The 288358-nt window shown below is 40.2% G+C and overlaps 14 protein-coding genes across 22 annotated transcripts; 9 read left to right on the forward strand and 5 right to left on the reverse strand.

Moving 5' to 3' along the window:
* Positions 1-599: 599 nt before the first annotated feature.
* Positions 600-7218, reverse strand: aaas (achalasia, adrenocortical insufficiency, alacrimia). Of its 2 annotated transcripts, none has more exons than XM_058641884.1 (17): positions 7094-7218; positions 6746-6888; positions 5724-5851; positions 5394-5449; positions 5211-5302; positions 5014-5060; positions 3994-4092; positions 3717-3860; positions 3480-3600; positions 3264-3388; positions 2445-2505; positions 2274-2364; positions 2074-2167; positions 1854-1921; positions 1656-1737; positions 1463-1547; positions 600-834 (listed from the first exon to the last, which is right to left on the reverse strand). In XM_058641884.1, exons 2-17 carry the CDS (start codon positions 6854-6856, stop codon positions 679-681), a joined length of 1560 nt encoding a protein of 519 aa, XP_058497867.1. In that variant the 5' UTR covers positions 6857-6888; positions 7094-7218; the 3' UTR covers positions 600-678. The 2 variants fall into 2 exon arrangements, with proteins under 2 accessions (XP_058497867.1, XP_058497865.1); XM_058641882.1 differs by having other exon boundaries at positions 2074-2170.
* Positions 7219-8086: 868 nt separating this feature from the next.
* map3k12 (mitogen-activated protein kinase kinase kinase 12) lies at positions 8087-22892 on the forward strand. Its single transcript, XM_058642503.1, has 14 exons — positions 8087-8318; positions 11859-12382; positions 14183-14366; positions 14474-14665; positions 14757-14915; positions 15650-15808; positions 15924-16032; positions 17031-17140; positions 17337-17453; positions 17556-17690; positions 18166-18886; positions 19743-19810; positions 19951-20248; positions 20622-22892. Exons 2-14 carry the CDS (start codon positions 11920-11922, stop codon positions 20775-20777), a joined length of 2871 nt encoding a protein of 956 aa, XP_058498486.1. The 5' UTR covers positions 8087-8318; positions 11859-11919; the 3' UTR covers positions 20778-22892.
* A 1656-nt stretch (positions 22893-24548) lies between these two features.
* On the reverse strand, positions 24549-32176 carry LOC131468369 (poly(rC)-binding protein 2-like). Of its 3 annotated transcripts, XM_058642505.1 has the most exons (14): positions 32015-32176; positions 31122-31255; positions 30297-30320; positions 30173-30205; positions 29927-30043; positions 29359-29490; positions 29149-29277; positions 28942-29016; positions 28583-28642; positions 28196-28268; positions 27648-27703; positions 27379-27548; positions 25757-25823; positions 24549-25245 (listed from the first exon to the last, which is right to left on the reverse strand). In XM_058642505.1, exons 2-13 carry the CDS (start codon positions 31188-31190, stop codon positions 25787-25789), a joined length of 975 nt encoding a protein of 324 aa, XP_058498488.1. In that variant the 5' UTR covers positions 31191-31255; positions 32015-32176; the 3' UTR covers positions 24549-25245; positions 25757-25786. The 3 variants fall into 3 exon arrangements, with proteins under 3 accessions (XP_058498488.1, XP_058498489.1, XP_058498487.1); XM_058642506.1 differs by having other exon boundaries at positions 24549-25823; positions 28601-28642; positions 32015-32175; XM_058642504.1 differs by having other exon boundaries at positions 24549-25823; positions 32015-32175.
* An 8772-nt stretch (positions 32177-40948) lies between these two features.
* dlgap4a (discs, large (Drosophila) homolog-associated protein 4a) lies at positions 40949-130207 on the forward strand. Of its 3 annotated transcripts, none has more exons than XM_058643033.1 (12): positions 40949-41370; positions 106444-107726; positions 108547-108782; positions 109832-109909; positions 111104-111260; positions 113059-113299; positions 122209-122630; positions 122726-122823; positions 123813-124249; positions 126295-126386; positions 126874-127023; positions 127720-130207. In XM_058643033.1, the coding sequence occupies exons 2-12, from the start codon at positions 106509-106511 to the stop codon at positions 127942-127944; spliced, it is 3354 nt and encodes a 1117-aa protein (XP_058499016.1). In that variant the 5' UTR covers positions 40949-41370; positions 106444-106508; the 3' UTR covers positions 127945-130207. The 3 variants fall into 3 exon arrangements, with proteins under 3 accessions (XP_058499016.1, XP_058499017.1, XP_058499018.1); XM_058643034.1 differs by having other exon boundaries at positions 106444-107714; XM_058643035.1 differs by lacking the exon at positions 109832-109909 and having other exon boundaries at positions 40950-41370.
* Positions 130208-132201: 1994 nt separating this feature from the next.
* rnf41 (ring finger protein 41) lies at positions 132202-137675 on the forward strand. The gene is made up of 7 exons (XM_058644236.1): positions 132202-132336; positions 133153-133251; positions 134583-134698; positions 134785-135056; positions 135212-135347; positions 135916-136019; positions 136125-137675. Exons 3-7 carry the CDS (start codon positions 134609-134611, stop codon positions 136477-136479), a joined length of 957 nt encoding a protein of 318 aa, XP_058500219.1. The 5' UTR covers positions 132202-132336; positions 133153-133251; positions 134583-134608; the 3' UTR covers positions 136480-137675.
* A 4205-nt stretch (positions 137676-141880) lies between these two features.
* dgkaa (diacylglycerol kinase, alpha a) lies at positions 141881-165981 on the forward strand. 3 transcript variants are annotated; one of them, XM_058643899.1, is made up of 24 exons: positions 141881-142200; positions 151111-151214; positions 151693-151769; positions 153236-153365; positions 153559-153633; positions 153742-153791; positions 153891-153965; positions 154883-154999; positions 156688-156805; positions 156920-157008; positions 157136-157255; positions 158338-158436; positions 158711-158797; positions 159607-159680; positions 159768-159842; positions 160079-160164; positions 160261-160350; positions 160445-160605; positions 160719-160783; positions 161237-161327; positions 161432-161618; positions 163649-163766; positions 163936-163996; positions 164860-165981. In XM_058643899.1, the coding sequence occupies exons 2-24, from the start codon at positions 151139-151141 to the stop codon at positions 164938-164940; spliced, it is 2202 nt and encodes a 733-aa protein (XP_058499882.1). In that variant the 5' UTR covers positions 141881-142200; positions 151111-151138; the 3' UTR covers positions 164941-165981. The 3 variants fall into 3 exon arrangements, with proteins under 3 accessions (XP_058499882.1, XP_058499884.1, XP_058499883.1); XM_058643901.1 differs by having other exon boundaries at positions 151115-151214; XM_058643900.1 differs by having other exon boundaries at positions 141881-142030.
* A 1427-nt stretch (positions 165982-167408) lies between these two features.
* Positions 167409-184920, forward strand: tamalin (trafficking regulator and scaffold protein tamalin). Its single transcript, XM_058643671.1, has 8 exons — positions 167409-167781; positions 170504-170556; positions 171113-171167; positions 173864-173966; positions 181774-181867; positions 182718-182784; positions 183621-183687; positions 184108-184920. The coding sequence occupies exons 1-8, from the start codon at positions 167581-167583 to the stop codon at positions 184611-184613; spliced, it is 1146 nt and encodes a 381-aa protein (XP_058499654.1). The 5' UTR covers positions 167409-167580; the 3' UTR covers positions 184614-184920.
* Positions 184921-208900: 23980 nt separating this feature from the next.
* Positions 208901-214406, forward strand: nr4a1 (nuclear receptor subfamily 4, group A, member 1). The gene is made up of 7 exons (XM_058644294.1): positions 208901-209003; positions 210177-210945; positions 211592-211721; positions 211811-211974; positions 212054-212256; positions 212354-212532; positions 213352-214406. Exons 2-7 carry the CDS (start codon positions 210187-210189, stop codon positions 213606-213608), a joined length of 1692 nt encoding a protein of 563 aa, XP_058500277.1. The 5' UTR covers positions 208901-209003; positions 210177-210186; the 3' UTR covers positions 213609-214406.
* Positions 214407-220524: 6118 nt separating this feature from the next.
* On the reverse strand, positions 220525-223345 carry zgc:56699 (uncharacterized protein LOC405758 homolog). The gene is made up of 7 exons (XM_058644295.1): positions 223107-223345; positions 222713-222845; positions 222512-222618; positions 221938-222064; positions 221771-221854; positions 221223-221280; positions 220525-221106 (listed from the first exon to the last, which is right to left on the reverse strand). The coding sequence occupies exons 2-7, from the start codon at positions 222795-222797 to the stop codon at positions 221037-221039; spliced, it is 531 nt and encodes a 176-aa protein (XP_058500278.1). The 5' UTR covers positions 222798-222845; positions 223107-223345; the 3' UTR covers positions 220525-221036.
* A 654-nt stretch (positions 223346-223999) lies between these two features.
* On the forward strand, positions 224000-230051 carry letmd1 (LETM1 domain containing 1). The gene is made up of 9 exons (XM_058642919.1): positions 224000-224169; positions 225568-225722; positions 226168-226283; positions 226613-226695; positions 226865-227051; positions 228109-228210; positions 228341-228493; positions 228605-228701; positions 228908-230051. Exons 1-9 carry the CDS (start codon positions 224048-224050, stop codon positions 228988-228990), a joined length of 1098 nt encoding a protein of 365 aa, XP_058498902.1. The 5' UTR covers positions 224000-224047; the 3' UTR covers positions 228991-230051.
* On the reverse strand, positions 230035-241326 carry cd63 (CD63 molecule). Its single transcript, XM_058642920.1, has 8 exons — positions 241168-241326; positions 239928-240013; positions 234243-234431; positions 234008-234082; positions 233814-233912; positions 233472-233615; positions 232080-232163; positions 230035-230555 (listed from the first exon to the last, which is right to left on the reverse strand). The coding sequence occupies exons 2-8, from the start codon at positions 239991-239993 to the stop codon at positions 230490-230492; spliced, it is 723 nt and encodes a 240-aa protein (XP_058498903.1). The 5' UTR covers positions 239994-240013; positions 241168-241326; the 3' UTR covers positions 230035-230489.
* Positions 241327-246375: 5049 nt separating this feature from the next.
* On the forward strand, positions 246376-252969 carry nemp1 (nuclear envelope integral membrane protein 1). Its single transcript, XM_058643957.1, has 9 exons — positions 246376-246527; positions 247690-247811; positions 248002-248218; positions 248304-248376; positions 248449-248542; positions 248631-248745; positions 250312-250537; positions 250848-251024; positions 252136-252969. The coding sequence occupies exons 1-9, from the start codon at positions 246419-246421 to the stop codon at positions 252296-252298; spliced, it is 1296 nt and encodes a 431-aa protein (XP_058499940.1). The 5' UTR covers positions 246376-246418; the 3' UTR covers positions 252299-252969.
* A 1625-nt stretch (positions 252970-254594) lies between these two features.
* ormdl2 (ORMDL sphingolipid biosynthesis regulator 2) lies at positions 254595-257713 on the reverse strand. The gene is made up of 4 exons (XM_058643958.1): positions 257600-257713; positions 256610-256783; positions 255278-255429; positions 254595-255045 (listed from the first exon to the last, which is right to left on the reverse strand). The coding sequence occupies exons 2-4, from the start codon at positions 256781-256783 to the stop codon at positions 254910-254912; spliced, it is 462 nt and encodes a 153-aa protein (XP_058499941.1). The 5' UTR covers positions 257600-257713; the 3' UTR covers positions 254595-254909.
* A 7036-nt stretch (positions 257714-264749) lies between these two features.
* pan2 (poly(A) specific ribonuclease subunit PAN2) lies at positions 264750-277186 on the forward strand. Of its 2 annotated transcripts, none has more exons than XM_058643562.1 (26): positions 264750-264856; positions 265867-266172; positions 266280-266449; positions 266571-266691; positions 266776-266853; positions 266928-267198; positions 267340-267685; positions 269166-269262; positions 269612-269731; positions 269851-269970; positions 270079-270207; positions 270340-270539; positions 270629-270777; positions 270861-270967; positions 271071-271169; positions 272834-272922; positions 273114-273252; positions 273376-273513; positions 273903-273962; positions 274052-274142; positions 274224-274381; positions 274683-274826; positions 275002-275181; positions 275273-275366; positions 276530-276733; positions 276856-277186. In XM_058643562.1, exons 2-26 carry the CDS (start codon positions 265885-265887, stop codon positions 276888-276890), a joined length of 3627 nt encoding a protein of 1208 aa, XP_058499545.1. In that variant the 5' UTR covers positions 264750-264856; positions 265867-265884; the 3' UTR covers positions 276891-277186. The 2 variants fall into 2 exon arrangements, with proteins under 2 accessions (XP_058499545.1, XP_058499546.1); XM_058643563.1 differs by having other exon boundaries at positions 276530-276721.
* The last annotated feature ends 11172 nt before the right edge of the window (positions 277187-288358 follow it).

Here is a 288358-nt window from a genome sequence, read left to right on the forward strand (position 1 = left end):
TCTTCTTGCTACGAAGGCAAGAGTATCATACAAATGTCTAACAAAAACAAAATGTCAAAATAGTTTGAGGCTTCAAAAATCTATTGCACTTATGGTTAAAAAAAAAAAACATTAGATCCCATTTGAATGGGGAAATCTGTATGAAGATGTGTCAGAAAAACAATTTGTGGACAGTGATAGAACAGAAAGACACCTTCAATAATTCTTCATTCTATAATATGCACTGAAAAAAAAAATATTAAAAAGACATTTCAACATCTACTATGAAAGGAGAAGGCCTGCAAACCTGTACCTGCAGCATTGATGTCACTCACAGCCTGTAGATTGATCCACTGCTGGATTACAGAAGAGACCTCCCAGGGTCAGGGTGGTAAGGGCTCAGGGAAACACTGAAAGAAACACAGAGACTACAAAAAGATGCTAACATGACCACAAAGACCATGTTTCATATTTTGAAATAAATCTACTCACTTACTGCAAATATGAGTGCAAATATTTAAGGCTCTGAACATAAACACATTGCATCATTATCTGACAATCACATCTTTTTGCTTAAAATGTTTGTTGTTGTTCTTTAAGTACCACACCAACAGAATAGCAAGAATTTGTAGACATTTATTGACAATCCATGATTACAAAAGAAACTCAAGTGAGTGTGTGATGGAGAGTGACGGTTGGTCAAGAGAGTAACTCCGAAAAGAGCGATTGACCAGCCAAGACAGAAGGCCCATCCTGTGGGCGTGGCAGCAATGGACTGCCACTCAGTCCAAAATGAGGGACTCCAGCACTCAGGAAGTAAAAAGGCACATGGGTAATTCTTCCAGTGGACCAGCACTGAGAACAGAGAGAGAAATATTACTGTGGATGAGGCAGGAAACAGAGGTTCAATCCCCGACATTTTAAGACCTTTGTTGTTTCACTGTCATACAGGCCGAAATACAAAGTTATGATTGACAAACTATGGCTTCAAAGTATTCACTAAAATTTCACATTATTACAGTATTGCAACAGTTAATGCTAAAGCTAATGGTGTTATCAATGCAAGCAAGACAAACAGCATAATTAAGACAGAAATCTGTTATTAGACTGCTTCATTCTCAACAAACAGATAGATTTATAAGTAGTTTCACTTTGTAAGTACTTAGGCTATAATTACAATACATGTTTTAGTTTGTTTTCACAAATTTCTGTAGTTTGCTATTTTGCTTTCAAACACAAATAAACAACCAGAGACGACCTGGAACTGGACAAAGAACCTATTTTCAAGCAGTGTTGGTTCAGTCCTTAAATCCCCACCAGGTTGACCAGCTAAATCAGGTAAATGCACCAGGGTTCAATTTAACCGAGCCACATGGATTGGGTATGAAAAGTTGACACTTTCTTGTTAAAGGTTAAAACCACACAATTTATTAAAAACAATTATAAGAGAAAACTAATCAGGGAAATTTAAGAAAACACTAACCACAGTGAGCAAAGCTCCATGCTGAAAATTGGGGTGGAACTGCATCAGTCTCGGCTCAGCATCAGGCTCCCCTTGAACAAAACCACTACACACAGAAAAGAGATATATTTAGTACATGCAATCGAATAATGTGCAGTTTTAATGAAGCTACAAAAATAAGAAATGTACAATAACCCCTCACAAATGTACACACCATGGCAAAAGTTCAAAAATGGGGCTGGTTCTTGTCTTGAACACTGCTATGATTGCAGGCCGGTCTGTTGACTGTGAATCGCCTGATAAAAACAGACAAAATAAGGACTGAGATGAGTTTTAAAACCAACACTGCTCATAACTCCAGGCTAACACTGATTGGGATCATTTAGGTGATCATAACAAATGCTAGTAAAACCTTTAAGAAGCACAGCAAGCCTCTCTCCTCTCGGATCCCAGACCAAAGACTGGATCTCTCCACCGACACTGACAGAAAAATCGGACATACATGAATGACACGTAACTTACCGAAACAAATAAAAAACAGATATTTATATCAACATATATTGCAATCATTTCCTTTGTAATAACGAGCAACCCACAGTGTAAAATTACTTGATTTAAGTTTAAGATCTTACATGATGTCACCATCTGCTGTGGTAAAGGTTGTCTCTGATAGGTCAGCCACCACAGATGCTGCCTGTGGCCCTTTAGATGTGCTTGAAGGAATGCCTGCTGAATAATAATGATAACACAATTGAAGCTGTATAATCAGTTACCAAAAAAAGAGGTGCGTGTTCTTGAGGATGCCTGCTAATTTAATACAAAGAATGAGAACCTGGTGTGTCAGTGAACGTCAGAGCGTATATGACCGTCTCCCCCTGCACGGTGAAGAGAAGTCGACTCCCATCTGGACTCCAACAGCCAGACTACCCATAACAAATACATAAGCTAAATGATCACAAAATATATTAAGACACAGAATTATTTGCTGGTGACAAGTTATCACCTGGCAGCGACCTTTCACACATGGCCATCGCTCGCAGGTCCACATCCTGGTCTCCCAAACCCTGGAGAAAGAAACTTTACTCATGTATTTGTAAAAACTCCATCTACAGTCTTCTGAGATGTCTTTTTCCTGAAAATGTGTCTCATGGGACTTGTTGCAAAACCACAAAATAGTAAGTGAGTAAATAAAGTGCGGAAGCTGAATGAAAAGAAAACCAGACTTTGTGTACAGTATGTAGTAAAACTGTGACCAAGTGGGTGCAAACGTCACTTCTCTAAACTGACCTTGTCAGGACCAGTAGTCCTCATGGAGACCAAAACCTGGTCCTAATAAGACAGAACCTCATTTAAGCAGATTAAGTTTAGGGCTAAGATTTAAATTGTGGTTAGGTTAAGGCTAGGGTTAGGCATTAACTGCTTATGGTTAAGATAACGCTATGTTTAGGCTGTCCAAATGAATAAAATGTACAAATGAATAAAACATAAGACAAAAAGCTGCACTGTGTGCATGTGTGTGTGTTCAGTGGGGTGACAAAGTCAGAAGAGATATTATATATAGATGCTTTACACGCACTTGAAACTCCAAACAACCTTTAAAGACCAAACTACTAATCCCTCACATGTTTATAAATATGCATGAAAGCTGAGTTGGTCTCTATTATGAAACAAAAAGTGGCCGCTATCCATACAGACTATCAAGGACAAAATACTGAGCATATATTCTCTGTCAATCTTAACTTGAAATGTGCTAATGCAGCTTCACAAGGAAAGAGGGAATAAAATACAGTAGCTATAGAAAAAGAAAGCTTCAGTTTCTTACCTGAACAGGGCAGACGGAGTAGAAGCCAGAACATGGCTGCCGTCAGGGGACCAGGACAGGAAGGTGACCCCGCCTCCTCCAACTCGCTGAAGTGGCACACCGCTTTCTGCCGCCACGTCCCAAATCTGAAACATAAAAGGATATTACAATACAACACACAGTCTAAGGCATTTTTGATTCTGAACTTAATTGAAAGATGAAATGGTAGCGTTGTACCATTACTGCAGTGTCCACGGGTGAGGCTGACACAAGAAGAGACCCACTTGGAGACCAGGCAATGGAAGTGACTGGGGAGTGACCGGGATGAGATAAAACTTGAGCACAACCAGATGAAGGTCTGAATGGGCAAAAAGGAAGTAGAACCATGAGTCAGCACAGAAAATGGCAGCTGTGTACAACTGTGTTTTTTTAATAACACACTGTATACAGCACAATTCTCCACAATTTACGTACCTGGTTGACAGTGAGCAAGGGTCCACATGCCAGACTAGTAAACAGTTTTGACAAGCGACAGCCAAAGCAGATGCACACAGCGGCTTCCACTCCACTGCTGCCACACTTCTCTGAAGACGGTGCTTAAGTGTGGGAGTTGTGGCACTGACAGAGAACAATAGAGGAAAAGTTAATGCCTGCAGTGCTATAATCAACATGTTTTTATGCAATAGAGTGTCAAAGTTCAAGGATAACTAAAAAATACAGCCTTCACAGCTCTTCAGAAAATAGTTGTCACCTTTTGGGGTTGTAGATCTTAATGGAGTCGTCCAGCAGGGCTAAAGCAAATTTATCTGCATGAGGATGCCAGGCAAAGACTCTCACAACACAGTCAGACCTGGGCATAGAGACAAAGCACAGAAAGGTTGTTGACTAATAACTCTGTATTGTTTGCATTTTGTCAGTTACTTCAGTTTCACAAATAACCACGTAAATAACCAGTAACCAGATAAACATTGTTCATGAAAGAAAAAAGTATTGCCATTAAATGTCTTGTTTTATCCCTAAAGATATTCAACTTAAAACACACAATATGTCATTTCTGCAGTGAAACATTTCTTTCTCAATCAAAACATAAAAAAGACAGCAGCTTGGGATCATGAGCTAAGGCCTACTTCCTGATTAAAAGACACTGACCAATCAACTGCTGCTACCTCATTCTTTCTCAACTCGCTGGTAAAGAACATAACTAGACACCTCATTACAGCTGGTGGACAGCATCACAAAAACAACACGACCAGGAACTTGTTTCAAAGCTAAATTACTATAGAATTTCTGTTCTGTTTTCATTCAACAAGGCTTTCATTGTGAAATATATATATATATATATATATATATATATATATATATATATATATATATATATATATATATAGATATGTTAGGGCTGTCAATCGATTAAAAAAATTAACAAATTAATCGCACAATTTTCTGTAATTTATTGCGATTTAGTCATTACTTAAATTAAACGCCAAAATGAACTCATTAACTCTGACAGCACTAATATATATACATATACATGTATACATATATATATATATACACACATATATACATACTGGAACATTAGTCTCATAATCTTCAGATATTTCAATGCAGAAATGTTACATATTATTGTCAACTGAGATCAAGCAAATTGTCACATCTCAGAATCTGAAACTGCCAAACATTTGATACGCTTTCATAAAACGTATTTACTTGATTAAATGTGGAAAGGTATGCAATATGTTTTCTGTGCATCAGCAGCGTCTTCACTTACCAGTCCAGCACTTGCGAAAACTCGGCTATCATATCCTCACTGCTCAACTAAGGAAAAAATGACAAACACAATTCAATGCAACAAACACAACAAACAAACAATTATCAAGTGTGTTGCTCTCGTCGTTGTATCTAAAGACCAGATATTGTTGTTAAAAATACAGATAGTACTTACTGTGGCCAACAGATAGCACTTACTGTGAGATGAGGAAACAAGGACCCGTGAAGAGAGGAGACTGATCGCAGTAACGCCAGGGTGCAACCAGAACTCATCGACAGCCATTTAGGCACTGCAAGAAAGAAATATGCAGGAAGGTTATTGTATTAGCAGCATAGTGGATGATGTATATGAAAAAGTAAAGATATCAGTGTCTCACATACCCTCTGTATATGAATTGGTAATTTCAGTCAGTAAACCTGTCAAACCACCATCCCTCCTGGTACAGACAGAGAGAAGCTGCATGAATTACATTTGTCTCTAACAGATTTGGGATTCATAATTTATATAACAGCACAGTGTGGCATGATGTCTTGCAATAATATCATCTTCTGTGTCTTCTTTATTAATACACAGAAACAGATGAAGGATCAAACACCCTGCAGGTTATGGTCAAGGTTAGGGATTACACTTTGTTCATGCTGTCCAAATGAGTGGAACTCAAAGCTTTGTCCTAAGAGGTATATCTGCCTGGGTGTATGTGTTTGTCCTACCATGCTGCTGCACTCCTCATCCACAGTGTCTCAGAGTGATCCAGAAATGCTGCCTTGCTGCTGCTTTCCGTGCGACTGTGGAGCTTCAGAGACTCCCGGGGGAAATACAGACTCAGAGGACTGGACTCCTGCAAGAAAACACAACAACGTGGGGATGACCTTATCTCCCGCTAAACAGAATGGATAAGCACATATACTCACTCTCTCACTCAAGTTATACAACAATAATACAGTTCAAATAAATGCACAGTTTGGTCTTTACAGTGTGTGAAAAAAGGCACAAAATAACCAGCACTGTAATGTCCTATTCCCACATTCTCACAAGATGGTTGTGGTGCATGTCTCCTATAAAGCCTGTGCTCAATGAACCATTTAACAATTTAAGTGACATTTAAGGTGTTTGAATTGAATGTTCTTTTCAGATACCTGATCACCAATACCAGTATTCTATCGGCTCATTCCTTAGTGAGTGACAGTTCTTCAAGCAAAAATGCCTTGTTGATGCCAGAGGTCAGAGGGGAATGGCCAAACTGGTTAGAAATAGGGCTGAATGATTTTTAATAAATGTCTATTTTGACAAAAATTGCAATATGAGAGGGAATGGCAATTCTTACATACACATTCTCATGTTCATTTGAATCACATACTTAAAATGATAACTGCGTGCAGATCTGTGAGAAACAAAGATGTTTTCTTCAGTCTGTAGAATATGATATGTATAGTTCAGGACAATCTAAAATGGTCATCTGACTGACACACATTTTGGCTTAAACAAATTGCACCTCCTGCTATTTGAAAATTGCAGTAGGCCATATTAATATAATATAGATGACTTGTTCAGCCCTGCAACAGTAATAACAACACATTAAAACCAAGGTTTGCAGATGACCACATCTGACACTTTATTATGCGTCCCGTATACCTAATAAATCGGCCAGTAAGAGTACGTTGAGCCGCTAACCCCTAGATTCTAATACACAGCCACGTTTATGGACACTCAGCACAGCAGTTGTGTAGCAGACCTGTTTTTCTACGTCTTCGACGCTGGTTCCGGACAGCAGCTCGTTGTTGGACTCGCACAGCGTGATCTGTCCGTAGGGCAGCGGCGGAGGGAAGAGCGCCAGGGAGCACATCTTAAACACGGAGAAAACTCCAACACTGGAGCCTGGAAACACATCATGGACCAGTCTGCTAAACACTCGTGTCATATTTACACACAACCAGCTGCATGTACTGTAGTGTTACACTCTGTTTACAACTGCTTAGCGAGCTAGCTAGCCACACTTATCCAGGTTATTAATGATCGCTACCTCTAGTTAACCACTGTAATGTCACTCATTTTCGTCGTTGTTAAAGCATTCACCACTTACGTTGCCTTGTAATGTGTCCTGTGAGCTGAGAAATAGTTGGTTTTCCCAAACCAGTCAAAGACAACGCCACACTGTTGTGGCACTTTCAGCTACTAGCATCAAGCCCGTCCCGCCGTGTGAGCTACGGCAAGCCGGAGGGACTAATCGTTCGCGAATTTTAATGTGTGTGTATTAAACTTTATTGATAGTATGTAACTTACAAAATCACTGTTTTGATAATGTTGTCCAAAGTAGTAGTGTAGTGTTTACTAGTGTTTTATTTTGATGCGAATGATATTGTGAACTAAAAATGTAATTCATTTTTGAAAAATCTATAACTTTTATGTATTTAAAATTTTAAATGTATTTATATTATTATTGGAACTCAGGATTGTGCATCATGTAGATGCCTTTACTACCATCCTCTTCATATGCACCCCACGTTTAATTGCAAGTGATCTAGGGTAATTTTAAGTCAGTATTATTACTAAAAAAATTTAAGATGAAAGGTTTGAAGCTAAAGCTAATACCACTCAGATCAGGTATCTTAAAAAATGTTTGCTCATCCCCGGTGAATTAGAGACAATGATTACATGTACATATATATATATATATATACGGAGATCTTGTTTTAATCATGAAAAAAGTTTTGAACCAATTAATCGATTATCAAAATAGTTGTCGATTGATTTAGTAATCGATTAATTGTTTCAGCTATTCAGCTATAATATGTGTGTGTGTGTATATATATATATATATATATATACATACTGCACATAGGCCTATATAAACATGTATATACGTGTGTGTATGTTGTTGTTTTATAAGCACGTGCTTACTAAAGAAGGAGATAATTAATGAGCTGATGGAAAAGTGATAACCTATTTGTCTTTGTGTGTCCCTGTCTTTGGAGAGGTTGGTGGCAGCGCCCCCACGCGGCGCTACTCGCATTTCCGTGACGTCAATTCAGCACTGGGAAAGAGACAGCTCCCCCCCCCCCACCCCCCAAAAAAACCCCAGCGCGCCTCACGTTGCATGGGTGCCCGGTTATTGATAAGACGAATTCGGCCGCTGGGATCCATCCCAGTAACGTGGAACTCGTGGATGAGAAGAACTCGACACACAGGAAGGCAACACGGAGGGAAGACGGAACAACGAATGTGTCATTATCACGGACAAACAGAGAGCAGAGTAGCCCACCCCTCACTTGACAACGCGGCATCATTATCACCATCCAGGCAGAAAGGTATGGGAATGTCACCGTGGCCACTCGCGTGGCGATTGAATGAGAAATGCGTGATCGCACAGGCAGGGACTATCAGGTGTGAAAAAGCCCTGTGATGCCGTTGCTTGGTGCGGTTGCATCCACGCCGCTCCACGCACTGCACCAATGGAGCGGTGCTGCCAAGAAACGAGTCACCGTCGACGGACGCTCGAGAAATCATACTTGTGCAGCGACAAAAAAAAAAAAAGCGCACGTTATGAAAAATATGTGCCGCTATTATTGAGTACATGTGAATGCGCTGCGGCAGTTTTCACTTGGCGTGGACCATGTAGTGGGGCTCGAAATTCATGCACGTCGCCTGTGATGCTGCTGAGTGTCATCATCACCATCATATCCTCGGTTATTTAAAGATTGATCTTCCTGAGTGTGTGCATGTGTGTGCATGTGTGTGCGTGTGTGTGTGTGTGCATGTGTGTGCGCGCGCTGCCTCCACGCACAGGCCCGGTGGTTGTTTATTGCCCGTTTTTTCACGCTCTACTTTCGCTGTTCTCGTGCAACGGTGCGGCAGATATAACACAACTGAGCTGGTGTCAGATATGTGTGTGAAGTGGGAACATGTGTGCTCTCGCTCGCTCTCTCTCTCTCTATACCACCATCATCTCTCCCTCTCTCCCCCCTCTCTCTCCCCCACCCACCCACTTTCTGCCTGTATACCTACACATCCATAACAATGTGGTTATGCAATTCATCACATTCTTCCAAACGCAGCCTCTGCTCTCCGCTTAATTCTGATTCTGTCAGTCACTGATGCTCAGCTGAAGAACAGGTGACAGTCTGGATTTTACAAACACCTGTGCTTCATTCATCCATCCATCCATTCATTCATTCATTCATAAAGACAATCTGAAAAACTCTATGTGATGGCTCTACCGGGCTGGCTGTTTTTTTCCATTCATAGACACTGAGCTATGCATGATTCAGACAACATTTTTTTCCTGTACTTGTGGAAATGGAGCAGCTGAGTGGTTAAAGTGGAGAACTGTCTGAAAGCCCAACTCACAGCAGGACTCCACTGTCGTGGTGTTCTTAGAAAGACCAAAAAGAGACACCACGGCGATGTTCACATCACTCGCTTGTCGATCAATCTTGATTCAATGCTGATTTCAGTCTAGGTCAGATTTCACAGTTTACATAAGCGCTGTCCTCCTTTGTTTGTTTGGTTGAACTCTATAGCTTCCCCCAAAATGTAATGTCGCATTATAAGTTTTTATGAGATAGGATTTGTTCTGAAAGTTACTTCACACTCCTTTGTTGTAAATCTGAAATTCCATAAGGTGAATAAACTAAGACTGGTCGGCAGAGGGACTTTCTATTAGTCAGATCTTGTATAAGTCTCTCTACCACCGTGTTACCGTGGGAGAGTTTTTCTTTAATCCACCGCAATAAAAGACAACGTCGAGCAGTTTTAGGAAGAGTCACTAAGAGGTCACTGAACCCAGAGTGGGAGTGGGGTCTGAGGAAGATATGATAAGGTGATCCTTTATCAGTCCCACAGTGAGGACATTTACAACAGAACTCAAACCACTTCCACTTGAAGACGGTCACTTGTGACTGAAAGGTGAAATGGCGCAGAGAGGAGTTCAGCTGCAGAGAGAAACCGTCTCTTGTTCCATCTGTTTGGAGCCACTGGAGGATCCAGTGACTCTGTGGACACCGCTTCTGTATGAACTGTATTAAAAACCACTGGGACACACAGGATGAGAAGAGGAGCTACAGCTGCCCTCAGTGTAGAGAGGCCTTCATGCCGAGGCCTAAACTGAAGAAAGAATTAGCAGAATTAGTGGAGGAGCTGAACATGTGCTCTGTGATGTCTGCACTGGCAGGAAACGGAAAGCTCTCAAGTTCTGTGTTCGGTATTTTACTGTGAGGAAAGCCTCCAGCTTCATTATCAATCACGTCCATTAAAGGAACACAAGCTGATGGAGCCCTCTAAGAACCTCCAGGAGAACATCTGCCCTTGTCACGATGACCACAACACAGTCTCAGCTGCAACAGAAAGGGGAAGAAGAAGCAGAAGCGCTGGATCTGAGTCGAAAAGAAATCCAGCTGAGAGTCCAGGACAGATACAAAGGCGTGAAGGTGCTTCAACAGGAGAGGAAGACTCTCACTCTCTCTGCAGATAAAGCAGTGGAGGACATTCACAAGATCTTCACTGAGATGATGCATCTCTGCAAAAAAGAAGCGCTGATGTGAAGCAGCAGATCAGATCCCAGCAGGAAACTGAAGTGAGTCGAGCAGAGACATTGAGAAGACGTTTCAGCAGGAGCTCACTGAGCTGAAGAGGAGAGAAGCTGAACTGAAGCAGCTCTCACTCACACCCCATCACAGCCAGTTTCTGTCAGCACTGAGTCCATCTAGACACTCGTCCTGCATCAAGGTCCATCCTCTGAGACACTTTGAGGACGTGACAGCGGCTGTGGCAAAGCTCAGAGCTCTACTGCAGGACATCCTGACCGAGACGAATATCTCACTGGCTGGTCTACTTCAAGACGTTATCCTGCCACAACCAGAACAAGAACCAAAGACCAGATCTGAATTCTTCAGATATTCACAGGAAATCACACTGGATCCAAACACAGTAAACACACAGCTGTTATTATCTGAGGGAAACAAAAAAGTAACATTAATGAAGGAAAATCAGTCTTATTCTTATCACACAGACAGATTGACTGTTTATCCTCAGGTCGTGAGTAAAGAGAGTCTGACTGGATGTTCTTACTGGGAGGTGGAGTGATGAAGAGTTGTTATTTTCATCACAACAGCATCTACACTAGATGTCTCAGATGTTAAAGTCTCCAGAGTAAGAGTTTACCTGGATCACAGAGCAGGTTTTCTGTCCTTCTACAGATTGATGTGAAACAAAGTGATTGTTTGCTCTTTTTTCTTCCTAAATGATAAAAAAAAACCACAACAAAGTTTCTTTCTTTCCCTGATTATCAGTAATGATGGCGATGGCTTTGTGGGGACAAAAAACAGCCACAGACAACAGAAATGGACTAAAGTGACCTGTTGAAAGGAAGGACAGTTGTCTGTTCTGCCAGTGTGAACAGGAAGAGCAACTACAGCAAATAAATGTGCAAACAGACAACTGAGAGTTATTCTAAGACTAAATTAAAATGTGATTTGTTGAGGAAAATAAAGGTATTGAAACTAGATTTTGTCACAAGGATCCTCCACGGTAATAACAATGTGGAACCTTCCACAGTTTTCACACAGTATTAGAATTAAATGATCAGAACCAGAGGACAAGAAGTAAACCTTGGGCTTTTGACACCACTCAGAAATTGTAGTCACATCAACATTAAAACGTTTTAAAACTGAGTCTAACTGTAAATGTATGGCATTCATTTCAGCACTGGATAGCTCCTTGAGTGAAATGGAGCTGTTCTGTGCTGAAATGAGTCGAGACTTGTTTATATTTTGAAAACAAAGCACACACTGTGATGAAGTGGGGTCATAATGACGATTGCTAATCATTCTAATGCACTTGTTCTCCTGCAGGTTTACTTATCATCTCTCCATCCTCCATCCACCCTAACCTGCCGTGTTGGGGAAACCCCTGATGAGTGGGACCTGTATCCATGAGCCCCGTGCCCCTTCCCCCTCCCTGTCAGGCTTCAGCACCCCCATCTCAGAGCCCCCCTATCGAAGACTGGATGGAGACACTCCCGCCTGCACCCCGGAAACGGACCTGACCCCCACACAGTGTGTCCTCCGTAACGTGCTGTCCATCGACACTGGCGGACCGGGGGCGCCTGGTGGAAGCAGCCCCACCCCCAGTGATGGACCCTCAGCCCACTTTGACAACAGCGTGCTAAAACTGCATGAACATGAGGTCTGCCAGTGTGGTGGTGGGGCCGAGGCAGGGCACAGTCCAGAGGCCGGTGCCGTCCGCAGCCAGTCGGAGAACATCCGGCTGCAGTCGGGAAGTGGAGGGTTTTTGGAAGGACTCTTTGGCTGCCTAAAACCAGTCTGGACCATGATTGGAAAAGCCTACTCCACTGAACACAAGCATAGCCAAGAAGGTATGTGAACAGAAAATGTACAGTCCTTTTACATATTTCAGAACAAAGCAAGGTCAGACTAGTCTTTGACTTAACCAAGACATCCTTCATAACCATGGCAATGCATCATAAAAAGAGAGAGAATAACTCAAGTCGCATGTCAGTCAGTCTGACATTTGTCGACATGTACAACAGCATTTTTTCACCATAACATACATTTAGCTGCCACTGCTAATAATAAAATATATAAAATCAGGCCAGAAAGAACATTAAGTTTTTTTTTTTGTTTTGTTTTTTTTTAGCTTTCCACTGAGCTAGTGTTCTAAGAAAATAAAAATGAATTGCTGACCCAGAATGAATAGAGCCTCTCAAAACAGGACACGGCACAAATGTGAGCCTTCAAAACAACATGTTTCAAAAGAAACTGAAAAATGTCTTTTCAAAACCCTGAATTGCAGAAATCATGATAAATAATAGGGTACATTGGTAACAATTTCAGGGCCATCCTCCCTCCAGAGAAAACTTTGAGAGTTCATGAGAAAGTTTTCTCTGGAGGGAGCAGTCATGGTTCTCAAACTGTCGCACAGTATGTGTACCACCAGTGGTACCTGAGCTTCCTCTGGTGGTACTCGGAGGAAAATCAGAAATACTGGTCTGCTGTATATACCAGGGTATGTGATGGGAGTGGAGCTGAGGAATTTTGACCAGAGTGTGTAGAAAATGAAACAAATAACAAGATGACAACATGATCTTATCTCATTCTCAGTGTGTGAAGTATATGTGAGGAAGAAGAGGATGATGACAAAAGACCTTGCTCGGTCTATTTACACCACTGTATTTTAACATTGGAGATAATGGTGTTATACTATGAGAGCTCAATATTTTCTCAGGTGGTACTTGGTATAAAAACACATTTCAGAAGTAACAAGGGTCCACAGCAGCACAAAACAATGAAAACTATGAGACCTGTGGTTTGTGAACTTGGGCTATACACATAAAGTTGTTGGCAACGCCTTGGTTGATGACACACAACTTATAAAACATGGTATTTTTTAGGTAGGCCATGCATTTTCATTTTTAAATTACATGCAAAAATTTACTACAGAAAATTGCAGTGAAAAGTAAAAAAGAAAAATCACCTTGAAATAGAAAGTAGCAGGAATGGAACCATCCATGTCCAAATATCTCAAATTGCACTTATGTACAACATTTGAGTAAACATGACAAGTAGAACCACCATGTCCTCTGAGATCACGGCTCCATCAGTTCAGGGACAGTTAGTTTTTTGTTGTTTTTTTTACAGCTGCTCATGAGGAAGCATCATGTCAATTTGCCTCCACTGCAGCTCTCCAGAGATTTGAACACTTCAGTGGACCACATGAAGAATTGATTTGCCTGCCTCTTTTATTCTGTCCTGCTCGTCTCTCTCTTTGGCGACGATGCTCTTGCAGTCACTCAGGCAGTGTCACTCTGACATGTGACGAGCAGAAAAAAGTGAACGTTGTTGTTGTTTTTCCTTCACTTCTGTTCTCGTATCCCTGGATAAAAATATATAATGACGCACGCAATAAGATGTCAATATGCAATTTGTTTGAACACGGCAGGAGCTTTGTGTTGTGCTGCTGTGCTCTGTCAGCCTCTTCAAATGTGTCGTGTGGACGTAACATTTGCTCAGCAGGGACACTGACTGCTCCCTGTCCAAACTGGCAAGAGTACATATTGACATTTGGAGACTTTAGAGTGTGTGATGGATATAAATGAAGGAATTACTCCAAAAAAGGAGCTGCTACTAACATTGGCATCGTGTGTGTTGGTCCTTAGAGTCCTGGGAGGTTCCTTTTGAGGAAATCTCCGACCTGCAGTGGGTGGGCAGCGGGGCGCAGGGGGCCGTCTTCCTCGGAAAGTTCCACGGAGAAGATGTGGCTGTAAAGAAGGTTCGGGACATCAAAGAGACAGAGATCAAACACCTCCGCAAACTCAAGCACCCCAACATCATAACTTTCAAGTAAGGAAACTTGATCCAACAGGTTCATGCATCAACATCCCAAATTTATTATATGCATAAACGTTATTTGCTGCTCACCTGTGCCAAATGATCTGTCTTGCCTCTAGGGGCGTGTGCACCCAGGCTCCTTGTTATTGTATCTTGATGGAATATTGTGCCCAAGGCCAACTGTATGAGGTGCTGAGGGCAGGTCGTAAAATCACCCCTTCCCTCCTGGTCGACTGGTCCATGGGCATCGCAGGTGGCATGAACTACCTTCATCTCCATAAAATCATCCACAGAGACCTCAAGTCCCCAAAGTAAGTATTCCCCAAAAAAAGATACAACCTGATAATACACATTATCAGGTTAGATTCCACATCAAAATTCACTGTAATCTCATGTTTGCAGCATGCTAATTACACACGATGACCTCGTAAAGATCTCTGACTTTGGCACCTCAAAGGAGCTCAGTGACAAGAGCACAAAGATGTCCTTTGCCGGCACCGTAGCCTGGATGGCTCCTGAAGTGATTCGGAATGAGCCAGTGTCAGAGAAAGTGGACATCTGGTAAGTATGTTTACTCTTACGCTAAGACACCAACACTGGCCACTTTATTAGGTACACCAGTTCAACTTCTTGTTAATGCAACTATCTAAGCATAGGCTAATAGACTTTGTCAAGACGACCTGCTGAAGTTCTAACTGAGCCTCAGAATGGAGAAAAAAAGGTGATTTAAACGACTTATGATCGTTAGTGCCAGACCTGTTGGTCTGAAAATTTTAACTGCTAATCTACTGGGATTTTCAAGCACAACCACTTCTTGAGTTTACAGAGGACGGTGTAAAAAAGAAAAAATATTCAGTGAGCAACGTTGTTGATGCCAGAGGATAGAGGAGAATGGCCAGAGTGGTTGGAAAAGGCAGAGACATTGGCAATACAACAGTAACTAAAGAAAACCCCCCAAACAATAAACCACTAGGATTCCAAAATGAACTTTTCTTTTCCTAGTCTTTTTAAACACTTCAGAGAAATATGGAAAAACAGCACAAGAGAAAAGTAAATCGATAAAAAGCAGAAGACCACACTGAACACTTTCAGAGGTATATATACTGTAATACCTAAAGAAGTGTCCACTGAGTGTATTTCAAGCTTACAAACTCATTTGAATTTGACTGAGTGTTGTGTTTTAGCAATCGTTGACAGTTTGATGATTGTTTGCGATCCCCGGTGTTAATGAATTTAACTGCCTTTTTTTGCTAAAGAGATCTTGAACTCGATCTTGCGTTCCTTAATAAATGAAGGTCCTTTGGAGTGGTGCTGTGGGAGATGCTCACTGGAGAGATCCCTTACAAAGATGTGGACTCATCTGCCATCATCTGGGGTGTGGGAAATAACAGTCTTCAACTGCCCATACCCGAGAGCTGCCCCGATGGCTTCAAGATCCTCCTCAGACAGTGCTGGTGAGCAAACGTCTGGAATGAAATAGACAGTTGGACTGAAAAAAAAAAAGGGAAAATAATGAGCACAGCTTATCTGTGGTTATTGATTTTGGATCATGGTTTTTTTTTTTCGCAGGAACTGTAAGCCAAGGAATCGGCCATCTTTCCGACAGATCCTTCTCCATCTGGATATAGCGTCAGCTGATGTCCTGTCCACTCCACAGGAGACGTACTTCAAGTCTCAGGTATGCTTAGTTCCATCCATACAAACATACCCAAATTCACACACACACACCCATGCATGATTGTACAATAAACAGACATTGTTAACCCTTAGAAAACAGAGCATTTTGGCTGCTTTTTCCCATTACTATGTGAAAACAATCAGTATATACAGAGGTTGTGCAATATAGAGTGTCTTATATCCTTTTTTCAGCACAGCCTAGGCTATCTGATTAAAATTAATTTTATATTTCACCAACCATATAAATGTTTAAAATGGGAGTGGCTTTGTGAAATTTGGAAATACGTCACAGTTCAAATTTCACTTTTGTTACTTCTGCACAATTATTATAGTTTAAATCACTACTAAAAATGCAATATAAAACAATAGAATCATAACTCAATAACGCAATGCTCAAGACAAAAGAAAAAGACTCAATAATAAGACAAAAAAACCCACATTTTTTTAAAGCCTGAATATGTGACCTATAAACACACACCCCCAGGATGTCCATATAAGAAGTTGTGTATTATTCCCACTGCAAATGACCATGTGTGCACCTGTGGCGCAGATCCCTACTGCTTGGGCACGAAGGGTTAATAGAAGAGTCAGTTTGAAGGTCAGCTCTATCTGGACAGACTGCACTGTAAAATATTTTGCTGACTTTTCCAGCAAATTATTATGTGTATACATTACAGTAAAGTCTTAGGCCACTATTAGATTAGTTGTTTCAGCAATGCTACAATGACAATGTCAGTATAAATATGTCTCAATCACTTCATTGGAACACATGCAGACATGACATTAGCGTCACTTTAGTGTTATGTTTCCTATATAAATATTATATTTTACTGTATAAATCCCACCGGAGGGGGTTTCCTGTAGTAGACACACCTGTATATGTACATTCCACAATAAAACAGGAAAAATATGCCATGGTGTTGTAAATGATCACAGTTAAAGCCTGTGAAGTCCTGGAAAACATTCACTGTGGTTCACATATAAATATGCTGTCATCAGGCTGAATGGAGAGAGGAGGTGAAGCAGCACTTTGAGAAGATCAAATCTGAGGGAACTTGTATCCACCGACTCGATGAGGAACTGATCAACCGACGCAGGGAGGAGCTCAGGTGTGTACTTTTTATCCATAGAACCCCCGTTTCATGTTCGTTCTGGGTACAGATTGAGGCCTTTCCCTCTATCATGTTTCTCAATGTCACTTTTTTTGTCCGTTGTCATGGATTTATCAAGTGTACCGTGTGCACGTCTACTGTGGAGGATTTTTGATTATCCCACAGTGACATTAGAGGCCTCTTTTCGTCGCAGGCACGCACTGGACATCCGTGAGCACTATGAGAGGAAACTGGAGAGGGCCAACAACCTTTACATGGAGCTGAGCGCTGTCATGCTGCAGCTGGAGCTCAAAGAGAAAGAGCTGCAGAGGTACAAATAAATCCATGAACGCAGGGTGTATTTTTGGGTAAAATGTTGACACTCTTACACAAAAAATGAATAAGTCCCGCTTGTATTCACACTTGTGTTTAGGAGGGAGCAGTCTTTGGATAAGAAGTATCCGGGCTTGTTCAAGCACCACAGTTCCAGACAGAGCAGCTCCTCCAACTCCATGGACAAACTCATCAAGAAGAGAAACGTCCCACAGAAACTGCCTTCAGGAAAGAGGTGTGACAGCTTATTCCACTGTTTGTTTGTTTGTTTTTGTTTGTTTCTAAAATGGATAAATGAATATACATATATAGGCTCTTTGGTAACGACGTTACAGTACGAACAATATGGTAGAACTTGAGGGAAGTAACATTATGCTAATACTATTTTATTTTATTCACAATTGCAGGATGATAACTTGTTAATGACACGGACAAAGGGGTTGGGACCTAATGGATGATAAAAATGAATGTTATCCACAAACATTTTCACTTGATAGTCATTCTTATTCCATTCTATCACCCAGATTTTATTTTGGAAATAGCGTGGTATCACTCTAACATTATCTCCTTATTGCCAAGCAGGAAATTGCATTAGATATGAAAGCCTTACCATAAAATGTTTACCGTGCTGTTACCATGGTGTCACTGCACTGTGATGTGAACTGGCTTGTGGATTATAGATGTGGACTAACCCCCTCCTGCTCTTTCAGGCCAGACATCCTCAAGTCTGAGGTAATCATTCCAAAAATGGACTCCTCTGTAATGCAAGTCACCATCCCAGCCTGCCCCAACAGAAGCTCCACTTCTCCCAACCGGTCTCGGAGGGTTAAGACCCGTCACCGCAAGCCTGGGAAGGGCAGCAGTGGGGATCTGGCCGGACTTAAGGCGAATCAGTCCTCCCCTAACAGGGACTCAACTACCCAGGCTAACTACTCCACCACTAACACCTCTAAGCAGCTGCTGGAGCCGTCTGCTGCTCTGCGGAGCCTCAGCCACGAGCAGCAGCAGAGGCAGCTCTCCTCCTCCAGCCCTGACCTCATCTGTACCACACTGGAGGCAGAGGCCCAGGGGAAAGGAGAGTCCACGGTCGGTGGGCTGGAGAGAGGGGGGAGCCTGAGTGCTTCTGCGGGGTTAGGCGGGTCAGAGGCCGGTGCGGCCGGCATCGATGACTTCACAGAAACTCCTCCACGCAGCGACACTCCCAGCGAGGACGCTGCGTCGTTCCCCTTCTCAAGCAGCCCAGACTCGCCATGTGGGAGGGGGGCGGCGGCAGGACGCGGATCTCTGGGATCTCCACGCCTCGGTGATGGAGAGGACAAAGATGAAGGAGCTGGTGCTGTGAGGTTGCCCCGGGGGGCATCAGGGGGAGTTGGGACTCAGCACCTTACACCTTCAGCCATTCTGTACAGGGCAGCTATCACACGCAAACAGGTACAGTGCTGTATTTCTCTTAGGGTGATCTAAATAGAGGTGGAAGGCCTGACCTATTAATCATGCAGATTTTTTGCATTTTAAGTTAAGTTAATTTAAGACACAATTTGCCGTTGAAACTTGATAAATGTTGCTATGTCAGTATAACTTTATTTCTTTTATACAAAAGTTTAATGGACAAAGTTTAAGAATATGCAGACTGGAGAAATGTGTGTGTATTATTTGTTATTATTCAACTGTTGGAGATGGAGAGAGGGAAAAAGAAAAAAGAATACTCAGAGATCAGCATTGGTCAAAAATACTGGTCAGTCTCCAATCTTCAAAATATAGGACGTAACATTTAAATATAAACAAATGTCTGTTACATTCAAACCACTGAACCAATGAGTTCACACAACGCTGATACAGCCTTTCAGAACCCTCTCTGTTTGTTTGTACAGCAGTGTTTAGATCGTGTGTTGCCCGGCAACACTGCACACAGGAAGTGGCGTGTTTTAAGTCAAGAAAGACTGAAGCAACAGCGACACCGTGCTAGTAAAGCAAGACGCCTGCAAACAGGTTGGAGTTTGACTGAAAGCACGAAAAAGTTTCCCAAGTGAATTCTACTGTTTAAAAAACCCCGGCCGTTCAGCAGTTTAACGGGATAATGCCTCTTGTCCCCACCCGCCCCTGCACTGCTGCTGTATACACACAAATGCTCCCTCAGTCAGGTCTGATAGTTTTGCTTGACAGCGCCCATTTTCAGATGAAGGATGTAGCAAACAAATGACCTCATGTCTGCGCATGGAGACCAAACAGACGTAGAATAATCGCATCAGTTATGCACCACAGCTTCCTTGTTTTTCTCTGATTACAGAGGCGTGGAGTATCGTCAGAAGAAGAGGAGGGTGAAGTTGACAGTGAGGTTGAGTTACCAAGGAGACGGTGAGTAACCTCACGTCCGTCACCAAAGGAAAACTTACTCACAGATCTAAAATTATTTCCAACTTGCATCGCTCGCCCATGTCACCAGTTCTGGGCATTTAAAGGAAAACGTGCGATCATTCGATTTTTAATCTCTCCAGGCGTCCGACCAGCATCACCAAGTGCCAGTCTGTGTCTACGTTCAGCTCAGAGAACCTGTCAGTGTCAGACGGCGAGGAGGGCCACACGACAGACCACTCTCACAGTGGCACTCCTGACGTGGTCAGCACCAACACCGACGACAGGCTGGACGATCGCAGCGACGACCTCCTCTCTCAGGGGTCGGAGATCCCGGCGGACAACACGGATCCCACGCAGGCCTCTGACGGCCTGTCGGAGAGAGATGGAGCCATGGGCCAGACCAAAGCTCAGCAGGGCGAAGGACAGAATCCTAATGAGGTAAATCAGTCAGTCATCTTCCTACACTGGTGTCTGACAACACTGTACCAGGGTATGTGATGGGAGTGGAGCTGAGGAATTTTGACTGGAGTGCATAGAAAAATAAACTGATAACAAAGGAATAATAATAATTAGAGTCACCTTATCGCTGACTCCATTGTCATCTCATTTCACTATTCCAGTGTGTGAAGTATATGTGAGGAAGAGGAGGATGATGAGAGAGCAAATGATCTTATTGGGAATAAATCTGCGACTGTGAAAAGTCACCCTTTTAGGCCTCTTAGTCCATCATTGGTCATCTCATCTGATCATCAAAAATCTCCCTAACACCAAACGTGACAAAAGACTTTCTCCTCCCACTCTCTGTGTTTAGAGCCGGGCCCTGTGCGACGACTCTGACTGCGACAGCGCTGAGCTTGACCAGTCAGGTAGTGGAGAGCCCAGTCGTCCCCCCAGTGCTGGAGCCTGGGCGCCGCCATCACAGTCCTATCAGGGGTCTCCACAGGTGCCACATACAGGACCACCGTAGCTCGATCGATCACTGGCCACGAGCAAAGACCTCAAGCTAAACCCTACAGCGAACAATCACCACAGACGTAACACAGAGCTGTCAGTGCAGTACATTACTGTTGTTATGAGGGAATCACACCCACTACACCACTCAGACTATGACAAGTGGACTTATGGTGTCTCATAAGGCTGACAAACCTGCACCAGACGACATAGGACATTTGTCATAACCTGGCATTCAATATTTTTGGCAGCTTTAACATCAGATAAATACCATTTAAGTTCAATAGGCAGAAATAGTTACCCAGGTGTAACCTTAGCCACTGCTCCAGTTCAGCAAAAACTCTTTCACAGACGCACGCACAAGAAGATACCAACACTCGTTGTCCTTTAAACACTCTAACCCTCACTCTCGGAGCGTCCTGCACGACACTCCACTCCACTAATGCATCAAATACTAATGAATAATAATGTAAATATTCATTACATACCACATGAGAAATATCTAACTTTATTTTATTTGTAAGATAAAAACAAAACAAATGTAAGACTAAACGATATGCAGCCCTGTGAACAAATGCATGACTACATGTTTATAATTTATGGTTTGAATGTGTCGGTTTTATATTTTGTGAAAGTTTACACTTTTTTAAAATCCTGAAAGTATTACTTGAGTTATTTTTGAGTTATTGTTAATAATAAATGTCAGCACTTAAGTAAGAAAAAAAAAGATGAAAAAATAGAAAGAAATAAAGAAAAAGAAAAAAAAAGTCAAAATGGAATGAAAACCTCACCAGGACATGAATCATGATGCGTAATTAGGGTTCTTGATAGGTGATATGATATTTTTTTTACCCTCCGACAACTGAGTTCCACATATACATGAGACACGATGAGGTTTTTATTAAGCCTATCTATTTTAAGAACACGACGGGAGACCTAAAATGTACCGCTACCATTTTATACACACTCAAGTGCCAGTTTTGTTAACCACAGGAGTCTGATACAACAGTAGTGCAATAAAGTATTCATTCACAATGGTTATAATGTTTTAATTTTTACTAAAATTGACAGGTACTGGTTCAACTGCATGGTCATTTTAGAAAACCTATGCTGTTAAGCTGTGTTGCACTGCAAAATAAAAGTGGTGTTATTCACTCTACTGTTGAAAATAGATGCAAACATGGACGATTCTGCATCGATTGTAGCCACGTAACAATGTCTGCAGGTGCTACATGCCTGGGATGGAACATTTTAATTTAATTTATAAAGACATGTGTAATTCTTTGTTAAGTGGAAGTGAATCAAGAGCTGTCAGAATAATGCAACACAACAGAACCACAAACAGCAGCCTCTAAAATGGCCACGTGATCACAAACATGCCTCCAGAATAAGTTTAAAACCGGATACTACACCGTCTTTTCACATACGATTTATCGCAGCACTGTTGTAATGGACCGTTAGCTTTAGATGGGTGTACCTAATAAACTGGCAACTGTGTGAAATAGTCGGATTCTTGTTCGTCTTGTATTTGGAAGACAGTGAATGTGTTTATAGAGAAGGCCTTTGGCATTCCACATATACGCCGTCTTGTTTCAAACCTGGCACCTGCATCAGTCACAGAGTTCTCCCCAAAAATCAACGGTGATGGGTCAAATAGGCGGGACTTCTACTTGAGTGATGAACCAAAAATGAGTTGTGTGGCTCACGACGCTGACAGGCTTCATAAAAACCTCACCTGCACCTTTTACCCTTTAATGTAACTGCAGAAGTAGCCGGGTAAAGAATAGAGCACTTCTCCGTGGTGGTTACTAGTACAACAGTAAGTATCCTTTGGGTTTGAATAGAGATGTTTTGTTTTTATACAGCATTGCACATTGTACCTGTAACATAGGAGTTATATCGAAAAGCAAAAATAATATGAGCAACAATAAATAATGTATTGGTTTAAAAAAAAAAACGACAACAAAATGTGTGTTTGTTTCAGGAGACTTGTGGCCATGTTATACTGTAGCTACAGTTTGTGCTGTTTGCTGCCGTCACACACACACACACACACACACACTCGCACACACACACACACACACGACAGCTGAATGAGAAATAAATGACTATTTTCAATGACTTTAAGCATGTCCAAACTCATCTGGTGTCATTTCTTGACTTATTATTAATGTGTCCTTTCGTGCCAGAAATTATTGACAAAACTATTTCCCAATTAGTAAATAAATATGTTAGCAAATAGTTCAGTAGTTCTTTAGTCCAGGTTGCCAGCTTGTTTAAACTTTGGGAATTACTTAACCTCTTCCATGTGAGGCCTATTTATTGCGAGTATATCTTCAGAATTACAGAATTACAGAATTATTATTATTTTTTATCTCTGGAGCAGCGGTATATGTGAATGTATGCAAGATGGTGTGCGTGCGTACAATTTGCATACAATTCACACAGACAAGTTTAACCAAGAGCACGGTTAGAACAATAAAAGCATGAATGAATGAAAGCATAGGTAGTAGTACTACTCGATTTATTGATTACTAAATTAATCGTCAACTATTTTGATCATCGATGAATCCATTTGAAGCCTTTTTTTCATGATTAAATCCAGATTTCTGATTGGTTCAGCTTCTTAAATGTGAATATTTTCTTAATTTCTTTGCTCCATAAAACAAAGAAATCATTGAAAGTGAACCATTTTGGTTTGTGGACAAAAGACATTTGAGAACATCATCATTTTCCAGGTTTGACAACAACTGATCAACATGTTTTAACGTTTTCTGACATTTTATGGACCAAACGATTACAAATAATCGTCAAATGCATCGACTATAAAAATAATCATTAGTTGCAGCTCTAATTTGTAGAGAATTCACAATCTCTTAACTCACATCCATAACAGAAATTCTCTTTATCTTATCATTTTAAACCCACAATAACCTTTTGAATAAGTGAGATGTTTATTTCCTAGCTTCAGACACTGCTTCACCAAATCATGTGACTGGTGGAGGCGAGGGGGGTAAAATTGATAAAGTGAAATATTGCGATATTTTGTGTAGTAAAATTATATTGTTTTGAGACACCAAGTAATGATTTTTTTTTTAAGTGATGTTTAAAATGAACATTTAACTCTTTTGGTGGATTAGCATTAAAAAAAATCTATAGATGTTTCTGTCCACTAGATGGTAAGTGCTCATTCCCATTAGAGCTGTTGTGCGAGTATATTTATGGAATTAGATAAATGTTGACCTAATCTAATTCCATATATACATCACAATATATGATTTTTTTTAAATACTCCATACTTTGCAAAATCGTTATATTATACCGTGACTTAAATATCGTGATATTGTTTTGTTCACACCACGAACCGCAGTCAGAGGTCAGCAGGATAAAGTTATTGTGGTCCCACAATTAATTAGGCTTTAAGTTTGACTAGTGTTCTTATTGTTTTATTCTTTTTTAGTTATTCTTGTTGTATTCTTTTTCACGTCAGTATTTTACTTTGTGACTCCATATCTGTGAAAGGTGCTATATAAATAAAATGTAATTATTTAATATTGCATATTTTAAAAATGCTTTGTGCACACACACAGCTATTTTTGCCAGACTTTTCCAAGGTCTGGAAAACCTTGAAAAAGGCTGTTTCAAATGTCCACACTTAAAGACTTTCAAGACCTGTGACCAAGACCAAGCACCCTATCATTCAGGTAGTTCATCCTTTAAATAAGATACCAACACGTGAATAAAGCCGCATTTCCTTTCGCTGCCATAATAACAACCAACAATCCGGTAAGCATTTCACAACTTTTTTTTTTTTATTTCTGCATTTCATTTCAACAATTTAATTGCACCCCGATCTACAATTGTTTGAAAACGTGCACAAAAAACGTGAGTTTCTTCATCCTGCAAAGAATAATAAAAAATAAAATCTGACCCAGGCAAAAAGGATAGCAGGAAACTAGTGTTAATTCTATAATTTTTTTTCCTTCTAGTTAGTCATAATTTAATACCTCAGCATAATATACTTATAAAGACCAATATGTCTTGTAGTTTTTTGTTTTATTTTTACCCCTTGCAGCATTCCCCAGCCCTGCAGTTAAAAAAAATATTTTCTCTATTTAAAACAAACATTTCAATGTTATTATCATCTTCATCATCATCACTATGGTCTTCGTAATTTCAGGGAAATGAAAATATTTTCCTCTCACTCACAGGCCCGCTTCTAGTCACCGAGGCCCACCCGCAATTATCAGAATCCAATATACAATAATGCTCAAAAAAGTCCTGATCAGGAAAATAAAAACCGATGGAAACACAGGAATGACACAAAAAAACAATTCATCTACAAAAAAATTAGAGGTGAGACATAGTGTAGCTTAAAATTCTCCTTTGCACCCACACATGACGAGGGATTGCGTTTTCCTTCCGACACAAAAGGCGGTTTCCGTCCACATCATCAACCCGGGATCATTTACACCCACTGAAACCTGTTTAATTATCACACAGAGCTTACAGTTTCAAACTGAAGGTGGCAAATATCAACAAATTCTACTCTTACAAGGAGCCGTGTGTATTAAATAAAAATAAATAGATATTTAAAAAGGAAGGGGAAAGAACAGTCCATCTATAATGTTATTGTCTTTTTTTTTTCTTCATTTTTACATTTTCTAAGAAAAATCTGACATAAGAAAAAACATTTATGCCTTTTCAGATTTTTCTAAAACCTTTTTTTTACCTATATCAAGAAAAATCATACAGATATACAACAAAATAAAGGAGGAAGAGAAAAAATACAACGGAAGGAAGTCCTTTAAAAAACTATATGCAAAGGGAATTTTAAAAACAATAAATAAATAAAATACCAATACCATGATGATGGTGTAATACAACTCATTAGGTGTCTAACCAAAGCAGAGGAGAAAACTGAGTTTATAGTACTTGGTTTTTGCATTAAGTTCAATAAGGGACCTCTTGGTAAAAAGTAGGGGAAGGGGTTACGTTAGGTGCTGATGATGATGATCCTCCGTGTCAGTTGGCTGCGAGTCCAGTAGCTTCAGAAGAAAGCCTGACGAGCACAAACAGAAAGAGAGACTTATACTTCAATATTTTTGTTTTAAAAAAATACTGCAAATGTAAAGCTTGGACAGTGCCAGGATGGTTTAAGTTACAGTTAAAATGGTACGGCATGGTAAAATGTTTACCTGAGAGCGCGTGAAGAACTGGGTTTTCTATTTAATTGAACAAGTTTGCGTTTAGATTATTTCCTCGATGAATCAAGTACTCGTTTGGTCCATAAAACGTCAGGAAACATTGATCAGAGTTTACCAAACCTCGACATGATGATGTTCTCAAATGTGTTGTTTTGTCCACAGACCAGAACTTATCAGTTTTAATGATTTCTTTGTTATATGGAGCAAAGAAACCAGAAATAATCACATTTAAGAAGTGATAAACCCAGAAAGTTGTTTCAATTATTAACAAAAAAAAAAGAAGAAGACTCTTGGTCCTTTTCCACTGAGGTCCCAGCTCGCCTCGCCTCGACTCAGCACAGGTTGGTTTTCCACTACAAAAATAGTATCTACACGGCTGCATGAAACTGCAGTGTAACTGAATCATTAGAATCAGTGAATTAAAACTATTTGTTCAGTACTTGACCGGAGCACAGACTCCGTGTGACACATTCACTGGACTGAAATACAGCAGCCGGGTTTGTGATGCCGCTCACGTTCAGCAGTGCTGTCAATAAAACACCAGACTCCTCTGTTAAATATTATGATCTTAGACATTCCCCTGGTAAATGTTGGAGATTAACCCACGTTTGTAGGATTGTCAAGTCTTTTAACTGATCTACAGTTCGGCATTGTTCACTTTGATTCTTGTGTCGGGACTCGGGCGTCTCTTCCTGTGACGGGCAGATACTAAAAAAGAAGCAGGTACTATGCTAGTGGAAACGCAACTTTGCCGTGCCGAGTCAAGCCAGTGGAAACGCGCCATTAGTAATCCAGCCCTGAACTACATCACCTCTATATAAATGTAATTTTGGAAAATACTTTTCAGGCCAGCAAATAAAATTCAATGAACCTTTGTAATGAAAAAAATAAAATGTAACAATTAAAAAAAAAAGACATGAACTTAAAAGCAGCAGTAAAGTAAACTGCACATTCTAAAAAAAAAAAAATGTAATGAAGTAAAGCTTTGGTCGGCCATATCAATTTGAGGAACTTCCTGTTTTTTTTCTCTTCTTTTACCAAACCATTAAAGACACTACTTGGCTTATAAATTCCAACATTTTAGTATGTACAGGTGTCGGGTTGCGTTAAATAATCTCCTTTTCTGTTTCTGTTTCATGCCAATAAGGTTTTAAGAGGATCTTATATTGTTTTAATAATGTCATAACTTGATCATTGGTTATGAGAAACGGACATGACTTTGACATCAGTGATATTTGCTTTAAATACTCATAAGAATGTGGACAGACAGAACTTTTTCTATCATCACACTGAGGCTAAAGAAATTCCATCCTAGACAAAGTGAAGAAAATCTGAAACACAGCTGGACTGTCTTATTCCCATCAGCCTGCGTTGGGATGATGTGTCTCAGTAGTCGACAGACTTTCTTACCGAGCATTGATCAGGTACTCAGCCAGGCTGATACTGGCATGGGAGCCAGTGATGGTAACCTGTCTGTCAGTTGAGCCCTCAACAGGGTTGGCGATCTTGATCTGAGCGCCTGACATCTGACGGATCTCATTGATCTTCGCGCCCTGGCGGCCGATAATGCAACCGATGAGCTGAAACGAGGAGAAAGCACGAGAACGCATCAGCACCGTCAATCCCAAAAGGGGGGCCAAAGCATGCAGACACATTTGGCCTGCGTCTATGAGACTTACATCGTTTGGAATGGTCAGTTCATGAGAGTCCGTTTGTGCAGAGGCATCCATCCCAGCTGCAGATATGCAAAGAAACCACATTATAGTTGACAAATCTGAATAATGCCAGAGGTTGACCAATGGTGGATTTTTAAAGGCCAATAGAATAACATGCTTTGATATTTTTAAAACAGTTTTTCTTCCTCATAAAGACCACAGAAGTTATTTTGAAGACTGATGCTCAATCTCCAAGAGCCATGCTGCGACATATCTAATTTAAAAGTCAAGTTCCATGTATATTGCAGTGTAAGGGTCTTCCCACAGTTGTTTATTAATCGAAAGATCACATGTAGAGATATTTTCAACAAATGCAGCCTTTAAATGTGGCGATCAAGTCTCCATGCAGAGCAATGAGCTGCGTCTCCACATGATGGGCAGAGGAACCGGGGCCCGCAGATGCCGATATGTTTTATATAATGTATCAAAGCAGATTCATTGGCTAAAACTACAACATTTGAATGATACAAATCTACAGCAATCAAAATCCATCTTTCAACCTGTCCACCTACCCTGGAAGCCCTGGTTGCTATGTGCAATGGGGAAGGGGCTCTGCTGCATGGCCAGCTGGTGAAGTTTGGTGAGCTGTGGAAACAATGAAAGAGAGGAAGAAAAAAAATGACAGAAACACAGGTGAGGAAAGTCAAAGCACATCAAAGCAGAAAATTGTAATATATTTCTTTTGTAAGTAGTTATCATGATGATGAGAGGAAAATGTGAAATGAAACATGGGGGCCATGATTTAGCCTATAGTGTATTTGGGGGGGAAACATTTTATTTATAAAATGAATGCTTCTATCAAGCAGAGGTGGTTGAAAAAGAAAAAAGGAATCGGAGAGATGACAAGAGGGTGGCATGGCTTCCCAGGACCGAAGTTACAAATATATTGAATCACTTACAGAGGGCCCTTCACTTACATCAGGCTGTGGAATGGCGTGCTGTCCTTGGACAGCGTATGCCTGCAAGGAGAGAACAGCACTTAAGAGGGTGTGGCACTGTCACACACACTGAACTCTAATATCCATCAGTTCACAGTGGGCTACAAAAACACAACAAGACATGCTAGAGACAGAACAGCAGCTACCAGAACAATGCACATTTATAATTGAATTCCTTTGACCAGAACAGCTTCAGGACAAAGTGGAAATATCATATCATTGCCAAAAAAGAGAAAAAAAGAACCCAACAGTGAACACTGTGTGGCCAGACATTACCAGTGACACTTCTTGACAAAGAAACAATAGATTTTATCATTTACCTGACCACCTGCAAAGATGACAGGAGAGCCTGAGGGTTTGGGTCTGTACGGGATGGTTACTCCCTTTGGTGGGGACTAAAAAAAAGAGAGAAAAAGACATTCACCACTGACTATCAAGGCAATATCAACCCTAAAACAATAAATCAATCAAGACTATCCATGAGTGTCATCATAAATTAATAACGGCACAATATAGGGTGACTGTACCTCGAGCATGACAACACAGATCTGCTTGACACACTCGATAATGGACTGGGGGGTCCCTGCAACGGTAATGGCACGCTCTGTTGAGTTGGGCAACATGTCCCCTGCTACTTGTACCTGAGCTCCCGCTGACTGTAGAAACAAAACCCAACAAGAGTTATGACACATCAAGGGTGAGTGTGTCAAACTTTACAAAAACTTGTGACAACAAACCTCTCGGATTTCCTTGATCTTGCAGCCACCCTTGCCAATGAGTGAGCCACACTGGCTGGCAGGCACGACGAGGCGCATGGTAACTGGCGGTTTGCTGGTGGCTGTACTGTTAGTCATTGAGTTGCTGATGTCCTACAAGAAAAATGAACATGAGAACATTTCAAGTCTAACTGATGTCACTGAACACATGTCACTGTACTGCAGCAAGTCATTTCTCCCACGAGGGATCTCACAATGAAAACAATGACAGAAGAACTATACACCATAAAATTAAGTAAAAATTAATGAAAACAAAAATCTCCTTCCTTACGGTTTCTCTCTGGAAGTTTTAGCAGTCATATACAGAAGCACACCAGTGTGGTTGCACATTTGCTGTTAGCTTTTTTACAAAAAACAGAGGCAATCAGAATTCATGCAGCTTGTGATGTTTAATACACAGGATAGTATGTAGGAAAGTGCAGTGTGTGAATGCTGTACATGCAAGCTGCCTGTTCTGACACTCATTAAATGTATTTGAAGTTCTGTAAAGCCACCATAATCTTTTTCTAAGGATTTAAGCAGGTCTCACCTCTTCCAGTTTCTCAATGATCATTGAGAAGGCTTTGAAAATGGAGGTGGTGGGTCCTGCAAGGGTTATAATCCTTTCCGGACAGTTCCCCTCTGAGATGTTGATGCGAGCACCACTCTGCACAGACAATAAAACCATAGATGAAGCAACAAATCACTCAGTGTCATCATGTGACCCCTGAGTCAGTCCAACTAAATTTATGCACATCTCTTTTCTAGCATGGTCACATGTCAAAAACAATCTTACCTCTTCTCTCATCTTCTTCACCGATTCTCCTTTCTGTAAGTTAAGCACATGCACACAATATTTACAAAATATGCCAAGGGACAAGAAGTGGATAGCATCATTCTACTAATAAACAAAAACTAACCTTTCCAATGATGCTTCCAACCTCCTACGGGGCGAACAAACACACATGTTAAAGCAATAAATGGAGTGATAAAGTCAGTGTTTTTATTTAGGCTACATCCACACAGCACTATTTACATTTAAAGGCGCACAGTGCTCCACACACCCGCCGTCTGTCCTACCACAACATTTTTAAGCCCAGAAAACAAAGAAGTTTGAAACTTTCACACACAAAAGGGAGACCCTTGGAAACAATGCACCGTGTTCTGGTGCCAAAAGGGAAGAGCTAGACACAATGTAGCCCATTGACTGGTCAACAGAGAATATACACCTCTGGATTATTTTTAAATATACTGTGCACTGTGAGACAGGGTTAGGGTTATAACAAATATGTTGGTGCATGGAAGTGTTTATTGTCATGTATTCTTCATTGCTGCATGTATTGTTGGACTACATTGTGTCATGCTGGTATGACGATATACTAGTTTCATAGCTGGCAAAGCTACTACGGCCTAGCCTACACAACCAAAGTGGAAATGCAAGCCTGATCAAAACCATAAACCTCATAAGAGAATTTCTTGGTCTTCCTTTTCATGCCTGTTTTTAATTGACTGTGCTTTCTAAAAACAGCTATAAAAGGAGAGACTCTGCTTCCTGCATATAGCAGCAAATGTATGCCCATGTATGTGCATTGCAACATGCAATTACATGTATACAAGTGTAGACACAGATATGAATTTATTCTAAAACTCATTCTAACGAACCAAGTAGTATGAATGTAGCCAAATCTGAAGATGACAGTGATTATGAATGTTTATAGGAGAACATTGTGTGCAGTCACACTCACCTTCCCATGCATCAGTAGCCTGATGGTGAGGGTGACATTAAGTCCTCCTTCAACAAGAGTTGTGTCCATTGCTGCAGCTATATCCAGACACTAAACTGGCCAACGAAGTGAATCTTTAGTCACTTGCTGAAAGTCTGAAACAGTGGAAGACGTGAGCATTAGAGACAAATGTAGAAACTGGAACCTACTACTTGGTACAGAGCTACAGCTAACGCAGATCAGTTAAATAATCAAGGCAGTAAACATCATGTAGACTTGAAGTGTAGTTATTAAATAATAATAAAAGCGAACCACTTTGAAAGAATAAGACACTTCAGCCCAGTAATTCACATTAGACTGGCTCGTGTCCACTAATTCACGTTAGCACAATGACCCACTGTCTCCATGTTACCATGCCTATTTCCTGGCACTAAATAGCTGTGGCGACACAACTATTTAGGGTTTTAATTTAAGATACAGAGGGTGCAAGTATCCAGCAGTAACTTTGTGTCGAGTGTGAGTCGACAGAGGCAACTGAAGACTGTGAACCACGTTAACATCACAAACACTGTTCTGTTTTGGAAAGAGCAACACAGTCAGTCACGCAAGTTAGCGATAAAGGCTAAGCTCGCTAGCACTGTAACATTCCCAAATAACTTATCGGCTGTACTATGTCGTAAACGCGTTAATAAAACACACATGAAACACAGCGGAGAGCCGCTAACCCTCGGTTGACCATGAAGCTAAATACAGTTGAGTAATTTTCTATGCAGCCCGCTAGCATTAGCATCGTGTACTCCAGTGAATAGCCGGGCCCCGCGGCCTACGAAGCGCGCTGAGGTACACAGAGTTACCGCTGTCCTTCATCCTGGGAGAGAGGGGGAAAAGACAAAGGTGTATCTGTGGAGTCTTACCCGAACCGTCCCTTGAAGAGTGTTCAGGGGGTGGGTAGGGTGGCAAGGGTGGAAGGGGAGAGGTTCGGGAGGGAGTTTTAAAAGGATCCGGGGAAGAGGGAAGCGACGCCGCGGTTCGATCGGACTCCACTCTTCTGCTTAGCACAAAAGACAAAATGCATTCAACTTTGACCTCCTCAAGACCCCGCCCCTCTACATAGATATTCCCGCCCATATATAGCCCCGCCTCCCCCCAAATAGTCAACACATCAGAAATATTCAGTCAAATACAGAAATATTCAATCGAATCATCAATTGTTAAAGTTTTTAGTGTTTTTTTATTTTATTTTATTTTAAACAAGCTCTCGTTTTATCCAGCTTTTCCCCGTTTGACAGCAAACTGAATATCTTTGGTTTGTGGACATAACAAGACATTACATTATTATTGAGGATTTAAAGACCCACCTCTTCTCCTTCGCCTTCACTTCAGGATAAGGATAAAACAAATATAATTATTATCTTAATATTTTACTGTTTTACTTTGTGTTTTCACTGATTTTATGTTTTATCCCTTTAATGCTGCTGTGCCTTTAACTCTGCACTTTGGTCAACCTTGGTTGTTTTTAAACGCACTCTAGAAATAAAGTTGACTTGATTTGATTAGATTAGATTAAATTACCATTTATAATGTATATACCGAATGAAAAAGTGGTTCAATGATAGTACAGTAGTGCAAGTAGTATGTGATGAAAATAATTGTTAGTTGTAGGTCTAAACTAAAGCATCATATTGAAATTTTTAATGAAAAGGACACAGCTTTTTGTTTAACCTGTGTTTACAGCTATTTATATTAAACATACTTATGTACTGTATTAAAGGTTACACCGATTGTGCAGGTGCTCTACATATGTATTTTATCAAAAATGACAATTGTTCAGCCAACTTATTTAAACACTGAAAACTTCATAGAAACATAGCAATGGTTCCATTGCAGGAGTGAAGTAGGGCAGTGACAGACACAGAGATATTTCAGAGATAGATAGATCGATGGATGAACTTTATTGATCCAAGACCGGGAAATGGTTATGTTACAGCAGGAATAGACATAAGGCAGAGAACATAAGACTATACTGTACTAAACGGAAGAAAAGAATAAAAGATAAGACATTTCTAAATGTGCTTTACAACATGTATTAGTTCATAGTGAACGTTCAATCAGGACACTATTTTTAGAGCACATATTGGTAAGATAAGATACATCTTTATTCGTCCCTCAACAAGGAAATTTACAGGACTGCTTAATGACCTACAGTATAAATAAATATCTTGAACATTCCTCTATAAATCAGTTGCTTTGTTGGTTGTTGGCTGATTAATTTGTGATAGGCAAAACCAGCTCTTAATTTGTTTTGGGTTTTTTTTTTTTAGCATGAAAAGGTGCTAAAAAGGTCAATTGGACAATTGAAATATAGAAGAAAACAATTCCAGCAATATTTTTTTGTTGAATGTCAGAAGGTGAAGACACCCCGCTGCAGTTCCCTCTAAATCCAACAGATGGCACAAAAGCACTGTGAGTAAAGCCAATGCTCAGCTTTTTGCAGTCACCTTTAAAATACATCTTTTAAACCTTCCTCAAAAATAAAAATCAGGCTGAATGTGTTGACTGGGGATTTCACCTAGTTTTAGGTATAAAATTAAAAGGTGTCAGTCAAGGTGAAAATGTATATGTATATATAAATATATATATACATATAAATCCTCATAGAGCAACTGTGGGTTCTTGGTTTCAGTTACTAAGCAGTGGGTTTAAATATGAGCGAATAAGTCTATTTATTGTATTACAGTGTTAAAACTGTGAGCACTGACTCACACAAAGGCAGAAGTGTGATCCAATTCCAGTGACTAAGAAGAGGCAATTGGTCACTAACTAAACCATATCAATATGGCTGTAATGGCTATAAAATTGGCCCTTGTTTGTCAGTTGGTTTTACTAACATATTTAATAATCTAGAGAAGTATCAGTTTGGCGTTTGTGCCTGCAGGATTTGTTTCATGATGATATTTGAAAAGCTGACAAAATGATTTGTGCTGATACAGTATCCACATTCCCACAGGGAAGACTTCACAAATTGACCCCTTGCCCTGAAAATAATGAACTTCACCCTCATTATTTTTTAAATACAATACCTAAAGTATGATTCATGACTCTCCCCATTGTGATGAATTGCCTTGTTTTCTTGAGAGGCTGTTATTTTGTCACATGATTGATGGAATGAACGTGGATCTAAATTGCCTGCTACTGCTTATTCTGAATTAGGGAGGACGCAGTCAAAGCGGTGGGTTATACGGTTACATTTCTCAGACTTCTAACATTATTATATTACAATACTAAAATGGATTAACCTTCAGGAATAAGAGGAGATGGACAAACAGAACAGTACAGCCCTTTAACCATGTGTCCATGGTCTGGATGATGGAGTTTTCTGCTTGAACTCACTCAGCACATGTTCATTAATCTGCTGCACATCGGAGCAGACAATGCAATTAGTCAATGGGTACTATTGCTTGCTATTTGTTACCAGTCACCGAGTCCCTTGCATTGTTAATCTTTTATAAAAGCAATTCTCCCGCAGCACTGGTGTCCTACACGCCACGATTTACTCGTTTACATACACAATTCATGAATCACGTCTGGCTCAGTTTCATGGACTCAAAATCAGTGTTTTTGATTGATCGCCTCTGAACTGCTGGAAATGGAACTCAGCTATTCCGAAAGCAGTTTGTCTCAGGGCTTCCCCTATTTTTTCTGTCCTAATATGAATCCAGGCAGTAGATGCCGGAGCTTGCTTTCACAAAACCATCTGCAGTCCTGCCTGAATGGTGCCAGGCTTGGGAGGCTAATGGTGTTTTTTTGTTTGTTTGTTTTTTATTTAACCCTTTATTATTTAAACGCTTTTTTTCCATTACTATGTTGAAACGTACAGTATATACAGAGGCTATAAGAAGTGCAATATAGCGTGTCTTATATCCTTTTTTTCAGCACAACCTAGACAATCTTTTCTTTATATTCACTAACAATATAAACACATCTGAGCAAAAAGTACTCAAAATCGGATTGACTTTGTGAAATATGTGAATATGTGACGTATAAACACACCCCCCCAGGATGTCCATATAACAAGTTGTGTATTATTCCCACGGCAAATGACCATGGATGCACCTGCGGCACAGACCTGTGCCGCATGAGCACTGAGGGTTAAATAGAACCACAGTTGACCAGATTTGCCCCCAACAAGACACCGTCACGCTCTGGTAACAGGTAAAACATTTACCCAAAGTGCTCCCCCATGTGATGACAATGTCAAATGAAAAACACATAAAGCTGAAGATGAAGTGCTTTAGTTATCACAAAAGATGATTCATTAGGTTAAAAATGCCTGTTGTTTTAATCGGAAGAGATTATACAGAAAAGACGACGTGCTTTTCCAAACTACACTGGCCTTTTGTGTGTCTCCTCCATCAAGCAGTAGCTTACATAACCGCGTGCTTACTTAAATCTCACTATATTCTCACAACATTTGCACTCTTGTGCACATCCTCTATCCCCCCCCCCCCCACCCCTCGTCTCCACCACCACCATCACATTCACTGTATCCTCTCCTTGCTGTTTTTCTCCTCCACTGCTTTTATCTGACATGCCCACTGGCATTCTCTGTCTCTCTCTGTCTGTCTGTCTGCCTGTCTGTCTCTCTCCTGTCCCTCTTCCCTCCATTGATTACTGTACATGGATTGCATGATGAAATGCCACTCGCCCACATGACATCCTCTTGTCAGTTCTGCAGGATGTCTTTTTTTTTTTGACGCCTGTTTAACGATAGCAGTGTGATATTCCAACGCTGTGATCTGGATTCACCGTTTCGGTCTTCAGCTGTTTTTAGCTGTTATACTGTATGTTTGAAGACAAGGCGACTATAAAATCAAATGTATTCTTTTGTGCTGTAAATTGTACACCTTAAAGGTACAATATGTGAGAAATGTAATGTAATAGGTGATACAATGACCATGATGACAATGGTGCAACCAATATACACTATTGTGGCCAGCAAACTCTGTTTATGTTTTGATTTGGTGTTTTTCTCTGTTGCGCCACCTACTGCCAGAAAAACCTTATTGTCATTCTTCTCCTGTCATGTGATAAGTTTTTGTTGCAGCTGCCCAGAGAAGATGCACTCTCCCTTTCAATTTCCACCTATTGCTGGTACAAGAGAATTAACCAAATTCATGCATTTATAAAAATAAAAGGAATGAACATAAGGGACAGTTATGTATAATCTATGTAATCTTTTCTCTGGCAACCAACACTTCAATGTTATTAAATGGGTTGGCAGAGTCTGTTTTAAAAAGCTAATAAAATGCTGTTATATATATATTATATTATGTAAAAAAACACATTTTCTTCCTCCAAGGTCACTGACATATGAATTTTACTCTATAAGCTTGACTCCAATACTGTGCAGTTTCTTTGGCACATGTTCATTAACTGCTGGACATCAGAGCACAGACAATACAATTAGCCAATAGATACAATCGCCGGAATTCATTAGTCTCTGAGTCCCTTGCTTTGCTCTTTTATAAAACCAATGTTTTAACAGTTAATTACTGGGTATTTTATGCATCCCGAGTTTTGGAATCTTTCTCTGGCAAATCAACACTTTCCAGTGTTTTTAATTGGTTTGGCGAAACCTGGTTTAAAAGGCTACTAAAACGCTGTTGTAAATATTTTACATACAGTGAATATATATTATGTAAAACCCATGTGTTTCATGTAAAAAAAACACATTTCCATCCTCCAAGGTCACCGTTGGTGACATATGAAACTTACTCTATAAGCTTGATTCCAATATGCAGTTTCCTAAACACACAGAGTCCAGAGAGCATGCCTAGTGGCTTGCATAACTGGTTCTTCCTGTGGAGGACAGGCATTAAAATGCAGACTGTTCCTCATGCTTGTGCCCCCAAGACATCACACCAATTATTTGTCACTGTTGGGAGCAACCTATTTGTGGAAGATCCTCTTAAAATAAGAGTCGGGAGTCACAAACACTCTGCACCATTCCTGGTTCCTGACTGGACAGTTTGTGAGGGCATGTGTGACCTCTCGCTGTGACCCTGTAGGTATGTCTAACTATAGCCACAGATATCGTGATGTTGCACTCACCACAACGCACAGGAGTTTGGCTCTGTTCTCACGTCTGCTGGGGGAAATTTGGTCCCACTCTACATATCTCAGCATCTCCACTTTAATGAGCGAGATACATAGATACTGTATTGTCATTGTAAGAATATACAATGGAATTAAGGTGCAAATCAGAAAAACCAGGGGGGGCCACATGGTTGGTGTAGTGGTTCGCACTCTTGCCTCTGCAACAAGAAGACCCGGGTTTGCTGTATTGAGTCATGTTGGGAGATTTTTGAGCTAACAGAGCTGTTAAACGTGTCCAAAGCATGTCAAGTCAAACCCTGATTCCACGTCCTTAGTTACACATAGATTTGGATGACACACAAAACACAAAAAAAATAATACTACTGTGCTTTTGTTTTCAGCCTCAGTTCGACTGTGTCCATGCCCAGCTTCACACAGACTATGTGTCTGTGTCCAAAACATGCACCTCAAGCCATGGACGGAGACCATGAACACATACTTGTCAAGGGCAGAAAAGCAGCAGAAATACATGAAGTCATTGATGAAGGGGGGGGGGGGGTTGGGGGCTGAATCCTGGGGGCAGAACAGACCACTCTGATTAAGCTAACAACAGAGCTTGGCAGCTGATGGTAGAACAGCTTTCTCCCTCCTCCAAAACACTCTCTATATCATTCACAACTCACGGAGAGGCCAGAGACAAAGCCGAAATGATCCCACTATTTTTACTCTGCCTGCCCAAAATGGGACGATTTTGCATGACTTGTTTTTCTTACTTGTATAATTTCACAGTAAAAGTGTGCGCTTTATTTTGATTTAAAATGTCTGTGTGTGGACTAAATGGACCACTCAAATTAAAAGGACCGTGAAAGAAAACAACACATATTTTTTGCTCCGACTGGATAAACATAAAATACCACTAAAGAAGAAGAAAATAAGACGTTGTATGGTCATAATTAGCCATAATATATCATCAACTATTATATTTAGAAAAAAATTAAAATGACAGGAATTGGTTTGTTTTTGTATTTACCCACCAACATCCATCTTGACTTTTAGAGGCTGTTGGTGCTAAACTAATTAGACATGGTCTGCTTGTGTTGTAAGCATCTCAGGGAAAGCTTTATTGAAGAAGAAAATTATGTTCCACATTAAAGCTGCCAAGACATATTCAACTAATCTGCTTCTTTTTGGTATTTCTGAATGCAAAAAAGAAACTCTGGTTTGTTATAATGCTCTCCTCCCCCTGTTGTCTTTCGGTTCTCTCCCATATGTTCTTCGCTGGATTCAGGAAGTTCTTAAATTCATAAATTATACTGTTTTTCTTTTATTTCTGATGTGCCTTGCAAAAGAAAAGGCAGCGTGAACACACACTGTTGTTGATAACCATTAAAAAGTGGGCTAGTGAAAGGATTACAGTTGACCAAACCTGTGGATGTTCAGTGATAGAGCAGGTTGACTTTCAAACAGAGGGTTTGGGTCTGGTTTCCACGGTTGAAGTCAATCAGGAAAGGAAAATATATTGACTAGCCACCAGGGGGCAACTCCACTAGTTGAAAAAACACTGGGTTTGAATCTCACTTGATTAATAACATCAGTAAACATTTTCCTGAAGAGTCACTGGTCTCAGTCGATATACTGTGTCATCATAAATAAGCACATTATTGTGTGAATTATTGAATACTTGGGAATCAAAAATGTCAACCCTATTACAATCTGAAATTCCTTTTGATACATTTTTAAATTAAGTTTATTTTCATGTAGAAAATCAAAGTTCATGAAGGTCCCATATATGGTTTCTTGCCCGTCTGTGGTAAAAAAAAGGGTGAAAAAAAGCCATAAAGAGCATATATAAGAATATACAAGAAAGACACAAATAAAATGAAAGGAACATTATAGAACATTTTAAAACAGTGTTTTTTACAATCCTGGTCAATCATGTTTTCAACGTTTTCCTGCTCCAACGCACCTGATTGAGCTTTTGAGATATTACCGTAGATGCAGGAGCAGACCGAGCCTCGTGACCATACTTTTTACCTTCTGGAACACTGCACTGAAGTTTTGAGCGTTGCAGGCCTCTGCCGATTGGTCAAATTTCACAAAAACACTTTCTGTGACCTAGCTGGGTCTCTGATAATTGGCTGGGTGAAATCCATGTATTTCCAAGATCTTGCAGTAACGCATGGTTATGTGGTTTCACGTGTTTGTGGAAGTTACCAAATAAAGTTATTTGTCTGACAAGGTAAAGCACTGTACATATAAGTGGACACCAGTGTGATTGACAGCTGGTATTATTCAATAGAGTCCTAGGTTCTGAACTTGCAAAATGTCAGCATGGGACTGGTTGACTTTCATGTGATGGACAAAGCACTGTAGTGCTGTGCTGTAGGTACAGTCCACTGTAGCTGAAACTAGAGGCTGAACCGTCTGTCGACAATGAGTGAGATCAGCTCCCAGATAGCTTAGCTCAGCCCTGTGGAAAGGTACAAGTGGAACAAAAAAAATAAAAAATTTGGCTCATACGACACAACCTTTGGCTGCTCCTGTGGCTCGTTTGATATCCACACTTGGATCAAGTGCATCATTAGTCATGTTCTTATCCAATCAGCAACCATTAATGTTGTAGCTACCAGGCATTCTGTTGGAGAGGACAGATTGTCTTTCATTGTCAGTTTGATTTCAAACTGGATATTAGTCTCTGGGCGCACGGACCTCCCAGTATGTGTGTGTGTGCCTGTAATATCTGCATTTGTGTGCCCAAACACCTGTGTTGTCATTATTTACCCTGACCCTAGAGTTGTAGATATATTATATGATTTTACTGTACGTTATCATATATATATGTACATTATATGTTGAATGAATGAATATTTTTAACTACATTAATTATTTAAACAACATTTAAAGATGCTTCACAAAATGTGAGAGATTCACTTTTACATTCACACCTATGGTTAATTTACTCACTCATTCACTCACTGAAGAACTATTCACTCACACACTCATGTCTATGGTTCATTTAGAGCGTCCAATTTGCCTAAACCCAAAGTCTTTATGTTGTTAGACTGTGGGAGGATTAAAAAAAGCTGTTTTGATCCAAAACTTTTGCAGATTCTCCTAAACTCGTTGGTACACTTGTGTGTATGGGCGCTCAGTCAGGTCTAATGGTATTGCTAGCCAGAGCCCATTTTTGGATGAAGGATGGTGGAAAGTGGAAAGCTTTGGTTTGGTGTGGTATGTACTGTATATTTTTGTGTTTCCATTAGGAATAGTGCCAAAATAACCAGCCCCAACCACGCCATTTTTCTGGTACTCTTCCCTTGGGTTCCACACTGTACCGTACTGCACCATGATGGAAACACAGCTAATATTACATTACTTCTGTTTCTGGCAGAAAAACATCATATCATACAAAAGTTACACACCGCAGCTTTAACTAATTCCATTGTCCATGTATTAAAAAAAACACATTTTTTAAGAAATATTTTTGTGTTAACAGCCCTGACACATTGTGACTCATGATGAAATTTAATTAAAGATCCATTGTTTGAGAAGAATTCCTCTCTTCTCTCATCATTATCATCATCATCATAAAACTCATGGATGTGAATCACAGACACTGCTGCTGCTGCTCATCTTCGCCCGTCTTCGCTTCGTGAGTTCATTTTGGCTGCTGCCTGTTTTGTCGTGGGCCATCGGATGCCCCCACCCGCACCCACAGCAGCCCCCCCCCCCCCCCACCTCTCTCATCCCGCGTCTCCACGGACCAAACGCCGCCGCCGCCGCTGATGCTGCATCACCACCGGCAGCAGCAGCAGCAGCAGCAGGAGCCTCCACACTGCGTTTTCCTGCCGTCATGGAGCCTCCTGTAAACCGGTGAGCTGCTGTCAGTGGACCGCTGTTCTATGAGGGGGGGATAAGAAGCGAGCGATGACCGCGTCTGGAGGCTGCCATCAAGAGTAAAGGATCATAAATATATATATTTCTTAAGCAATCTTTTTTTAAAGGAGCGTCTTGTTTACCTCCCAGACACATAAAGAGCCGGTGACAGTGATTTTATTATTACTCGGCCGACATGTAAGAGCTGGATAACTATTCCTGTGTCACCGACACCCGTCATCATCATCATCATCATCATCTGCTCCTCCTGCTGCTCACAAGATCAGGAGAAAATAAGGTAAGATTGTTTTCCCACACGTTCACATGGATTTATATCAGGCGTTGCGGGTTAAAAAAAAACAACAAAAAAACAAAAAACCCTGACGTCTCGACTGATCGAGGCTCATCATCAGTCTGCATTGTTGCATCGTCAGTGTCAGTGTTGCACTTGGATTCTCTCCTTTCTTCACCTTCACCTTCCTATGATGTGAAAGTGCAAAGATCCCATAATATGTGACTCAGTGACTGTCACGTCCTTGTCAACAGCAGCCAGAATGACTGTGATGAGCATGATTTTCTTTCTTTCTTTTTTTTTTTTTGTGACAGTGCAGGATTCCTCTGCACTACAGCTGGCTCCAGACTGGCAGGTCACATTCTACTGAGGCAGATACATAAACTTCATTTAGAAGGGAAAAAAAGACAAGATGCACTGATAACTCTCAGAGAGATCAGCCCACGAATCGAGAAAAAGAAAGAAATACATACACATGTACATCTACAGGTCCATATCTGTATGTATACTGTGAGACTTGGTTAGTGCAAACAGTGCAAAGTAAATGTATTCACAGTATAAACACAATTTTCTTCAATAATGTTTCACCTTATATGTGTGAAATGTCTCTATGTTTAACAAGTTTATATTTTTTTCTGTCCACAATTTTGTGGTTTCTTCAACTTTCACTCTGTCAAAAACCCAAATCTCTATTTGTTGTGATAATCTTTGATATTCAGTGACCTGGAAAATGTTAAGTAATGTATCATAACTTTTTGCCATAATTTTCCCAGCCCAAGTTCACTCAGTGAGTCACTTGGCATTGCACATCTGATAATAATAATAACAACAACTGTATCAATAATAATAATAATAATTGCATTTACAGTCATATGCATGTGCAGACCATGGCTGTCCTGTGCAGACCAGTCTTGGGGAAAAGACCTTTGCTAGATTTGGAGTCCTGGAAGCAAAACCATGTATTCTGAGAGCAATTAGGTGAATCTGTGTTAGGTTTTAACTCGGCACAGAATCAGATTCTGAATTAATCAGCACCAAATTACCATTTATTTGCTGGTTGAATGGCTTTTTCTTTCTTCCACTGTGAATGAACATCCACAGACTACAGCAAAACTACGGCTGCACACTGCTATGTCTTCACTTATGTCTCTTTTTTTGGTGTTAAAAAACCCAACAACAACTAATGGCTCCACTGCAGCTTGCTGGCTCCCTGTAAGGATTCACACTCTGATGCCGGGGGCTGATCGATACTCAGCTTGTATCGAGGCCCATGATTCAGTTATTGTTGTCAAACAGGAGTCTGTACAATTAAAAGCCCATTTTGTTAGTGGCGGGCTCATTATTAATTCATGCTCAGCTCAGTGGGACCACAAATCTGTGGATGGCACACTGAGGGATGTTAGCATAGCAGCCTGTGTGTGTGTGTGTGTGTGAGCCTCTGCTCTGCCTCTGACACACTGAGGGAGCTCGGACAGCTTGACAGGTACAATGTGGGCTGAATGGCACGGAATGATTGCTCTTATTATAACCAGCTCTAGAATAAAATGATATAAAGTGAGTGGTAAGCAGTCGGGGTTGGATTAGATCATTAGCACCATATTTTTGCCTGACTCTTGAGATATTATATTATTTATTATTATTATTATTATTTGCACTATTATTATTATTATTTGCACTATTATTATTATTATTATTATTATAATAATAATAATAATTATTATTATTATTATTAATAACAATTATACTAATATTATGATTATGATTATTATTATTATGATTATTATTATTATTATTATTATAATATTATTACTGTAACTCTGTGTGTACATTTTGTTACACGCCTTTAGACCCTCTCAACCTAAAACTAGGCATGGAACAATATAAAACTGTCTGCACTTGAAACGGTGAAATATCACAGAGAGGACACGTATTGTGAGGTACCCTGTGAGTCCCACCCGGAGAGTATACCCAGGATTTTTGAACCTGTTAAAAAGAAGGCAATCAACACCATTCCCACTGCCAGTGGTTGTTTTGCCCTTGTGGTGGTTTTTTTTCATCCATGCATGAAGTGTGACATCACAAATGTGCCCGAAACAAAACATGTCGGAGGAAGAAGAAAACAACAACAACACCATGGAGCTCATTGACAATGTTATGGTGGCTATGTTCGCTCATTTATTTTGGTTCCTACTCTGATTTTGGTGATCTTTCAAGTGAAAATTCTTATAGCTTATAAATGTGCATCATAGCGTTGTGCCGGAAATTAGTTTTGTATTGCATGCTGCAAAACATGAAGACAAAGAAGTAATGATGGCGAGTCAAAGCTGATATAAAGGGAGTGAATGCTGATTTAACCCATTCCCACTGATTAAAAACCTGTCTGACGTGGGTTTAAATTGTTTTTTTGACCAGTGGGAATGGGTTATTGCTGAAGAAGGAACAATGGGATACTGGCGGACAGCGGTGATAAGAATGTGACTCTGCTCTTTACCTTTTTGAGGACATTTTGTACCCTTCAGTGTGACAGGTGTGTTATGGTAGTGCAATTATGGAAGGATCACTGTATTATGATATCATTGCTTTTTTTCATGGGCCATGCGTGGTGCATTGTAGAGCGATAGAAACAGTGCAGGAGCAGTTAGGTATCGGTTGGTGATGGACTGACTGCAGGATCCCACTTAGGTGTCAGTGTCATATCAGCTGCCAGGGAGCCAACAACCACGATTCTACTCCAACAAGTAGTCTGAAAGAAACCCGGCTGGCTCTGATCCAGGATGGTGGGTGTCTTTAAAACTGGCTTAGTCAGACTGCTGCAGAGATACTGTACAGTAGCACACACTCACACACATCATCATCATCATCATCGCTATGACGTGGAAGGACACAGAGCATTGGAAGTCTTTTCACACCAGGAGCCTGTGGGATTCAGCTGCAGCTGAACCGCTGTTGCACAAACAGTCACACTGAATACATTAAGGTGAAAATTAAGATTGATGTCATGCATATTATTGTCTCCATTAGCATTTTTGTCCTTGTCCATAAAGGCTGCAGCAGTTCTCCTTGTAGTTTTACCAGAAAAGAATTAACCCTAAGTACAACTTTAAGCCACTGTATGCTTTATTCATTTTATGGAATTATGTAATAGGCTACATTTGTTTTTGTTTTTTTAATTTTCTGCACACCATGGGAAGCATTAGTACATTTGTATATTCTGTACAGATTATTTGGGCAAATTGTTTCGTGTTTTTGTCATAATGGAGGCGTCGTGTTGTGACGTTATGAGAACGCTCCAATGGGTTTTTATGGAGATGATGGTGCAACATTTTGAGGGGAAAATTCCCGGGGCCCAATGGTCCCTTTTAAAATTGATCTTTTTTTGAATAGTTAAAGTTACATACAAATGCACTGTTTTATAACAATTGTATTTTCATTGTCACAACTGTAGTTTTTAAATGGCAATGTAACCAAACCTAAGCCACGCAGGAGTGAACAAATGAAAAAATGCTGCCTTTCTTTTACATCAGATGAGGCGTCAGATAACATCATAACTGTATCTGTTATGGCTGGGTTGCCAATTCAGGTCTCTGTTTTCTCCGGGGATGACAGGGGACTGGGGTTGAATTTCTGTCCCACTTTGTCCCTATAACCATAAATAAGACATTATAAAACTGCGAAGCTGCGGGCCATACAAAATCTGCCCGAGGGCCAGACTTTGGACCTGCCTGCCCTAACCCAACCACACTTATCTCACTGTGCTTGAACCTAACCACATCCATAACCAGAAAAATGCCTCCTCAAAATACACACATGTGCACAATCTCAACATGTAATCCTGGTAACTGGGTTCGAAACAAGTGAGCATTATTCAAGCAAAAACTGCGTCCCAATAGTTAAGAGAATCAATGTTGGTAGTGTCACTTTTTGATAATCTTCTTTTTAAATTGTAAAGATCCACTGTGTAAGAATTAGTGACATCATAAAGGTGAGATTACGCTCAGCCCTCCCTTTCCCCAAGAGCACCAGGGAACTATGGTGGCCCTCACACACCAAAAAAAGACACTATTTCACAACAACTGTCCACTCTCCCACTCACTCTGCTGTGTCCTCCTCCTTCTTTATGCACTAGGGTTTGTGTGGGTGTAGCAGGCTTCCACTTGAACACGTTCAAGATGGTTTGTCCATTCAGGCTTCTGTAGAAACATGGTGGCACAAGAGAAAGCAAGGCCCGTGCCTAAAGAAGATATAAAAGGTTTCATTTAAGGCAGTAAAAGTCAGACAACACAATTCTGGATAAGAAATGTTACACACTGGACCTTTAAACCTTTAAACAATGACCAATCATCATTTATTTTTAAACGGACAACTGTGTATTTACACATCCAGCAGCAACAGAGCAACATCACTGTTCATTTGCAGTCGTGTCTTAAGGGCTCTCGCAGACGTTTTATTTTTGAATTTTGACGGCTGAAAATGTCATTTGAGACCAATGAGAGTGAATCACAACAGTAAAGCTTCCAGGCGTCGTGATGAGCTGCAGGTCACTGCAACGCTACACAAAACCCACAGGAGCAGCACATTCAGGATCTCAGAGGCTAATTGCGAATGCAAGACTGCGTAATTGTGAGTGCATTTTTACACTGCTGTACCACTAATTTCACTCAATTAAACAATAAACCCTGAATGCTTCTATTACCTCTGAAAACATTAAATATACTAGGAGGGTGTTTCAGAAATGAGAGCGGGAAGAGTACAAGTGGGCTCTGTTTCAGGCTTCCTGAAGTAGCACTGCACATACTGGGCTGCATCATGGGATGGGGAAGTACACAAATGTCACATAGTATTGGCCTAATTGGCTTTTTCAGTGAGCATGGACGACACTAAACCCCAGAGTCTGGGCTTTTCTCTCTCCGTCCGTCTGTTTCATTAACTTGCTGCAGTGTCTCTACTCGACTGTATCAGTCCAACATAGTGGGTGTTAAGGTCAGTTGACAAACACACACAAGGTAATTACAATATCCGTAGCCGACTCACCAGCCTCTCGTGTCAATCATCACGCTGTGTTGTATTGAAGGATTTGTAGTGCTGTAACGGAGCCTGTATGGTGTTATGTCTGCTGTGGTATAAAGCTATGCTCCTGCTAATCCGTCATTAATGTAGATACACACTGTGATTTACAGTTTGAAAGAAAATAGATGATAAGTTTATGAAAGAGTCCCAAACACCCAAGACCATTCTCACATGGCACGTACATACTGTATATGAATATTCTCTGCCGCAGGTGCACACATGGTAAATTACTGGGGGGAAAAATGCACAACTCCTTATATGGACATCCTGGGCGTGTGTGTTGCAAAGTGGAGTCAAAGTTATGATTAATTTTATGTCACATTTTTAGAAGTGATATAACAGATTTGATAATTGTGCAGAAGTCACGAAATAGAGCGTTTTTCTTTTCTTTTTGCTCAAAAAACCGAGTTAAGTGAACTCGTATTTCCAAATTTCCCAGATTCAATCAGATTTTAAACATTTAGAGTACTTTTTACTCAGGTGTGTTTATATCCAGATTGCCTAGGTTGTGCTAAAAAAAACTATAGACACTCTATATTGCACATTCTTATAGTCTCTGTATATACTCACCAAAAGCAGCCAAAATGCTCTGTGTTCTAAGGCTTAATTATGATGGCAAAAGTCATTATTTTATCTTCAATTTCGGCAAAATTAAGTGCATTCTGTCTCAGTAAATAAATACAGTGAAGAATATGATGTCAGGTTTTTGTTTCTCTAAAGATTCTCTGCCATAGCAACGTGCTGTCAGTACAACTTGAGTTCAGAGAGAAAAAAGCGTGGTGCCCTGAAAGTGTGTACACGTCTTCCTTAGCCTCGGCGAAGTGTCTTAGTGCTCCATCTGCTCAGCTATTGTTTCGCCCGTCCTCCGCTCACATTTTGAGTAGACGAGCACTGAGAGGCAGAGCCACAATGGTGGAGAGCGTCTCATCTCGTGCTACAGTATATGTCTTCAGCAGTGAGAGAGAGAGAGCGAGAGGCTTTTATGACCTTGGTGACGCAGCTCTCTCTGTCTGTCTCACGCATGAGCTGATGAAGTGGTTGGAGGTGATTAAACTCTGCCTTCACAGATGCTGCTCTGTGCTGCTGAGTCAGTGACCTTTCCTGCCACCCTGCCCACTACCCCATCTCCTCTCCTTCCCATTACATTCAGTGTGCTCTCCTCACTTCTTCTCCCCTTTCATCTCCTCTTCCCCACAAATATGTCCATCCACTTCGTCTCCTTACTTCTTGTATAAGTTTCAGATTCTTCTCTTTTCAAATGGTCTGCTCTCCTTTCATTTCCTCACTTGTCTCTCTTTGTCCACTCGCCTCTTTTTGCCTCCTTCGCCTCCTTCCCCTCCTCTCCTCTCTTTTCATCCGAGCGCCCTTGACAATCACTCTTGTCACCCAGTTTTGGTCATGCTTCTGCCCATTCACTGTGGCAGCGTATTAATGCCACTAAATAGATCAGTATCACATTATAAAACGATTCATTTCATGTTTTAACGTGATAGCTTTATGACACTAAAAATGTGTTGTACAAGTGTGATATGTTTGTCATTATAACGTGAAAAGGTTATTTTGTAAAGGTGATATAAGTAAAATCCTCACAGTTTCATCCACTGAAGAATCTCATCATGTGTTAACTGAACCCTTCTGTTACCATCCAGGCTTTGGCATGTGTACTTCTCATTACCGTAACTCCCACACCGTTTGTCGTCCTCAGGACTTCCGCGGAGCGACCGTCCAATCACAGACAAGATTCACCGGCGCGTCGCTCGTTTGTGACGTCAGCGTCTCAGTACCGCAATTCCTAAATGGTTGAATAACTGCCAGATATCTAAAGTGATCTCGGAGAAAGCATAAAGTAGACAAATCAGATCGTGAAAATGAGTCGTGATACTGATACTGACCTATTTTTATTTTTGTTGGAGTGGTAGTGATGTGCTGCCATAATCTTCCTTTTGTCCCCCCCGTCTTTTTCTTTCTGTGTCCTCTCCTTTCCCCCGATGTCCTCTCCTGTCCAGTCCTCCTCCCTCGCTCCCCTCATCGCGATTATCTTTCTATTCATCTCTTCTCCTTCGCACTAATTTGCCTTGTCTTGTGTCGTTTCTTTACTTGTCCCTATTCTCCTCTCCTCCTTTCGTTTGTATTATTAGCTTTCACCTCCTTTATCCCCTTTCGTTAACCTCCTCTTCTCCTGCCTCTCCTCTCCTAACAGTTTGTCAGCGGAAAAAAAAGGACAAATCAAAAAATACATCTCTTACCTCCTTACGTTTCAGTCCTCGCAGCATCCTACATTTTGCACGTCCGGTACAGGAGCTCAAAATAGAAAGAACTGTTTTACAGTATAGGCGCCTGACAAGCGTCTTGTTATCTCCCTGCATGTGTCATTTTACAATAAGTCCCTGCCTGGGCTCTGTCGCTAAATGGATCCCGTGACACACATTTGCATGTTAAGTTGAACATTTCTCACCAGAGACCATTTATCAGCACACAGCAATTAAAGACTCGGTGTCCCCTGGTGATTAATTATGTCTCATGTGTCCAGAGCTCGGGAAGATCCCAGCAACAGCTGTTTGTTCATGTCAGTGCTTTTATTTTTCCATATTTTTCCAGCCAGCATGCGAGGAATTACAGTAGTCATCGCGATGTTACGCATTAAATTTGGCTTTACATGGATAAATAAACAATTGATGAAGACTTTTCTCTGCATGTAGTTTACAATCAAGCACACATTTATATTGTATCACTCTATACGGAGAAGCTGCTTAGCGTTAGTGACGAAGCAGTGCTGAGGATGCTGCAGAAATAATGCAGGATGATCTTCAAAGCTCAAGGATATTTTGTTTCGCAAATAAATTTCTATAACCTTCCCCTGGGTTTCTGGGGCAGTTTGCAGTGACTGTGCCTGTCGGTGCTTGTGTGCACAGGGACATACTGTAGCAAAGTTGTTTTTTTGTAAAAGTTGTTACCCTTGAGCCATAAGTTGGCTTTAATTACTTCTGTGTGAATATAAGAAAGATGGTGAGTTTGGCCCTTTGGTAATGTGCTTCTGGTCGGTCCAAAACAAAGGCCTGTATTTCCCACACATATTCCTGAAAAGAGCAATAACTATGTTCTTATACTGACTGTAAGGTACATTGTGGTCAACAATAAAGACAAGAGAAATGAATACTTTGTTGGGAATTATCAGGTCCTTGTTGCTTGGGGTAGAGATCAGTATTTACCTTTGACTGTCTGCAGCAAGATTCTCTCTCATTCTGTTTCCCTGCACAGTTAAGGCTATAGTTGTAGATCAACTACTTCATTTAATTTGACTATTGGCCTTGCGTCAGTATGCAGGCAATAGCCTAGGAAATCCATCCATCCATCTTCTACTGCTTTATCCTCCACATGAGGGTCACGGGAGGCTAACGTAGGGCGAAAAGCGGGGTACACCTTGGACAGTCCACCTAATCGCCAGATTGCATGTTTTTTGACTGTGAAACTGGAGAACTCGGAGAAATCCCACACACACACAAACTCCATGCAGAACGTGAACCCGGGCCTTCTTGCTGCAAAGGCAATTGAAGTGTGAAGTGTGTCTGCCTCCATTGCTCTAGGTGAAAATATGCCCCCTTTCTGTGTTGCCTGGTCCTCAATTCAGGTCCTGTGCACCCACTGCCCTGCATAGTTTAGATGTTTCCCCGCTCCAACACACCTGGTCAGCTCGTCATCAAGTTCTGCAGAAGCCTGATAACGATCCATTTATTTGAATCAGGTGTGTTGGAGCGGGACACGTCTAAAACATGCAGAACCAGGGTTGAGAATCACTGACCTACAGTCACTTTTTAAGTTATAAATTAAAGTTTGACAGTTTGACTTTTAAAGATGACGGCATAAATTCTGTCTCCTCGTCAGCCCAAAAAAAATGCACCGCTCTGGATTTCTCACTCTTGCCGATATTCTGTTCACTGGTGATTGGTTTATTCCCAGCTCCCTGTAAGCGTGCACAGACAGGCAGTTTGATTAGGAGTCAGAGAGCAGATCTGAGCTCATGGAAGATTAACGCCATCCCTCTGACCTCTGACACCAATTACATTCACCCAAACCAAGACCTGACTGCAGGTGTGCCTGTGTCACTGCCCAGGCTCTGGGCATCATGTGGGCACAACATCCACTGCTCCACCGCTCACCCATCATCAGGAGTTGGCTGTCAGCTTTTAACAAACATGATAACGCATCTGACCAACCCTATAAAACATTTGGCTGCACATTCGCAGTAAATTACTGGCTACTAGGTGCATTCATTTCACAGCAAATTAACAATACATTACTGTTTACTACTACTACTGTCTTGTAGTAAATTATTGCTAATTGACAACACCTCTCTTATGCCATGTATTACTGTGATTCAGCAATGTGAGTTATATTGTTATAACAAATACTGTTTATTACTGGAACTTCACAGTAGTAATGCCATTCAGTATATTACTGCATTTAGCAGTATTTTTCTGTAAAAGTAACTCTAAATTTAAATTTAGAGAATGTTTTTCAACACAATAAAATATAATCATACAGTATTATAATATGCATTATCACAGCCTGTGAAATGATGATGATATAATATATTGTGTCATTTAAAGTTTAAGTTTGTGAAATCCTGGAAAAATGTGCAGTGAAGGCCTGTAGTTACATATTTTCTAAAGTTATTAGCTCAAACAGACACTTCACTGGCCTTATATTACCAGTCAGTAGTCTTTCTGCTGTGGGGATATGGAAGTCAACACAACAAAACAAAGCTAGAGAACTTTAATGAAGGTGGTGATCAATAATAAGTGGAACCTGATTTCATGAAGCAACAGGATAATGTTCTTGCTGTGGAATCAGTGGTGAGCCTGTGGATTTTTAAGTAACAGCTCACGATATTGGATGTTCCCTTATTTCTTTGCAAATGACAAATAGCTGTCGCCCTTGTTAAATGATTGTAGTCAGTCTGGTTTTTTTTTTCCAAATGAGTTCCTTTAATTTAAAGTAGAGGCTGTGTTCGCGCCATTGTCTGACACAGTATATGGTTTAAAAGGGAGTGAATGCATCCAAGTAGAAAACAAAATGTTTTAGAATATAAGAATCTGTTGTGCTTAAGGGGGAAATCTGATTCCAATGGGGTGATATGGGACTCTCTGATACAAAAACTGCAAAATGAAAATTCATTTTGGCACTTAAGCTGCATGATTAGGGTTTGCTGACTGGGCTAAGTTTAGTGGATTTAACAATCCACACAGTGTGTTAATGTCTAACATAAGCACATTATAAGAAGTAAATGCAGAGATTAGGGTGCAGTTTATGTTGAATTTTGATGATGTTAAATTTGAGTATGACCCTTTCTTCCCTACAATGGAAACACAGCAATACAATATCATTAATGTGAGAGCTCCTTATGCCTTTGTGATGATCTGTTTCAAATTAACAATGAGGGAATCTAGATCTTAGCCCAGCTCCACTCTCATTATGAGGCCTTTAATTTTAAACAATCCCCTATTTCTTAAATAGGACACTCACATCAGTATGTTTGACCGCAAGAACAGTAACATGACAGTCTGCATTGAAGTTTATTTCAATTATTTATCAAAAACATCCGCACACAGCAATGTATGTGGAATTCACAGACACACAGTGTTACTGTCATGCCATGAGTACACCAGCATCCCTAAGCTCAACAACAAAAACTACTTTTTCTATGTTCCTATTCACTGATAGAATTTGCAGTGAGCTGATGTACTCTTTCACTGACATGTCCACACACACATATGTATACAAATTCTTTCAGTCAGAGGATTTCACAACAGATATTGTATCCTTTTGAGAAGTGCAGATTAAGCTAAGCTTGAGCTGGAGACTGGGAAATCACACCATGGCTATGCTTTGACATAATCTCACCAATGCGCAGTGTCACAATCTTGCATAATAATGCAAAGTCACTGTCGTAGTTGAAGATAACAAAAAAGTTTGAAAACTCCAGGGATAACTTGCAAAAGTTTTGTGCTTTATGTGCAAAAACATCAGTTCCTAACTCAGTCTCAATGAAGCCAACTACCAATTCCAAATCACCTTGAACGTAATATTATATTTGTCTGGGTGTTATAATGTTTTTTTTTTTTTAAATAAAACAATTGTATATTTTTATAATATGCAACAGGTGGGAATCCAACGTCAAAGACATGATACCAGAAATTGTTAGCATACGTAATTTAAGTAGTTTTAGTAATATTTGATGGGGGATTATAGTTAATAATTATACACTACAGTAAATACTATACGTTTTATGATAATAAGCTAACATTTCAAAAAGCATCATTAGCTTTTTCTAATATCTACATTTTCTTCTGCTAGCCAACGTTAGCGTAGCTGCTCACTTATCAAGCCCAAATGCTACAGGTTCCTCATGAAACTTAATTACTTAAGTTCTTTTTAGTGTCGTAAACCTGTATAAATAAATAAACAACAACAACATTTGTGGTAAAAATGTACCTCGCTTAACGGCTAACTGCTAACATGTCCTCCTGTGCTATCACACTGAGCGACAAACAGCCTTAAAAACAGCATGTTGATTGACTGACACACATAAAGACAAATGTCCACCAGTGATAATGGAACTTTTACTTTGATTGTACTGAAAACTGGGACATTTTAGTTGTTAAAGTTGAAAACTAGGACATGTTAGTGTTTCATTGTTTGACCTGGGAACACTTGAAATTGGGACAGTCCCCAGAAACTGGAACGTCTGTTCACTACAGTCAAGAAACCATTTTTGTCAGCAGAGAAAACTCTCGTTTAGCATTTTTTTTTTACCGGGGTTCATCTGAAACATGATGGAATGAGAGCAATGGAAGGAAACCAAAAGAGTAATGTTTGCTCTGAAAACTGAGTTAGAGGATGGTTAAGATTCGTGTGGGGTAATAATTTGAAGATTTGTTACCAGGGTTTCCTCGTGCTTATAAGAATCAAAAGCCAGTGCTCTTTACTAAATGTGTTTTTTAATTGCAGTTGTCTTCATGTTTAGCCATTTGGTCATGAGAGACACTCGGACACAAATGTCCTTCACAGTCAGAGAGTCAAGAGTCAAGAGCAACATTCAACCCTGTGACAGAACGTACACCAGCATCCCTTCATCCCACACATACACAGACACACACAAACTTGGACTGTAGCTGGAAGGAGTGATAGTGCTCTGTGTCACCCTCAGCTGCGAGGCAATTTGAAGCCTGTCTCCCACTTCACAGATAGATGCAACATGTCCCCCAGGACTGCTGAACACAAACATTCTCATGATCATTCACCCTCACTATAACCTTGAAGCTGGTTAAATATGAAATATAAATATAAAAATATGTACGTAGTTTTCCAGGTTCCTGGAATTTTCATCGCGTTTACAACAACTTGAAATCAAAATATGCAAAAAATATTAATCAATTTAAGTGAACAATTCCATTTTGCTCAGAAAATAATGCTCAACAATATTTTGGGAACATTTTGGAGCTTCAATTTGTTCTGCAGGATTATTTGATATGTGACATATTAATATAGACTAAATGGAAGCTCTTCATTGGCTGCTTAGAATTGTCTGCACATACTGTGTAAACAATTAAATCTATCACAAATCTTTAGGGGTTTGGACCTAAGTGCACCTGGCCTGTCAGTATCTACAATCAACATGCATTACATTGTAGTTTTTATTGATAACTGACTTGAGAATCTTCCCAAAACAAGGTTAATGCATAATCTAGTGCTCTCTGTTTTATTTTAGAGATTAGCATTAAAAAATAATTTGCATGACAATGTGCTCACATCTCCACACTTAAAGAATAAATGGTGGCATTAACGCAAACAGTACACCGGCTGCCTTCATTTCTACGCTGCAGTTTGCCACCTATATATTATTCATTATGCATTCATGTGCATTCCCACTCACTGCACAAAGTGGAGCTTGTTGTGTTTAAGGAGCACTCAGAGTAACATGAATAATTGCTAATAGACAGTTCCACGAGATCCCGTCACATTAAAACTACATATTCATTATGTCACGACCGTGTCTTCATATAGTCACTTTTATCAAAACAAATTGGCTATAACAGATAAAACCAGAGAAGGATTCAGTAACTGACTGCAGCAATAAATTACGCTGTGCCCTGTTATGTGGACTAATGGGCATCAGAGCTGTGTGTTTTTTGTATTGGATTTAATCTGCAGCAGCTTTTGTAACACTACTACCCCATTCCCCCTTGTCAAAAACCCATTTAATCCTGTGTTTAAATGGGGTTTTCACCACTAGGAATGGGTTTAAGCATTTACACTCAGGTCAAATCAATGCAATCCACAGAGTTTTTATTAGCTATGGCTCCAATTGGCATATTTTGAATGTTACACATTAATTTCTTTGTTGTCTGCTGTATTGTATATGGCGCAGCGCTATGACATGCATTCATCTTCCATCCATTGGCAGGGTCATTAGCATTAATGTTTGAGACAGCATTCAATATCATTTTTTAAATGATTATAAATTAAGGTTTTTTTCTTTTGGCTTCTCCCTCATAGGGGTCGCCACAGCATATTTGATTTGAGATTTTTACCCCAACCCTCCCACTTATCCAGGCTAGGGATCGGCACTAGGGTTGCACTGGATGTGACAACCCAGTGGCTAATGTCCACTTAAGTGTCCAATTAACCTAATTAAGGGAGGATTGGGTTTCTTATTCAGGTACCCCAAACCTTGACCTGTCACGATTCAAACCGGCAACCCAGGGCAATAGTAATGGTGTTATTCACATTTTTTAGTGACTTCACCCAGTTTTACCTGCTAATTTTATTATGAAAGAGCTTTAACTTCTGCAAACGCTGTCAAGCAAAAACCTTTTTGACCCAACTTGACCTCCAGTCTGATTGTTATGAGTCTGTCCCTTATTTGCCGACTGTAAAACAGCAGGAACAGTCTGTCAGGCAGCTACAATCCCCGCCGTCCTGAGGTTGCACATTCTTGTTTGTATTTCCACAGGCAGTGCAGCTTTACTGTAAACACCACTGTTGCATAATTCACAGCAGGGGGGGAGTGAGGCAGCTGTTCCTGAAGAGTGTCAGGTAATGGGCATCGAGATGCTTCTGAGTCTCAGATTTTCCACCTGCTTGGTGAGCATCTGTCTGTCATCAGAAAGCAATCTCACTCTTTATTAATCTGTTGGGTTTGCTAATGAATTTCATCTGGAGAATTTCATAGGGCTCCCAAAGGTCAATGCTTCCTGCTTGTTTCTTTTTCATCTAATCCTTCCCTCTTCTATTTTAATTTGTGTGCTACACAGAGGTGTACAGTACTTGCAGTATATACCATCAATGCTAATGTTGTCTTATCACGTATGGGACTGGGCAGTTATTAAGTGCTGCAATGCAATTTTCTGTATTTCTTCATTTTCTTTGCGTCCATATAATAGATGGCTACCCTTTGTTGAAATCAACATATACACACAGTTATCTGAGAAGAATAACAATGATGTCAATCAGTAAGAAAAAAATTAAACAAAATATAGCAACAGAAACACATTGCAAGATTTTGTGTATGTGTGATGAAAACTATCTTTGGGAGCCTCATGTCATTTTGCAAGTTTATTTGACATTCGGCTTGCTTGGGACCTCACCAGAGCAGGGACTAAAAAGTACCAGTTACCATGTACTACAACTAATGGGAAAAACCCCAAAACAAAAACAAGTAGAGTGGAGCCATGCCCAGCCAAGCCTTGCTGTAAATGTGTAGTGGAAAAGCGGCATTAGAGGCGGCTCCTATTGGATGATACTGGCAGTCACTCACACTGGTGTCCATTCATGTGCCATATTTTATTGTTGAATTTCCTCTAAATGGCAACATAAGTGATGAATTTGGCATCATGTGCTATTGAAGAAGACCTCAAACGAGTGATTGAGACCATTACCTCATCAGGAAAATGTTTAATGTCTAATAAACCAAGTGAGAAGTAGGCTCATTTTTTCATAGACTTTCATTCCAAGTTGCCCCCTGATGGCAATACAATATACTCTCCCTTCCTGGTTGACTTCACTGGGAAAACCATAAAAATCCATCTATTGTTTCATCAACTGTATGTCTATGGTAGCAGCTACTGAATGAAATCTGCGGGGGATTCTGTGGTGTCTACACATGCACTATACATGTTTATTATAAAAATGAACACTTATCGTCATGCCATTGTATCAAAGTAGCATCTTGAGTATAAATAATAATCATGATTAATTATTTCCAGCAATAACATCACTGCAAACGTGTCAGTGTGCAGCACATTCTTCAGCTAATTGTTGTTGTTCTCATGTGGTGACAAGATTGATGTGTGGTCTTTGTTGCTCTTGTGTTGTTGCTGTGAATGCTTAGGCTGCAGCACATTTGTCAAAATGTTGCAAAGGTTGAGATGGTAAGAGAGGAGAGCAAATAACTTTCTGCCGAGGTTTTTTTTCTGAATGGTGGAGGGAGGGAGGGTGTAGCTGTGTGATCACTCCTGCCTGATCCTCCTGCATACGCCTGGTCACTGCGCTGCGTATACAGTCTCATTAGTATGGGTGTCGGTGCCTCTCCTTCAGCCGGACCTGCCATGCCTCTACAGTCGTATAGAGCTGCTTGCCTGCCTGTCTGCCGCATTGTCCCTGGTTGGCCAGTGTGAGGCTGCCAGCTTCATCTCACCCACGGGATAACAAAAATGTGCAAGTATCAAACCCATAATGTCATGATTGAAGCAAAAGACACATACATATTTGAATTTACAACACAGAAAAACATGGTATATGTATAGGAAAATGCAGGCCATCCCTGCATTTATAAAACCCATATTACAATAAATTGTGACAATAAACTATACTATAATCTTGAATATTTAGGGAACGTATTACACGATCAGAGTGATTGTGAGTTAAAGTGGACTCTCGTGTGTATTTTTAATATTTTGCAGCTTTTTTTTGGAGCAGATTTTCTTTTTCTGAATCCAATATTGGATGCATGCACTTGACAGCCAAGCACATTTTGTTTGTTTATTCTGACAGTTCTGGCAGTAGCTGTGCCGTCTCCTTCAGAGGCCTCACAGGTGGTGATGTATATGGTACAGTCCAAGGTCAAAACTGGCACAGAGAGCGAAAAAAAGAAAAAGAAAAAAACATGCTGGCCCTTGTAGGAATCAACACCTAACATGAAAAAACAAAACAGATGTTTAGACAAGCTAAGCTTGTGAGACAGGGAAAGGAACACATGGCAAGGAGTGTGAGATATCTTGTACACAGATGACATGGATTTTAATACTAGAGTACATAGACAATTACATTTAATGACACTGGCTTGTGGATCACATGTGATGCCTCTGATGAAAATGAGTGGTGGAGCCAGAGCTGTCCACACTTCACGTAACTTACTTTAACTTAAAGAAACAGTGACATTTTGTGAAATACTCATCACTTTCAGGCATAAGCGAGTTGTAAGGATAAAGGCAGAGAGTGTTGCTAACATCGTACAAAAAAGAACTTTTCTTTTAACCATCAGGAATTGTAATATTGTACTGTATAAATAAACCTGAGACTAAGCATTCTGGCCGCTTAAGCCTGTCAAGCAAAGAAATAGCTGAAAAGCAAATGATTTTTGTTTCATTCCAGCAAACCATTTACTGAGCAACTGTGTTGTGATTTACTGTCAAAAACAGTAAATCACAACACGGTCGTTCTGTCGAGCCGAGCAGGCTTCAATCAACCACCTCGTTGCAACCTCAGCCTCCGCCTAACAGGCTATTCAGGGTGACGACAATGTCCAAAGCGTTAAAGCAAAGTGAGCTGTGCAATGACAAAGAATGAGAAGGAAGGGAGGATTGTGCGAGTATGAAAAAGAGATAAGAGGGGAGACATTTAAGTATTGTCCTTTGTTCCTCCTGGGTGCTAATGGACTTAACCCTCCTCTCACTCTCTGGTGCCAATTCCAGCTGACATAGGGCGAAAGGTAGGGTACACCATGGACAGGTCACCAGTCCATCACAGGGCCACATAGAGACAAACAAACACCCACTCTCACACCTACAGTCAGTTTAGTGTTCCCAATTTGCCTAATCCACAGACTACACCAACTGTGTGGCCCTTTCTACCATCCAGTAACTTAAAAATATTCATCAGCTGACAAAGTACAAAATATGTCTCCTCATCACTCCAACAAATGCAGCGGCCATATTTTGTTGCGTATGGCTTCTATTATTTCAGGGTATTAGTGAGGTTTGGGAATTTTGATGCATGTGCAAAGCACCAAGGCCAGCTAGAGTCCAGATTCTGGATTCTGGTCTATACATGCAGTAGTTATTTGACTTTCAAGTGCATTATCTGTCCAACCTTGAAAAATTCAATTTAGTACAATTTCAGATGGATTCACAGGTTTATAAGTCCACTATTAATCAAACTAGCACAATAATTAGGTTTTTTTTGGTCATGAAAACATACTCAGTGAGACCATGAGATGAAACTGTTCTGCCTTTGCAAAGTCACCTGATTATGCAATATTCTGTTTTTAGCCTCCTCGGCATCAGCTCAATCAATACAATCTAAAAAGAAGCACCCCAGCTCTCACAGATACAGATAGGAGTTAAAATTAGAGCTGTTATTTTTCGTTTCCTTGATGTCATATTACGTAAACGGGTTGACAATGCCTTGTTTGTGCTGTGATTACACCTGGGGCCTCGCTGCGAGGTTTGCCATTTCCCCGCTAACTTTGAGGCATCACATTTCAGTCGTCATGGTTCCGTAGACTCCGCTCCCACCTGCCCCATCTGATGTGCACTGCAGGAGTGAGAGTTTTTACAGGCATGACTCGGAGACAGTGACACCTACCAGTTTTGTTCCTCGCGTGCTCACAGCGAGACATATTGACATGTTTTCCCCGTGTTTTTGATAATGCGCCGCTAGATAAGAGGCCCATACATCAACATGTGACAGGTCTGTCAAGCAGCAGCCTTCTACTCCATCACTTACATTCTCTCATTCATCCCGTATGGTCGTTTTTCGTCTGTGCTGCGACTGCGGCTACTGACATTTTTTTTGACCTAAATGTTTGTTCTCTCAACTTTCTTTTCCTCTCAAGTATTTCTCCTTGTCTCTGCCCTTGTTACTGCCTGTTCCTTCTTTTTAATGTTCTTGGCATCCTGACACCAAGTCTGTCGCACTGAGAGTCTCAAATTTCACTTTGACTCACACTGTCTCTTCCCCGTCCCTTTCATTGGTAGAGGCTTTATAAATTGTCAGTTTTGATTAAAAACAACTAATTGGAAGTGGGCCTGGCATCACGGCAGTGACGTGCGTTTTTTGAGTATAAAAAGGATCAAAAATGAAAATGAATTTATTGAACAGACAAGTGGATGACAGACGAGGCTCTGATTCACCTGCCTCCTCTGACCGCACTTCCCTGCACGAGGTGGCTCCTGTAATGGAAATTACATTACTATTGTTCTGCTGTCTTTGCATTTCTCCTAGATATCAAGACATGTGACGTTGCTATGTGACGTATACTTAGATGCTTATAGAACCTTTACTTTCGTTTCACTTTCGTTTCGATGCCCCCGACATGACCCCAGAAAACCCAGAAGTTGACTGCACATGCTTTTTTCCCTAGAATAAGCTGTGTCACATACACAGACGGGATAAAAAAAAAAAAACATGAGTACTTTCTGCCTGTCTTCATGGCCACAGCCTGCAGACGGTTTGACACACTGGCTTGTTTGTCAGTGAAGACATTTCAAGTTTTTATTTCATCTCTCACCAACTCAACAAATTATCATTGAAATCTTTTTTTTCCCATAACTGCCCCCTCTGTCTTAGCGTTATGCAATTATAGGAAACTAATTAAGAACCACAAAATATGGGTCGCCCATACTCCAATTACTGTGAATTTAACTTTGCAACAGAAGTCCAGTGTAATTTAACTCTTCTGAAACTTTTATATAGTTAAATCAATAAATGGTATCGGATGAAAACAGTCTTGCTGGCATCAGTTGTGTGTGAGAGAGAGAGAGAGATGGGAAAAGTAAAAACCTACAAGAGAAAATGGTTTTAAAAATGAGAGAGGCCTTGGTTTGAAATTAGTGGTGTTAGCAGCTCCTGGGGGTAAAGCAGGGCAGGACAGGCTCATTTGTCACCAGCTGAAACCTTTAAGGCTGAGTGGGCGGCCGAACAGGTGAGCGTGGCTTACCACGGAGCTGAATTAATGGTGCTTGTGCTCTGGTGAGGAGACTGTGTCACGTGTTTGTGATTAATTTCTGTTTATATCACTGATTTGAAGGATGCGGCTGATGTTACATGCTAATGAAACTGGACACAGTGTTGAAAGGCACCTATCAATCTCTCCCCCTCTCTCTCTCTCGCTCTCTCTATGTGTAATAAACCCAAACAGTGATTGTCAAACAGTAGCTTAGCAACATGTCAGGTTTATTGACGAGTACATCAGCTGTGTAGTATTCTCTCGACGTACGCAGTCAGGCTAAACATCTGAGCAGGGTTGTGTCTGAATGTAATGGTAGTTGTGAACGTGACATTGGTTTGTGAACTGCAATTTGAGGACTATAGCACTTTCCTAGTCTTGAAAAATGTTCTATCACTATCCATCTATCCATCTATCCATCTATCCATCTATATGCTGCCGGCACAGTCATCAGGAGCAACGGGAGTGCCTAGTGTCTTGCCTAGTGGAGCCGGGAATCAAACCCACAACCTCCTCGAAGGTTGAGCTACTGTCGCCCCAATGGTGGTGAGCACCATCTTGGTTAAAAGCACAAATTATGTGCAAATGTAAACATTATAAACCAAATGAAGTGAACATATTAACAGTAACAAAAGTTTAAAATCAATTTCAAAAGAAAAATACTAATAATAATCATGACAAATATAAAATAAATCATACACAAATAAAATGATAAATAACAAGGTGCACATTCTTGGCAAATGTATCACTAAACAATATTAAATCACATTTCCTTGAACCTACATAGATAAAGAAGTAAGTGGCCATCCCCTTCCATTCATTTCCTTTATTATTAATCTGATAAATAAATTGTTCTAAACAAGCTATCTTGGTTAGTTCATCACTCCATTCCTTAAAACTTTTCTTCTCGACTTCCAGTGTCTCAAGACTGCCCTGTTTCCTGTTGTGAGAAGTATATTTGTGTGGATAGGCTGGACTTCCTTGGCAAAATACCCAGAATAGATAAAGCTGGTCCCTCCATAAACTCTACCTTCATTGCTTTATTGATACATTGGATAACAGCCACCCAAAGGTCTCACATTCATAAAAAATATTATGTACCATCTCCAACACTTGTTATTCTCCCAGAGTCCCAACCTAGACATTTTTGCTGGAGTCCAGTAGTCCAGTAATTCTGTGTACCAGAACCTAACTGTAACTTGGCACCGTCTTGGTCTTATCAGAAAAAAAACACAGGGATGAGAGGGTGGAGCTGGGAAAGAAGTGGGGAAATTAGCATTCCCAGGAGTTTAAAAAAGGTAATAAACGACTGTCCCTGTTTTCTCAAATCAGTAAAAATCTGATGTCACAATCACAATTAATACCAGTTTTTACTGTTTTACTTTGGTCCCTCGTTCAAACTCACCAGTGAGTGAACAATTTATGCTCAAGTAAGATTGCTGTCCCGAGTTGTAAAAAGTATGTTTTGCTGAAAACATTCATGACTAACATCGATGCTAATGGCCTGAATATGAACGCACGTCTTTGTGCTGCACCGTAAATTACATTAGAATTTGCATCGCTGCTAAAATAAAGCAGACAAAGTCGTAATTATCGTCTCGCGTTCTCCCTGATGCTGATCGCAGCCAAAGCAGATAAAAACCTACATGCACTGCAGAGTCATCTTCTCCAGGTGTGAATGCCACTTAAACACATTCCCACTGGTCAAAAAAAACCTGTTTAATCCCAGGATTAAATGGGCTTTTAAGCATAGAAAGAGGGTATTACAGCGTAAGGACAGGCAGGTCACCATGCATGACAGCTGCAGTCCATCACACCATCGCCACACCCTAAATCATGTCTTATTGTTTAGTTTACTCTGAATACGACCATAATTTGCTAATAGAAGACCTGATATTAGTGAACGAGGTCATAAACTCCTCGGGAAAATGTTTACTGATGTAACGCAAAACAATACAGGTGTCAGACACGTTGGCTTCACTCTCTAAACCTATAGATTATGTTCATTGTTAAGCAGTTAATAGGCACATTCTGGTTTACTGAATGACTGGGACTTGATGTCTTGATTTTATGCTTTTGAAAAAAAAAAATCAATTCCCTTTAAGTCATTAGCATTGGTTCTGGCCAGGTTTGATTCATGGGACCCCTTGTCTATTGATTGAGGCCATGTTGTTCTGGGATCACGGCCTTCTCCTCCTCCTCCTCCTCTTCCTCCTCCTCCTCTGACTCAACATGTGGTCAGGATTTCCATTCAGCATTTCTTTATCAAAGACACACTGGCATCCACAAATGCTGACACCTGGTTCTGAGTGAAGTATCCTTGATAGAAAGTAACTATTGCATTATTTATGTGCTTGTTGTTTGGTACTGTAATTGTGAACATTATATGTTTTTCTCCCCACACTCATGTGTGTGATAAGATCCCAGCTTTTCTTTTGATCCCCGTTAGTGATCTCAAATCTAACATGTAACCTTGTAAAGATAATATCATCTAAATAGTGCAGGATATTTGGTGATGTTTTTTTTCCGTTCTTTGCTTAATTACTTTGTCATCAAAACAGCTTAACTTTATAATTCCTTTAGCTTATCAACGCAACAGATAAAATCCATTTTTACAATCCACTTATCGCTGAATGTATCATCCTGTCGTCTCGGTGAATCTGCTCATCAGCACCGCTGCAGGATAGACAGCACACGCGTTTTTGAGTTTGCTTCAGAAGTATATCTGAATCATCGCCCTCTAACTATGCATGCAGCGAGCTGACTCACAGCGTGGTGGTGTTTTTTTTTTTTTTTTTTTAAAGCAATCAACTGGTGTAGTGCTGATGTCAGGGATTATTCCTTCCAGCCAGACTCTGCAGTCACGGAATCACAAAATACTTTTTGCTTTCCCCCACTGTCTAAAGCTTAAAATGTTCCAAAGTGTGAGTTAGAGGTCAAATTAAACACACCAAACATAGGCTGAACACATGATAAATACTTTACAGACATATATTACAGAGTTACATAAGCACAAGGAACAAAGCCAAGGGTGCACATTCTACATATTAAATAGTTAAACTTAATATTCTGTATATACAGCCCCATTTATTAATTATACTGTACTATAAACACATAGCTTAACCCAAGTATGGATGTCCTGCTATTTCAGGCTTCTGGTGTGAACCATTTTTATATTTCAGCTACTCAACTATAGATTTTGATGGTACGATTATTGCCTGAGGAAAAACCACGGTTTCACAGTTTTATGCTATTTTTCCAATACGACACAAGCGCATGAAGAAAATCACATGAACATCTTTAATTATAGGTTTTAGAGACCCTTTCGAGAGCTACGTCATAGAAATGTGCGTGCACAGTTTGGGGTCAGAAAACACACCCGTACCATTAACTTGTACAACAGTCCAACACATAAGATGCCTTCTTGCCGCGTAGTTAGCTGTGAAGAACCAGCACGTTTGTGTTTGTAGTGCTCACTTCATTTCATGTAAGTTATCATTTATCAGCTCTTTCTGTTAGATTACAATGAAAAGCCTGGATTTCACAGAAATGTGTGTCAATGCACATATGTATATGAAACCTTTGCTGTCTTAAGTTATGCTGTGGTCTTGGACGCAGCTAGCTTGTAGTTAGCTGCTGGCCGGCTAGCGGCTAGCGCTAGCGCAGACAAGTAAACATGGTGTGCTAATAAAGTTTATCTATAAGGTAAGAGTGAATAGTATATCTATATAATAGTAATATCATCTACCCAATCTTTTATGGAAGCTGGGTCAGGCAGACTATTGCTGTCGGCTAGTACTAACTTATTTAGCTATTGTTCGCGGTCTTTAATAACCTGGATTTGAATGCGATCACTAATCGTACTCAAATCATCGCCCAGCCTTAGGAGGGATAGAAGTCATAAGTGTTGTTATTAAACAGTTGTTATGATTAAACATCTGCCAAAAACCAAACTACATATCAGCCATTGGCCCTAGAAAATCCCATATGTGTCGACCTGTAGATCTTTCCGTTACAACATTTGTAATAATGGTCGGAATGCACAGATGATGACTTGTATTCATTATGGCATTAGTCACCGTTCAGTCAGTGTTTACTATTCCCACTCTTCAGCAAGTGTGTGTGTGTGTGTGTCATTTCAGTGATTAAGATTTCTCTCATGACGCATGTGAGAGCTTCACTGATGCAACTCATCGCAGTCCTGACAGTGGCTCACTGCATGAACGACTTAGTGATAAGCTGTTTTACCAAATGCCACGTGTGTGTGTGTGTGTGTCTCTGTGTGTGTGTGTTTGTGTGTGTGTGTTTGCTACAGCTGGCTCGACAGCAGCATAGTGGTTGTGTGTGATGGAGTGCTCACAGCAGGCTGACCAGAGTAATGAAAAGTGCCTGGTTGCAGCTGATACACAGCTCACCTGAAATGGATATCCAGTCATGCACACACACACACACACAGTCACGATCTCACCCTGCTACAATAAGCTTAAAACATTTTAGAGGACACTGCCATCACTTCATTTATCAAGCACATTCTTCTGACCACCTTGCCACCTTGAGTAAGATTTATGTGTGACGCGATCTAACTCTAAACGGCAAAAGACATCCTCCACCGTGTCAGTGATATTGACTGAGGTTTCATAGATGTTGTTGTGGAAAATTGACCAGTTTAAGTGGGCTCCACCCCAAGGAAACAAATCCCCCCTCTTTTGTCATGTCCATTGCCGTGAGGACACTTGCGTGTCGTCCCTGTGGACATAGACACGGTGGTTTTCTCGCTTGATCTCACTGTCGGATCGATAAGATGTTTGGAGCCGTCTCATGGGTGTCATCCCCCAGAATCCCCTTTGGCAGATGCTTATTCTGAGGGGCTTTGTCTTTAGCACAAGGACAGACAGTGGCAGGGGTCACTCGCTGTGGCAGACTGGTCAAGTGGAGCCAGTTACCTGGAGACTGCCTTCTCCCTGAGGCAAATGACAGCATTGCTTTGTTTGTACAAATCCCCCAGAAGCAACACATTTAAAGTCAAGTGACAGAGCGGTGTAAAATTCAGGAGGAAGATTACGCTTTATCACTGGAACAAAGGGGAAAAAAAGCATATAGAGATTTGCAGGGACACAGATGTTTGGGTCAGAGAAGTTGCACGTCAAAGCCAACCTGTGGTTATTACTGTAATTGCACTCACTCTGTTGCAGGAAGCCGGAGAATCAGTATCTTTGTTGCCAGAGAGGAGAAATTTGGAAAAAAACATGTACATAGTTTCAATTTTTTTGGCCCGTTTTTGGACATTGAGACAAAGACTGACACAAATATTATTTTAAATGTGTTTTGTACTGTTCAAATTTCAAATTTATCACATTAAATCTGGTGTTCGTGTACAACTACAGTGTTTTTTTCTAAATAATTTTTTTTAATTTTAAATTGTTAATACACAATTTTAGCATGCAGTAAATTGTAAATAACTGCCAGATATTCAAAGTTATTATGGAAAATGGGCAAAAGCACTTAGTTACAGGACATTTTCTGACCCTTTTATGGTTAAAATAAGCACAAAAAAAGTCTAGACGGACATTTTGAGGCTTAGGTGTTAAAGGTTAAGATACAATGATTTCCCTGCTTCCCATTCATTGTCTGTGGAAAAAGCTGGTAGTGCATTTTGAGATACAGGTTATCATGTTGGCCACTGCTCGTTTGCACCGTTTTGCAGATTTTAGCTTTTTTAAAACTTGATTTATAGAAAAGTGACTCATCCATTTCATTTCCTCACTCCACTATGCAGCACATTCAGCCTGTCACTTAGTCAGCTGCCCTCGACAAATCCCATCTCACCTGCAGACAGCCAAGATAGATTCATAGTCCAAACACTGACGTTAAACATAATGTGAACCGTTCAATGTGCAAAGATATTTTAATCCTGACGGACCAAACTTTCTGACATACAGTATGTCATACACAAGCAAAACATGATACATAACAAAGACCAGATGCAGATTATAGCTGCCTGATGGAGTCAAAGTTTCAATTAGTGTTTTATCTCCACAGGTTTGATATTACTATTATATTATATTAGTATGTTGTTCTTGATCAGATCATAATGACACATACTATAAGATGGGGTAACATGTTACAGTGATATATTACTTTTTGTGGTAACAATGTAATATAACTCCTTTCAAATCATCATTAGATTAGATTAAATAGAACTTTATTAATCCCTGTATTGTGATATCTGTTTAAAAAGGTCTATATGTGTCATATTAATAAATAAAGGCGTGAAGTAAATGTCTGTCCTTGCTCTAAAAAGTCAGTCTTCCCTGTCTACACATATTTACCCTGGTGGAAGTTTTCCAAAATTACATTTTTAGAAACCTAACCCTAGAATTTGTGTGTGTGTTTCAAACATACCTGCTTATATGTGAACAGGGCCTAAAAAGGCTTAAGAGCTTGGCTTGGTATAGACAATCTGGCAAGTGTAAGGTGAATGTGGATCAATACTACTGTGAGCTCTGGTGAGAAGCTGAGCTGGCAAACACCAGGTGAAGAAAATGATCTTAATTGCATAGAGGGCAGGATGTGAAAACCAAAAAGGTTTAGTGTGAATGTGTTGATGTACACTTCTGCTCCTCTACTGTGGCCACTGGGAGGCTTTGTCACATCAGTGGTAGCATGTTATTTTAGGGTCACTGAAGCGACTGATGCCGTTAGGCAGTGCCTCTAAATAACGTGTTTATGTGAAAGTGACAAAGCCTTCGAGTGGCCACAGTTTCATTTGAACATCAGTGAAATGTCAGCGTGACAGTGCTGCCATTCTTCCAAATAGGACGCCGTCGCTAAAGGGAGATTATTCCCTGTGATTCATTCCTTACACACAAAACACACACTCAATGAAAACGACTCGTATACTGTACGTACAGTGTCCGAGGTTTATTCAAACACTGTTAGGCTGATGCTTCCCGTTTCCGTGACAACATCAGAGGCAATCGACTGTGCTCGCGTTTCCGAAAGTGTGAGGATCGTACTCGGTTCAGTCATCAATGCACCTGCTCTACAGTAGTTAAGAGTGACCGACAGCAGCACCAACAGCAGGCCTGCAGGAAATCATTAGCGCTTGTTTTGTGGTCTGTAAATGCATCACACACACACACACACACACACACACACACTGTTGGTGAGCCTGGCAAACTTGCTGCATCATTTTGAGAGTGCTGCCATTTTAGCATCACTGCGTCCTCCTCTTCTCTTACTCTGAGGAGTTCATGCTGTTACACTATTTATGTTGTATTGCTTTATATTTGTTGTTTTTTCAAACAAACCTAATCATAGAACATGTTGAATTGTGTTCTTCCATTTTCCATGCCTGTGACCTCCCACAGCGTCTGGCTCATTGGCTCATGCTTCCTGCTTTTTGTCCTTGTTGAAACACAGAAGCTGGTGCCATATATTTCTGTTTGTGATGTAACCACTCAGCGTGACGCCTGTGCGGTGCCTTGATGCTGCTAAGCTGTTTGCAGTCCTTTAATTTGCTGTCATTTCCTCCGGCGTCATGTGCCTTGTCATTGCCGTCTCGGGCCTAAGATGGTGGCTCATGAGTCTGCCGTCACTGGCATCACGCAGCTCTGCTTAGAGCAGGAGAATGTAAGAAAGCACAGTCTGGAGCTCAGCAGAGCAGTGTCTGTCACGACCAACTTCACCGAAAGGCCCAGTCCCATTTCTCTTCCCCGACCTCTGCCCTGAGTAACAAGGGGTTAGCAGTTAAAATCCACACCAACGAAATGGGACATCCCTTCGAGGGATGGGAATCGGTATCGGTCAGTATCCGATACTGGTCCTAGTCACTGAAATTGGACATTGGATGGATAAAAATGTACATACAGTATATCGCATGCTTCACTATGCACTGACTGTAAAAAATGTAACTCAAAACCAGCAAAAGCATTTTAGCTGAGTCATGTTTGGGCTGTCTATTTGTTATTTTTGGGAGAACAATATTTGTGACACAGTCAGAGAATTATGTCTTTGAAATGACTCGGCACAAATGTGTTCAGAGTTCATAAATGGTCTAAAATGACTGTCGGACTAATATTGGTATTGGTAGATACTCGACTTTGTGATATCGCTATAGGACACACAGATTCCTAATCCCTTGAAGAACGTGATACATCATCACATAAGCAGTGGCGTCAAAAGAAACATCATTTCTTTTTTAAATTTTTGAAGCTGCTGTTAGTGGTTGAGATACTCCGATTATGTATTATGGGCATTATTAAGCATTTGTCTGCAGCAAAGCCTGGACATGTCGGATAGTAATACTGATCACTACTTGGTAATACCAGTATATTGTATGTCCAAGAGACGGCAAACAAGTGTTGTTGTGGTTGGGTAAGCAACTCGTTAACCAACATTACCGTTACAGTTTCCTTGGAGTCGGTTAATCTGGAAAAATCTCATCCAAGCGAGCCCTGACTCCTCACCTGACCTCACTGTGTTAGGGGACGTCCTACGCCTTCATGTGAATGTGCACCATGGAGGGGTAGGGCTAAATGATAAGGACTAATTAACCCTTATCTAGGTGTGAAATGGGATTGAGCAGCATTAAGTAAGGTTGATGCGATGTCCACCATGTCCGCCAATTTTAGGTGAACTCTTTTCAATGCAACAAAAACACCAGCTATGAAGAGAAAGGTCCCAATTCAGCTCAATTCAGGCTTTGTGGAGTTTGAGCTGAACGCATAAAAGTGATTTGATTGGCAGACGCTCACAAGTTAAACTTCTGCACAACGTGAGCAAAGCAAAACAATGGCTCACCAGTGCACTTTGGCAACACTTGACACCACCCACCAATTACAGGTGCATGTGAAGCATTTCCTTCACTGGCTCATGAAAGAAGAGTTTTCCTCTTTCCAACGCCCAAGGAACCCCCAGCAACACATTGAACAAACAATTTTAAAAGTTTATTAAAAACAAGCACAACATGTCTGCTGACTGTGAGGGGTTCAAGGGTCGTCCACTGCAGCTGGGACGATCAGGCCTCTTATACTGGATCCTCCTGTGCAGGACCAATCAGCTCCCAGGATCCACCTGGACACTCACACACACGTCATTCAATCAAACATGCACACCTGCAACACATCACACACTCACATGCAGACACACACACACAAGGAAAAAGCAGCCATGACCCTGGTGTGGTACCAGGACACAGAATGTGTAGTAGTGTCTTATACTTATACTGTATTTCTACCCATGTCCCTTTTTTTTATATCCATAACCTTTACGTTCCAATAATTTGGTACAAAAAGTTTCACAGTATTCTCCGAGTATTCCTCAGAGGGTTTTCAAACTTGGTCGTGCACAGCTCATGGAAGCAATTAAGGTGACCTGGTTTTAAAACCCTCAGCAACCAGATTGCTGCAGTTCATGCCAAAAATGATTGTCCATCAAAAATAAATAAAGGTCTGGAAACTGGCGGAGAATTTTGGAAAAGGATGCTAACTTGCTGTGAGAGTTTTTCTCTCACAGCAAACCAAGTAATTGATAGCTCACAGTAAATTCATCAACACATTATCATCGACACTGAAAGATAATTTGACATGTACTGTATTTAAGTTCACAGCTATGCCTTGCTTAGTAATGTGTGATAGATGTTGACAGCACACCTGGAAATCCCAGCTCTCAATCGTGAGACGACTGCTTTACAGTAGTTACCTTGTCATTGTAGTTTTTACTTTTCCCCTCTCAACATCGGAGGAAATGAAAACTTTCATTTAGCCTGACAGTGTGGAGAAGTTTGTATTCTCTACTAAAAACAGAAGATAATGATCTTAGGTACATTTGTTTTCTCACTTAGACTTATTTATTTTATTTTACTAATGCTGACCTTTAGATCTTGCATATATCGCACAGGCAGTTTTTTTTCTGTTGTTCTTGAAGCACATTTCTTTTTTTTTCTCTGCACAACAAGTAAAAGGTGTTAGAAATTATGCCTAGGGTGTTTTATTATTATTATTTTTATTATTATTTAAGACTTTAGCTTTAACAGAGCTGAGATGAGTGGATTTTCCGAAGTTATCAGAGTTAGAAAAAAGCAGTAAATGCAGCGACAGAGACGCATGAGCTCACATCTGCAAAAAACAAACTCTGTGGACTATTTTACATTCAGTACCTATTTTTTCCACACAGACCGAGTCTCTGGAGGACAGTGCCTATTAGTGCATGATTGACATTGGTGGAATTTCTTATGTAATCCATGGAGGGACAAGGACATTGTTATTGTTCGCTTTCTCTTGTCATCTGAGTTTAGCAGCAGCTGCGAGGTTGTTGTTTTTTTTTTCTCTTCCCCCCCTTCTGGTTTAGCTCCCAGGGCCAAATGATTCAGAAACGCTGTCACATGACACAAGATAATGAGCAGACAGCACTACTGCAGCATGACAGCAAAGAGGCCTGCTCCAATACGATGCAGCGACGTGTGCCTGAGTGTTCAAGGACAATGCTTTGTCACTTAAAAGGGCTGTATGCATTGTGTGACGCTGTGTGCGTGTGTGTATGTTTAGAATAATATTATACAGGGTGTGTATAATAAAGCATATGCTGGCCTTGGTGTACATATATATATAGTGCACTTTAATGTATTGCCAAGACGAGCTGTCAGTTTGGTTCCAGCCTTGAGAGTAAGTGTCCTAAATCCATATGAAATCCACACTGGATGCAAGTTTCTAGATTGTTTGATCCACACGACGTAGACATTGCTGCTGGTAGAGAATGTAATTGCATTAAAGGGCAATTATCTGCCTAACTGAGTCCAGACTGAGACCACAGCTGCCAGATGTACAACACACACACACACACACATGCTCTTTAAAACGTCTCATTTTTGTCTTAAAACTGTAGTGTGTAACCATTTAAATATAAACAAAGGACTCAAACCATTGTCAAATGAGTTCAGACGTGGTAAATTAAGTCTATCAGCTCCGCACGACTGTCTCAGTGTTTCTCAGTGTGGCTGTGTTTGTTCTTCCCCCCCCCCCCCGCTGCTGCACGCATGAAGGGATTCGTTTGATGTCAAGACAATGAAGGCACCGGCATCATTGTGCGAGTAAAGCGAGCCGGGCGCTCATAGGTTGGAGTTTGACTGAAAAGTTGGTTACGCACATTTCTCTAATCTCTCTGACTCACTTCCTGTTTTTAACACATGTTTTCTCTTTGACCTTGATCTCAGTTTGAGATACTGTTTTATTTGTCATGTCTGTGTACAGCACTTTGGCTGTATAGATGACGTTTAGCTGTTTACACACAGTAACAGTTCACAATACTTCGTTTTTTTCTGATCATTTTTATGCCTCACCTTTCAGATCCTGCCCTCCTCTGCAATCAGCTCATTCCCCTCACCTGTTGTTCCACTCTCACACCTGCAGCTCATTAGTTCCCCTGTATATATACCAGCTCACTATCACCTTACCTCTGCCAGGTTGTCTTATGTTTGTCCTAAGAGCTGACCTGTTTTGTGTTCTGACCTCTGACCTCTGGATTCATCCCTGATGTTAATTGGATTTGTTTGTTTGCACTGAACACTCCTTTGAATTGACTTGACACTGACACACAGACACTGCCTCAGTCAGTTCTGATAATATTTCTTGACAGAGCTCCTTTTCAGATGAAGGATCATTTTACATCATTTTGTTTCTTTCCTGACACTAACAACGGAGACGTAACCTAATCAGGTGTTTAGGTTAAGACTATCGTCGTCTTGATTTTGCAGAAAGTTTCATCCAAGAGTTTGGCTGTTTCTCTTCTTGTAAAATACTGAGGCTTTTGATGGATTTAATAATTTACGCCCAACAGCAGGCATTTGCCTCTTATTAGGTTTTTTGAGGGGGTTGTGGGTTATTTTTTGTACAAAAAGTGCAGTGTCAGCAGAACCAAATATATATTTATTTTATTTTATTTATTTTACTACCTTGTTTAATCATGAGCTCACACTACAATCAATGCAACTCAAGCTGAAATATATATATATATATATATATATATATATATATATATACACATATGGTTTATGACAAATTATCTTTTTCTTTTGTTATTTAAGAGATATAATTGTTGAATATTACTTTGTATTTATCTTTCATTATAAATCCAGAGGGCATTATTTTTTTTTCTAAATACAGTATATAATGTTTTTGTGGTTATACAATGCTTTTCAATTAAAAATGGCTAAATTAAGGAATATATCTTTTAAATCTCCTAAATTGTGATTATCTCAATGAAAGAAATTGTCAATATTTAAAATGCCAGACATTTTTCTGATGCCATATGAAGAGGCAAACAAACAAAAACAACACAGATGAGCAGTGGCTCAACAGTAATTACTTGTTTCGGCGGGTTTTTTCTCCTGTTTTTCAGGCAGACAACTGTCCCATGTTCTCATAAGTGTACTAAACACACATACAGAGTACACACACACACACACACACATTACATAAGTCCCCATCATGAATATTGATAGTAACGAGCTTTTCCACTGTATCAGGGTTCAAGCTTATGAGAAGGGATTGTCCCTCATGGCGGCGGTGGCACTGTCATCAAATGCAGATGTGCAGTTCATCTAATATTGAATATCACCCGGGGTGGGATCCATAATTCATCATCTAAGTGAAGACGTGACTCTCATGAAGTGGATGAAATTTACAGGCTCAGTGGAAGGGGTTGATAGAACAATGACCCACACCAGGTGCCCTCATTCAGACACGACTGAGATCACTCCGCCTCCCTGTGCCGTATCCCTTTTGAGAGGTGAAGTTCAAGGCTTGTCATTCATGGAGGTTATCTCTGTCTTCCACAGAACCTGCCATTCGGTGCTCATGCTAATAAGCACGGGGAAGCACTTAAAAGCTTTTAATTTGCTCTGTTTGACACCATGCCACAGGTGATTTGTCTAATACATGGAGCAGCAGAGTAATAAGCAAGAGAAACACGCCGAGTCATAGTCCTGCTCTTATTTGCATTCATGGAAAGAAGTGAATGAAAGAAAATGTGGCTTTTCAATGGTTTTCATGATTGTTAGGAATTACGGTGACACCTTTCAGACCTGGTATTAACATCAGTCGCGAGTGATCCGATCGCGGGCCCATCATACAGATCTGAACACTCCCAATCTGTCCTGAATGTGTCCTCAGATCTGATTCAGAGGTGGTTTGAGGACACATGTGTCCACATTCCTGACAATACGTCCACAGGTTAGATCAGAGCCTGCTTCTTTAGCTCATGTTATCTGATCCACAGCAGTTTCAGGATTATTTTTACACCAATCAGTGGTGTTTTAACCCTTTGTTTACCATCCTGTCGTCGCTGACGGGATTTTGGCACGCATACTTTTTATTACCGTAACTCCTAGACCTTTTGCCCTGCGTCAGATGAGATTGATGAGATGAGACTCTCATGTGGAGGATATAGCAGTAGAAGATGGATGGATGGATACCAAAAAGCAAAGAAATAGAGCTCTGCACCCATATACTTATCATTACGGTAGAACCTCAGGACTTCCGCGGAACGATCGTCCAGTCACAGACGAGATTGTGTCATATGTTTGTGACGACAGCTTTTCAGTATCACAATTCCTAAACGGTTGAATAACTGCCAGATATTGAAAGTGAAAGTTATTTTGGAAAAAGGGGCAGAAGAACTCACTCACTGAACATTTTTAGACAATTCTACTGCAATAAAATCTAAATAAATCCAGACGGCCTGAATGTCATGATGGTCATAAGAGGGTTAAGCTAAATGCTAACGTCAGCATGAGTAATTTTCATCCGCACCAACGTGGTTTTACATCCACTCTCACACTCACACTTACAGTACAGTCAATTCAGATTGCCCAATTTGCCTAATCCCCAAATCTGCATGTTTTTCAACCCTCATGTGGAGGTTAAAGCGGTAGAAGATGGATGGATGGTTTTACATGCATGTTAGTCTGCTGATGTTTTGGGCTTAACATTTAACACAGTGTAAATAATGGAAGTATCAGTAGCTTTGCAGGAATTGATCATGAACAAACATACTGGACACATTAAAAAAGGTTTTGATTCATTCTGATTTTCAAAAAGTCACAAATAAATTCACGATGGCCTAAACAGACATAGGGAGGGTTCATAAAGACCACACTCTTTTGGTAATTACTCAGAAGTCCATAGGGGGCGATAGAGGTTCTGCACTAGAGCTTTAACACATGAGTGGGGGACCTTTTTCTATTAAGGGACATTTAGATTTTTGTAACATCTGCCACAGTCAATGTTATTGAACACATTCATTTAACTTCTCTACCCTGATGAATGGGACTGCTTCTCACCTGGTGCATCAGAACTCCACAAACTAGATCCACACATGTATCACAATACTGTCTGGTTATGTGAATGGCTGGTTTTCAATTAGATGTTGGCGTGCCTCTGCACAAGTCACTGTTATTTACTCTACACACCCCATCGCTGTGCGTGTGCAGATTTGCATGCATGCATCTAAAGGCGTGTACTGGACTATAACTGATAATGTAACCTGTTGCTAAGCTAAATGGTGCAATCCATCATCGGAACGGAACTGCACCTCAGATTTCCTTTGGCGCTGTAGTTGCTGTATCCAGTTTACCAGGATGAATAATTCAAATGATGCACAAGGCCACTTTTAATTTAGACGTTCTGAGCAAGCATCCATGTTTACTGCACTATTCCTTTGACTGTCAGCACTTTTTGTCTTTCCTTTCCTTTTTCGTGTTGTGCTCTCAGTGAGAGTATGGGGTGAGATGAAGACAATGAGATGAAAGGAAGGGGGAGAACACGAGGAAGCATTTATGCAGCAGCAGCAAAGATGAAGAGTGTGTGTCTGTGCGTGCGAGACCACGCACACTTGCTGCCGCTCTCAGGTTGGTTGGTCGTTGTGAGATGTGTCGCATGGCGGTGCAGCGGCGACAGACTCTGATGGGGATGCCATCGCGATCAAATGAAACAAGCAGGGAAACAGTCTCAGCGTTCACTCTGCTCGTGCTACAGCGGCGTTATCAGAACGGTTTCACTGTCGGACTCCATAATTGACAGTCCTGCCTCCATTGACTATATTAATTACACCTGCTGTTTTGTTGTCGCTATTGAACTCCAGGAGGGTTACAGGTTGTGTTTTGTCTGTATTTGACTTTTTTTACATACTCTGAACAATGGCATAAACACACGTTATTTTTGGTCTACAGTATGAAATATTATCTATAATTATGTGACAGTGTTTTGTCATTCACAAAGTGAGCGAGTAAGAGAGAGCTGTCTACTGTTCTGGATTATAACAGGCAAAGATGGATACAAGTGGACCTCTGTCTCTGTGAGCTGGATCATCTCCCCTGTCACTGCAGGACATGTCAGCCTGCACTTACAGCTTTAATTATCCAGAAAGATGGTTTTGCTGCCCAGCTGACAGACACGCAGTTTAGACGCATGCAGGTGATCTGGAATAGACACAGACTCCAACCCACCAATCATCTCTCATCATGGAGTCAGTGTCAAAAAAAAAAAAAGATCAGCCAATAAAGAACGCTGTGGCACTTCCCTTCCTCTCTGCAGTGCTGAAGGCCGATCGCATGTACAAATGTTTGTTTGTGTCCACATTGCACCAAGATGAACCTTTTTGGAATACAGCAAGCACTTTAAGCACGTCTTTTTATTCTAATAAGCTTTTAAATGTCCATCATCCAGATGAGACTCCTGCACAAAGACACAGGAAGTTTTTTTCAAACAGCAAAGCTGGGTGAAGTGAAAATGGCACTGATAATTCATTGTTTCAGTTGTGTCACGACAGAAGCACAACCCCCCACACAAGCATCTTGGTTAAAAACACTCGATTTTTCAGGCATTTTTTGAATGTCCAATGCAATCCAGACTTTAAAACAACCACAGTGAACCAAAGTGCTGTACAGAAGAATAAATAAAAGACAGAATAAATAACAGGAATAGAGGCTCACAAGAGGCGATGAGATACATCTAAAACAACTAAAATAAAAGAATGTGGCATGTGAACTTTTTCTTTTGAACTCAAACTTGCAATTTTAAACAACTGAACTAAAGCTTGACTTACAAAAACCTTACTCCAAATCAAATCACAATGTCTGTGAAAAAAATTGCATTTGGATATTTTCCCTAACTGTTCAGTTGTAGTTCAAACTGTCCTCTTTCAAAGTCAAGATGACTCATGTGGCAACTGTTAGCACTTGTGAAAAGTGAAAACAGGATGGTTTGAAGCCATGCACCGTGCCGTGATGGTCTCTCCCTATTTGGATGCAGCCCTTTTACCGAGGAATATTGTGAACTGTCATTATTTTGGGGAACAGAAAGAAAAAGCCTGTGCTGTGAATGATTGATTAATAACCAGAGATGGCGCCTGGTCTGGAGTTTGCTCAAAAGATGATGTGCAACAAAGTAAACCTGCAAAAAAGTCAACAGATGAGTCTAATACACACGTCATTACAATTCTTTAATTCTTTCATTTAGAAAAGATGATGGGGGTTGTTAAAGGGGGGCATTGTTGCAAAATGGTGACAAAGACTTGGCATTATGTTTTCAAGTCCCACTATCGGTTTTATTTTTACAAACATTGAACCTGTTCAGTTAATTTGAAAGTGAAATATACAGCAGTAAAGAATTATCTCATGATGAGAGGAGACGACAATGCGACAATAATGAGCTGTGAAAACAGACCTTTATATTTCTTCCCCTCTGTTCCAGACGTTTTTAAAAGGTGTAGTGAGACTTTTTAGGTTTGGTAATGTTCAGCATTTCTGTCTCATAGCTGCAGTTGGCTGTGTTTGAGTAACTCTGCATGCATTGCTGGTGTGGATGGGTGGCGGTGGGTGGAGCAACAGACCAAAACACCAAGAATAAACATATTGTGACTATACATTGCTACCAGTGAAGCCAGTATTTTAACTTGTTTCCTTCACTCTCACATTCAGTCAATTTAGAGTGTTCAGTTTGCCTTATTCCAAAAATCTGCATGTTTTTGGACTGTTGGAGGAAACCAGAGAACCCGGAGAAAACCCACACAAATACGGGGAGAACATGCAAACTTCATGCAGAAAGGCCCATAGAGGCGAACCTGCTAACCACTACAACAACCGTGTGGCCGATCATGGATTTCCAAATGAAACAAAACAAATAGTGTTGGCAAAACTTTATGACCTCACAATCAACACCAGTGCAATGAGACGCTTTCTCTCAGACCTGTGTCCATGCTGACCTCACACATCAGGGACAGTGTGTCCGAGCTGATATTCATTCACAACCCATTGCCAGACAAGACATTGACCACACATACTACAAACTATATATTGGCATTATGACCTTTCCAGAGAGACAGAGACACACACACACACACACACACACACACACACACCTGTAAACTGATCCACACGGAAAACCACCTGGTTGTTGTTCAATCTTCCACAGCCTGCAGCTCTGCGCTGCCTTTTGTAGCGTGGAGCCTCTTTAGTATGGAGGTGACGGCGGACAAAAGGAGACTCGGGAACCGAGGGCTCCGAGAGATTTGTCACATTTTGACAGTCGCTTTGCTCCAGTAACCCATGTCACTCTGGGTCAACGTAATCCACCTCGTTTCTGCACAGAGAAATTTCCCAGAGCAGACAGGATGATGAAGGGCCGATGTGCTGCCGACGTCTTCATGCATGAACCAAAGCAGAGCAGGTAGCGAGATTTGGCTTTTATTGTATTTGAAGGCGCACCTTGTGAGACAAGGATACTTAAATATGCTATGAAAAGGGCAACATGAGTGGCTCTGATTTATGCATCAGTGGCTGGATACCTCTTATCTTGTGTTTGATACGTAACCACACGATACATTTGTTTTAAAGCTGTTTTTCAGCCTTTGTGCTGATGCATTTGCCACATAACCATAACCTGCCATTTCAAAAACATTCTAATGAATATTCTGAGGAAATAAAAAGCCCACAACATGTCTGCATCTGTGCTTGGTTAAGGGATTTTGGATTTTCTTTCTCCAGTGATTTTGACCCATATTAGACTAAAACTTATGTTGTTATCAGCTCATCCCAAGTAATGCTATGGTTACATCCAACAAGTAACAAGAGAATGCTGACTGGTTACCTGATGAGAAGAAGTAAAGTATATCGACATACAAGGCTGGGGAGAGCGGGTCAGGGGTTCAATCCCTGGCTCCTCTGGCGCCATCTAAAAAAAATATATATATATATATATGTGTATATAAAAATCTGCCCATGGGTGCCTTGCAATGAACATACATTAAAAGATAATAATAGTTAATACAGAAAAAGAAAAAGAGAGAGTGAGTGGAACGTCAAATGTAATGATCTGTAACGTAACCATTTTTCTGTATTTATTACTTTTTATTTATTTTTTACCATTTACTATTATTTATTACTATGCAGAGTAAGCAAATGTTGCTTGCAGTGTTGACTAACGTACTATATAGTGTTTTATGACTTGTTTTTTAATGTATTAAAGCAGGACTGTCTGGCATTCTTACTATAATTTAAAGCAAAAAACAAAATAAGCAAAATAAATAAATAATGCTGTATTGATGGTATATAAATGTATGTAATTGTACTTGTTGTTACTGGTATAGTTTTCATTTAATTTTATCTTCGGTCTATCGGTCTATGATATGAAGACAGAAGCTGTTCCACCTGTCTTTCTTCCTTAAATATATAGCTATCCCATGTGCACTGCTGTTATTACCTTGTTGATTACTCAGGTGAGTCACTTGACTGGTTAGTTATTCTCACAACAGTTCATCACTTTCATCATGATCCATTACTGCCAGTAAACCAACCACACGTCTTGAATTTGAATCTTAAAATAAGGAGCGACTTTACCCTTCAGCCATCTTGAGCACACACACACACACAATGAGCTGCAGAGACAAAAAAAGAAAAGTTACTTTGAGGAGTCGTCTCAACCGCATCCACTGTGGCATTATCACCTCCCCTTGGGATGCTCTGATTAAGGATTCCTAACCACAGAGATTTATGTGCTGCTTCTTTTACATAAGTCCTTATCTCTGCCGCCATGAATAATTCATGTGAAACTGGAGAAGTGAGAAGACGTTGTGTCAGAGAGGGCCGGGAGACGAGCGAGGACATCTCACCTTGTCTTTGTCGTGAGTTTGTGACCCGCAGTAAATACCGGTTTTATAATTCAACCTCCTTTTCAGTGGGAAAGATAACAAGTTAAGTGTGGATCAGACCTAACGTGGAATCGTGACGACGCGTTAAAGGGCCAGCGTGTCAGAGTGAGTGACATCGAATGGTTGGACAAACAGATGACTCGATGAACTACAGTGGAAAAATGGCTGCACATGAAGGTGACCTCGTGCCCTTGCCAAAACACATATACAAGCCTTATGGTGAGACTACTCGCCTCGACTCTACTCGGTTTGGTATCGGTCACGTTGTTTTCCATGACTGTATGACACGCCTCAATGTGGGCGGGGTTGTCATGTCATGCAAACTGCAGAAAAGACCTTATTCAAAACGGAGCTCAAACAAGGGGCTTCTTGATGCAAAGGCTAGAGTGTGAACCACTACACACAAACTAATAGTTCACCACAGGGAATTAGCTGCGTTTAAAGCATCTTCATGTCCTTGTTCTGAGCTTGAGAGGAAAAAAAGCTCATAATGTGGCATGAAAAGGTCCAGATTGGTGAAGTGGCTGCAGTCATAGTTGCCCTCGCTCTGATCTCAACACACGATGCCTGGAGCTCATCCAGGACAATCATCAGTCAGTTTTAGTTGGGCCACTTCCTGGTTGTTCCAGATTTATTCCATCTAAGAATCATGGAGGCCACTGTGCTCGTGGACAGTCATTTTTTTTACAACCTTTCCCAAATCTCTGCCTGCAGAGTCAGGTTTATGCTGTGAGACTGTATGACAGCTGGGCACCTGTCCAAATCATGTCCACTTACTTAAACTGAACTCAAGATGAAGAGAAGAGAAATTGAGACTAATTTAAAGTGTCTGAATGTATTTTCCTTTATTGTGTAATGGAATAGTTAGTGGCAGTAAATGGGTAAACTCAATTAAACTACAAGTGCCTCACATTAAGTCATCAACCTAATGCTTCCCACTGCTGTTCTCTAACAGAATTTGAAGACCAAAAGAAGTTTATTTTCCATTTTGTTATGATACAGTTATCACAGTCATCACTGTTTACATCGACCAACATTTAGGTTTATTGGCAGAAATCGAATAAACTGTGCAATCATATGCAAACATGTTTCTACGGCAGCCCGAACAGACAAACCAGACTACTTTACGAGTTTTACCAGCATGTGCAGAGTGGTTTTCACATGAAGACGTATGGATGTAGTCAAAGTCGGGTAACAGAGCGTCTTTTGTCTTTTGGTTTAGCTTTTAACATCGACTTGCTTCACACTCACAGGCACGCTCCTAAACCAGACAATATTCTGACTTATTTTCTGTAATATATTCAAAGTAGTTTTGGTAAAAGTTTTTTTTTTCTTCCTTCCATTGAAACCAATTCAAAGTCCAGACTGTCAGGAAAAAATAGCCAAACAATTGGGGTTCAAAGCTAAGCCTTCTTTTGCCTTTATGCATTTTCAATGTCAACCTTTTAAATCTTCCACACAAATGCCTTTTCTCTGTGTCAGTCTCTCTCTCTCTCTCTCTTCCTTCACTGCTCAGCTTTATTTCTCTGTTTCCATTCCCCTCCTGCTCTGAAAGTCATTGATTCAGCCATTTACCAGGAAAATGCCGTGGCACGAAAAAAAAAAAAAGACACGAGGGGTTGGTGGAGACCTTGTGGGCTTATTCACATAACACACAATGACAGGAGGTTTGCTAAGGTCTCCTGAGTTTAATGTGTTTGTATTTAATCCCGTCAATTGACACAGACATGAAAAGCGTTCAAAGTAACCTGTTTCTTGTGTTGATTAAAGATGTAAAAATGCTTCCCTTACGCTTCTGAAAAAACAGGACTTTTCTTGACGCTCATCACTTTGGAACGAGGTCAGATTGATGTCAAAGCCGACAGATTCAAAAAGGATTTCAAAGCTGTGTCGTTTGGTATTTTAGAATTCACAGAGAGCAGCAACTCTTTAACAACAGAGATCTAATGTCAGGGGAGGTTTGTTCTTTGTAGCATGATCCTGCACAAGGAGTGAAATATCTCCTCATGTTTGATTATCAACCTTGAATGTACATTTCAGAATTCAGAGCCTCTCCCACGTGTATCTGTTGTACATGGAGCTCTTTGACGGCTCAAAAGAGCTTAACTCAATTGGTTATCTTTTCATTTCTATTAATATTATTTCTCATTATTTATGATGGATTTAGGGGCAAAAACTTCTGCTCGTTTACGGCCTTTTCTTTAGATTCACATCCTGTACACAATTCAAATTAAGTAAAAATAATCAACTATAGGGTCTCAATATGAAGCTAAATTTCTGTCTCTCATTATAGTGATATTTTTTTTACTTTTAATAACCCTACCTCAATGGTTTGTTTAAATTATTATTAGGGCCCGAGCATGAATGTGCCAGTGGCTCCTATTGTTATCCTTCAGATCATTATTATATCCGTGGTTTTCCAGTCATTTTTGAGTGTTGTAGCGCCCCCCAGAAATCTTGTCATGCTCAGACAAAAGTGGTCAGATCAGGACAAAATTTGGTGAGTTTGTGTCACTTACTCCAAAGTTTCTTTGTCTAAGTTGCACATAGTTGTTGAGATTTTAACCAAACTTCCATTTCCATTTCCATTTCCAATGGACTTCCATTAGCTTCGCCCACCCAGAAATCTATACGTTAAAAGGCGTGGCCTCAGCGCTCCGACAAAGTTGACGTTAAAATGGCGAGTTGCGTGGGGTGAGGGCCCTATCATGACTGCGTGCAGTCCTCATTATTTTGTATCAGGGTCTCCAGACACAAAAGTGCTGCTGCTGCTGGTTCCTTCTTATTCAGGAAACAGAGTGATGTTAACATTTTCATCTATCTCTCTTTAAAAGAGCAAAAACATCAAACCTCTCCTGATTATTCCCTCAGTGTTTATAACTGAACAAGCTAATGTGAAGTACCATTGTCTTTTATTCTGTGCTTATTTAAAGACTTTTTTTAATTAAATGAGGAAAATAATTGGACTTGTTTAATGAGCGAATGACAAAAAAAAAACTGCACTCAGCGGTTTTTTTTTCACGCTCATTAAAAAAACAAACTTTTTTCTCTCAGGATTAAAATTAAAACCTCTTTAACTCAGAGAGAAAGTACAGTAGATGATAGGCAGTTCTAGTCTCGAGGAAATAGTACAGTTTGTTCACAATCTCAACTTAAACAAAGAGAACAGATCACGTTATTCCACGCTGCTCAAGACGTTGCCGTTTCCTTTTTTGGAAATGATCTTGTGTTCTTTTACTTCAGCTCATTTTTAAGGCTTTTAAATGACCTCATTCCTCCCAATATCATATATCTTGTTTCATTTTATGTTCCCGCCACTAAAGTCCTCCCCAGCTTACCTTTTTAAATGTTCCATATGTGTCTCGTAAAAGTGTTGGGGAGGCTGCCGGCTGGTTTCATGTCCTTTTTAAAATGTGTAACGTGCAGCCTCTGGAAGTTAAAATGAGAAACTTTTCGGTCTGGGATCATTGCTGTATAGCCTTAATGTTTTAGTTTTAACCATTGATTCCTGGATGAATCCCTCTTGTTTATGTTTTTATTGCTATTTGAATAGATTCCGCACATTCATGAGATGAGGTTTTGTTGATGCAGAACATACTGTACACACATATGTAAGTCACAAGTAAATCTATTTGAATATTGCACTGTTTATTAACAAACTTGCTGGCTGGCTGCTGATTGTTTATTCTTTCAGTCGCAAGCCTTTTGACTTCAGTTGACACTGAGTAAGATTTTTTTTTTTTTTTTTAAAGTAATGATGTAAGTGCAGGCTGTAATTTAGATGAAATTCATCCCCCAGGAGATTAAATTGAAGAAGCGTCCCTGGGTCTATAGTATCATCCCAAGTGTGATGAAGAGACAAAGCCGGATGAACTTTGACCTATAGGCATCCCATAGGCACAAATGAGATACAGCGAGAGAAAGGATGTATATAAGCTGAGGGTTAGGCTCCACGGAGGGTGAGAGATCAGCACTTAATGATGAACTCCAAAGCTGCCGGCTGTCGCACTGACAGACGTTTTCTTTTTTCTTGAGCTGATTGGCAAAGAGTTGACAGAGCTGGAGCTGACGCTGTCCATGGTCCTGACCTGTGCTTCTGGTGATGAGGAGAGGGTTTCTTTGTAAGCGGAGCAGCACAGAGCACTCAGCTTTGTGAGTTCACACTGATTAAGACTCCACACGACTCTTTCTGTCTCTCGGTATGTTTCAAGATTTGAGATCCTTTATTTGTCATTTCACATGGTATTTGTAAAAAAAAAAACTCACGTTGAAAAATGTTTTTCAGCAGTGCATTGCAATTATTGGTTTGCCAGAGTGTGCGTTTTAATTTAACAGGTTAATGGCGCTTTAACGCAATAAAATTGTGCGTTGACGGGGTTTTAATGATCAACGTAGTTGATTACGTTGACTGATAATTGTCGCAGCTCTACATAAGAGCTACACTAGTAAAGTGAGATGGCAGCGAACTGTGGGTTAAGGAACGACCCTGGTTCTGTGAAACATAAGTGAAGTGAACTATGGATTGAAGTTTTTAAACACATGACTGTGTCCTAACTGCTGCAAGTTAAGGATGCTGATCATGTTTTTACGTGTACTTGCGGTGATTTATCAGTGGAATATTTAGCAGTAAGCTCTACTATATGTACAGTATTTGTTATTTTCAGTCCGGGGGACGTATAAAGGTGTAGCACAGAGCAGAGCCACAGAGTTACAGATCTTTTTTGCAAAATGGCCTCTGTGTTGCTGCCTCGTTGGTACATTGTTCCTATTAATCAGAAATCCATTTGTGATGCCGCATTAAACCCTCGGATGTCTAAAATGTGACAAACGATGATTACCTGTGGAGAAATCGATGATGATCACCACACTATTAATGGTCCCTCTGCAGGAATAGCATTCATCGATGTACAAATCTGGATCCGCCGGCAGAGAAGGGGGCTTTAAATTAGAACTGGTTTGGGTGTGCGGTGACTCACTTCATCACCACAAGGTTTGACAAAAAAAAAAAAAAGTGTTTGATGATCCTGCTACCTCACGTCTCATTTTTACATCAAACAGAGTAAACCAAAAAGAAACACAAACCCTGCATTGTCTTATCTCACCACTGTGGATACAATGGCTGTGTTCAGTGAGAGCAGCTGGTGAGTCACACTGTAAAGTACTGCAGATAGAAAGAGAGAGAACGGGGGAGGGGGGGGGGGGGGGTACAACACTTGCTTGTGCAGGGTTGTTGTATTATAGTGAGTTTCCTCAGGGTCGAAAATATACTCATTCATCACTTATTGCCCTTGGCCTCTCTCAGGTCAACAAGGGGCAATGAGCTCAGTGCAGTGGCTTTGTCTCACCGTCGCTTTTCTGTGGGGGAATAAAAATCCATATGTCACCTGCAATTTATGGTCTGCTTCTTGCATGTTCCCTCGTATGAATTAGTTATCGTATGTGTGTGTGATAACACGGGCTTTAATGTTTGTGTAACGTGTGTGTGTGTGTGTGTGTGTGTGAGATCACATGTGTAGCGGGCACTCCGGGGCCGTGGAGGGCGGCCTTTACTTAAACATGAGGCAGTTTTGACTGTGTGTGTGGCTGAAAGAGAAAAGTGTCGCCGGATTAAGAGAGACATCTTTGCTGTGAAGACGTCAGGATATAAACGCTATCGGAATGTGTTTCAACTTGCAGCTGCTGTGACTTTCGGTGATTTTTGTTGTTGACGATGTTGTTATTCTGCCTCTGTTTGGTCTCTGTGAAACTGAAACTGTACATGCATGGGCTCCCTGTGTTTTCATTCCAACTCCAACCTGTCTTGCTTTAGTAGCACAATGTTGTGGAGCTCATAGTCCCAATCAGCGTTTTTTGAATGCGATGGACATATGTTTATATTTAATAATAGTTACACATGTTTGTTTTTTAACCATTCATTTATTGAGTATTTTGTTTAGAGAACAAGGAACACTCAAAGAACAATGGAACTCTGGGGCACATACAAATAAAAAAAACAACACTCCATCAAGATGGTAAATAATCCAAATGTTCCAGAACTTATCATCATTATTTTTAGTTTTCAGTGCAAAATAACAAGTCTTGTTTTAGGTTAAAGGGCACCTCCTCACCAATTATTCGACTAGTTATATCTAACACTTTCTTCCAAAAGGACAGTTTGTGTGGACATTCCCACATGCAGTGACATAAAGACCCTTTTTGGCCCTAGTTCTGCATATTTGTTTTTTAGATCATTGAGTGGTTCATATTTTGTTTATTTGGTTTGATTCTCTTTGTTAATGTCAACTGCCCCAAACCTCATGGACCTCTTTTAGAGCCCCAAAAATAAATGAAGTAGATTCTGTACCCTTAAGAATCTGCTGTTGAGTGCATGATGTACGTGATTTAACAGAGCTTTTTTGTGACCTTAATGACACCAAAACTATGAGCTAAATATAAAACTATTGATTACTGATACTGCTTTGATTTAACCATGTGTGTCCAAATAGTTTTCAAGCTTTTCAGACATGAATTTTTCACTGCGTATTGAACTTTTCCTGCTTTGAGCTTGCTGGATAAAACTGGCATGTAGATGTCAACCACCACTGACACTGAACCAGAGGCAGGCTGCACCCTGGACAGGTCGCTGCGGATTTGTCACTATTTTGTCATTGGTGTCAGATCATTAAAGGGGTCATAAAACTTGATTTTTTGTTCAACCTCACCTTTTAGCCAAAGTGAAGCCCTTTCTTTCTTAACCGTCAAGATTTGGAAACAGCAATCCACACTTTTACAAGTTCACGGTTTTATTACTGTAACACACTTTACATTGGTCTCCCCGTCCGTGCCTCCAGCCGGTTCAAAATGCAGCTGCTCGCGTTTCAACAAGCACCCCAAGGCATGAACACATCACCCCCCTTTTATATGAACGTCACTGGCTGAAGAATTGATTTTAAGATTTTACTGTTTTTAAAGCGCTTCACATTATTTAGCCGAGATTTTAACAATACATGAAAATGACAGGGTTTTACGCTCATTAGGTCACAGAGGTCACAGTGGGGTGACTGTTCCATCACTGACCTTGGAGTTTTTAAAAGTAAACCCAAAACAGATTCATTTAGAAAGGCTTTGAAAAACGTAATAATCTTAATTTTCTAATTACATTGATTGCTATTTTATTGGTTTATTGGTTTCCCTCACTGTTTTGTTGTGTACTTTACTCCTGCCAACTTGTTGAGTGTTTTTTATATGTTATTTTAATGTGAAGCACTTTGAGTGCCTCGCAGATATTGTAAAGTGCTCTATAAATGACCATTGATTGATTAATTGATGAAGAGTGTTCTTGTGAATAAATGCCTTAGTTGCACAATGTGAATCCACGAGAGCCGACACTCCAGAATTGAGTCACCTGTTATTCTGATGTTGCTGATGAGAACTCATTTGTTGACGTTGTGAATTGTAGACCTCGCTGATGCGATAGCAGGCTCCTTCTCCTCCGTCCCATTTCTGGTGCCTTATCGTTGGTTTTTCTTGTGATATGAAGGATGTGAAAAGTGCCGCGTGAGTCACTCATGTCGTGACACAGGAGAGGGTCGCACTTGTAAAAAATAAATACTAATCAAAATCTTTGTTTGTTACGACACATAAGACCTTCAGGGTAATATTTTGGGTACAACAAAAACAAACTACTACCAGAGACACTGTGGCAGATTCAGATGAGACCAGCTTTTCTGGGTCAAAATGTTAAACTCGAGGTTAATATTTTTTTGCCGGCACCATCTTGTTTGTTTGTCGAAACCAGAAGTAACGGTATTATGCAAAAGAAGGGGCGGCGCCCGACTGAAACCCCATCCACTGCACGTGCAGCTACACCTGCAACCATGCACCTATAGCTGTCAATCACACAGTGTCCACGCCCTATTTCTTTAAATGGGACCATCATTTACAAAATAGAAATCATACTGTACTGGGTGGAAAAACAGCATAAGACAACAAACAACAAACTCCTCTGGAAAAGATGTGTTGATGTCATAAATCATGGGACAAAGTAGTCAAATTGTTTCTATAAACCTACATATAAACTGCATTTTGCAACCAGTTGAGTGGCTTTAATCTTTGGACTTGGGGTCTCAAAATCAAATGACCTGGGGGCCACTGAGTATGTATTCAAAAAACACTGACAACTGTTCAGCCAAGTGCAGTGAGTGATATGGGCTTAAAAATACAGTATATCAAGATATTCTATCATCACATCGTATGTCGTTTGTCTTGATATGGAATGATACATTGTTGAGGATAAGATCATATTTACAATGCAAAAATTAATCATTACATACATACATATCGCATTCTAACTCGATGAAACATGAAATCACCGCAAGTTTGACGCCTCTGATCTATGGACTTGGTAACAATGTAAACATTTTTAAACACAGAGGTAACAGGCACGGCGCCAAGGACCAAGAACAAAAGTCAGTATTTCAAAATAAAACAGGAAATGTGCATGATTTACTCTATTGTAACAGGGCATGTGTGTGTGTGCGTGTTCTCTGTGGGTTGCTCTGTTGATGAACAAAAGTGAACACCTGTGTCATGGTGGTGAAGGTGTTAAAGAGGTTAGCAGAGTCTCATTGTCCTTCTGAAAAGCAATCACAAGGCTGGAAGACTCTGTGTGTGTGTGTGTGTGTGGAGCGAGCACAGCAGAGAAAGTGGGCTATGTGAGTGAATTTACAGTATGTGTGTCTCTGTCTGTGTGTGTGTGAGACAAAGGGAAACAGGAGGAGGAGATAAAGAGAGAAGCAGCTATAAGAAGGAGGGAGGAGATGAGGGGACAGTGAGAGCGAGGGAAGGGAGGTGGCAGGCAATAAAGCACCCCATCAATCTGGTAAATGAGTGTCCTTCCAGCAGAGGGTACTCTGCGGCACGCGGCCTGCTCCGCGTTCATCAGTCACAGGTTCGACGCTCCTCCGCGTTATCTCGTCCTGCACTCTTAACACTTCCTTATTGAAGGAAAGTAGCAGTTGAACAAACGCCGGGTCTCCGGGTCACTTTGCCAATTAGACGCCATTTACTTTCCCTGGTGACGGTGTTTCTCACCTTGAAGGATTGCGCCAGTGCTACTGACACCGTCGGTACATTTGTACGTCTTAATCATAACCCGTGGGTGTCGGTACACTGTGGCATCGACCTCCTGTCGACCTGCAGGTTTCTTTTGATTCAATCCCGATGAATTGACTTGAAAGATAATTGGTGTAGTTTCTTTCAAGTTACATCCAGGTTTTTTATTTGAAAATGGCTCTTTTGTTTTTTTTTTTCAGATACAAAGAATCTGCGAGACGAGCGTAGTAATCTGCTTTGCGGCCACAGCTGATAGTAAAGTTGTGGCTGATGTGAAACAATAACTGCGTCGTCTATATTCAGTTTTCAAAGGTTTCCGTATTTTTCCAATTGATGCAGCAAGGATTAACCTCTGCACTAAGAGGAGTGAACGGCACTGTAGTTTTGATTGAATTTGTCAGGTGGTAAGAAGCAAGAGTCCAGATGAATGTTGGCTTCTGTCGTACTTAAATGAATTTAACAGTTTAAATAGTAGTGCATGTGTGTCGTTAATCGTATACAACGTATGGAGTGAGGACATTTTTGCTGGTCCTCACTTCTTTACAGGAATTTTGGGGGGTTAAGAGCTGGATTTGAGGTTAGGGTTAAGCACTTTGTTGTGATAGTTAGGGAATGCATTGTATTTAAGTGTGTGTGAGAGTGTGTGTGTGTGTGTCAACGTAAGTCAAGAACAGCCGGCACCTGAAATGAAGCCACAGATGGATAAACGTCATAAAGAACGAAATCTCTGAGGAGCTTTAGCTTCACATTTGGGGAGGGTTTTTTTTTTTTTTACTAAATAAACCATTCTGCATATTTGGAACATTCTGAGAGAGAGACTCTGGCCTTTGTTAGTAGAATTGTTTTGTTATGATATGATTCTTGGAGCACGGAGCAAGCCAAGCATTTGTCATTGTTGTCACGAGCATTGTGACTCGACCACACAATCCCACGGCTGTTTGCCGTGGTGACAATGTGAGAATCAGTAATGCACTTCTGAAATGACTGTTAAGACTCCATTCTGTGCTCAAACAATGACGGGGATGCTTGCTGTCGGTGTCAGTTACACAGTTATAAAGAAAGAATAGTATACACACAGATTCAAGTTAAATGAATACGTCTTTGTGTGTAACGTACAGTATAATATAGCTTAGGTGGAAAAGTTAATTGTATTCAGCCTTCAAGGTGTACATTTCGAAATATAATCACTGGCACTGGGTCAGGCTGTCACTAAAGATTGTTGTGTCCATGTCTTTAAACACATGCATTAAAATAAAGTTGTGGTTTGTTTATCAAACATATTTCTTGGAAATAATGGCTGTTTATTCTATGACACACAAATACGCTTTTGTCATGATTTATATTATAAATATATATCATCGTTATAAAGGGGCAACATATAAAATGTTTAGGAAAGACTGATTTAATGTGATTATCATTACACCATAACGAAATAAATGTTTAAAAAATGTTGGGGGGGGGGGGTTTGCACTATTATATAAAATATTACTTGAAGAATCTCAATTATTCTATTCATATTACTAGTACATAGGAATAGGTCAAATATCATTAAATGTCACGTCTGTACTCCTGTTTTGATGCCTGTGTTACAACCAGCCGTATGTTATCATATATTTTCTAAATGGGAACATAACTTACAAAAGAATGTATATCATTTGCTGTCAAACAAGACACAAAACTAGTGATTGAGACCATTAACATCTCAGGAAAATGTTTTACTGACACTATAAATCAGTTTCCCATAGACTTCCATCCAAAAGGGAGTTTCTTTTTGCTACTAGCAGTTGTCCCGTTGGGGCTCTTCAATATTTTTTCAATTTCTATTTGGCTTCAGGAGAAACCCAGAAGACTGTATGCATGTTGTATGTATGACCTATGCTTCTAATGCAAGATGGCATCTCGATCAGTTGTTTTATGTGTCGTCTTGTTGTTGAATTATGTCTCTTTTGGATTTTTTGGATTAGATTTCTTTGTCTCCAGTATAGCAGTTCTTTATTGTAAATAATGTAATGTCAAAATCCTAAACATCAAAATCATAAATCAGGAAACCAGAATACTAACTAAACCCTCTGTACTGGAGTGAGATCAGTTTGAACCGCGGATAAACATGAAACTGCAACAGATAAAAGCAGCTGGCTGACCTTCAGATGACCTATAAAGGTCACACTGGCAGACAGTTCAGACGAGGATCAAAGCAAGCGTCTTCAGTCACTCGGCGGTGTCAGCTCATCCCTGATGCCTCAACTGCCTCCAAATGTTCCACTGATAACAGTAATTTACCGGATGCTGTGATCGCCTTTTAATAATTGCTGTGATCCCGAGGCCTCACACAGCTCACACCTCTTCACAGCTCACTGCTGCTCTGTGTCTGTGGCCAGCAGCAGGCTCGCGGAGACAGGAATACCCGGGAGACGGGCCGAGCTCGACGCTCTGTCCTACAGTGTTAAACAGTCCCACAGGGACAGAGTCTCACTTTCATCTCAGCTTTTCTTTGAAGAGCTGCCACACTGGGCAGTCGAGCCGCTCTGCCTGTGGTCACCTCGGCTTCCTCAGAGTCCAAATGAACTTAAGAACCTGCCGTGTACTAGTACTGTATACTGTATGTCATCTTTGTTAAACAGGAACTGAAAGCAAGAAGTTTCCATACAGCCAATTCTGCACCTATGGCTCGCGTGTGACAAAATAACAAGTTGCCATCTTAAATATCCGCAATGCATCACAGCAGTTATCAATATTGAGGATATGTGCGCATCTCATTTAGTCAATACAGTCAATAATTACAGAAATACAATCGTCAATAGTCTGGAGAAGAATCTGTTGTGTTTGGAACATCACCAGAAATAGAAAACCTATGGATGGCAGCTCTCAGGTGTGCACATCCTTTTTTTTTGTTTTACTTTGAAGAAAAGGTTTGATTGAACCAGTATTTTTTCACTAACTATCTCTAACATCTCTAACATCCCTCTTTCTGCCTTTTAGGAGTGCAGACATCTTATATAATAATGCGGTTGATATGCTGATATAGAGAATTCTATGCGACAACAATTTAACGTGAAACCCAAAAAAAAGCCACATTAAGTAGGTCACAACAGTTGGGTTTGGTACAGTACGTATTAGGAATAGTGCTAAAATAACCAACAGTTGCATTTTTGACACCCTTACCTTGGGGTACCAGAGTAAAATGGTACAGTCTAGGTGGAGGTAGACCGGCTCCACCCAAGACATAACTCCCTTGCAACTGGTGTTTCTTGATGTCTTGTTGAGACAAACAGCGACAAAAAGAGCTGCTGGACGTCCTCCTTTGTGTTGTTGTCTGCTGTGTCGCACACCCCGCCTACTAAGCAAAGGCCTTACCCGGGGCTTTACTGTCCCAAACCAAAACATACCATAATGGAAAAAACAAGGCATATGATGCCTAAAGTATTCCATAGAAAAATCCATTAAAAAGTCCTGACCTAATTTCTGTCTGTCCCCTTTGTTTTCAGCAGCTGTATGCGTGACAGTAACTGTGCTGCAGTGGCCACTGTGCAGCTGCTCACGTTGCTGACCATATCTGACAGTTTATAAATGAATAGTGAACTCTTCTTTATTATTTTGTGCCTTTATTCCATTGGTAAAGGTTCACTGTGTAATGGTGAGATGGTCAGATTATAACAAAAAGAAGGCCTCCTCTGCTCACTCCTGCCTTACCCGAGCATGTCAGGGAACTTCTTCAAAGTGTTAATTATGAAAGACTTTCTCTTTCCAGCTGAAACAGAGATGTTAAATATGCAGATCTGTCTAATCCAAGCATGTTGGTTAAGAACACCATGAGCTGTGAATATAGATGGAGCTTAAAGTTTAGCATCTAAACCCACGAGCAGATGTTCTAGTTTCACTTTGCCTGCTACATACATAGGCTTAACCCCTCATCTTAGCTCCAAGATGGCAGCAGACGTCGAGGATAAATTAGTCTGACACTCAGCTGGCCTCACGCTGCCCATCGTGCCCACTTCTCAGCTGCCGCTGTTGATACACATTAACTCTGTTTCGTGTCCCTCACTGTCAAAGCTCGCACCAGAGAGCGAGCTGACTGATGGGCTTTGTCAGCAGAGAGATGGCAGCAGTGGAAGTGCTCCCAGCTCTGTGCCAAGATGGAGCTACAGCGGCCCAGTCCCAAATCACCCCCTCCCATCCCTGTTCACTCATTACTCTGACTTACTGACTTTAATCTCACTAATCATGAGCACTTAATGTCAAACAATGATGTCTATGAATCAGTCTTTTATAAAGTACCTTAAAGGGAAAGTATCTTACCAGATAATTACTTTGGTAGAAGTTGAAGTCACTTTTTTTTATCATATTACTTAAGTAAAAGTACAAAGTATATGACATTTACTGTACTTAAGTAATTTTCTGATATAAAATGTTCTTACGTTTTAGAAGTAAAAGTACTTAACAAAGTGAGGAGTTAGGATTGAGCAATGGTAGCTCAGTGGTCTTTCAACTGGAAGGTTGTGGGTTCACTTCCTGGCTCTGCTTGAGCAAGACACTTAACCCCATGTAGCAGTGTGTAAACTATAGTGTAAAGACTAGACAAGCTCTATATAAATACAGACCATAATACCAACTCTTCTTCTTCTGATTTTATTTGGTAGTAACGAGTAACAAAGATAGTTAGAGGAAATGTAGTGGTATGTGTCCTTTTCTACTTTAGTATATATTTAAAGTTTTAATTTGAGTGTTGGCCAAGCAAAGTGTCTGTTGATTGCCACGGTAACCCCTGCTTCTTTTTTCCGGTGGGGTGGCAAGGGCAAGAGTGTAACTTCATATGGAGTGACACTCGGTGGTGAAGTGGTCGTGGGGAGTGACCTGGGTGTGTTATCTCTGAGATGTGTAACTGCCCATACTGTCACAGCACAGTCTTCAGTGTCCACGTCCAGTCCATCATCACCTCCTTGTGTGGATCTTGGCTTCCATCGTCACTTTTTTATTGCAGACGACAGTTTGTGCCAGGACACTCCTCTGATTAGATGATGTTCTAGTTGCCCACTTTTCACGTGTGTGTGTGTGTGTGGATATGCTCTGGGAGTAGGACGCTCACCTCACCTCACTGCCGGCCGATAACAAGAGTCTGTAAAATACATGATGTTTTCTGACACTACGGCTAACAAGATGGAGCTCTCTAGTATCTCTGTCAGCCATGAAGCTCAACCGTTTGTCCCGTGCGTAGCACAAATAAATGAAATAGCCCAGGATGTTGCAGTTGCCATTACGCTGCGTTTCATCGCTGGCATCTTAAATAAAAGAGCTGAAGTGTCTGTTTGGCTCATGTTTTTACAGGAACTCAAAGCAGACAAGGACACAGACAGGTGAAAACACTGATATAAAAGATGCAGATGAATTAACAACTCCTGCGTGTTGTGATGAAAAAGTGCTGGAGACACAGGGACAACACAGCAGAGACAGACTTGATGTTACTTTGACAAGTGCAAGGCAAAGTGTCTGTGGCCAAAAGGACAGACAAGTGTTGAGCTTGAAGCCGTGGTCATCTCTCGAGACTCCAACCTGTCCTGTTATCTGCTGGTGTCCTGCCACCATTCTGCTGTCACTGCTGGTGAAAGAGACACATTCTCTCCTCCTACTGTGGTAATAATTCTGTTCAGATATTTGTGTCTGATGCTCAAAGCTCTTTTTTAGTTTTACAGTATCTTCTAATGAAGGAATATGTATCGCCCACAAGGCACCAACAGGCTCTGGGAGTAAAGGAATGCATGGAATGGTGTTGTGTAGTTAGGATAGAAAAAAGGTAACTGTATTCTGTTATTGTTACAGGGGAAAAAAGACTGACTCAGATTACAGTTATATTTAGTAAGAATTGGGATTATTAGTTGGATTACAATTAATACATAACAATAAGTATATATTTGTTCTGTTGTACACCAAAGTTAAAGTTATTTCATTGATATTTATTGTCTCTTGTCTAACTTGAGATAATTCAAAAGTAACGTTAAGTAATCAAGTTACATTACTTTAATACTGTGGTACATGGATTGGGTTACTAACTTCAGAAAGTCCTGGGATTAACGGTGTGTTACATTTATGTCGCAAGTCAGAAGTGGGAGTGACGTCGCCTCAGAATTGACCACATTTCACTTGAGAAGTTGGGAAAAGACAAGGGCCCAGATGTATCTCTACATGTTTTATTTTACCTGACTTAATGTGAAACAAATAAGACAGTGGTGCAAATAACAGTAGAAGTGACGCGAGTGGCAGAGGATGCTCCGACTTTCACCCAATCCCAGTCAGACCTGAGATGGCGTTCCAGTTGACTTCCAATTCGGAACTTGGAACGCACATAACCTATTGACAGGTCACATACTTACATGTTACTTATGCCGTATTTCCACCGGCTCTACTCGCCTCGCCTTGCCACAGCACAGTTTAAATAGTGTTTCCACTTGCATAGTACCACAGCAGAGGTTCCAGAAGCGTGCTGAGTAGGCACTATGCGATGATTGGTCAGACTGCCGTCACAGGAAGAGACGTCCGACACAAAAATCAAGCCAAACAGTGCAGAACTGTAGATCAGTTAAAACTACTTCCTAACAATCCTAAACACGTGGGTTAATCTCCAACAACTACCAGGAGTCTGTTGCACTGCTGTTCGCTAAATAGCAGTAGTGTATAACGAAGTCACCGCAGTTTCAAGCAGCCGTGCAGTGATGACTCCGATGAGTAGGTACTTTTTTTGTAGTGGAGATGCAACCTAGACTGTGCCGTGTTGTGCCAAGGCGAGGCAAGTAGAGCCCGTGGAAATACGGCATTATTTACTCATCTCTTAATGACAGACCCATGAAACCTGCACTAACACTAACACAACCTATACTGATGCCCAGATCATTTATTGTTATGTAGATTTAAAAATTTAAAGTGATGCGTTGGCTGGTTGTTGTGATACAGTCTCTCTCTCCTGCTGTGAGGAAGGATGTGGAGCAATCATGCCAAAGCCATATTTTTGTGCTGTAGTCAGAGTTATGGAAAGATTTTTAGTATTATTTCATGATTTGATGGAGCCTTTTTTATTTCATATTTGCTCTTGACTTTTAAGCTGACAGACTTTCAGCACTAACACTTTGAGTATGATCATGTGGCTTCTTCTGATCCTTGTTACTGCAGTTGCTGCAGCTTTGATGTTCACTCTAATTAGACAACTTTTCAGCTCTTTTTAGAAACTAAAATATCTCGGCATACTTAATATGACCTTGGTGTAATCCTCACAACAGCGTCTGCTCCTGTTTAAGTGGCTCTTGATGTACAGATGTGCTCCTCCTCCTCCTCCTCCTCCACCTCTGTATCCTCTCTGACCGCAGATGCTGCAGTTCAGCTGCTCTGCATGGTTGTGTGCAGCGGTACACGCTGAATCCTAAATCCTGACACTGTTGGATGCTCTAATCCCTTCACACTACAGAGAGCAAAACAGCATATTAATTTTATCTTGTTTCTAGTGTCGGGGCCAATTTGAGCAGCTAGAGAGGGAGCGTTGTTGCGTGCACCCAGCCTGATCTTGCAATCCATCGGATTTACGTTGGACTATCTCTGATAAATCCATTTAATTTGACACCCCAGGCTGGTATTTGATGTATCTGAAGCTGCCGTGGTATATGGTAACATAACTGTAAAGGCCCAGAGCAATATTCTATGTGTTTTATAGATACAGAGTGTAGGTCCAGGCATATTCTTTTTTAATTAATCTAATTTTTACAACTAATGTTGTCCAGATTCATATTGTATTGATCACAGTGCTTCCATCTTGCTTTCATTAAGTAAACAAAGGGGCCAGCTTGATACCACCATTTTTTTTACAGTTTCTGTTTTTCTTTTTCCAAAATCAGACAGATACTGGCACTGAGTATTGTCTGGGCTCATCTCGAGTGATCTCTGTAAACACAAGCAATTGGAATCATATACCTGTAGTCGAGATAAATAACTTAGTAAGTGAACCCGTAGCACTATAAAAAAACAAGTTTAGCTTTATTTATAAAGCACCTTTTTTGAAACTGCAGGTACAAAGTGTTGTGCATTAAAACAATTAACAAGAAACAGCTATTTACTTTGGACTGAAATTCAGTGATTGTCCATGACCATGACTTTGTTTAAGTGGGTTTTTTGAAGTTTTTCTTTAAGGTGTGGACTGATTCTGTGACAGAAAAGGGAGAGGATGTTCCATAATGAAGCTCTTATCACAAAAGTGGTCTGACCTTTAGGTTTAAGTTGGGTGTCGGGAATGGTGACGAGGTCTAAGGTTGAGGATCTAAGTGGTCTGGAGGTGGAGTTTGCTTGAAGGAGCTCTGACATGTACTTTGGAGAAAGACCATGGAGGGCTTTTTAGATTAAAGGTCACTCTGACTACATTCCCTTTCTTGGCTGTAGTGTAACCTTATTTACCTTTACTGTTTCACAACTGTAAATATTCCTCAGAAGTGTCACATGATGTTGCTCTGACCTCCGCTGTTATATCCAGGTTGAAGTGACGGTAAACAAACTTACACTGGCCATGAAAAGGAACGTATCATGATGCATACTGGAGGAAGTCCCCCTTTGGAGGTTAGATGGCTTTAAAAGAGATAAACTCTACACAGCTTACAATGAGAGACATATGTTTAATCCAGCCAGCAAAGAATGGATTAGAAATTCAAAGGACCATCTGATACACCGCTTAAAACTATAAAACAATGCAGAAACGCAAATGTGCAACTGTATTTCGTGTGATACAATAGCACTGTCTGTTGTGCCTTTACTGTTTGCAGAGTAGACTGAAGCGTTTCCTTTCTAAGCCCAAGCCCACGGGACTATTAAAGCTTTGACAGCATTTTAAACGAGCGCTGGTAGAGGATTCACCCTGCCAGCTACTAACCAATAGCATGCAATAATTCCCTGGGGCCTTGGGGCTGTGCTGAACGTATGAGCACTATGGTTGAACAGTGTCGACGCTGGGCCGTGCATGCTTAGCATGCATGGCTCACCGGCGCATGACTGCAGAGGTTGATGTGTGCAGCTTATTGGGTGCTTTATGTCTTGTTTCGCCTGAGACCAATATGATGTCAAAGTCATTTAGACGGGGAGGGGAGTTCACAGCTCTCAACACACATCCTGCAGCTTTTCAGCTGATAGATATATTCCAAATTAGTCTTATTTTTAGTAGAACGTACCTTTCTCTCAGGTCTATTATCGTATTAATCGTCTAATCTTTCTGGCAAATGATGGCTATGATTTACGCCTCTCCTGTATTCATACATCAGTGCACGGCTGTCCAATAGGCCAATATTAGGATTGCAGCTCCTTTTTTCTCCATTTTAGATTAAGCCCATAAATATTCACCCTCTACCCTGAGCCATGCCATGCGTTCAGTCTTGCAGAGTCACTCAACTGCGTCGTTGTGGTCAGGCGGCGCTGAAGTGCCGACACAAGATGTTACCAAACGAATACGCTCAGAGAGGGACCGGCGGCGATACAGTGAGGGTGGTAAATGGCCCAAGGGACGTGTGCAGCCTCTCTCTATAATTACACTCCAGTGCGTGCAGTGGTGAACGAGGACGAGCGGCGCATTGGGAACACTCTAATGGACAAAGCACTGATGAGAAACCTATAAACACTCGCAGCTTTTGGATCTGAATATTTCAGCAGGCTTCATATTTTGAGTCTGACATCCCCAACGTGCAACAATATGTAATGCAAAAGATGTGTTCAGAATTTGGGAGGCGTGCTTGCACGCCATCAAGTTAGATGACTGAATGAGAGAAGCATGTGTTATGGAGTATGCAGTAATCTTGGTAAAATATCCAGTGTATAAGATTAAGATACATGGTATAAGTATGTTTGTGTTGGTGTACAACCACTTTAAAATGAAAAATATCTTAGAATAAGCCTTTTGAGACGAGGGCCTTCCTTTATGGGGGGGCCCCCCATCCTGTGCCACCATGTTTCTACAGCAGCCCAAACAGACAAATGAGCTGGAGCATGCTATTCACATTACGATGTGAACGAAGTCTAGTTCTCTCCCTCAGATTGCTTGATTTGCATAATGCTGAAAGGCTATTATGGAATTATTGCTAAATAATACTTAAAGTATTTTTGCCTAGCTCAGCTTGTGGGTGTTAGTGTAATAGATTATTTTTTTGTTCCTCACCATTTACCAACCTCTGCTTCTTACTTTAATGTGGCTGACCAACATTTGGCAGTTAAATCCCCCTCTGCTGAGAGAAATGTCCACACAATATGGCTTTAATGTCAAAATCCTGTGTGAAATCAATGATTTAGGAAATATGTGCAGCCACACAGTCAGAATCACTCTGTTGTATTGTTATATCTTTAGCTTCCAGCTCAGTGGACTCTTAATGGTGCTGATAATCCTTTTTTTTTTATTTATTTTTTTTTTAAACACGAAAGTATGAGTATATTTGTATAACCCTGTTTTTGTAAAGCACTTTGCCTCAACTCCTTGTTTTGTTTTGTTCATTCACTCACCTTCTACCGCTTTATCTTCCACATGAGGGTCGCAGGGGGCGCTGTTTTTTTTTTTTCATTTTTGTATCGGAGGCCATTTTGTGTGTGTGTGTAAAGCCAAAAAGGCCAAAGTTCATAGAGAAGACAGCTCCCATAAGCTTCTAAACAGCTTTGTCAGCAGTTTAGGTGATGCTTTTACTATCATTGGGGCCACTGACCTGGCAACCAAGCAACCCTATTGAAATGTCCCTATTTCAGGTTTCTAAAAAAGCATGTGTGTATATGTACTAATAGTGTGTGTAATGGTGAGATTCCAGATTGTATCAGAAGGACGACTCCTCTATTTTTGCCTCAGTAACAAGAACTGGATTACAAATTAAATCTGACAATATGCAAACGGTAAAAAGCCGCATACATCAGCAGCTGCACACTTAACATTTCCAGTCAGTAATTTCACTGGACCGTAATGTAAATGTACTGGACGTGTGGCTGGAAGAGAATGGATGAAGGGGCAGTGAGAGAAAAAGGTGATTATTGAAGGTGACTGCGAAAGCCAATACCCAGCAGCTGTATATTCACACTGAGAACAAGGAGCGAGACCCAGATCAATACCTCGCTCCCTGTGCTCATCACAGGAGGCTGCAGGAGAAGTGCACAGCCAGAGGAGACATTTATTACGGGGCCTGCTCGGTAGCTCTGTGGGACACAGCCCAGCAACCCTTAGTTGTGCTTGTTAGCGGGCCTCGTGTAGCTCTAACAGGAGCTGTATGTCAGTGCTGGACGACGGTGTGACATAATCTCCCAATGGGCCAATGATGGGGCTTTTGACAAAGTAGCTGCAATTTCTCTGGCCCTTGGAGGATGATCGTTTTGTCAAAGTACATTTATGTTCAGAGTTTATTCCCATTTGCTAAACTGTAAATCATGTGCAAAAATGATATATATGTTTTTTTATGTGTTTCATTTTAACAAAAGAAACTGGAAAAACATTAGTAAAGAGAAGCTAAATAAGAATCCTCACATCCTCATCAATCTTTGAGTCATCCTCAAACAGAATCATTTTCGATGCAGTCAACTGGCAAAAAAACTGATAGCACTGTATATTTCAGTTGGAAAGTTTAACTTTAGTGGATTATTAGTTTAATGTTTAATATTTCATTTTAGATTCTACTGGAGAATGTATTTATTTGCTAAAACTATAAAACTTTACTCTGTGTCATTTGAAGATTTTACACACAGAGACTTTGAGATTAGGAAAATATCACTTTGCCCCACAAAAATAGCTCCTATTATTTTAATTGCTCTTGACGTTGTTTTAAACACACCATGCTTATACTGTACATCCCCTCGTGTTCTCACTGTATCTGCTTTCCCCAGGGCACTATCTTTCGTTAAAACATGGCATGTCGTTCTGTATATATATATATATATATGTATATATATAAATGTATATCCCCCCCCGAAGCAAAATGATGCATGTAGTGGCAAATAGCCAAGGTGAAATTGATGACCTTGAAAAATTCATTCGTGCCTTCATAATTCCTCGACTGGATTACTGTAACGCTCTTCATGTTGGAGTTTGCCAGGCTTCCATCGCTCGCCTTCAGCTTGTTCAGAGTGCTGATGTGCAACTTTTGACAATAACACACAGACATGAACATATCTCTCCCATTCTGGCTTCCCTCCACTGGCTCCCAGTACCCTACAGGATTAAATTGAAGTTATTATTGTTTGTGTCCGGGTTCTCTGGTTTCCTCCCACAGTCCAAAAACATGCAGATTTGGGGATTAGGCAAATTGGACACTCTAAATGACTCTGACTGTAGGTGTGAGTGTGAGAGTGGACGTTTGTTTGTCTCTATATATGGCCCTGTGATGGACTGGCAACCTGTCCAGGTGTTCCCCGCCTTTTGGCCTACGTCAGCTGGGATTGGCACCAGCGCCCCCTGCTACCCTCATGTGGAGGATAAAGCAGTAGAAGATGGCTGGATGGATGGATTTTGGTTTGTATACTATGTTCATACTGTAGAGATACTGCACTACTCATGTTCCAAGAGAAAGACCTTGAACACTCATAGTGTCTCAATGTTTGCCCCTTTGTGTAGAATATAATTAGCAAGGAGTCACTGTTGTCAAATCTAGTTTTCCATAATGTTTTACGGTAGTTGTGATTTCCTTGTCCACCTTCACACATACCGATCAGCCAAATGCTTGGATGAGTTTATACTCTCCAAATGGCCCTTAACTGGACTGGAATGCAATAACAGGTGTGAAGATCACTGTGTGCAGTCCATAAGTGGATGACAAATGCCACTTGCATACTGTATGCATTAAGTAACTTGAGGTTATGCTTGTGATGCATGTGCAACACATGCACACAGGTTTGGGAAGCGTCCATTTTAACGACACGGCACTGACCTCCATTCATCTGGACAGACCGACCAAAGCATTATCTCTCACTGGAATATAACCAGTTATAACCGGACAATAACCGTTACGCAACCACAGTTCAAATCTTAGCCCTGAATTTAAACCAGTTGCTCAAAAATGACAGGAAGCGGAAAAGTCTCCATGAGGACTACTGGTCCTGACAAGTTCAGTGTTCATGCCAGATTAGGAGGTAAAAACACAGACATGACACTTCTGCCACTTAGTGCTTATGCAAGAGTGTGCGAGAGAGCTGTTATTTGTGTGTGTGTGTGTGTGTGTGTGTGTGTGTGTGCGTGTGTGCGTGCGTGTATGACGCAGAGACACACACCTGCTAGCATCACACCAAGGATTTATTCACCTTGGATTTGTGCAGGAGCCCGCTGGCCACCATCTCAAACACACACACACACACACAAGTTTGCACAGCTATTCTTCACTGCATTGACAGCCCTCTATCATGAAGACCAGGTTTTGGTCTTCATAAGGACTACTGGTCCTGACAAAGTCAGTGATTATACCAGAAAATGTCTCCGGGGGGTAACGAATACAAGAACACACACACACACACACACACACACACCCACTGAGCCTGTGACAGAATTACATGAACTGTGAACATTATTTCTCTCTCATATCGCCCCGCGATGCTCACCACTTGACAGGGTTTCACTGGTGCTGTGTTTCGGTGGGTGGGCGTTTAGCACGTTCATGTGTGTCAGCGTGTGTTGGTGTGTCAGTGTGTGTAGGTGTGTGTCAGCTCATCAGCAGTGGCGCCCACAGGACATGAACACGTGGGGCTGCAGTCAGCCCGGGTGGATGAATTAGAGCAGGCTGCGCTGTTGTGAAATGCTGGTGTGTTTGCCAGCCTGCTGCCAATGCCCGTCCAGGAACACTGACTCAGTGAGCTACTCTCACACTGGAGCGAGTGTGACGGAGGTCAGAGAGAAGTAAGAAAATGGCAAACCAACGCAGTGGAATGAAAATGTGTGTGGTTAACATGCCTCATTCAGCTCCCAGGCAAGATTTCATGCTTGCTGTGAAAGAGGGCTCTTACCATTGACTGATCAGTGAGTCACTCCACTGTGATAGAGACAGCATCTGTTAGAATGAATCTAGTGCATCCTGGATTTCTGCTGTGTAAATGGTGACTTTTTTTTGCAAACGTTAAAGTGATATTATTGCCTGTTTGTACTGTGTCTGAAACACCTTTACATGTTATTTGCTGAAATCCTCCTCAAGTACAGACAATCATCACAAAATAAAGTAGTCCAGGAACAAAGGTGGTGATTCCAGCTCTCGCAATATTGTAATATACGCAAAAATGTTGCTGTATGGAATGATTGTAATCGGCATGTGCACGTCCTGCCTGTGCTCTTGCAGCATGGCACTGGAGAGTTAAGGCCCCTCCATACTCTGTGCATGCCCTGTCCACAGAGACTCATGACACTGTATATGAAAATGGACATAGTGCAGAACTAACTCCCATTTTGAAGCCTCGAGATTTGTGATGTTACTGGTGACAGTTTTTGTGACCTGAAGTCAACATATGTCCCCTGCAATCATGCACCTACTGGATAACACAAGCTGTCAATCCCACCGGTGTCCACTCATGCTGTGATTTTATGTTCCTTTAAATTGGAACATCATTTTACAAAATTGAAATCATGTGCTTTTGGTTAAGATCTGAATCTAGTGATTGAGAACACTGATTTCTCAATCAAGGAAAAAGATTCTTGACATTATAAATCAAGTGAGAAACACTCATTTTCTTATAAACGTCCATTCAAACAGAGTTCTGTTGGCAACTAGTGGAGTCACCCCCTGGTGGCTAACTGCTACTTTCTGGGTTTCATTTTTCATCAAGCGAACATCCACGTCTTCTTCTGTCTTCGACATTGTTTTTGTGGATGTGTACAGCATGGACGGTCACAAACCGCAGGGGTTCTCTCGTATGTCCACATATGGTCTACGCACCATGCTGTAGACACGGGCGGCTGAAGACGTCACATCGGGGCAAGGTTGACCTCTGCAGATGCAGAAAGTGTAAATCTGGCCCTAAGTGAGTAAGTGATGGAAAAATGGGCTGCCAATATTCCCAGTGTCCCAGTATTTTTGATGCCAGTGCTTTGATGAGAGCGATGACAGAAGCGAGTGACATATATCTGTTACACTTCCATCAAAGCGTAGCCAGCTACTGCTTCTCCACACTCACAAACCCGAGCTGTAATGGTGAGCAGGGATTAAGGGACAGAAGTCAGTTGCCCTAAAAACCATTTCTGTTTCCCTTATTCAATACACTGCTGAGTGGATGAGGCACTCAGCCAAGCCTCCACATTTGCCTCGATGGCCGATATACTGTACATGGCAGATAACAAACACAAATTAAGGGGTACATTAGAAGGCCATTTTACATTTACCCTCATCCCAGAGATGCTGAGGACAAATGACCATTGGCTCCTGTATTCATCAGCGCTGTCATCCACTGTCAGTTTCCCGGTGATCCCTTTTTCAATATGTTGTTTTGAACAAAGAACTCTTCCGACAAGACAAAATGAAACCATACACGCAGACAAAAAATAATAATATTACAGCTGACTAAAGGTTTATCAGATTGAATTGAACATTTATTTCTGCTTGAATCTAATTTAGACACAAGACGCCACTGAAATACAGCTATTAGATATTTGTCATTGTCTCTGAATTTCTAGAAGAGAAGAGCGATTGCCCACCGTGTTTAGAGAGAAAGGGAATCATAGTTTATCCCAGAGTAAGTGTAGTTTCAATAGGAAGTAAACATGATTTGTGGAAATGAGGGTTCATTTCCTGCTCTGGAGCGAAGAGCTCTCCTTAAATATAAAGCTCATTTTCCCGTATGAGTCACAGAAGTGAACAACGATGCATTGTCAGCAGAGAAGCTCCAGGCTGTACATCACAGTCACGTCTTTGATTGGGTCTGTAGATATCTGCTTTATTGCTGTGGTGGAACAGTTTATGCACTAAACTGAAAAGACTTTCCAATACTGTGAGACTAATAAGTGATTTAGTCTGGGTGGTATTTTTCCCTCTGTTTCGCCCTCTCTCTCTGCTTCATTGTCTTCAAGCTTTTAGTGAACGAGAGATTTTGAAATGAAAAAAACAATGTAATCATATTTATTGTTCATCTGTCTGTCTTAACATGCATTTTATATGATACAGTGGCTTTGCTTTAAGGTTGTTTTCACATGATTTATTCAACATTTGACAAATGTGAGTGGATTTTTCACCCAAACCCTGACTGTAACCTCTGTACACTTGCTGCTGCTGCTCCACCTAGTGGTTTGTGGTATCAAGCAAATCATGATGGACCTGACAATAAAGGACAAGGACAAGATTTGATGCTGCCTCTGTGAAATGCACGACACTGCGTAGAGACTGTAATATCTGCATTTAGCTCAGATACTGATTCAAGGAAGAGAAAAAAACACTTCTGAATGTGCACGTTCATTAACTTAAAGTACAGTGCTCCCTCTCTGAGGGCTTGGATTGTACACAGATGGGTTTTTTTTTTACTGTTATGCACAGTTAGTTTTGGTCTCTGTAGAGGGACAAACACTGGCATTTTTTAGTGAAACAAGTGCAGCTACTAAATTGGGAAAACATCTTCCTAATAGGGGAAAATAGCTAACAATGTGACAAGAAATTAAGAAATGTGTGGTTACACTTTTACAGGTTTTGTTCAGAATGCATGAACTATCAATGACATAAACATGTGTTTGAATGAAGAAAAGGCAAAAATGAATTCCTCTTCCATCAACTTCAAGCACTGCCTTGTTTTTCTTCGTCTTTTGGCTTCTCCCTGTAGGGGTCGCCACAGCGAATCATCTGCGTCCATCTGACCCAATCCCTGTGTCGTGTCCTCCTCTGTTACACTAACTGACCTCATGTCCTCCTTCACATATGAACTTTCTCTGTGGTCTTCCTCTTTTCCTCCTGCCTCATCCAGTTTAAAAATGTATGTTGGACCCATTGGTCCAGGATGAGAATTTTTCCAAATTCTGACTCAACCTATCCTCGATGTAAATCAGAATCGCTCTCTCTCTGGTCTTGCTTTGGGTTTCACAGATATTTTTAGTACTGATGTTTATCCCAGTTCCCCTGATAGCTCTTTGTGGTGTACTTGACACATTATCTTACTGAATTAGAATTTGGACTCTCCAACCTCTACTGTCAATGGATGTGGAATGGTTAACAATTTAGTTTTATCCTTGAATACTTGTTTATTTTTTCCTCTGTTTTTGTTGTGTGTATTTTGCTTTGTTTATTTTTTCTTGTTTAAATCAGTTTTATTTATTTTCTGATCTGTTATATGACTTGGCAAGTGATAATTACCATAAGAATCTCAATTCCAATTTTGAAGCCTGGAAGCAATTGTGGCATTATGTTCACAGACGTCACCTGCAACTAGTTACCTCTCAGACGTTACCAGCTGTGAGTGGTGTCCATTCATATGTGCCATGGAAAAAAAATGCATGAACTAAATTTCAGTATTGATCACAGCTTGTGTATTGCTAATTTCTGTGCATCTCTGCGTTACAGGATGAACCCTTCAGGTGTATAAACCCACACTGGAGACATGTTCTAAGAACGACACCTCAGCCACCATGAAAGGGTTAGGAGCCAACCGCAGTCGTCACCTGTCTGACACGTGTGAGCCAGGAGGATGCTCGCAGAAGCCTCTATGCCCTTTAACCTCAGACCCTCATGGCACCTTCATGTTGAGCCCCACCATAAACCACTATGGCACTTTAGACCCACATCTCTACCAGTGTTCTGCCACCAGCCCCACCTCCCTGACTCCTGACTGCCTGCTGCCTTTCAGCCAGATGTCCAACAGCAGCACCTTTCCTCGTCTGCACTTCACCTCGCAGACAGACCAGGTCGACTGCTCACAGGCCTGTCTGGCTGGTGGTGGAGTCGGGCAAGGCAGCAGGCCCGGTGCGCTCTCCACCTCGTTGTCCATGGGCATGGGCTTAGGTCTGGGGCTCACTGGTGCTCCAATGATCACCAGTGGATCAGCCACTATATCCTCAGCAGCAGCAGCCAAGATGAATCGGTTACCATCCAACCTTTTGGATCAGCTGGAGCGGCACCTGCCTCTGCAGCGCGATGGCTTCAGTACTCTGCAGTTTCACAGAGGACGCATGTCGAAGCAACGCAGTGAGAGTCCCGGACGCATACGCCACCTGATGCATTCTGTTCAGAAGCTTTTTGCAAAGTCCCAGTCTCTGGAAAACTCTGCAATGAAAGACAGCTTAAATGGGCGCTCCGCTGGAGGAATGACTTGCGGCACAGCGACTTGTGAGGATAGTGGTAGACCAACACGTAGAAGCAAAAGTAAAGACAGGGCTAAAACTGAGGGGCCAAAGCCGAGGCCTAGGCCCAATGCACTGGACCTCTGGAGCTCAGATGATGCTCTGGATTCTGACTCTACCAAAGCTGGCACTATTGCTGTAGGCTACCGCAACCCGCTGACCATGATGACTCTTGGCAGAGCGGTGTCAGACAGTCAGGCTCATCCCAGACACATCCCACAGGGCTACAATACCATCTCTGCACATTCTCTCAAGACCTCTAAAAGCAGCAGTGACCTCAAGTTCTTAGCGTGCCAGGCGACACAGGTAGGATCCAAGGTTGCAGACGGAAGAACGAGGGGAAGCAAGGACGATACACTGGTGAAGAGGGGCTCGTGGTCCACTCTCACCCTCAGCCAGGCCAGGCAAGTGTTGCAGAAGGGCTCTGCTACAGTCAACAAGACCCTGCTCAAATCAAAGTCATGTCACCAAGACCTGACACAACAGTTCCTTCAGGTAGGAGGGCCAGTGAGTATTCATCTTCATCTTCATCTTTTCTGTAAGTTTGCATGGATCTATCTCTAATTTCTTTGAGGTTTTGCTTGATTTCTTTTTGATTTCAGCCTGATTATTTGAGTAGATTGACCCATATTCTATTTATCATGCACACTTTTGGCTCGTGATCATACTCAGCCTTTGGTAGATTTGTCCCATGACATTCATAACAATCAAGTTTTCTTTTGCTGCACATGCTGAGAATTGTTTGCCTTTAATAAATAATCATTATTATTATTTTTTTATATCGTCAAAACCAACCATAAAGTACAAAATACACACTTCATACAAGGCAGTATTGAGGCAGTATTGCAGGTTTTACATGTTTCCCTGCTCCAACACACCTGATTCAAATAAATGGATCGTTATCAGGCTTCTGCAGTGAGATGAGATGAACATTTGAATCAGGAGTGATTAATGATTAATTAATAAAGTTTTGATGACATCTATATTTTTGTTTTTGTTAAGATACTACCAGGAAATAGCAAAAATTTGGAGAGGTTATTTCTGGACTTCTTCTGGTATCTCAAAGAAGAATCTCCTTAATCTACAAACAGCTTGACCTGGTGTATAGTCATTTTTTGCGGCTGCCTTTTTTTTGCCACATGAAATAGCAGAAATGATGTTGTATGTAACAATTGCATACAAACATCTGGTTGTATCGTAATAAAGACATTGAGAAATAATTATATAGGGTTATCATAACATTGCTAAAACAACAAAACTACTTATGGCCTTGCACAGTACAGTACATTACAAGGTCTCACTACTGAATATTTGTGTTTAAATCCAGGTCCCACTGGGTGAGTGGACAGGAACTCTTGGACGCGGTCGGCCCAGGGGAACAGAGATCCCCTGTCGGAGGATGCGCAGTGGCAGCTACGTGAAGGCCATGGGAGACTTAGAAGACAGCGAGGACTCAGAGGGAAGCCCCAAACCGTCCCCTAAATCCGCAGCTCGTCGGCAGAGCTACCTGAAGGCCACCCATAGCTCCCTGAGTGAGCAACAGCCTCCACCACCTCCACGCAAGTGAGTCCCACAGCACACACAGCCTAATCATACAGGAATTGTCACCTTGGTTGTGTCTTCTTTTTTTTTGCCTCAGTTGAGTTAATTTTATGTTCATCAAAAGAGAAACGGCCACAGAAGGAACAGATATATAGTATGTTGTTAAAATAGCGGCAAGACATTAGGGAATTCTCAACACGTCAGGGCTTTCTCCTGAAGGTGCTAGGCTGGCAGAATACAAAGTGTAAGAAGGACTTATTCCATGCCACAAAAACTTTATTCTTTATACTTTATTTTATTTTCAATCCAGTGTGGATCCTCCTCTGAGATGTTTTTGATCTATTGTCTAATGATTTTGTATCTAACTTTGATACACCTGCCAATTTGCTCTGTAATCAGGTAAGGGCCCTTTATGAAAGTTATTTTTTACTGATTCCTTTATTCCCTTTTCTAATTGTATATTTCATGTGGCCTATAGCATCAATTCCCAATTAAAAGTGTGCAATAATAGCCAAAATTTTCCCTGAGGGTTAATTTCTGTGACACCAAAAACAGAAAGATTCCCTGAGGGCAAAATACACCCTTTGATAGAGTTAACTTAAACTATAATAAATAATATCAGCTCAAATATTTCATTAACCATAATCATTTCTATGTGTGATTTAATTTTTTGTATTTGTATTAACAATATGTGTGGACATATCTGCCAAAATTACATAAAAAGTAATTTTGACCTAAATAATATCCACACCTCTTCAAAACGTTGTGTCCTCAATGAAGATGTTGTGGCGTAAATGTTTAGGATCCTCTTACGTGGGAGGAAACATGTTTCTCATGTGCCCAAACTTAGACAGCAGGTGGCAGCATCCTGTCATAAATGTCTGAAGATGCAGCAGCACTTACTGTGAAAATACTGTTTATAGTCATGGCACTGAAGATGATTAAGCTTAATGAAAAAAAGAACAGGATATGACACACACACACACACAGTGTCATCCTCATTTATTACAAAAGCAAAAGGAGGTGAATTCTTTGCCGTGTCTTTTACCCTCCCACATCCACATGGACAGGCCTCGTTACTACGCTCTCATTCGGGAGGATTATCTGTGGTCTCCTCTGCAAAGTGCATGCTCTATGCAGCATCTGAGGTCAGTGTCACCCGTAGGCAGACAGCGTGGCCCCCACCCCTCCAACCGCCCTCATCCCTGCCCCATCACCACCATGAGCCACCACCACCACTTTTCTTGTCTAACCCTCACAGTGCTTTTCCTCTCTGCCCTCACCTTACCCAACAGGTACTCCGAGTCATGTGTTACTCTAGCTCTTCCTCGAGCCCTAATCTCATAACATGCAAATTTTCCATGGAAATCACTCAAACACACCCTGCTGCTTAGTGTGCACACACATTTTCACTCACACCAGGTGAAGAACAGAGGAAACAGGACTAAAACTGTCTTGGATCAATCCAAAAGTGCATCAGTAGAATCATATTAAAGGTGCTATATGTATGACATGTATTATATTAAGATATAGAATGACCCTGATGTGTTATCAGAGATTAAAGAATGATGGTCTATTACACCAATCACCCAATAACACAGCTCGTAGCGTCATAAATATTCAATGTTACCAAACCTAAAAAGGCCTTGCGACCCTTCTCAAAAACATCTTGACCAGAGGAGACAAAAAAACGATGGTCTGCAGTGGAGATGCATCAAAATATAGCCTGAAAGTGAAGAAGTTGACAACACACATGCCTGTGTGGATACTTTTCTCCCATACGGGTAAGCAAAACAGGAAGCTGCAGGCCAGGTCCTCTCATGCACTTTGTTGGTGGATATTTAACCTCTATAATGTTTATACAACCTCCTATCATCATATGATAGTTCTCCACTGCTGCTCTCAAGCAAACACACTTTGATTTTTAATCTCCAAAGACAGTGTTTCCAAAAAATAAAGCAGATGCTGTGTATGTCTTTGCACATAATTATGCAGGGTATAAGTGCAGCTTGTTATTTTGTATTTTCAGGAAAAAAAAAGTCCCTGCACTGTTTTTAAATAGGGATTGCAGTCACCATTTTAAATACTAAAGGTCGCTGCTATTGTACATATTTTACATTCACCTTTAAGCAGATTTATCCAGAATCCACTGTTTCCTCTGTGCTGCTATTTTAAAACCTTTACACACAACACTACCCACACATCCTGGTTGTATTTAATTTTGATACACCCAGGGGGCACGTTTTTGGTGAAAATGAAATGCTACCTTTAATCACATCCCGCACTTATTCCAGTCTCTCTCTCTTCTTCTAAGAGACTGACTGTAACATTGACTTCCACAGCTCTCTGCCGTCCCTGCCGTCCCTGAAAGAGCTGTCGACTAATCGAAGCCTTGATAACTTGGACTGTCTGGTGAGTCCACTGGAGGCCCCTCCACGCCACAGGAACGATGACTTCAGCCAATGCTCTGGCACTTTGGGCAGAAGCTTGGGTACTCAGGTATGTCCATGATCTTATGTTCGTCACAGTGTTAGTATTTGACTGACAATATTGTAGATTAAAGTCATTATCAACCAGTGTTTCCATAACATTAAACATTTTATGGTTATTACACAAACACAAGAAACAGCTTTTTAGATTATTTTGGATTGACTCCCAGTGACGCCCACACTCATACCGCATACAAAAGAGGAGCGAGTAGGATTAATGGTAAAGTCTCGAGACATTTGAGACGCGGAGTATGACTCAGTCTTGAAAACTCACTGGGTTGGGGAACTTCTATGACTCACGTTAGTTTAGTAAGATGTGAAGTTTGGATGGAAAATACGTCGAAAACCAAGTCAAAGAAAAACTCCAAAGTCATTCTATTTTAAACTATTTAAATGTATGTACTGTATTTACACCCTTACGCCTACATCAGGGTGTTAATGAGTGAATATGAGTAAGTCTGTTGGGATTAAGCCAGTGGAATAGAAAATATGCCAGAGCATGTTTGCAGATTGTCAAACTGGGACATTTGCATCAAAGTAAACTTGCGGGAGCTTGTTGTATAACTTCATCGGCCCGGTGCAGAATCACACAGCAGACTAAAGAAACAACCTGTCATAGAAAACCAATGGAACCAGTCTTTATTTGTCCACTGTGTCCACATCAATCAAATAATGTCATATGGCCAGAGACATCATTTAATTGAAGTGTGAGGCAGTCAATTTTACTTACAGTTAAATCCAATGAAAACACTTTCATATTTGCAATTAAAATGTCAAACATAAACATGACCCCTATTTGTTGCTAATACTACTCCTTTTAATTTTATACATCAACCATCACACAATGACAACAAAAGCCTTGCAACAAAGAAATCCTGATACAAAGCTATTTAAAGTACAATTTTAACAAAACACCATTTTAAAACAGCCATAAACCTCTTTCCAAAACATTTGAACTAATACCTCAAATATTGTCTTTACAAGTACTGTCTTTGTCTTAACTGCTCAATATAGAGAGTACAGAGAAAGTACATTTAACGCCGTAAAGAAAAGGTACTTATATACACAAGATAGAAGGATAATGTATACATTATCTGCCCCGGCTGTCTTCAAGATGACAGTACTCTGTATCATATAGTTTGTAGCTGCCCAGATCTTGTACCATTGTCATATTTTTGCTATTCCATTACCTGTAGTAAGGGAATATGAGCAGCTAATCGAGGGCACTTAGAGCTACAACTGGGATATGTTTGCCTTTCTGGTGAGTGTCCCGTGGAAATTTGCCAAACCATTATGACTTTATAAATGGACGGAAGGTTTAACAGGATATGTATCAACCTCGGAAAACTTTCTTTTTTGTTTTTGTTGGGGCATTTTGCTTTGTGCAAAAAAAAAGCATACTACACATCACCATAGTTTAGAGCGACCCTGAAAATCTGTTCGAGGTAATTTCAGAGGATATTTTACATTAAAAACACATGTAATGTACATACAAGTTGCATTGTATTATTAAAGTTCCACCAAATGGTTTTCCCATCAAATTGGAGGCAGTTGCAAGAGTTCAAATTATTGACTATTTTTAATTAATCGTATAACTTTTTTGTCCTTTTATTACCACCTATATTCTTTCTTTAGTAGTCCAAATGTCATGTCATATTATAATCGTCCGTCAAATTGTTATTTTTATATTTAATACTTTACATGATGGAATTGTCACTTCATCTATTTACATGTACCCCTTCAAACCACTAGTTAGGATGGACTTACTGTAGTGACTGCATGTTTCTCAGTCTGCCCTCTGCCCTTAGCGTGTGAGTCTGCACACGATCTTTCAGGTATGTGGTCAAGGCTGCGGGCACGCCGTCTCGTACTGTGAGGGGGAATCGCAGGCGGTGGATGCTCTGGATCTGCCCGCGCCGACGTGCTTCCGGTCACGCAGCCACAGCTACCTGCGGGCCATCCAGGCGGGCTGTTCCCAGGACGAAGATACAGCCTCTGTGGACTCAGACTCACCACCGCCCACCACTGCAGGCTACACCTACAACACCAGTGAGTACCCGTGACAGGAAAGGTGGGACACGGCTCCTGGAGAGAGAGAGAGAGAGAGAGAGATTACAAAAATATTAGTTGAAAGGTAGGAAGTACTTGCCAAATATCTTTAATGTCATTTTGTAGAAATGTGACCACATCCACAAAACCAGAATGAAAAGTACATTTCTTTATAAAGCATGTGTAGAGAAGATAAAACATTTACATGAAAAAATATACTGATATATACAGTCAGTAATTAAAACTACATATTCACCCTGTTGTGTCTTCAATTAACAGCTTTGTTTCTGTGTGAATTAGTTTGTTGTATTGTGAGCCAACCCTGCTGAAAGATCTTTATAAAAAAAAGGAAGAAAATACTCTACACTACGTCGTTAGTGACAGAATAGCGACATTTCACTCTCAATTAAGAGTTTTTGGTTACACCATATTTTGGCTCGAATGAATGAATCGTTCTAAAGCTCCGCACCAGAAACATCCACCTCAGTGACTATGCTGAGAAATATTTAACCATTATTTTCAGAACGATTGTGTAAGTGTAACATCTGTCTGCTGCACCTCCATGAACATGTGGACACATCTCCATTGTAAAGGACAATTGTGTGGAAGGAAACAGTTATAATAAGGACGGGGCGTCCACTTCACCAACCAAAAACCTGTGTAATGTCTCCACTACCAAGCATGCTTTAGATTGCATATGCTGTGTAAGTATTTGTGTGAACAGAAAGGCCAATGCTGCAACTACATAAGTTCATCGTCATAAGCTCACAGTTCAGTTGCAATAAAATATGACAGAAAAAGACGTAAAAGTCAAGTCCGTGTTTGTTTCTTCCTCTGGCAGATTTTGCAGCTTCCACGGACTTTTCTTTCTGTTCTTGATTTAGGACTCTTTTATTTAGTGGGGGTATTTTTAGGCTGACTGACACACTGCATATTTATGAGCGACTGCACCCACACATTTTCAGTGATGTTCTAGCCAGGGCACTGTGGGAGCTTTTGTCAAAGCACCACCTTGTGACTGTTAAAGTAGTCCATGGTGGATATTGTGGTGCGATTTGGATCATGCTATTTTTATAAAAAAAAAAAAAACCTGCTGCTGCTTTTCATTTACACCTACTTATGTGACATTTTGAATCTGGACTTTAGTGTTTATTCCCTCCTGTCTTTTACTTTTTCTCTCTTAACACTAAGTTAACACTGTTGTGTACATTGTGTACATTAAAATTTCTCACATAGAAAGACTGTATTTATGTTGGACTTTAGTCTCATACACTGTTCATTTGCTGTTATCATAATGGTTTTTATGGCTTTTGCCATACACAATAAACTACTGATTCCTTGTTAGTCTTTTAATTAAAGATATTGAAAAGTTGACATACTGTACATCTCATGGACTCCATGTTAAACGCCATTAAACATCTCTTTATTTTCCTCACGCATTCCAGAAACCAACCAGCTAAAATTATACATTAGCTGCTCAGTTAAGTAAATCCAAGTTAATTGGAAGGCAATTCATTTGTAACAATTTTGATGAAGGAATTACTGTCAGTCACTAATAGTCACTGTATTTTATATTGGTTTGAAAAGGACTGCCCCAGTTAGGGTTTTAACAAGCTGGTTTGAGGAGGTTGGTCTCTATATAAAGTTAAGACTAATCTTTAATCTAGAGGCGAAAGAATAAACCATAATACATCTTGTTTGATGTTGTGAGCTACCATCGCTCAACTCCTCACTCTTTCAATAGTTTTAAAATCCCCATTGCTCCCCGGGTACAAAATACATATATATATATATATCAGAAACTTTCTTTTGATACTTAAGTACAGTAAATGTCATAAACTTTAAGACTTTTACTCAAGTAATATTGTAAAAGGTAACTTCAATTTCTACTAAAGAAATGTTCTGGTATGATACTTGTACTTATACTCAGTTATTACTTATAGGTACTTTATAAAAATATACTGTTAAAATCTCAATAAAATACAATATATTTTATTAGACATATGTTAATACCTTATCATCTGGAGTTTTACTGAATAATGATCTGTCTGAGGGTTCAGCAGTCGGCCGCGCACCAGACTTTGGGAAACACTGGTCTAGACTCGCGTCTGTTCCCGCGGCGTTCAGAGACAAAATGAAGCGCACCTACCATGGGCGAGTTCTCAGGCAGCGTTACCCTGAGACTCAACCAATCACCTTCTTCACCGATTAAACGGCGACACGAGTCGTCCAATCGTGTGCGTAGAGCGGTAAACTGGAGAAACGTGGACTCCAATCCTCGTCGTAAAGGGCGTGTACAACGAATCTTTTCTTCACAGCGTCGCTGTGTATTTTACGGCAGGACTCCTTAGTCCGTCTCAATCTCGTCTACGATTAACGACCGGGCTGAAAATACGGATTTCCGAGTCTTCCATGATACAGTAAGGTTTTATATCGCTTCCTATGTACTGAACTCTGGGGTTTGGACGTGTGTGTCGTTGTCGGCTCGCTATGAATAGGAAGCCAACACGAGCTAATAGTCTGCCAGGTTAGCTCAGTAAGCTAACGTGGATGAAGAAAGGGAATGGAACCTTCATGGCAGTTGGTAGCAGGCAGGCGGGCGGGCGGGCTAGGTTGTCACACAGTAATGCGGCTGCTGTTGTTAGACAGGTGGTAACCCGGTAGCGGTGTCTTTTTTTGTTGGCTCACCTCCACATCTGCCTCACAATGCCTCCGGCTACTGTTACTCACCGTAAAATGCCCATGTGTGGAAGCACACAGCAATGAGAGTTGACTGGCTACTAGCACGAGCTAACAGTAGCCGAAGCGTACACCGTGTGAACCGGCTAGTTCCAGAGTCTTTGACACAGTGAAAGAAAACATTTTTGGATGCAATGTCTAATATAAGATATTTTTGTATACCACCAAACTGTTTTTATAATATGTGTGTGAGAGAGATATACTGTGCTGCAGTAAAACACCATTTCCCAGTGTTGAGATCAGTTATAATAATACTAATATAATGTATTCCTCTGCCTATGTATTCATCAAAACTGCTATGACGGTTATTAAAAACCACAACGCCTCTGTGAAACCTATAACCTGGTCTGATGGCACATTTATTTAATTGGTCATGTCATGTGGTTAAATGACATCCTAGTAATTATTCTCTTTTATTTAAAGTTAATTAAAAACAATCCCAGTCCTAACATGTAACAATGGTGCAAGCTCAGTGGCATGGCGGAAGCTATGAATCACAAACCTGTCCATTTATAAACTTGTATTACTCCCATTGCTTTCTTTTAAGCAGGACAGAGTTTCCCTTTTAACATCAACGCTGTTGTCCTTTCTGATGGAGGTTAATATACAACTTACTTTTGTAATATTCCTGTTCACATGGGGCATGAGTAGTTGCAAATAACATATCATCTGAAAAGATTGCAGTGGCTACTTGATATAGTTGCATATGCTGTTTTTATTCAGTAGCCACCTAACACTTGTTAAGACCTGTCAATAATTAATCAGCTTCCTGCCCTATGTAGTGCTTTTTCAGTTCAACAGTTAGTACACTTCACTCAAGGACCACCAGATCCCCCTTTATATGCCCACAATGTGATCATTGATATTAATATTGACTTGTTTTAATTCATTTTAACAAATGCTTGTTCTGTGAGAGCATTATAATCACCCACCAGACTACTTAACAGGCTACTGGATGGGAATCTGTAAATGATTGCATTGGAGCCACAAGGTGTGCTCACTGTATCCAGCAACATGTTATAAGTCACTGTGTGTCTGTGTATTACCATAGATAGAGTGTGAGTCATCAGCCATAGCATTACACACTCTTCCTCTCGCTCTCATTGATGAGGTAATCTCTTGACTGAATGGCTGAAGCATCTGTAGTTTCACAGTAAGGTCAACAGCACACAGGTTTCCTCATGACGTGTGTGTGTGGAGCTTTTAGCTAACATGGTTACACAGGGCAGTAAAAGCCTCTCCATTTCCTGCACTAATGACACACTGAAAACCGCTTCTTGGTTTGCCAATTATTTTTGTCATTTAAAATGTATGTTTCATGAAAACATTCCTCCACAAATTTGTGGATTCTGACTTCAGCCTTATGCTGTAGCTTGCAACAGCGTAGTGAACCTGTTTGTTCAGTTTCTTAATGTTTTAATTTATTAATCTGTCACGGTGTGCCCGCAATGTGTGTGATGATACCCTTTGTACAGCAGTGTTGTATCTAAATTGCAGATCAGTTATGCAGTGTTGAGAAGTAACACAGTTTTGACCTCAGAAGCACTTGTCTCATCAGCTGATTTGGCCTTAACCCAGAGTGTTGATCCAGTCAAGCAGGTCAGAGTAGACTAAGCACCACAGGAGGTCTTAAGGATATCAGATCAGCATGTACAGCAGACAGGAATGCAGAAACAAACACTCCAGGTCTGAAATAGTGGACTGAAATGTTTGGATTTTGTTTCAGTTTGAATGGCTATTGTCAATGTAAGCTCTTTTGGAACTCATAACTATAACATGGATGTAGAAACATGGTGCTACCTTTTTTTTTATATTATATCAACTCCCAATTGCTCTATCGAGGTCAATTACCATTTCAGTCTAAATCAAATGTTGTATTATCAAAGTTCAGCTGTAGTAACACAATAATTACATTTTCCTCATGTCATGTAAAAGTACTACTGACTTTCTCAATGTTTGTCTTCTCTCTCATAGACAGCTTAATAACATCCTTGATCAGTATAAATCCTCAAACCAGTCACTAATCGAGCCAGTAATTTTAATTTATATGCAGACTCAATTATAAGTAAGCTTAAAGTAATTATAATTTCTTTTTTTTTTTTTCACAAATAATATAGTTGTATGTGTGTATACATACACACATATAGTTGTGTTTATGGCTTTAACATGGTCAGCGTTCTGCTCAAATGTAAACGTACAGTATATGAATAAACTTCCTTTTGTTTGGTAAATCTGTTTTGTTAAAAGTCATGTTCAGCCATGTGTCGTAGCCTAGTAATCTTACAGTCTGTCAATCCACTACACCACCTTACAATAAGAATGCTAATCTTAGACGAGGCTAATTGGCACTTCTTTTTATGATACTTGGCTCATGTCCAGAGTTTCACAAAGGATCTCATATACTGTAGTTAAACTTTCCTTTTGGGCTTCAGGGGAAACTAACCACAGAGTCTCTCCTTGCACAAAAAGTTTACCCTGTGGACTCTTTAATTTTACATCGAATTCACTTGGGAATGAGGTCAACAGTAGTAAAATCATTGGAAATCCCAACCCCCAAAACAGAACACCAAAAGCTGTCTCCAGAAATGAAGTTAGGTTTTATTGTTTGTTGTTTTCATGGCTAATGCATTTAAAATAGTCAATCGTGTTCACTCAAGTTTTATTTTGTTGTGGAGAGCCATTAGAGGTCATCTGATAGCTCACAGACAGACCTGCTGATGGACTTGGGAAATGTTCTTGGCCAGAGACTGCATAGCTTTCATAACTGAAGCAATTTGTAAACATGTGATCATCATAGTGGTGTTGACAGCATGGTAATTGATCTTAATTGTTTTCAGAGTTAAAAGGAAGCATTTGGGGCCCCTCAAATAAGTGCCTCATAGACAGCTGCTGTCAGTTTGTGTTAGTGTTACCTCATGCCTCATTAGGACGAGGAGGCCGTGTTGTGACCAGTGTCAGCTCAACTCTCAAAAAGGCAGCCCTTTCATTCATAGTGGGGTGTTAATATAGAGGACCAAAGGCTACAGGGACATGAATGGTGTATTTTCACTGTGTTATCCCCTGATTGCTGTGAAAGGTAAAATAATTACAGAAGTTGAATTTGGTTGTCTCTATTTTCAGAATTAGACTGTTGTTCATGTACAGGGATTTATAGTTATAAAGCACCTGACTATTGGAGATAGGATGTTTTGTATGGGTCTGACAAAATAAAATATGTACCTGGAGACTTTTACTGGCATTGCTGCAGAGATCCAAGGCCTGGGCAGCTTGTCCAATTCTTTACTGAAAATGTTTCCATACACAGTAAAGTCAAGCTTGACCACACACTACACTTTGGAAACGGGATTCCCGGGTAAAACACACCCAGGACCATTTTCCAATTTCCAGTTGATTTAATGATGGGAAACAGGAAAATATCCTATTTTATTTAATTTCATTGGTGAAATGAATGTAGGCTGACATAAAACATGCAGCCATGTGTGCTGTCTGCCAGTAAAATGAAAAGCATGCTCCAGTTGTAGATTATTATGGGCTGTTTTCTTTCATCTAAATGAATTACTTTTATGTTATTGAGCAAGAGAAATATGCCTGCCCTGGCTGAATAAAGAAATGTTATCAAGTGGTCATTGCACTTGCAGCCTGCAGGCTAACACAATCTCAACAGCAGCCATAGATTAGACTTAGTTTAACCGATTGGGTTAGAAATCATCAAATGACTTACTTTAGCAAATTTCGGAAGTTGGGTGTGATGGTCTTTAAAGTCAGGTGTGGTTGGACACATTGTTGGCACATTGCTATCTCGAGGCAACAAAATCCACCGTGCATTGACTTGACTACTGTCCATTTTCAGTCTTTTCAGGTTAAGCTATTACCAAAATAACTTCAGCTGGCTAGTTGGTACCATGCCGTACACCATTTTATGTCTTTGCACCATCTATTAACTTCAGAATATTTAATTATTTTTGCCTGAAATGGACTGCTTTGATTTTGCCATGTTTATCTCACGGTTTTCTTCTCCTTCTGTGTTCCAACTTCTACAATTATTTCTTGCTCAAAGCCTGGGGTTTGTGAACCTAGGCCAGTTGGGGTCCAGTTGATTCAGCTTCCATTTGTGTTTTCAGGGTGTGTTAGTCTGACTTCGAGAAATACAATTTACAATGTTTACATCTGTTTAGAAAATACAATTTCAGTTGGACTAACGCATCTAAGATGTTTTTTTCTAATATTATGTAAACGTTCTGTTTTGCGCAATCTCTACCTGTCGTGGATCTGAATCCAGTCGTCACGTTACATATTGCAGTGAGGCAGTGAAATTGATTAGGCTTTTTGCGTAAGGTGTGAATTGTCTGTAATTAGCACACTTTACTATTAACAGTTTGCTACATCAAAGGACAAAGGATAAATGCTTGTGCTTGGTCAACTGTTAATGTCTGTTTTATGGTCTATTTTAAGGTAAATGGACTTTATAGCTCTGTGTGAGTAAGAGATTCAATGCAGCTGCGTAGACACAACAAATAATAGGCGGGCACTCAGACTCGGCCTTTTATGAGACACACGTCATTGTTGGGTATGTCATGCATCTGTGCTATGAGCACCACAGGATGTTTCTCATTCTTTCAAAATAAACGTTCTGTTGTTGGGTGGATATGTTTTCCTGGGTGAGGTCAAGGCCATATGACTAAGTTATGAATGTGGATTCTACTGTCTTGTTTGTGTATGATGGTGGGAAGTGCAGCACCCTCACAGTTATAGGGTGTTAAGTTGCTCTTTTCATTAAAGTTTTATTAATCCCCTTAGGAAAAGTATTCCTCTGCATTTGATGCATCCTAGAATTCGGAGCAGTGGGCTGCCACACTGAGTAGTGCCCGGGGAGCATTGGGAGTTGGGTACCTTGCTCAGGGGTACCCCAGCCCTTTTTGACCGGGTGGGGATTTGAACCAGCGACCTTCCGGTTACAAGTGAAGTTCCCTTTCCACTTGGCCACGGGCTGCCTATTGAAACCACTACTTAAATAATTTTCTTTGGTCAGCTTTTCTAAAAGACAAATTTTACCCAGCATGTGTGAGGGACACTGTAATGAGTATTTGCTCTGTGTTGTGCAGTTCATTCAATCATCTGTCGCCAGTCTGCCAGCTGTTTAAATACCATTTACCCACCCACCCACGACCACCACACGTTCTAGAAGAAATCCTGTGGTTTTTCTTGCTTTCCTAAGTTGTTCTGTACCTAACCCTGTATCTTCCAACGCAACCATGCAGTCAGACTGATGACATGAAAAGAGGCACCAGTCCCATTCCTCGTCCCTGAGTCAGTACGTTCTTACTCACTAGTAATCCACTTTGAGGCCCCATTTTAGTTTCTGTTGAAAGAGATTGTGAATCCTGGGATCATATATCCTTGTCACAATATGAGACCTTTTGTGTGGTGTTTGGTTTACAGTCATAAGAGCTTTTTCAGCTTTTTGTCCTTGGAATAGCCACTGAAAATAATGCAATGAGAGCTGCCTGAGACATAAAGTCAGAAGAAAAGAAAGAGCTGGAATTCTTTAAGAGACCAGGGACAGTGTTTCCCCTAGAGTTTATTTCAGTAGTAGAGGATGTGCAGTTAGTGTCACTCGTATGTAATTTTTCTTTCTCCTTAAACCCAAATTGAATGATATATTTCTTGAGATTTTGCTCTCCTTCTGTCTCTGCATTTCTCCCATCTCATTCATTTGTTACATTTATTGAGGCATGTCGTGCCACATTGAATCTAAAAGATTATTCTGCTGCTTATCTTCACTGTGTTATTGCTTGGCTAATATTTGTGGTTCTTCAGATGTAGGACAAACACAAACAGAGAAGCACAACAAAGACATTTTAGGTCCTTGAACTGTTTGGTTAAAAATATCTTTGAGCAGAGCTTTCTTGTCATACATTCCCGAGAGCAAAATGACAGTGAAGGTGTGGCATGTTAAGGATGATCCCCAGAGACAGGCTGACGTCAATGGAACACCACAACCAGTTTGCAGGAGAGATAGTGGTAGCGTTAAGCATATCATAACAGAGTCAGCAATAAGGGCGAAGAGCATGTTTTCTTTTCTAATATCAATGGTTTTTATGTTTCAGCACTTCAGCAAAGAGCAGGGTTCTAAATTTTAAGTATTTTTTTTCTGCTTCTTTTGCCATCAGTCAGCCACGGGAAGGCTCCTCCTCCAGTTCCACCCCGCTCCACCTCCAAGCCACTCATCTCAGTGACACTGCAGAGCAGCACAGAGTCGGCCCAGGACACATACCTTGACCAGCACGGCAGTGAGGCCAACAGCCAGTCGGGACGCAGCAATTCCTCCGACAGTCTCTGCAGCATCCGCACAAGCAGTCTGGCTAAGGGGAATCAGCCTCCACCAGCTGCTGTCCCTGCTGCAACACCTGCACCTGCTGCAGGCTCTGTACCTCCTGTTCCGGCTCCTCGTGACCTCCCCCCCACTATCACTGTCACCACCGCCACTACTTCCACTTCTACCCAACCCCAAAATGACACCGTGAGCATTGGTATCACCCTAGACCCGCCACCTTCTGCACCCAAGAGGAAGCTGTCCTCAATCGGAATTCAGGTCAGATTTGTCTTTATATGTAGATGGATCCAGTGTGAATGTAAATGCCTCTGTCCAAGTTGTATTAAGCAGCTTTTCTGTTAATGATTATTCAGGTGGATTGTATTCTTCCAACTCCAAGGGAGGAACCACTATCCCTGGCTACACCCCTTAAGTTTCAGTCAATCGGAGTTCAAGTGGAGAACGGCAGGCCGTGAGTATACGCTCACATTTCACATTTACAGTGCCTGGGAAGCCATAATTGATCACATGGTTTTACAATGTTTACTCAAGTCTTCATAAAGTGATGAAAAGAAGGATGTACTTGATAAGAATCAGGAGATATTACAGTATGCATACTAGGATGTTGCCATTAATGGTACAATTGCACGAATCCTTAACAAACTATTTGACGTAAATATGTTCTCTGCACCACAGCTAGTATGTTGCCCCTGTGTACACATCTGGCCTGCTCAGGTTGTAAAATATGTAAAAGGCAGACAGACATAAGCTTGTCTGTCCTTCTGTCTTTGAAATGGACAAAAAAAGGCTTAAAATGCATTAAAAGAAAAGACATTTTAAAAAAAAAGTGTATTAAAAGGTGCAGTGTGTTTATGTCACTGTTTATTTCCAGGTTTTCAGGATGGTTGTTGTCGACTGTGATACAAAATCACAGTTGAAAATGATCTGGTGTGACTGTTGGTGTTAACAGACATTTTCTGGAAAAAGAGACCTGCCCGACAGTCGTACCTTCCTCGTTTTGAACACATCACAATACCCATACATTAACACTGACACCACAAGTATTAATACCACATATAGAGTTTCGCCCTGCTGCCGTGTGAATGTGGTTGTGTTTCCTTTGTGTTTCCCTCCATAACTGCACACACACAGTGTTGTGAATTTGCAGTCTCTGTAACAGCAAGTGGTTAAGGTCATTCAGCAGTAATCTGGCATCAGCCCAGCTCCCTGACTGATGTCCTCTTACTCTTCCTTTGACAGTAGTGAACTGAATGTAGTGAGAAACTGACTAGTTATTCTTTTCCAATGCACTGTAATTTTCCCTTATCACATTTCTTGAACAGCGGGCTTTACTTTTTCCTGCTCACCACCTCTTTAATGTCCTCTATTGTGACTTTTCTCTGCATCACTTTAGTTCATTAACTGTCTGTCAGGAGCTGATGTTTATTCATGTCTCTGCAGTCTTAGCCGGAACAGCAGCATGGCCTCCAGACAAAACACCGAGACTGAACCTCAGGAGCCGCGGGATGCAGCACCCACAGAAAACAACACAACCAACTGCACCAACAGTCAAACATTGAATTCCACTGCGCCCAACGGACAGGACAAAGCCATGGAACAGCAGCCCCTTAAACACACCTCAATCCCATCCAGGATATCCACCTCACCCCCGGTGTCTTTGGACCCAGCTTTAGATCCCTCCTCATTGCCACCACCAGACCCAAGCCTGGAGACTGGAAACTGCAGCACCCAAGGAGATGGCGTTCAAACTGGAACACCTGCTTGCCTCCGGGATGGTAACTGGTTTCTAAAGCTGCTGCAAGCAGAAACAGGCCGCATGGAAGGCTGGTGTCAACAGATGGAGCAGGAGACCAAAGACAACAAGCTCTCAGAGGAGGGTGAGTGACATAATTGCATAAATTGGCCGTCAAAATATTTTAAATATGAAGTTCAAATATGACCAGACCATTCCCTTTTGTAAGGAGCACAGACTAGGTGTCCCAACTTCAATAAAGGTTCAGCCAAGTTTAGAATATCCTGAGACCTGATAGTGTACGTACTTCATAATGAGACAGTTTTGGTAGTGGAAACTTTAGACAACGTGACATAACATCTCATCTTATTTAAATAAGAGGTGATGGTCGGTGAGGAATGGGTCTGTGATATGGATGCAAAAAGCTTTAAAGTGGAGACACAGGTCTGCACGTACACAGTAACGCCATAATCAAGAGTTGACATAATATTATATTGTCTTTTTAACAAGCAAAAGGAAAGCACAGTTTCTTTACAAAACTTCTTTTTTATAACGAGTATCTGCCCATACTGAGTCGCGACCCAATATTTGTAATAATAGCACCACAGTCACCGTCAATAAATAGAATAATACAATTGTCGGACGTTTAGAGGAAGAAGAGCAGCATCCTCTGTCATCTGTCTATTCTGGGTTCACACTGGATGTGACAGCAGATCAGCTGCAGTGCTATGTCTGGAACGGCACATGTTTGCTGCAGAGCTGCTCTGGTGTTATGTTTATGTCTGCTAGGTTTTACATAACGATTTGCCCTTGAAAATCATTAAATGTACATTTGTATTGTATACTTCAAATCTCTTGACTTAACTTAATATCAAGGTTCTTCAATTTGAAGTCTCTTATCTGTCGGTCCTTCAAATATTGCACAATAAAAGCTTTGTTGAATTTATGAACTCGGGGAACTGAAAGGCCAGTGTGCAGAAGCATATTGCATTCTCTTGAAAAAAACACAGCAAAAAGAAATCAGAAAAAAATCATCTCATTACTTCAGAGAAACAGAGGTGAAAGTGAATACAGTACGTTTACATACTGCAGAGCTTGAACTCTGAAACAGGAAGAGGACATGTTGCGTTTTTGACATGTGAGACGGATGGACGGTGAAACTGTTGTGAAAGATAATTTTCCCTGTCTAATTTGCTGACGAATGCATGTGGCTTGTGGTTAAATAAGTGATTTCCAAGAAGAGCCTCCAGTGTGGACCTGCAGCTGTAATGCTGCATGTACCATAGGCAGAAAAAACTCTGGAAATCTTGTTGTAAGCTCAGAAACATTCACCCACTATGTCCCCCCACAAGTGTGTGTGTGTGTGTGTGTGTGTGTGTGAAATGAAGCAGATCAAATCAAGGCATCATATTAAATTATGAACAATTCTTTTAAATTCAGGTAATATAATACTCTGATCGGCTAAAAAGAAAATGCCCAGATATTGCGTCTTTCCAAATCACAAAGATCTCTAAAATTCAGACAATGGACAATGAGGCCAAGCATGACAGACGTATTACTGCTATTGACTCATGGTAATGTTGCTCATTAGAGTGGGAGTACGCTTTTGTTTGAGCTGTAATGCAGCCACAGCAGAGTCATTTCACTTCCTTCTCTCCCAGAATCCCACTTAAGGCTGTTGTATCTCTGCAGCATCTTAAATATGAATGAGCACGGAGCCGACTGGCAGAAGAAGCGTCATCAGATTATCATTCAGTTTCTCTCTCTGTGAATTTGGAATTATACATTTCCCAATTACAAGCAAAAAGCCCAAATAAAGAGAGAGTTGTTGTTCTCCCTCAGATTGAGGTAATGCATTACATTATAATATATTATTATTACATTACATATTACATTAGGAAATAATTTACTGCCACAGAATGTAACATGGTAAATGTCTGCAGAAATATTTCAGTAGTAACAGGAATAAATTCTACATTGTCAGTCGCCCCCTCCACTGTTTTGAAGTAGCTCCGTAATCCTTCAGTAAGTGCATCACTCAAGTGCAAGAGGACTGTGTCTTTTCATTCAGCCTTTGGTGTCCTTGTTGTTGTGTCATGTCTATTTTCTGTTCAAGCTTAAAGTATGTCTTTTATTCTTCGGCTCATACTCGTCAACATGTTGATGATTCGTTGTACTCTGCTTTTGCAGTGTTGGGGATGATCCGCAGTGCGGTAGGCAGCGCTCAGCTCCTCATATCAAAGAAGTTTGAGCAGTTCAGAGGGCTCTGTAATGAGAACTTGGTGAGTGGCTCCATTATATCCAAATTCATTTAATCTTTGACGTGTTATCCTAAGACATGTTTTTGTTGGATTCTGAAATTCTCCTTGACCTCATTTGCTTCCGTCTTTGTACTGCCAACATCATTTCCCCCTCACGTAGCGTCACATAGACGTCGTCTTATTGCATTTACATTTACAGAGAAGTCGGGAACATGAAATCCTCTGATTTATTCAGTCCAATTTACCGCAAGAGATAATCACTCCCTGATTCAATTGTCTACTGTTCCATTTGTCCGATCTCTATCACAGGTCCAGTATTGCTAAAATTGAATATTCTCCAAAAGTTGATTAGTATCAAATGTGTTTTTTCTTCATCCATTTGCTTCAAGGCAAGTGTACGTGTGTGGATATATCTGTGTGTGTGGAGGGATGGGATTCATTGTCCTTGATTTAGTCAAAGTCATTTATCTGCCACTTCTTTGTACTGGACTCATTTTGCTGTCACCAGGACGTGCATGCCAACCCACAGCCAACAGCACAGGACCTCGCAGGATTCTGGGATCTGCTTCAACTCTCAATAGAAGACATCAGCATGAAGTTTGATGAGCTCTACCAACTGAAAGCCAACAACTGGCAAATTGTGGAGACAAAGAAGAAGGTGATGCTTGTTGCCAGATGTTTATTTTTGTTTATTTACTCAAAAAAAAAAAGAGATTAGAGTTTAGATCCTGTGCCCAAATAGGAACCACTGGAGTATGATGTAACACAAAACACCAGCAGCCAGCCATCAGCTACACTGGTGTACACTGTATGTGTGGGATGGAACAAGTGTAAATACCCTCATGATTTAATCAGTATCACTCACCAGAGTGTGAATCCACAAAATACTGAGATAATTGAAACCTTTTCAGCTTCTTACTTGCAAAAGTGCCAAGACATTTGCGTCAGCGTTGTATTAATATATACGAAACATCCCTGGGGCTATAGTTCCAATAAAACAAGTCATTTGAAGATGCTGGCTTGTTTACAGGGAAATTATGAGCAATTATCTCTATTTTCCAACATTTTCTAAACAAAATTGCGACTCGAGTGAAACTGTGGAGGAGGCATCACAGATGGGCAGCACAATGAGTAATCAACATTACTTTGACTAATAGTAATAAGTATTTTAGTCAAGTTTGTGCGGGTGGAATATCAAAATATCCTCTAAGGAATAGTGTGTCAATCGAATGTTTATTCAGACTTGATTTAGGGAGAAGGATCCGGCTTTAATAGCAACACCCTTGACGGTTGTGTTTTTGGCTCGTGCCACTCGTACCTTATTCCACTTCTTTTGTGATGTGATTTTCCCCAGGAGGAAAACAAGCAGCCTCCATCATCTGTGCCAAAGAAGCAGTCTAAGCCCAAACTGTCAACGGGGAAGGACAGGAGCATGGACTCGGCTGTGGACAAGCAGCGACAAGAAGCCCGGAAACGGCTGATGGCGGCAAAGCGAGCGGCGTCAGTACGACAGAACTCCGCCACAGAAAGCGCTGACAGCATCGAAATCTACGTCCCGGAGGCCCAGACCCGCCTCTGAGAGTGAAACAGCACCAGTAATCGAAAAAAAAAACCTGCCTCCTTTCAAACATTCACTGACAAAAACACAAAAACAAAACAGGCATACATGCGGATGCACAGGTGCCGATTCCTCAAAAGCAGTGCAGCTGAAGACAGGAGAAATATTGGGGTCACAGGGCATGGATACAATCCTTCCACAATAATGCAGATTATCACCCTGCTGCCATGGGACAGAATTACTATTGACAGATGTTTAATACTATTGTTATTATTGTTATTATGGACATTATAATGATAATTATTATCTCCTAAAGTATATCAAGACTGTCTTAAATGTGCGAGTATCTTGGATAAGGACACCTTGTACTTAATGAGCTGAAGAATCGTGGTGTCCCAGAAGTTTACTCTCCTTAAATTCCCGTCACTGCTGAGTCTACCGGCAAGTTTTGACTGCCCGGTATACGAGCAGAGCTACCATCCACACACACTCAGGACACACATGCAGGTGTACTCACTGTCCACAGAGTCTTCCTGTTCTCTGTTTGTATTAGGCTGCCACTCGTTGGGTGTGGTGTGTACGCTTTACTGTGTAAGAAAAGACAAGGCGGCGTTGATGCACTCAAGAGGTTTAAAACGCAGAGGAAGGCAGTAGCATATATATTATAAATATCACACTAATACAATGTTCATTTTGTAAATGTTGTATACCAGATTATTTGTTAGAAAGAGGTCAGTGTTCAGTACCAAGGTAGTTTTTTATAGATCGAGTACATGTACTGTCATGATATATTAGCACTTGATGCAATCATTCACTCCACCTCTCTCTCTCTCCCCCCTTCTCTTCTTCTCCTTTTCACAAACACACTCTCCACAGTTTGTGTATGTGGATACTCGCTCGTCAAAGTCTTAACTTGAGTCCTTTTTTTTGTGAAGCAAAAGTGAGGACCGACTGTCCAGCCAGTGAGTTACGGAGGAATGTATGAAATGTATGCATTTAACAGCTCGCGTCGACTTGATCACTGCACTTTTCCATTCACCTCCGATCAAGTTCGCACACCTTTTTATTTTTTTTTCTTCTTTTTTGTCTTTTGCCCGATCATTCTGACTTTCACTGCATCCTCACGTGATGTAGGGGACCAAGACTCACCACTTGATTTAGCATTCCCATTCAACCTGAGACAACATGTGATTATTGGGTGGGGTTTTACCTGCTACTGGAAAAGAAATGGAACAACATAGCAATAATATTTGAACAAGCAATGCTCTAGGTACCGGTTTTAAATTATTTAATTAAACATTTACAATAAGACTTTCTTATCATGAAGGATAATTGTGTGTCTTTTCCGAACTGACTGTCCTTGGCGGGGGGGGGGGGGAAACTCAGGTTGAACTCATCAGTGAAAACCACTATGGATTGAATATTTATTGTATTAACCTCAAATGAACTGGGCACATGCTTAATATTACAATTCCAGGCCTACTCAGTGTTCTGTAAAACGAAAAAGTGAGTTCAATTTAGGTTTTCTTCAGTGAAGTACAGGCTACGTTTGACTCGCCCTCTTCACTCCCCCTTTTCTAGCAGCTCAAAATCCCACCCGTGTTTTTGAGAATGAAGAACTGTGGTACATTTCTTATTTAAATTTTAATATTGTGACTTTCATTGGAAATAGGTGATCCTAAACCTTTCTTTTGACTTCTGTAATTATGAAAATTAACGGTGCTGCGAGGGATTTTCTATCGTGCCAAAGCGGCGATGATCATCAACATTTCAGTGTCATTTTGGGTTTGTTTTGTTTTTTTTAAATTTTATTTAAAAGTTATTATTTAATATGCTCATGAGTTTCGGCTGTCTGTGTGTGCATTCTCAGCGAAGTTTGTTTGCGTTTGCATCGGCTCACTCCGGATACATGCCATTGTGACACTTGGAATGCTGGACTGGAATACTTTTTCCAAGTTTCAGTTTTCTCGGGATTGAAACACAAGTGCCATGTGTACACAGTGGAGCAATGCTCATGCACAATTCTGGGTTCACTCGCATCCTTTTGTTTCTGAGTAAGAGCTGGCTCTCCCCCTACTGGTCAGTCCTTGCGCGACCACTCCAGACATCTCTATTCTGCTCCATTTTGAATTTTTAGTCAACATCAAACAAATGAAGTTGCGCTGGGAGTGCTGACACAGTACCAAGTTGTTGATTTTCTTTTTTTTCTCCTCTTTGTATTACATCAACAATGGACATGTGCATTTCATTGTCCAAAGAAATCATTAAACATCCCTTTGCTACATGTCCTGGTCATCATTATTGCTGTCTTTTTTAATTGCACTCATCCATAATGCGATCGTACTATTAACTTCCAAGTTAATTTGTGTAATATTCGCTTCTACGTGAATATTACACAAACTCCCCAGCATTAGCCAGTAGACCTTTTTTATTATTACTGTGTAATCTCTAAAAGCATGGCCTTCTTATGTATACAATACACTTGAGATCTTGCCAGTGAATTTTCAGTACTCCTTTAAATGGGTCTTGCAAATGATATAAAACTATTCAGTCTGTGTAAGACATTCAGGTTGTGTACTGTACATGAGAGTTTATAACTGACAAACGGTGGAAAGACCTCTCACTTTTTTTTCTTATCATTTTGAGAGCTGGATCCCTTTATTTGTCCACATACTGAAACTTTAAGAGAGCGTGACCTGATCAGGGAACTTCAGACAGTGTGTTTACCAGTACTTCCTGAGTTTCAAAGGGCTACGAAATGGAAAGAAAGTAGAGGCAGAGTATGTGGATGTGCTGTTCTCCCACCACATGGACATGGCAGTGTTCTCTGGTCAGGTAATTTTATTTTTTAGAATTAACAGAACTGTCTAAGAGAAACATCATTAAATATCCTTCAGCAGAAACACAGATAATCGTCTTCGGTGATGGACAGAAATGCACTAGGAATGACGAGCCCATTCTGATTTCAGTACCCACTCTATAATGGCCATTTCTCCCTGGCCACACATCCACTCTTGGCATCTGTACTCTCAGTGATCCAGCTTGGGAAATTAGCAAAAACTCCGTAGTTCCAGATTATCTTGTATTGACAGACATTATTTTACAAAATAAGCACATATCTTGCAAAGGATTTGTTTTATGTATGGTGTACTAGGTAGACACTGTGAGGCTAGTTTCTTTGAAGAGAATAAAGAATCGTGATTGCAATTAATTACGTGGCATATTTTTCTGTTTGAAATAAACTGTAGAATTAAAGGGGAATGCCACTTAGTTTTGGAATGCATGTTTCTTTCCTTGGATATATGTGTAAACAAATTACCTCAACCTCTATTAATTGTTATTTGGTCTGGAGCAGAAACTTAGTGTACAGCAAACATCTCTTTGTGATCCCAAAGCCATTTCTGTTTCTCCTTTCTTGTGCACAGTTGTTTTTATTGTTTTATAACTTAAAATAAAAAGGGTCAGCAAAACACTTTCCAACTGGTCCACTAAGTATGTAGTCTTGCAAGCAAAGCTCACCCAGTGGTGAGAGCAGTATAGTTCATTATGTATGTGCTCAGCTTGTTATAGGACCACACTTACTACACTTGCAGTGGTGCAATGTGTGTTAATACATTTATCAGCACTATATAAAACATTTTAAAAGTATACATTTAAAATAGAATAGAATCCACACTAAAATCCAAAACAGTTTAGCAGTGGCTTTGGACTGAAGCATAGTGTATTTAAAGGATAATGTGTCCTTCCACTGTTTTTCCCAGATTCAGGTGCTGCCATCTTGCACCAGAATTAGAATTTGATTGTGATAGTGAATTTGTTATCTACATTTAATTCATCCTTAACACACTAGTGAGCAGTGGGCGGCACTTTTCTGTGCTCGGGGAGCAATAGAGAATATTGGATGCCTTGCTCTGGGGCACCCCAGCCCTTGGCCCATCCCGGATTGAGCGAGCAACCTTCAGGTTACAAGCCAAAGCCTTTCCTCTCGGCCATGGGCTGCCCCCACCAGTGACTTTAATTGGAGCCAAAGTCTGCACAGTCGTTACAGGGAAATGCACTTATATACATAATGAGAAGTGCCCTGTTTAATACAAATAAAATGTGTACAATTTTTAAACTGGGAAACAAAATGACAAGGACCTGACAAAATAAAGCATGGCCGTCACTCTGAAGTAAACAAAACGTGTGATTTATGTTAGGACTGAACAAGAAACAATGTCATAGCCGTTCACGTTGCTGCAATTACAGCAGAAACTCCTTTTTTTTACGTTGTGACGTCAGAATATGACGACGTAGGGACGACGTAAAAGCGTAGGATGTAGCACAGTTCGTGGCTAGCGAGCTGCTAGTAACGGTGGGACGTCCGAAAATATACAGACGCCGCGATTAAGATTTGTTTCGCTACATGACCAAGTAAGTATGCGACTCATTGGTGATGTTTTTTTCTCACATGTCTAATTTCAAACTGACACGTCTGTGTTTAATTGACCCAGACTGCGCTATGTCTGGTTAGCTCGGTGGCTAACATCCAGAGGAAACCAACGGCACCTTGGACGCTAACAGGGCTACCTAGTTAGCAAGAGTTAGCCACAATTAATTAATAATGAGCAAGCTGTGTTGACTCAAGCGCTGGGTTATTTATTGTGAGTCAACAGGCGCCAGTTTATTACAAAGCCAACGCCACATCAGTGATGCGTCAATAGCAAAATAAGATCATAAGCATAGCAACAGCTATGTAGGGTTAGCTTGTGTGCAAGGCACGCTGAGTGTGATGTGGGGCATCTGTAAATCGCCCTCAGACCAGTATGTGCTGCTTCTTCTGGAATTGGGTCAGTCTCCAGTCAGCTGGAACAACAGACTCTTCTATTCGCATGTCGATATTGGCTGCTTTACCGTCTCGTGTCAAAAATAACGTGTTAAAACCTCCAAATGTATGGTGCCAAGGACATCGGTCTTGGGAAGTATGGATATCTGCCTAGATTTGTGAGCCGACATCATCGTGTCATGACATCGATTGTTAAAATATTAATGTAATAAAGACGACACACATGCACTTGTCTTTTGTACACCTTTTATTAAGTGTATAGTTTGATAATGAAGTTTAAAATCACAGAAAACCACAGTCCATTCAAACGTGTCTTGAGATAAACTGCATGCATCCATGTTGTGTTTATTCAAAATCACATAGTATGAGAATGGAATAATAATAATAATCAATGTGTTTTGCAGGGAGTGCCTCTTTACCAGACAGGTTGTTTTCACCAGATGTGATGCATCTGCAATACATCACCAGCTGAATGGAAGCATTCAAAGCCTTTCATGAGTGAGGTAGGTTTAAAAGAGTGTGGGTGTGTGTGCGCGCGCATGTGTACAACATGAATAATGAGTGAACCGGTATTACATTCAGTACAGGTCTGAAATGTGTCCTCAGAGCTGATCATAAAAACCATATTCTGAGGTTGAGGACACATTTGGTCACATTATTTTCCCTCTGGGAACGCAGTCCTCCTACAGGACACATTGGACACAGCCTCTACAACTGACATCCCATGACTTGCTCTAGGGTCCCAGTACTTTTTCACTTTCCCATATATTATGCCTATACATTCATTTTGGTTTTGTAGCTGCCATCAAAGAATGAACTCTGGTCATCCTATTGTTTTTTTTCTGGAATGGCTAAAATCTTATTTTCTTACAGTAGTCTAAGTAGAGTTTTGATCCCCCAAGCTCCTTTTCCTCTAGACAGACTGGTCAATTATATATTTTTTTTATTGTTGCAAGTAGAAATCACATCACGAATCACACATCCATGTCTGTTTTATACAGCCTGCGATTGTGAGATTTTAATGCCAGATGTCAACAGCCGTACTTAACACCGTCCACTTGTGATTAGATGGATGTTAGTAGCAGGCCTGTGTTAGACAATGGGTAAATTAAGCTTTTGTGAACCATTGAACCACTTGAGCCAATTGTTTCAAAAATGGGTTCATTACTCGAAGCTTCAGATGGAGTGACCTCTCCTGGCAAAGTGCAAGCCTGCAGTCACATTAGGCAGGCTTGTTGGTGAACAGGAGGCTTTTAATTACACACGCATACACATTTCAATGAGCAGTGTTGGAGAAGCTATTTTACTTTTGTTGAAAAGACTGTTTGTTCTGAAGCATTTGCTTTGATTTATCATGTATATCATATTATGTTCTATTTACAAATAAAGATTGATGTATGCGTGTATTGTTATTGAGGAAAGAGTGTTGGGGAAATATGGCATAGGTTGGGTGTGCTTGTGTAACTATGGCAGAGGGTGATTGGGTGGGACGGGGAACAGAGAAGATTTTTATGGAGGTGCATTATTTTTTTTCAACAGTTTTTTGATTGAGCTCGTTTCTTTTTTGCTCACAACTTCTCCACATTTTGAACACACTTGCACACAAGGAACGGTGTCAGTGAATCACCCGAATGGACTGCGAACCAGTCAGGTGATTCATTCACGCAATGAAGCAGTTGCTGCTTGTGATATCATATATCATGAGATTTTTTTTTCCACCAACGTAAGCTTTGAAGCAGTGGTTCTATGGAATTATAGTTAACAGTTTGAAGCACGTTCCTTCAAGCATCACACTTTTATGAAATCCCATTATGCTTGGCTGTATTTCTATCAGGAGGTTGTGCGTCCGAGTGATGTACTATGGGGTATGACGTTACGAGGTTTCAAGGGGAGGTGGATGAGGACTTGCTGTGCCCCATTTGTAGTGGAGTGTTGGAAGAGCCAGTTCAGGTAAGAAAGATGACTCATTCTTGAAGTATGGCAGATTTTCGGCTAGTTTGTTTGTTTTTCACTTTTGTGTTCTCTTTTTATTCCAGGCTCCACACTGCGAGCATGCCTTCTGCAATGCCTGTATAACACAGTGGTTTGCCCAGCAGCAGATTTGTCCTGTTGACCGCACAGTGGTGACGTTAGCGCACCTCCGGCCTGTGCCTCGCATCATGCGCAACATGCTGTCCAAACTCCAAATCAGCTGTGACAATGCAAGCTTTGGCTGTACGGCCACGCTGAGACTGGACCAGCTGCAGTCACACCTCAAAGACTGTGAGCACAACCCCAAAAGGCCTGTCAACTGTGAGGAGGGATGCGGGTGAGTGCCTTCCATTTGGCAGGACACGTAACTTCAGAGTCATCGATTATGTATTCCTCATCACCCATTTGAACATCAATAAAAAATTTAGCAAACACGGTGTGGCCTGTTCTCTGTTAAGTCCTCCGCTCCCTCTCACTTTACAACTCTTGCAGGCTTGAGATGCCCAAAGATGAACAACCCAACCATAACTGCATCAAACATCTGCGGAGCGTTGTTCAGCAGCAACAAACCAAGATTTCAGAGCTGGAGAAAACGGTGGCAGAGCATAAACACCAGTTGGGGGAACAGGTAAGAACAATTGCTTCCTCATTGATGTGGAACACTTTTTTTTAAGCACCATCTGTTGGCCAAATAGCCCACTACTCACTGTTGTTCAGCCAGCTACTTCATCATCATTTAGTGGTCTAAATAGCAGGGCAATTATTTTTCTCAGCTGCTGAAGCTAACTGGCCTTTTATTTTTAGCAACTATGTGTCGATCATTTCCTGCGTTTGGAATTCTCATAATTAAATGTGGAGCTGACTTTTGAACTGCACTCCCATCTGTTCATTCTCTGTCCTCGATGGGTGGGACACACACATTCTAGGACACTCATAGACACAATGCATTCCCTTCACTCTTCCTTCTCCTCAAAGATGTATGTACACACACAGAGTTTTTCCCCCCAAAAAATGGTGCTTATTCGTTACACAGCGTGCAAATCTGCACTCGCTAAAGGAAATGAAATGATTGTAGCATTTGTTTAAAATCCAATAAAACAATAACACCCGGATAAATACCTCTTTTCAAGGTTGGTGCTCAGGAATATATTCCTGTTTAACTTCAGTCGCTGAAGATGCTCCTTTTTCTTCCCCAGAAACGAGACATTCAGCTGCTGAAAGCTTACATGAGAGCCATCCGCAGTGCTAACCCTAACCTGCAGAACCTTGAGGAGAGCATCGAGTACAATGAGATTTTAGAGTAAGTGATACCTTGCTTGTTATTCCAAGATCAAATTTGTAGGGACAGCTGCAGCTCAGCCCCTAATTTTCACTTGGTTTTCACTTTTGTTAACGTTACCGTCAGGTGGGTGAACTCCATGCAGCCCGCCCGTGTGACGCGCTGGGGCGGCATGATCTCCACTCCTGATGCTGTGCTTCAGGCGGTCATCAAGCGCTCCCTCATTGACAGCGGCTGTCCTCTGTCCGTTGTGAACGACCTGATAGAGAACACCCACGAGCGCAACTGGCCACAGGGACTGGCGACCCTCGAGGTGCGGCAGATGAACAGGCGTTACTATGAGAACTACGTCGCCAAGCGTATTCCAGGCAAGCAGGCGGTGGTGGTGATGGCCTGCGAGAATCAGCATATGGGGGAGGACATGATCCTGGAGCCCGGTCTGGTCATGATCTTTGCTCACGGCGTGGAGGAGATTTTATAACTGTACGGCGAGCTGAGCTGATCCAGAGACACGTGGGATTGATTTTGCTTGGCGGGGCTCTGTTGTGACGAGTAAGTTTCTCCTCGTTACGGTGAAACTGGCTGAATAAATCTGGCTTATTTAAAAGAAAAAAGAGCTCCTAAGCTTCATACCTATGCCTTAAAGTAAGGACAAATATGTTATAAACCTGTCAAGATAGAAACTTAATCTGACTGATATCTAAGATAGAAGGTAAGATGTGATGTTTACAAGGTTTATATTTAGTGCATTATATGATCTGATTGTTCTGCTCCATGTCCTAATGTAATAAGTTGAGCCCCCAATGAAATCAGTTGTATAAATGCTTGTAAATACAAATACTATATTGAAATATAAATGTCATTCTCTTATTCCCTTTACTGTAATTAGGTTGTGATTTTTGTTAATCTCTGTTCTGTTTAGTCAGCCTCTGTTACCGTTTGCTTGGACGTCGACTCTGAAATTTTCTTGTTTCGCATTCTTTCTTTTTTTTTAAGTATTTAGGTTCCTGTGAATATTTTCTAAGACGTTGTGCTTCTCAGTTTAGATTGTCCGAAACCTTCTGTGCCATTCATTTTTATTTATTGTGTTGCCTTTTACACAGACGTGCTTGAAGGTGTTACCATTTGATGTACGGAAATTTGCCTTTTTTGGTGCATTTGAAGTTCACTGCAAGAAGAAGAATCGATTTTGTGTTTTCATTGTTGCCTCAGTTGTGTGTGTGTGTGTGTATATATATATATATACGTTCTCTGTATGTTGGGTCCAGTTGAATTGTTAAATTGAAGGTTGAACATTTAGGGTTTTATCTATGTATAATGACTTTTACCTGACAAATCGTAATCAGGTGATCCTGAATCGTAGACACTGATGTCATCACTCTTCACAGTTAGCATTCATACATTTATTCACTGAGAACCACAGCTTGGAGATTGTAAAAAAAAACAAAAAAAAAACCATCTGTGAAGTCACTCTGAAGGCTTTTGAGAGATTCACTATTAGTCACTTAGACAAGACTCCAGACATGCGGTAGAAAAGCTCATTAAAGTGCAGTACACAGATCCGTCGAATTGTGCTCTTCATTCTGATCCCTATTAATGTTTTCTTTTGTTTTGTGTCTGTTATGTACTGTGTTGTACAGACGAGAAATTAATAAAATGTCACATTTCATCCTGAAAGGTGCAGTTCCTTTCATTGCCACAGCATGTCCTCAGCGGTCTGTCTGGAGCTTCATTTCTCTAAAGTGACAGCAGCAGATGAGCTTATCATACAAAGACTAATAATTTAATAATTGGTACTTTTAAGAATGCGGGGTGGTGAGCAGGAGATGTGGGCTGTGAAATGCCGTTGTTGAATCATAGAAACTCTGACTGATCTGACCCGACTCTCCCTCTCGTTTTCACTGTCTAACCCCGACACCCACGTGATTTCCATGTCTGCTATCCTCTGTTGCCAGCTTCGTCCTCATTGTGGGGACTAATCCCTCACCATTGTGGTGAGTGGAATGTGAAATCATGTGCTCTACCAAATGCTGTGGCTCTGCTTTTGTTGACACGCAGTCATTATGTGATGTGGTTGGTTGGTATGAGGCGCAACAACAGTCTCCATGTTGGCCACACGTGTTTAGGAGCGTATTTGAACAAAGTAATGCAGGATATGTTGCATAGAGTGTTGAAAATGTGATTAATACAGAAAATGTATTTAAAATATGAAAGTAAAAACTACTTAATCTGAATTAATGGTCCCTGCAAGACTTATGTATGTGCAATATTTTTTTTTATTTCATACATTTACAGTTACTTTATATATGTATTCATGTTCTCATGTTGAAGCTCTTAGTGTTACGTTTATTGTATTTTCTATTTATTATGTATACATTAGTTTGTGTGCACGCATAGTGCTTTTCTTGTACAGCAATTGTGTTGTACTATTTGGTTCAATGACAATACAGTTTGCAAATTACATACATTTCAATTAGTAAAATAACAAGATGATTAAGCAAGGGAATTGGTTTAGAAAGGGAAACACCTGAGCCACACTGGCCACAGCACTGCGATGGCTCTGTCTCTGTTTTTGCTAAATTGATGGCGGCGATTGTGAGCAGATGCTTTTGTGGCACTTGTTGTTTAGAGCAAACAACACAATTTATTGGCATGGATGCCGAATGAAAGTGGGCAGCATGTTGGGGGCACTTATGCAGCTCTTCTTTATCCAGTGTGGCACCAATGTCTCTCTGAAGGTAAAGTATAAAGAGGTTTGGCAAAGCAGGCCATTGTTGTGAGGGGGGGGCCCCTTGACAACAGTTGATTGTGTTAGTATACAGGAATGGCACATTTGCAACAATCCCCTCAAATTTTGTAATCACTTTGCATGGGAACAATGCCATTGCTTGCTTTAGTTTGGTTTTGTGTAGCAGGACCTGGGCCCCTAAAATCCTCTGTAATCATTTATAACTTTAAATGAGCTTTTCCACTGCATACCACTGTATACAGTGGTTGTTTCAATGATAATCAAGTTTAATGCTTTGTTATCGATTTATCCACCCACCTGCAAATAGAGTATTTTAAAGAACCTCTACGACAGGAAAAGCTAATTACACACGAATAATGGTTTAATAATTTAAAAGGTTTGATCAATAATTCCACAACAGCCTTTCAGCAAAGAGAAAACTAATGTTTGCACCTCCTCTTTGCCTTTGTGTGGGGTGACCCTGCTTACTGCAGCTTTAATTACTCAGTTAATGATATTACTAAATCTTGTGTATGATACACATTTCTGCTTAAGTAACTCTTTTTATACAGGTGATTCACACGTCATGTTGTTATGGATGTCAAAAGTGAAAGATGTGGTTGCCTTCAGGCTTCCGAACAATTATTAATGACATTATATTTGTTTAAAGCACTGCTCTTGGCCCGAGGCCCTGCATTGTACTTTGTGTTTTCTCACTCTCTGAGACACAAGAGCGCGTCATGGTTCATATGTATGGAGAAGCACAGCGATAAAGCCTCTCAATGAATACATATTACATACACCTCATATTATGCAGTGAGGATGTCAGCTGAGGCGGTTGTCTCTATTCCGTCCAGAGGAAAGACGATGTTCACTCAGGACAACCCACCTCCAAAAGTCCTAAACTTCTGAACAGGATCTAAGAATGTATAATAATTTCTTGTGTGTCCTCTAACATCATTATTATGGCACTGCTTGCCTGTTTTACGCACAGTTATTGTGAGCAGTTGCAGTTTCCCGCTTACTAACGGTGTATGTTGTTGTCGGTCAAAGGCAGACCGGTCGTCGCCTGTGCTCAAACACGTTCATCGCTCACGCCCTCTGTTCTTCGTACACTATAATGTATGTATGTATGACACAGTTGTTGTTGCTGTGTCTCTCTTAACGGTGTGTCTCTACCCGCTCAGCCAAAGTATGAGTTCACGTCTCACTTGCATGTTCCATTGTGTGTCCAGTGTGTCCGCCTGACCACTGTATAAAGTGAGATTTTTTTGCGCTGAGGACTCTTTTATCGTTTGTGTCAGTGTTTAGTTAGGGTGTGTGTTTGGAGGTGCATGATAACGGCTGGTGTGGCGGCGGCGGCGCAGACTGTAAACACAAATTGACATAGTCTACTGATATGAAATGCAAAGCCCAGGAAGGACAACAGAGGTAGTGATCAGTCACTCTATTAGTTGCAACAATCTTCCTCTCAGTAAACATTATCTTGAGGAACGAATGGTCTCCGTCCCTGGTTCCAGGTCATCCTCGATAAAACACAATCCTTATTTTCTTAAATCATGTTCCAATATAGAGGAAAATAGACAATAACAAATACTGTGATTGACAGTGTGGTTGCTGGTTAACGTGGTTAACATTAGTTAATTTTCACTTCTTGAGGCCCCAAAATATACGGTGTGTATATGCGTGATAGTCTTGTTCATAGTTTAGCCATCACAGTGATGGAATCTAAAGGAAACAGCGAGCCGCATCAACAGTCCCTGCCGCTGTGTTTCACTTCAGGGACTGTGCCAGACGGAGTCTGTGCTCCAGTCATGCAGGAAGTACTCAACACATCTTTTTAATTAACTGATTCTAATGATTCAGTACACGGAAAATAACTGTTTTACAAGTCACTAGTCACTAGTTTCATGCAGCTGTGATGACCCCGCCCACGTTGAGGAGGTACTATATTGTAATGGAAAACCAACCAAACCTTGTACAGTCAAGCCGTGCAGTGCCATGCCGTGCCGTGCTGAGGCGAGATGAGGCTTGCCGGGACCATGTAGTGGAAAAGGGGCTAGAAATGACAGCAGAGAGTCTCAGTCCCATGTGGATTTTGTGAGCGTTTGTACATAATCGCTGTGAATAAAAACAGTATTGGAGCATTTCAGTTTGACATAATTATAGTGTTCCCTTGTTCTAGTTGTTCGTTTGCAGAGTTTACGTAAGAACGTCTGTGTAAATAACGGCCTGAAATGAGCTTTCCTCGGTTTCAAAGACACTGTCTTAAACAGGCTTTACGTGGATTAGAAAGAAAATGGTGTTCCACTCATCGAGAGGAATGTCACGTAGCCTGGAAAGATGGTTTTGTAACGCACACAAAAGCCCAACATAAAGCTACAGCTGCCCATTACTCTTCTTTAATAGAAGAAAACAAGACACGAGAGTCACTGCTCGTCCATTGAGATAATGTGTGTCCTGTCAAAAACTATAACCCGACACAACTGCGTCGGGGTCCTGTAGTATCCCACTTGACCATCAGGTGGCGGTACAAGTCTGGACGCAGGGAACAGGACGCATTTCTAACAAAGAAGAAGAGAACAACGTCTGGTTCGAGCGGCTAGGTTCGAGGGGGGTCGGGGTGTCAGCCGGGTCGTGGGTCACAAGGTCGAGGCTCGGATGACTATGCTTGGCGACGACCTCTTCTGTTGTTGAAATAGTTTTTCTTCTTGGTGAGCGGGGCTTATACTCCGCCTACTGGTGGGGAGGAAATGCAGTTGCACTGGGTGTTGTGCACGGAAGTGTACCAGGGCCTCTACTCTGTACACTGCCTTCAGGTAATGTATGATAATGATGTGATTTGGTGCTATACAAACAAAACTGAATTGAATCTAAAGGGTGAGGAATCTCTCCATAGGCCCCCCCCCCCCCCCCCCCCCCAAAAAAAAATAAACCATAGGCCCCCCCACACACACAAAGGTAGAAACGGCCCTGAACAGGTCACACAGTTGTGTGTACTTTCGATGAGAGCAAACCGTTCACAACTCTGCAGATGGATGCACGCTGGTGTGTGTGTGTGTGTGTGTGTGGTTTACAGAGAGAGAGAGAGAGAGAGAGAGGAGCCTCCTGTGAAGCACCGCCTCAGCTCTCTCTCTCCCTCTCTCCCTCTCTCTCTCTCGCTCTCTCTCTCTCTCTCTCCTCTGCGCGGACCTCCTGCCTCCATTTAAAGTTAACGGCCACTTCGCTTCGCGTGTGAACGCAGGATTTCTTCCTCTTCCCCGCGTTTTGTTGACGAGTCACGTGAAGAAGTGTCGACTCAAAGGTAAACATCAACAGTGAGCGGCGGGAGAAGCGGCACGAGACGGAGAATAATAGCGGCGAGGTTTGCCGCATTGATTGAAGTTTGCAGCTCTTGTTCAGCTGCAGAGTCGAGAGGTGGAATCATCATATCATCGCTGCTGCTGCTGCTGCTGTCAACAACTGCATTAACGTGTAAGCAGCTGCATGTGTGTTGGTGACAGAGTCAGTGTTAGTGGAGCTGCAGTCCACGGGGCAGAGGGTGTGCGTGCCTGCGTGTGGTGTGGTGTGGTGTTGAATCGTAATGCACGGAGCTCTCTGCCTTCTTCCTTTTTAATCCTCCTAATGTGTGATGGCTGTGAATGTCAGACTGCTGCTGATTCTGCTGCGTCTGCGTCTGCTGCTGCTGCTGCTGATTGTGCTGCTGATTGTGCTGCTGCTGCTTCACTTCACAGCTTCTTCTCTCTGTGTCCATCTGTCACAGCAGAACTATGTAGGGAGCTCCTAAAATAGTTTGGTGTAAAGGTCTTGCACTATATGTTTTACTGAAAGTGGCCAACAGATGGTACAACTGTGTAAGTGTCATTTGTTTTTGATCATCATGACCTGGGATTAGAGGTGATAAATGTGGCCCAAAATAATTAATTAGAGGCTAATAGTCTTTGCTTAAATCATTTTATAACATGCACTATGTGGGTGTTTTCATGGGGCATACATATGACATCAATACTTATCAAACCTATGTTATATTGATAACATAGAATCATCAATATAACGTAGGAAATTAAAGAATATTATATTATATGTCCAGCTCTGTTGTGTGTGTGACGTAGATCATTGTGAATTGGAAAGAGTCTTAATATTTGCCAATATACAGTCCTAGTGCCACACGGGAAAGTCTAGGTCCTCACAGTTTACCGTACTCTCTTATATAAGAATCTTGTGTTTCACTGTTTCTGTGACATAAGAACATTCTTTGGTAACAAACGTAACAGTAACATTAGATCACCCTCATTTCCTCCGTATTGTCTAATGTGTAAACGTCATGAAGAAAATGATGTTTATGAATTAAAGAGAGTATGTGCAGAAGACCCACCGCCACATTTCTTAATCTACAATACATCGTAAGTACAATACGATATACTTTTACTGTTCGCCTGGGGACATTTGTGTCGGACTCGATTTGTGCATAATAATAACGATGCCTTCACAAAAACAACACATGACAGACTATAACACTCATAATAAACAGCATATACACTTCACACATATTGCACGCACCTGATAATTATAATAGATACTAAAAAAAAATACTAAAACGATGACATGAGCTGGAAAAACAAGTCTTGGTAGTTATTCTTGGTCTATTTGTTGCCGGAACTCGCAGTTTCTGCACCGCTTCATTTCCAGTGTTGACGTGTGTGTTTGTCTCTGATCGGCAGGAGATTGTGTCGATCTGCAAGGGTCAAATAATCAATCCTGAGCTGGGGACGATTGTCCCATGGGTAATGTTTACGCCACAGAGTGGAGGTTGTAAACAGACTGGAGCTTTTTTTTGATGATCTGTGGACGTTAGGTAACTCGTGCGATCTGACACGGAGAATCGTGATCAGAGTCCGCACACTATAAAGCATTTCACTTCTCTAAATACAACAGTGACATCTTTCATTTTACTGTCACTTCCTTTGTCGTATCGCCACTTAACTTCGCCGTCGTCATACTGTGTGATTATAGTTTGAAAGATGTGACATTTAATGGCTCATTTTTCCCAGCTGTGGACATATCGAGGCGAGACTCTCTCATATGAGACGTGCAAACGCACCATAAATGCAGCTTGGCTGTTGTACGACTGCATGCATTACAAGTCTGGGCAGGTTTGAGGTTGTTCTTTTTTTTTTTCTTCCTCTTCTTCTTCTTTTTTTGAACGCAGCATGGTGTGCTACAACACTGCCTACACACTAAAACAACCCATTATATAAGTTGCATTCAAGTCTGGACTCAGGGTGAAAGGCAGACCTCAGTATGACGCCGGGGAGCCACTGCTACACATTTCAAAGAAATCTATGATTCATACACTGGGGAATGTCTTTGTCTCACTTTTGTGTTATTTACAGTTCACTTGTATAGTGTGTGGACCTTCCTGCTGTAACTGGGGCCTACTCTACTTTGCATGCCACCCAAATCATCCACTATTACTATACAGTGACGCAGAGGACTTTAAAAGTAGCCTCAAATGTGACTATGTCTTTACTTTAGTCGTTACATGTATCTGTGTTATCTGCCCACAAAATAATGTGGACAATGATGTGAAGATAAGACTTTTACTGAACTAAAGTGATGATAAACGTTACATCTCCACGGATACAAACGTGGAAAAAGATGAACATTTGTGGGCGAGTTTTCTTCTGTGGCGCTGCTAAGTGACCTCTTGAGCAAACAGTTCATTTATAGTAAGGGAGTGTTCCCCTGTTCAGGCGGTGAGTCACAGTAGCATCTGCATGTAGAATGCAATTTAGAGTTTGGCCTCTGGTTTTGAAGGCCAGTGCTCACGGCGTGGGAGGAGGAGGAGGAGGAGGAGGCGGAGCTGCAGGGGAAGACTCGCCGGCATGCTCGCCGGTGACTGACTGGGCTCCCCCTTCTCTGAGCTGGCTGGCTGCCCTGTCCGCCTGTGCCTCCTCCTACCTTGTTAGTCACCCATGGCAGCGTTCTGACGGAGAGCAGCCGATGGAGGGAAACACTTTCCACAGCAACTAAGTATGTCCTCTCTCCACCCGGCTGTTAACCTGCTGCAGTCTACATCAACTCTCTTCAGTCAAGAGAGTTCATGTTGTTTCGGGGGGGGGGGGGGGGGGGAACAGATGCCTGACGACACACGTAGAAGTCGGCTTCTGTTAAAAGAAGCTACGCAGTGTTTTCCAACCACAAAATGACGGAGTCGAAGGCTTTGCACCCTGCAAGTGTTGCAAAACAGCAGATTTCCTTGACACAAGGCGTGGGTGTTGTGACAGCTTGCACAAACATTAGCCCTCATGGAAAAAGGTCATCCCCAAGTATACCCTCAAATGATTCTTGTAAAGAGACTGTTTTATGGCTGTTGACATTTGTACACTGAGGCATTGAGGGCTTCTTAATTAAAAACATGGCTTGTGTAAATGCCAACCGAACTAATCCACTTATTTCACAGTGTGTGGTTTTTGTGCTTTCTGTAAAGCAGGTGATTTCTTGGCTTTCACTTGAGTGGTCAGGAGTAAAAGCAAGCGTCAGGGCTGCAGACAGATGGTTTGTCAGTTGTTTGTGGGGGAGTAGATCATTTGTTGCTACTTAAATAAACCACTTTCACATTCAAATTGTCCTTTTCTGAAGAATCGGCAGTGGCAGTGAGTCAGGAGGCTTCAGCTTTTGTTCTTTTCCCCTCAAACGTGGTATTTTTGTGCCGATTACTCGGAGCAAGTCAGTACATCACACGGAATGACTGGGCGGTGACTCACACTTAAAGCTGCAGTGCGTAACGTTTGGTGATTTTTGTTGTTATAGGACAAATGCAGACGTTATAGACGTCCCAGGTCTATAATGTAATATTCTAGTGAACAGTGTTAAGGAAGCCAGTACTTTACCCAAAGTACTGTGACGCCATATTCAAAGACTGCGGCACCAAACACTCTCTCAGTGGACACCAGTGCAGGAGAATATTTCCATATTCCAGTATAGGCAGAAGTCAAAATGAAAAGGGAGCCACAGAGAACAGCGTAGTCTGTGTGGAGGTAGCTGTCGCAGTAGCGTAATGAAATGTCACGCGATGCATTCTGTGACAGACTGTTACGGACTTCAATGATGACGTCTAGAGCTGAAACGATTAATCGATGAATCAATTATTAATCGATTACTAAATTAATCGGTTTGAAGCTTTTTTCATGATTAAAACAAGATTTCTGATTGTTTAAGCTTCTTAAATGTGAATATTTTCTCAGTTTCTTTGCTCTGGATAACAAAGAAATGATTAAAAGTCAATCATTTTGGTTTGTGGACAAAACAAGACATTTGAGAACATCATCATTTCCAGGTTTGACGAACACCGATCAACACTTTTTAAGGTTTTCTGATATTTTATGGACCAAACGATTAATCGATTAATCGAGAAAATAATCGAACGATTAATCGATTATGAAAATAATGGTTAGTTGCAGCTCTAATGTCGTCACAGAACGACAGCGTCGGTCTTCTACAGAATCCGTCTGTACACTTGCAAAGTTATGGACCCTTTGGAATGTTGTTTTGAGCCTTACAGTGGTTTTAAAAATAGCAAATGGGTCTCGACGCGATGCTATGCCGCCATGCACTACATTTAAAATAAATTTCGCAAAAATCGTCCAATTGATGCGACTGTGTGTGAAAATATGAGCTCGTTATTATCCAAAAATAGCCCTGTCATGTCTGTAACACTGGCTTTTTCCTTTAATATTCTGCCTTTAATATTGTGCAGTGTGGGACTATCGCCACGGGATAAGATTCAAACCACTGTCGAATCAGTTTACACGATCGCTAATTAAGCCTTTCAGCTCCACGCGGCTTTCTCTGTTACGTTTCCCACGCTGCACACAGGAAGTCACTTCATTTTCTGTCAAGACGGATGGAGGCGAGGTGGAAGCACAACAGCAATATTGTGCGAGCGAACGCACAAGGCAGCTGCGACAGATTTGGAGTATAAGTGGCTTCTACTGCTAAAAAAAGAACCCAGACGTTCAGCGACAGCCATGAACCATCTTTCATTTAACCTACAGGCCCTGCACGAGGCCACAGGCAGTTAGTCACACGGGCCGTATTAAGTCTTAAGCCTCAGACATTCCTCAAACCTGCTGAAATATTCATTCACTAAGCTCATTTAGACGGTGCCGTCGTTGTTGTTTTTCCTCAGAAACTCCACCCATTACACCATTCCTCTCTTTTCCACTAAGTGCAGGGAATACCTCGCCCTGTGCTCCCATGTTTTTCACCAGTGCTGATTCAATGCAAATCATTATCTAATCAGGAAGCAAAGAATCCGTTTACTCAGATCGGAGAAACCAGATCTTGTTGAAACTAGACAATACGACGATGGTTCTCTTTCAGTCAGAGCCCAAAATAAAGACCTCACTCTTGTCTCTGATGGGACTGCGTAAAAAGAAATGAAGAAGAAACACCGATCGGACATAAAAATGTGTGTGTTTTATGTGTAAATATAATTCCGGAGTTTATTTGTGTTGTGTTTGAAGATGGGAGTCGTGGGCATATTTTTAGAACACACACTTTTAGGCTGTGGTCAGGTGATTAGTGACAGATGGCTGCTCATGAGCGTTGGTTCGTCACTTTGCTGTCGATACAGACGTGGCCCACCTGAACAGCAGCATCAACACAACTGCTAGGCAACGCTGCTGACCTTTTAAGGGAATTAAGTGAGGACAGTGTGAACCTTTCAGACTCTAAAGAGAGTAAATGGATCATAATCACATGTAAGGAGTGGGTGTGTTTCTTTTTTTTTGCTTTTTTCCAGATCATTTCATTTCTGTGGGTTTTTTTTTTCTTTGTCCTTTGATATTTTTTTTGTCTGATACCATCGATGGCTGCACTTAAATGTGTGACAAGACCTGCGGACAACAGTGTGAGCAACACATTTACACCAAGGTTCTTTTCATCAAACAGGGTCGAGAACCACCTCGCTGTCTTCAGTCCACTTTGGATTTGTGTTTGTGTTGTTGGTGATGGAAAAAGGATTGATATAGGATTCACAGCAGTGTGTAACATTTGGTGAACATCGCGTCTTTGAGGCCTTTCCCATGCCCTAAAACTCACAGATTTTTCCAACTGCATCAATCCTGGTGGAAATTTGCATGTGAAAGTCGTTTGGGAATATGCGTTGAAAATTGGAAGTGGGAGAAAATGAAAAAAAGTGTTTCACGTACGTGAACGAACGTTGGTACACATGTTTATCATGTCAGGACGGTCCAAAAAGTAAATGATGACTTTGCCATAAGTCCTACAGGAATGCCCCCATCTTGGACTGGACGGCCATTTTTTGGCTATTTTAGGCGATTTCTTGTCCTAGACCTTTGGTTCGATTACTTTTTAATAATAAATAATATATTTTTATTGTTATTCTGCTTTTTTGTTTGAACAGAAACGATGTCACATTATTTGTATATACTGCACCCTTCATCTCAAAATTGGCTTTGTGAAGCAATACTATCAGGCCTGAACGAGGGAGCGTTTGTGTGTATACAGAGGCAGTGTAGGGGCGAAGCGTTTATCTCGTCAAACTGCTTAACAATCTGTTTTTTTCAGCAGATCTTTGTGAGCGCTTCTTTGTATTTTCAGTCATGCTCCAACCCATTTGCAGTCGTCCGCCTTATTAGCATAATGTTGCTGTTGCCTCCGTGTGTCTTGACATAAAACAAATTGCTTCCTGTGTGCAGCGTGGGAATCTTAGTGACACGGGGTCTAAACACTTGACAGTGATTTGAATCTAATGGACTTTCTGCTGCTCAGACAGGGTTTAATATATTCAGTATTTTCCATTTTACCCAATCTCCCCTTTTTAAATCTTTAATGACAATCACATTGTTTTCTGAGGAATCTCCACAACCACACGAAACCTGATTGTGAGTCAGCAGGCTTTCCTTAAAGGGCTCGACACGTGTTTGTGCCCACAGGCTTCTGGTGACAGACAGTGAGTGGCCTGTGGCATTTAGACTATCTGTCATCTACTCGGTCTCATTCTTTTCTACATGATCGCTCAATAATGCCTTGAGGGATTATCGTCAAGTTTGGTAGAAGTATTCAGTTCAACTCAAGGACACACTGATTGTATTTTGGTGGCTGAAGGTCAAAAGTCGTGGTTATGGTGACATCACATAACAGATTATGTGAAATCTCCGCAACCCCAGCAGAGAATTCTGTCAAATCTGGCACAGATGTTCGCTTGCACTCGTAGATTACAGGATGGCTGAAGTTCAAGGTCATGGTTGTGTCATAAAAACAATTTTTGGCCTCAGGAGCATTAAATATTTTCAAACTTCTTGTCATATTCTTGAGTTTCTGAAACTTTATGAAACGTTCCACCTTTCCGTACCTGCCTTCTTTTTGCCATTCATATCCATACAGTGATGAATAATTTAGCATGCAGGCTGTTTTGTTGACTTGCTGAACAGAGAAGTGCAAAAGCGTATTTATTATATTCAGGGGTCCATCAGTGCTCCATGGTAATGTGGGTAAAGTGCAGATTGATGGAGAAAGTCTCCACGGCATCGCCGCTTAATGATTATGTCATTTAGACAAAAGCTAATAAGTCTATTGTGATTGATTACACATATCGACAAGCTGTTTGTTTTTTTGTGGGGGCTTTTGAAGGTTTTGAACTGATGTCACACTCAATAATATCTCAAGAATCAGCAAGTATATGTATATATTATATTATATTATATTATATTATTATATTATATATATTTATATATTATTATAGTTTCTTTACTTGCATTCCTCAACAGAAAAATTAGTTTTAGTGGTGGTTGAATGTTATGCTTCGTTCATTTCTGGCTTGAAGAAGCCCAGTGAGCCGGCTCACATTTGCATAGTAAAAGGTGAATTCAGTTTCTTATTTGCCTATATAAATAACAATAACGCCTTTAGTTTTTCACAGATTTCTAAAATATTGATGTTGTCTGGGTCTAATAAATTTGTTAAGCAGTGTACATACTGTCGAATCATACAAAGCTCAAGTCGTGACACAAGACTGAGTAAGACAGAAGCATCAAAACCCGTCCGTATTGATTAGAGCTTATCCCAGTGTATTAACCACACTAACAGTATCTGGTAAATGCTTTGCTGACCGTGAAAGGAATGCATTAGCAGAGTGGGGGGGAAAGCATGTGTGCTGTTTTTCGGTGCTTCTGTTATGAGATCAAACTTCTGACATAATTGCAAAATATATCGATTCTAATCTTCCACAGACCACCTATAAATTCTGTATGTGCGTATGCACGCGTTCCTTATCACACCATTTTATTGGCCCGCACATTAAACAGGATGCCAGGATAAAACTTTCTCCCCTCCATTATCTGGTCCCACCTATTTCTTCAATGATTGATGAGCTTTGCATTCCTCTTAGTTTTCCCATCATTAGTGGATATATCCTGTAGCACTTAGCACTTAAATGTTTCTTTTCTTTTCAAACCATCGTCTTATTATGTTCCTTTCTGTCAGAACATCAGGTTAAATGCTTCCTATCGTCCCTGTGATGCTTTTATGTGCAGCACACATTTCTCCACGGTGACAAATGTACCTTTCCTTATCCTCCATCATGTTTTTTGTTTTTTTTGCTTTTGAAGAACCTTCTTTCATAAGGAATTCATGCTGAACAAAAAAAAAACAAACAGCATGCCAGCAGCTCTCATTGCAACAATAATTTCCCTTTCTGTGCCACGTTTAACTTTCATGTTCACATTTAGCCTCATATGACATCTATGTCTCTTCCTTTTGTTTGAAGGGACGTCCCTTGAGAGGCCACGCTGGTATTTTGGTCTCTCCACAAAATATTTGGCATCTTTACATTTAAAGTTCTCTCTTTCTCTAAACTGAACAAATGTAAACTGTCTCATGTGGGCCACTGGAAATAGAGATTTTGGGTGCAGAGAGTCCCCTGAGTTGACGTATCGCGGGTTACTTTTAGCCTGACATCTATTCCACCAGAAATGTCCCAGTTTTAAGCAGCAAGTCTCATGTTCTGGTGATAAGTGAGTGAGGTGTAAAACGAGCACAGTTTATCAGTGTGAAGCCGTGTCTCAGAGCCTCGCACAAGCGAGATCTGCTTTCTAGATTCACGCTGAGAAAAGACTGTGGATTAACGAGCGTGGCCTAAGATTTAAAATGATTCATTCGTGCTTCTGCCAAGGTTTGCATGTCGATTGTGAGCTCTCCACGTCTACAGTCGTGGATTTGTGCAGTAGGGGAATGTAAAGATGCTATCGTATTTGCTTGCAGCCACGCTTTCATGTTTTACAAAGAAGCAAGGCTCCTGTGCACCCACCTTCTCTTTTCTCCACATCTATGTCTCACTGCTTCTCTTTGCCTGTGCAGGCAGGCAGTTCGTGCAGAAGCAGGCACCATGTCCACCCCCACAAACCCAGAGGTGAAGGAACTGAGCCCTGTCGACTTCATCCAGCTGCAGCAGTACATCGAATGTGAGTACAGACAAGCAGGCGGGCACCTTTCTCAGCACTTAACTCCCCACCACCTTCACCACCACCACCACCACCACCCACACACACACTCTCATTTACACTTGCTTATGTTTTTTTCTATATATATATGTTTATATATATAGATATACATACATACATATATATGTATTTATATATATATACAGTATATATATATTTTTATATATATATATATATTTATATATATATATATATAGTTTTATATATATATATATATACTGTATATATATATATATATGTATATATATATATATATATACATATGTATATATTCGAAGAGGCAGTCACATTCACATTCTGTTGTTTTGGAAATTAAGCATGCACATGTTTTATTCTCCAGATGAATCTACAGTATATTTATTGAAACGGTTACATACAGTTAAAGAAATGTGTCCCAGATGTGCATCCCTGTGTGACTCGTGCGTGTCTTTGCCTCCAGACTGCAGCTTGAAGGTGAAAGATGTGCTGAGGGAATTTGATGCAGATGGTCGTCTGGCCCGGCACAGACATGGAGAGGTGAGTGTGTGTGTGTGTGTGTGTGGGGAGGGGGGGGGTTTCACGTCCACTCCTCCAAAAACTCAGTCACAGTTTTGTCCTCTGCCACCAAAGCAGTTAAAGAAGATTTTTTTTTACTAATTTCCAGAGCTAAATGTGTTATTGGATGTTTAATGTCTCATTTCCACAACAATAAATAAACTAATCCCACTCTGTAATAGAATGTACAAACACAGAACACAGAAGCATCTAGGGCAGCAACTAATCATTATTTTCATAATCGATTCATCTTTCGATTATTTTCTCGATTAATCGAGTACTTTTGGTCCGTAAAATGTCCGAAAATGTTGAAAAATGTTGATCTGTGTTTCCCAAACCTGGAAATGATGATATTCTTGAATGTCTTCTTTTGTCCACAATCCAAAATGATTCAGTTTAAATGATTTCTTTGTCAAATGGAGCAAAGAAACCAGAAAATATTCCCATTTAAGAAGCTGAAAAATTATCATTATCGATTATCAAAATAGTTGATGATTAATCGATTCATGATTGAATAATCCCTAGAACCCTAGAAGCATTATCACGATTTCAAGATTATTCTTCATTTGTCCATTTGCCCTTTAATTGAGAAATGAGCACGGGGTCTATGTGTGTTGCTTGGTTATTAATTATCCTGCGCTGATTCATTGGATTCAAACGCATTGATCATGTTGATTAACCTGTCGAGAAATATCTTCGGCACGTTTCGGAGCTGTGTTGCAAATGTAAATGACCCTCCTTGGGTTAAGCCCACGCAGTAAAGCCTCGCTGAACAGTGGAACGCAGAGTGTGAGCTCAGACGTGATAGAATAGATAGAATATTCTGTCCTGTACGTCAGTGTCTGACATGGGCTAACTCATTTGTGCAGGAAGCAGACGCAGCAATATCTGACAGATAATTTGGCTGCAAACAGTTTAATTGGATAATTGCGAGGAAACATTGGTTTTTATAGTGGATAAAAATGCAAATGCTTTCCTGAAGCACCAGTTAATATCTCGCACGGAATGATGAGTCTTCATTGTTCATCTTACTGCGTGCAGATTAACGACGCCGTGTCACTGGTTCCTTTTCCCTCATTCTTTTCTTTCCTGCAATCTGCCTGCCTCACAGTGAGATTATTTATTACTGGGGCAGCCCTGCAGGGTTATATCAACCACGGAAATAGATTATGTCAACACGAAATGGGTTTGTGTTTCACTATTATCGAGCCCCGCGGCATGTGATCATGTGAGAAACGGGCCGGACAGATGGCCCACAAAGTTTGTATCATGTAATATGTAATGTAATGTCATTGTCAGGGGAGAGTCCTGCCGCCAACCCGGATTTTGTAGGACGCCATCGTCCTTCACTTATTTTCTCAAGAGATACGAGACACACACACACACACACGTCACTTTCCAACTCTCACAAACAAAATGTCTCCCCCGTTCGTTCTTCCATTCACCAGTGCATCAATGAAGAAGGCTTCCGTCTCTTCCTGAAGACTTATTTAGAAGTGGAGGACTTCCCCGTGGATCTCTGCCAGCGACTCTTCCGCTCCTTCCAAAACTCTGAAGCCGCCCAAGAAGACACCACCAGTGAGATTATGCACCATCAACACGACACGCTGTCTTCACACGCCGCGTTGCAGCACATCCTTATCAATTCACACCATGGCCCATTTGGCATACATTCATCCATTCATCACTGCATGCCCGTGTGGCACTGGTTATGCAGATTTGGTGACAGGAGTGTTCACAGCTCTGTGTCTGTTCTCTGCGTCTCCTGTAGAGGAGGTTTTCCTGAAGGATGTTTCGTGTTACTTCTCCCTGCTGGAGGACGGCCAACCCCGGGACAAGCTGGAGTGTGAGTGGCTTGTTTCTCTTCTGTCCACAGTGTAATGTGAGCGATGACTGCAGGTCCACAACTTCCACTTTCATTTCCCCCTCTCTCTGTCTCCCTCTTTCTCTTTAGTTGCTTTCAAGCTCTATGACAGAGATGGCAATGGAGTCCTTGACAGCTCTGTAAGTTGTATTTTGTCTCCTTCTCTCGTTTGGAAAATAATCTTTTATGTCCCATAGAAGTGAATGTGATTTTTATTGTTGTCATCGTTTTTCTATCAGGAAGTGGACCGGATTATAGCTCAGATGATGCACGCCGCAGACTACCTGGGCTGGGATGTGTCAGAGTTGAGGCCAGTAAGTCCCACAATGCTTCACTCTGTCATGTAAATCCCAGAAACACATAAATACACTCACATTAAATGTAATACACACTTGTTTGCATGAAATATCCGTAATGACGTTTTGTGTATATGGCACCACGTGTTACCCATTTGCTTACTTAGGGTTAGTAAAATGATAAGTTTTAACTTCCCTAATCATTCCCATACATGTGAATTGTTATAAAACATAATGAGTCACTATGTTTATATGACAATAAAATGTATGTAAACATGTTCACCCAACTGAGATGGATTTTGATAGAAGTTCTCAAGGTAGAGTGATCAGGAGTTGAGCTACTACTGCATGGATACTTTCAGCTGGAGTCAGACTCCAGCAGGCCTGGACGCTCTGCCCATGTGCCACACTTCATAATCCCATGACTTAAACCCGCAAACTAATGGAAGAAGCTGGTGCACAGAAGTAGAAGACAACAGCGTCAAAATCCAGGCCGGCTCATTTTTTATAACTGATAGGTTGGTAGGAAGACTTTAAATGGCACGCAGCTTAGCAGAGGCGAAAACACACTTAGTTCAAAAAGAATCCATCAGCTTCTGGAGCTCTGATGTGAGACTGCAGGTTGTAACAAACAGAGGACTCCTTCACTCACCCCTCCCATTGTACCAATCGTACCAGGGAACGATTGTGGCTTTTAGGAATTTCATTATTTTCCTTTCTTTCTTCAAAATGCATTCTCTGGCTGGTTTTTGGCACTGCAAGATAGAGTTCTCCATAAAGCGAGGCCCTTGCCAAAGTCCAGTAAAAGCCTTATTCCACAACTATAAAACCCCCCCAAAAATGTGTATTTCTTAAAAGGATTATACTCTTATACAGACATAATTATATTAAATTCCTCTAATTGTGACAGTAACAAGCAAATATCATTTTATCAGGTGTTGAAGGACATGATGAGAGCAATCGATGCAGACAGCAGCGACACGGTGTCTCTGGACGAGTGGGTGGAGGGAGGCATGAACAACGTCCCCCTGCTGGTCTTGCTGGGTCTAAAGGTGCTTCGTCTTTTTTTTTTTTTTTTCTTGTTAAGTGTTGACTGCTTAAGCCCCGGCCAGGATGTGCCACATTTCATTTTAAAAGCAGGAATCTGTGGCCAAGTAGTAAAAGTCACATTTACTGCTCTTGTGAAACCCGTCAGGCGTGTCTCCACTCTGTCCTCTGCCACCTCAGCACCTGTGCTTTTTGCCGACTCAGTGTTACAGGGTGTGGTGATTGTCCTCTCTCATGAGACCTCTGCTCCATAAGTGTTTACTCTTCTCAGGCCAACAGTGTTTGGCTGAAGGAATGAATCATTAAACTATAATACGAACATAGTTTATGTAATACAAATCAAAAGTGCTCAGTTTTGTGTCATAGCTGTTGTAGTATGTACAAAGCCACTTTCTGTTTGGCTGCAGCTCACTGGGGTGTTTTTTTAAAACCATGAGCTGGACTCTGTCACTGGGTTTGGCCTCCACAACAATGCCGGGGACTTCCCCTCAACCTATTTCTAGCCACCAATAGACATTTGAAGGCCACAGTGCAAAGATGCAGCCAATTCACAGTTGGCGAAACCTATGCCTCATACAGAAAAATGAGGCTGATTCATCACGTCCGGGGGGGGGGGGGGGACAGAAAAAAGAAAAAGACATTACAGTATGTGATCTGGATCAGCGCGCCGGTTGCTGTGCAAACAGATTGATCTTGTGTTGAGAACCTAGAGATTACAGTGTTGATTTTTGAATATCCATGGGGCTGTGCGGTGTGTCAGTATACGTGTAGCCTCGACACGCCGCATAATCAGCAGTCTCTTTAAGGCAAGGTTAGTCATGAGTGGGTGTGCAAAACTGTGAAATACAAGGTTTCATCACAGCACGTCTATGGAAACATTTATGGGTTTTGCGAAGTCCAACTTTGGGGCCTTGCGTAATGTATGTAGAAACATAGGTCTATTATTGTTTGTTTATGTAGAGAACAAGCTGCGGAAAGCACAAAGATCCTTATAATTTGAGGGAATTTAGAATGTTTAAACAGGGTCCTACGCTGACGTGAAAGAGCTTGTAGAAAAGCTAATAGAGCATATACCAATTAACTTTCTCCAACAAATATGGTGAGAATACATCCACAAAGAGCAGAGAGGTAGTCGCTTACATGTTACTCAGTAGTATATCATTGTAATAATATTACTTTAACCAGTGAGGTTGAGTCACTATGTTACAATGTGTTTTTTGTCCTTGAGAGGCTATCTTATCATGACATGTATTCACGGCAGGTCACATCAGAAGGAATATGCAGGAACAGTAAAAGTCGAGGAGACAGATTTATTGCAGTGTTGCAATTCTTTTGTTCAAATAAACTGGATTTAAAGTTCCAAAAGACATCACTTGTTAAATTAAAGTAATATAGTAACATAACACGTAATCTATCTTATTACTTTCGATACTAAGGGAATAAGTAAAGCGATATTATTGCACTTACTGAGTAAATTGGCCAACACTGGTTTATAGAGGACCAATTAGCACTATTTCCAAATTATAAAGGAGGAAAAGTTTAAATTGTTATTATCCAAATTTGAACAAAAGAAGCATAATAATATAAGACAAAAACAATGTAGTTTATTTAAGTAGAGATGCGTTTGCACTATCACATATAATAGATCTTATTGCGTCTTCTCTAATTGCCATGTTTGATGATCAACAAGCAGATGACGCAGAAGGACGGGCAGCATCTCTGGAGGATGAAACACTTCAACAAGCCCGTTTACTGCAACGTGTGTCAGAGTTTGCTGCTGGGTCTGAGGAAGCAAGGGCTGTGCTGCACCTGTGAGTATGCGGTCTCACCAGAGGTGTCAAAACTGAGGGATATTACAATATATATATATATGTATGTATTCACACCAACATCATAGCTGGATCATGTGACTGTGTGTGTTACAGGCTGCAAATACACAGTCCACGGACGCTGCGCTAACAAGAACCCGGCCCCTTGCACAAGAACGTATGTGAAGTCAAAGAAAGAAACAGGGGTATGCCAGCGTCGCCATGACAACGTTTACACTGACACTCACAGTCTAAACTCCCCTCTTCTCTTTTTTTTTTGTCATACGAACGTGGTCATCTGTGGATTTTTAAAAGGTTCATCCCACATTTCAGGTTCCAGCACACGAATGGGTGAGTGGGAACTGTGACTCGAGGAAGTGTGAAAAATGCCAGAAGAAGATCAAGAGCTACCAAGGCTTAACGGGCAAACACTGCGTGTGGTGCCACACGATGGTGAGGACACGTCTTAACGTGTGACTGTTCTTTCAGGAGTTATACTGTAGACACATTTGTTATGTACACAGAACACTGTAAATCTGTTAATGCGGCTGCAGCCTGTTCCTTCAAGCTGTAACATGTTGTACATTCAGAGATGATCTTCTGCATACCTTAGTTAGAATGAATATCTGTTGTTTGATCTGAAGTGAGGTCTGTAAGTTGTGTCCCGTGTTAATCTTTTCTAATAGAACAATTGGGTGGCAAGAGGCACAGTTCTTATTTGAGTTACATGTGCTTTTAAACCAGTCTGGTCATTCTTCTCTGACCTCTGACCTCTGACCTCTGACAGTCATTTTGTCACACAGAAAACTGCCACTCACTTGATATTTTCTCCTTTTTTTCCCGGGCCATTCAATATAAACCCTAGAGACGGTTGTGTATGAAAATACCAGTAGCCTGCCTGATAGATATATAAATGTATAATTAATATAAATATAATTCATATAAATATTATACATTATTATATATTCAACTAATACTAATTCATTTTTAAAGATTTTAACCCTTTAAATGGCAGGTTTTTGGCTCGTTATTTAGCTAATGGATAGTTAGGTAGATAGATAGATAGGAGAAAGTAGAGGAAGAATCAAGTACATCTTAGTAGTAGAGGTGGCTTATATATATATATATATGTATATATATATATATATATGTATATATATATATATATATATACCTATATGTATGTACAGATATATATAGATATACTGTATATGCATAGATAGATATATAATATTGACAACAGAGATATTTGTGATTTCTGATAACACTTTAAGTCATGTATTATATATATTATATATTATTACATATATATGTATATTTTAAAGTGCATGCAATACATATATATGTACATATATGTAGTATAGCTACCTCTACTACTATGATGTCGTTGATGCTTCCTCTACTTTCTCCTAACCATCCTGTTTCTTTCCACTGTAACCGACTGACATAATTGAAATGCAAATAACGTGATGCAAAAGACAAATATAGATCCGTCCACGATGTTTATGTAACTCGCCACTGTTTGTGTTTCCCAGCGTCATGATGAATGTGCCGACCAGGAGCCATCGGAGTGTTTCTGTGGGCCGCTCAGAGACCATATCCTGCCTCCGTGGGCCATATATCCTATTATAAAGGTACAGAATCATCCTCAGGCCTAACTCAAGAACATGCACGCTACAAACAATGCACATTACACCAACGCTGCGCAGAAACATAACATAACATCAGCCCACGGCTGTTTCTCGCTGTTTGTAAACTGGTCTCACCTGCTTGGCACTTTGACAGTTACAATGTGTTGAGTTGTCTTTGTTGTTGTTGTTGTTCTTGTTCTTGGGAAGGAAGAAAGGCGACTACAGTCGATGTTGTTTATTTATTTACGCCATACCTTTTTGCTTTCCTTGCCTGAAGGAGAGACCAAACAATGTGAAGAACGGCTGCTCGAGTTCAACAGATGACAGTGAGCTGAATACGACTCCTGATGGACAAGTGCTCCAGGTATTATTCTATACCTCATGCAGGCTCATTGTGTATGAAGTGTGATTTTATGTACACATGCCATGATTTGAAAAAAGAAATACACTTAGCTCAGCATATGCGCTTATTTGTTTGATAGTTTATCCTCAGCCTGGGTGATTTCAACACAATAGACCATCACATGCAGAAAAATGCAAATAAGCCGATATAATTATCAAGATGAATGTCAGACAAATAAAAAATAAGTTGGGGGAAAAACAGCAACACATAGTTTTAGGGATTTTGTTTGTTGCGTGTTTGTGCGTATGGTGTGCATTTTGGCAAGATTATGTTATGATCTTGCCATATGTTATGATTATTTGTTATTCCCAGCTCAGCTTCTACAGTAAGGCTAAAATACACTGTGTACTGTCACACATGAGTCTCACATTAAGCGCAAAAAAATGTGCCATTGAAACCCATTCGAACTGTAATCTATCTATCTATCTCTCCAGATAGCTAGCTAGCTAGCTAGCTAAATAACTAGCTAGCTAGCTAACATGGTGGCATCATGACAAAGGGTTTTTAAAGGGTTAAAATCTTTAAAAATGAATTGGTATGAGTAGAATATATAAAAATATATAATATTTTTGTAAAAATGCAGGTTTTATTGTGACTAATATTAGAACCGGCCCTACATGAGCAGAAAACAACAAACATTTGTTTAACAGAGAAACATTTCACTCATTTGAGGTCAAAAGTGTCAATATTGTCTTGACGTTATTGTTTTATCATGCAGCCATGTTTACCTGTTACCTGTTATATCATTTTTTTAATGTGTCATTCAATAGATCAGCGCTGTGCCAAACACACATCCTCTTCTAGTGTTTGTGAATCCAAAAAGTGGCGGCAAGCAGGGAGAAAGGTGAGTCCAGGAAAAGAACGTTTGTGTTAAAGTACCCGTCTAATACACACACGTGACTTCTTTTACTCTGGTTTCTCTGTATTTCAGAGTCCTGCGTAAATTTCAGTATCTACTGAATCCACGGCAGGTGTACAACCTGTCAAATGGTGGACCTGGACCTGGGTGAGTAATCCATGCAGATTATACAGTATATACACTGATACAGGTTATTTTCAGTAAAATGATGTGCTGTCACCACCAGTAAAGAGATTCGGTGTTTCCTAGTTAAATAAAGTTTATATAAATAAGATGAATTTGTATATTTAATTCAAAATACAAATTATATTTAATTTCATACCGCTTTAACCTTAATATTTCAGCCTTGTATCATGTGCTGTTTCTTATATTTGTCCTTTCAGGCTGAGTTTCTTCAGAAATCTGCAGGATTTCAGGATCTTGGTGTGCGGGGGAGACGGCACAGTTGGCTGGATTCTGGACGCAATAGGTGAGATTACTGGGTGACGCTCAATTAAACGCATCCTTGTGCAAACCTTTACTGATGCATTTTTGTTGCTTTTCTCAACAACAAAAAAACAAACAGACAAAGCCAATCTGCTGATCCGTCCGCCTGTCGCGGTGCTTCCTCTGGGCACAGGAAATGACCTTGCACGATGTCTGCGATGGGGAGGAGGTGGCAAAGTGTTTTTCCCCTTGCGGTTCATTTAACATAATGATGCATATGCTGATGTGTGAGTGTTTTTCACACGTTGTTTTTGGACCGGCAGGATACGACGGCGAGGATTTGACCCGTATTCTTCGGGACATCGAGGGCAGCTCTCAGGTGCTAATGGACCGCTGGAGTGTGCAGGTCATCACGGATGAGAATGAGGAGAAAGGCGACCCAGTGCCATATGAAATCATCAACAACTACTTCTCTATTGGAGTTGTGAGTTTCTCAGAACTACATCAAACAAAAAAGGGGAAGTGGGTTTTTTGTTGTTTTTTTAGTTCTGTCTTTGGAAAATTGCCTTGTTGTGCTGTGTTGTGTTGTGTTGACAGGATGCCTCCATCGCTCATCGCTTTCACACAATGAGGGAGAGACATCCACAGAAATTCAACAGCAGGTATGCATTTAAGTCCAGTGGAAATACTTTGAGCTTCTAGGGCATTGATTTGTTCTGCCTCCCTTTGTATCACCTGTTTCCTTTATTCCCACTCCACATAATGCTATAACTTTTATAGAATTTTGATTTCTTTCATGTTTTTATTGTTACTGTTGTTGTTATGTCTCCTAAACCAACTCCTGCCATTATTTTAAACTTTTAACAACCCAAGATGCAATATTTGAGCATCCATAGAACCTTTCAAGCATTGAACTTATTCACTTTCACTTTAGTCTCTTTTTTTCCCACCCCTGCTCACAGTGACTGTTATTTAAAAGCAGATGAAGGATGAATGCAGGCAGGCAGCAGGTGTTTGTGGCAGCAGATGTTGTTAACCTGACTCCTCCTCCTCCTCCTCCTCCTGAAGAGTGGTGTTTGATGAAAGTAACATTTTATACTTCTTTATGAGTGCAGGATGAAGAACAAGCTGTGGTATTTTGAATTTGCCACTTCAGAAACCATCTCTGCTTCCTGCAAGAAGCTGAATGAAAGCCTAACAATCGAGGTGAGGACACAGCAGCAGCAGCAGCAGAGCCAGAGTTTGAACTGTTTCCACATCCAGACTGTGTGTGTGTGCTGATGCTTCACTTGGCTGCTCCTTCCCCTCAGTGCTGCGGTACTCCACTGGACCTCAGCAGCCTTTCTCTCGAAGGGGTTGCTGTACTCAACATTCCCAGCATGCACGGCGGCTCCAACCTCTGGGGTGAAACCAAGAGAGGGGACGCGAAGGGCGCGACGAGTCAGGAAGAGCCTGAGGTGATCATCGACCCAGAAATCCTGAAAGTGACCTCACAAGGTAAAGTGCTCAGTAATGCAGATTCGTCTTAACGCTGCCATCTTTCAGCTCAGTGTTTTAGTTTTCTCACTCTACTCTCAGTGTTCTTGATTCCCAGCTGCATCAGACTGGTATTTTATTAGCAACAAGGCCAAAATAACACAAATAAATGCTGCTGTTGCTTCATGTCACGTTCAATCAATTACTGCAGCTTTAATCCTGGACCACACTAGAGGATTTTCAAACACTGAGAAAGCGCAGACTACTGTAGACGATCCAGTCAAGACACAGGACCACACACTTGGTGTTTAATCAAACCATTTCAGGGAGGAGATTCCGGGGATTTTGGGATCTCACAGAAACTCGTGTGATTTAACGTGACTTCAGAATATAAACAGACATGGAGGCGTCATCATTTAATAGCTGTTGTGTGCGCAAGACGGAGAAGACAGAATCAACTCGGCTTGTACAAAAAATGTTAATCTGTTAATCCCTCACACAACAGGATAATTTGGCCAGATAATATGTTCAAATCTAAAATCAGAAGGCATCCACAATTAAAGGGGTCAGATCGGGACTGAAATCTGGACAATTATCCTCTAGTGTGGGGCAGACTTTATTCTAAGAGGATAATTCTGCATACCATTTAAAAGTCCAGTGTAGAATTGGTGACATCTAGTGGTGAAAGTGTAGATTGCAACAAATGGAGGATTCCTCCACTCACCCCTCTTTTTCCCAAGTAACAGGGAACTACGGTGGCCCTCGCATACCAGAAAGGATGTCGTGAAATGCAAGCTCTTGAAAGTTTTTATCCGTTTGGGCTGCTGTAGAAACATGGCAGCACATGACTGCTGCCTCTGTAAAGCAGGTCCCTTATCTAAAACATATAATAAAAGGTTATACAATACAAATATTTTTTTTATTGTAAAGAGATTATACACATATACAAACATACTACTAATGGGTAGTATATTCAATTTCTGCTAATTAACCCACCTAAATGTATTTATGAACAGGTAAATGTAGGTGCAGGTCACCATAATGATTTGGATATTTGTGTTGAGCACTTTGTATGAAGTTTATGTGTTTTTATGTGGCCTTTGAGACTGCAGTAACTGATTTGTCTTGATGTTTGAGAGCAGCTTATTAGCAAACGCCTCCCTATTTATTCATGTGGCAGACACAGAGCTCCATTATCGTTATTTTTGGGTCCATTTGATTGATGTAGGGCCAATGTTTGCTCTCCTTTTAGGTCTGTTTTTAGTCTTTTAGCAAACAATGTGTTGTGTAGGTGCTGAACGCTCCACTATGTTCACCAGTGTGTCTCTGTGTTGGTCCGCTGGTGAGCAGGTACACTGGAGTGTTTTTGTGTTTTTGTGGAAGCAACATTCGCATACAAGTGACCCAAAGTTGTTACAAAAATGTTGCCTCTTGAAATGATTTGTGCCACTACTGTATTTTTCACTTGACTTGATTCCAGGGCTATCAGCCTACTGTCATTTTAAATCACAGGAGGCACAATATTTAAGTCAGTTTTTTATAATATTACTTAAGTAAAAGTCTTAAGTATAGGACATCAGAAGTAATTTTCTAATGTAAAATGTACTTAAGTTTAAGAAGCAGTAGTTGGGTGAGTTGTCTTTCAACTGGAAGGTTATGGGTTTAATTCCTCACTCTGCTAGTCTGCTAGTACTAACAAGTAACGAAGATAGTTAGAGGAAATGTAGTGGATTACAAGAAGAAGTTGCTAGAAAAATCAAGTAAAGTACAGATACGTGAATTTTGTACAGTAACGGTTGTTACACTACAACACTGTCCTGACCTATACACACCTAACACATTCCACACACTCCACAGTAATCATTTTAAATGTGTTGTTCAAATGAAAATGAAAACAATGATGTAAAATTACCATTCCCCCTGATATCGAATCATATCCCAGTCAAAATAATCACAATTAGGTATTTATTCAAAATGCTTCAGCCCTACTTGATTCTCATTGTGACACAGAATAACCTTCATGTCTCTGAACTGAAATGTGTTCTTGTCAGATCTCAGTGACCGTCGTCTCGAAGTGGTCGGCCTTGAAGGAGCCATGGAGATGGGACAGATTTACACTGGTCTCAAGAGCGCGGTGAGGCTCGCCAAGACGTCACAGATCACCATCAGGTGAGACGTGTTCAGACGTGTCAAGTCTGTCAGCAGCATACGTGATGACGACTGACCCTCAGCTCGGTCGTTACATGACAATGTAATATGCATGCTGCTGCAGCTTCTATTGGTATTTTAATGACATGTGTGAGTCATTGATTTTGTTTACCTCTTGTTGATCCCTCAGGACAAAGAAAGCATTACCAATGCAGATAGATGGAGAGCCGTGGATGCAGCCTCCCTGCACGGTAAATAACAACACTTTACATTATGTAAATAAATAGACTCTGACCAGTATGGATTTTTAGGAAGAAGAAAAAAAAAATAGTGATACTCATACACATTTAAATTTTTATTTCTTCATATACTGATAAATACAAACATCTAAACATAAATCAATTCATCTTTATTTATCAGGGACAATGCAGTGAGACATAGTGGACATAAAGTGCATCTGATGTCGTGCACATATAGAATATATAGCAATTTGCTAGTTTGCAACTCCTGTCCCTGGCTGGACTTTTCATACTCATACGTGCAGTAAAAATGACAATATATAAACACCAATAGATAAGACCATTTCTCATCTGCCTAATACAATGTACAAACACACTTCATAACAGTCTGACCTTAAATTTAAAAGTGGGTATAATCTTGTTTTGTTGTCAGCCAGTTGACATACAGATATTGACACAATGTCACACAGACACAAGTGTTTTTTTCTCCATTTTGTTTTTGTTTTTATTCTGTTAATTAAAATATAGGAACAACAGCCTTTTTCTGCATGGAGTTTGCATGTTCTCCCCGTGTGTGAAACATGCAGATTTAGGAATTAGGCAAATGAGACACTCTAAATTTACCGTAGGTGTGAATGTGAGAGTGAATGGTTGTTTGTCTCTCTGTGTGGCCCTGTGATGGGCTGGTGATCTGTTCAGACTGTACCCCCCCTCCCCCCCAGACCGCCACCCCCAACCCTCATGTGGGGAAAAATAAAAAATAAACACTTAACCACTGACCCTGACCAGACATTAAACATTACAATACAGTTAATGACATCTGATTTGATTACTGTACAAATGACCCCACGTTGTGTTTCATATTTCCTCCTCAGATTCACATCACCCACAAGAATCAAGCCTGCATGTTAATGGCCCCTCAGGCCAAAGCCACTGGTTTTTTCAACTACAAGTAACACAAACTGACTGACTGACTACCTGCTCGTGTTCATTGTAAATAAAAAGACCAACTCTTTTGTAAAAGTATAACAAATCAATTTGAATGTGGATGTTGTAAAATAATCATAAAGCATCTCTGTAACTTATAAACAAAGCATGCCACTGTGTAGGAATTACAAACCCGTGTGGTTCGACCAAATTTACCGAAGTGTTTTTATTAATAATGCTCGACACTGTCGCCGCTTCCGTCTCAAGGCTTTAACAGTCTGTAGAAAAGCTGCTCTGTCAGGAACTTTAAAAGCAGGGTTAAAGTAAAGTAAAGTAAAGTGAATGTCATGCTCAAAGAGGAGTGTTCAGCTTCATGTGCCTTTTTACAGTCTGGTTTTTTTGGGGGGGGTTATGGCTTAGGTAGAAGATTCACAGAGCACTGTGAATGCATGCACTTTGGGCATGAGCCCATGTAATATTGTTGTTGTTTTTTCTTGCTGTGGCTGTAAAGATGCTGTGATGCTGAGATACGACTGTGTACAGTACGTTCCCGTCAATTTAGCACCGAGAATGAAGGATTTAGACAAGATTATATTTCAGAATGTGGCTGAAGTAATTTGAACCTTTCTTTTTTTGTGCGTGTGTCATACATTTCACGAGATACTTGAAAGTGACTCAGGAACAGTTACAGCTCTGCTGTTCCTCTGTGTGTGTGTGGTAGTGTATACATGTGTATGTGTATGTTTATGTGTGAGCAGTTTATTTTTTTCAGATTTTATGGAGTGAGGACTTTTTGTCAGCACAATTTCAAAAGGGCTGTTTGAGGGTTAAGACGTGGTTTTGGATTTAAACTGAGAAATTCTATGTGTGTGTGTGCGTGTGTGTGCTGATGAGCAAAGAAAGTTAACACATTCATTTCTAACTTGTAAATTGTGGTAATTTCCATTCTAACATTTTAAATCCTTATTTAAATGCTTCACCAATCACATCATTTCAGTATATTGAGGGTTTCTGAATGTAGTATGAAATAACACTGTATAAAGATTTTAATAAACTATTTGAGCTCCAGAGTTTCTGTTAACTCATTTACCTTCACTTATGGTAGGTGTTTTTTGTTCTACCACAAGGGGGCGCCATTCATCTACTTGTTATTCCTGAGTCTCAGATGTCTGCAACATGTTACTGTTGTTATTGTCTTCACTGCCTGTCTCTCAGACTTTATTTGTCACTGTGCAACTAACTCTAGATCTTGTTTTTCTTTCTGTGTAATAATTCATAATTTAAACTTTGAGTTCATGGTTGATCTGCCAGTAACAAATGCTGAGATCGATAATGCTTTCAATTGATGGCACATGTTTGGAAGGTTTGGTCAGAGTTACTGTTTGCATGTGGAGTAAGCCACTGTTTTTAAGTGCTCCGGATCATTTGTGCAACATGACAGACAGCTCTGTTTCTTCAGTGAGGCCACGTCACGACGTGTTTCATGACATCTGTCACAATTTCACAAAGCACACAGCCCCCTGTTGTCATGTCAAAATTATTAAGTTTACAGTCACATGAAATAGAGAAAAGCAGAAAATCCTCACTTTTATAAGATGTACTTTGATGCATATATACACATATATATGTATATACATGAGGGGAAATACTCATAGCAGTACATAGCAATACAGCAGTATTTAAAGGTGAACTTAGTGCTTCACATACTTATTGTTGTCCCGGTTTTAATGGTTTTACTGTCATTGATGTTATTATTAATATTGTGCTTTAAACTACAGTTCAGTTGTATGCTTGTATACATACAATGACTAGTTATTATCTTATCCTTTAGCAGTAGCAATATATTATTACTATTATGGCAATATATAATATTATAATGTAATAATAAGTATTTAAAATATGTACTTATTGACAAGGGAGGTAGGGTATAATGCAGGCCTGTTTGTGTGTGTGTATAATGTGAATATGTCGAAATAGTACAACTATTTATATAAACAGAAAAACTATTTAAATAAAGTTATAAAAAGGTCCTTAAAGTCATACTTGAGTAGTATAAGTATCTTACCACTTTTATTTATAATATTACTTAGGTTAAAGTCTTAAAGTATATGACATTTACTGTATTTAAATATCAAAAGTCAATATAAAATGTCGTTAAGTTTTAAAGTAAACCTTTTAAATGTTGAATTGTGTGAATGGGTGAAAACTGTAGTGTAAAGGAGCTCATCAAGACTAGAAAAGCTCTATATAAATACAGACCATAATACCAACTCTTCTTCTTCTGAATGTATTTGATAGTAGCAAAGTTAAAGGAAATGTAGTACAGTAACAATGTATTATTTGTACTTCGTTACATTGCAACACAGAGTAAAAGTCTCTCTTCTTGAAACAAAATTTCCTCTTTTTTGCATCGATGACGCACACAAATAACCCGAGGTGCACCTGAACGCAGCACGGAGAATGCGCGTCCAAGGCCCCGCCCCCAGGTTTATTCACAAGAAACAGAGTCGCGTTGTTGAAGGTGTCTTCTCTTCTGACTGAACACCACGCTGCGTCTCTGAGTCTCACAGCTCCACCGCTGCTGCTCCCGCGGAGGGAAAACAGCGCAGTCTATTAACACTGTTACACACAAAGTTCTGACATTACATTCACTCAGACCCGAGCTCAGCATGACTTTCAGGAGGCTGAAAAAAGTCAACTCCAGCGGTCCAGACTCTGGAGCCGCCGCATCTCAAGACAACGACATTTATTTCCCCTCGTCAAAGTCAGACAGCTGCAACACCAACAGCAACAACACCAACTCTTCCGAGGTCTACAACCACAGGACTCTGGCTTACTCTGGAGGCACGCTGCCCAGGAACTACAAAAAGGTAAATAACATGTAAATTATAACGCGCTCTTTGTGTCTTTAGTGAATTTACCTGCTGGAAACAGCAGCTCAGTGTTTTCCCAACGTGTCCTCATTCACTGGGTCATCATGACGAGAAGAGAAACAAACAAACAAACAAACAGTTCCCTCTCGTGCTTCAGTTTAAAACGTTATCAAAACTTAAAAAGTATTTTTGACCTGTTTTAATGTCAAGTTTATCAGTTTAACATGCATAGTGAGGATAACAGTGTCATTTACCTATTTGTCTTATTTACAATATGTAGGGCTGAACGATTTTAGGTAACTATCTAATTGGGATTGCGATATAATTCGCAATATCAGAGGGAATGTTATTTTTTTTTTACATAATTATTCTCATTTTCATTTTGAAAAACACATTTTAAATGATTACTGTGTAGTATTTGTGCAGAGCTGTGAGGCACAAGGTTTGAAGAGTTAAATGTGTATAAATCAAGACAATAAATAATCAAAAATTATATTTTGACACATTTTGGCTCTAACAACTATTGCCATTCCTGTATTACGTTTTCGATACTGTTTTTCTCCCCTAATTTACGTCAAACCCTGTCCCACCCAGTCTCACATCCTCATTTATGGTTTCATTTTATGGCTATAAATAAATCCAGGAACCAGCTCAGCTTTTTTTTTTTATTTTAAAGACCATAAAATGAATGAATATATACAAATAAATATACATTTTAAATTTTACAAAAGGACCATATTGAATAATCCCATACCCCCTTAGTTTGACCTCAACCTGGATTGAGTGGTGGTCATTGTGTCAGATTTTCTAACCTTCTATGGCCTTTTAGGTTTTTTGTTTTGTTTTAAGTGTGTGATGTAGTCTCCTTAGATGTGGGGTCTGCTCCGTGTATTGATCTGAAAACGTTTGGTCATCTGTTGAGAAGTGTTTCACGGTTCATGTGCAGAGTGAGAGACGTTTCTCACATGTCAGGTCACTCACTCACCCCTGACAGTAGCGAGTGTGGACCACCCAACACTGAATCTGCTCATGTTCAGAGTCCAGTACTTCATACATGTCTCCTTTCCTCACAAGAACATGTTGTTAGAGTTGATGTTTACATTACAGGGACATTTATTAATGTATTCCTTTAATAAATAGGGAGGTGCTAATACAATATTCAGTATTGGTTAAATCCACTGGATAAAATATTGGTAAAAATCCAAAATGTCACGTAAGGTACACCACAAATGTCATGTGACCAGAATGTGAGGGAGGAATACAGTGATCATCATTAGATAATTCAAGGCTGTAATGCTGATAAATAAGAAAAAGTGGTCAATGATTAAAATCAAATGCTTATTTTGTTAGAAACGTTGTAAAATGTTTAAAAAAGGCCCCAATTTTTATCACAACAGACATTTTAACTGTTAAATCTGGATTAGTTCATAAGTCACAACTGAACAAATTGTTGCCAGGATTTACAGTCTGCTCCTCAGATGTTCAGGATTGACACCAGCTTTATTTCATGTTACATAATCCTGGCTGCTGAGAATGCATTTTTAGGGCTCATGGGTAAATTGACATAATTTCCTTCCCTTTTCTTTTTGCTGCCATCGGCCTCATAAATCTAGTAACTTATTCTTTTGGAACTTTGTTGGTGAAAGTTTACATCCGAGTTGGTTTTAAAGGGGAGAGACACGTGACGGTGTGTACTGTAAAGGGAAGCACAGTAGTTAGCTACAAATGAAGTGCAAATGAAGCTGGAATGAGGAGCTACAACAGCACATTGTCCACACACACACACACACACACACACAGGGATGGAGATCCTACTGGAGCAACCCCCACTGGACTTTGTGGTTATGTGGGAATAAATGCACCCATTGAGAATGGCACAGTGCAATTTCTGTAAGTGTTGGGGCATAAAGAAAGCAACATTTTTACTGCTCAGAGAGGCCGCGGCACAAAGCCGGCCTTTCACAGGAGCAGCATTAGAAAACGATTGGGTTTAGAACAGAGGTGTATTGATTGTAAGTGATTTAGCGAGGCCTTATGGACAGATACCTTCCTTATTTACACAGTCAGGTAGGGCTGGGTCCTGACCTGCTGTTGACATGGGCTTTTCAGTCAATGCCGTTATTGTGGCTGAAGTGCTGCGAGGCCAGACGGCAAAAGAAACACACAAGCAAGTTAAAGCTGCAGTAGTAGAAACAGATGGCTGTTGTGTTTTTATCCCCGGGACATTAAAATAATCATGTATCGTCTATTCACAGAATCTGGTGATACAGTATGTCCTGCTATCATGGAATTATTGATCACTATACCCTATGTTTTAAACAGAATCTATCTTTACTTGACCAGTGTGTGAAACAGAAGGCACACACAGGCGGGCCCGAGGGCAGCTGACGTGCTTTTTGTAGTAGAGCTATATTTAGTCGCTCCAAGGTTCTTCTTCCGATGCTGTGACTGAGTGGAGTAAACAAACGCACAGACAGACGTGTATTTCTGGTTTTCCCCGTCGGTGAAACTGACATAATGGCCCCTGTGACTTCAAAAAAACATAAATACACACGCATGTGTGTGGCTTGAACACTTGCCATGCTTTCACTGCTGTGTACAGTAGGTGTGTCCAGGAAATGTTTAGGGGTTTACCCTCGTGAGTAATCGTGCACTTACCTACCGCAGGTGTTTTTGACACGCTCCACTTGTTTTTTTTGTTTCGTTTCTTTCATCGCAGGGAGGCGAGCTGCAGAAGTGGAAACCCCAAACACAGGCACTGGAACCACAAAGGTAAACTCTCCCTCATCACTCACGCACTCACATTCATAGTGTAAGGCCCTCATTCAAACTGCGATCTTTCATGTTATGTATGATCTTCTTGAGGTTTTGTCATGAATTTTAATGTATTTTTTTTCTGGCTCTGTGTAAGAGAACTTGTGCTTGCGTGTGCGACCCTTGTACCGCACGTCACTCTGTGACGTCCAAATACAGCGGGACACAGAGGAAGTCCTGTCCAGCATGCAGAGATAGATAATCTCCTTTTGTAATTTAGATGAGGGCATCTGACCCAGAGTCAGATATTTAGGAATGGTTTTCTTTCTGCGATATTCATTTTTTCCACAAAAATACTGTTTAATCGTTATCAAAGCATTTTACTTTTCAATTCCAGACATTGTTTTTAAGTTTTTCTCTCAGCAGAAGTGAAGACAAATTTCATAGCTAGTATCAACTTAACTGGAAGACTGAGATTCCAGGAGGAAATTTGAGGATATAAAACAACATACCTGCAGGGTGTACAGCAGAAACATTTCATCAACAAGAGAAACCTTTTTTTTCTTTTTTCCAGGAAGGTCGTGGTTTTGGAGAAAAAGGAGGAGGAGACATTTGGCTTTGAGATACAGGTAAGGAGATTAGCAGTGGGAAATAGGAGGGGAAGGGGTTTGAACCTGGTGATGCAGGGGCCCTGTGTAAGAATGTAATACTGGGCCCCCAACAAAACTGCCACCTCCAAACACACAAAGAAACCTACGTATATCCTTTTCAAAATGTTATGACTCAAAGTTTACTTATTCAGCGGCAGAATGTGCAAACAGCTGCGAGTAGTCGGGATCCTTTGGTGACAAATACACACTCTGGATAAATACAGTGACGTCTCATGGAAGGTTTGCCCAGATATTGGTGATATAGGTAAAGTGCATCTTTATTAAAGGGAACCAAAACAACGTCTGTGACGTTAAATAAATGTCAGTCACTTTCAAACCATTGTCACATGAATTCACGCGATGTTGATGAAGGCTCCCTTCACATGGTTTGGGTATCAGTCGCGTCGTTTTCCATTACTCCACAGTACCTCCTCTATGTTGGCGGGATCGTCGTAGCGCGGCAACGAAAGTGGCGTGGCGTTGTTTTGTACACGACACAAACACACAAACTTTCGGTGTGCTGAATCGTTAGAATCAGTTCATTAAAAAGATGTGTTCACAGAATTGTTCTAAATACGCTAAATACCAGACTCCTCTGTTAAATATTGAGATTTCAGACATGTCTTTGCTTAATGTTGGAGATTAACGCACGTCTTCAGGATTTTTAAGTCTTTTTAACTGATCTACAGTTTGGAATTGTTCCGTTTGATTCTTGTGTCGGAAAACATGCTCATGACTCTTGCAGTGACGACGCTCTCTGACCAGTCAGTAGCCAGCAGTCTGTCACTAGAGCAGGTACTAAAAAGAACTAGAACTGTATAATGGAACTTTACTGGAGCTTTAAAGAGTGTTTTGCATACGTGCATGACTCAACAAAATCTATAAAACCTAACATTTTAATGCAGAAACGTTGCATATTATCATATCTTTAACAGTAATCCCCTCCGGTGTCCATTTAACAGGATTTCACAGATCGGCTACATCGCTGTCGACACATGAAACTTACGTGACTGACGGATGCGCGTCTTTGTAAAATCTCATAATCTGAGCATTTGCTTGCTTGAGGTTAAAAGGTCATGCATCAGTAATTTGTGGATGTGGGTCCCATGACTTGAGAGAGGCGGAGATGTGTATTTTTAAGCCGTGTGGTTTTTCCCCACACTCTCCACATGTAATACCTGCTTTACTCTCATCCCAGGGGGCTGAAGCGTCACACATTTGACCTCAGTATCTGTGTGATCTCGGCCCGAGGCGTCGCTTCACAGTGTCAGCTCTGTCACACGGGCCTCATTCTAGAAATAGCTTCAATCTCTGCGATTAAACGTCTAGATGTGCTGTGGATATTGTACGACTTCTGTGTTTACTTGAAGTTTCTGGAAGTGAAATACTGTATTGTTGGGGGGGGGTAGGTAGATATATTGTTCTATTTACGGTTCTCTCGGAGGCTCCCACCCTTCCTGTGCCTTCCTGTGGCCAGAAGGAAGTAAGACCATGAGGGCCAGTTCGATGGCCGACACAAAGAAAGAAACTCTGAGATGAGTTTGGAGTTTTGTGTTGTTTCATCGTGTGTTTCCCTCCTTCTCTCTCTCTCTGTGTCTGTGATGTTTAAACTGATGTTGAGCCAGGAAATATAAATGTGATATTTGCATTTCAGTGAGATTTGCATGTTTATCTTTCGGGCTGCGGAGTAGAAGCTGACAGTGACGCAGCAGCAGGAGAAACAGGCTCACACATAGGCAGATGTGAATCACTGCAAATTTCCATAGGACACATTTTATCCAAGTGCCTGTTTTTATAGGAGCACGTGTCCAGTGCAGTCCAGTTTGCGAGGCAGTCAAAAGTTTTGTCTGTCTCTGGTGTGTTAGCTGAGAGTCGTGCTTCCTTCAGCAGAAGCACTGTGACTGGCGAGTGGTGGTTGAGACAAGAGGAAGTTTGTCGGTGATGTGCTGCGTGGAGACAGAAACGGAGAACATCACACAGACGAATGTGGAAGTAACAAATGCCGTTTCTAAGACGACAGCATGTTATGGCGTCACTGTGGTTGAGCAGGGATCAGATTGTTTAGCATGTATATAAAGTAATAATCTGTAAAGTAGCAAGTCGTTTTAGGATGCACTATACTGATGTCCTTTGTTGAAAATAGCACTGTATGAATCAAACCTACCTTTACATGACAAAATAAATCATTCAGAATTAAGTAATAATTAAGATAACAGTCTCAGAGCCTCATACTCAACTGTGCATTCAATTCAAGAAGAATGTTCTCAGGATGATAATCCCAGATAAACATCTTATTTGCTGCTAAGCAAGTGAAAGCCAACAAGGCGATACTGAATATACATGTGATAAACAGCCAATAATCCAATAATCATAGCTTTAGACAGGTTTGCAGCTTCATAAAGCAGATGATTTTAGTTGTTTTTAATTTATTCAGACAAGATAAACAAACCACTTTGCTTTGCATGCATGGGATGTGTCTCGCCATCTTCCCTGATACGATCTGGTTTCCTGCGTTGCTCAGCGCGGTGGTTTTGTCAGTGTTGCAGTGGAACAACGTTTCAAAACCGCTGACATCAGTCACATTTTGTAACATTATTCCTAATCGTCAAAGAAGGAGGCAAGAAAGGGAAGTATTTGCAACTCATTCATTGTGGTTTTCTCTCTCACCTTCTCAGACATATGGGCTCCACCATCAGGAGCAGAACTCAGTGGAGATGTGTACATTTGTGTGTAAGGTGCATGGAGACAGTGCGGCCCAGCAAGCAGGACTTAAAGTTGGTGAGTTTGTGTTTCGTCCTCTTTTTTTTTTAATTAGATCTAAATCTCTCTAAGTCTAAAATAACTTGGAAAACACTTGAAATAGACACGAGGGGACGTGAGCGTGACTGGAGGTTTTAGTGCAGCTCTTTTTCTTTCTTTTTTTTTTTTTGTGTTTGCCAGCTGACACTTACACACCAAAAGTCAACATTGCCCATGAGTTTCAGGTGACTTTTTTTTAGGGAAGTGCAAATATGAGCGTGCGCCTGCTCATTTTCCAGTCAACAAACAACTTAGTGAGCCACTTGTTCTCTTAACATGCACTTGCCAGCTTCTCACGCTAGTGTGCCATGTGGAGGAAAGCAAAGGCAGTCACTTTTATTTTATTTGGCAATGTCTTGTGTCCTTTTGTTGTCCCCCTTTAAAGGTCCAGAATGTGAAATTTGTTGTTTTTCATTTCCCAGTGTCCAGATTTCTGCTGGTTGGTCTTTCCAGCTCAATACTCCCTTCTGGAAAGGGTAACCAGAACAAGTACGGCGGGCACAACTCGACTGTCTTTCTGAAGGTTTATTCCACATACACGGTTAAGCAGCAGTCAGTTAGCAGTTAGACAGTTTGTTAAAACTGTCTAACTGAAGTTGGTCCCAGGGACCAACTTCGTGGGCGCCAAGCCAGTTTTAAAGGAGCTCTACGAGTTCCTGAACAACATCGACAAGGATCAAGTCCAGAAGAAAGCAGCCGCCGCTGGGACCGACTGGTCGTGGGTGTTTCACCCAGCAGACTCTCCCCATCGAAACGGAGCAGCTGAAGCAGCAGTCCGTACACTCAAGAGAGCGTTGAGCAACATCGGGGTGGAAAGTCACCTGACGGCACTGGAGTTCCAGACTCTCTTCTACCTGGCAGCTAATTTGTCAAACGAAAGACCAATCGGCGCAAGAGTCCAGGTACAAGACGAGACTGTAGGAGTCATCACTCCCAACTCACTTCTGCTCGGCCGTGCTGGGCCTAGCGGGGACTCTCGAAGGTTCGAATACCGGACTTACCCCCTTGCGCGCCTGAGAGCGGTCCAGATCGAGGTTGACAAGTTCTGGAAGCGGTGGAGCCAGCTGGCGGGCCCGGGCCTTTTCGTTCGACAGAAGTGGCACGCACCCGCAAGGAACGTCACGGTGGGAGACTTAGTGCATTCTGGTCAGCCATCCACACTAAGTCTCCCACCGTGACGTTCCTTGCGGGTGCGTGCCACTTCTGTCGAACGAAGAGGCCCGGGCCCGCCAGCTGGCTCCACCGCTTCCAGAACTTGTCAACCTCGATCTGGACCGCTCTCAGGCGCGCAAGGGGGTAAGTCCGGTATTCGAACCTTCGAGAGTCCCCGCTAGGCCCAGCACGGCCGAGCAGAAGTGAGTTGGGAGTGATGACTCCTACAGTCTCGTCTTGTACCTGGACTCTTGCGCCGATTGGTCTTTCGTTTGACAAATTAGCTGCCAGGTAGAAGAGAGTCTGGAACTCCAGTGCTGTCAGGTGACTTTCCACCCCGATGTTGCTCAACGCTCTCTTGAGTGTACGGACTGCTGCTTCAGCTGCTCCGTTTCGATGGGGAGAGTCTGCTGGGTGAAACACCCACGACCAGTCGGTCCCAGCGGCGGCTGCTTTCTTCTGGACTTGATCCTTGTCGATGTTGTTCAGGAACTCGTAGAGCTCCTTTAAAACTGGCTTGGCGCCCACGAAGTTGGTCCCTTGATCCGACCAAAGTTTTCTTGGGTGGCCCCTGAGAGCTGTGAAGCGCTGGTATGCCTTTAGGAAGCCGTCCGTTGACAGGTCTTCCACGATGTCAGCATGCAGTGCCCTGGAAGCCATACAACTGAATACTACTCCCCAGACTTTCATCTTTGTTCTTCGCTTTACAGTGTCTCTGACAACGTATGGGCCAAAGAGATCCAGTGCTGTTAGCTCAAACGGTGCGGCTGGTTCAGATCGTTCACTAGGAAGCTCACTCATCTGTTGCCTGCATAACCTTGCCTTGGTCTTTCGACAGTGCACGCAGGAGTCGATGATGCTTCTTGCAATTCTTGGCCCCTGTACTACCCATGCTTTGGACCTCACTCTGAGGAGTGTGCCAGCGATGCCTTCATGGTTGGCTCCGTGGGCTTCCTGTGCGAGCAGGGTGCTGATCCAGGCATTATATGGGACCAGGGGTACTCCGGGGTTTCCCCCGGTGATGGCTTGGACTCTGCCGTAGCACCGCAGGAGCCCCGAAACTTCGTCTTTGTTGACGACGAGTCTGTCTAGTGTCGTTATAGGGAATGCAACCTCTTTTTGGGCGGCCAGGCACAGGTCGTTGAACGCAGCCTCGAGTTCCTTTACTGACAGTACCACCCCCCACTTTGCTGGGATAGGGGCTCTCCCTATACAAGCCAACCACGTCTTCACCGCCCTTCTGGTATAGCCGACTACTCCACAGAGCTCAGCTAGAGAGCTGTACTTTTCCGGACCCACTTGATCTATGAGCGCGGCTCCCCACAGTGTCTCATTCGCCTTCGTGTCAACAGATTTGGCCTCAAGTTCTGCAGGCTCTAGAACGTCTGTGGCTATTGGGTCTTCGCTAGCGGGTCTCAATGACCCCTTAGCTTGAGTCCTGGTGAGGACTGCTGTAAAGGCTTTTCTTTGGAGTCCGTTCACTGTTTCTCTAGCTTCAGCCGCCACTGTTGCTGCAGATTTCATGGGCCAATCCTTAACTGGACTAGACAGGAACTCAGGACCGTTCTGCCACATGGAATTTTCGTCTAGTTGCTCGGGTGAACACCCCCTCGTGACGAGATCAGCGACGTTGACTTCACCTGGGATCCACCACCAATCAGTTACGGGCCCAGCCTTCTGGATCTCCCCGACCCTATTCGCAAAGAATGTTTGAAATCTGTAACTGTCTCGCTGGATGGCTCCCAGCACCGTCTGACTGTCTATGAAATGATACCACTTTCCCACAGTCAATCTCCCATGCTTCAGTATGTATTCCTTCAGGCGTGCGGCGAAGACAGCCCCACAGATTTCGACTTCGACTGCATCGCCTTTTTGGTTTAAGGGGGTTAACTTGGCCTTTGAGTCCACCAACCGGGTAACTACACCATCTGACGTTTCCCATCGCAGGTACAGTATGGCGCCGTAAGATTCACAGCTTCCGTCAGAGAATGTGATTCCCCAGGGCTTGCCCCTCCAGCCGGAGGGTGTGAGGTTTCTGTGGAACTTGATGCTCCCCAAGCGAGTGTACTCCTTGAACAGCTCGATCGGTTTCCCTCGGAGTTCGTCAGAGAGGGACTCATCCCAAGTGTCCTTAGTGAACTTGCCAGCCTCCTGGGAGGCCTTCCTCACAGGAATCACACCTTTTTGCTCCACAGGTGTTGTTAGATCGTTTGGGTCGTACAATCCAGTGATCTGGCTCAGTAGGACGCGACGAGTTAATGGGTTTGGTGCTTTTACATCCACTTCTCCTTCAGTAAGTAGAGTCATTTGGTCAGGCTTTGCCTCGTCCTTCCTCCCACTTTGACCAGACCGGACCCAGGGCTTGAGGTAGAAGCCCCTTGCTTTCAGGATCTTCTCCACTCCCTCTAGGATCCTCCTCCAGTCGACCGGCTTCTCATGGTAGCTGGGTCTCTCAGAAATGTAAATGGGGATTGGCTCACTGAACTTCAAAAGCTCTACTCTTGTGGGTAATGACTTTTGGCCTTTCAGGAAAGGCGCCAGGAACAATAAGAGCTTCTCGAAATGGTTTCCCTGGAAGGCATAGTTCTTGGGGCTGCTCCCATGCGCAAGCCACTGTGTTAGCATTTTCTCAGAAAGTCTGCTCTCTAAAGGCAGTATCACCAGGTGCTTCTGCTCTTGTTCAGTGAGCTCTGGCTCCAATGAGCTGTGGCTTCTCTTCAGTTCCTTTGCCTGAGCCTCCAAACCTGTCTGGTTTGGAGTTAGCAGTGGTGTGGTTAGCAGGAGTTGGCTGGTGTTGGTAGCCAAGTCCTCCTGTGCTAAGCTCAGTCTTTCTTCTGGTGCCTTAAGGTCTTGATGCAGAGTAGACTCTTCTGACTCTTTCTGGTAGAAGTCAGACTGAAGCTCAGTGAGATTCTCCTGATTTTGCACCAAGGTCTCCTGCAGCTCTGCAGTTTGGGTCTCTTCTGGTGCCTTGAGGTCTTGATGCAGAGTAGACTCTTCTTCTTCTGACTCTTTCTGGTAGAAGTCAGACTGAAGCTCAGTGAGATTCTCCTGACTTTGCGCCAAGGTCCCCTGCAGCTCTGCAGTTTGGGTCCTTTCAGAGCTCAGCAGCTCAGGCATCTCGGCCCTCAGTTTACTCTGCTCCTCTACCTTCTTGACATTGACTTCCGTTACTTTCTGTAACTCTGTCACTTGACCCTTCAGTTTCTTCTGCTCCTCTTCAAAGGACTTTGTGGGACCCACTTGCGCCTGGATACTCTCCCAGTCAGCCGTCCTGCTCCCAGAAATCTTAGGCAAGCTAATCGGAGTGATCTTTGCTTTGGGTCGGGCCCACTGAGAGCTGTCTTCTCCCCCTGTGACTGTACCAAAGTTGCTGGTGGGCACAGTTCCCCTTTGTCCCATGCTGGTGTTGGTGGGAGAAGTGTGAAACCTCAGTGGTGTACTGGTGAGGGTTGGAGGCTGAGTAAAGCTGACAGTGGGTCCATAGTTAGGTTGTTGAGGCTGTTGAGGAGGTTGATGAGGGGGACTGGTGCCAGCTACGGTGCCCTGCCTAATAGCCGAGTGGGTGCGAACAGGTGGGGTGGTACTAGCACGAGCTACTGGTCGGGTATGCCCATCTCCCCGTTTGTTATCCCGGCAGCATGACCACTCATCCATCAGTTCCTCCTTTTTAATTTCCAATGTTAAAAGGAGTCTCCACTTTTCTTTCCCGTATGGCTGATAGTCTCTCCAAACATGCACAGTGTCTCTGAGTTCGTGGAGTTCTTGATCCAGTCCCTTCCTTCTGGCCTCTTGCTGACACCGCTGTAGTGCGCTTTTCCTGCCGAGTACCTCGGCCTGGTCGAAAGCTAAATTGAACCGTGCCACAAGGGTGCTTATTTCTGGCTCAGCATCCTTAAACCACAACATTTCCATTGTCTCATGGTACCTTTGCCCAATGGCGTCCCTCTTTGTCAGAGTGTGTCTTAACTCACAGTTGTCGTCCGTTGAGTCTATCTGTTCCAGTTCTTCGATATATTCACTGCAGGCGCCGACGAAAGTATCATAGTCGTTTTCCAACCCTGCCAACTCTTGCGACAATTTTCCTGTGCCTAGACGACCAGCTTTGAAATTAAGGCAGTTTATACGCGTCGTTAGGCTCCGCTGTGTATTTGATCGCTTCCGTTGTAGGTCTTCCAGGTCTGGCTTGTCGTCTGCCATTTTTGTTCTTTGAACTCCGGAATTGGAATTATTCAAATGATTTGACTCTCTGGTTCGTTGCCAGTGACTTGTTCAAAGGATTCAGTTCTTTGCAAACGACACGTCTTTTTGGCACACGAATGTCAACGCCCCCAACTGTCGACGTCTCAATGTCACAGTCTGTGAGGCTCTTCGCCCAGAAGAGCTCTTTGTTCCTTGTGCAATCCTCACAACCTTATTCACGGCTGCGTTAGCTCTTTGTTCCGGCTTCTCCTCTGTGAGGCTCTTCGCCCAGAAGAGCTCTGAATACCAAGTGCACAACCTTATTCACGGCTGCGTTGGCTCTTCTGTTCCAGCTTCTCCTCTGTGAGGCTCTTCGCCCAGAAGAGCTCTGAATTCCAAGTGCACAACCTTATTCACGGCTGCGTTGGCTCTTCTGTTCCAGCTTCTCCTCCGTGAGGCTCTTCGCCCAGAAGAGCTCTGAATTCCAAGTGCGCAACCTTATTCACGGCTGCGTTGGCTCTTCTGTTCCAGCTTCTCCTCTTTAGTAATTCACGACTGATTCGCTTCACCAGCGTCCTGGTGCTCCACGATTGTCGTCCTCCGCTCGGCTGTCCGTACTGCACTGATACGTTGCCAACAACGGTTTTATAACTGTCCAGATTTCTGCTGGTTGGTCTTTCCAGCTCAATACTCCCTTCTGGAAAGGGTAACCAGAACAAGTACGGCGGGCACAACTCGACTGTCTTTCTGAAGGTTTATTCCACATACACGGTTAAGCAGCAGTCAGTTAGCAGTTAGACAGTTTGTTAGCTACTAACCACAGTCAGTTAGAGAGTCAGTCAGGTTATAAAACCGACAAGTCGTACAGGTTCTGATGATAGATGGATTTACGAAGGCACATACGAAAGCAATACATAACAAAACATGGCTTTGACGATGCACCTTAAAGGCACTTTAAAGGCAACGGTGCTTTGATACCAGTTACAACAATGAACAGATAAATAGAATGAAAGACAAATAGCTTTGCCTGCTAGAAAGTTCTACACCCAGAATGAGCCTTTTATGTTTATATCATAAAAGCCAGGTCAGTTCAAAGGAAGCCACTCATTTGAACCATGTTTTTACTAATTGCGATTAATTTTGACTGAAATTGTGATATGATATTAGAGGGAATGTGTAGAGTGTAGAAAATCATGTGTATAGGTCAGGATAATATTTACCTAAAATAGTAATTTGACACACATTCTGTCTTTAAGAAATAGTGCCATATTGTTCAGCCCTAGTGTTAGACCACAATGGACAAACTTCAGTTTTGCTGCTAATTAAAAACTATTATGTTCTCCCACACACTTGAGGAAGTATGAGGTGAGAGATAATCAGCTTTAATCACACTTAACTCAAGCAAGCCCACTTGCCTACAGCTAAATCCTGAAGGTGACTCTGACCTGGGTGACTGAGAACCTTCACAGACCTGTTCCCAAATAAATGCTGCAAAATAAAGAGTGCTCATTATTCAACATAATTGAACATATTTATAGAAGTTAGGTGAGAAAAAGAAGCTCTGCAGTTGTCCTCAGTGTTGCTCTTATAAATTGTCTGTGGTTATTTTAAACCTGGGACTGCTCAGTCACAAGCTGGTCACTCTCAGCCACATGTGCAAGAAAGAAAGAAAGAAAGAAAGAAAGAAAGAAAGAAAGATAGATAGAGTGGGAGAAAAACAAAACATTGATCTTCCTCCTCTGTCCAGTCCGTGTATGTCACCTCAGTTTCACTTCCTACATTCCTCACATGCTCGCTCTATTGTTGCGCGTTTTCTTGCCGTGGACACAATGACTTCATCGCATTGGGGTTTTGAAAAGAGGAAAAAAGGCTTTGTGTTCAAACCTCACAAAGGCTGCTGTCACGCATGAGAGTCTCTGCTGCGTCTGATGAAAGGGTGAACTCCACGTTCCACTCATGTGACTCTCGCTGGTAAACAGAACACTGTGTCAATCGATTGAATTAAAATGAATCGATCAGAACTTTGTTTCCATGTTGCCACTTCTGAGGCTTTGATGTTTTTTTACCTCATTTTGCACATGATTGTAAATCCAACATTCTTGTTGTTTCCTGAGCAATTTGAGCAAATAGTTGACAGATCAATGAATAATTATGAAATAATAATTGCAGCACTACTGTATTGCTTTGACATATTGAAACAATCACATGCGATGATTGCAGTGCAGTGATGAGCCCGCGTGCCACGACTGCACACGCATGGCCGTCCACATTTGTGTTGCACATGTGTTTGTCCCACATTCATTGAGAGTAAAACGAGCCTCTGTTGGCTGCAGTTTGCAGTAAATGAAGCCGCAGAATACTGAAGTGCATCCTGACCAAACGGCTGCTGGTTAACACATATGTTCTGGTTTTATATATATATAATTATGTGTGCGTTTGTGTGTGTGTGCAGGGGACACCATCGCAAGTGTCAACGAGACCTTCGTGGAGGGATTTCGGCACAAAGAGATTGTTCAGCTCATCAGGGCCAGCGGCAACACAATCAGGTACACAGAGGAACTCACAGCAGAGATCTTTTAATTAAAACACTATGTGTGTTTGTAAAGTTTTTAATGTGGATGCAGTAGTGTAGAGAGCTGAAATGGCCATAAGTGCCGTTCGCTGTGTGATGAAATGAAAATTACAAGAGAGAGATGTATCAGAGTCTATTTTTCCCCAAAGTTCACTGTCAGAGAATCATATATATAAGCTGCATTTAAAAAAAAATAAAAAATTAATATATATCCAACAAATCGAATACCATTAGAAAGTGTACGTTTGTTATCTAATACTCAATCACAGAGCACTATTTCTACTGTTTTCTGACATTTTATAGACAATAGCTGAGCGATAAATGGAACATCATCAACAGAAGTCATTTTTAGCATTCAGTCTGTGTCACTTTGCCGAGCGGATGCTTAATTTGAACCACACTCTCCTCCGCGCTCTCTTTGCCCCACTTGTTAAAAAGATGAAAAGGGCAGTTGGCGATGGCCCTCGTCTCCGAAGCTTTGATAGCTGCTGCAAGAGAAGTGAGGTGAACCACATCAGAGAGGCAGCGCAGGCGCAGAGTTTATAGACCGGCATCGTCATATTATACTTACACACTTCAGAGTGTATAAACTGTAAGAGTGAAAACGAGCTCAATAACTCCCTCACCTCCCTCGATTTTTACGATTCAGCGGCTTTACAGCACAGACGTGTCTGAGTGAAAACGGTCTCCTTCCCATTTTAACATTTTAATGAAAAAAAGCCCTTCATATGGATGTGATCACTGGTGTCTCTGCTTGGAGTGTTTACAAGTACTTCCTGTTATGCTTTATAATAAACTCTGTTGCTTCTGTTTGTCACATGAAGGCTGGAGACGCTGTACAGCGACTCCATCCGGAAAGCGGAGCTAGAAGCGCGGCTGCAGTATCTGAAGGTGAGTTTGTTTTTGTTTTCTTTTTGTGTCTGAAACCGTTTGTCAGCAGCCAGTCAGGCTGGTTGTGCGTTCTGCAACCACACACACACATTAGTTACATTAACATGCCAGATATAGACACCACCTCCCTCTCCCTCCCTCCCTCCCTCCACACCTGTCTCCCCAGCAGCAGCAGCAGCAGCACCTGTTGCATCAGCCGGCTCACTTGTCGCTGAAGACATTCTTGACTTGTGGCCGTTAAAAAAGCCGCGGCGGCTCGAGCTTTTCCCCCCCTGCTGTGATTACGGCAGCTGTCCCGCTCTAATCTGCTGCAACACAGCTGCTCACCATGAGACGCTAATCCAACATTTTAAAGATTAACCTGCTGCTGCATTATAGGCGACAAGCATTAGACGCAAAGTGTTGGAAAGTGATGTCCTCGCTTCATCCGCTGTTCCTGTGGACTCGTTAGTTTTTGGGATAGCTGCTAAACAAAATTAAATACCGTTGTCGTGTTAGATTTCATGCCATTTCTTGGTATTTGGGAACTCGCTTGTCTCCTTCCTGTTATTTTAAGAATTAGCCGTTTTTCCAGCTCCACACATCCTGTCAAAAACACACTTGTCATTTAATACATACTGTAAATTATTTGGCTGAGTAAATGCACCTGCGGCAAAGGCCAAATCACCAAGTCACTGTTTTACATTTGCTGAAAACTGCCGACAGCTGTTTTCAGCTGAACATGAACCCTTACCTTTGTCGCTCTGTTCCTCATTACGACCATCGTTGTTCTTGTTAAACCTGTTGAACTTTGTGTCTGTGGCAATCATTTAGAAAGCGTGGGTTTTCCTTTGCAGCAAACTCTTCATGAGAAATGGGACGAGTATCGGTCGCTGGTGGTGCAAGAGCAGAGGCTTGTTCACGGTGAGTAATCTGGAAAAGCAACACTTCTTTAAGCCTGTAGCTGAAAAAAATACAGTACAACATAAGAACACTATGAATAATTGAATAAATACAAACAATTATCTGATCTCAGTAGTTTCTACTTCATGGGAGAGGCATATATCCATCTATCTGTCCATATGTATCTGTCTGTAAATTAAAATGAGCTAAAATAAAATAAATTATGCCTTGAATCCATGTCAAGGCACTTGTTTTTTTATGCAAAAATCTCTTTCCTCCAAGAGCAACCCTCATTAAAGGGACACCAGTTGCGCTCCCGCCAGCTCTCTCTTTTTAAATTTACGTAAAGACAAATTAAGTTAAGTGAAATTGTTAGTAGTCAGTCAGAGTGTCTGGACTTGTTTTACTGATGGATACAAACTCTGCCATTCTTTTCTTCAGGTATAGTAATAAGCGATGCTGCAGTGTACGAGTCCCTGGAGTCAGCAGGTGTGTACGGCAGCCTTGGAACCCCGAGCCCCGCCGCTCAGAGAGCGCTCCGCGGCACTGGCAGCACCAGCAGCAGCGCCAGCTTCCTCAGCACGGCCACCGAGGACGACCCGCTCTATCAGACCTGCCTGTATCAGGCCGACGGCAGCATGGACTCGGACAGCGGCAGCACGGGCAGAAAGAAGGAGCAGCTGCAACTACCGCCGAGGCTGCAGCGTCTGCGGCCGACCAGCGAGTTCTTCTCGATGGCCAAAACGCAGCTGACCCGCAGTGCCAGCACGCGCAGCTACATGAGAGGATCAGGGTCGCAGTCGTCGACGTTGCCTGCCTCGGGCGAGAAGCAGGGAGGATTCAACTCGCTGCAGAGGAAGCCCAAACAGAAAAGCTTCCGCAGGCGACTCCTCAAATTCATCCCCGGACTGAACCGACCGATGGAGGAAGAGGAGAGCAAACTGTGACGTGAGCTTCTCACTGCAGGACGAGCACAAACTGAACCAAAGAAAAGACAGGAAGCCATCTTAAAGAGACTGAGACCAAAGTGTAAAAAAGCACTGCAGTTGCACCTCTTCCTGTTAGAATAGGTAGACAAATGAACATCTGGCTACATTCTGTAGCTTCCCTTGCTTCACGGCTGTACATAACTTTTGTTTTTCATTTCTTGTTTAAGTTATTTATTTATTTTTGTTTGTTTTTTGTACAGAATTAAGCATTTTTACTGCATGCAAGGCCCCTTTTTTGACAGCTGAATAAACGTGCTGTTGTGAACGTCCTTGTGCAAAGTGTCTGATATTTACATCGGATCGTTCAGATGGATCTTCTTCTCTCTTCTTTCCCCTGCTTGAATCTCAGGGCCTAAAATTAAAACAATGAATCATTATTTAATGAGGAACTTGCATGGGAAAATGTCGACAAGCCACAAGTGTCTGTGGGAATTGAAGCTCCTGAACTTAAATTAGCACTCAGACCTCGGGTGAACACACACACTTGTTTTGTTACTTCCTCAGCAGAGATTAGACGTCTTCTATGTGGTACAGTTAAATTTAGTAAAGCCTTGACATTTTTTTTTACCCATCCTGAGAATGTAATCACCCAAGTTTTCGAAGGTTGCCGTGCGGTTTCACATGGTTTGTGGGTTTCTTGGGGTGCGAGGTGGTCCAGAATGGATGCTGTTGTATGGACTGTGACACAGTTTATTGTTGGCAGGATAGTGAGGAATGTGCAGAGAAAGGCATGACCCAGAATTCCAAACACAACCGCTTTCTTTCAGCTCCTGTGGACGAATGCTGATTCCTCCTCTTCCACGCTCCCATATTCCCATGGCGGCCTCAGTTGTCCAAGAGCTTGCTGGGTGTGTGTATGTGTGTGTGTGTTGGGCGGGGGTTGCTCAGAGTCTTTTCATTCCTGGCTCCTCGCTGACCCATGAGGTCATGGTGGTCACTTTCTCCGTTGGCTCTGCGCCGTTGATCCCTTTTGTCCTCTGCCACTCTTTCACAGATGCGCCCAGAGTGTTGAGGATGGTGAGTGATGGTATGTGGCCATGTGTTTGAGCCAGATCCTCGTCTTCTTCTTCTTCTTCCACATGTCCTTTTTTTTTTACTATTGTGAGAAAAGAAGCAGCCGACTAAACGGGAGCTGAAGAAGGAGGAGGAGGAGGGGTTGTGGATTGGAAAGGACGCTGATTTAAGGGATTGTTATGCAAGCCTGCTAATGCCTGAAACATGGGTTTAGTTTGAAAGGGCTGAATGTGTAACGAGGGGATAATTAGTCGAGATAATGGTACACTAAGAACAATGCGTGAAGGGGCCATTTAGCGGAGACAGCGGGGCCCAAACAAGGAGCATGCAGTTAGTGCACAGTAATTAACCCTGTTGGAGGTCAGGATAGGGGGTTGACTGGTCAATAACATTGTAGTGAATGTTTGCGTCTCATCCTACCACTAAAAATGCCACAGTGGATTCAAACACAAGTGTTGAGGAAGACCTTTTTATGTTGAGATCCACCTCTGTTTCTCCAGCTGTTTGAAGGACACAATAAAACAACATAATTCTGTGTGCTTGGGTCTAAAAAAAGTAGCTTTTGAAACACTTTAAATCATTAATGCACATATAGCTGTATTATTTTAGAGGTTTTTTATGTGACTGTGTGGGATACGGCAACAGCATTGTGTTCATTATTATCACTTGATGAGGAGAAAAGCTTCACACCAGCGCACGGACCATAAATCATCATCATGTCTTTGGCAGGGGGGAAATAATGCTGATACTTGCAGGAGAAATAGCTCAAGTTTCTCGAACTGTCAATGATCCATTCATGCGCTCATTTGCAACAGTTCATTCAAGTTGTCTACATAAGTTTGCAGTTACCTTTTGCACCGAGGACATAAGTAATGAGTGTGGGTTCAGTCTGACACCAATACTCCATTATACCTTTATGTTCACTACACTACACACAATATTTAAAGGGGTATTTTGAAGTTTGGTTGTGTGAGGCGGTGACACGTTATCAGTGAAAGAGGCGACACGATAAACACAAACGATTCTCACAGAGAACATTGCAATCACTGAGTTTGCAGTGTCTGGCCACAGCTGGAATAAGAAGTGACTGTTGTTACAGTTTTTTTACTGCCTGTCTGAGATGACTTATGATCACCGAAAAGAGGAAGCGGAGGGGCTTGTGGGACACAGTTGAGTCTTTGTGGTGAAACAGCTCAGACCAGAATGCTATTTCTTAAGCGTGACGTGGGTCATGACGTCTGATTGGCCATCCGTGTGTGTGGTGTCTGGCCAAACGCATGGACCAGTGCAGATGTTCTTGTAAGGAAGTGCTCGTGCTCAACGCTTAATTGTTCAGTAATAAAAAAACCACGCATCTTCTTATCCTCACGCAGGAAATTAACCCGCTTGAAGCAAACACAGAGGAAACTTTGGCGTCATAAAGAAGAGTGGGTGGCTGCATGCAGAGCGGTGTCTGTTGTGTGATAAAGGGATAGGAGCTGGAGGGCTGTCGGGGGCTCAGGATGTGGATGACACATGTGCTACAAACCAACCATAAAGATAACACGATACAAATGAGTGCAGGGTTTAAAATAACCACATCATACTCGGTGTAATTGCCTCCATATTTGTCTGTCAGGGCGTGAGTTTAACGGATGCAGGGGGCAGGTGAGGTGCAGGGGAAGTGAGCACTGCTCACAAAGACAGGACAGGTACCAAATGAGGAAGAGTTCACAGTTAAAGGGCACTGATGAAATCCATCCTTCACTTCTTCTGAAGTGTCCGCAACTTCTGCCCGTGTGGCCACGAAAGAGGAAGGTAAGATGAATCGGCATCAACTGCAACAACAACAACACCAACACCTGCATCTGGCTGGTGAAATAAATGCAAAGCGGTGGATGATTTTCATATCAACATTTGCTTTTGTAGCAGCAGCAGCAGCAGCAAAGAGCTGATACCTTAAAGGAGACATTGTCTCTCTCTAGCTTTTACTGCCTCTTTTCCATAGCTGCTGCTCATAATTTCCACCTGGCAGCTTGTTAATATACAGTTACACAATCAGCCCAGTTATTTAAGAACAGGTCAGCTGTGTATTTTTATCAGTGCCCACAGAGGAGTCTATAAATTGACGTGTTGTGTTGTGGGTTTATGATAATAAAAGATTAATCCTATTGTCTGTGTCTGTGTGCACATGTGTTTCTGAGGAACTGGTTAAGTTTAGTACTAAGATTTGAATTGTGGTTAGGTTAAGCTCAAGGTGTGGACATTAGGTGGTTGAGATAAAGTTTAAGGTTGTCCAAATGAATGCAAGTCAATGCAATGTCCTACTGAGTGCGTGAGTGTGAGCAAATGATTGGTTATTGATTGAGGAATTATACACACATCACCTTTTATTCTTTTGTTCTTTTAATGTTCTAAAAAAATGTCTTGCGTCAGGGTGATTAACCACACCTGGTGACCTGATGGCCAGGTGTGGGTGGTTCCAAATCAGTCTCACCTGAGGAAGATACATCGGTTTGAACTGCTGTGTCCTGATATATGAGTAAGTGTGAGGTCTCTCTCTGCCTCCCCTTTGGCTGTGAATGAATGCATGAATGCATGCAATCTTTATTGCTCTAAAGGGGAATTTGTCTTGCACCGAGAGAGAGCATGAAAATATTAAACGTTTTTTTTCTACCAGTTACTCAGAGGTGAAGAATCCTCTCGGGTGGGAGGTGAAAAGTCCACTCACCTACAGCCAACTACAGAAGATGACTGAGAACCTTCACAGACATTAAGAAGCATAAAGCATAAAAAGGTGAAGTTTCTGGTTTGCCTCCCAGTTCGGGCTTTTCTGTGCAGAAATTGCATCTTCTCCCTGTGTATGTGTTGTGTATGTTTTCTACATATTCTCCAGTTTCCTCACTGGTTATCACTCCTTCATATTTGTCTTGTCTTTTAACAAGGAAACATGGAAGTCACACTCTCCGATCTATAGATGCTCTGCAATTTCTTGTCCCCAAAGTACAAACTGAACTGAAACTAGGTTTTCAGCACCTAATAGCTGGAACAAATCATAGTCTGAACTTCAACTTCAAGCCTTTGTTACAGTGAATGAGTTCAAAGCTCTGGTGAAATCATTGCAGTCCACATTGTCTGTGTGTAATAGTTTTATATAAGCAAGTTGATGTTGCTTGTGGTTGTTAATGTAATTATGTTTCTGCGCTCTTGACCAGGTCTCCCTTGAAATAGATCGTTGACCTCAATGGGACTAACCTGGTTAAATAAAGGTTAAATTAAAGTGACAAGCACAATTAAGTGCAGAGGGACAAGTACATGTGTAATATCAGAGTTGTTAGCAAACAGCTAAATGCTCTGTAAGACAAATGATCTAATGCTTATTTTTGTCCACATTCAGGGAGTCCTGTACTTGTACCCTGAGTTTTAGGGTACACATTTAGAAGAAACTGGATGCCATCGGACTGTTGTGATCTTGTGAGCTGAATTGAATGTTTACTTGTCTGTTATGACAGAAATGTTGCACTAGACCAGTTATCTAATACTGTTCAACATTCAAATTGTTAATTTTCCTTCATGAAAATGAAGACACTTCTGAAACTGTGAAAATCTTGTTGTTTTGTTGGTTTTGGCATTCTATGTCAATTGGTTATCATTAATTGAGCCCACGTACTGTCAAAAATGTTGCGTTCTATTTACACCGGTGGCTGCAAGTCGGAACTGCAGTTTACTTTACCTCCAAGTTGACTACGTTCCGGTTGAGAAGTCGGAAAAAAGTGACAAATCACAAGGCAGTGTACAAGTAAGACAGAAACCTTTAGTGTTATAGAGAGAAGAGATACACTGCCTTTTAACAGGAAGAAATCTCTGACAGAACCAGACTCAAAGATGTGCAGCCATCTGCATCGACCATTTGGGGACAAAGGAGAGTTGGGGGACAGATGGGTAAAGAGGGAGACGAGGTAGAGAAAGAATAGAGAGACCAGTAACAGATATAACAGTTATAGGTTTAGACAGGACAGTTCTGAATCGGTTATGACATGTATATAGCACTATAACCATTGTACAACCCATCTTGCAACACTGAGAGGCCATGATGTCCTTGGCTGCAGGAATAATCCGGCCGTCATCCTCCCCCGTTGGGGCCAGTTTCTTCTTCGGGGATAAGAAGGACAAGACCCTTCGCCCCTGCATCGATTATCTTGAACTCAACAATATTACAGTAAAGAAAAAGTATCCCTTGCCATTAATCTGTTCCGCTTTTGAGCCCATCCAGGAGGCCACAATCTTCTCTAAACTGGATCTCAGGAACGCGTATCACCTGGTTAGGATCAAAGAAGGAGATGAGTTTTAACACCCCCTCGGCCATTTTGAGTACCTCGTCATGCCCTTTGGTCTGACCGATGCCCCTGCCGTGTTCCAAGCCCTAATCAATGACATTCTTCGTGACTTCCTCAACCGGTCTGTTTTTGTCTACCTCAACGACATCTTAATCTTCTCTCGGAACTCTGAAGAACACATCCAACATGTCAGACAAGTACTCCAGCGGTTGTTGGAAAGACTCAGACTCTTCGTCAAAGCAAAAAAATGCGAGTTCCACGTAAACTCCATTACCTCCCTAGGGTACATCTTAGAGCGTGGACAGATCCTCAAAAGGTCAAGGCAGTGGCAGAGTGGCCCAAACTCACATCGGCTCAACAGCTCCAGCAATTCCTTGGCTTTGCCAACTTCTATCATCGGTTCCTCCTCCATCCTGACCCCTCGTGACAGTTTGTCGTGGAGGTTGATGCCTCCAACTCCGGGGTAGGGCAGTTCTCTCCCAGTGCTCTGCCTCCGATCAGAGGCTGCACCCCTGCGCCTTTTACTCTCGCCGTTTGTCTGAGAGCAATTATCATGTTGGAAATCGGTAGCTGCTGGCTGTCAAACTCACCCTGGAGGAATGGAGGCACTGGCTTGAAGGAGCTGAGCACCCGTTTGTTGTGTGGACGGACCATAATAACCTGGCCTACATTCAAACTGCACAAGCGTTTCAATTCCCGCCAAGCCCGGTGGGCCCTATTATTTGGACGTTTTAACTTCACTCTCACCTACCGACCAGGCTCCCGAAACATCAAACCTGATGCCCTGTCTCGTCAGTTTATCCCCAAGGAGCCCCTGCCAACCCTGACACCATTCTTCCCCCCTCCTGCGTAGTGGCAGCCTGGGAGCTTGAGTCTCTTGTCCGAGGAGCTCAGTTAACAGAACCAGACCCAGGCACTGGGCCTCCCAACTGTCTGTTTGTGCCTACCTGTCCGTTCTCGAGTCCTCCAGTGGGCACACACCTCCAGGTTTTCCTGTCACCCTGGTATCAGCCGCACCCTGTCCCTCTTGTAACAACACTTCTGGTGGCCTTCCATGGCCACAGACACCCGTGCCTTTGTGTTGGCCTGTACTGTGTGTGCCCGTTCCAAGTCCTCTCACCAACCACCTACTGGCCTGCTCCGCCCTCTACCAGTCCCTGGTCGCCCCTGGTCCCACATTGCAGTCGATTTTGTCACCGGACTTCCACCTTCTCAAGGTAACACTGTAATTCTCACTATTGTGGACAGATTTTCCAAATCGGTGCATTTTGTGGCTCTCCCCAAACTTCCCACAGCCTTTGAGACTGCCAACCTCAATCCACATGTTTTGCCTCCATGGAATCCCCGCTGACATTGTGATCGAGGACCCCAATTCATCTCCCAGGTTTGGAAAGCCTTTTGTCGTGCCCTGGGGGCCTCTGTCAGTCTTACCTCTGGTGGTAAGAGGTAAGAGGTAATGGGCAGACAGAGCGGGCCAGGAATCCATCCTCTTGGAGCACTCATTTAGGATGGATTGAATATGCGCACAACTCCCTGACCAGTGCAGCCACAGGTATTTCTCCTTTTGAATGTGCTATTGGTTACCAACCACCTCTGTTCCCTGCTCAAGAGGGTTAGATTGTCGTTCCCTCAGTTCAGGCCCACCTTTGGAGGGATTTGGAGGGACGCTGGATCTGCCTTGTTTCGCTCGGTGGACCGTAATCGGCGTGTCGCTGACCACCACCAGACCACGGCACCCAACTACAGACCAGGTCAGAAAGTTTGGCTTTCCGCCAAAGATCTCCCCCTTCAAACAGTCTCCAGGAAACTCACGCCCCGCTATGTGGGTCTTTATGAAATAGACTCCGTCATCAGTCCCACCGTGGTCAAGCTGAAATTGCCCTCTCACATGAGAATTCACCCTGTTTTTCATGTCTCCCTGCTAAAGCCTATTTCAGTCAGCCCATTGTCCCCCCCATAAGTGGCCCCCCCACCCCCCCGGGTCATTGATGATCACCCTGCCTACACCGTCCGGCGGTTACTGGACGGCCGGGTCCGGGGCTACCAATACCTGGTGGACTGGGAGGCGTCTGTTGAGGTGGGGTACTGTCATGGTTGTGCTGTGCTTCACCTTGTGGGCGTGGCTCTCTCATTTCCCCTGGCTCCCAGCTCCACTCACCCTGCACACCTGTCAGTGATCAACTCATCACAGCTCCCAGTCTACACACCTGCCTCTCATCAGTTCATCAGCCTTGCAGTATATCTACCCCAGCTCTTCACCCGCTCGTCACCAGATTGTTGAGGTAGTATACCTCAGGCCAAGTGATCTGTCATTAATCTAGTGTGTTTATTCTTTTTTGACTAAGAACTGTTTTTTCATCTCCCAGGATCACAACTGGCCTGCCTCCTGTCTGCCAGCCTCCGCCTCTCTTGCTCCCGAGCACTCCAGCTTCGTTTATTCCAGCACTGCCCCTCTTTCTAGCCATCACCGGATCTCCTCCATATTTTCAATAAACATTCGCCACACCATATCCACCTGTCTTGAGTCCTGCATTTGGGTCCCTCCTGTGAGCCGTAACATAGTAATACAAAGTGAAATGCAAATCAGTGAAGTATTCCTTTAAACAAAAGCCAAACCCGTTTTTCTTTTGTGTCCGATCTTTTCATGTCCTATATGTTTTTCTGCTGTGATGTTAAATGTACAGAAACTGTGGAAACGAATTTCCCCAAGAGGACATTAAACTAACTAAATAACTAACTAACTACAATGTCATTGATACACGCAATAGCAGAGATTGTTGAGAAAAAAATTATACTGATTATATTCTTGTATCGTATATGGTATAATTTTAATCATAGCATAATAATGATGGCAAAAGTACTACAGCTAATGATAATAATAATAATAGCCTTGCAACTGGATCTGGATCCTGCAGCCTGAAGGATGAGGACACATAGAGAGAGAGAGAGTACAGGAAGGAAAGACACATACTAGGGTTAATAACATGTAATAAAGTCATATTCATACCCAGAGTGACGCAGTGAGTGTGAGAGAGTGAGCATCAGTGCACCACAGAATTACCCCCAGCAGTCTAGTTTTATAGCAGCATAACAAAAGCAAAACGTGTCTTGGGCTAGCCGTTGTTATAGCAATACCAGTCGATAACAACAACAATTCTACGTCGTTTGCACATGCACAAAAACAATGTTTGCACACAAAAACTGTATTTGTACGACTGATTTCATGTGAAACAAATAAGACAGAGGTGCAGTTAACAAAGTAGCAGAGTGTTTTATCTTTAATCGCAGCCACGTTAGAAACCAAAATCTGGTATGTGAATTTGCTCTGACTTTCCAACTCCAGAAATTCTGACTCCTGAGTACAACTAGAACGCACCATCATTGCATTATTCATGCAAGTACAGGAGAGTGAGGGGATTCTCCTGTTAAATCAATGAAAATTTCTTTAGTGTGAGTGTTGGTGGTTGTGCTGCAGGTGTGCTGAGTTTCTAATTACCAGGACTTCTCTGTTGACTGGGCGGCTGCTCCACACCTGTGCCTCATTTCTCTAATCAGCAGCAGTTGTTAAATCCCGGGCTTTCCTGTGCGCCTTGTCACATAGTTGGCCAGCTTTCATGACAGCAAGAACTCAGGGCCATTTGCTACAGTGTCCTTTGTTTAGTTAAGGGATTTCTCTCTTTTAACTTTCACTTTGGGGTACTGCCTATACTTGGGTGTGTGAACGTGACAAAACCGTCCACAGCACTCTGTCCCCTCTGTCTTTGTATTACTCATCATTTCTGATCTGACTGTAACATCTCCACTCACTCAGGGACACCCCCCCCCCCCCCCACCACACACACACACACACACACACACACTAACCTTTAGCTCATAAACATTTCGGACTTCAGAGAAACGGTGTTTATCGAAACCTGTGGTGAATAATCAGTGTTAGATTCTTTTTCAAGAAATTAAGTGAGCAACATGGTTGACTGTTGGCTTTGAGTTTTGACTGTTGGGGCTGATAATCACTCAATCAGTTTGACTGTTGTTACTTTAATGTTCATTTTCCAGCTCCATATATGTGGATACTTTCTGGATCCTTTGCTACAAAGAAATCATTCAAACTGAATAACACAAACAAGACATTTGAATACCTGATCATTTCAAAGTTTGGTAAACCATCGATTAATGTTTTTTTTTTTAACATATTCCATCAATTCATGGACAAAAAATAATGAACAGATCAGTTGGTTATGAACATAACTGTTATAATCGTCACAGCCTGTATTTCTCCCAGAGTCTTTTGCGTTTGGCCTATATGCATTTAACTGAGAACAAATATTAAATACAGATGTGTGTCAGTTCTGCGGGTAAAGTTAGGGAACAAACTCAGTGGTGAAATGAAATTGTGTAAAACTCTTTTGGGATTCAAAAAAGTCTGAAAAGTTAAATAATTAGAGTTTACGATGTGAATTGAGATTCAAGTACTATAATTGTAATACGTATTTCTCTTAATTTTCCATTTTACTTTCGGTTATTGTGTTAAATGATCTCGCTTTATGTTTACTTTTTATACGAACGTCACCGACATAAAGACATCCATTCGCTATTTTGCCATGGTATAAGGTTGACATGCTCCTAAAGCACTTGAGCTTGATTTTCACTCAATAACACTGTCTGAATTATTTTGGCTCCAAAAAAGTCACTTCCTGTTCAGTTATAGATCCTGCTCCTAAAAGTCAGGGTCAACAAATATGCTGTAAAATCCAGTTGCTGGATTCACCAGACAGGTTTGATAAAGATCAGTGTGTTTTTACTGGTAACGGATGGTGAAGCTGTTTGCTCAATAAATGTGCTCAGTTACCGCAGCAACACTTCCTATTCATCATGTCGTATATCTCCAGTTACAAAGACATCTGAGTAGTTCACCGCCCGACACACACACACACACACACACACACACACACACACACACATTATACTATATCTACGTATTTTACTCTTTAAAAGGGTGATCGTTGTAAAGGTCTGTGTAACTGAATATGCTTTTTATTTCCCTTTGTTGCTCATGTGTCAGATGACCATGACCGTTTAGCTTTAATTCCAACACTGGAAACAGTGGAAACACAACAGCTGTGTGAGGCTTATCACAAAATAAATGTATAAATATATAAATAAATAAATGTAGTGGTAGTTCTGTGTAGTTTTACATCTGTATGGTTGAATATTAAGTAAAGCTAAGGATGTGCGCAATATAATCTGGTATATGTGAGGATGTGTGTGTGTAGATGTTTTTATATCTTTGTGAGGTCCAACTAAACACAAACGTATCTTTGTGGGGACATCTTTAAAGGGCTGTTTCGGGGGTTAAGACTTGGTTTTAGGGTTAGTGTTAGAATTGGGTTTTGGTTAGGGTTAAGTATAGGAAATGCATTATGTTAATGAAGTGTCCCCACTAAGATATTAAAACAGGTTTTGTGTGTGTGTGCAGGGAGGCCTCAGGGTGAATATTCAGTTATTAAATGAGTTCCTCTTTCGCATGATGGTTTTTATGATGTTTGAGAACATAAAGTCAGATAAGGAACCACCTGCTGATAGTCTGCCACTTTCATTGTCGCACACACACACGCACACACACACACGCACACACTCACACAAACTTGTCTTTATATCTCAATGGGGACACATCATTGACATAATGTCCTAGACCAGGAATCAGCAAGTAAATGTGGTCAAGGGCCAATTTGTTTGTAAGCAACTGAATATTGGGCCAAAAAATTTCATCTTATTCTTCATCAGGCAAAAGTGCCTTAAAATGCCCTTACCCTAAACTTAACCATCAAAACTAAATGCCTTACCCTTATCCCTTAACCCTAACCTTAACCATCACAACTAAGTGCCTAAACTTAACCCTTACCTTAACCATAACCAGTTAATGCCTAACCTACTAACCTTAACCTATACGCACAATTCAGATCTTTGCCCTAAACTTAACCAGCTCCTCAGGAATGAGGTTCTGCCTCATTAGGACCAGGTTTTAGTCTCCATGAGGACTACTTGTCCTGACAAAGTGTCTCACACACACACAAGCAGACCAGTAATTGTCAATATCAGAGTAAATCTGTTACATTTTCAAACCTATTTTAAGAAAGTGATAATAATCTACCAAAGTTAAGGGTTTAAGGTATGAACAAAAGGATCATTCAGGTTTTTGCAGTGTATGACATTTCAATCAGTTGTGAGTGTGAGAGTGTGTGAGACACAGAGACAGAGAAAGTCCTTGAACACAATGACAGGAAATGTCTTGGTGTTATCACACTGTGGCCCCAGTTTGTTATAAACCTTTCTGACGAAGTGTTACAGTTACATATTCCGGTTAATTTACCAGCGTAAGTAATAAAACTGGGTGTTTGTGTTGTGGCGGCCTGTTCACATTCACATCCACAACATACTGTATCCTTGCGGGTTGAAAAGAAAAAAACTGGCAACAGCAAACGTCTTCCTGTCTCCAAAGACAGGAAGTGGCGAGGATCGGCCTGTACTAAACATCAGGATGCTGAACAAATAAAACAACTACGTTTCTGAGTCAAGTGAACATTACACGCAGATAAGTGTGTGTTGCCTCATCTCCCACCATGTCAGGGCAAATGGAATCAACACGGCCTTCCTGAGAGCTCAGGCTGTGCAGCAGGAGTGACCGGCCTTCAGGAATGCTGTCAGCTCTGTCCAAGAGGAGAGAGGATGTTGACTCACCAGCATTTTTCTCTCTTATTTCTCTTTTCTTTTCTTTTTCAAACAGTCAGCTCCAGGAAAACCCAGAGGATGGAGCCCAGTGATACTGTACTGTGTTCCCAGAAAACATTATGATTACGATTATCTGCGACGCTTCATACTAAAAAGATTGCATCATGCTGCACATTGATGATGACCTTCAGAAAAGCCGTTCAAAAAATCTCCACCTGAAACTAATTAAAGGTTTTCATCTGAATTGACTAACGCTTGGTTTCAGTCTTAATAAAACACAATCTATTTGGAAAAAAAACCCACAACTTTGATATTGTACTAAATGATGTAACAGCCTCATGATTTATCAAAGATTTATCGATAGTGGTATGGCTCATAGAAACTATTAAAGGAATATTTTAGGGTTTGTTTTATTTGTTTTTTTTTAAGTATGCTTGTATGAGGTACTGACTCATTGTCAACAATGACTTTCCCTTATATTCCCACTGTTATTAAGGCTCCCTTAACCCTTAGAACACCGAGCATTTCAGCTGCTTTTTTCCATTACTATGTTTAAACATACAGTATGTACTGTATATAGATTTCCTCATATACATTCTTTCAGCACAACCTAGACAATCTGATGAAAAAAAAAGTCACCAAGTATATAAACACACCTGAGCAAGTACTCAAAATGTTTTAAAAATCGGATTGAATTTCACTACTTTTTGAATCACTACTAAAAATGTCATATAAAATGAATTACAACTTTGACTCAACAACACATAAGAAGACAAAACACCACATTATTTAAAGTCTGAATATGTGACCTATAAACACACACCCACAGGATGTCCATATAAGGAGTTGTGTGTTATTCCCACAGCAAAGTACCATGGGTGCACCTGCGGCACAGATCTGTGCCGTGTGAGCACTAAAATAATCTACATCTCCTATAAAATCTTAAAAATATGTTTTTTCCTGGACAGCCTTTACTGGCTGGAAACTTACATCCATACACTGTTCACGCCACCGAAATCCATAGAGAAAATCTATGTTTTAAGTTGTGTCACTTGGGTAAATCTGAGCAAAGAATTTCAAAAACCACACAAAATGATATTTGTAAACTTACTGATGGTGGCAGCACAAGGCCAACAACCCCCCTGTGTACCATGATGTAAAATTGTTGACTTTCTCTATGGACTTTGGTGTAGAGAGAGCACGATTAACAAACTTCAGTTAGCAGATTACTTATTATCAAGATACTGTAGACTTGAGCAGGTGTACATTTTGGGGCGAGCCTTGTTTCAAGTGGCTAAAATCTTTCTGTTCCCTTTGCGGTGCGCTCGGCAAAGTCAGTGTTGTGAATATGTCACCAACAAATCCTGGAACTATCCCTTTGATTAAGCCTTTAAATCTCGTTGAGGTCGTTGAAGTACAAGTACCAGAAAATGACTTTGATAGAAGTTTTTATAATATTTTTATTAAGTAAAAGTCTTGAAGTATACTTTTAAGAAGAAAAAGTACTTCAGCGTTAGAAGTAAAAGTATTGAAAAAGCGACACTTGACCCCATGTTGCAGCATGTAAATGGCAAAACTATAGTGTAAAGCAGCATCTTTTACTTAAGTAAAGTAATTATTTGTACTGTGTTACATTACAACACTGGTATTCACCCACACACACACACATGCACACGCACACACCTCAGTCTTTCACTTTAAGAAGAAAGTAAAAATGAGTCATTACATGTTGTCATTACATCCCACACACACACACTTTCATGCTCTGTGTGTGAGGCAGCGTCACAGGAATGACGATTATGAAACGACAATAATCTGCAACGTCACTTTACAAGTAAATCCAGTCATTTGAGGGTAAGGGTAATTTTGGTGTCAATAAAAAAGTCTCTGTTTGGACTTTGTGTGTGAGGAACCTCAGGGGTTGAATTTAGCTCCAAACAGACAGCAGTGAGTGAAGCTGCACACCAACGAGACTGTGATCAGAAAGCAAACATAAGCACATTGTGGTAAAGCTATTATCTGTTTCCAGTTGAATGGCAGCTGTGGTAGTAGCAACTGACATTTCTTTTCCACTTCCTTCAATCCCTGTTTAAAACTGACAACCGTTTTTCATAATTATTACTGTGACTGAAAGAGAGAAAAAAAAGTTCTTGTTTAGTGGGATTCACTTTCATCTCATCATAAAGTCCCCCCTGCACATGCTTTAACAACTGGCTCCTGACCTTGAACAGGTCCAGGAAACTTTGAGACAGTAACTCTGCTGTTTCATCCACAAACTCTATCTGGAAAAACAAGAGGGAATTCATTGAAGAGAGAGAGGGAGAGAAAAAAGGTTTGAGCAGAAACCGGGGGGGAAAAAAAGTCAGCCAAGAGCCAATATGTGTGAGTCAGTGATGGCGACTGTCCCAGTCCTGGACAGGAATCAAAACAAAAACACTCCATCGTAGACTGTATTTAGCGGCCGCACATGCAGGCCTGAGAGGAGATGCTGGTTGAAGGGAATTCCTGGAGGTGTTCAGTGCTGATTCTTGGTTTTCTGGTTTCACGGGCTGGTGTGTTGTGTTGTGTTGTGTTGTGTTGTGTTGTGAGGACTCGCGTCATGTTTCCCGAGTGTTTTCCTGTAGAGGACCTGGACACAAACATTCCTCACCTCTGCTCAGAGAAAGCAGCGATGACCACAACAACAGCATCTCCCTTTGCCTCCTTTGACCTTGTCGTATTATGGTTGTTTTCTCTTTCTTTGTTTGGCAGAAAGTGACTGACTACATTTACTCAAGTACTGTACTTAAATGTACAATGTGTGACTACATTTTAGTCCATGTAGTACCGTGGGCTGCAGCAGTTGCTGAAGGTGTGCTCACAGTACGGCGTTGACTATGGCGTCAAACAAAGAGTAATGTCATAAGTGTCAGAAGCAGGGAGGACAGGAAACTAGTTTTTCCTACGCAGTCTCCTCATGATATGCAGGAAAATAAAATACCTTACTGAGGGCCACACGGTTGGTGTGGCAATCAGCGCTCTTGCCTTTGCAGAATGAAGACTCAGGTTCATGACCTGGTCGGAACAAGGGCCTTTCTCCATGGAGTTTGCATGTTCTCCCCGTGTGTCCGCTTTCGTCCTCCAGTCCAAAAACAAGCAATATGGGTAAATTGGACACTCTAAATAGACTGTGAGAGTGACAACCCTGCCGTTGAGATTGGCACACCCATGTGACCCTCACGTGTAGGATAAAGCAGTACAAGATGGATCGATTTCCTCAATGACAGAGAATTACAGACAGTGCTGTAATCCATCATCGCTGACGAGAGATGATGGTGTTTTGTGAATATTGTTTCTCAGTGACGCATGTAAGGCGTTCCATACCCGTGTGTACAGAATCCGTGAAAATTAATTCCTCCAAAGGGACAATAAACAAACTCACTTACATGTTGCAGCTGAATATCCCTCGCATCACTCTTCCTATGCAGCATTCATTAGTTTTATAACTAAGATGTTAAGTTTGTCAAAGGTGGGCGCTGATGCCAATCCCAGCTGACATAGGGTGAAAGGTGGGGTCACACCCTGGACAGGTCGCCAGTCCTTCACAGGGACACATGGAGACCACACACTCTCACATTCACACCTACGATCAATTTAGAGTGTCCAATTTGCCTAATCCCCATAGCTGAATGTTTTTGGACAAATAAAAATAATTTCACCTTAATTTTATGCCCTGGACTGCTGTGCACCAACAAACCAGACCAGACCAGAGCAGAAGATTACTACGTACACAGAAAAGCACAAAATATTTCCTACTGCTGTATGTGAAGGCCACTGTATAGTTTCCCTGACGCACTTGAGGAAAAGTCCTGCAGTCTGCAGTCTCACCATTAGATGTCACTCTTTCTTACACACTGGATCTTTTATTTTGTATCATTTTATTTTTCTATGCACCATTGGGACACGCACAAGTCAACAAAACCCAGTTGAAGGGTTTCCATGTCTATGTTGAAGCTGGGCTTCTTGGCACATCGCTCATGTCTATAATTCTGCCAAAAACAGTTTTTCATCAAACGTCCCTTGTGGTTTTTGTTTTACATACGTGTTTGAGGCCAAAAGAGAAATAACAATATTTTATGTAAATTCTAAGAAAAGTAATGTTGAAGCAGAATGTTTGTGTCTGTCTGTGACCCAGTGTCTGTGGTCCAACATCTGTGGCCCTGTGTCTGTGGGCCGTGGATGAGGGAGGAATGTGAGAGTGGGAAGGTTGAATGGGAGACATTCTTGTGACTTACAAGCAGGCGACAGAAAAGAGTTTTGTCCTCCCGGGGGACGGAGACAAGTGAGGAGGACAGAGCTCATTATTTGGAAGATGCTGTGAATATGGGACGTCATTTTTCTCTTAATGTAATCTGCACCGATGGTTGTTGTTCAACACTGACAGACACTTGGTCAGTTTGTAGTTGTAGAATATTACATGTCATATGTGGGATGTGAACAAACAACCTTTAATAAATGAATATATTCTGACATTCAGACGTCCACTCATAATATGTGTAAATAATTTTTCTACTTCAGCTGAGCTGGGGTTTAAATGCCTTGAGAACCCTCATTTATTTGCATCTATTTTTTTATTATCATCATTACTATTATTTTATTACATTTGTTTGATTCGATTTAATTATTGATAATTATCTGTTATGTTATTCTGTATGTTGGTTGATGTGCATCCCACTAAGTGTCTTTGTTCATAGCACTGATCTTTTTCTGATCATGTATATTTTGAATTGGGCTCGACGTTTTACTCAAAACACAAACCAACATTTGTATTTATTGTCAGAGTTATTGTCTGTCCACTCAGTAAAAATCAAAGTTGATGAGATGAGGTATGTGTTGGGATGCTGCCCTCTAGTGGTGAATCAGCTCACAAACGTGTGTGTGATGTGTTCCACAGGAGAGGGGAGCTGGGAACTGAAAGCTCTGCCTCCCATTCAGACTCTGGGAACCACAAGTAAACCTGTATTTTAGGACCTAAGTGATCTGTTATAGGGTGATAAGGAAAAACTAGTTCTTTCAGGTATGAAGGGGCCTGATCATTAAGTGAGGATTTTAAATTGAATTCTAGTGATAGGGTCTCTCTTTCCGGTTCCTGTCAGAACTCGTGCTGCAGCATTTTGAATTAACTGAAGCGTTTGTTGGAACATCCTGATAATAAGGAGTTACAGTAATCTAATCTAGATGTAACAAAAGCATGAACTAGTTTTTCAGGGTCCTCTAAGCACAGAATGTTTTGCAGGGGGAACAAAGGCTGTTCCAGAAATGAGTTTTATGTGTGAATCAAATGACATGTCCTGGTCAAAAATAACTCCAAGGTTCTTCACAGTGGAACTGGATGGTAATGTCATCTAAAGTGACAATGTGGTGGGAAAGCTTTTCACTAAGGTGTTTAGGGGCCAAGTATTATTACCTCAGTTTTTTCTGAGTTTAAAAATAGAAAGTTACTGGTCACCCAGGACTTAATGTCTCTGAGAAGAGTCAAGAAGTCACTGCTGGACTTTTTGTATGCGACAAAACTAGGGCTAGGAGTCGGTATCGGTCCGATACTGGTCAAAATCACTGGATCAGATATCGGACAGGTAAAAATGTCCCCCAAATCCGATACAATCCAGAAATCCTATATGTGGCATACTTCACTATATGCACTGACTGTAAAAATGTAAATGAAAATCAGCAAAAACATTTTAGCTGAGTCATGTTTGTGCTGTTTATTTCTTCTTTTTGGGGAGAGCGATATTTGTGCCACAGTTGGAGAGTTATGTATTTTCAAATGACTCGGCATAATAATATATAATAATATCGCTATCACTAGATCACACAATCTTTTTCTGCATGTGTACTGTAAACACTTGTCCTTGACAGGTCTCCGCGAGGACTACTAGTCCACGGAGACCAAAACCCGGTCCTAATTAGTCAGAACCTTATTTGAAATGTAAGGTTAATGCTCTGCTGTCCTATATGAATGGAAGTCAATGTAATGAGCCCCCTGTTTAGACCCCACACCCCCTCTAGGAGTCACCACCCCTGTTTGGGAACCAATCTATTTGCAACATTTAGCATTTTATACAGTTTTCCTTTGACATTTGAAACATTTTCATGTGGGCATTTTATATATTTCATGAGAATATTTCCCCAATTTTGTTTTAATACATATGCTTTTAATTATTTACATTGACCTAATATCAGTTTTTCTTTCCTTTTTTAATCCCAGTGTTCTATGAATAATAACATTATTCTTGAACTACCTACGGTATGCAGTCTACGCTGAGGAGTATGTGTGAATATCCTGCTCTCGTGTTGCACCACCAGATGGAGCATGACGAGTATGTGACACTTCCTCCCACTTGGTGCAAACTCAGCAGCAGTCGGGAGCTGTGGGTTGAGCACAGACATAATGGATAAGGTGTCACTTGTCTGGCAGACAAGTTTGGTGGTCGTACAGTTTGACACAGGTACTGAGAGTGTATTGACCCTGTTGCATAAAATTGATTTATGTGACCCAAATATAAGACGAGAGACATATATATATATATATATATATATATATATATATATATATATATTAATCTGTGATGTGTGATATGCTTTTCATGTGAGATAGGAAAGTGGAACCTGATAAGGACATGGGCGACTCAAGCCTGGTGAAAGAATGTGGGAGTGATGGGAAGTGTCTCACGCGTTCCCCCCCACCCCCCCCCCCCCCCCCCAAAGAAAAGGGGAAATGTCACAATATTCAGGTCATGTTTTCATGTGAGGTTTGTCTGCAGAGTCAATTCTGTTCCCTGTTTCCTGTATTTTTGTTTGTTTTAACAGCAGTATGTGGTGCATCTGACATCCGAGTTTCTACTCCTAATTGTTTTATATCTATTTATTATAAATATATGTGTTTTATTATTTTGTTTTTGTATCTGGAGAAAAAAAAATGGGATTGAAAATATTATGATCAAAATAACCAGTTTCCAGACCTCTTGCCACAAAGAACTTGTATTTTACAATAGAATAGAATAGAATAGATGTACTTTATTAATCCCAGTATGGCAGCAGCAAGACACAAAATATACATAAAATAAAAAATATATGAAAATAGAATGATATGAAATTAAATTCAATTTTATGTAAGGCTGAGGAGTGAAACGAATAATAAATATGTAGTAAACTGTAAACTAAAGTGAAGTGTATAGATTAAACAGTAGGTTTTTTTCATTTTCAGAAAAAATTAAAATAAAGTGTGAACACTTTATTTTAATAAGGAAATATGTTCCTGTGGTAGATGCTTTCGCAGAATAGATGCTTTCGCAGAATATAGGTTCCTATTCATTCTTGATTCTTGTTGATGACTGGCATAATCTGCCCTCAGTAGATATGATCAGTTTCGTTGTTGCCACACCAGCAACAGATTAAATGGGAAAACCCCTTCATAAATGGGAAGTCAAACAAGCATATATATATATATATATATAGAGAGAGAGAGAGAGAGAGAGAATATATATATATATATATATATATATATATATGTGTGTGTGTGTGTGTGTTCATACAGTATGTTTGCATATTAAACAGGAATGGTCATGAATTGTGGTTATGAAACGTTACAAGCTTTTGCAGTCACAGGATCTCACATCGGTCAAACATGAGATTGAACGATACTCACTGTCACAATAATGACAATAATGAGCTGGTTTGGGGGTTTTGTTTAGTTTTTTTGAGTAACTCAGACATTTAGTGTTAGTTTGTAGTAACTGCGGTGGTCCAGACTAAATTATGAAGAATCTCAGGGAAGATTACCGGTGTTCACACAGTGGTGAGGGGACGTTCGGCCTTTTGTGTCCTTTTGTTTGAAGACCTTGCTGCTACTAATAATAAATTTCTTTAACTTTATAATTTGAGGCACGTTTTACATGATACACACTCAAGTCATTTATTTCTGTTATCTTACTGGTTCTACTGGTTCTCACTATTTGAGTGAAACCGAAGCAAACCTGTTTTCAAGGATGACCATTGGTGTTTGCTTACTTTATTTGTTTGTTTACCTTTTTTCATATTTCTTTTTAGTCTAAATGACAATGTACTGGTTTATGTTTGTTATCATATTTGGGGAAAAATCTTCCTCATCCATTCACCCAAATTCCACAATAAATTGTTCAAACGGGTTGATTATTCTTATCTTATTTTATACTTTGCATTAAAATTCCCCCAGTGTGGGCTCAATAAAGTCTAATTTAATCTAATCTGAATGTCTCTTGAATTTCTGTTTGAATTCTTACATCTGCTAAAGGCTTGTCCAGTTACCTTTTAATTCTGCCTGCCAATAATCATTAGTTGAATGTATACAGATCGTGATAACACTATACTCAAATGAAATGTTTGACATACTTTCATTGTCCCCAGAGGATGAATTAAGACTTGTGACAATCCCCAGACATTCCCTCATGGACCATAGACCTGCTCTGTCATGTTTTCTTTAAATTGTCATCAACATCCTTGCAACTATTGGATGTTGACAAACTGACCTTAAATGTAGCTCATCCCTTTTAAATCATGTTTTAATTGTTTAAATGTTATTATTCCCATGAAATGGAAAAAATGCTGAACTTTAAAAGGACTACTGCGGTGAATTATATTATTCATAATTATCAAATACTAAATCAGGAGAAAGTGATGAATGATTGAATGATAATGCTTGAAAATCCCTGCAGATTTCCTCAAGGCCACACACATGACCTCAGATCATGTGGCACATGAACAATTTCCACCTTGCGCTCCCCATAAAACCAGCAAGTGACATGTCAACATAAAGAATCCAGTGGCACAAAGGCATGTTTGAACCTGATCACCTTGATCTAGATGTTCTGCATGCTGGGAGAAGCTGATATTCTGGCTGCAGCATATGAGCTACATTACGTGTGTGTGTGTGTGTGTGAGACAGAGATGTATTAGCAGAGCCCAAAACAGACTGCTCATATGGAGTAAACGGGCCTGGTGCTGCTCCTATCATGTTCAGACAGGAGGAGAGGTGAGTTATGGATGTGTTTGGTTAGATATGGCAGGTTTTCTTTTTGCATAAAACCTCCTCCTATCCGACTGTTGGGGCCCCGAGAGCTTGTTTCTGTTAAGTCAAGAAGTGCAGCATCAGTAGATCGTTTCTGTGATGACACAATCCAAAAAAGAACCAAAGTGTGGATGAGTTGGAGTGTGTTCATGAGTTCATCTTAAAGGTGCATTAAGCAGGATATTTTGTGAATCGGGAGAAAGAACAACACGTCTGCACCTCCTCGTAACTCTGTTTAATGGCGTTGCAGAAATCCCAGAGCAGTTCAGAGAGAGAGACTGGGCGCTGGATCATTTATCCAGTCAGAAACCACAGTAAAACAAGTTCTAATTACATGACCTAGAAACACATTAATACTCAAACACAATTTCCTCTGCTCGCCTTCTCTGAAATCAGAGATTATGCTCTTCCAGACTCATGATAAGAGTTCTCTGCCTCTTGCTATCAATAATCTCAGGGAAGCCCCATGTATCTGTGTACCTGTGTGCTTGTGGTCTCAGGCTGATGTGGAATTATTGTCTGCATGTTGTGGCAAGACGTGTGATTAATGTGCCCTTTGTAGGCATTTGTTCTCACATGCATACATGCTCTCCCACACGTTCTTGTTGTGTATAGTCACATGTACACGGCCAGAGGGCCACACACCACCTGTCGCTTCTCTGAAGAGCTATTTCCGTGTTGCTTTTATACAGAAATACTCCTGTTCTTCTGGTTACCATTAATGTTCATTTTAAAATACTGGCATGGCAAGGGTGTACCACCAGTTTATTTGCAGACTGCAAACTCTGTTTATGTTTTTGTTTGCTTATTTGGTGACTTGCGTCACCCACTGCCACCCATCCAATAAGAACCTGTGGCACTTTAACACACAGGTTGTCAGCAGAGTTACTTGTACACAGCGAGTTGTGTCCCAAACATTACCAAACTGTCGTCCTGACCCAAGGAAAAGAAAAACAAGGATTGGAAGTAAAAAGATTGAGAAAAGATTCAGACTGCTGAAAAAAGAGAGGAAGTTCAAGACTGATGTCACAGTCAGTGCCTTTACAAGCATGTTAAAAGTCCAATTTTAGTCAGACTAATGGCATGTTTCCACCGGCTCACCTCGGCACGGCACGGCACGGCACGGCACGGCACAGCGCGGTTAAGTTGCATTTCCACTAGCATAGTACTTGTTGTACCTGCTCGTGTTGCACCACCAGATGGAGCATGACGAGTATGTGACACTTCCTCCCACTTGGTGCAAACTCAGCAGCAGTCGGGAGCTGTGGATTGAGCACAGAAATAATGGATAAGGTGTCAAAGTACCTGCTCTGGCGAGGTTCCGAGTGAGCTGAGTAGATACTATGAGAACAATGCCAAACTGTAGATCAGTTAAAAAGACTTAACAATCCTAAAAACGTGGGTTACTGTGTCAGACGGAATCTGTGCTCTGGTCATGGAGGAAGCACTGAACAAATATTTTGAATTAACTGATTCTAATGAATCAATTAAACTGAAAACAACCACTTTACTCGTCACTAGTCACTCGTTTGTATGTGTCGCGTGTAAAACAAAGTCACTGCATTTTCATGCAGCCGTGCAGTGATAACTGCGCCCACGTTGAGTAGGTACTATTTTTGTAGTGGAAAACCAACCTTAAACGTGCCATGTTGTGCTGAGGCGAGACCATAACCATAACCGAAACCATGGGACCACAGTGAAAAAGGGCCATAAGACAATACTTTGTTTTATCTTAATGTCGATTAAAATCGAGCTAGTCTTAGTCGGACTAATATACCTGATAATGCGATTAGTCTTGATTACTCCTGCATGTATACGCTTAGTCGGACTGGAGTCGGACTTGGCCTTCTGTGCATGCACCAAAATTTCCTCCCCGGTCTTTGACCTGGAAGTTGAAGAAGTAGGAGACGACGTATAAACTGCAGTACTGTTGCCGGAAATCATTTGCTTTGGCGTCTTTCTTCGGACAACACCGCAACCACAAAAGCCATGCTCCATCTGATTTGTATCACGATTAACATGCACAGCAGGTTTGAAACGTACAGAACCACAGCACAATCCATTCACCGTCTATCTTGCAGATAACTGTTTGTTTTTCTGTGACATAAAGGTCAACAGGAAACTTATTAGAAAGATAGAGTGCCACCCATGGAGGCGGAGTCAGACGTATACAGCCAATAAATTGATTTCCTCCTCTGCATGTATACTCGGACAAGGCAAGATTTCCAATTGGCTGTCTTAGTCAGACTACGGCATTGGCTCGATTAAACTGTGCATGTCAACATGAGTGTGGATAAGCAAAACAGGGAGCTTTAGCCAAGTTTCCCTTATATACATTGTCAGTGTATATTGAATGTATATGATGTTTGTTTTTTTGTTTGTTTTTTTGGACTTCATTTCCTTTATTTGCAAAATATCAGGCAATTAACCTCATATAACAGAACAGTCTTGAGATGGAGCTACAATGGTCAGATCCTATAGAAATAAGACAAAGACAGAGGGCACACATACCATTACCAAACACCATAGGAAAGAAAGAAATAAAGAAAGAAAGAAAGAAAGAAAGAAAGAAAGAAAACTAAATAGGAAGCAAGGTGCAAGCATCCTTATTCTTGCACCTTATATATTATTTATTTATAATATTTAGCTGCATACTATATGATGTTTTTATGATATATGATGTCTCCTCCCATCATGTGATTATTCTGCTGCTGGTTGGAGCATACACTTTCAATTTTCATAAAGTTTTTATAATTTTTCAAAAGTTTATAAATGAAGTAGATGAATAATTTGATTTAAACAAAGTGTGGCAGCCACATGAAAAATAGTTATGTTCCTGTGTGGGTTGATTTACTTGTAACCGAACAAAACTGTTTCTATCTGGTGAAAATATGAAGTTTTATTTGACTCTATTTGTCTGTGCGTGCGTGTGTCCGCGGTTCTCTCTCGCGCGTCAACGGAATCCCGGAGTGCGTCATGCAGCGACTGTTCTGTCGAAGCTGGGCCGTGATTGGCCGGAGGTTGGAAATATACGCCCACCGCCCAGCCTTGTATGGAAACCACTCTGTGACGTCATGGGTACGATAACAGTGTCAGTATTAAAACGCAGTGCGCGCACTGAAGGCGCTGCTTCTCAGGTGGGAAACAGAAGGTGACAGGCAGTCTGTGAGGCACAGACGGTTCAGACACTTACAGACGAAAGAGGTAAGAAATATTTGAGACACTAGACTTTGTAATAACATACGACACCTGCTCATTTAAAGGACTTCGTGTACTGACAAAGTTAAGTTGAAGTTATTTTTAAACGCATGTCTGCCTGTCTGGCTTTTGTGTCACAGCAAACTTAGTTATATCACATCTATGTTATGATTTGACATTCATTCTCATTGAGGAAAAAACTTTTACATTAATGTAAAGTGGAAAAAAAAATATCATGACTATCATGATATTTAAGAAGCACTTGAGTGGTTCTTCATTAAATCAGTATTCAGAGTGACCAGGTTCATCCATTCATCTTTTACCACTTGTTCCTCTACATGAGGGTCGCAGGGGGCGCCAGGTTGATCCAAGCATTTTGGAGAAACCACAAAACCTACACTGATATTGTATTAATACCATCAAATCACACCAGTTACTGTATATTCTGTTGCTTGGTGATGAGTGTGAAGGCTCAGGTGTCCGGCACAGAGCTGTGCAAAAGTATCACGGACCTGAAAGGGGAAATAAATGAAAACTAGTTTAACTAGATTAATTAATGAGCATGTTCAGCATGACCACTTCTCCTCAGTGCACTCATGTAGCTTTCCCTGGTTTTTGAGGATTTGTGTCCAAAACTGAATCCATTGGGATCAGGATTCTTCTTCATCACTGTAGCTGTACATTATTGTCATATTATCCTTATTGGTGTTTTCTAGTGTAACACATGCTTCTTGTCACAGTGTTGGCATTGTGCCTATGGCAGGAAGAGTTGCACAGACACGTGCAGCTGACCAAAAATGTATAGTATGATAACACTGACGACGACTGTGACCACAGAGAGCGGAGAAACCCTCTGGTTTTCTCATGAAATGAAACCAATTCTATGAAAAGCAGTGGGGACAACTCATTCGTGGTAACCTAATTTACCTTAAAATTAAACTTTTAAAATGTGTCTTTGCCACAGTACAGTTGCTCTGACTAACGCACAGGGTCAGCTGACATTACAAGGGCTTTAAGAGGAGTCCTGCATTATCAGCTCCTGCCATCTCCAAGCTTGGACGGTCACATAAAGGCACAGTTGTTCATTTTCACTCAACAACAGGTTAATTGGCCAAGTTTTAAGGTAAAGATCAGGAAAAACAAGCTTGGTTCAAACATTGTCTCTCTGTCTTTTTTCAGTCTCGCAGTCATGACTTGCATACACACACAGCATGGATCTCAGGCCTATGAGAACAGCCTCGGCAGCTCGGAGCTTCAAAGCACAGACTTTATCTCTCGGTTGGCTGTGGATAAGAGCAGCCCACGGGACCACCTCTCAGCTCCGTCCCTTCCAAGCATTAGCTCTCTGGTGGACACTCAGACAGGCAATTTTGATGCATATTCGTGCCAGTTCACTGCAGCCCCTGCCCACATGCCTCCATCAGCAGGCCAGGAGACCACCTTCAAACTGGATGACCTCCAGGTTTACGGCTGCTATCCTGGAACATTCACACTGAGTTACCCGGATGAGCTTGTGTCCCCCTGTGGGTCAGATTATTTTGGCAGCCCCACATCAGCCTCTGCTCCCTCAACTCCTGGGTTCCAGAGTCACCCTGCGTCCACCTGGGACTTATACTCACCGAGTCCAGGATACTGGGCAGCAGAGGAGACCTCAGTGCCGCATGCACCCTCCTTCTTCACGTTTGGCTCAGGGTCTCTGGAGGATTTGGGTCAAACACATTTACAAGACCAGGACCCTTTCACATTGACCCACCCTCACCCCACCGCACTGACCTTCCCTGCCTTGTCGATGGAGCGAGGACACAACCTTGAAGATAATGATGGAAGCTTATCACCAAAGTTAAAAAGTCCAAGTGGAAATGAGGGCTGCTGCGCTGTGTGTGGAGACAACGCCTCCTGTCAGCACTACGGGGTTCGCACCTGTGAGGGATGCAAAGGGTTTTTCAAGGTAATGAAATCTGACGTTTGAGCCAAACAGCAGCGTTTCAATGTGGTAGGAAATTGCCTGCATGGGGCTGTGAGAGGAAACGGTGCTCCCTAGAACAACTGATAAAGAAAGATTAGATCATTTCAGAGCATATGAACCAGGAAGCACATTTGTACTTGGGACAGATAAAGCAAACACAAAGGGGAAAGGAAGGGAAAATCAAGATGGGGAGACATGTTGAATACATTTTTAATGCCAAAAGTTGGGGGATGTTCAGTTTTGGGGTCCTCAGGTGTAGGGTTGCTATACTAACAATTGATTAGTTGTTTGATTAGAAAATTTGATTGGTTTTTCCCAAATGTCAAAATGATGATGTTTGTTTGGTCCACAAACCAAAAAATTATTCAGTTTTAATGATATGTGGCGCAAAGAAAACCAAAAAAATATTCACAATTAAGAAGCTGGGCAATCGCAGAAATCAAACTGATATATTGATTATTAAAATAGTTCACGATTTAGTAATCAATTATTTGCTTAATTGTTGCAGTTCTACTTACGTCCCCTTTTCCCTGGATCCCCCAAAGTCCCTGAAACGTCCCTGCAGACAGCATCTGAATAGAGACATACAAGTTTTGTGTGTTTGAGTCAATTCTTCTTTATTTTACAGCGTACAGTGCAAAAGAATTCCAAGTATGTTTGCCTTGCTAATAAGGACTGTCCTGTGGACAAGAGGAGGCGGAATCGATGCCAATTCTGCCGTTTTCAGAAGTGTCTTGCAGTAGGAATGGTCAGGGAAGGTGAGTTCATGACAACGCCGGAGCAGTCAGTGTAGCGTTATTATGATGAAACTACATGAAATTGAACAATGATTTAATGATCGTTCCAGTTGTGAGAACAGACAGTCTGAAGGGACGAAGAGGTCGCCTGCCTTCTAAGCCTAAAGTCGTCCAGGATGTGACAACTATCCCGTCTCCCGTGAGCATGATCGCTTCCCTCGTCAGGGCACACATTGACTCAAACCCAGACATTGGGAAACTTGATTATTCCAGGGTAGGAAGAAAGACAAGAGAATATGAATTTACACTCCTCACTTGGGCAGTGCTCTGAACTCTTCTGCTTTCATTTTCAGTATGATGAGACAGTAGTCACTCCGAACCAGAAGGAGGATGCGAGTGACATCAAACAGTTTTACGACCTCCTCGCGTCCTCCATGGACGTCATCAGCAAGTGGGCGAAGAGCATCCCAGGATTCTCTGAGTTCTGCTCAGAAGACCAGGACCTTCTGCTGGAGTCTTCGTTTGTTGAACTCTTCAGCCTCCGTCTTGCATATCGGCAAGTGCAGCCCTTAAGTTATCAATCGGACTATCGCAACATGTACCCAACGTATGTGTTAGTGTGATAAATAAACAATGTTTTTTGTTTTTTAAAGGTCCAATCCTGAAACAGACAAACTCATCTTCTGCAACGGGTCTGTGCTGCACAAAAAGCAGTGTGTCCGAGGCTTTGGGGACTGGATTGACTCCATCTTGGAGTTTTCGCAAAGCCTCCATCGCATGAAGCTCGACGTTTCCTCCTTCTCCTGTCTCACAGCTCTGGTCATAATCACTGGTGAGAGCCTCATGCAAACCTGGCTTCAACCCTTATCTTCCACATTGCATGAGCAGTTCAAATCAGGGGTTAGAGTTTGTATGAAGCCTGAGGACACGTGTGTGTGTGTGTGTGTGTGTGTGTGTGTGTGTGTAATGCAGTCATACAATGCAGGACTAACAAGGCAGGTGTTTAAAAATAGAAACCATGACCGCACATACAGGGCAGAGGGGATGTCAAACTGTATATCACAGTCGACTAAACTTAACCACAGCGATGCCCTCCGAATTACTCCAGCAGTGTAACATTCCACTTAATATAGTTTTTGTTTTGTGTGAAGATGTTCCAGGTACACTGTCTGCTCATAGATGTTTTATGATGTTCAGTGCCGTTAAAAACACATAGACATTTACACTGCGATAATCCAATGTAGTGCATTGTTTCCAATGCCTGTTCATAGAAAACAATTACATAAATAGGTTACACTGTTTATAACCTGTGTGTATTCCCCGTAGACTGTATATAAAATGGACGTAGTTTTCTGGTTGCTTAATAAGCTCCTTTTTTGTGGTAGTTCAGGCTCTTATTGGATGATACCAGCTGTCAATCACACGCACATGTGGCACAATTGACAGAACTAAAAATGTGCATTTAAGATCATTAACTCCTTCGGAAAGTGTGAAATTGGCTAATTTTCTATAGAATTCAATTCCTGGGCTACATTTCAAACCTGAAGACGTCCTTTTTTATATACAGTCTATGGCATTACCTGAATAAAGTCATAAGTGCAAATGAAGCATGTCGTCTCATACTCAACATGACTCTTGTGTTTGTCTGCAGACCGACATGGTCTCAAGGACCCAAAACGTGTGGAGGACCTGCAGAACCAGTTCATCACCTGCCTCAAAGATCACGTATCCGGCTGCGGTTCCGAGTCCTTGCGGCCCAATTATTTGTCCAGACTTCTTGGGAAGCTGCCCGAGCTCAGGACTCTGTGCACACAAGGCCTCCAGCGAATCTTTTACCTGAAATTAGAAGACCTCGTTCCCCCGCCGCCTATTGTGGACAAAATCTTCATGGATACGCTTCCATTTTGAGCTAGAGACGGTCACTCTGACCACCCCGTGATGTAAATTCTGTGCCAAAGAGAACAGACCGATCGCTCGTACTTGAAGTTGTATGAAGTGAAACTGTGAGAGGCTGAGAAGAATAATCCCGGGGGATTATGCTGCGCTGCTGGAAAAGGGCTATGTCTGAATTATAAAGTAAATGAGGAATGAGACAGCGTGTATGGGGGGGAGGGGGCATCTACGGTAATGCTCTCACTAGCTTGTTTTCCCAGACAAAATGAGACAGGCCACCTCATGGACCAAAAGGTGAAGGTTTACATACAACACAGTGCCGTGAATAGAGACAGAATGAATGCAAATTATATCTGCACCTTCATTATAAAGATGTGGAGGGGGGGTTTTCTTCCTTTTTTTGTGATCTGCATGACTGTAAATTGCACATAAAGCAAAAGCATTACTGTGATTGATCAAAGCTGAGCACATTTTTCTCAGAACCACTTTGACGCTTTAAGTCCACGCACACATTTATCACCATCATCATCATCTGAAACATGAATCACTCCGATTATATTTGGTGATTTTAAAGTAAAGTAGGTTAAACCTACAGATTATTAAGCAGCATCATTCATGTATCATGAAGAGAAAATGAGCAGCTAATATACTGTGCGTCGTCTGGTGCAGTCCTATACAGTGAACCTGTTATAAGCCGGACAAGTGTTATTTTCAACAGTGCCGTATTCTACTGTTTGTGAAAGTGTTTTTCATAATAACAAGTTATATTTACTGCAGCTTAACATTAATTAAAATGTGAAACTGCATATTTCATTTGCTTTGGTCATCTTTGCTTTACTTTGAGGTTTTAGGGAAGTTATCATTGCACTTTTACACATTTATTTGATGTGTAAATTGTGAATATAAACAATGGCCTAGCTATATATATATATATATATATATATATATATGTATATATGCTGTTTTAAAGGAATACTTTAGGGGTGATGATGACACCTTGGTACTGACTTTGTCAAGCGAGCTTCTGTCGCACACTCGCGCAGAAACATTTTAGCCACTTAATTAAAGGTCTGCTTAAGTCTCTGGTAACTTAAGAATTGTTTCTCATTATTCAACGGCTTTGTCTGATAGGAAATGTTTGTCAATCACTTTCCCACACTGAAGTTCATGGAGACGTCTGGTCTACTGCTGCATCGTTTGCTAAATTTGTGTCACTTAGATGAATCTAAACAAATGATTTCAAGTACAAACGTCACAAAATAACACACTTGATCCAGCAGTGGATCAACACATCCTGTGTGCTGCGATGTAAAATCACTGATTTTCTCTATGGACTTTGGTGTGAGGAGTGAGTGGTTTAGAAAGCGACACAAACTTTAGTTTCCGTGTGGGAGAGACAGATTCTTAGACCTATGCAGGACTAGATTTTATTAGGTAAGCCTCATACAACCATACTTCAAAAAAATGTATCACTTGAAGACAGGCCACACCTCTTAAAAAATCACTGAATCAGGTGTTTTGTCCAGTTGTCATAGTGGTATAAAAACACTGTGCAGGCTGCCTTTACGAACACGTGTGAAAGAACTGGTCGTTCTAGATAGGTCAACGGATTTCAGTGTGCCTTAAAGAGTCACTTCAGAGTGGTGTAACACACACACCTGGACTCTGGAACCGACAAGTTCACTCCACTCAACAACACTTCTCTATGTGTCAGTATGATAGAAGAGTCTGGGTTTGGGGAACGCCATGAGAACAATACCTGCTTGACTGCACTGTACCAACTGTGAAGTTTGGAGAAGGAGGGGAAATGGTAAAGGGCTGATTTTGTGGGGTCGTCCCCATAGGGTGCATTTACACCGGCCCTTGTTTCCTCGGAAAGTCCGGTTCATTTGGGGAGGTGTGAATGTGTGACCGAACTCTGATGCACAACACAGAAGCGAACTCTGGTCCGCCTTTTTTTTTTTGCTTGAAGTGTTGTGTGAAAGCAAACTTGCAACCCCCAATTGAACCGAGTCAATTGAATTGAATTCAATTTAATTGAATGGAAAATACTATGCTTCCAACTTTGTGGGAATCATTTAGGAAAAAAAAACACGTTCATCTAGGGGAATGGGTAATAATCACTCACATACACACTAACTAATGTTGTAGAAAGTGTGGACTCTGTCATAGCAACAAAGGGAGATCAACACCATGTTAGAATAGAATCTCTTAAAAGCTCCTGTAGGTGTAATGTGTAGTTGTCCCCAATATATTTTTTTGCCTGGTGTCCTCAGCTGTGTACCCATGTTACCAAGTGTCCTGCTTGTGCGAGCAGTTGGTGAGTTTGTAACCTCGTCTTCTGGCAACAGATCAGAAGATGCTTCCCAAAAATGTCCCCCCCAGTTCAACTCCCTCCCAGTTATGTGCTGGTCTTGTTTTAGAAGCCGGCAGGATTCCCAGTCTGCTCTCAAGTGACCCAGTCCACTTTATCATTGTAGAATGTCATATTCACAGATATATACATGTGTGTAAAGTCATCTCCTACTCTTTAGGTCAATGTTATAGAAATACTACACCACAAGTGTTTACACAAGACAGCGATGATGATGATGATGATGGTGATGACAGTTATAGATTTCTCACTTGTTGTTTGCTCGTGGTGCTTTCACCCTGGATCTTATATAGAACAGGCAAACTCAGCAGTAGATATACAATCCATCCAATATTTGCCAGGACAAAAATTGTAAATATTAATGGCTAATAGCTGAGCTGTAAATATTATCGAATGAAACCACTGAACACTGTGTTCAGTTCTCTTCATTCAAGGGGATTACCAAACACATCCAATTCCAATTGCTGGCACACTGTAATATGGACTGTGGTGTAGTGGTTCTATTAATATGCCTCAATGTCACTGAGATGTTGGTGAAGGTTGACAGTGGTCCAGGTCCTGGACTTCATCACTTCAGAACCTTCAGAGGAAGCCTGTTGGACGAAAGATGAAATGTTTTAAGAAACTCTAACAGGTCCAGTTGCCTTCCCGTACAGCAGTTTTGGTCCCTGAGGTGAATGACTGTAGATTAAATGACTTATATGCAGGTGAGGTGACAAATTAAAGGGAGAACAACACCAAGGTGTCCATGTTGAGAAATGTGCACTTATTTGCTGAGGCAGCAGAAAAGCAGATGTACATCTGACCAACAGAAACCTACTCATTATTACATTATTGTAGGGCGGGGCAATACATCAATGAATTTAATTAACATGAATGAATGGTTAGGGACCATTTGTTTTTACTGAGAATCAATTTGTCTTTTACTTCCACTGCTGCTCCCTTTGGGCTTCCGTAGTTCATGGTGGTGCAGCACTACAGCCCATTCTCCCTCTGCTTTTCCTCAGAGAATCGAACAAGATGGCAGCATATAAAAGCATATTGCAGGTCTGTGTTTGATTTCACTTTAATCCGGAGGGAATTCATTTATGTTTGAAATGTAATAGCCGAAATAAATGCAAACTTGTTCTAAACAATCTCTTCGTCATTCGAAAAATAATCAATGTGAAATTGTAAATTGAGTTTACAAAACAAAATCACAGTTTACCTGTCGTTCGCACACCTCAAAGTGCATAAAAAAAAGTGCACACTACTCGCTGTAACTATTTTAAATAAAAAAATAAACCTATGGGCTATGGGCCTACTGTCTACAATTGTTAATCCGTGCTGAATATATAAGTCTTTCGTCTCAATGTGTCCTCCTGGTGAAATAATGGCTAAAGTAAAATGTGTGATAAAAGGTGACTTCATCAGTGTATTTTAACCACTGTCAGTAGGTTTGACAGCTGAATGATCAAATGTGTATTCATCTTTGTAACTTGCAGCACATCATAACATTTCACCGTGGGACTGTCAATGGGCTGTTCTTGCTGACACACACTGACCACATCCTGCGCTTACATTCTCCGTCACCTGAGGAAGAGCTGCTCTTCTGTGTCGTTTCCTTATTGCGCCGAGACACCAGCATTGCACTCGTCACACGAGCGCTGTCATTTCTGAACCCTGTTAACCGGCGTCTCTCTCCCACACGTCTAAATACAGATGTCTCTGTAGCCACTGTTTCCTATAATGAAACACTATCTTTGTGACTGAAGCCCTGCTATCCGTGGCCCAGCGGTGAACCCTCTTTCAAAAGACATTTGAATCTCAGACCTTTTGCCATCGGGATAGAAGTGGAATTAGCTAGGCCTGCTCAGCAATGCAGCCAAGTATGTTTGGACGTTAATTACTCGACTGTGCAATGGTGTTTGTGAGAGGATCTGGATTCACTGATTGACATCTTTGCGTTTATTCAGATTTTCACTTTGATTTGTCGCCGTCTACATCTGAGATGGAAACTTTCCATGGTGTACCCTGCCCACTGCTCAGTGTCATCTGGGACTGTCTCCAGCTCTCCCTCCTGCAATATAAGTGTACAGTTAAAAACATAGATGGATGAATCTGAGGTAGCAACAGGCCGGTGCCATATTTCTCTTGAGTTACAGATTCTGAGATTCTTCCCGATGTTGTAATGAAACTTAATATTTGGGTTTGACTTGACAAGCGTTCAAATATTGGACTTATGCGGCAAGAGCAGTCAGATAAAGTCACTATCACTCTGATCACAGATCTTGGGCTATGTGAGTGATCTCACACTGATAACGATAGTACAGATAAAAAGGATAGCCGGTGTTCTTAAAAATCCAGCCTCAGTGGAAACTGGAGAAATTGAAGGCAGCATGTTTGTGTCCAGTGTAAAATGCCAGCGATCATAGAGGACCACAAGCTTCCTGCAGAGATGCAGGATTAGAGAGCAGCTAAAGAGATGTCTTTGAGAATATGAGAATGTCAAGGCTAGAATCAACAATTATAAAACAAGACCGACAGAGAGGCCTTGCTTTCGCTAGCAGGTGACAAGCCTGCAGCACATGACTTAACCTTGTTTGCAGGGTATCTAATGTGACAAGTTACATAAGAATCACGTCTCCGTAAGACCAGCAGTGACCACAGTAAGTCTTTTCCTGTGTCAAAAATGAACCAGAATGTTAAGATTGCTTTGTGAAAACATACCTAATCAGCAGCAGGCAACTCCATTTAAAGTATTTATTCTATTTTAGATAAGCTTTTGAGTTAATTTAAAATACCAAAGTTCAAATGTTGACTTTGATAGGAAGACGTGGTGGTGGACTGTATCAAAGGCCTTCTTTAGGTCAAAAAAAGAAAAAAGGAAAACGATATACTTATATTTTTTACACCTTTTGATTAACCTTTCTCATGGCTTTAAAAGTCTCAGGTGTAACATTTAGGAGAGACAAACCTGCCAGAATGTGCATTCTGCACTTTGCATTGAGAGATTATGACACAAACTAAGATGCATAAACTAACAAAGACAAAGGAAGAGAGAGTTGAAGAGTGTCCACTGTAGTTCACGGATGCACTTTGGAGAAATCCTTGTTTGTTACCATCTGCAGTCTTATCTTCACATATTATTAGATCTGATCCACTGGACCTTTAAAACATGGGAAACGAGGTCAGTCGCATTCTTCCTCATGGAAGCAGATTCACCAAACTGTAGGACTGATTCTCTGGGGACTACTATGACAGTGGTGAGAAAGCAACACTAACTAGACTTCACAGATGTCAGACTCTTTACCCAACAAAATAAAATGATATTTGTTATTATAAAAAAAGAGAATTCATGTTGGGACAGATATGAAGCCAGATAAACCAGTGCAGACAAAATGAGAGCTGTCTTACAGATTCATTCCAGCGTAGTTTTCAGAGGAGAGAGGGTGGAAGATGGTTTTGTTGGCAATGTCAGATTTGAGAAGTTCTCTCCATTCAGTATTTTGAAGTGGACACAGAATGTACCAGGGCTGTTAAGTTTTATTTGATGTTGCCATTTGGAGAGGACGAGAGAAAACCGTGGAAAAGACTTTCACTCTGCAATATTACATAACTTTACAAACTATATCTACTTATGATGCAAAACTGGATGTAAAACTGTTCATGTACATACTCTGTCCCAAGAACTCATATCTTATCCTTACACACAATGACAGCAGTGCAGAGCCAATTATAGCCACAACTAAAATAGACAGTCATCACATGAAATCAAGAATACCACTTAGATAAGACAGAGTGCTGGCAGGATGCCCTCACACAGGGATTATCCTGGCACTCACTGCACACTTTGAACCCCCCCCCCCCCCCCCAACAACCTCATCTTATATTTAATATCTGGAAACCTTTACACAACAAAAAATGTTTGACATTTTGTATCAACTTGATTTGATCAAATAAAAAAGGATTACATTATTCTATATAGACTATAGGAAGTAGCAGAGGGAATGAAGTCAGTGAGCTTCAGGTTGCTCCTCTCAAGTTAAAAATGGATTGTGGTGCCAACTAGTGGTCATGCAATGACATGATCTCTCTTATCACAGCCAGATTTGCTTTTCTCTATAATTTATTCTTTATTTGCAGTATTAGATTTTGTTTCTCCAGGATATTATGTACATGATTTTGAATACCTTCAAACTGATTACAATTATATAATGGTTTGGTTTCACAGTTTTTCACAGATTCAACTATTTGTAGTTTTATGATTGGTACAAAGTAGAGTTGAGCTAAACACATTTCTTTTGTTTTTTTTAGTATTAATAAATAACTCCCTAAGGCATCATGTCTTAAGATGGAAATACTTATTTAACCATGTGTCAGCTTTTATCTCTTTGATTATGTGAATATCAAATCCTTCACATTCTCAGTATAGCGCAGAAATGACAATCTGACATATGAGTACAGCACAATCACCTAAACCACTGACTAACCAGCAACACCAAACGCTGCTGCGTTCCTACACAAGGCTTGTGTAGTGTGATCGTCACTCTTAACCATTAACATATTCAATAAGGGTCAGAATTACAAGACAATTTAATGAAATATAATCAAGGACATATTTAACAACCAAATACCGCACTGTGCTATCAAGTGTTGTCACAGATCATGTGATTATGTAAGCTGGCTGTAAAAGTTTTCCCCACTGGTAGACACACACCAACTTAATCCTTGGTCACTTGACTCCACAACAGGATGTCTTACCCATGATTATCGCCCTTCGCTTAGAACCTCATAAAAGTATTTTTGGACAACTGTCCATTCCTATTTGCCGTGTTAAAGCCAAACTCCTCCCATTGTCAAGAAGTGCACATTTACAAGGTGATTTATTTTATTAACCAACTAACAACCTTTAATAAAAAGAGAAATACAATTTCCAAACAGGGTCATGCAAGTTAAAGTATTTGGAAAAAATGCAAGCAGCTTCAATATGTGTTAAGAACTTCTTTAAAAAAAGAACTACTAATATTTAGAAATAAACAGGGCTAAACTAAGCATCTGCATACAGTGAGCACAATCAATGAAATACATCATGACCATGGGAGAGTATTGGGGGCTCTAAAGCTTGGGCCAAGATTGTCAGTAAGCCGCGTCTCCTGTCTGCAGAGAAACCAAAAAAAACAAGAGTTAAACAAGAAAAGAAAGAACAGCAAAAACAGCAAAGAAACTGCTCGAGCGAGTGTTGAAAGCTGAAACAGGGTCATGGAATCACTTACCTTACATGCAAGGCCTTAGTTTCACCCCACACAAATGCAGAAGCATTATCATCAGCCTCTGCAGAAGAAAAATACCATTAGTTTAACAGGAATATCTGTGTTCATCGTCTGGACAAATACACAGGTTTAACACGAACAATTACTTTGAATATTGTACCCAAGATTTTTAACCTAAGGGTTTTGCTATTTTAAAGTGTTCCATCTTTTGCTTATGAAGTTTAAAAGCCATAATTCACTAGTTTCACCTTCCAGGAACAACACACAAAACAACAAACCATTTTAAATTCTCCTGTATTTATCAAAAACACATATATTACTATGTTGTTCACTGAAATTGTCACACTCAAGCAATTATTTATACTTTAAAAAGTTAACGATTTGGATACATGTATGTATACAGAATTCACTTTATTGCTGCAAGGTAAATAAACATAAAAGGAATTGGAAATGCCATATGTGAGAGGGTAAATGTTCAACAAAGCTGCACCAGATATTTAGTCCAGTAAAATCAGAACTAGTCAACATAAACAATCAGCTGTTAATCATACCTTTATCCCAGTCCTCAGACATGTCTGGGTTTACCCAGGTGCTGACGGGAACGTGCCATTTAATTCGTCCATTTGAGTTTCCACCTATAAAAAAAAAAAACAGCATAAATCAAATCAGTAACTGTATAAAACACACATAAACTGACTGGATAAGTGACAAATCGCACCATCTTCAGAGTCCACGACAACTCTGTCCTCGCATGTCTCAGTGTGGTGCGGTAGCTCATGCTTGGGCACCAGGTGACGTGCATTGAAGGGGCAAGTCTTCAGCTCTCTGGCCAGTTCTGGGTGATTCTGAAATCAAGTGATGAAAATACTTTCACGATGTTGTAGATAGAATCGGATTTCCTCTGTGCATCAAGCAATTTAAATAAAGGGTTGGTTATATTTACATTCTCATACCTACTGCTTTCACCTGGTACTGCATCAAATCAAACACATCCACCAATCATTTTGGGGCTGTCTTTTAAATGTGGTGCCCTCAGCGTTGGCATCTCCCACACTGCATTTTATTCACTAATCTCTCCTGGTTGAAATGAATTACTTTAGTTTCTTTGCTCCTCTATTTACAGTAAAATAAACATCTTTGGTTAGGAGGACATTGTCATTTGATGTTTGGGAAACAAGGATTGATATTTTAAACTATTTTCTTGATTGAATACACTAAACAATCAATATGTATTGTTATTTATACCTGGTCATAATCAGCATTATTTACAGTGAAACAGATCCTCAACTCACCTTCTTGCACTTTATAAGGTGGTACGGAAAGCGGCAAGACCTGATCTGGTGGTTCTTGTCAAAAGGGCACTGAATAAGTCTCTCCGGGTCATGGTTTCCTTTGCTATCTTTTAGAAACAGAAGCACGAGCAAATTACACCCTGTTATTAATATTTTCTCAAAGAAAGCTGGTGAATATGTGAATTGTGTGTTCAGTTGTACCATGTTCCTCAGCCAGCTGTGCTCTCTCAGAAGAAGCAACCCTGCAGGCACCAATGGAGCTTCCATACGTGAGGTTGTTCGCCATCTTATCGCCTGAATTCACGGTTCACTAGGATGGTCCGATGAAGTTAACCTGAAGTACAAGGGGAGAGAAAGTCAACACGTGTGCTGCATTTTCTATCACAGTGCAACCGTTAGAATCATTTTTTTACAAGCAACTGGAAAAACGTGCATCCCGCAAATCGACTTTGATGTTTCCATCGAGCCAGAACCCGTTACTTACAATTTTAAATGCAGCTATATTTTATATTTTACGCTGGCTACACTTTGTTAAAGGTGAAAAATAAAATATCAAAACACACAAGCAAAGAAGAAAAAAACATTTACGACTCACCCGTGGTCCGGTCAAGCGTGTCCTTAATCAAAACTTGGCAAGAAGCCAGTGCAATAATTAACTGTATTCCGAAAACTAAAACGAGGTGACGTCTATTAAAGACAGACCATTTGACACAAGTGTTAAAATTAGTTAATGTTGGAGTTTGTAGTAAAAAGGTAATGTTTCTTAATCTTTCTTTCTTGACGGTGGTCGGATCAGTTACGGTGTGGCGCCGCCCCTTGGGTCGTATGTTTGTGCGCAAACATGTGACTTCCTGTTATCGTCACATGGGTTTGGATTAAAAACCTCGCGAATTAACTTGATTCACAACAAAATTAAGCAATATTCAACTGTGACTCTTTTTATTAGTTGTAAATACCGAGCCCGCATTACTAATAAGCATTATTGTTATTGTTATTGTTATTATCATTATTATTATTATTATTATTATTATTATTATTATTAGTGTTATTTAGAGGTGCAACTAACATTAATTTCAACATTAAATTCAATCAGGCGATTATTTTCCCAATTAATTGTTTGGTCCATAAAATGAATGAAAATGTTGAAAAAGTTGTTTGGTGTTCCCCAAACCTCGTCACAAACTGAAAGGTTTCATATATTTGCTGCTGTGACATTCTTATCTTTTCTTAGTAAAGTCTAGTTTTGTAAGAAAATACAAGAGACCTGATTTAAGTTGAATTTACGTTGAAAAAGGAGATAATATGGGGTGTGACCGACCGGATTAGCATGCGTTTCCTCCTACTCCCATTTGAACAGTACTTTTTGTTTGTTGTGTTGTTATTTGTACGTTTTTTTTGTATGATGTTCGAAATTAATTTACATTCATAGGTGTCTATTACGTCATTACGGTCGTTGGTACGGAGCGCTCGCTTTCTCCTTTGGTGTGTACGCCATATGAGGGTCATTACGGTAAGTCGGCGGTGCTTCAGACCAACATGGCGCTGTCCTGTTCGAGCCTGTGTAGCCGCCTGTCTTTGGTCCGTCTGTTTGTCTTGAGGACAAACAGGACAACAGCAACAACTGGACTTTATTCTTCGTACGTGTCCCGTGAGTCCAGGTGATGTCTTAACTCTTTAAAGGTTCACCTTCCGCGACTTGTAACTCACTTTTATTCACATACTACCTGAAACCGCGCTAAGCTAACTGCCTGTCAAGATAGTGACGTTTTTAACAAGAAACATCTAGAACGTGTATGACAAACGGTTTTAACATTTAATCAATAGACAGGATATTTACTACAGATATATACAACTACAATTCATACATAATGAATTCACGACTAGACAAAATGATGTCACATATGTCTGTAATGGTTATTCTAGATAGTAAAACTTGGTGATTAAATGTTCATGTGTCTATCTGTGTTTGTTTACATTCAATTCAATTCTGTTTTGTTTGTATAGCGCCAAATCGAGGCAGTGTACATAGTAAGGCAGAATAATTGAGTAATTCGCACAGTGAGTAAACAGTAGGCATCAGTGGACAGGGAAAAAACTCCCTTTTAACGGTAAGAAATCTCTTGACAGAACCAGACTCAGATATGTGCGGCCTCTTTACATTCATTACTGAGTACTCGGGCTGTAGCCTCTGACCTTTGCATGTTCTTACCTTGCCTATCATAGATTTGTCCATTAACGTTGCAGAAAAACATGACCATGGGTGATTATATTTCAGAGGGTTTAAGGTCAACTTTATTTAGAACTGTGCAGGGCACCATTACACCTTGAAAGTACAGCTTGCTGGAAATTGTTATTTTTAGCAGAATGATATTTAATTGACGCAGTGCACTGAAAAGTCAGAGAAACCTCAACAACATACCCCTCAATCTACATTTAAACAGAACTGTTCCACAGTGTACACCCCACAATCTCACAAGGTTTACAAATATAGATCTTTATTCATGTAATAATGTCTTCCTTGTGCCATAATCTACATCCCTAGTGAAATTCTTCACTCTTTGAGTTATGCTGCTCACAGACAGACACATTCTGCCAAATATATAGCCTCCTTCACAAAGGTAGTTTTATTCCTCATGGTTGTATTCTTATGATGATCTAAGCCCATAGTTCTCAAACTGTGGTACATGAGCTTCCTCTGGTGGTACTTGGAGGAAAATCACACAAATACTGTTCTATTGTACAGTATATACCAGGGTATGCGATCGGAGTGGAGCTGAAGAAGTTTGAGTGGGTAGAAAATGAAACAAATTCTCTTTCCATCTGAACCTAATTTCATTGTACCTGTATGTGAAGTATATGTGAGGAAGAGGAGGATGATGAGAGAGCAAATTATCTTATTGGGAATAAATCTGCCTTCTGTGAAAAATCCATAGCTGACTTTGCTTGAACTATTTACACCACTGTATTTTAACTTTGGTTCCCAGGTGGTACTTGATATAAAATATTGGAGAACCACTGATCTAAGCTGATCACCTTAACCTTTTTTACATGTCCAGGTTGCCTCTGTGTAGACTCTACTCCTCGACCAAAGTCAGGCAAGGAATTGGTCGATATGTCGCCTCCAGGCTCCAATGGGCAAATAGCAAATATGAAGTATTCCTCAAAAGGAGATTTCCCCGTTTTTATCAGATCTACCATACATTTGTGGAAGGTAAACTAAATTATAATTAATCTGTGACATATTCTTCATGAGATGATATGCAATATACCAGTGTTTCCCAACCCTGGTCCTCAGGGAACACTGCCCTGCATGTTTCAGATGATCAGCTCGTCGATAAGCTCTGCAGAAGCCTGATAACGACCCGATCATTTGAATCGGGTGTGTTGTAGCAGGGCAACATCTAAAACACGCAGGGCAGTATTCCCTGAGGACCAGGGTTGGGAAACACTGCAATATACCCAAACAAAATGTCTATAACTTTTTTTAATATGACTCCATTCATTCAGTGTAATTAAACTGACTTTGTTTAATTTGGTATCTGAGTGCATGGCTTAAAAATGTTTTTTTGAAAAGTAATTTATATTGTAGATACAGCAAATTTCTGTCAATATTCTCTATGTTCGTAAACATTGTTGTTACAATTGAATCATTCCAGGGTTCAGGTTATTGTTCCGAGATGCCAAAGAAGTGAACAGGATAAAAATAAAGATGTTCTCTGATGGAGTGAAGGTCCAGGATTTACCGTACAGAGAGATGGAGAAACTCAGACAGGTGGTTATCTTTACCTGACAATCACCTAACACTGAGCTGGGTTTATGGACTGGAGAGTTATTTACCTCCAGCTATCATTCTATATTTGTTTTCCAAATACAAAAATGCCATACGTTTGTTTTTCAAATGTGACAGTTTTCTGTTTTACTTTAACATTAACATTGGAAAATGTCACTAAAGACTTCACAAAATTATTTTTTCAACATTTCTTTTCAGACTTAAAATGACACAAACTGAAACTTTATATTAGCTTCAGCACATAAAACATAAAAATAGACATTGGATGAAAGTTGTTCTGCAGATTAAATTGTTTGATATTTGTTCCCCAGTTTCACAGGGACATGATAAAAGCCATCCCACTTGTGGTGATATCAATCCCTCCGTTTGCCAACTACCTGGTTTTTGTCTTGATGTGAGTTACTTTTTTAATTTCTTTTCATATTAACACAATGGTAGCCTTTTCAAAAGTATGTTAGTACAGTATTTTGAATCATGCTTCCTGTCTTGCTCCTGCTGATGCATATTTATTCTCCCGTCACCCCTTTGTGTCTCTCCTCTCATTCCCACCTGTTCCCTGCCAGGTACTTTTTCCCCCGCCAGCTCCTTATCCCTCACTTCTGGACTCCCAGTCAGCAGTTGGAGTTTCGGGCAGTGTACAGTTCCCTCAGAGCCCAGCACCACTGGCCAGTGCTCAAAGGGCTGGAGCACACAAGCCACCAAGTCAAAGACAGTCGGCTACAGAGTCACCTCAAAGACCTCTGCAATAAAGTGAGTGAATGTACTAGAGAGTTTTGCTGACAGGGATATATTTATAAGAATGCTTTGATAATGGTGAGGAACAGACACAGCTGTGTCCCAGCTGTACATTCTTCAATCTTCTTGCTTGAAAATTTGATCAGTCAGTTCACTTTATTTCAGACACATAAGTCTATTTCAACGTCAAAGCAAATTCAATAGACAATTCAAATGTATACACAACCACAGTGCCATATTTTTCAGACATGTATAAATATCCTGAACGGAAGACTGAAGAAAATGGTTTACTCCTCATAATTCCTTATAGTTTTACAGTAATTCTTTCCCATGTTCTCGGCTAATATATCATGTATAAAGAGGAGAAACTTGTGTTGCGTGCATTTGCCTTACAGTTTTTAAAAAGAATATGTGTGTGTACTTGGTTGACGTTCAATTATATACGGATATATATACTGATAGACAGACGGTAGAACTCGATCAACATGGTTTAATACAATGTATTTTTTATAGCACCAACTTCAGAAAATCAGAGAAATCACACGGCAATCAAGCACTCAGCAAGAGGAGGAAAAAAAACAGGAAGAACTCCTGGCAGAGCTGTAGACGGGGTTGTCAGCCATCTGTCTCCTTCAGTTTGGGAGAGAGGAAAAAACATGAGGGAGAGAGGAGAGCTGGGTGGAGAGGGAGAGACGAGGAACAGCCGTGTAAATGTTGTGTTTGATCCCCTTCTGACATGTTGTTGTTACAGGCCGTTAAACTTAAAACTACACTGAGTTATTAAGTAAATGTTCATGTGCAGATTGCAGCACCACCCAGTTTAAAAGTCAGTTGACCCACTAACTGTTTAGTTAGCTGTCTGAACCAACTCATTATGTGCAGTTATGTACAAAAGTATTCATCATTTTGAGGTAATTGTATTTTAAGTGAGTGATAACAATTTTCTTCTATTTTACATTTGTGCTCATGTGAAGCTGATAGGCTGTGAACACAGTGTTTTAAATATAACTGGTATTGGTTTATATTTAAAACTTACACACTCCAGCTTTATGAGATGACCTTTCATTGTCAGGTGCAAAGTGGCGTGAACCCTACAGTGTCTGAAATACTCGCTGTCCGTGGCCTGTTTTCTGGACCCCCTCTGGGCTTAAAGCGGATGAGTGTGGATCACATGGTCAGTGGAATCACTCTTCTTTTACATCCTGCACAAACTGCGCCTAAATGTTGCTCCTTGAATGTAAACGGTGTGTTGAACCTGCACACCTCTCGTCTGTGTCTGTCTCTCAATCTGCCTTGTCAATCAGAGGCACATCAGCCCCCTGCTCTTCCTCTCACCCCGCTTCCCGAGTTCCCTGATGGGCCGGCGGCTGAACAGCTACGCCCTGGAGCTGCTGCAGCTGGACCGTGCCCTCATCAGGCTGGGCCCTCACCAGCTCAGTGACGTCGAGCTCAGACAGGTTTGACATTCTGCGTCTGTGTATTCACCAGCCAAATGTGGTTAATATGATGAACTTGCTTATTTCTCTGTGAACGGAACATTTCAGTACACAATGTTTAACTCCCTTTAGGCTTGTTATGTGCGGGGGCTCAATTCTGACCAACTTGGTGTTAACCAGTGTCAGGAGTGGTTATCCCGGTGGCTCCAGATATCCTCTTCATTAAAAGGTATTTACATTTTCAGAGCAGAAATATTACATGGCATGATAATGCATAATTGAATAAGATATTATTTTGTAATTTAAGTTGAGAAAATACTGAAGCAATGCCAGACTATTACACTGATTCCCTCCCATTGACTTTGATTAATGTATTTAAAACTTTAAAACTCCATTTTGTCTTAACGTTGCTTTTTTTCTTGTATTTTTTTGCAGACTCAGAGTTGTCGCTGCTTTTGCACAGCATTGTATTTCTCTCAGCCAACTACCCCCATGGTCTCAACAACAGGCCCCACTGACAGGAAGCCGGTAGCAATCTGCTTCTTTTTTTTCCTGCTTACATTGTCATTTGTGTAGTGAGTGATTTTTGGGTTCCAAAACCTCTTGAACCAAAGCTTATCCTCAAGAAATATCTACTCTCATCTCTGAACATCTCTACGCATCTGAAATGATAAATACAATTTAAGCACACTATAGATAACTTAAATGAGATATGGGATCATACTTTATGAGAACAATCAGCTGTAATTTGGCTTTTTTTGTGGTGAACTGATTGTGTTTTTTCTCATTGCCATTGTTTGTTATCACTTAAATGTGCAGCCTTATCATCTGTTTACTTCTGAGCTAACATGCATTACAAAGTCAAAGATAAATCAGATATTGTTATATCAAAGTTCAGCAAAGCTTTTTAGTCTTCTGTAGTTAATACCTTGCGAGAGCGAAGGTACAATTGTTGCCACACAACATTCCAATCATAAGAATCCATATAAAAGACCTCACACACGAGCATGTTCACAAAAGACTTGCACTGTATTTTCTCATACCTCACTTTGTGCTCTGCTCGTTTTTTAATGTAAAGAAGTGCTTTAAATTTAATTAAGAAACTAATTGTGTTAAAAGGGAACAAGTAGTCATCATCAAAAATGAGCACATTCTGCATCCCAACTCGAGTTATTGTGTGGTGAGACGCTGGACTGTCATCCTCTTAAACCCTTTTTTGTGATGCGACACAGGTTGTAAAAACTGTCTAAAAAAAAAAAAGCTTTATTGTTTACTTGATTTCTTGGTTAAGAGACTGAATGACATTCAAGCTTTTTGCCTACGTTCAGGTGACGGTACAAAGAGGAACTGCACATCCCTTGTGCTGCTTGTATGGTCTTGTGTAAAGTGTGTAAGAGGAAGAGTCATTTGCTTCATGTTCCTTTTGCAAGGACTGGCACATCTGCAATGTTCAGTCAAAAGTTATTGTTTGTTATGATTTGCAAATATTTTATATTATGTGTTGAAGTTTTGAATGTCGTGTTGAAGTGCCAATATTACATTGTTAAGAAGTGTGTCTGAAATAAATACCTACACGGTGCATTTATTGTTAGTTTTCACATTTACAGCAATTTTTCAGATCTAATTTAAAGAGTCTTTAATAGAAATCGAAACAGCAGCCTGGAACCAGCAAAACAAAACAAAAAATTAACTTGATGCCAAACCGGGCCAGAGTGTGTTAACAGAACAAGCACAGTAACAGATGTTAGAAATCCTCCAAACGAACATGAATATACATCGTCAACTAAGTGGACATGAATCCTCTCTAATATTTTGCATTCCTACATATACACAGTATCGAAGCCGAAAGAACGTAAGCCTATGAAAATATAAACCAAAAAATCAATAACAAGGGAAAATAAATTGTTCTGTGTGTTATGTGACATGAAGATTTTTTTTTTTTAAAGTTTCCAAATGAAGCTAGCTCCCAAGAAGCATGACCTGAACAGCGAGCTACTACTCCGATGTGGAGTTAGGATCACATGACTTCATAGCCACTGCGAATGCCTCTCATCAACAAGCAGGCAAAAACGAGGCCAAGGATCTGGAAAGAAAACAAACAAACACAAAAAGTGGGATTTAGACTTCACTTTACCTTAAAATCCATTTAAATAATTAGTCCAACGATATGCATTTGCCTTGGCATCACTTTGATACGTTTATGCAACGTCACAACATTTATTAAAATCTAGATTTGTACACATTTGATCTTTTATATACATTAATATCAGGTGTTAAGCCTTATCCAGCACATCCCACAGGTTCTCTGTGGCCAAACTGTTCTTTCACCGATTATATTGTGGAATATGCCCAGAAACCCCGGTTGTGGTGTGGGCTTTTATTTCAGGCAGTAATAAGAGTAAGTCTTACAAATATCTGCCAAGAGTAGAGTAAAATACAGACTGAGTATTGTCATTTGCTTTCATCCTCTTCAAGAAAAAAGAATGCCAACAAACCCTAACCCTAAACTGACTACACCTCATTTTAAATTCAACACGCCCATGCGTTAGCAGATTGGAGCTATTTAAGCAACATGGGCGTTGGATTGGAAATAAACAACTGTAAGCGGCTGATAATTGCATCACATTGGCGCTGGGTGTTAAGTTTGGGCTCAAAGAGTAAAAACTACATCATAAAATGGCTTTGAAAAAGTTAAGGGTGACGTGTGTAAAGAATGTATTAATGTGTTAATGTGTCAGCAGAGATTAAGGAAACAGGCTCAACTGATACACTGGCTTCAATGATAACAGTGCTGCTGCCAGTAAATCCAAAACATTTTCATTAAGTGTTCATGTTTTGGTCTGTTGTGCCTCACGCCACCAACCATTTTATAATGTAGGTAGTAAGACTTAAGTTTAACACAGGATGCCAATAGCGTGAGCAGAGACCGGGTAACTGCTAATAGCATCTGAAATCCTGAACAACAGTGGACCTTAAAGCTCCTGTACCCTATTCTAAATAGTCTTGACCAAACCAAAAGAAAAACAATGGTCTGCAAGAGATATGTACAGTAAAACACAGATGACAACAGTCTGCGACAGACAAGCTGATGCGGATACTGCAAGATACTTTTCTTGCAGACATGGACGTAACACAGGGAACTTCAGCCAAGGTGAGCTAACACGTAACCCTCTCACGTATATTACATTTTATAGTTTGTTATTGTCAACGCGATGTCTCCTCTTATCGTGTGATAACACTTTCATTATCAACTTCTGCCAGTTTCTGACACGTGGAAATGAACCAAAATGGTTAAATGTTTATAAAATGTGTATGTGTTTGTGTATGAACACTGTGTAACGTTATGTGTAAATGCAGCGTCTTGTTTCTGTTTTTAGGAAATCTGGCAACCACACCCCTGCAATTTTTTTCAGTTGGGATTGCGGTACGTGTTTGAAACACTTCATGCCACTGTTCAACATGTTTTACATCTATCACCTTTGACACATTTACACCATAAAAAAACATCAAAATGAACTGGTTGAAGATGTAAAGCTCATCCCGATTATTGGTCAGATGCACAGTGTGTTTCTAATGCTAAATGATCTTGTTTACTGATGTTACATACCTGCAGGATGGCAATAACAATAGCTGCAATTATCACCCACAGGAGGTTTTTCTCCAGCATAGCCTCAACTGCATCATGACAACCCTGCATGAAAGAAAGAAGACAGAGAGACACTTTGAATTATGGTAAAAACTTCAACACATTTGTTTTGTTGATTCACTTCAGTGACCCAAAGTCACAGACTGGCCTTCAGTCTGAGCAGCACATGATCCTCATATGTAACCCTGTAACCCAAACTCACCCCTCATATGTAACCCTGGGTTACATATGAGGGGTGAGTTTGGGGTGAGGAATGCATTGTGTTTTTAGAGTTGAATGGGCTTTGAATGGTAAAAAAAAAAAAGTTTGTGTGCCTGTATACACACTTAGTTTGCACTGACAAACATTATCATCTCACCGGACGTATGTTCCTGTTTCATAAGTTGTGTCTGTTTGGCTCTTTTTAAATGCAAACAAACTGTGTTTTTAGCTTAATTTTGTTGCTGAAAGTACCTTCATTGATGAAACTAAAATATGAGTTAGGAAAATAAAATATAAAGACGAAGAGTAGAGTTGAGTCATAGACCTGTTTGGGTTTGTTACTATGCACAACCTCCTATTTTACACTCAAGCCCAACCAATATAAACACAGTCAGACGATGCATCAGCTGATAATGTGTAACTGAGTATGCTGGTGTGTGTGTGTCTGTCAATAAGTAATAATAAACTGTATTTCAAAACTTTTAGAAAGGGTGTGAACAGCTATTACATAGTTTAGTGAGCACTGACATATTTATATCAAAAACATTGTTTGTTTACGTGAAAAAATAAATCAAAACCCACTCAACTGTCCCAGAGCCACATCAGAGCTGTAATTACAGAAGTTAGCCTTAATTTCCCTCTGCTGCTGCTGCTGCCTCACATTTAAATGACTATTGTTGAAACTGTGTGTTTTGCTGTGTATAAACCATCACAAGAATTATCCCATTATCACTGACTGTAATTCATTTAACTTCATCAGAAATGCACACATTTGAGCAAATCTTCACACCAGATCGGTTTTACACACAAACAATTGCAGAGACCTTGTCGAGATAAGACACTTTACTGAGCCCTGCTGTTCTGTGGACAATTACTTGCTCTATAAAACCTTATCTTGGTTGCTACTGGCACAACTGGGAAATGGTAATTATTGACCGACTTCTTTATTAAAGGCCAGACCGTATTTGGCTACACCGTAAACAGAAACCTTAGTTCCTGCTCTGTTGTATTTCAGCTGTTGTTTGAGGAGTGTTTGCTGTGTAACCACAGGTGTTGCAAAATCAACAAGGAGTCAAATCATGAGGATTATGAATATGACCTATCACATGGTGAGTGACTTCACACAAGCATTAGTCACTAGCAGCGACTCACCTGCTGGTACACTTTGTCCGGATCCATCATGGTCCCGATACCACAGTTGGTCGAAATGGTCACACAGCATGAGTCAGGCACCGATTTCCCGTCAGGCATGAAGTCTCTCCAGTCAGAAGAACTGTTTACGCCACAGCATTTCAACTGAAAGTACAAATGAGTCATTAAATACGGACATACCATCTGCACGCAATGTACAGTCGAACGATTTAACATGTGTTAACGGATGGTGTGAAAAATAATTCATATCAGCGGCGCCAAACCAGCAGGATGCAGCCATGTTAGATGAAGGTGTTGTCACGCTAAGTAAACAGTGAGAGAGAGAGTTTACAATGGACTCACATCCTTCTGCAGTCCGTCCACAGTGTCTCTAAATTTGGTTGAACTGCTGTTGTAATTGGAAATCATTTCAGTGAGGCTGTCTTGGACGACGCCAGAGATCTGAAGAGTAGACATAAAAAATGGCAGTTAAACCTCAACGTCTGCACGGTTTTATGAGACACACAAACACTTGTGAATATACTTTATACACTAACCTTGTTCCTGAAAACGTATCCAGCGATGGCTGCAGCAATCTCGACAATGATGATCAGTCCGAGAAGGACGGCAAACTGCGCAGAGGAGAGAAATGAAAAACACTGATCACTCAAAACACTACGAAAGGTCATAATCGTACAAGTTAAAATGGTAGTTAATTGACCTTTATTCAAATATCCACAGAGCTGACTATTTGTGTTTTATGTTGAACAGATGCTGAGCTGTGTGAATTACCGTTGTGACCATGCAGTAGTTCTCTTTCCACGCTCCACAGCAGCCAAAGAAGGCAATGAAGAAGATCACCACGCCAATGACGATGATCAGTATGGGACCTCCTGAGGCTGCCACGTCATTCATCATGATCGTGTTGTGCAGAGCCACCTGGGCCAGGATTCCCACCACGATTAATGCTAGGCCACATAACTGCATGGAGGTAAACAGGATGGTGTTAGGTTAGGTTATGCCCATTACACATACAGTTAGAGCTGAAACAATTAATCGATGAATCGATTATTAATCGATTACTAAATTAATCGACAACTATTTTGATAATCGGATAATCGGTTTGAAGCTTTTTTCATGATTAAAACAAGATTTCCGATTGTTTAAGCTTCTTAAATGTGAATATTTTCTTCATTTCTTTGCTCTGGATAACAAAGAAATCATGACAAAGTCAATGATTTTGGTTTGTGGACAAAACAAGACATTTGAGAACATCATCATTTCCAGGTTTAGCGAACACCGATCAACATTTTTTAAGGTTTTCTTAATTATATTCTGAACACCAAACGATTAATTGAGAAAATAATCGACAGATTAATCGATTATGAAAATAATCGTTAGTTGCAGCTCTACATACAGTATGTATTCATAACGTTATTATTTGGTCTGGGTGTATTGAGGAAAAGGTACCATAATGTCTACTAACAACGTCAAAGCAAAGACCTGTTGTATTTACTGTACTATGTGCTACCAAAATTGATATATATTTACTGCACTCAAACAAAACTCTTAAAGCCATAGCTCTATGTTTAACATTTCTTTCACTTAAATTTCCAGAGACAAATATACACAAAAATGTTTGTTTTTCCGTGTTGAAAGCTTATGATAAAGTGTCTATGTTTTTTGGGTTTTTTTTACTGTCATCTTACGTAAGTGTCAGCTACATTTGGGTTGCTTTATCTAACAGGAAAAATTTCACTGACATGAAGTCTGTAAGTTATAATCTAATGTCAGTATGCATTGCGTATCTTAAAATGTCTACAGGAAATCACCAAGACGTGAAATCAGATGGTTGTAGTGGTCACACATTTTAATATAAATGATATGTTCAGATTTTCACGAGTAAAATACTGCAGTGAGTAACCTTTGTCATGTTGATCACATGATGTTGTCTAAACAGAAACTATGTAAGATTATTTGTATGCCGTGTTCTTAAAGTCAAGCAATACTACCAGACTTGACTGAGAGAGTACAAGAAACATTTATTACATCAATGATCGGGTTTTTTGAGCAGTAGAATTAACTTTTGCAACATTTTGTGGACACTTTTGTGTTTTCAGTGTGTTTGCAGCCGTCTCACTTGACTAGCACAGCCTCTAGCTGTCTGTCTTGACATAAATGGATCACTTCCTGTGTGCAGTGTGGGTATGCCACAAGGCAACACGAGACTGCTATACTTGAGAAACACAGAGAGAGTTGTGTGGAGCTGATCGGCTTAATCTGCATTGTGTGGACTTATTTGACAATTGTTAAAATGAAATAGACATTTTTTTGTATTTAAAAGTTACACACTATTCCTTTAAGGAGACTTTTTAGAACTATTTAATCAAGATGAAGTTTTCAAACTTCCCTCAAACCCTCAAACCCTCAAACCAAATGAGTAAGCACTAATACTAAACGGATGGAAGGAAGTTACAACAGCTTGTGAATTTGGCTGTAAAATGATCCGATCACAAAGTGTGATGTGTCACAGTTCTGGGTGGAGTAACAAGAGGAGTTTACTAGATCTGTTGATTACTAAAAAAAAGTTGCACTTTATTACCTTTGCCAAGGAGGTTATATTTTATCTGTAGGTTTGTCCTTCAGTTAGCAACTTGGCAGCTTCCTATCTACAGTTTTTGACGGTTCAATTTATTGTGATGAATGAAGTATGTTTTGGTAAGAATCTACCAACTGATGATGTCCCAAAAAGTGGTATGTGTATAGAGGATCAGACACGCCAAACTACAGATTAGGCAGCAATTTAAATTTAGCGTTTAAATCTAACAAGTTCAGATGTGTATATCTCAACGACTCAAGAAAATTCCTCCTGATCTTAACAGATCTTAACAGATCAGGAGGAATTTTGCCATGTTTATGTAAGATGGTAATTGCTATAAACAGGTAAAATTCTATATAGATCTAGAAAAATCTTCTAGAAAATGGCAGTGTTTAATCCTTGGCAGAAATCTGAGCCCTTATTGTGACTGTGATCCATCAAATGGAGAGTAGTTAGTCAGTAGACATAAGATTAGAGAGGAACGTATTCACAAGAGTGATCAATCAATTTAAATAGTGCCAGACATTTCCTGGCTCAAGTGGGGAGTGATTCTTATTTTTTCCTTTTTTTTGTTTGCTTGTATACAAATGACACATCTTTACACATTTAAAAACTGTGATTCGATTTTTACAGGCCATCATTGACAAAGGGATTAAACAATGCAAAAAAGTTGATTAGTAAGTAGATAAACATGACTAATCATAGTATTAATTATGTAACCACAACAACCACTAAACTGTGATTGAATTGTAACTTTTAGTTACAAGTTCAGTTTCACCCCCTCATTCAAACACTTGTCAAGTCTTCAAGGACGAATGAAAAACATCAAGCTTCAAAGTTGTTAGTTCACTTTGTTAATAACTGTGCACAACTAATAAACAACAAGTGAAAAACTACTGATTACGGCAGGCATACAAGAGTGGATGAGAAAGTAATAGATGAAGATGAAGCATAAGATCACAAGGTAATGTTCATAAACATTACATTAGCAATTAGTAAAATGATTATTCAATCATTACCTGTCTGTCTGTGGGTTTTTATAAAATAAAAATCTGACTTCTTTCGTTCCTCTATGACAAAGCAAACATTAGACAGAACATTTACACCGTTTTATGGAATGAACCATTATAAAATATTAAATTACAGAATGATCAGTCACTAATGATCATTTATTGCAACCGTATACAGGAGTGTATAGAATTAACATAATTAACAAATCAGTCATTCAAAGAACATTCTGCATCTATTCTATTAATTGGCCTTCAAGCAAAAATACACACAAAAAAGTGTATATCATTCTGAATAATTGGTGCTATGAATATCACTGTGTTTTGAATTTTTCACAAAGTCAAAACCAATATACACGTACTGCCCTGTATATAGTTGACATGATATACAGCCTCTCTGCTCTTTCTCTCTTTATATCATGTTAAACTACTTTTAATCAATATTTGAAGACATCATCCAGAACTCCTGTTCCCGTTTTGTTTAAATCGTTATGCTGTTTTAGGATCACTGTTTTTACTGTGTATGAGATTTTACTAATCTTTTTTTAATCTTGTCATTGTGTACATTTTATGGTGTATGTTTTTATTTTGTAATGTAAAGCACTTTGATGGAAACGCTATACAAATACATTTATTTTTATTATTATTATTATTATTAGAACTCATGGATTTTCTGCCAAGCAGTTGGTTTGTCAAATCCATTTAAAGACAGCACATTTGGCCATTTCTTATTTCTACTAGTTGACAAACACTAGTAATGGGTATTAAATGGCTTTAAGTGTCAAGTTGTTCCATATAAATGTCCTGTTAATCCACTAATCACATTTTTGTTTCATCTAGGCTGATGAATAATCAAATTTTGTGGCTGCCTAATAATGTAATCGGCAATTCAGACTGGTGTATTTTTTTTGCTTTTGCAGAGGACCATGTCTCCATTGAGAAGAAGAGGGAAGGTTCAACTGTATATTTTCTTTCTGTACTTAGATGACTGTTCTGTCCAGTGTCTTCTGAGCGTATAGTGTTGTTGGAAAGAAATTACTATAAGCCTGAGGAACAACAGCTAACTGCTAAACTGGTTTTACTACTCTTTGAGATTAAATGTTTTTGTTAATTGTTGAAAGTAAAGAGCTATTGCACGAAAATGACACATTGACACTGCAAGTCAGACGACCTCCATGTCTTATGAAACAATATCAGCCCCATTTGTAATGTTATCCATGTTAAGCTCTCGCTGCCACTAAAGGCCAGTCCTTGTTGGCACCACCAAAGTCAATATTTAAGCTAGAGTCACATGGGTGGTTAATGATGGCTAACGTCAAACATAAAAGAGTGAACACAAATGGTAAACAGAGCAAAGTAGATGCTCTTACTCTAAAAGCAGAATAAAATAGAATAGAATTATGGAATTTAAAAAAAGTCTAACTAGTTATATTTTGTATACTAGGTCGAGCTGAAATGTTATTTGAAGACCAAAAATGGTCTTGTCATTTGGGTTATTTTTTTTTATTTGAAAAACTCCCTCACGGCTGATTTGATGCGCTTTGTTGGAGGGAATAACTCTTCCTCTGCCATATTTTAACAATTGAGAACAGACAAAAACAAAGCAACACAAGCCGTAACACGCGGTTGTTGTGTAACTTTCTTTTCGTTCCGTTTGAGTTGCACTGAACTATCTATGTGGTTTCCCGGGCTTCCGGCATCATCTTTTCTGACGGTATTGAGAAAACGTTACAATTAAAATATAGATTTGGTGATATATCATCATCCTTCCTCGTGCAATACGATAATCAATATGCCAGGGCAAATAATGATATTTTAATTGACAAATGAAGGCACTCTAAGAAAACACTTGCCTGACTGAAGAAGAGGGCGTTTACAGCAGGATAATGGTGGGAAAAGCTACATTAAGAGATGCTCCCATCCACGTTCAATACATAGACTTTATGCACTTTGTTATCAAAGTTGTGAATAAATAGAGAAACTTTTGACTTTTCATGTACATTTTGTTTTCTTCAGTTCGACCGATATCGTGTTTTTTGTCAAGATTGTCTTGCATACTGATGTTGATATTGATTATCACAGAATTATTGTATCGTGATATTATTGGTCCATGTATCGCGTATTGTATCATTTCGTGAGGTACTCTGTGATTTCTGGGTTTAGCAAGCTAATGCTATCTACCAAACTTAAAAACAAAAAGTGCTCGTAGGAGAAAAACCCTGAGCCCTGTAGTGCCCTGTATTATAAATCCTAAATAAAGTGTTGCAATGTGTGAAAATAATAAGAATAATAATGACTAGTTCTATAATGTTCACTGTAAAGAGAGAATACAGCTTTGTCATACTAGAATGTGTGAGATTATGTTTTACACCTTTTACACGTTGTAAATGGCACTACAGTATATCAGTTATGGATGGGTAGAAAAGTATGAGTCACATGATCCGGTTACACTTTGAAAGTGGTCATAAGATTCACATTCCATCGCCATCCTCTCTCGTGCTAAAGCCCTCAAACAAACCATGACGAGACTGCAAACAGATTAAAACCAGGAAATGGGAAGTTTCATCCAGGATATGGCCCACAATGAGCCAGTTATACTACTTTTGGGGATGAGGAAAAACGCAGGGAAGCGTCTAAAGATATGTGCGTATGTGTGTTCATCATAACATACATACACACATGCTTAGTCATGAGGCAAAAAGTCAAGAGCGATGTCTCACATTTGTTCTAATCAGACAAACATCATTGTTGTTTTCTTTAATTTGCCAACCAAAAGCTCCCCCTCCCTCCCTCCTGGGGTTTTGTCCACCACCAACTCTGTTCCCCTTTTTCAAGGTAAGCATTACACATGTGTTTTTGACGGTCACTCACCCAGAAAAGGAAGTTGAAAATGAAAAGCAGGTACTTGACACATTTCATTCCCCCCTCTACACCCATGGCTGATGAGGATTTGTTTCCTGAAGGAGGAAAAAAAAGAGTTGTATTTTATCAACTTTTCCAAGGCAGAGCAACATTACATCAGCTGTAATATGAGCAGTTGCGGAAGATCTGAGTCATTTTACTGTTGGAGTGGGACTGATACACACTACAAGCTATAAAAGGAACCATGACGATGACATGATGTGATTAATTCAACATTTATTTACTATTATATGTAAGAAAAACAAAAAACAGCATGGACAGTTGGATTATATTCCCACTTTGAGATAACTGTGAATGGGAAAATCATTCATTTGTATAGCTCGTCCACATACACACAGCAGGCATCTTTTAATTCAGCCCAGGACATTGCGATTTATAATAACCATATCAGAGTTTCTTGTTTATCACTGTACACAGTTCACTGAAGAAGAAAAAACATACCTAGTAACATTTTTGGTAACATAACCTTTTAAATAACATTAGTAACATGTATTGGTAACTTTTTTATTAGCATAAGTAGAACTTTTTGTGTCATTAAAATGTTCTTGTAACAATACATTCTTGGTAATGAAAGTAGTGTTTTCTGTAACATTAATAGCGTTTGTACAGCACAAAAACTACAAATATAAAATATCGTGACAGAAAGTCCTAGAAAACGAGTGAACCACGGGTCTGCCATTGTTTGACAAGGTTTATTTTCTAGCGACACATTTATACATATTTAACACATGATAAGAATAATCAAAGCTCAGGTTTTCTATTTATAATAAGCGAGTTCAGCAGTACCGTACTTCAGATCAATCAAACAAAGAAAAATCGGGGTGTTAAAACGGATCGCATGGTCCGTAAAGGTGTCACTGTTTTTGTGGCCAGCCGTCTCTCCAGACCGTTAATCACCACTGAGTTAGCGACAATAGCGGCTTTGTCACACACACACACACACACACACACACAGGCCAAATAACATTAACATGATTTGATTTGTTAGAGTTTTCCCAACTGTGTTATTCTTAAATAAACACAGAGGGCTGAGCCGTTTCTGGTTGTTCCCGGCGATTGAGCATCTGTGCGACTGTCTTTGTTTGTTGAAGAAGTGCGTAGTTCGTCAGGAGTGGAACATTCCGCCCGAAAAACGGACAAGAAAGGGTCATCAAACCACACAAAAAAATTAAGCGTTTAGAAGGCCTACCTTTGAGTGGTCTCTTAAATCCAGCAACACGGGGCAAAGACGACGATGGTTTGAGCTTTGTTGGACTATAACTTGAGCAGTTTATGGTCCCACCCTCGGTTCCTCTGCTCCCACCTCCTTCAACTTCTCAGTTATAAACCATAACTTTTTTTCCCTGCTGCCTTCACGGTCTCCTCGTTCAACTGAAAAACGCCCACTGCCTCTGTTTGCAGGAAGTCAATGCTTTTGTGTCACAGTTGAACCCATTTTGCAGTTAATGCAATTTTAATAACAATTTTCATTTATTTTGTATGTTTGACATATAATTAAACAAAGAAATAGTCCATTCTGTAGAAATAACACCATACCACTTTTTTACATTTTGTGTACGATACCGATATCTCAAACTCTATCTTACCAGAAAATGAAGTTGAAGTCACTTTTTTTTATAATATTACTTTAGTAAAAGTCTTAAATTATATGGTATGGTAGCTCAGTGGTAGGGCGAGTTGTCTTTCAACTGAAAGGTTGTAGGTTCAATTCTTGGCCCTGGTAATCTATATGTGTCCTTGAGCAAAACACTTAACGTCTGAATGGGTGTGAAAGATGTGTGAATGGGTGAATGATAAAACTGTAGTGTAAAGCAGCTCATCAAGACGAGAAAAGTTCTATATAAATACAGACCATTACCAACTCTTCTTCTGATTTTATTTGGTAGTAACGAGTAACAACGATAGAGGAAATGTAGTGGAGTAAAAGTACACCATTTATTTAGGAAATATAGTGGAGTAAAAGTAAAAGTTGTTAGAAATATAAATAAAGTGAAGTACAGATTTGTGAATTTTGTACTTAAGTACATGTTACAAAGTATTTGTACTTTGTTACATTACAACACTGCCGATATTAGTCCGATCCAGTCATTTTAGACCCTTAATAATGAGGCTGTTAACAACACATTTGTCATTTCAGAGACATAATTCTCCAACTGTGTAACAAATATTGAAAAAAGTTTTTAGAATTTTAGAGTCGGCACTAAATCATTTAAAAATATGTATTATTAATATATTATGAACAAGTTTCTGTGAGTTAAAATGAGAAGTTAGTTTAAGAAGATTGTGAATTGTACATTCATCCATCCATCCATTTATTCATCCATTCATGCTTTTATAGTTCTGACTGTGCGAACATGCTTGGGTGAAATATAAGCATTTTCCAAACATATTTTTGGTCAGTAAAGCATAATTTACTTTATGCTATTTTTAAAAAAGTATTTTATTTGGTAAAATGGTAAGCACCCTGTAAATGTAAAAACCTTAGAACGGATCATTTGAGAACCTTTGTGGTGGTTTACATAGGCAACACACAGAGAGTGTGAGTTCAAGTGACAACACAATTTTCCTCAACGCTGTGAATCTTATTATCAAAAGTAATGTTGTAAAATGAAGCAAATGAAACAGCTGTGGATTTCTAACTTATGACGGTAAAGCAAACACTGTAAGCACTAACCAGGATCTGATCTGACTAAAAAGACATCAATCAAATCAGGACTGAAGGCTGAGCCAACGCAAACAGTAGCACGACAGATGGAGCACGAGTCAAAAACAGGAATTATTATTAATGCACATTAACACACAGTGGATTACACAACAGCCCAAGAGTGTGATGTGAAATACATGAATCACACACACTGTCTCCACCTCTCAATGGTTTCTCAATAGTTCCTTGAAATACTCATGTGTCTATGTGTCTAAAGTTTCTGCGTAAAGATGCTCATGTCCTGGTTCCTCTTAGTAACATACTTATACACATCACAGTCACCTTGAGCAACATTTTCACAGAAGTCAAATTTACAAAATATGACCACTTACAACGTGTCCAATGCAGGAACCATATTAAAAAAAGGTAAAGAATTGGATTAAATGTTGCTGTATTGACACTGTGGACTATTTCATTCCAGAGGACAGTTCACGAGTGTCTACGTGCACCAAAGTGTTTTATGATCGGTGCATGTCCAACTGAACAAAGGGAACTTGTTGCTCAAATTTATGGTCATGTGGCGAAAGTCACAAGTTGATGTGGACGCTATGGAGGAATTTAGTCTTGAAAGTAAATGGTCACTTGAAAAAGTAGATTATTATATTACTCTCTTTTGTCAGTTTGTTTGTCAGAACTACATGATTCTCTCATTATTCTTGTGGACCAACATCAGCTGGTCTCACATTAACACTTGCTGTATAATGTCATTATTACATAATAATATTTTTTTCTATATAGCCCTTTACAACAACCCACAGGTGACCAAAGTGCTTTACAAAATAAAAGCATTGCAGACACTAATTGCATTAAAAAAAGACATGGTATAAAAACAAAGAAACATAAACAAAAGCATGACAATACCAATTAAAAACACAAAAGAATAAAAAAAAGTGAAATAAAAGAATAAAACAGTGCACTGCTGTGTATTAAAAGTCATTCTGAATAAATATGTTTTAAGTTTGGATTTAAATAACACAAATGTATAACAAGCATATACTGCAAAAACAAACACATTAACAGATTCTAAAGGACCAATAATACCAATTTATATGAAGTCATATACAGGAACTACATTCAGAAATAAAGTTTTCATTTATTACATATGGTTTATCAATCATAGGTGTTATGTTTACTCAATTTTTAAAAATTTATATCAACTTAATTTGTTCTTTTTTGTATTCCACTCGCGTTGTTTCCATTGGGACACATCATTCTGCTTCATTTCCTTTATTTTAATAAAAAGACAGAGTGAGGAGTAAGAATATTCATAACCTTTACGTAAAATAATTTAATCTGTAAAAAGACAATATAACAAAGAAAAAAAAAGACAAATAAATCAATTGCAACAAATACGTTGAACATAAGTTACATTGTGGATTCTTAATAAATGCTTTTGTATCTTTGGCTTCTTAGACATCCTGAATTAAGCTAAATTTAAGTTATTAACGTGGTAAAGTGTTTTGGGTTTTTTTCATAACAGGCATCTATCTTGACCTCTCAAACAAAACAAAAGGGCAGATGTGACGATACCACTAACAATGGACCATGTAATATCTTAAGTCATCTATAGCCTCTACACAAATATTTATACAGACCGTGTGTCCCTGTGTAAATACTGTCAATGACGCTTTGCCTTTTCAGCAAAGCAAACAAAGCTACAAACGACAGTGTTATTTTTAGGAGCAGGTTCTGTTTTAAGGCAAGGAAGTGAGAAAATGTTGGTAGCTGTTGGGTTATAAACATTTTGCTTTACATTCATATTTTAATATCTTATCTCTTCCAGTATCTTTTTCTTGTTTTTTTTCTCACTTGAATTCACACCATAGCATAAAGCTACTGGTAATCCTTTATTCATCCTTCAGGAATCTCCATGTCTCATCGTATTTACTTACTCCGCCAATGTCAAACGTACAGGTGTTCCTACAGACAGCAAAGGATTGGTATGGGAGTTTTCTTTAGGGCAGCTCTTAATAACAAAAAAGTTATTACAAACAACTTAAAACACAACACATTATTGATTGATGTGAGCAAATACAGGATATTTTAAGAAAAAAATGTGTATTTATTCTGCTTTATTCCTGGTTGTTGGATGTCCGTTTCTAAAATCCTGTGTAAATGTCAAAAGTAGCAATGAAACAAACATAACAGGATAAACAACACATATCATATTGCACATACTCTACGTGCTGTGCCGTTTTACCACATTATTTCAAATCCCCCAGCAGGAACCCAAGGGAAAAAAAGCATGAAATCCAAACAGGAGTGGTTCTGTGCAGTGATGGGCCTTTTACACAGCAGCCATTTATCAGGGGGGAAAAAACCCTGGTGTATCACATTAGTGATGGCTCCTTTAAGTTCATGTGTGACAGTGAACCAGCATGAAACCTGAAATGGAGGAAGCCAAATAGAACTTAGTCATTGTTTACTTGATGATTTTATCTGTGCTTCTTCTCCTTCTGTGACCTGACAAAATGGCTGCTGTGCAAAGGGGTCATTCTCTCAGTATATACTTAACCTATTTTTATTTTGCTATAAAATAACCAAATTACCTACATTATTTAGGTAAATAAAGCAACTATGTATATGTATATGTATTTTTATTATTAATGAAAAAATAAGAGAATGAAGTCTTACTTCTTACGTCATAATATTATGAGAAAAAGTCATACTATTTGGAGAAAAAAGTCATAATATTATGAGAAAATTGTCTCGAGAATAAAGTTGTAATATTAATTATCTTGTAAAATGATGAGATTTCTCATCATTACATTTATTATTATTATTATTACTATTAAATAGCAACAGAATGCGGATGTAGCAGTAAGCACTTCCTTTTCTTCCACTTTCATTAGAGATTTCCTCCTCCACAAAAGAGATGACTTCCTCCAAGTCTGAGTGATTCTTTTTTTAAATAGACTCAATTTCTTGCACAGTCTTGGGCAAAATTCCTGATGCCAATGATGATGTGGCTCTGATGAGTCAGAAAGATGAAGTATTTCTTTATTTGTGACGCCCAAACCAAAATATAACTTCACAAATGCTCCTCATCTAGATCTAGATTACTTTTTACAAGGATTTTAGGCCACATGTTATTTCTTTTTGGGAAAAATTTTTTGAGATTAAAGTCAGATGTTTTTTTTTTATTTATTAAGTCAGAATTCTGACTTTGATCTCGGAAGTCAGGCTGTTTTTTATTTATTATTTATTTTTTAAATTTTGTTTCCTTTTTTTTTTTTTTTTTACATGTGGCCCTAATCCTCTTCCATAGGTTTGTGACTGTTAATCAAACATCCAAAACAGCAATTTGACTGTTAGATTGGGATCCACAGAAAAATTCCTCACTATATTCTTTCATTTTACAGATAAAATATTTGTTTATTAAAGGAAATGATTGCCTGAAAATAATGACAGTAATTATTGTCCTTTTGTCTTCAAGTATTTCTTTGATGGAATAAGGCTACTGTGCAAAGTTTCCTCTAAGTAAGTCATTTGACAGTAAAAAAAATTATATATGTAGTAAATATTTCAATTTTACTTTAGTTACTCAATCCTAAAAGTAGATTTTAAAACGTATGTACGTGTAGATAAATAGTTAAAACAAATGTTTTGATCCAATGCAACTCGGTATGACGACCATCTAATCCAGTGTTGTGATTGGCTGGATGGTCCGTCACTCAAATAGGAGAGGAGGAAAGGGCGGTACGTGACGTCACAGGAGGGAGACGGTGTCCACATCATGGCGGGATGCATGAATATGACAAGCGGTTGCCTCGTAACCGGTGTTAAACTACTGGTTTTCATCGCACTGGTCCTCTGGTTACCGCAAAAATCACTCCAGGATGCGGGTAAGAAGCAGTGTGACGCTGCAATAACAGAGACTTTTATCTGTAGGACACGTATTTTCGTAAGTTTCGTTGCAGAGGCTAACTCGTGTTAGCCTTTGCTGGATTGTTTTGAAACTTAACATTATTTAAACGTGTAATGCAAAAACACGGCGCCCGTTTCACAGTCAGTTGTTTGAATTAAAGTTACTGTACTTTCAGGCATTTCATATCCCAATGTAGTGCTCACTGTCCTCTGTCTGTGTACGGACGAAACACTTTATGTTATTCAATCACTCATTTTGTGGTCGTTAACCCCCATCAAAACCGCCACCTCAAGCATACAAGTTGACAGTATTTATTATTTACTTTACTACAAGTATTTTCCTACTCCACACACACATTGTGAATATTATGTGTGTATATTTATGTATTTAACCTGTTATTGTACAGTAAAGCATATTTACAGTAGGGCAGGGTATCTTCTACAAATCTCGCGATATGATACAATGCCATACGTATCACGATACAATGATGTGTCCTACACATTATTTACGGCAACAACTTCTTTATTCACCTGCAGCAAAGGTAATTGATGCGTTTGCATGTTCTGCCCTCCTACTATGTAGCATTCTTATTTAACCTTTCTATACTGTTGTTTAACCTTAATATTGGTTAACTATTTTTTTTGTTTTTTTAATGTGAGTACACATATTGCTCTGTTTTTATACACACCCCAATAGTAAATCAATGTCCAGGTATGCTGGAAGGATTTTCAGTTATTCTGTCGACCCCATTCAAATTATTGAGGCTAGGCCAATCAACAAAACACACTTTCCTTTAAATTCAGAAAATGCAATAGCAGGACGAACTGCACCCTTTAAAATGATCACACGGGTGAATCAGTTGAACAACAAGGTTGCCAGACCTGTATGACTCCAGTTTTCTGAGATGGATTATATTTTGTAGAAGTGTTGCAGTTTACAAAAGGGATCAATGTGCATGGGACTGAGTACCAATCATGTTTTGTTTAATGTTATCATTAGATAAAATAAGAGTACAATAAACATTGCTTTATCATTTGAAGTACCTGACCTTTGTAATAGTAATTAAATTCCATTCCAATCCATTCCAAGTGATGTTATCTAAGTGTAACAACATGCATATCTCTGCATATCAAACCCAGGAAACACAAGTCCAGTGATGGATCTGCAGGATGGAAAGGAGTATGTTCTGTCAGGTTCCAACCGCTTCTGTTATAAAAACAACATTGTGCCAACCTGGAGGCAAACATGGACGAGAATTCAGGTAAAATACTTGAATAGTATCTGGCCAATGTGAGTTCATAGCTTATTTGTGTGTGTGTGTGTGTGTGTGTATGTGTGTGCGCACGTGCGTGTGCGTGCGTTGGCAAATGTTTTATTGCTGTCTATTCTGGCAGTTAATTCAAGTGAAAATCTGCTGTTTTAGATGTGTCATTAAAAAAGATCTCTGACAGGTCAAAGTGTGGAGTTCAAACGTGTTCAAGGTGATAATAGTGGAAGGTGAGGAGGAACTGCAGGAACTGGAGCGCTTCAGTGTTTGGGGCTGGTTTCGGAGCTTGTTACACGAGAGGCACAATGAATCCACGATTAACATCAACCTTTTCAGCAAGAGGACGTGCTTCAGGATTGATCCGAGTGCAAACAGCCAGTATAATATCAAGTCCATTCGCAGTAAGTTGGAAGACACTTTTATTTTCTGATCATTGACAGATATTTAATCGCTAAAATACCAATATATGTTCTTTTTTCCTTGCAGAGTTTGATATCTATCTGTTTTTGGTTTTCCTCTCCGGGGCATCGTTGTTGGTCTTTGCAGACTCACTCAGCAGGTAGTTTTTAATTCACGTTGAACAGTTATCAATGGTTTCATAATAACTCCTTTGATCTTCCTTTCCATGAAGGAGTCAGCTTTTCTTCTACTCTGCTGGTATGAGCACAGGCATGATCGCCTCTCTCATCATTGTCGTCTTCATCTTGGCACGTTTTTTACCAAAGGTAACGCATTCAGTCATCATCAAATATATGATTACACAAAGTAAATAACTTATTTTTCTTCATCAGTCTATGTCTGTTACTTCCACAGAAAAGCCCCTTTTATTTGTTAATTGCTGGTGGCTGGTCATTCTCTCTGTACACCATCCAGCTCGTTTGCCGGAACCTCAAGATAATTCTGCAAGAACACTGGAACTTGGCATTAGGTACAGACTCTTCTCTAACACAAACACAAGCTTTATTGTTGGAATTGGAAAAAAACAAACCAAACCAAAGCAAAGTGAAATTACCTGATTAAAACTGTAGGTAGTTTAAGATGACTGAGTATGTAACCAAGCATTTTTCTACATTTCTCACCTTACTCATTTCAGGGTTTGTTGTTGTAGCAAACAATGTATTGATAGTGAATCATTATTGTTATTATTTATTCATTTGAATAATAATTTTTCTCACTGTCTGACATGAAATCAGACAATCACTTTTCCTGTTTCATGTCTGTTAGGATTACCAAAATTATTTCTATTTCTATTTGCTAAATGCCAGAATAATGAGAGAAGGATTTTTTTAGACCATTTTTTATTACTTTCTTCAAAGTCAGAAGTTTACATACACTAAGATTATTATTCCTTTAAACAATTTGGGAAAGCCCAAATAAAGATGTCATGTCTTTGGAAGCTTCTGATTTATTTATTGGCAACATTTGAGTTAATTAGAGACACACCTGTGGAGGTATTTTAAGGCACACCTGAAACACATTGCTTCTTTGTGTAACATCATGGGAAAGTCAAAAGAAATCAGCCAAGATATCAGGAAGAGAATTTTGGAAGTCTCGTTCGTCCTTGGGTGCAATTTCCAGAGGCCTGAAGGTGCCACGTTCATCTGTTCAAACAATTATACACAAGTATAAACACCATGGGAATGTCCAGTCATCATACCGCTCAGGAAGGAGACAGGTTCTGTGTCCCAGAGATTAACGTGCTTTAGTCCGAAATGTGCATATCAACCCAAGACTTACTTCAAAAGAAACATATAAAAGACAGATTACTGTTTGCAAATGCACACAGGGAGAAATACCTTAATTTTTGGTGATATGTCCTGTGATCTGACGGAACTAAAATCAAACTGTTTGGCCATAATGACCATCGTTACGTTTGGAGGAAAAAGGGGGAAGCTTGCAAGCCTGAGAACACCATCCCAACTGTGAAATACGGGGGTGGCAGCATCATGTTGTGTGGTTGTTTTGCTGCAGGAGGGACTGGTGCACTTCACAAAGTAGATGGCATCATGAGGAAAGAACATTATGTGGAAATACTGAAGCAACATCTCAAGACATCAGCCAGGAAGTTGAAGCTTGGGCGCAAATGGGTCTTCCAAATGGACAATGACCCGTAGCATACTGCTTCTGAATCAATCTGGAAATTGCACCCAAGGATGAACCAGACTTGTGCAAGTCCACAATTCTCTTCCTGATATCTTGAAGCAGTGTGTTTCAGGTGTGCCTTAAAATACCTCCACAGGTGTGTCTCTAATTAACTCAAATGTTGTCAATAAATCTATCAGACGCTTCCGAAGACATGACATCTTCTTTTGGGCTTTCCCAAATTGTTTAAAGGCATAATAATCTTAGTGTATGTAAACTTTTGACTTTGAGGAAAGTAATAAAAAATTGTCTAAAAAATCCTTCTCAAAAAAAAGCATATGTGTCTTTTTATATAGTGTATGTAAACTTCTGGTTTCAACTGTATCTATATGTGTATTCTTGTTTCTGTCAGGTTATGTTGTAGTGGTGGGATTTGTCAGTTTTGCAGTGTGCTATCGCTACGGTCCTCTGGTGGACGAGAAGAACATTAACATCTTGTCGTGGACACTGCAGCTGTTCGGCCTTCTCCTAATTTACTTAGGAATTCAAATTTGGCAAGTTGCCGTTGCTATCATGTTGGCAGCTTTGCTGTCCAAAAACCTGGAGTACCCAGTTTCTTTGGCTGTCATTATATGGAGGTGAGTGTTTTTTTAAAAGCTGACAGAAGGTGGCGTACAAACACTGCTGTAACTGAAAATCACTCAGTACTTTAAGCCTTTCACACCTTCTCATTAACTTTAAAAAAAAAAAAATCTATTCTATTCTCTATTATCTAATCTATTTTTTTTAATTTGTAAATTGTTCAGAAATATTATATCGTTACTGATTTTCTCACATTTCAACTGAAGCTCATAGTGTCGACACACCATAACAGCCCATGTTTTAGTAAAATGTCCCTTCTGTTGTCATATTCAGCGTGTATAATGTGGATGTTTTTACTGAATGCAGGAAAATGAGACGGATTGTTCACTGGAAGCCGCAGCCGCGTCGTCTGTTAACTGAGGAGGAGTATCAGAGGCAGGCAGAGGAAGAGACTCGACGTGCACTGGAGGAGCTGAGGAAGTTTTGTAACAGCCCAGAGTTCAGCCCATGGAAAGCAGTGTCGAGGCTTCAGTCCCCAAAAAGGTGCCATTTGTGTGTTTTCTCCATTTAGTTTTATTCTAATGTATTTAAGTTATTCAAACACATGGTTTCTTAGGGCCATGGCAGCATTGGTTGACTAGAAAGATAGTGATATTGCTGATGTGCTTGATTATTTTCATGTGGTGCAGGGTAAAACTGATGGAGGGCTTTGAGCTCACAACCAGTGTGTAACCAATGCAGTTTCTAAAAGGCACAATTGATGAAGCACCACAATCAATTTTAAATGATTCTGATTCTTAAATGTGACAGTCAATAAAAGAAAACTGAGAACTACTCAGAACAAATATCCAAAAGTGATGCCCAGTTTGTTAATTTGGACAAACAACAGAGAAGGAGAGCTTAATGCACTATTGATTGAAGTTGACTGTTGATGTGGTGGGACTCCAGCTCCCCACTGGGTCTGATCAGAATAAGGTGTACTCTGTCTCTATAAAAAGAAACTACTGGTAAAAATAAGGATTTAAGCTTTGATACTTTGGCAGCTGAGATTAAGTAAAATTGAATTTGAGATGTAAATGAACAGTCAGTCTTTCATTCACAGTAATTGATGCCTGTTTTGTGTTGTGGTACATTAATATGAGTCTGTCCAAATGACATTATAAGACACTAGAAATCATGTCAGCCTCATGGTGGTGCTAGAGGAAAAGTCATGGATCGGCAGCGTGCTGAGGATGATTCAGGCTCAAACTCTAAAGTCATATTCATCCAAGTGAAGCTGAATAACAGGCACTTGTGTATATATTTTAAAATAATAGCAGATGGTTAGACAATGCCTAGCTAAAGAAAAGAAGTCACCATATTTGTCTGTGGGGTCAGTATTATGATCTGTGGTTGCTTCAGTTGGTCAGGTTGTCCTTTTTTTTTTTTGATTACTGTACTTTTATCAGCCAAAATGTTTCTAACACATTTAACCCTAGTGACATAAATACTATATACTGTACATTCAGCACACCACAAAGATTTTGGATTTTCTGTAAAACAATGTTGCAGTGAATGCATGTCATAAAGGTAATCCTACAAAATATTGGAGTGTGTAATGTTATTTTATCATTCTACACAGAGGGTGTTGCTGATGTGTCAATATAATCCACAGGTTTGCCGATTTTGTTGAAGGGTCGCTTCACTTGATGCCAAACGAGGTGTCTGTCCATGCACAGGAATATGGCTTCGGTGGATCGTTTTTTGAGGATGAATTCTTTGACACCGATGACGATGATGAAGAAGAAGATTTGAAGCCTCTGAAGAAACTGGAGTGAGAGAGAGTGTACAGTGTTGGACGTGGTCGAACACAGGAACTATACTTGATGCCTGTCAGAAAGGTAGACAGGTAACGGCTCTCTTCAGCTTCTGTGCGAACAGTCCAGGCAGACCTCAAGTGATTGACTGTGGAGAGAAGTTTTAAAAACACAAACCTTGGGTTGTTGCTTAAGTCACGGGAGCTCACACTGCCATGGCATTGAAAAAAAAAAACAACAACCAAAAACTCAGTGACAAGCCCGTTCAGATCTGTGTGATCATAATCATCAACCTAGAAACAATATTGTACAGAATTTCCATTCATGCCACATTTATCCTGTTTTAGAGGACAAAGGTTTATGGAAACATTGAGTTTATGAACTCAATGATTGAAGCTTATTTGATGTCAAAGCATTTTGTGTTTCATGGTCGTTTTGACTTGTGTGGTGTTTAATCATAGATTAGAAACAGTTTTATTTAAACCACACTGGCTGCCTACAACAAGTATCCAAATAACATGTATGTGTGGTGTTTTTTCAGTCCTCTGAACAGCAGTGTGATAACACTGGTGGTTGTTATTTCAGCTTAATTATTCAGGGATAAAGGTTTGTGTTTTGTGTTTTTCAATTAATTTTAATGGAAATTAATCAGCAGTTGTCTCTCACTATTTTGAATAAAAATGTATATTTGAGCTCTGATATTCAGGTATTTGTATCATCGTAGGAGTTTATTACTTAACTGTTAGTTACCTTTGAAAGCAAAACCTGATTTTGCTTTTAGCCATTATTAGAAATTATTTCTTCAGTTGACGCACATTTGACTGACAACTTTTGCTACACTTTCTTTAAGAACATAATAATTTGTTACATTTAACTACACATTAGCTTATAGAAAGAAAAATACCCCACCAACTGACACATGTAATGCACACAACAATAAGCTATAATAATTCTAAAGGGTTACTTTGCTGCCTACTGTACTTTTGATATTTCAAAAACATTCTGTACATTAGGTACTTTACCTTATAGTCTAGGACTGCAAATATTTCGTCTGTAGCAAGATTTGTTTAATTTATGAATATTTAAGATTTCTAGTCTACAGTTTTACACAGATTTATGGCTGCAACCTACCTACTTCCATTTTTGTGTTTTAAAAATCTAAAACGCAATCTAAATGTATATATTTGCACATTATGTAGATAAATGGTTTGCTTTTCCCAGTCATTAAGTACAATATCGGTGAACCTTCGGAACTTCCCATTGAAACCGCTAAACTTGAAATCTCCATGTCTCAAAGGTGATAACATTTTTGGTTTTCCCTCAGTTATCTAGAATCCCAATTTTACTTTGAAATCCCCCTAGTCCTGCAAATGGGCCTCTTAAAAAAAAAAAAAAAAAAAAAGCAGCCAATTTTTTTTGAATCACTAAGAAGTCAAAAAATTCTCCCACCTGAAGGAAATAAGAAAGTTCTGACCTTTTCTCATATCTGCACATAACCTAGGACAAATATCAACACTGTCACCATCACCTTACAAGTGGAACAGGGAAAAGACTGCAGTGGATGAATGGCTTTGATGTTAGTAAGAGAGCGTTATCTTAAATCAGACAGTTTTCAGTTTACAACGTTCATCCTTTCCCTCCCACTGAGTTTCAGTGAGCCATATCTGATGCCTCGGGGGACATTATGACATTTAGTCCAGTTGCCCTCTGAATTCCGCCTGTGGCCTTTGCACAAAGCTGTGCATGAGCTTGCAGCATATGAAGGCAGGGAACACCCCATCGGCACTATTGCAAATTATTGCACTCAATTGCATATTTACAACAGCTGATCCAGCTCGCACTATTTGCATGTGTTTCCCAGGGCTCAGGTTTGCATAATTCGGCCGTATTATAACATTCACATGCTGCTGCAATTCCTGCTTCCCCAAAATATGCGTCACCAACAGGGAAACCTCACCATAAACACAACTGCACTGCATGAGAAAGTGTGTGGGGGAATCCCTTGCACATATGAGCATATTGACTGCCACCCTCTCATGGTAGCTTCATGTAAAATGTCTGGAGTTCCCCACAGCCTGCAAATGGGCCCACGACTAATTAATGGATTTTGTAAACCATACATTTTCCAACTCGACCATGTGGAATAAAAATGATGGAACCACATATGCACTTAGTGTTACTGCTTTTTTCATCAGCAAACACATTTTTAAATCAAATCAAAACTATGTGTATCACGAAACTATGTATCATAGCAGGCAGTGTATAATATGCATGCTGCATGTAAACACTTCATAGTAAATCAAGATAAGAAACAAAACAATGGGACACAGTTGTATTGTAACAGAAAGGCTACATACATGACAGAGGAATGTATAAACATGACAAAAATTTAAAAGCAGTGATGTTCAAGTCCAGCAAAGTGTCAGTGTCAGAAAGATCATAGGAGAAAAAAAAGAAGATACTTTCAGGCTGCAAGAGGCAGCGCAAGCTGCAACTTCAATACATTAACACAGTCTGTACAGTTAAGACAAATTAATTCTCCTCACCTCAAACTCTAAACACGACAGTTCAGGAGAAAAAAAAAAACAACAGAAGCATTCAAGTCCAGTGTTGGTTAAAATCCAGTGTTCAGTCAGTATTTGTTGATCCCAAATATCCGCACTCCATGGAACTGAGGCAACTTTGGAAGGAGAACACTAAGGAGGGAGCTCGTGTTGATCAGGAAATGTGTGGGATCATATTTTGTGTAGAAGCTTGCAAGAATATACCTGCAGAGAAAGGAGAATAGTGTAAATGTAGCAATGAAACATTGGATTCAATGTGCGCACACAGTAGAGTGGAGCCTTCACACCAAAAGAGAATATAATGCTATGCTACACCTCAGGGGTCAAGATTGTTGAAGATTGTCTGTCAGCCGCATTACTCGCAAATTTAAAGGCAGAGTTTGACAACTTTTCTCTCCAGTTCCACAGTGGTTTTGGTCTGCATTTATCTACTTACAGGACAATTGGCGAGATGGTGAGAAATTTGCGCGAAGACGTAAACTGCACACCATAGTCCATCTGTTCCCAGTGTGTGAGCAGACGTGCTTTCCCTTGGTCTGGTGTCTCGAAGGGAGTGCCCTTCACCGTGTGTAGAAACAGGTACATCACCTGCAGGGGAGAGACCACACCGCAGAGAAACCCAAACACATTAACCATGAAAAAAGACAGATCTTTTATTTTTGTTTTTGAGCTAATCCATTTGATATTCAAACTGATTTGGAAAAATACAAGAGCTTATTTTCACAATTTTATTTTTTTATAAAATAGAAATTTTGAGGAGATAAAAGGAGACTCTTAAACTCTAAAACCTCAAATATACAACAACCCCCACGTTTGCCATATTAATTTCCAGAAAAAAAATATATAGGTTGATTTAATAAGAAACCAACAATCAAACCTTCGGTTTAAGGGGATATATGTAGAAATATGCAGAACATGGCGTTAACAGCAAAGCTGTTAATGTCATCTCTGTGCACTGCTACTGATTTCCTAAATCAATTCACAAGGTCCCTATTTGATTCATTTACATATGTCTGTTTCTTGGCTATAAAAGAGATTTTCACAGAACTACTGCTGCAAATTTGTGGATCTCTAATCTGAGGTATCATTGAAAAACTTGGTAACATTGATGCAATTTTTTATTTTGAAAGACTGCACAGCACTTGAACCTTACAAACCTGTTTCAGTTCAGTATATACAGCCAAGACGCACATCAGACAGTATAAAGTAATGACCAAGTTGTCCAGCAGAGACTTTGGTCTGCATCTATGTCGTCTTTGCTGAAGACCACAGTGATGCTATGTTGCTTTGCAGTGACAATGGAGGTCAAACCTAACTCTAGACTGTCCTTTAGAGCAGACAGTTACGACCCCAAAGCATCTGAAAAATGGCATATGTAAGTATTTCTGGTTCTTCTCTACAGCTGGCAAAGTAATGAACAAATCTGCAGTCTCATCTGTTAAGACGTTTTTAAGAGGGATAGTGGGATTAACTACTGGCAACCCAGGTGTGGTTGTGGGTGGAACAAATTTGCAAATGAAAATTTTAATTGTGAATATATTGGCTGAATTATTCACATTTCCTTAATCTCACATGACATTTCATGGTCATTATGTGACGTAATATAACACATTTCTTACATATAGCCCCTTTAAAGGTGATGGCATATTGTTATACTTCTATTTCAGAAAATCCTATAGAAATTTGATACAAGAGTACTAAAAGAGGATCTCAGTGACAGCATAATCACATTTCCAAGCAATGATTTTATTTTGTTTTTTTTACTGACCATGTTGTGGATGACATTAGTGAGGGTCCAGACAAGCGGCACAGTGAAGAAAGGTATGCTCAGCAGGATGACATGTAACACCACAGTCAGGAGCAGGTAGGTGAGCCAGATACCCCTGCTGTTCATCACCCGCGTATTGGGGTTCACTTCACTGTGAGCTACACCCACATTCATCTTGAATTAAAAGAAAGAAAAAAAAATATTAGAGCTCAGGAAACTGAAAATAAGCAGCAAGGCTGGCATTTTAACTTGATTGATTGAAACAATTAAGTGATCATCAATAAACCATTATTACCTCTGCCAGCATTACTCCATTGATTCAGAGTATTTTAAATCAATTGTTTACCTTGTGAGATTGTAATAATAATGTAATATGCACTCAAATATCTTTATATTTACAGATTCATGCTGAGTTACCTGAAAATCTATTTTTGTCTTGTCATTGAGGGACCAAATATTTTTGATATGGAGGCCTACATTTCAATAGGACAATATCGGAGTTCTACTGATGTAAATATTATTTGTTGTTTTTTTACAACAACACATTTACAAATGTTGTAGTAACGACTCCGCCCGCCTGAGTTGTCGCCAGTAACTAAACAAGCGACTCATTCTTTAACATCACATAGACAGCGACAGCTAGCTCCAACATTTCAACACTTATCAGGAAAATAAATAAATAAATAAAACTAATACAAAGTAGAATCATTTTTAAACAACGATATATTTTACTGGAACATGACAGTTTACCGTTAAGGCTTTTAATCGTAAACGTTACGTGACATAACATTCGCTAGCTACTGTAGCTAACAGTTGCTCTCCACAGGTTGACAATGCTAACGTCAGTTTAAGTTAATCGCAGTGTGACGGTTAAAGATGCCGAGTCCACAATGACGGGACTGGAAGCTCCCTTCAAAGTGAAATTAATAAATGAGACACAAGAGCTGAATCGACGTTTAAAGTCTAACATTTCGGCGGCACAAAGTTTACCTTCCTTAGCTGTCGCAGCTCACCAGGAAATTCCGAGTTTCTTCGCTGACCCCGCCTCCGTGAGGTTCAGGCTCGTGCCTCTGCTGCAAATAACAAACAAACAACGTAATAATAATAACAACAATAATAATAATAATAATAATAATAATAATAATAATAATGATAATGATAATAATAAAAAGTCTGTGTCCTCCTGTAACTAACAACAGCAGGTTAACGGGTAATCACTAGGTGGTGTGTTTTCAAAAAATATTAATCTTCCAAGAAATGCCCACAATGCCCCGGTAAATGAGAGCAATTGCGTTGTTAATTCCCATATAAAAAAAGTTTGAATATGGGAAATTAGCTTTCACAGTTTGACTTTGAGTTGACTTTACACCTCAACATGTGACCAATATTATTACCTGACAAATGTGACATAAATGCATCACTGAACTAAAGACAAATAAGGGTGGAACAAAACCTAAAATTGCACATTACAGACAACTGATTTTGCATATATTGCTTATGATAGATAGATAAACACGACCATTTCCATCACTGTCTTGGATTAACCTGCTGTTCTTCATCCTTCACCCCATCCATATCCCCCACCCACCAATTAAACCTCCTGAATACTCACATACTGAACCTTTAATGGCTTACAATTTTTACAAAGTTACAATTTTGAAAACAAATGAACAAAATATTAAACACTTTTAAAAATCTTTTGTTAAAGTTTTGTTAAAACTTTTGTTAATTTGTTTTGGGATTTGAAAAGTGTTTCACGTTTTGTAAAGCGTGACATTATGTCACAGGTCACCAAATTGGCAAGCAGTGGTAATGTTTGGAAACTCTATAATGAAAACAGGTATCGTGCCATTTCTGTATCTGTATTGTTCATGTGTCCACAGCCTTGTGCAGCGTTGTGCTCTGTGCCACAGAGTGCCTTTGTTGTATTTTAAATGTTTCCTTTTCAGGTTAAGGTTTCATGTTGAAACCTGAGCCACAGCAGCATTAAAACACGTCTCTGACTTTTATGTAAACTCAGGTGAGGAAATACAGCTTTGTGTTGAGTTGTGACAGTGGACAGTGTGGATGACTAATGCAGGGAAAATGATCACAAAAGCACTCATTTACCGACAAGCTGAGAGGAATTCTTTCCTGTAGGTCAGGCAGTGCGTGAGGAAATAAGGAAGTGATGTAATATTATTCAAATTTGTAATGGGCTATGGATTACATGTGTGGGAACGAGGCTTATTGAGTCCACTGTTTCTTGAAAAATCATTTTTATTTGTTATTTATATGACCTAATCTCCTCAGTGCACATTTAAGGTATTTTGCTTGAGGTTTTTCTCAGCATCCTGAAGCTCCCCTCACGTTCTATGATCCCAGAATGACTCTGTTCGGTAAGAGACCACGCTCTGTGATTTGACATGGTTAATTTTGGTTATTGTCAGTGCAATCAGACTCTGGCCTAATGCACAATGAATATGAACCTGATATGAAATTACGTCATAAAATTTCCTCCAGTGACTGTAACTCTAACTCACTGACCTTCCTGTTTACATCATCCTCACACTGATGAACTCTACTGATTTACTTTCCATGTTAATAACATATGACAGTGCGCAGAGACTGTGCTGTGACTTTACCCTCAGGCTGATTTCTACATTTTGTTTTTTGCTTTTACTGCCAACGATCAAAAGACGAGCTCCAAATCTCTTTATAGTATTTTTATGTATGTTATTTTCAATGAGCTTTTCAGACTGATTGAGCTGTTAGTGTTTCTTGTTCTACTTTCAGTTGCATTAGTTAGTTAGTTTTGGTCAGGTATTCTCAAATAAATGCAGGTACATTTGTGTTGACACATAAACATTGAACACACATTCTTATATATTAAATAGCAGCATTCTGCACATAAAGAAATAGACTGAAAAGCTTCTTTTGCCTACCTTTTGTTGTTACCTGTCACCTGTTTGGCGGTCAGAGGTCAATGGTCAAGGTCACTGTGACCTACAGCCAGCCATACAGCCTAAATGAGTATTTGTTTTCAAGCAGTTGATTTAATACTATTACCATTGACATAATATTTTACAAAGTGCTCTCTTGTGAAGCTGCTCATGCACTCGGCTGGCTCTGCACTGTAACCTCACAAAATGCATTTTTGTTGTTATTTGGATTCCTCAGGTTCACTACATCTACTTCTGAAGTAAAGGCCAGGCTACATGGGTCAAAGGTCCAGTGGATAAGTGTGTTTACAAGCATGTTAAAAGTCCAATTTTAGCCGGACTAAGACAATAATTCGGCTTTCACCACCAGACACCTCTGGTAAATGTGGTACATTTTAAAAATGTCCATGCTAAATGTTGAAGATTAATGCACATCTTCAGTATTATATTTAAGTATCATATTTTAGTATCGGCTAAGATGGCTTAGAACCTCTTCAGACGAGGTACTAACAAAAGTACCAGGTACTACCGCTAATGGAAAAGCAAAAAAAAACAAACAGTTGAGTCAATCCATGCTGGAACTGGGTAGTGGGAAAGCACCACTTGACAATGATGTTCGGATATGTAATATGTAAGTAGCAAATAAACACATATGGATATATTTTACTATTATTAGTTTATTTATTTCAGGAACCTCATTGTAGAGAAAATCACAGTCTGTAACCTTTGACGCAAAAATGAACGATGTTTCAGACTGAGCTCCCCCCTCGATGTCTCTCCTAAATATGTTTAATCAGTCTTAAAAGAGTGAAAAAATATTTTTTTTAAGAAATGCTTGGATCCTTAAAAAAATATCTCTCCTTGGTATACTGTCTGATTTATACAGGCCCTTTTACATTTAAAATTATCTACATTTGCGACAACACAAGTTTGTGGTTTCACTGTTTCTCAATTTTCTTAAATTATATATAAGGATCCTCTTTTCAAAGATGACAAACTATAGAAACACAATTCACAATAGGAATCATGGCATGAGTAGATTTGTGCATCATATACAGTAACATGTCAGACTATTCTAACTGCCATTTCTGTAACACCTAGTATTGTTTTTGAATCAGTAAAGCAGCCATTTCCAAGAGATATACCTACAGTACTTAATGATACATGAATCTCATCTGGGTTTTATGTGCATTTTATTTAATAAAGTAAAGTTGAGTAAAAGTTTTTCAGTGACCGATGTGTGGGTCCTGATGTACTGACACCTTGACAGGAGGAGTGAATCACCAAATGTGGTTTTACCCTCAGGACTATGACACTGTGTCATATTAGTCTGGAAAAACACTGTGTATGCTTTTATTTTAATTTCATCATATCATTATTCTCTTGTCTTTCTTGTAAATTTCCCCACTGTGGGACAAATAAAGGACTATCTTATCTTAAAAGACACTTTGGGAAATACATTTTCAGGTGGCACTAAAAAAAAAGATCCTATCTTCCTTTGGGTTATGACACAGAGGCTGACAGAGGCTTGGAGTTTTTAATCTTCAAAGACAGGATTCCTGTGGGTAGAATATGATAAAGTAATTGACTTAATTGGATATTAAGTCACCCACAAACTTCCTGGTTTAGTAATGTACACTGAGCTCACTGCTACTGAACTTCCTGAACCTGACACCTTCCTCTTTTTTCCCTTCTTGCTTTGAAGTACTACTAGACCAAGTTGCATCATCACAGGTCAACCACATGTGCAATAATAGATGCACTGACTAGGAGGAAGTCAGCAGGAAGTTGTGTATCTCCAAAGAGCAGCAGGAGTGTTTTAGGAAAGCACAACTTCCTTCTTGTCTCAGCATATTTGTCTGGGAAATTCATTTAGAAGAAAAGACTTTTATACTTTTCCTGAGTGTTTAATTACTATTCATGATTGTTTTTCTTTGGAATGAACAATCCCCACACACAACACATGATTGAGGATGATTTATTGTGAACACTGGATATTCTCTGCATTAAGAGTTAAATACCATCACAAATTGATAAATTAGAAATAAATAGGTGCAATAAATACAGTGAATAAATATTACTAGGAGGATAATTCCATTGGAAATACATTGCATTAGTGGCAAAGACCGGAGTGGAAACACAGTTGCAACTACACGATCCACCACTGAATGCAGACATGTCAATCAATGTGATCAAACAAGATTTCTTTTTTTTTTGCACGATTCACAGCTGCATTATTAGCCACTGGAGCATGGCGGGTTCTGAGTTGAGCCGTGACGGGTCGGATCACTCACAGCAAAGACACGAGCGGTGAGGACGGAGAAAGAGAAGAGCCTGTTCATGGTGTAGGGGCACAGCACAAGCTTCTCCCAGCGATAATTTGGCGTAGGCTCCTCTTCTTTGATGTGGAACTCCTGTTGAATCAGAATTAAGACTTTAAAATGAACACTGACCCACACAATCTAATGATAGAGCTCACATATACTTCTGGGCTTTAAACATGCCAGGCCAGAGGCTGAACTTACCATCCCTGTCATGGACTTCACACAGGTGCTCATTTTTTTGATCAACCCCTCCATCACTGGCTTCAGTTTATGGGCAAATTTTGAGCAGTTCTGGAATCCAGCGAGCACATTTATTTCAACACTGTAGCTCATGAGGACTCTGAGGATCTTCTCGATACATTGCTGAAGATGGAAAGAGGACATTGAATCATTGTTTTTACATTGAAGACATTAACATCTACCAATCTGATGTGCATTTGTTATTTTGTTATCTGTAACTTACCGCAGGCATCTCTGTGAGTGAGCTGGGATCACATCCATCTTTGGCCTCCATCCAAAGAAGCGACGAGGAGGTATTTAACTCTTCGTTGTGGCCAATTTGAGCCTGCAAGTCATTTGAGGGAAGAAATGCTTAGGAAACACTTAAATTGTGAATGCAAACTTGAGAAATCTTTGTTGAAAGGTAGATTCAGAATCTCACAGAAATTCAAAAGATGTAAATAGTAAATAAAAAACATATATGAAACAAAAAATGCTGCAACACAATATCCTTTCATTAATATTTAATGAAAGCATCACATATGGTGCCAAAATGTTTTTTGTTTTTTTTTGCATTAATAGTTGCAAACAAATTCATTCACATTGAATGAATGAATGAATGAATGAATGAACACTTACTCTGATAGATTTGACAGTGTGAAGAAGCTCCAGAGAGCTGTTCCGCACATCCGCACAATGGTGTACTGGAGCGCAGGACGCAGCCGCAAAAAACAAGAAAAGAGCGGCCGAGGTTGCGAAGGAAAACGTCATGGTGGGAAACAGAGAGTGTGCGATTGTCCGCGGTGTCTAGTGTGCTTCTCCTCCTCCTTTTGACTGATGTGCGCTGTTTGGGAGTCTGGCTGTTTTAAATGGTCTTTGACCAACGCCAGCCCGGTCCATGACTCAGTGCAGGGATTTCCTGGGCATCCCTCATGTGAGTTCATCCACGGTGCGCACAGAAAGGGATACACGGAACTTGTGTTTTTACTCATTACTTCACGCTGTGTGACAGATATGACACAGGCGTAATGTGGCCATAAACACATCATCAGCTTACCTGCGTTATAATGTATCAATGGTTTATAACACGTTCTGTGACATGAATGTGTTTTAATTAATCACATAAATAATACTCTTTATCTGCAATGAGTCCTGTACATTAAGTGTGTGTGTGAGGATGGACACTAGTAGCCTAATCAATAACATGCAACCACTTAATTTAAATGGGACCTAAGGAAGAGTCACATCTGTGGCTGAGCCCAGGAAGTGAGGAACTTTCCAGCTGTGTGATCCTCTTCTGTACCAGAGAAAAACCTCTGCATTTCATCTGAAAACTTTTCACCAGGAAATGAAACCTCTAGGTGAAGGCGTAATCCATGTCTTCCTATACATTCCTATAAACAAAAAAGAATGCATTTCTCTCTCAGTATTTTATGTACATGTTTGGTGCACTTTTCCTTTTAATATAAACAAAGTGCTTCATGAAAGGGTTAACAAAAACAACAACAAAACAATTACATAAATGAAAATAATCGTACAAGAAGGTTTTTTTAGGAGAAGCTTTCAAGGAGGGTTTTATAGGCAGTGACAGATGGAGCTCATGTAAGTCTTGTCTCATGTAAGAACTTATGAAGATTTTGAAAGCTGAATACAAAAAGTGTAGACAAATACTGTGGTTTTTTGTTTTTTGTTTTTTACTTTTCCACTGAATAATTGGTTGCAGACAATGTATGTGCATGGAATAATTTATAGTTCTCTTGAAATCAATCTTAAATGAATAAACTCAACATAACTAAAAACAATTCAGGTTTAAAAATTACATTGTGACACAGGCCACCACACTTAGAAGGGCTTGTCAGTTTTTTTTTACTGTCTTAATTTGTTGATTAAAATGTCAATATTTACCCTGGCATATCGATTATTGTATTGCACGAGGAAGGACGATGATATATCACCAAATCGATATTCTCACCTAAGCTATAACTTAGGTAACTCACCTATGGCACTGCACAATAATCCACTCATTTAAAAAAACAAAACATTATAGTTATGAATACAGTTTGCAAACATAACATCTACCCACAAAACTGTTAGTAGAGAAAAATGTTTGTTTTAAATAGAGCTGAATCAATTACGCGATTAATCAATTACTGAATTAATCGTCAACTATTTTCATAATTGATGAATCAGTTTGAAGCTTTTTTCATTATTAAAACAAGATTTCTGATTGTTTCAGCTTCTTAAATGTGGATATTTTCATCATTTATTTGCTCTATTTAACAAATAAATAATTAAAAGTGAATCATTTTGGTTTGTGGACAAAACAATACATTTGAGAACATTTTCATCTTCATGTTTGACAAACACTAATCAACATTTCTAATGTTTTCTGATATTTTATGGACCAAATGATTACTTAACTAATCGTGAAAATAATCAACAGATTAATCGATTATGAAAATATTTGTTAGTTGCAGCTCTAGTTTTAAAACTCTTCTTCCCTTCAGACTAAGGTTTTTGTTCAGAAACAACAACATAAATGTTTAAAGCAATATATTGTAATATTATAACGTAGCCTATTACTTCCAAATGCGAGTAACTAGTAACACGTCACATTTGGGAAGTAACGTGACCAACAATGTCTGAGTGCAGCTTGTTAACACATTAAATATCGAGCCCTGTGTGTTGTCGCTCTTGAATGCAGCCTAGTCTGCTTCTTCTCTGTGTTGTTGTGAATGAGGAGAGCATGGACTCCGGTGTAGTTAATCACATTTCAATACTAGGTCAGTAGAAACTTGATAGTGATAATGTGTTTATTTTTTGAGACACACTTCAGTCTTCAGTCGTGCAGTTATTGTGTGCGTAGACATGGAGTTTGTTTTGTCCCAGTTTGAGATTAGCCACGACTGTCTGTGGTTTGAATCGTTGCTAACGTTTACCTGATAATGTATCTTTAACTTAAAAAATAAACGCTGCGTAAAAGTGACCACATGTTATAGCGAGTAGTTGCACATGAGGGGAGTTAGGCAAGGCTTTTAGTGCACATTTCAGCTAATAATGCTATCTTTTTGACTATGTTTTTGTTAGTAATTAGCTCTGACGGTAGCTTCTTGGGGCTAGCTACTGCTAGCCAAAACAATGCTAACATTAACACGAGTGTGAATATGCTAGCTAATGTTCGAGCGTGCTAAATAAAAACAGATATTAAAAGAACTAAAGAAAAGAGAGCGAGCGGGAGAGAGAGAAACAATAGCTACCGGAAATAAAATAAAGATACTTTAACATGAAATCGTTTGGGGAGAAATGTTTCACGAGTCTTTGTAAACTTGGTTGTGTGCTTATTTGCTATGGTGTGGTTTTAGTCAACTCTTAATTTTAAAATGGGTTCGGCTTGTTTGTTTTAGTTTGTGCATGTTGAAAAATAAAATCTAAAAATTTGAGGGCTATTTATTGTGAACAATGGATATTTTCTGCAGTAAGAGTTAAATACAATCATAAATTGATAAATTCCCCTCAAAAAAAGGGTGCAATAAACACAGTGTATACATATATTTGAGAATAATTCCATTGGAACCACAATTGCAACTACATAATCGGCCACTGAATAATCAAATAAAAGCTTATATTAAGCAGAAAACAAACAGTAAGATCGCTAGTAAGGGTAGTATTATTGTCAGTTTGTACTTCATTTAATCGAATGAGGGTCATCATGAAGTTATCTCTGACACCTAAAGGCATCATACTACATCAGTGTGGAATAGTTTTGGTTTCCACAGCTGTTGTTTCTCTGCAGGTTGATTCAGCTGCACCCATGATGAACTTTGACGGTCTTGATGCTGGGATGGGTGATTACCCTCCCAGTCTTCATGGGACGCTGGAGTCGAGTATGGAGCCTTCCATGGATCCACACCTTAACCCCAGCCTCCTGCAGGGTGTGGAGCTTGATCCAGACGGATTGACCGTGACAGTCCCTGAGTCAGTGCATCTCATGGAGGGGATGTTTTCTGAGCTTCACAGTGCCGTTTCAGAAGTTGGCATCCCAGTCACTGCAACACATTTTGATGTACAGGAGGAAATGCTGTGGATGGGAAACCACAGGGTGAGGACCTTGATTATTATGGAGTTGTTTCTGAATCATGCAGATTGTCTCCACTTTAATTTAAATACATAAAATATTGTTGTTTTATCTTTTATTTGTCTCTTCAGGGCCATGCAACTTCGTTCTTTGGGCCAACAATGGGCAGGTTCTCGTCTTTCCAAGTGCATGGAACAGACGACATCCGACAGATTCAGAGTTTGGAAACAGGTGTGCTGTTCCTCTCTAAGTGCAACCTCAAATGCTACACACGTGGAGGCCTTGTCATGTTCGATTATCCGTAAGTGTAAAATTTTAAGAGAACAAATGCCATCATGCTGAGATTAAAGGCAGGCAACTGTAACTGTACAATTGTTTATATGCCCATTTAATGAATTTAATAAAGTAAATGTGCATTCCAGGATGGATGAAGGAGCTGATATGCATAGTCTCCTTGTGACTGACAACAACACATTGGTCATGGGAGGACTTCAAAACTATGTGTCTGAGGTTGACTTGAATACTGTTCAAGAAACTCAAAAGGTGATGCTTTGGGGTTGAGTCTAACATTCATAGCTAGCTTTATTTGGACTGAGCTTTTACCCACTTGTTGTATGTGCTTGATAGTTCACTGTTGAATTACCAGGAGTGGCAATAATGCGTCAAACCAGCCGTTTCTTCTTCTGCGGACACACGTCTGGAAAGGTAACTTGATCATATCACTGTGCTTAAGAAGTTTTTGTTGTTTATACAACTCTCATGGTCACCTTCTGTACCAGATAACCCTCAGGGATTTGCGCACTTTCAAAATGGAGCAGGAGTTTGATGCATTCTCTGGCAGCCTCTCAGACTTTGACGTTCATGGAAATCTTTTGGCTGCATGCGGATTCTCCAGTCGGGGACTGAATGGGTTGGCATGCGACCGTTTTCTCATGGTGTATGACCTCCGTATGATGCGAGCCGTGACTCCACTTCAGGTGCACGTGGACCCCCTCTTCTTGCGCTTCATTCCTACCTACACATCACGCCTGGCAATTATCTCACAGACAGGTACCAGTTTGTTACTGTGGTCTCTGACCATGTCAGTTTCATATAGTGTTGATTAATAGTGTGTCATATTTGACTTATAATGTCTCATGAAGGCAGTTTTGTGACTTGGATATAATTGTTCACCTCCTGTTTCTTTTCCAGGCCAGTGCCAGTTCTGTGAACCCACTGGTCTCGCCAATATGGCAGACCTTTTTCACGTCAACACTGTGGGCCAGTTGCTCATGAGTTTTGACGTTTCATCCAGCAAGCAAGCATTGGCCTTTGGGGACTCTGGGGGGTGTGTGCATCTGTGGTCCGACGCTCCTGAAGTTTCATTCAATGATTATTCCCGGGAGACAGACTTCCCTCTGCCTTGCCTTGTGGAAACACTGCCTCAGCTCGATTGGAACCACGACCTGCTGCCCCTCTCACTCTTACCCACGCCACTGACCAGCACTGAGCCACTGCTGTCAGACTGGTCCTCTGTCATGTCTACACCTAGTCCCAGGTAACACTGTCCCTTTAATTTAAACTGCAGTGCTTTCAGCTTCTGAAATGTGAATGGTTTCTGGTTTATTTGCCACTGAATTTGCCAGAATTGTGAAAAACTGAATATCTGTGATTTGGTGGAAGTTGTTATTTCCAAGTTTTGTGTAACCCCTATTTTCCACATCCTTCTGACATTTTATGGACCAAACAATGATTAATCAAGAAAATAGTCGACAGTTTTATTAATATTAAAAATAAAAGACAGTTTCAGTCCTAATTCAATTAAAATGAAATTTCCCTAGATTCTGGGATATTCTACATTATTCTTACCGTCAAAGAAATCTCATGAGAAACAGCCATAAATTAATTCTTAGTAACAAGTGTTGTCTGTAGCCAAATTGGTGTAATCCGCTGTGCTATGGACAATAATTTAAAAACATGTGTCATGTTCCCCTTCTTTACCACACACAGTGCAAAAAAAATGCAAATTGACTTCTGCTTGAGTGATGTTTTCTAAAAACTACGGCGTGATGCTGTTAAAGAAACATTTAGGCATTTGTTACAATTGAAAGTACACATCTGTGACCGATTTTTAAAAAAGATTTATGTCTTAAGTGGGAACCAGTGGCCCTGGGACAGACCATGATAAGGAAGTTGGAAAGAGAGATAGACTAACCCATTGTTAGTTTTATCAAAGGGTTTTATGACAATAGCAGAAATATCATCTATCACCAGTCATATTGGCCTTGCCACAGAACCTCAAACTGAACCTTTATCCGAAATGGGGATGTTTGATCTCACTTATTACATCATACAAATAATTAGTCACACTGAAATGTATTTCTGTTTTTGGTTTTCATTGTTGACTGATTCTCATGAGAAGTGATGTCACTTCCTTACTGTGTATCTCTCTGGGAGCGGCCAGAATGATGCACATCTTGTGTCATCTCGTTAAATTTCACCACCGTCAACAAATGGCTTTAAAATCTTATTCAAAATACATTTTAAGTTCTTGACCTCCAATTTAAAGTGACCAAGTGCCCTGAATGGATCTTCCCCCACTCCTATAGTGTCATATTTTAATCTGTTAAAAAAAATGGCAGATTACTCACTGATTAATGACATACTTCAACAGGATGTGTTGACCATATCTGATTTTGATTATAGGAGTATAATAATAAATGTTCTGTTATAATTACAAAAATAATACACTTAATATGTTTGCAGTGCAACAAATCATGTAGTCTCTTTGTAACTCTTATAATGTCCAGATATTTATTTCTGATTATAGTTTTACGATATAAATATTGCATGTTTGGTATATATGTTTTTAAAATTGAATGTCAGCATGCTGATACTTCAGCCATATCTTATTTAAAAGACACTGTTTTTCAAAATTAAAATATACTGTAAATGGACAAAAAATGAATTAATAAGACGTGCTTATATGAAAACAAATTGATTTAAGACTTTTTTAAAGAATTTTTTTTCCTCTACAGACGAGCTCCTCCTGTGGACCCAGAAATCCTGCGCACAATGAAAACTGTTGGCTTCATCGGTTACGCGGCCAATCCTCGCACCCGCCCTCGCAACCAGGCACGTGAAAACATGCAGATCAATATACATACAGTTGTGGTAAAAGTTTAAGCATTAAATATTTAGTCAGGATACACGGAAAAATAATGGCATGAAGAGTTTTTTGTCTTGATTACCAAAAAAAATGTCTTTAAAACATTTTTGCAGAAAGGTTATTCTTTCTCTTCTCTGTATGATGAGGATGATATAGATATATTACCTAAACATCTCAAAATGGGTTTTATAGTAGCTTTTATTATAATCTGGTATTTGGGAAAAGCATGAATAACCAATTAAATAAATTGTACACATGATCTGGCTTCTTCAGAGTAAATGAGTTTTTGAAATGTATTTTATGTGTTGATTTTAGGTTCCTTATAAAATTAAAGATGTGGAGCTGGATTATGATAATTACAATCAAGTCCCTGAATCACCAATCGGACGTGATGAGGAGCCACATCTCTACATGGTGCCCAAAAAGTATAGAAAGGTAGGATTCACCAACTTTTATTGATGCACTGGTTGATGTTTGTTCCTGTTGCTGTTGCTATGTAACAGGGGTTTTTGAAATCTGAAATATGTGATGAAGACAACTTTGTGTTAAATTAGGTCACAATCAAATACTCCAAACTTGGACTTGAGGACTTTGACTTCAAACATTACAACAGAACCTTGTTCGCTGGTCTGGAACCTCACATCCCCAACGCTTACTGTAACTGCATGATCCAGGTGAGCAGCTTGGAAGTTACAGTGTACTGTTTTGTTTTGTGAAATGTATTTTTATTATTTTGTCGTTGTTGTTATTGTTGTGCTCCTGTTTTCATGTGGGTATTTTAGGTGTTATATTTCCTGGAGCCAATCCGGTGTCTAGTGCAGAACCATTTGTGCCAGAAAGAGTTCTGTTTGGCCTGTGAGCTCGGTTTCCTCTTCCACATGTTGGATTTGTCACGAGGAGATCCATGCCAGGTCTGTTATTGTGTCTCTGAATAACAACCACTGATTCCCTGTGTCAGAGGAGGCCTTTTAAATTCTCCTCACCATGGGCTGTAGCTGCACGTTGTCTGAAAGGTCCTGTCTTTCTCATCATTTCCTTTCAAGGCCAGTAACTTCCTCCGAGCATTTCGCACCATTCCTGAAGCGTCGGCACTAGGCCTGATCCTCGCTGACTCGGACGAGCAAACGGGCAAAGCCAGACTTGGTCGTTTGATCCAAAGCTGGAACCGATTCATCCTCACCCAGCTCCACCAGGAGACTCAGGAGCAAGAAGGACCGCAGGCCTACAGAGGAGCCAGCAGCAGGTGGGATCAAAATCTTTGCCTGAACAAAGCTACAAAGAAGTTAAGAGAAATATAATAATTTATTTGTTTGATTTGATTGATTTTTGCAGTTCTCTGGGCTCCTCTGGTGAGTCTGCCATTGGAAAACTGTTTGGGTGTGAAGTGGAGAACAGCAGCCTGTGTCGCTGTGGCAAGGAGACGGTCCGTTCTTCCCTCACGTTGCTCTTCAACATGCATTACCCTGAACAAAACTCCCAGGGTGAGTTTTAGGCGCTTATCTGCTGAAAGATCATGCTCGCTGTCCGGTTTTTAAACTATTTTTATTTCACTTTGACTTGTCAGAAAAAACTATAAAGGAGTATGAATTTGCTGAGATCCTGAAGAAGAGCATTTGCCTGGAGCAGAGCACTCAGGCCTGGTGTGAAAACTGTGAAAAGTATCAGCCCACAGTGAGTTACAGCCATTATCAGCACATCACACTAACATATAACTTGCTTGTAGTTTGATTTAATTAATTTTGCTCACTGATAATGTTGTTATGTCCCTCTGTAGGTGCAAACACGTAACATTCGATGTCTACCAGATGTTCTGGTTATAAACTGTGAGGTGAACAGTGTGAAAGAGGCTGAGTTCTGGAAGGTGCAGGTGGAGGTACATGACTCTGGTTGTATTTCTGCCCTGACGGGTCCAGTATGTTAGAATTAGATCAGGAGTAGGCAATTGTTTTCCCCAAGGGGCCACATGAGAAACAGAAAATATTATTGAGGGCCGGACCAAATTTGAATGAATCTCTTTTAACTAAAAAAGCAGTAAATTGTATTGCTTTGGTGTAAATTGTGCAGCATACAAAACACAATTATTAACTCTCTATTGAAAATATCAAATTACTACACTATATAATGAATACTATACTATACTACTGTGGTGTAGTGCAGTGAATATAGTGTCTAACAGAACCACAACCCACTAATGCTGCAATCACACCGGATGTGTTTACATACGAGTGACGGTGCTTCACTAGTTAGATAATAAGATAATAAACAGGGAGGGAGATAATGATAACTCCTGAACTTAAACCGAGACACTTGTAGAAGAAAGGTACCACGGACCTCGTTCTTAATGTTGTCTTCGATATAGGCTGCCTCCGACTCCTTTGCGCGCTCTTCATCAGATAAGCTCTTGTATTTCTCTTCGTGTTTGGTCACGTAGTGGCGATTCAGATTGTAATCCTTAAACACAGCGACTTGTGCACCACAAACTAAGCACACGGCTTTACCTTTGACGCCTGTAAAGAAAACTTAGCAGTCCATGTCTTGTTGAAAACACGCCATTCGGAATTAACTTATCTTTGAGCCGACATTTTTAGGAGGCCAGGGGTAGCTGGCTAGCGTCGCCTGTCGCTGTGCAGGCAAACACAGATACGTGCATCCATACGTCAGGCAGTTGTATTGCATGCGCAGCATAAATCCTTGTTCATCTGTGTTTATGACTGACATGCTGCGGGCCAGACAGGGATGCCTAAAGGGCCATATGTGGCCCGCAGGCCATAAAATGCCCAGGTCTGAATTAGATGGTTTCTTGATCAAGAATTCATGGTAAGACTGTGGATTGTTATTAATGCAGTGCCATTTTGGCAGGAAGCCAGGCTGTTCAAGTCCAGAGATGTATATACCAGGCAATATGTCAGACAATTTATCTCTTCATTGGCTGTATTCATAAATTGTGAAGATGATGGGCAGCTGATGTGCTCCAGGACACCAAATCTGTCAGGGACAAACAAATGGTAGAGCATTTTACATCACTGCCACAAAACAGGGTGAGAATCCACTGGCAACAGATTCTGCGTTTGTAGTGATCACTTTATATCAAGTATAGAATCATTCACAAGCTTAACTGTCATGTTTATTTTACATGCTTTTATTGCAATATGTAAGTGTTTTCTGGAGAAGGATGAGGTAAAGTTTATCAGAAAGTTTGATTTGATTACTGCAGGTTTGGCATAATATCTACTCTATCTATATCCACATTGGTGAAAAACACTTGGGGGGATGGTATATGGCCAGGTAACCATAACCCGGGCTAGACTGAATATAATTCATAATAATATATTCAGTCTGGCAAGCTCTATGATATATTCCTTGAAGAAAACGTTTTTTTGGTACCAACACAGTACAAACAAACTTGTGAGTAATGTGACGTCTGAAACTCTATAAACCCTTCTAAATGTTACATACTGGACCTTTAAATGCACTTGGATATTTGCATGTTGCTCGTTACATGAATAATATAATTGTTCTGGGGGGTTGTCTTCACAGTATGCCGTCAATAAGGCCCTGCAGAAAGAGGCGAACGAACCTGCAAAACCCAAGGAACCCCCACCGATGCCTACTGAGTGGTGTTTGGAGTAAGTTCCCTTTTCTTATCAAGTATTTCACCATTACTAAAATGTTAACAGTGAATGAATAAGTCTTTAATCTATAAAACATAAACAAATTGTGATAAATATTGCATATATTACTTGACTAATGACTGATTCCTTCATCTCTCTTATCAGTTAAGTTTGTCTAAATTCGCTTTGCTGTATATTTTGTGCAGTGGTGAGGACTTCTGCAGTATGGAGGGCTTCGACCCTCGGGCCGAGGATTTGCGTAATGTCTGGATTCCTCTCGCCCTCAAGATGTCCATCAGCAAAAGTCAGGGGCTGGAGATCAGCAGCTGGCCCGAGGGAGAAGAGGTAAACTGGATTAATTCACTGGTTTTCAATTGTTGACTAGCTGACCATGTAAGAATTGGGTTTTTCCACAATGGTGTCAAGATGTAGGTGTAAATAACGAATCATCATAATTTCTCCCATTAGTTAAGTGCTGATGAGGAGGCGGAGGGTGCTGCTCTGTATGACTTAGTGGTGACTGTGTCCCACATCCAGGACACTCGCACGGGTGGAAACTTGGTCGCCCACATTAAAGTGGGAGAGACTTACCATCAAAGGAAAGAGGTGATTTTTTTTTTGGCACATGAAAGTTGTTGAAAATGGAGGTTTTAATATATTTTAAGGTTCACAGACAGATGGTTAAACAATTATCTTTTCAACAGCTAGAGCTGTCGAATATGTTACAAACAAAACATTTTAGTTGTGAAATAATTGCAGGACCAACAGATGTGCAGTTTCATACAGAAGAGTAACGAGGAGTATTTAAATGCATATTATTATCCTGTTTTTGAAGGGTAAACTGTGTGTAAAACAATTACAAGCTCTTCAGCAGGTTGACACAGCTAACACACTCCTTGTGTTAGCACCAACTGCCCACATATTAATTATACCATCTGTCGGAGGCAAAGTTAGTCGGTTTATATTGAATAGCATGGATTCTTTTTTTGTTTCAGGGAGTCACACACCAGCAGTGGTACCTCTTTAATGATTTCTTAATTGAGCCAGTTGACAAGGTAAATATTATTTTTTTTTGCTTGTTTAAACATTTTGTCTGCAGCCATGAGAAAATAGTATTTTTTAATTTTGTTGTTGTTTTTAAAAGGCTGAAGCTGCACAAATTGATGTGAGCTGGAAAGTGCCAGCCATTCTCTATTATTCCAGGAGGAATTACCATACCAAATACGACCTCCGCAGTAAGTTTTACACCCACATTTTTTACATTTCACTTATTTTCACGCCACATTTACCTGCTCTGACTTTGCTCTCTATCTCAGTTAAAAATCCCATCGACGCCAGCGTGCTGCTGACTGAAGCTTCACTGGCGCGAAAGCAGAGGAAGAGTCACGCCACTTTCATCCCCCTCATGGTCAGTGAGATGCCGCAGGCTGGAGACATGGTGGGACTGGACGCCGAGTTTGTCACACTCAATCAGGTGAGTCTGGATTCTAACTCCACTGTGTCTTTACTGAGAGAGAGTGGCGTGGTTTTTGTAAATCCATGTAATCCAAACTACCAATCAAAATATCTGCAGATTATCTTTGTCGGTTCACTTTCTGCATACACTGATATTCAACACAGATTTACACCAGTGTAAATGTAAAATTTGAAAGCGTAAATAAGGTGTGTTAGGCCATGCTTGGTATTATATATCTCTGCATTGACTCTTTTGTTTTTATTGTTAAACTATCATCTTGTGATAATACATGTTAAATAAAGCTGACTCCTGTCTGCAGGAAGAGGCGGAACTGCGCAGTGACGGCACCAAGTCGACCATCAAGCCCAGTCAGATGTCAGTGGCCAGGATCACTTGTGTGAGAGGTCAGGGCCCCAACGAGGGGGTTCCCTTCATCGACGATTACATCTCTACTCAGGAACAAGTGAGAAAAACACCCAAAACAGTGTACACTTAGAAAAAAAACACAGAGTTTTATTGTGGTGTTTTATGTAAATCCTCGAAATAGCACTATCATCCACAAAGTTTAAACCTTTTATCCTCCATTATGCTCAGGTCAGGAGGTCAAGATGAATGTTTACTTATATTTGTTCTTCCAGGTCGTCGACTACCTCACTCAATATTCTGGAATCAAACCCGGAGACCTGGATGCAAAGATTTCCTCAAAGCACTTGACCACTCTGAAGTCCACCTACCTAAAGCTGCGCTTCCTCATCGACACGGGTGTTCGCTTTGTCGGTCATGGCTTACAGAAGGACTTTCGGGTCATTAATTTATTGGTATGGGGTTTTGTTTAACAGCAACTGTAAGTCACATGTATATTTATGGTCCTAACTGTTGTTTTCCTGTCTTACACTTCTGGTTTTCAAGGTTCTCAAAGACCAAGTCATCGACACCGTCCACCTGTTCCATTTGCCTCGCAAAAGGATGATTTCTCTCCGATTCCTGGCCTGGTACTTTTTAGGTCAGTTGAAATGAAAACATATCAAAACCTGTGCAGGGCTGAAGAAAATAAGCCAGTGCAATAGAGGTGCTGTAGGAACAGATGTTTCTGTGAAGGTTATGTAACAAGGTTGTTTCAGCTCCATATGCAACCACACTAACTGAACATTTTTATCACATTCACACAATCAGATGCAGTGCTGGACATGCACGATTCTAGTTTCAGAAGTACTGCTAAACATCAATGGTGAAAAGTAACACCAGGTATTTCTTTTATGAGACCAGTCATCTCTTCAGTGTGGTTTACCTATTCAAACATAATATGAGGGGCTACAGAAATGGCAGTAAAAGAAATGAAAAAAATATGCAAAAATGTGGTTTTTGTAAACTCAGTCAAGATGGTATCTTTGAAAACTGGTTTCCATAAGTTCAACGACAAGCTGAAACTGAAACTGAAAGTAACCAATCAGCACGCGAAAGCCTGTAACTGAAATAATTTAATAAGATCTCTATTTTTGCTCGTCCACACTAAAACTCTGCTCTGGAGTTTTCAACACAAACAGAACCAGCAGTGTTTCCTAACTCTTCTGTTTTCAGGACTGTAAAGCACCGGCGTAACAAGAGTACGGTGGCTCTAAGAGGTCAGGGTTCTGCAAATATCACAACACAACACATTAAGAAAAGCACACCGCAAACCCCACAACACAACACAATTGCACAGGCAGGATTAGGACATCTGATTTTCAAAATAAGATAATAAATAAAAAATGTGTCATATCCAGGTGCCATGACAATACATTGCTCCATAATTTCATAATTTCAAATTGTCCTTATCCTGCCTGTCCACTCGTTCGGGATCGTTTCAATGCATTTACCATAGCTTGACTGCATTTGTTTACTGTAGAGAGATCGCCCTGCCTGCAGGTGTGGAGACGGGTGTGCATCACTTTCAAGTGTCCCATGGAAACACTTCCTTTGTGTTGTGATATTTGCAGCACCCTGACCTCTCAGGGCCACTGCACAAGCGCATTGTACCCAGAGCAGAATTTATGCACTTTATTTTAGAGGAAAACAGAAGCATTGCAGATAGATGCAGACTCTATGTCTTATTTGTTTACTTATCTAATTACTAACTGATTACCTGACCTTTTTTTCCTGTCTCTACTGTGCGGCTCCCGTTCACAGACCTGAACATACAGGGGGAAACCCACGACAGCATAGAGGATGCACGCACCGCCCTGCAGCTGTACAGGAAGTACCTGGAGCTGAGCCGTGGAGGCGGGAACGATGAAGTCAGGAAGGTGCTGAAGGGACTCTATGAAAAAGGTCGTCAGCAGGACTGGAAAGTCCCAGACGCAGACACAGGAGATGGTCAAGGTAGCCCAAAAAGTACGACACAACATTGACTTAGATGCAGGCCGGTGTCGCTGATGTAATAATGATTTTAGAACGGAGGGCATCATGGGAAAATGGTTTCAGGTGATTAAAAAGCACTGTGCTTTCCTCAACAGGTGCTGCTGTGTTTCCCTCTGTGATGGGGCTGTGAGCTGAAGAGTTTCGTGTCCTCTCTTATGGATCTCCACTTCAGTTTGTCACACATTGTGTACATGCTTTGCATTTGTCATGGCAGTGTACACAGTGTAAATGGAGGTCTTCACTGCCTGTACAGTCGAGTTCACCGCACACTTTTTTATCATGTCAAAATTCTACTTTTCATTCATTAATTTTTTTTAAAGAAATAAAATGTGGATTTCATAATTTGAGCTTTTTTTTTTAAAAAAAAAAGAAAAATAAGAATGTTACATGATTTTTTCGTGATTGTAAATAAATAAGTATCATGAACCCTGTGTGAAACTTCATATTCATTCCAGTATGTGGGACGTATGTATTTCAGAGGAGACATTACATTATAGTCACTAAGAGAGTGGTATGAGGACCTATTAGAATTACTGGAAATCATCAAAACCAGCAGTAAACTGAGCAACCTGCTCTGATAGTTATTCAGGTTTTCATAGAAATTTTGACTGTTTACATTGAATCTTGAACTCAAAAACCTCACTTCTGCTTGACATGCATGTCTGAGCAGTACAATTTATTAGTGCTTGCTCCTGCAAGGCGTTCTAGTGAGAACCTAGAGTTCTCAAAAAAATGAGAATAATTTCTACATACACATGAATGGGAAACTATCAAAGTTTTGTACTTTATTTTGACATTTTCAGATTTTATAATGAGTGTGTATTGCATGCGTGGGCGTTGAGCTACAGGGACACACACTGCTGAGATCCAGAAAAATAATCACAAAAATCTTTAAAAAACTCTTCTGTCCACAATTTCCAACCTACACAGGCAATGTTTACATGAAAAACGTTGCTATGATTGTCGTCTAACCCTTTATTAAACTGAAATGTTTGTCAAATTTCGACGACATACTAAACTATGACATTTTTGTCACATTTTGGACGACATACTAAACTATGACATTTTTGTCACATTTTGGATGACATACTTACCTATGACATGTTTGTCAAATTTTGGACGACATACTAAACTATGACATTTTTGTCAAATTTTGGACGACATACTAAACTATGACATGTTTGTCAAATTTTGGACGACATACTAAACTATGACATTTTTGTCACATTTTGGACGACATACTAAACTATGACATGTTTGTCAAATTTTGGACGACATACTAAACTATGACATGTTTGTCAAATTTTGGACGACGTACTAAACTATGACATTTTTGTCAAATTTTGGACGACATACTAAACTGACATTTTGTCAAATTTTGGACGACATACTAAACTATGACATTTTTGTCAAATTTTGGAAGACATACTAAACTATGACATTTTTGTCACATTTTGGACAACATACTAAACTATGACATGTTTGTCAAATTTTGGACGACATACTTAACTATGACATGTTTGTCAAATTTTGGACGACATACTGTGAACTATGACATTTTTGTCACATTTTGGACGACATACTAAACTATGACATTTTTGTCATATTTTGAAAAGACTTAACTATGACATTTTTGTCACATTTTGGACGACGTACTAAACTATGACATTTTTGTCACATTTTGGACGACGTACTAAACTATGACATTTTTGTCAAATTTTGGACGACATACTAAACTATGACATTTTGTCAAATTTTGGACGACATACTAAACTATGACATTTTTGTCAAATTTTGGAAGACATACTAAACTATGACATGTTTGCCAAATTTTGGACGCCATACTAAACTATGACATTTTTGTCAAATTTTGGACGACATACTAAACTATGACATTTTGTCAAATTTTGGACGACATACTAAACTATGACATTTTTGTCAAATTTTGGAAGACATACTAAACTATGACATTTTTGTCACATTTTGGACAACATACTAAACTATGACATGTTTGTCAAATTTTGGACGACATACTAAACTATGACATTTTTGTCACATTTTGGACGACATACTTAACTATGACATGTTTGTCAAATTTTGGACGACATACTAAACTATGACATTTTTGTCACATTTTGGACGACATACTAAACTATGACATTTTTGTCATATTTTGAAAAGACTTAACTATGACATTTTTGTCACATTTTGGACGACGTACTAAACTATGACATTTTTGTCACATTTTGGACGACGTACTAAACTATGACATTTTTGTCACATTTTGGACGACAAACTAAACTATGACATTTTGTCAAATTTTGGACGACATACTAAACTATGACATTTTTGTCAAATTTTGGACAACATACTAAACTATGACATTTTTGTCACATTTTGGACGACATACTAAACTATGACATTTTTGTCATATTTTGAAAAGACTTAACTATGACATTTTTGTCACATTTTGGACGACGTACTAAACTATGACATTTTTGTCACATTTTGGACGACGTACTAAACTATGACATTTTTGTCACATTTTGGAAGACATACTAAACTATGACATGTTTGCCAAATTTTGGACGACATACTAAACTATGACATTTTTGTCAAATTTTGGACGACGTACTAAACTATGACAATTTTGTCAAATTTTGGACGACATACTAAACTATGACATTTTTGTCAAATTTTGGAAGACATACTAAACTATGACATGTTTGTCAAATTTTGGACGACATACTAAACTATGACATTTTTGTCAAATTTTGGACCACATACTAAACGATGACATTTTTGTCACATTTTGGACGACATACTAAACTATGACATTTTTGTCACATTTTGGACGACATACTAAACTATGACATTTTTGTCAAATATTGGACGACATACTAAACTATGACATTTTTGTCAGATTTTGGACGACATACTAAACTATGACATTTTTGTCACATTTTGGACGACATACTAAACTATGACATGTTTGTCAAATTTTGGACGACGTACTAAACTATGACATTTTTGTCAAATTTTGGACGACATACTAAACTATGACATTTTGTCAAATTTTGGACGACATACTAAACTATGACATTTTTGTCAAATTTTGGAAGACATACTAAACTATGACATTTTTGTCACATTTTGGACAACATACTAAACTATGACATGTTTGTCAAATTTTGGACGACATACTAAACTATGACATTTTTGTCACATTTTGGACGACATACTTAACTATGACATGTTTGTCAAATTTTGGACGACATACTAAACTATGACATTTTTGTCACATTTTGGACGACATACTAAACTATGACATTTTTGTCATATTTTGAAAAGACTTAACTATGACATTTTTGTCACATTTTGGACGACATACTAAACTATGACATTTTTGTCAAATTTTGGACGACATACTAAACTATGAAATTTTGTCAAATTTTGGACGACATACTAAACTATGACATTTTTGTCAAATTTTGGAAGACATACTAAACTATGACATTTTTGTCACATTTTGGACAACATACTAAACTATGACATGTTTGTCAAATTTTGGACGACATACTAAACTATGACATTTTTGTCACATTTTGGACGACATACTTAACTATGACATGTTTGTCAAATTTTGGACGACATACTAAACTATGACATTTTTGTCACATTTTGGACGACATACTAAACTATGACATTTTTGTCATATTTTGAAAAGACTTAACTATGACATTTTTGTCACATTTTGGACGACGTACTAAATTATGACATTTTTGTCACATTTTGGACGACGTACTAAACTATGACATCTTTGTCAAATTTTGGACGACATACTAAACTATGACATTTTTGTAAAATCTTGGACGACATACTAAACTATGACATTTTTGTCATATTTTGAAAAGACTTAACTATGACATTTTTGTCAAATTTTGGAAGACATACTAAACTATGACATGTTTGCCAAATTTTGGACGCCATACTAAACTATGACATTTTTGTCAAATTTTGGACGACATACTAAACTATGACATTTTGTCAAATTTTGGACGACATACTAAACTATGACATTTTTGTCAAATTTTGGAAGACATACTAAACTATGACATTTTTGTCACATTTTGGACAACATACTAAACTATGACATGTTTGTCAAATTTTGGACGACATACTAAACTATGACATTTTTGTCACATTTTGGACGACATACTTAACTATGACATGTTTGTCAAATTTTGGACGACATACTAAACTATGACATTTTTGTCACATTTTGGACGACATACTAAACTATGACATTTTTGTCATATTTTGAAAAGACTTAACTATGACATTTTTGTCACATTTTGGACGACGTACTAAACTATGACATTTTTGTCACATTTTGGACGACGTACTAAACTATGACATTTTTGTCACATTTTGGATGACAAACTAAACTATGACATTTTGTCAAATTTTGGACGACATACTAAACTATGACATTTTTGTCAAATTTTGGACGACATACTAAACTATGACATTTTTGTCACATTTTGGACGACATACTAAACTATGACATTTTTGTCATATTTTGAAAAGACTTAACTATGACATTTTTGTCACATTTTGGACGACGTACTAAACTATGACATTTTTGTCACATTTTGGACGACGTACTAAACTATGACATTTTTGTCACATTTTGGAAGACATACTAAACTATGACATGTTTGCCAAATTTTGGACGACATACTAAACTATGACATTTTTGTCAAATTTTGGACGACGTACTAAACTATGACAATTTTGTCAAATTTTGGACGACATACTAAACTATGACATTTTTGTCAAATTTTGGAAGACATACTAAACTATGACATGTTTGTCAAATTTTGGACGACATACTAAACTATGACATTTTTGTCAAATTTTGGACCACATACTAAACTATGACATTTTTGTCACATTTTGGACGACATACTAAACTATGACATTTTTGTCACATTTTGGACGACATACTAAACTATGACATTTTTGTCAAATATTGGACGACATACTAAACTATGACATTTTTGTCAGATTTTGGACGACATACTAAACTATGACATTTTTGTCACATTTTGGATGACATACTAAACTATGACATGTTTGTCAAATTTTGGACGACGTACTAAACTATGACATTTTTGTCAAATTTTGGACGACATACTAAACTATGACATTTTGTCAAATTTTGGACGACATACTAAACTATGACATTTTTGTCAAATTTTGGAAGACATACTAAACTATGACATTTTTGTCACATTTTGGACAACATACTAAACTATGACATGTTTGTCAAATTTTGGACGACATACTAAACTATGACATTTTTGTCACATTTTGGACGACATACTTAACTATGACATGTTTGTCAAATTTTGGACGACATACTAAACTATGACATTTTTGTCACATTTTGGACGACATACTAAACTATGACATTTTTGTCATATTTTGAAAAGACTTAACTATGACATTTTTGTCACATTTTGGACGACATACTAAACTATGACATTTTTGTCAAATTTTGGACGACATACTAAACTATGAAATTTTGTCAAATTTTGGACGACATACTAAATTCTGACATTTTTGTCAAATTTTGGAAGACATACTAAACTATGACATTTTTGTCACATTTTGGACAACATACTAAACTATGACATGTTTGTCAAATTTTGGACGACATACTAAACTATGACATTTTTGTCACATTTTGGACGACATACTTAACTATGACATGTTTGTCAAATTTTGGACGACATACTAAACTATGACATTTTTGTCACATTTTGGACGACATACTAAACTATGACATTTTTGTCATATTTTGAAAAGACTTAACTATGACATTTTTGTCACATTTTGGACGACGTACTAAATTATGACATTTTTGTCACATTTTGGACGACGTACTAAACTATGACATCTTTGTCAAATTTTGGACGACATACTAAACTATGACATTTTTGTCAAATCTTGGACGACATACTAAACTATGACATGTTTGTCAAATTTTGGACGACATACTAAACTATGACATTTTTGTCACATTTTGGACGACATACTTAACTATGACATGTTTGTCAAATTTTGGACGACATACTAAACTATGACATTTTTGTGAAATTTTGGAAGACATACTAAACTATGACATTTTGTCAAATTGTGGAAGACATACTAAACTATGACATTTTTGTCACATTTTGGACGACATACTAAACTATGACATGTTTGTCAAATTTTGGAAGACATACTAAACTATGAAATTTTTGTCACATTTTGAACGAGGTACTAAACTATGATATTTTTGTCAAATTTTGGAAGACATACTAAACTATGAAATTTTTGTCACATTTTGAACGAGGTACTAAACTATGATATTTTTGTCAAATTTTGGACGACATACTTAACTATGACATTTTTGTCAAATTTTGGACGACATACTAAACTATGACATTTTGTCAAATTTTGGACGACATACTAAACTATGACATTTTTGTCAAATTTTGGAAGACATACTAAACTATGACATTTTTGTCACATTTTGGACAACATTTGGACGTACTAAACTATGACATCTTTGTCAAATTTTGGACGACATACTAAACTATGACATTTTGTCAAATTTTGGACGACATACTAAACTATGACATTTTTGTCAAATTTTGGAAGACATACTAAACTATGACATTTTTGTCACATTTTGGACGACATACTAAACTATGACATTTTTGTCACATTTTGGACAACGTACTAAACTATGACATTTTTGTCAAATCTTGGACGACATACTAAACTATGACATGTTTGTCAAATTTTGGACGACATACTAAACTATGACATTTTTGTCAAATTTTGGACCACATACTAAACTATGACATTTTTGTCACATTTTGGACGACATACTAAACTATGACATTTTTGTCACATTTTGGACGACATACTAAACTATGACATTTTTGTCAAATTTTGGACGACATACTAAACTATGACATTTTTGTCAGATTTTGGACGACATACTAAACTATGACATTTTTGTCACATTTTGGACGACATACTAAACTATGACATGTTTGTCAAATTTTGGACGACGTACTAAACTATGACATTTTTGTCAAATTTTGGACGACATACTAAACTATGACATTTTGTCAAATTTTGGACGACATACTAAACTATGACATTTTTGTCAAATTTTGGAAGACATACTAAACTATGACATTTTTGTCACATTTTGGACAACATACTAAACTATGACATGTTTGTCAAATTTTGGACGACATACTAAACTATGACATTTTTGTCACATTTTGGACGACATACTTAACTATGACATGTTTGTCAAATTTTGGACGACATACTAAACTATGACATTTTTGTCACATTTTGGACGACATACTAAACTATGACATTTTTGTCATATTTTGAAAAGACTTAACTATGACATTTTTGTCACATTTTGGACGACGTACTAAATTATGACATTTTTGTCACATTTTGGACGACGTACTAAACTATGACATCTTTGTCAAATTTTGGACGACATACTAAACTATGACATTTTGTCAAATTTTGGACGACATACTAAACTATGACATTTTTGTCAAATTTTGGAAGACATACTAAACTATGACATTTTTGTCACATTTTGGACGACATACTAAACTATGACATTTTTGTCACATTTTGGACAACGTACTAAACTATGACATTTTTGTCAAATCTTGGACGACATACTAAACTATGACATTTTTGTCACATTTTGGACGACATACTAAACTATGACATGTTTGTCAAATTTTGGACGACATACTAAACTATGACATTTTTGTCACATTTTGGACGACATACTAAACTATGACATTTTTGTCACATTTTGGACGACATACTAAACTATGACATTTTTGTCACATTTTGGACAACGTACTAAACTATGACATTTTTGTCAAATCTTGGACGACATACTAAACTATGACATTTTGTCACATTTTGGACGACATACTAAACTATGACATTTTTGTGAAATTTTGGAAGACATACTAAACTATGACATTTTGTCAAATTGTGGAAGACATACTAAACTATGACATTTTTGTCACATTTTGGACGACATACTAAACTATGACATGTTTGTCAAATTTTGGAAGACATACTAAACTATGAAATTTTTGTCACATTTTGAACGAGGTACTAAACTATGATATTTTTGTCAAATTTTGGACGACATACTAAACTATGACATTTTTGTCAAATTTTGGACGACATACTAAACTATGACATTTTGTCAAATTTTGGACGACATACTAAACTATGACATTTTTGTCAAATTTTGGAAGACATACTAAACTATGACATTTTTGTCACATTTTGGACAACATACTAAACTATGACATGTTTGTCAAATTTTGGACGACATACTAAACTATGACATTTTTGTCACATTTTGGACGACATACTTAACTATGACATGTTTGTCAAATTTTGGACGACATACTAAACTATGACATTTTTGTCACATTTTGGACGACATACTAAACTATGACATTTTTGTCATATTTTGAAAAGACTTAACTATGACATTTTTGTCACATTTTGGACGACGTACTAAATTATGACATTTTTGTCACATTTTGGACGACGTACTAAACTATGACATCTTTGTCAAATTTTGGACGACATACTAAACTATGACATTTTGTCAAATTTTGGACGACATACTAAACTATGACATTTTTGTCAAATTTTGGAAGACATACTAAACTATGACATTTTTGTCACATTTTGGACGACATACTAAACTATGACATTTTTGTCACATTTTGGACAACGTACTAAACTATGACATTTTTGTCAAATCTTGGACGACATACTAAACTATGACATTTTTGTCACATTTTGGACGACATACTAAACTATGACATGTTTGTCAAATTTTGGACGACATACTAAACTATGACATTTTTGTCACATTTTGGACGACATACTAAACTATGACATTTTTGTCACATTTTGGACGACATACTAAACTATGACATTTTTGTCACATTTTGGACAACGTACTAAACTATGACATTTTTGTCAAATCTTGGACGACATACTAAACTATGACATTTTGTCACATTTTGGACGACATACTAAACTATGACATTTTTGTGAAATTTTGGAAGACATACTAAACTATGACATTTTGTCAAATTGTGGAAGACATACTAAACTATGACATTTTTGTCACATTTTGGACGACATACTAAACTATGACATGTTTGTCAAATTTTGGAAGACATACTAAACTATGACATTTTTGTCACATTTTGAACGAGGTACTAAACTATGATATTTTTGTCAAATTTTGGACGACATACTAAACTATGACATTTTTGTCACATTTTGGATGACATACTAAACTATGACATTTTTGTCACATTTTGGACAACATACTAAACTATGACATGTTTGTCAAATTTTGGACGACATACTAAACTATGACATTTTTGTCACATTTTGGACGACATACTAAACTATGACATGTTTGTCAAATTTTGGACGACATACTAAACTATGACATTTTTGTCACATTTTGGACGACATACTAAACTATGACATTTTTGTCACATTTTGGACGACATACTAAACTATGACATTTTTGTCAAATTTTGGACGACATACTAAACTATGACATTTATGTCAAATTTTGGACGACATACTAAACTATGACATTTTTGTCACATTTTGGACGACATACTTAACTATGACATTTTTGTCAAATTTTGGACGACATACTAAACTATGACATTTTGTCACATTTTGGACGACATACTAAACTATGACATTTTTGTCAAATTTTGGAAGACATACTAAACTATGACATTTTTGTCACATTTTGGACAACGTACTAAACTATGACATTTTTGTCAAATCTTGGACGACATACTAAACTATGACATTTTGTCACATTTTGGACGACATACTAAACTATGACATTTTTGTGAAATTTTGGAAGACATACTAAACTATGACATTTTGTCAAATTGTGGAAGACATACTAAACTATGAAATTTTTGTCACATTTTGGACGACATACTAAACTATGACATGTTTGTCAAATTTTGGAAGACATACTAAACTATGAAATTTTTGTCACATTTTGGACGAGGTACTAAACTATGATATTTTTGTCAAATCTTGGACGACATACTAAACTATGACATTTTGTCACATTTTGGACGACATACTAAACTATGACATTTTTGTGAAATTTTGGAAGACATACTAAACTATGACATTTTGTCAAATTGTGGAAGACATACTAAACTATGACATTTTTGTCACATTTTGGACGACATACTAAACTATGACATTTTTGTCAAATTTTGGACAACATACTAAACTTTGACATTTTTGCCAAATTTTGGAAGACATCTAAACTATGACATTTTTGTCCAATTTTGGACGACATACTAAACTATGACATTTTTGTCACATTTTGGAAGACATACTAAACTATGACATTTTTGGGCGACATACTAAACTATGACATTTTTGTCAAATTTTGGACGACATACTAAACTATGACATTTTTGTCACATTATGGCCGACATACTAAACTTTGACATTTTGTCAAATTTTGGACGACATGCTAAACTATGAAATATTTAGCCAAATTTTGGACGACATACTAAACTATGACATTTTGTCACATTTTGGACGACGTACTAAACTATGACATTTTTGTCACATTTTGGACGACATACTTAACTATGACATTTTTGTCACATTTTGGACGACGTACTAAACTATAACATTTTTGTCAAATTTTGGACGACATACTAAAATATGACATTTTTGTCAAATTTTGGAAGACATACTAAACTATGACATTTTTGTCACATTTTGGACAACATACTAAACTATGACATGTTTGTCAAATTTTGGACGACATACTAAACTATGACATTTTTGTCACATTTTGGACGACATACTTAACTATGACATTTTTGTCACATTTTGGACAACGTACTAAACTATGACATTTTTGTCAAATTTTGGATGACATACTAAACTATGACATTTTTGTCAAATTTTGGACGACATACTAAACTATGACATGTTTGCCAAATTTTGGCCGACATACTAAACTATGACATTTTTGTCAAATTTTGGACGACGTACTAAACTATGACAATTTTGTCAAATTTTGGACGACATACTAAACTATGAGGGCCAAACGGTGGTGTAGTGGTTAGCACTCTTGCCTTGCAGCGAGAAGACCCGGGTTCGAGCCCCGGTTGGAACAAGGGCCTTTCTGCATGGAGTTTGCATGTTCTCCCCGTGTGTGCGTGGGTTCTCTCCGGGTTCTCCGGCTTCCTCCCACAGTCCAAAAACATGCAATGTGGGGATAGGTAAATTGGACCCTCTAAATTGACCCTAGGAGTGAGTGTGAGAGTGAATGGTTGTTTGTCTCTATCTGTGTGTGTGGCCCTGCGATGGACTGGCGAACTGTCCAGGGTGTACCCCGCCTATTGCCCGATGTAGCTGAGATTGGCACAGCCCCCCCCGCGA

Source organism: Solea solea, chromosome 11 (genome assembly GCF_958295425.1).
Source record: "Solea solea chromosome 11, fSolSol10.1, whole genome shotgun sequence".
Classification (NCBI taxonomy): Eukaryota; Metazoa; Chordata; class Actinopteri; order Pleuronectiformes; family Soleidae; genus Solea; species Solea solea.

What these genes read in the sequence shown, in the direction of transcription:
- aaas (XM_058641882.1), bottom strand. Translation starts at nt 6,856, where the DNA reads ATGTGCTCCCTGGCGCTCTTCCCTCCGCCGCTGCCCTACGGACAGATC. An exon ending in TACCAATTCATATACAGAGG is followed by an intron (nt 5,303 to 5,393) that starts GTATGTGAGACA and finishes TCTTTCTTGCAG; the next exon opens with TGCCTAAATGGCTGTCGATG. An exon ending in GACGTTCACTGACACACCAG is followed by an intron (nt 2,171 to 2,273) that starts GTTCTCATTCTT and finishes ATTATTATTCAG; the next exon opens with CAGGCATTCCTTCAAGCACA.
- map3k12 (XM_058642503.1), top strand. Translation starts at nt 11,920, where the DNA reads ATGAGTGGGACCTGTATCCATGAGCCCCGTGCCCCTTCCCCCTCCCTG. An exon ending in AAACTGCCTTCAGGAAAGAG is followed by an intron (nt 17,691 to 18,165) that starts GTGTGACAGCTT and finishes CTGCTCTTTCAG; the next exon opens with GCCAGACATCCTCAAGTCTG. An exon ending in AAGGACAGAATCCTAATGAG is followed by an intron (nt 20,249 to 20,621) that starts GTAAATCAGTCA and finishes CTCTGTGTTTAG; the next exon opens with AGCCGGGCCCTGTGCGACGA.
- LOC131468369 (XM_058642505.1), bottom strand. Translation starts at nt 31,190, where the DNA reads ATGGACACAACTCTTGTTGAAGGAGGACTTAATGTCACCCTCACCATC. An exon ending in ATGTAAGTGAAGGGCCCTCT is followed by an intron (nt 28,269 to 28,582) that starts GTAAGTGATTCA and finishes TTGTTTCCACAG; the next exon opens with CTCACCAAACTTCACCAGCT. An exon ending in GAGTACCTGATCAATGCTCG is followed by an intron (nt 25,824 to 27,378) that starts GTAAGAAAGTCT and finishes TGTGCTCGTCAG; the next exon opens with GCTTTCTTCTGAAGCTACTG.
- dlgap4a (XM_058643033.1), top strand. Translation starts at nt 106,509, where the DNA reads ATGAAAGGGTTAGGAGCCAACCGCAGTCGTCACCTGTCTGACACGTGT. An exon ending in CCTCCACCACCTCCACGCAA is followed by an intron (nt 108,783 to 109,831) that starts GTGAGTCCCACA and finishes CCACATGGACAG; the next exon opens with GCCTCGTTACTACGCTCTCA. An exon ending in TGCTCTATGCAGCATCTGAG is followed by an intron (nt 109,910 to 111,103) that starts GTCAGTGTCACC and finishes TGACTTCCACAG; the next exon opens with CTCTCTGCCGTCCCTGCCGT.
- rnf41 (XM_058644236.1), top strand. Translation starts at nt 134,609, where the DNA reads ATGGGGTATGACGTTACGAGGTTTCAAGGGGAGGTGGATGAGGACTTG. An exon ending in TGTTGGAAGAGCCAGTTCAG is followed by an intron (nt 134,699 to 134,784) that starts GTAAGAAAGATG and finishes TTTTTATTCCAG; the next exon opens with GCTCCACACTGCGAGCATGC. An exon ending in GAGTACAATGAGATTTTAGA is followed by an intron (nt 136,020 to 136,124) that starts GTAAGTGATACC and finishes CGTTACCGTCAG; the next exon opens with GTGGGTGAACTCCATGCAGC.
- dgkaa (XM_058643899.1), top strand. Translation starts at nt 151,139, where the DNA reads ATGTCCACCCCCACAAACCCAGAGGTGAAGGAACTGAGCCCTGTCGAC. An exon ending in GCTGCAGCAGTACATCGAAT is followed by an intron (nt 151,215 to 151,692) that starts GTGAGTACAGAC and finishes CTTTGCCTCCAG; the next exon opens with ACTGCAGCTTGAAGGTGAAA. An exon ending in GGATGCAGCCTCCCTGCACG is followed by an intron (nt 163,997 to 164,859) that starts GTAAATAACAAC and finishes TTTCCTCCTCAG; the next exon opens with ATTCACATCACCCACAAGAA.
- tamalin (XM_058643671.1), top strand. Translation starts at nt 167,581, where the DNA reads ATGACTTTCAGGAGGCTGAAAAAAGTCAACTCCAGCGGTCCAGACTCT. An exon ending in CATTTGGCTTTGAGATACAG is followed by an intron (nt 171,168 to 173,863) that starts GTAAGGAGATTA and finishes TCACCTTCTCAG; the next exon opens with ACATATGGGCTCCACCATCA. An exon ending in GCAAGCAGGACTTAAAGTTG is followed by an intron (nt 173,967 to 181,773) that starts GTGAGTTTGTGT and finishes GTGTGTGTGCAG; the next exon opens with GGGACACCATCGCAAGTGTC.
- nr4a1 (XM_058644294.1), top strand. Translation starts at nt 210,187, where the DNA reads ATGACTTGCATACACACACAGCATGGATCTCAGGCCTATGAGAACAGC. An exon ending in GGAAACTTGATTATTCCAGG is followed by an intron (nt 211,975 to 212,053) that starts GTAGGAAGAAAG and finishes TTTCATTTTCAG; the next exon opens with TATGATGAGACAGTAGTCAC. An exon ending in AGCCTCCGTCTTGCATATCG is followed by an intron (nt 212,257 to 212,353) that starts GCAAGTGCAGCC and finishes TGTTTTTTAAAG; the next exon opens with GTCCAATCCTGAAACAGACA.
- zgc:56699 (XM_058644295.1), bottom strand. Translation starts at nt 222,797, where the DNA reads ATGGCGAACAACCTCACGTATGGAAGCTCCATTGGTGCCTGCAGGGTT. An exon ending in ACAGCTGGCTGAGGAACATG is followed by an intron (nt 222,619 to 222,712) that starts GTACAACTGAAC and finishes TGTTTCTAAAAG; the next exon opens with ATAGCAAAGGAAACCATGAC. An exon ending in ACTAAGGCCTTGCATGTAAG is followed by an intron (nt 221,107 to 221,222) that starts GTAAGTGATTCC and finishes GTTTCTCTGCAG; the next exon opens with ACAGGAGACGCGGCTTACTG.
- letmd1 (XM_058642919.1), top strand. Translation starts at nt 224,048, where the DNA reads ATGGCGCTGTCCTGTTCGAGCCTGTGTAGCCGCCTGTCTTTGGTCCGT. An exon ending in CTACCATACATTTGTGGAAG is followed by an intron (nt 225,723 to 226,167) that starts GTAAACTAAATT and finishes GAATCATTCCAG; the next exon opens with GGTTCAGGTTATTGTTCCGA. An exon ending in TACCTGGTTTTTGTCTTGAT is followed by an intron (nt 226,696 to 226,864) that starts GTGAGTTACTTT and finishes GTTCCCTGCCAG; the next exon opens with GTACTTTTTCCCCCGCCAGC.
- cd63 (XM_058642920.1), bottom strand. Translation starts at nt 239,993, where the DNA reads ATGGGTGTAGAGGGGGGAATGAAATGTGTCAAGTACCTGCTTTTCATT. An exon ending in TGGACGGACTGCAGAAGGAT is followed by an intron (nt 233,616 to 233,813) that starts GTGAGTCCATTG and finishes TTGTACTTTCAG; the next exon opens with TTGAAATGCTGTGGCGTAAA. An exon ending in CGGACAAAGTGTACCAGCAG is followed by an intron (nt 232,164 to 233,471) that starts GTGAGTCGCTGC and finishes TCTTTCATGCAG; the next exon opens with GGTTGTCATGATGCAGTTGA.
- nemp1 (XM_058643957.1), top strand. Translation starts at nt 246,419, where the DNA reads ATGGCGGGATGCATGAATATGACAAGCGGTTGCCTCGTAACCGGTGTT. An exon ending in TTGGCTGTCATTATATGGAG is followed by an intron (nt 250,538 to 250,847) that starts GTGAGTGTTTTT and finishes TACTGAATGCAG; the next exon opens with GAAAATGAGACGGATTGTTC. An exon ending in AGGCTTCAGTCCCCAAAAAG is followed by an intron (nt 251,025 to 252,135) that starts GTGCCATTTGTG and finishes TATAATCCACAG; the next exon opens with GTTTGCCGATTTTGTTGAAG.
- ormdl2 (XM_058643958.1), bottom strand. Translation starts at nt 256,783, where the DNA reads ATGAATGTGGGTGTAGCTCACAGTGAAGTGAACCCCAATACGCGGGTG. An exon ending in CTAATGTCATCCACAACATG is followed by an intron (nt 255,430 to 256,609) that starts GTCAGTAAAAAA and finishes TCTCCCCTGCAG; the next exon opens with GTGATGTACCTGTTTCTACA. An exon ending in ACCATCTCGCCAATTGTCCT is followed by an intron (nt 255,046 to 255,277) that starts GTAAGTAGATAA and finishes CTTTCTCTGCAG; the next exon opens with GTATATTCTTGCAAGCTTCT.
- pan2 (XM_058643562.1), top strand. Translation starts at nt 265,885, where the DNA reads ATGATGAACTTTGACGGTCTTGATGCTGGGATGGGTGATTACCCTCCC. An exon ending in GCGGACACACGTCTGGAAAG is followed by an intron (nt 266,854 to 266,927) that starts GTAACTTGATCA and finishes CTTCTGTACCAG; the next exon opens with ATAACCCTCAGGGATTTGCG. An exon ending in TACCAAATACGACCTCCGCA is followed by an intron (nt 274,143 to 274,223) that starts GTAAGTTTTACA and finishes TCTCTATCTCAG; the next exon opens with TTAAAAATCCCATCGACGCC.